General features: G+C 42.8%; 5 protein-coding genes across 9 annotated transcripts; 4 read left to right on the top strand and 1 right to left on the bottom strand.

Annotated features, from left to right (window-relative positions):
- Positions 1 to 12,773: 12,773 nt before the first annotated feature.
- On the bottom strand, positions 12,774 to 31,745 carry LOC106571878 (NACHT, LRR and PYD domains-containing protein 12). 3 transcript variants are annotated; one of them, XM_014145402.2, is made up of 10 exons: positions 31,430 to 31,721; positions 25,470 to 25,560; positions 20,087 to 20,387; positions 19,943 to 19,963; positions 17,852 to 19,601; positions 15,637 to 15,810; positions 15,035 to 15,202; positions 14,154 to 14,327; positions 13,934 to 13,971; positions 12,774 to 13,693 (listed from the first exon to the last, which is right to left on the bottom strand). In XM_014145402.2, the coding sequence occupies exons 3-10, from the start codon at positions 20,376 to 20,378 to the stop codon at positions 13,134 to 13,136; spliced, it is 3,177 nt and encodes a 1,058-aa protein (XP_014000877.1). In that variant the 5' UTR covers positions 20,379 to 20,387; positions 25,470 to 25,560; positions 31,430 to 31,721; the 3' UTR covers positions 12,774 to 13,133. The 3 variants fall into 3 exon arrangements, with proteins under 3 accessions (XP_014000877.1, XP_014000883.1, XP_045549762.1); XM_045693806.1 differs by having other exon boundaries at positions 13,385 to 13,693; positions 13,824 to 13,971; positions 31,430 to 31,745; XM_014145408.2 differs by lacking the exon at positions 19,943 to 19,963 and having other exon boundaries at positions 31,430 to 31,723.
- A 10,887-nt stretch (positions 31,746 to 42,632) lies between these two features.
- sptlc1 (serine palmitoyltransferase, long chain base subunit 1) lies at positions 42,633 to 61,315 on the top strand. Its single transcript, XM_014145419.2, has 15 exons — positions 42,633 to 43,167; positions 46,932 to 47,039; positions 47,154 to 47,248; positions 47,587 to 47,680; positions 48,620 to 48,692; positions 52,466 to 52,598; positions 52,707 to 52,836; positions 53,518 to 53,607; positions 53,907 to 54,014; positions 54,267 to 54,362; positions 55,952 to 56,048; positions 56,692 to 56,746; positions 59,389 to 59,506; positions 59,783 to 59,856; positions 60,028 to 61,315. The coding sequence occupies exons 1-15, from the start codon at positions 43,114 to 43,116 to the stop codon at positions 60,119 to 60,121; spliced, it is 1,419 nt and encodes a 472-aa protein (XP_014000894.1). The 5' UTR covers positions 42,633 to 43,113; the 3' UTR covers positions 60,122 to 61,315.
- Positions 61,316 to 61,870: 555 nt separating this feature from the next.
- On the top strand, positions 61,871 to 192,930 carry ror2 (receptor tyrosine kinase-like orphan receptor 2). 2 transcript variants are annotated; one of them, XM_014145451.2, is made up of 9 exons: positions 61,871 to 62,285; positions 147,503 to 147,586; positions 158,797 to 159,084; positions 160,529 to 160,559; positions 183,822 to 183,943; positions 186,312 to 186,626; positions 187,218 to 187,463; positions 188,263 to 188,468; positions 190,139 to 192,930. In XM_014145451.2, exons 1-9 carry the CDS (start codon positions 62,198 to 62,200, stop codon positions 191,606 to 191,608), a joined length of 2,850 nt encoding a protein of 949 aa, XP_014000926.1. In that variant the 5' UTR covers positions 61,871 to 62,197; the 3' UTR covers positions 191,609 to 192,930. The 2 variants fall into 2 exon arrangements, with proteins under 2 accessions (XP_014000926.1, XP_014000916.1); XM_014145441.2 differs by having other exon boundaries at positions 61,872 to 62,285; positions 187,206 to 187,463.
- A 10,517-nt stretch (positions 192,931 to 203,447) lies between these two features.
- Positions 203,448 to 209,111, top strand: nfil3 (nuclear factor, interleukin 3 regulated). Of its 2 annotated transcripts, none has more exons than NM_001141819.1 (2): positions 203,448 to 203,601; positions 207,304 to 209,111. In NM_001141819.1, exon 2 carries the CDS (start codon positions 207,459 to 207,461, stop codon positions 208,842 to 208,844), a length of 1,386 nt encoding a protein of 461 aa, NP_001135291.1. In that variant the 5' UTR covers positions 203,448 to 203,601; positions 207,304 to 207,458; the 3' UTR covers positions 208,845 to 209,111. The 2 variants fall into 2 exon arrangements, with proteins under 2 accessions (NP_001135291.1, XP_014000550.1); XM_014145075.2 differs by lacking the exon at positions 203,448 to 203,601 and adding an exon at positions 203,649 to 204,044.
- A 2,618-nt stretch (positions 209,112 to 211,729) lies between these two features.
- auh (AU RNA binding protein/enoyl-CoA hydratase) lies at positions 211,730 to 270,200 on the top strand. Its single transcript, XM_014145464.2, has 10 exons — positions 211,730 to 212,030; positions 215,459 to 215,526; positions 215,606 to 215,693; positions 216,084 to 216,170; positions 218,153 to 218,245; positions 220,406 to 220,462; positions 259,491 to 259,678; positions 265,988 to 266,038; positions 268,897 to 268,944; positions 269,353 to 270,200. The coding sequence occupies exons 1-10, from the start codon at positions 211,808 to 211,810 to the stop codon at positions 269,428 to 269,430; spliced, it is 981 nt and encodes a 326-aa protein (XP_014000939.1). The 5' UTR covers positions 211,730 to 211,807; the 3' UTR covers positions 269,431 to 270,200.
- The last annotated feature ends 4,753 nt before the right edge of the window (positions 270,201 to 274,953 follow it).

Here is a 274,953-nt window from a genome sequence, read left to right as displayed (position 1 = left end):
GTCATGCTGGAATACCCATCCACGACCCATTTTCAATGCCCTGGCTGAGGGAAGGAGGTTCTCACCCAAGATTTGACGGTACATGGCCCCGTCCATCGTCCCTTTTGATGCGGTGAAGTTGTCCTGTCCCCTTAGCAGAAAAACACCCCCAAAGCATAATGTTTCCACCTCCATGTTTGACGGTGGAGATGGTGTTCTTGGGGTCATAGGCAGCATTCCTCCTCCTCCAAACACGGCGAGTTGAGTTGATGTCAAAGAGCTCCATTTTGGTCTCATCTGACCACAACACTTTCACCAGTTGTCCTCTGAGTCATTCAGATGTTCATTGGCAAACTTCAGACGGGCATGTATATGTATTCTTGAGCCGGGCGACCTTGCGGGCGCTGCAGGATTTCAGTCCTTCACGGCGTAGTGTGTTACCAATTGTTTTCTTGGTGACTATGGTCCCAGCTGCCTTGAGATCATTGACAAGATCCTCCTGTGTAGTTCTGGGCTGGTTCCTCACTGTTCTCATGATCATTGCAACTCCACGAGGTGAGATCTTGCATGGAGCCCAATGCCGAGGGATATTGACAGTTCTTTTGTGTTTCTTCCATTTGCGAATAATTGCACCAAATGTTGTCACCTTCCTCACCAAGCTGCTTGGCGATGGTCTTGTAGCCCATTCCAGCCTTGTGTAGGTCTACAATCTTGTCCCTGACATTCTTGGAGAGCTCTTTGGTCTTGGCCATGGTGGAGAGTTTGGAATCTGATTGATTGATTGCTTCTGTGGACAGGTCTTTTTTACAGGTAACAAGCTGCGGTTAGGAGCACTCCCTTTGAGTGTGCTCCTAATCTCAGCTCGTTACCTGTATAAAAGACACCTGGGAGCCAGAAATCTTTCTGATTGAGAGGGGGTCAAATACTTATTTCCCTCATTAAAATGCAAATCAATTTATAACATTTGACATGCGTTTTTCTGTATATTTGTGTTGTTATTCTGTCTCTCACTGTTCAAATAAACCTACCATTAAAATGATAGACTTATCCATTCTTTGTCAGTGGGCAAATGTACAAAATCAGCAGGGGATCAAATACTTTTTCCCCCCACTGTATGTGTGTATATATATATATATATATGTGTCTGGTTTGGCGGTCAGAATGGTGGGTGACCACCTTTGTGAGAAGTGGCTTGCTATGGCCCTTTGGTGCCAAAATGTCTGTAGCGCATATGGAATGATATTTTTTTCTGCTGACAAGAAGTAATTTTTTTTGTTGTTGGCTTTTGACTGGCTCAAGTGAATTCCACTCCAATAGGAAATGTGATTGTTACTTCGCTGTTGTTTACGTCGTTCCAGTTCCCATTCCTTGTCTTTATTTTCATGATAATTGTTCAATAGAACAGTAACTGATGTTGAAATGGCATGAACTGGCATTTCACTCGACATTCTACTGTAAATGTTTTGGTAAACTTGATTTCAATAAGCCTGGGCTATATGAGTATATGCTGTGCAGTAAAATGACCTTTAGCTATGTGGTACAATGCTGGCTACTGGTGGTGTAGCGCTGGCTACTGGTGGTGTAGCGCTGGCTACTGGTGGTACAGCGCTGGCTACTGGTGGTACAGCGCTGGCTACTGGTGGTACAGCGCTGGCTACTGGTGGTACAGCGCTGGCTACTGGTGGTACAGCGCTGGCTACTGGTGGTGTAGCGCTGGCTACTGGTGGTACAGGGCTGGCTACTGGTGGTACAGGGCTGGCTACTGGTGGTACAGGGCTGGCTACTGGTGGTACAGGGCTGGCTACTGGTGGTACAGGGCTGGCTACTGGTGGTGTAGCGCTGGCTACTGGTGGTGCAGCGCTGGCTACTGGTGGTTAAGGACTGGGTACTGGTGTGGGTAACAGAATCTATAAAGCATTCGATGTTGCGATCTGGCAGCGAGGCGAACCCAAACTCCAAGTTGTCTGTAAAAGCTTGACCACGTGGCTGAGTTCATGAACTCATGCACATTCTAAGAGTAAAGAATAACTTATCAAAGCGAATGTTATCTTTTGTCTATGAAATGACTTGGGGTCATTGAAGATGCCTAGACAACTCCAATGTTTTGTGCAAAACCAACGACAGTATGATTACCATTGACACACAGGTTAACATCCTACTGTTTAGCTCCAAGACATTTTGTTCAGGTTCAGAGGCATATTTTCCATTATTTTAAACATGATGTGTGTATGATATTGTGCTGGTGTAGCCTCTATGGTTTGGGGTAGTATATGGTGTAGTCTAATATAGGGTGTAGTCTATGGGTTGGGGTAGGATAGGGAGTAGTCTATGGTTTGGGGTAGGATATATGGTGTAGTCTATGGGTTAGGGTAGTATAGGGTGTAGTCTATGGGTTAGGGTAGTATAGGGTGTAGTCTATGGGTTGGCGGTAGGATAGGGTGTAGTCTATGGGTTAGGGTAGAATAAGGTGTAGTCTATGGTTTGGGGTAGGATATATGGTGTAGTCTATGCGTTAGGGTAGTATAGGGTGTAGTCTATGGTTTGGGGTAGGATATATGGTGTAGTCTCTATGGTTTTGGGTAGGATAGGGTGTAGTCTGTGGGTTAGGGTAGGCTAGGGTGTAGTCTCTATGGGTTAGGGTAGGCTAGGGTGTAGTCTGTATGGGTTAGGGTAGGCTAGGGTGTAGTCTGTATGGGTTAGGGTAGGCTAGGGTGTAGTCTGTGGGTTAGGGTAGGCCAGGGTGTAGTCTCTATGGGTTAGGGTAGGATAGGGTGTAGTCTATGGGTTAGGGTGGTATAGGGTGTAGTCTATGGGTTAGGGTGGTATAGGGTGTAGTCTCTATGGGTTAGGGTAGGCTAGGGTGTAGTCTCTATGGGTTAGGGTAGGATAGGGTGTAGTCTGTATGGGTTAGCGTAGGATAGGGTGTAGTCTGTATGGGTTAGGGTAGGCTGGGGTGTAGTTTATGGATTAGGGTAGGATATTTTAAGAATGTTAATAGACTGTAGAAAATATTTGAAAAATTGAAAATGAAGTCTTCAAAATGTCCTTTAATTAATCAAATTAATCATTTGTTTTCAGTTGATACATCTTGATGCCTCTGTCATGGTTGAAAATGTAAATAATGAAATAGGGGTTTGGTTCACTTATGAGGATTAAAACTAATACCAGTATTGATGAGGAAAGAAGAGTCACTGACCTCGAACCCATCTGATAAAAATATCACACTGATTGTTGTTGGTCCTTCCCTCAAGTGCTTTGTTTGTATATACCGTATCCCTTGTGTGCCACAACCTGAGCTATTCTAATTTATTGTTTGTCTTTTGTTACTTTTTTGTACTCTAGTTTCTTTCAGATTGATTGGTATGTTCAGCCCCCCCAAAAAATTCACCATATGATAAATAATTGTGGTAATATTTATTCACCATTATTAGAAATGTACTGGACTTGGGAGGGGGGGGGGGAAGAAAAGCTTTCCCAAATACTAAGTCTAAATGAGAATGTCATACAATGTTTTGTGACAACTGAAAAGCACAAGAGTGTGAGTGTGTGTGTGTGTGTGTGTGTGTGTGTGTGTGTGTGTGTGTGTGAACGATATGAAGTTTGCAATACAATGAGAGTGTCGGCCAAAGTGGTATTGACCAGGGTACGTCAGCATGAATCTACTCTCAGCCAATGCTCACCACAAATGAATTTCAACATCAGGGAATTCACTCTGCTCAGTAATGTTAATTTTTTTTTTTTTTACATATCTGATGTTTGTTTTGTGTGTGTGTACACTTCCATCCCTCATGAATTGACATCCAGTGTTGGCTTGTAGATTACCAAATGTCTTCGGTTGAAATAAATATTTTTTTTCCATGTTATGTGACCCTGTCTTTGTGGAATCATTTGAATAGAACAAGAGCACTATTGGCGGTGGTCGAAAGTAGTGCACTATATAGTGATTAGGGTGCCAATTGGAATGTATCCAGTCCCACCAGAAACTGTTGTTACACATAGTTAACACTTTTTAGGAAAATGCCATAGACAACATACAGTTGATTTTAACTATAATATATTAACCATGATGGTTACCAGTATGCATTTTAATACATATGACTAGTGGGTACAGTACATTTTGAAGTAAATGCCATCACAGCTTTAAAGAGGAATTGGTGTGTGTCCCAAATGGCATCCTATTCCCTATATATAGTGTACTACCTTTTACCAGGAGCCATAGTGCTCTGCTCAAAAGTATTGCACTATAAAGGGGAGGGTGCCATTTGGGATTCATCCTTAATATACAATGTAGATGTCAGTGTGGTGTGGTGTTGTGGTCATGTGTACTGACTTGAATGTGAAAAAGGACATTGTGTACTCCAGATTCCATCATAATCCATCCATGGAGCCTACCATGTGGTGACTGTGAGTGGGCATAATCCCTGTGAATTCCCCCTCTGTTGAGAAGATTATGAGCTCCAAGCCTAAGGTTAGTTAGATAATACAAATGTTTCAGGAAACTCACTTGAAGCAAGTGACATTGCTCAGAATTGCAGAAACAAGATGGCCGATCATTGTTTGGAATTTGAAAAGATGGATAAGTTTTTGTGAAAAATCACAAAAACATAAACACAACATGCAACAATTTCTAAGATTTTTACGAGTTACAGTTCATATAAGGAAATCAGTTAATTGAAATAAATTAATTAGGCCCTAATCTATGGATTTCACATGACTGGGTATACAGATATGCATCTGTTGGTCACAGATACTGTTAAAAAATATATAAAACATTTGGGGTGTGGATCAGAAAACCAGTCAGTATCTGGTGTGACTACCATTTAATGTTGTGGTCCACCAGCCACTGTGGAACGTAGATTCAAAATATATATCAACCACTTTTTTTTCACAAACTAAATATTTTTGGGGACATAATTACATAAAAAAAACTAATGGTTTGTAATGTTTCTAAAGCAAATTTATTTGTAAGAAGTAATGTATATTGTTAAATTTTATTTCATATTTTTGTGACCTGAGTCTTTTAATCAAAATATCAGACATTTTCTCACGTTTCCGTGGTAACGGGCCACTCTAGTCTGTGTGTGTGTGAGAGTTGGGATCTTCGCTTCACAATCAGTTGAAGCAGCAGACTCAAACTAAAGTTGAAAAACAACCAAGTTTGTGAACAAAAAAAATGTAAATAGCCAAGATACACGAGGACAAAGTGGCACTTTGTAGACTTTTGAGTAAATTACACCAACGTTTATGCCTGTGCACAGCGCCTCCAAAAATGAATCTATCAGCAATTCAGTCCTTGCGCACACCTCCGCTGCCATGCAGTGTTTCTGCGAGAGGGGGGATATAAGATGCCTATTAGCAGCTATGAAACAAATCAGCAGAATGACTTTGAAACAGCTTCTGCAATCCTAACTCAAACATGTGCTCATACTTGATTTTTGACTTTTTATTCGCTAATGTAATGCTCTCACCGTAGAGCCCTGCAAATTGACCACCCGCCGGTGAAATATACATTCATATCCGCCAATACCTAAATCTACCCGCAGGCGGCGGGTGTTCATTTTATGCCCTGCTACCATTTGACTCATGCAGAGCAACACATCTCACATCTCCTTCGCATAGAGTTGATCAGGCTGTTGATTGTGCCTTTAAGAAAAAAGATTGCAGTCAGAGTGCAGTATGACTACAGCATGCTGCAAATTAAGGGCGGAACTTTGGTTTTAGACTTTAAAAACAAAATGTAAGTCTGATGAACACTCCAAACAGTCTACGCGACCACTCGCAGGCGTCAGCATGGTTCGAAAGCACACCTTTGTTGCCTTGTTTTGCATCACATTTCAATGATAAAACTGGCACGGACAAAAATGCAATTTCAAAATGTGTTCGGGACGCCCCGGCTGCAAATACTGCATCCAAAATAACACTTTTTTTACTGCAGTAAATTTGCAGTGTAACTGCAGTTATTATTTTTCTTTTTTTCTTTAACTTGGCAAGTCAGTTAAGAACAAATTCTTATTTACAATGATGGCCAAACCCGGACGACGCTGGGCCAATTGGCCCTATGGGACTCACAGTCACGGCCGGATTTGATACATCCTGGATTCGAACCAGGGACTGTAGTGTCGCTTCTTGCACTGAGATGCAGTGCCTTAGACCAGTTAGAGTGCAGTATACCTGCAGTTCAACTGCAGCACATTGTAGTTGTTGTGTAATTACTGCGTCCAAAATACTACAGTCGACTGCAGTTACTGCACCTTTACTGCAGTTTCAAAACTGCAATCTTTTTTGTAAGGGTGGCCTGTGGAATGCTGTCCCACTTCTCTTCAATGGCTGTGCAAAGGAGAGCAATTGCCCACAGAAGTCGGTTACGACGAGGGCGAATTGCAGTCATGTCTAGACCCTGATGTGGACGACGAGCATGCAGATGAGCTTCCCTAAGACAGTTTCTGACAGTTTGTGCAGAAATTATTTGGTTGTGCAAACCCACAGTTTCATCAGCTGTCCAGGTGGCTAGTCTTAGACAATCCCGCAAGTGAAGAAGCCGGATGTGGAGGCTGGCGTGGCTACACATGGTCTGTGGTTGTGAGGCCAGTTGGACGTACTGACATATTCTCTAAAATGACATTGGAGGTGGCTTATGGTAGAGAAATTAACATTCAATTATCTGGCAACAGCTCTGGTGGACATTCCTGAGTCAGCATGCGAATTGCATGCTCTCTCAAAACTTGAGACATTTGTGGCATTGTGTTGTGAGACATAACTGCTAATTTTAGAGTGGCCTTTTATTGTCCCCAGCATAAGGTGCACCTGTGTAATTATCATTCTGTTTAATCAGCTTCTTGATATGCCACAACTGTCAGGTGGAAGGATTATTTTGCTAAATGAGAAATACATCCCTAACAGAGATGTAAACAAATGTGTGCATGAAAGTTCCGAGAAAGAAGCTTTTTGTGTGTATGGAATGGAACATTTCTGGGATCTTTTATTTCAGCTCATGAAACATGGGACCAACACATTACATGTTGTGTATTTATTTTTGTTCATTGTATTGCCAGCAGCATACTACCCTGCATTCCACTGCTGGCTTGCCTCTGAAGCTAAGTTGGGTTGGTCCTGGTCAATCCCTGGATGGAAGACCAGATGCTGCTGGAAGTGGTGTTGGAGGGCCAGTAGGCGACACTCTTTCCTCTGGTCTAAAAAACATGGCACTGATTGGGGACATTGTCCTGTGTATGGTGCTGTCTTTCGGATGGGACGCTAAAACGGGTGTCCTGACTCTCTGTGGTCACTAAAGATCCCATGGCACTTATTGTAGGGGTGTTAACCCCGGTGTCCAAGCTAAATTCCCAATCTGGCCCTCATACCGTCATGGCCACCTAATCATCCCCAGCTTCCAATTAACTAATTCATCCCCCTCCTCTCCCCTGTAACGATTCCACAGGTTGTTGCTGTAAATGAGAATGTGTTCTCAGTCAACTTACTGGGTAAAATAAAAATCTATGATTAGAGAGCCTATCTGTGGTTAAATCACTCAGGAGAAGAAAAAAACAAACATTAAGTTGTATTTTGTGTGGAGCATCCCTTTAAATTGCATATCCAAAGGGAAATCCAATGGTGTATCAGTGTCTTCTGGTAGGCTTGTGGGAGCATTGGTGGCTCCGGTGAGAAGGACGTGTCAAACTATCACAGCGGCTGCCTGCCGTTGCTAGGCAACGTGGTGGCCAATGATGCAGGTTTTTTCACCATTGACGCTTTCCTAAATGACTGAGACTTGCCTTCCCCACGCTGTCATTCCACTTGAATGAATGGAATTGGAAAACCACAGTATTGTCGTGACTGTGGTCATTGATAAGCATAGGGGAATTTGTAGTATTCACCTACAAACAGTATTCACCTTCAAACCCTGTCGGGATCGTAATGAAGTCAATGTACCATGAAATAGGAAATCTGACTGGTGTCTCCTTCACTTGTGTATTTGTTTCGACACCCTTGCCATGTGGCTTTCGTCATTGAGCACTACTGCCAGGAACCAGTTCTACTGTGGTCAGAAACATAGACAAAGCTTCCTGAACGGGTTGCCTCGCATGTAGAGAGGGAAGTAGTCGAGCTCACGCCAATCAAAAAAAGTTGGCCAAAGTTCTATTGTTTCAGTCAGAGTTAATGGTTCAAACCCCATAAAAGATGGCACTGGGGCAAAGAAACTGTATTTTACTGAAACCAATATTTCCTCTGTTCTCCTTTAATGAGATTTCACTGAGCTGGCTACTGCCCTATGCCTCATATGTCACATTCAGACGATTATGCTAGCTACCACTGGTGTTCAACTGCCAAGCAGAACCCTTATTTTATTTTCTTCTCTTCTGCAGCAATGAATCTGCCATCTGCTAGGTTAGCCATCACTTAGACTCATTTTTCAAAGAGCCTTCAAGTTTTTAAGTGAAGTGTACGTAGCGAGCTTTGTTCAATTACTGTGGCCCATCTGGAGCCCCTGAAACACGTCTGGATTTCAGTTCCACAACATCAGCCTATAAAGCAATATCACTTATTTTATGCAACAGGAGCATAGTATGGTACAGTACAGAGTCTAGTGCAGCATTGGATTATTACATTAGATCATGTTTTCCACAACATCATGCCCAGATAAGGTGTAAGCACAGAAAGGTTTTAGTTGCTTGATATGTAGGGAATATGTCCTCCCCTAGGCCGGGGGTTTACTACGGCGGATAGTTCGCTATGACATAAATTCTTTGAAACCTTGGCAAATATTGACTCTAAAAGAGGTCGGCCTAAGACAGCTGCGTATATAACAAACCTACTGCAATGGCAAAACTAGGAATAGCTCTTAACTTTCAGCTGCCCAGTAAACACACAGAGCTAGGTATTAACCTTGTTCTCGTAACCATGTGCTACAAGTTAAGCACCTTGTAGGGTCACTTGCAGACTTCACATGTAAAACTTCCTGCATGAAAGAGATACAGCCTTCATACAATGTTTTGAATGATGTATCTTTTCGAAGTCCTATCGAAAGGTCCTCTCCCCTGTAACTATTCCCCAGGTCGTTGCTGTAAATGAGAATGTGTTCTCAGTCACTTTACCTGGTAACAAAAAAATAAATCATCTTCAAAGAACTCAAAGTTCTCTAGCAGCTTGTGGTGACCTAATCATTTACATTTTTCTCCAGATTTGTTATTGTTTTTCAGGACTTAGTTCTATTCTAAGAATGTCTTTGTTAACCAACCAATGCCATTCCGTGGAGTTGCTATTGAACCCTTCTGAAGCACTTCTCATCCCAAGTTGTCTTATCAATGTGAGTTAGGCTACCTCATAGAAACACACCAGTGAGTCCGATTGGAACAGATCAAAAAAGCAACGCTCAATTCAGTCAAAGCCGCATTGCAGTTTGGGGTACTGTAAAAAAAGATAAAAATAAAAAAGATACAGTTGAAGTCGGAAGTTTACATACACCTTAGCCAAATACATTTAAACTCAGTTTTCCACAATTCCTGACATTTAATCTTAGTAAAAATTCCCTGTCTTAGGTCAGTTCGGATCACCACTTTATTTTAAGAATATAAAATGTCAGAATAATTGTAGAGAGAATGATTTATTTCAGCTTTTATTTCTTTAATCACATTCCCAGTGGGTCAGAAGTTTACATACACCCAATTAGTATTTGGTAGCGTTGCCTATAAATTGTTTAACGTTTCAGGTAGCCTTCCACAAGCTTCCCACAATAAGTTGGGTGAATTTTGGCCCATTCCTCCTGACAGAGCTGGTGTAACTATGTCAGGTTTGTAGGCCTCCTTGCTCGCACACGCTTTTTCAGTTCTGCCCATACATTTTCTATAGGATTGAGGTCAGGGCTTTGTGATGGCCACTCCAATACCTTGACTTTGATGTCCTTAAGCCATTTTGCCACAACTTTGGAAGTATGCTTGGGGTCATTGTCCATTTGGAAGACCCATTTGCGACCAAGCTTTAACTTCCTGACTGATGTCTTGAGATGTTGCTTCAATATATCCACATCATTTTCCATCCTCAAGATGCCATTTATTTTGTGAAGTGCACTAGTCCCTCCTGCAGCAAAGCACCCCCACAACATTATGCTGCCACCCCTGTGCTTCACGGTTGGGATGGTGTTCTTCGGCTTGCAAGCCTCCCCCTTTTTCCTCCAAAAATAACGATGGTCATTCTGGCCAAACAGTTCTATATTTGTTTCATCAGACCAGAGGACATTTCTCCAAAAAGTACGATCTTTGTCCGCATGTCCAGTTGCAAACCATAGTCTGGCTTTTTTTATGGCGGTTTTGGAGCAGTGGCTTCTTCCTTGCTAAGCGGCCTTTCGGGTTATGTCCATATAGGACTAGTTTTACTGTGGATATAGATACTTTTGTAGCTGTTTCCTCCAGCATCTTCACAAGGTCCTTTGCTGTTCTTCTGGGATTGATTTGCACTTTTCGCACCAAAGTACGTTCATCTCATGGAGACAGAACGCTTCTCCTTCCTGAGCGGTATGGCGGCTGTGTGGTCCCATATTGTTTATACTTGCGTACTATTGTTTGTACAGATGAACATGGTAACTTATTTGTTTACCTTCTTTAGGCTAACCTAGATGTTTGGAAATTGCTCCCAAGGATGAACCAGACTTGTGGAGGTCTACAATATTTTTTCTGAGGTCTTGGCTGATTTCTTTAGATTTTCCCATGATGTCAAGCAAAGAGGCACTGAGTTTGAAGGTATGTCTTGAAATACATCCACAGGTACACCTCCAATTGACTCAAATTATGTCAATTAGCCTATCAGAAGCTTCTAAAGCCATGACATAATTTTCTTGAATTTTCCAAGCTGTTTAAAGGCACAGTCAACTTAGTGTATGTAAACTTCTGACCCACTGGAGTTGTGATACAGTGAATTGTAAACAATTGTTGGAAACATTACTTGTGTCATGCCCAAAGTAGATGTCCTAACCGACTTGCCAAAACTATAGTTTGTTAACAAGAAATTTGAGGAGTGGTTGAAAAACGAGTTTTAATGACTCCAACCTGAGTGTATGTAAACTTCTGACTTCAACTGTATAGGCCTACCCCAGCTCACAGGTAGAGGAAGCTCACCATTTTCAGACATAGGCATGCAATAGCTCTGTAAATTGAACGAAAACTAGAAGAACATTGCTATGACAGGGTGGATAAAAAAATAAAAAATAAAATAATATTTAACCTTTATTTAACTGGGCAAGTCAGTGAAGAACAAATTCTTATTTACAATGACGGCCTACCCCGGCCAAACCCGGATGACGCTGGGCCAATTGTGTGCCGCCCTATGGGACTCCCAATCACGGCCGGTTGTGATACAGCCTGGACTCAAACAAGGGTCTGTAGTGACGCCTCTAGCCTTAGACCTCTGTGCCACTCGGGAGCCAAATTATAGAATTTAGTGATAAGTTACTAAATCATCTATGGTCGACAACTCCACAGTGGCACAGCCCGCCTGGTGTTCAACCTTCCCAAGTTCTCCCATGTCGCCCTGCTCCTCCGCACACTCCACTTCCAGTTGAATCTCACATTCCACTAAATGACCAAGGCCATAGCTGTAACGATGTGAGCTAAGAGAGTCAGGAAGCAAGTTCAGGGAGTGAGTGTTTTAATGAATAAACACAACATAATACAAAATAAGAAACATGAACAACGCACAGACATGATACAGAAACAATAACGCCTGGGGAAGGAACCAAAGGGAGTGACATATAAGGAAGGTAATCAGGGAAGTGATGGTGTCCAGGTGAGTCTGATGACGCGCAGGTGCGCATAACGATGGTGACAGGTGTGCGCCATAACGAGCAGCCTGATGACCTAGAGGCCGGAGAGGGAGCACACTTGACAATAGCCAGGTTCTACGTTTTAGTGAGCCGCCCCGCCCACCCACATTTTTTAAAAAGTTGAATGTCATTTACTGCATTTGTATACAATTTAAAAACCCAATAATGCTATTTGGAGAACAGCAAAAACTAGCAAAAATGACCCCAGCCATTATCACATTGGTTGCTGTAGCTTCTCTCACAGTCGATCTACAAACACAGCCTATTAGCGATACGATTACACATTAACGCAGCACCGGGATTAAAAAGGTATTTTATGAACAAAAGGTAAACAAATAAGTTTGCTTTACAGAAAATGTCCTGCAATTATACCCATTACTTATGCCAGGTAATATGATATCTGAGTGAGAGGGACTAACACAATCAATGGTGGCACCCTGGAAGTCAGGGCTCCTGGCCACATGCCCTCTGTGCCCGGTCGGTAATTCAGCCATGATTACTACAAGTTTAGATAGCTGGCTATACTAACTAGACTAATTTACCAATCTAAAATGTTTAGACATGGCATGGGCTAATTAAGTGAGTGACATACAACAAGAGGAAAACTGCTGCAACCATACCAAATTGCACGTTTTGTATTCTACTATTCAAACTCTCTACAGTAAGTTGAGACCCCGACTGAATCCCCCCCACCCCCATTTTTTTTAAATTATATACAGTACCAGTCCAAAGTTTAGACACACCTACTCATTCAAGGGTTTTTCTTTATTTTTACTATTTTCTACATTGTAGAATAATAGGGAAAACATTAAAACTATGAAATAACACATATGGAATCATGTAGTAAGCAAAAAAATATGTTATATTCTTCAAAGTAGCCACCCTTTGCCTTGAGGACAGCTTTGCAGACGCTTGGCATTCTCTCAACCAGCTTCATGAGGTAATCACCTGGAATGCATTTCAATTAACAGGTGTGCCTTGTTAAAAGTACATTTGGGGAATTTATTTCCTTCTTAATGCGTTTGAGCCAATCAGTTGTGTTGTGACAAGGTAGGGGTGGTGTACAGAAGATACCTCTATTTGGGAAAAGACCAAGTCCATATTATGGCATGAACAGCTCAAATAAGCAAAGAGAAATGACAGTCCATCATTACTTTAAGACATGAAGGTCAGTCAATCCGGAACATTTCAAGAACTTTGAAAGTTTCTAAAAAGTGCAGTCGAAAAAACCTTGAATATGATGTAAATTATACTGTAGGCGCAGCAGCACAAATTAATTCAAACACAACACTACTCATCTAATTGCCTGTAGGATTCGTTACAGTGGGAAAACATGACATTGTTATGGTTGAGTTGCTTTGAAGTCTTTGGTATCTACATCACACAGGGTCACTGAAGAGTCAAACTTAACCCCAAACCCTGGGTAGAGGGGCTCAGTGAATGTGGTATTGAATGAGTGCAGGTGGGTCAGTGTGTCAGAGGAGACATTGTAGAAGGACAGAATGCCAGCCTGCCAGTCCAGATACACTCCTACTCTGTTGGAGTGGGAGACGGAGGAAACAGATATGTCGGTGTTTTCATTATTGTGCCAGGCAGTGTAACTGTTACCGCAGCAGTCAAGACTCCAGGACGTGTCTCCGGATCCAAGCCGACTCCTTCCCGGCTTGTATAATCTTCTATATGTCACCGCTATAAGAGCCCAATCCCCACTCCACTTTACCTCCCAGTAACAGCGTCCAGTCAGACCCTCTCTACACAGCACCTGGGGCCAGTAGTCATATCTCCCTGGTTGGTCAGGATACGGCTGCTTCTCTTTCACCCGTGTCACCTTCCTGTTCTCCTCAGACAGAGAGAGGTATGTGTGTGCTGTGTTTGGATTCAGTGTGAGATCACAGCCGTACACTGAGGGAGATAAGGACAAGGACATCATGATACAGTTATGTACTGGTGATGTAATTGGTGTATTGCATTAAATGTTGTTTTTTTTCTTCCATTATCTTACGTCAGCGCAACACTTGCCTACTACACTTACAGTCTCGTATCTTGGTTGAGGTATTTTTTTACCGTAGGAGTGACACCATCTGACGTAAGACAATGGTGTTTCTGATGATATGTGCAGAAAAAAACTGAATAATAACCCACATCTCCTAAACACCCAGCCCTCTCCTCCAGGGTGAACACTGTAAGCAAAAACAACAAGTAACAACAAACAAACAAAAACATTGCTGTAACCAATTTTTGAAAATGATACCTACTATTCTAACTCTCAACAGTAAGTTGAGACCCCATGACTAAGTTCCTCTATCACAAGTAATATTTGTATTTATCCTTTATTTGACAGATTTACAGATTCAGTTCTCACCTGACAGTTTGGAGTTTGTACATGGTATCTTCCAGTCCAGCGGAGAGCAGCTTCACTCCTGAGTCTCCTGCGTGATTGTAGCTCAGGTCCAGCTCTTTCAGATGGAAAGGGTTTGACCTCAGAGCTGAAGCCAGAGAAGCACAGCCTTTCTCTGTGACTCCGCAGAACGACAACCTGTGGAAATAGTTTAATTCTATCTGATATCAAGTCTCTGAATGTTACTATATAAAGATTTGGTAAGAGTTGTCAGCTCAGGGATTCGATATCTGTAGTCACACTTTGTATACAACTACTATGTAACATATTAATGTTGTTACATTGTACATTGTACATTATAAAAATTGCATTGTAATGAAGATTTTTGTATTCACCAAACGATGAATTAAGAGACTGTTCTTAGTCCACGTGTGTAGTTAAAATACTCAAATCAAGCAATTCCTAAATGCTGCGCTTCAATGATTAGCCTCATTTTCTTACGGTGTTACTACACAGAAATTATGTTGGGTGTTTTTTTTATTTTATTTGACCTTTATTTAATTGGGCAATTCAGTTAAGAACAAATTCTTATTTACAATGACGGCCTAGGAACAGTGGGTTAACTGCCTTGTTCAGGGGCAGAACGGCAGATTTTTTTTACCTTGTCAGTTTGGGGATTCGATCTAGCAACCTTTCGGTTACTAGTCCAACGTTCTAACCACTAGGCTACCTGCCGCCCCTTACTGTTACTAAAGCTTCTATCCATCTTCAGTGAGTGGAAGGCAACAGCCCATTATGATGGCTTCCTAAAACGAGATGATGCTCAGTTATCAAGCCCAAACGTTTAAGCACATTCCTTAAACATTGATCATCATGCTTAAATATCTCCATTAGCCCAAACTGACCTCAGTGTCTCCAGTTTACAGTGTGGACTCGCAAGTCCAGCAGAGAGCAGCTTCATTCCTGAATCCTGCAGCTTGTTGTCACTCAGGTCCAGCACTCTCAGGTGTGAAGACGTGAGGGCTGAAGACAACATTTTACAGCTTACCTCTGTAAGGTGACATCCATTCAGACTAGATACGAAACAAGAGTAAATACAAATAAATACTCAGAAAACGGTGATGCTAATGAAGAACAGCAGACCTGTAGAAAGGCTGGAGACGACCTGTGGAACAAGTCTGGAATGGAAGTACAATAATTTAGAATGATTATGATCATATCAGTCTATTATCTGATATACAATCTCCCAGATTCAATGCAGTCAGTGGTATAAAAAACAATTGGTGGGTAAATGCTGATCTCTGTTCTAGAGGGAATAAAGCAATGCTCCCTACATTTTTCTGTGATAGGTGGGTAAATGCTTATGGAGAAAAAAAAGTGTGTAAACATAATTCATGTACTTTTACTTCCATCACACCACTGATTCTAATGTCTGGTCTCAATATCTAGTAGGCTACAATGTGAAGCACATTCCTCACACAAGATCATCATGCTTAAATAAACTGACCTCAGGGTCTCGAGTTTACAATGTGAACTCTCCAGTGCAGCAGAGAGTAGCATCATTCCTGAATCCTGCAGCTTGTTTTTACTCAGGTCCAGCTCTCTCATGTGACAAGTGTTTGAGCTGAGAACTGAGGCCAATGCTTCACAGCATTTCTCTGTGAGGTTACATCCATTCAGCCTAATGAAGAAAACAATCCAACATACAAACAAACAAAAGTTTAGACAAGGGTTTTTCTTTATTTTTTACTATTTTCTACATTGTAGAATAATAGTGAAGACATCAAAACCATGAAATAACACATATGGAATCATGTAGTAACCAAAAAAGTGTTAAACAAATCAAAATATATTTTATATTTCAGATTCTTCATTGTAGCCACCCTTTGCCTTGATGACAGCTTTGCACACTCTTGGCATTCTCTCAACCAGCTTCATGAGGTAGTCACTCGGAATGCATTTCAAAATAATTTGTGGAATTTCTTTCCTTCTTAATGTGTTTGAGCCAATCAGTTGTGTTGTGACAAGGTAGGGGTGATATACAGAAGATAGCCCTATTTGGTAAAAGACCAAGTCTATATTATGCAAGAACAGCTCAAATAAGCAAAGAGAAACGACATTCCATCATTACTTTAAGATATGAAGGTCAGTCAATCTGGAAAATGTCAAGAACTTTAAAAGTTTATTCAAGTGCAGTCGCAAAAAACCATTGAGCGCTATGATGAAACTGGCTCTCATGAGGACCACCACAGGAAAGGAAGACCCAGTTACCTCTGCTGCAGAGGATACGTTTATTAGAGTTTCCAGTCTCAGAAATTACTACTGTAAGTCGCTCTGGATAAGAGCGTCTGCTAAATGACTAAAATGTAAATGTAAATTGCAGTTTCACAGAGTTCAAGTAACAGACACATCTCAACATCAACTGTTCAGAGGAGACTGCATGAATCAGGCCTTCATGGTCGAATTGCTGCAAAGAAACCACTACTAATGGACACCAATAAGAAGAAGACACTTGCTTGGGCCAAGAAACACGGGCTATGGACATTAGGCCAGTGGAAATCTGTCCAAATTTGAGATTTTTGGTTCCAACCACCGTGTCTTTGTGAGACACAGAGTAGGTGAATGGATGATCTCCGCATGTGTAGTTCCCACCGTGAAGCATGGAGGAGGAGGTGTGATGGTGTGGGGGTGCCTTGATGGTGACACTGCCTGTGATTTATTTACAGAATTCAAGGCACACTTAATCAGGACAAAAGGACAATGACCCAACACACCTCCAGGCTGTGTAAGGGCTGTTTGACCAAGAAGGAGAGTGATGGAGTGCTGCAACAGATGGCCTGACCTCCACAATCACCCGACCTGAACCCAATTGAGATGGTTTGGGATGAGTTGGACTACAGAGTGAAGGAAAAACAGCCAACAAGTGCTCAGCATATGTGAGAACTCCTTCAAGACAGTTGGAAAAGCATTCCAGGTGAAGATGGTTGAGAGAATGCCAAGAGAGTGCAAAGCTGTCATCAAGGCAAAGGGTGGCTACTTTGAAGAATCTTAAATATAAAATATATTTTAATTTGTTTAACACTTTTTTGATTACTACATGATTCCATATGTGTTATTTCATAGTTTTGATGTCTTCACTAATATTCTACAATGTAGAAAATTGTACAAATAAAGAAAAACCCTGGAATGAGTATGTGTGTCCAAACTTTTGACTGGTACTGTATACATGCACATTGAACTGAAATCCACTTAGTTCCACTTAGTTCCACTTAGTTCTAACAGAAATCCAGTTATGGATGCGGCTGGACATTTTTTACCACTCTCAAATTCATAGACGGGGCTCATAGATCCATGAGATCAAAATAATTGTAACCATATTTTTTAAGTGATACAGTTTACAATTACATTGTTTACAAACAATGGAGTAAAACAAATTTATATGTTGGGTTCTGAAGGGATAAGAACTAAGCTCATGAGCCTAGTTAAGTTATAAGTTATAAGTTATATTCTTCAAGAATCAATGCCTATATATGATTAATACAAAATTCCAAAAATAGATGTACCAATCCTGGATTGCCCCTTTAAAATATCTCCTTTAGGGTTCTTAAATTATTAATCCATTATCATTAAAAGGCCTTAATAATTACAATGACTTATTAGTTGTTGAATTTTTGAATACATTTCCAATTAATATTGAGCATGACGTTAATACAGGAACTCACAGAGCTATTCTGGACGCTTTGACCACTGGCAACAACCTCAGAAGACCCTCCTCTGATCTGGAGTATTTCTTCAGGTCAAACACATCCAGGTCCTCTTCTGAAGTCAGCAACACAAACACCAGAGCTGACCACTGTGCAGGTGAAAGTTCAGCCTCTGAAAGACTTCCTGAGCTCAGGTAGGTTTGGATCTCCTCCACCAGAGAATGGTCATTCAACTCATTCAGACAGTGAAACAGATTGATGCATCTCTCTGGAGAGGGATTCTTCCTGATCTTCTTCTTGATGTATTCAATTATGTTCTCATTGGTCTGTGAGCTTCTTCCTGTCTGGTTCAGTAGGCCTTGTAGGAGAGTCTGATTTGACTCCAGTGAGAGGCCCAGAAGGAAGCGGAGGAAAAGGTCCAGGTGTCCATTCTCACTCTGTAAGGCCTGATCTACTGCACTCTTGTATAAGTCAATCATAGGTTGTTGGTGTTTCCGCCATTTCAAAAGTTTGACAAGGGTGTTCTGTTTGACCAGTGGGTTCTCATTGCAGTTTATGAATGTGAAAAACACATATACAGCAGCAAGAAACTCCTGGATGCTCAGATGCACAAAGCTGAACATAGTTTTCTGACACGTCCTTCCCTCCATCTTAAAGATCTCAGTGCATAAACCTGAGTACACTGATGCTTCTGTGACATCAATGCCACACTCTCTCAGGTCTTCCTTGTAGAAGATCAGATGTCCCTTCTCCAGCTGACGGAATGCCAGCTCTCCAAGTTTAAGGACTATGCTGTCACTTCCTGTGGAATTTTCTGCTTCTCTCATTCTGTCTATCTGAAAGATCAGGAAATGTATGTTCATCTCAGTCAGAGTCTTAGGTATCTTTCTTCTCTCTGCTTCACCCAACAGTTTCTCTAGAACAGTGGCTGATATCCAACAGAAGACTGGTATGTGGCAAATGATGTGTAGGCTCCTCGACGACTTCATGTGTGTGATAATTCTGCTGGCCAGGTTGTCATCACTGATTCTTTTCCTGAAGTACTCGTCCTTCTGTGGGTCATTGAACCCTCGTACCTCTGTCCACTGCTGGATGTATTTTCGAGGGATCTTACTGGCTGCTGCAGGCCGGGAGGTTATCCAGATGAGAGCAGAAGGCAGAAGCTCACCTGTGATCAGGTTTGTGATCAATTTGTTTAGAGAGGCTGGCTTTGTTTCATCTGTCAGGACCTTATTATTGAAGTGTAGACGGAGTCGACACTCGTCCAGACCGTCAAATATGAACAGAACTTTAGACTTGTTCCTTAGACTCTTGATTGGTTCCATGTCAGGGAAGAATTGATGAAGCAGTTCAATCAGACTGCAGTCGTCTTCACCTATATTACAGTTGATTTGGCGAAAAGGAAGTGGAAAGATTAAACCAATGTCCTGGTTCTCCTTTTCTTCTGCCCAGTCTAGAATAAACTTCTGAATAGAGACAGTCTTTCCTACACCGGCAATGCCCTGCGTTAGAACTGTTCTGATTGGCTTCTTTTGATCGGACTGTTGTTTGAAAATGTTTCTGACTTCAATAGCGGTCTCTCCTGTGGCTGGTGTTCTGATGTTCGGATGTATGACCTCATGCTCATCTCTGACCCCTCCCCAGGCCCCCTCGAACACATGGAGCTCAGTGAAGATCTGATTTAGATAGATAAAAGCACCTTCCTTTGACGTCCCCTCATATATACAGCCGTACTTCTTCTTGAGATAGCATTTCAGTTTGTCTTCGACTGCAAGGAAAAAACAAAGCTTACGTTTATTACGGTCATGATAACTTTGTGTTTGTGTCTGGATTGGATCAGTCAGAGTGCAATAACTAGAGCCTGTCCAGCGGATAAAACTGGCTGCAATATGACGTCATCATGATGTCTTTTGGTTAGGTTGTGAAAGGTATAGCTAAATGCTTTCTAGAAACCAGACAGTTATCAGTTTTTCTGAACAGATAACCAAAATATGACGTCTTTCTCATAACGTTTTAATAAATGTATTATCTGGACTTCTCAGCCCCCCAAAAAACTGTTTACAACATCACTTTGGTCCAACGGGTGTTTTCTTGATTCATTAAGCTTACCTCTAGAACCAAAGGAGCACTCTGGAAAACAAAGAAAAATACTCTTTTGTTTTATTGTCCTCTTGCTAGTTCCTCCTTTTTGTTACCTGCTATGCAAAATCAGTGATCTCTTATCTGCTTTGTGTTGTTTTACAGTCCACTAACCTGCTGGTTCTGTTGTCTCACCATCATCGTACTCGTTCCTAAGTGTTTCAGCCAGTTGGTTCTGGCTCATTTTCCTCAGGATCTCCAGTGAGATCTTCACAGTTCCCTCGGGACCGTAGGTCTCCACCATCTTCTTTATAGTGTCCAGTCTGTCAGTGTTCTCCAGCTGGCTCACTGGGATGTGAGGAAAGCCTTTCACCAGGTCCTGGGTCAGGTGCCATTTAAATGTCTTCAATTCTGCTTCAACCAACTCCTCCAGAGTGGCCAGCAGCAGCACAGGAACAGGAGCCATTGCTGATCACTGAGAAAAGGAAGTTAGTTGTGATCGTAACTATTGTGGCACAGCAAAGGAATCAGAAGGAAGCTCTAAGTTCCCATCAGCACAAAGTCTGATGACATTTTGTCTAAATATTTGACAGGGTCTGGCTGGAAATGGTGGAAGGCTAGAACACTGTGTTGCTGTGACTGGGAAGAGATTGTTAATCTCACTTCTGGGTTGCAAACAGAAGATAACCCAATCATAAACAATAGTCATGATAATAATTTTAAAAAGACCACCCAATCAACAGACCCAACCAACAGAATCAAACACACTATGGGACAGGTTCCCTGGCCCAGGTTGACTCCAATGTAGTGTCAAGTTGGCTGGATGTCCTTTGGGTGGTGGACCATTCTTGATACACACGGGAAACGGTTGAGTGTGAAAAACCCAGCAGTGTTTCAGTTCTTGACCGTTCTTAAATATTTTGTCTTACCCATTCACCCTCTAAATGGCACACATACACAATCCATGTTTCAATTGTCTCAAGGCTTAAAAATCCTTCTTTAATCTGTCTCCTCCCCTTCATCTACACTGATTGAAGTGGATTTAACATGTGACATCAATAAGGGATCAAAGCTTTCACCTGGATTCACCTGATCAGTCTATGTTTATTTTATTTATTTCACCTTTATTTAACCAGGTAGGGTAGTTGAGAACAAGTTCTCATTTGCAACTGCGACCTGGCCAAGATAAAGCAAATAGTTTGACACATACAACAACAGAGTTACACATGGAATAAACAAACATACAATCAACAATACAGTAGAAAATCTATATACAGCATGTGCAAATGAGGTAGGATAAGAGAGGTAAAGGCAATAGTTTTGCTCACATTGTACATAGCCTTATTTTTCTACTGTATTATTGACTGTATGTTTGTTTTACTCCATGTGTAACTCTGTGTTGTTGTATGTGTCGAACTGCTTTGCTTTATCTTGGCCAGGTCGCAATTGTAAATGAGAACTTGTTCTCAACTTGACTACCTGGTTAAAAAAAGGTGAAATAAAAATATTTTTTTTTTAAAAAGGCCATGGTGGCAAAGTAATTACAATATAGCAATTAAACACTGGAATGGTAGGATGTGCAGAAGATGAATGTGCAAGATGAGATACTGGGGTGCAAAGGAGCATGATAAATAAATAAATAAATAAATATACAGTATGGGGATGAGGAAGATTGGATGGGCTATTTACAGATGAGCTATGTACAGGTGCAGTGATCTGTGAGCTGTTCTGACAGCTGGTGCTTAAAGCTAGTGAGGGAGGTAAGAGTCTCCAGCTTCAGAGATTTTTGCAGTCCGTTCCAGTCATTGGCAGCAGAGAACTGGAAGGGGAGGCGGCCAAAGGAAGAATTGGCCTTGGGGGTGACCAGAGAGATATACCTGCTGGAGCGCGTGCTACAGGTGGGTGCTGCTATGGTGACCAGCGAGCTGAGATAAGGCGGGTCTTTACCTAGCAGAGACTTGTAGATGACCTGGAGCCAGTGGGTTTGGTGAAGAGTATGAAGCGAGGGCCAGCCAATCAGATCATACAGGTCGCAGTGGTGGGTAGTATATGGGGCTTTGGTGACAAAACAGATGGCACTGTGATAGACTGCATCCAATTTGTTGAGTAGAGTGTTGGAGGCTATTTTGTAAATGACATTGCCGAAGTCGAAGATTGGTAGGATGGTCAGTTTTATAAGGGTATGTTTGGCAGCATGAGTGAAGGATGCTTTGTTGTGAAATAGGAAGCCAATTCTAGATTTAATTTTGGATTGGAGATGTTTAATGTGAGTCTGGAAGGAGAGTTTACAGTCTAACCAGACACCTAGGTATTTGTAGTTGTCCACATATTCTAAGTCAGACCATCCAGAGTAGTGATGCTGGCCAGGCGGGCAGGTGTGGGCAGCAATCGGTTGAAGAGCATGCATTTAGTTTTACTTGCATTTAAGAGCAGTTGGAAGCCACGGAAGGAGAGTTGTATGGCATTGAAGCTCGTCTGGAGGGTTGTTAACACAGTGTCCAAAGAAGGGCCAGAAGTATACAGAATGGTGTCGTCTGCGTAGAGGTGGATCAAAGAATCACCAGCAGCGAGAGCGACATCATTGATGTATACAGAGAAGAGAGTCGGCCTGAGAATTGAACCCTGTGGCACCCCCATAGAGACTGCCAGAGGTCCGGACAACAGGCCCTGCGATTTGACATACTGAACTCTATCGGAGAAGTAGTTGGTGAACCAAGCGAGGCAATCATTTGAGAAACCAAGGCTGTTGAGTCTGCCGATGAGGATGTGGTGATTGACAGAGTCGAAAGCCTTGGCCAGGTCAATGAATACGGCTGCACAGTAATGTCTCTTATCGATGGCGGTTAAGATATCGTTTAGGACCTTGAGCGTGGCTGAGGTGCACCCATGACCAGCTCTGAAACCAGATTGCATAGTGGAGAAGGTATGGTGAGATTCGAAATGGTCGGTAATTTGTTAACTTTGCTTTCAAAGACCTTAGAAAGGCAGGGTAGAATAGAAAAAGGTCTGTAGCAGTTTGGGTCTAGAGTGTCTCCCCCTTTGAAGAAGGGGATGACCGCGGCAGCTTTCCAATCTCTGGGAATCTCAGACGATACGAAAGAGAGGTTGAACAGGCTAGTAATAGGGGTTGCAATTATTTCAGCAGATAATTTTAGAAAGAGAGGGTCCAGATTGTCTAGCCCGGCTGATTTGTAGGGGTTCAGATTATGCAGCTCTTTCAGAACATCAGCTATCTGGATTTGGGTGAAGGAGAAGTGAGGGAAGTTTGGGCGAGTTGCTGTGGGGAGCGCAGTGCTGTTGACCGGGGTAGGGGTAGCCAGGTGGAAAGCATGGCCAGCCGTAGAAAAATGCTTATTGAAATTCTCAATTATTGTGGATTTATCGGTAGTGACAGTGTTTCCTAGCCTCAGTGTAGTGGGCAGCTGGGAGGAGGTGCTCTTATTCTCCATAGACTTTACAGTGTCCCAGAACTTTTTTGAGTTTGTACTACAGGATGCAAATTTCTGTTTGAAAAAGTTAGCCTTAGCTTTCCTAACTGCCTGTGTATATTGGTTCCTAACTTCCCTAAAAAGTTGCATATCACGGGGGCTATTTTTTGAATGGAGCATGCTTATTTAAGATGGTGAGGAAGGCACTTTTAAAGAATAACCAGGCATCCTCTACTGATGGGATGAGGTCAATGTCATTCCAGGATAACCCGGCCAGGTCAATTAGAAAGGCCTGTTCGCAGAAGTGTTTTAGGGAGCGTTTGACAGTGATGAGGGGTGGTCGTTTGACCGCAGACCCATTACGGATGCAGGCAATGAGGCAGTGATCGCTGAGATCTTAGTTGAAAACAGCAGAGGTGTATTTGGAGGGCGAGTTAGTTAGGATGATATCTATGAGGGTGCCCGTGTTTACTTATTTGGGGTTGTACCTGGTAGGTTCATTGATAATTTGTGTGAGATTGAGGGCATCAAGCTTAGATTGTAGGATGGCCGGGGTGTTAAGCATGTCCCAGTTTAGGTCACCTAGCAGCACTTGCTCAGAAGATAGATGGGGGCAATCAATTCACATATGGTGTCCAGGGCACAGCTGGGGGCAGAGGGTGGTCTATAGCAAGCGGCAATGGTGAGAGACTTGTTTCTGGAAAGGTGAATTTTTAGAAGTAGAAGCTCGAATTGTTTTGGTACAGACCTGGATAGTAAGATAGCCTGCAGATTTCTATCTCTGCAGTAGATTGCAACACCTCCCCCTTTAGCAGTTCTATCTTGGCGGAAAATGTTATAGTTAGTGCTGGAAATTTCAGGGTTTTTGATGGTTTTCCTAAGCCAGGATTCAGACACGGCTAAGACATCCGGGTTGGCAGAATGTGCTAAAGCAGTAAATAAAGCAAATTTAGGGAGTAGGCTTCTAATGTTAACATGCATGAAACCAAGGCTTTTACGGTTACAGAAGTCAACAAATGAGAGCACATGGGGAGTAGGAGTGGAGCTAGGCACTGCAGGTCCTGGATTAACCTCTATATCACCAGAGGAACAGAGGAGAAGCAGGATAAGGGCACGGCTAAAGGCTATAAGAACTGGCCGTCTAGCACGTTCGGAACAGAGAGTAAAGGGAGCAGGTTTCTGGGCACGATAGCATAGATTCAAGGCATAATGTACAGACAAAGGTGTGTCAGGAAGAGAGTACATTGGAGGTAAACCTAGGCATTGAGTAATGAAGAGAGAGATATAGTCTCTAGAGATGTTTAAACCAGGTGATGTCATCGCATATGTGGGAGGTGGAACAACATGGTTGGTTAAAGCATATTGAGCATGGCTAGAGGCTCTACAGTGAAATAAAACAGTAATCACTAACCAGGACAGTAATGGACAAGGCATATTGATATTAGGGAGAGGCATGCGTAGCCAAGTGATCGTATGGGTCAAGTGAGTGGTTGGGCTGGCTGGGGACACGGCGATTCAGACAGTTAGCAGGCCGGGGCTAGCAAGCTAGCAGTTAGCAGGCCGGGGCTAGCAAGCTAGCATAAGGGCCTTAGAGAGACGTCGCGATGGCGGAAAAGTCTGTTTTTGCCTCCTCGTGCGGTGACGTCGATAGACCAGTCGTGTAATTAGTTGGGTTCCAAGTAGCAGAGGGGACCAAGTCCAATTGGCAAAATGGGTATAGTGGTCCAAGAAACTGGCCGATGGATCAGCTAACAGTCCAATTTGCTATAGATAGCTAGCAGGCCGCGGTTAGCAGAATGGGCCTTCAGGGGATGTCGCGCCTGAGGGGCCTGTTGGGATCCTCGGGCAGATTATGTCGGTATTCCAGTCGTGAAGGATCGGCGGGGTTCCATGCCCCGTACTGGCAGTAGAAGGGGTCCGGATATGGTAAAATATTAAACAGAATGCGAAGAAAAATATATAAAAAGATATATACATGGGACGAGACAAGACAAAGGACAAAGACGTCTGACTGTTACACCATCTTGGATTTTATGCCATGGAAAGAGCAGGTGTCCTTAATGTGTTGTACAGTCAGTGTATAATGAACATTTAAAAAACAGAGACTTACAGTTTCTCTTCCATCCTACCTTAGTTGTTGAAGCAATTGACTGGTCTCTTCTGTCACACAGAAGCGCAGATCGGCTAGATCATACTGAACGGATCCACAATGAAGAAACACTGAAACAGGAAGTTATGTAAAAATCAAGTTTCAAGTGACTCAGATAGACAGCGATTACATATCTCAAATCTACATTGTATAGTTGTCAGAGTTGGGCGTCAATTCCACAAATTCAATTCCCTTTCCTTTCCAAATTCCAGGTCAATCTTCAGAGCCAGCAGGAGGCTCCAACCCTCCAAGAGCATTTGAAAAGACCACACACTCACTCAACTTCCTTGACCTACAGCAGCTATGATGTTCAAGGTATCAACTTACAATGATCTTGGTCTATAGATGCTGCACACCAAGTTTCGGGAAAGGTTTCGGTCTCTGACGATTTAAAAAAAAAATTGCAAAGTTTAGCTAAATGCTTTCTCTGACCAGAAAACCAAAATATGACATATTTCTCATAACGTTGTAATAAATGTATTATCTGGACTTCTCAAAAGTTGCACAAGATTTTCAAAATGGCGGATTATCCATCATGGCGAGGTCAGAGGCAAATTTGTTATTTGGGTAGAGAGGAACCTCTGGTAGAGAGGAACCACTGCACCATATTGCGAGACTAGGTGAAACAAGGAGGAGCGGCACCTAGTTCTACCAGATGTATTCGGGCCATCAACTTACTGATAAAGGAATTTATATGTTTAAAGTAATGACTAAAGAATTCCACTCTAAAACGTATTTAACTGTGTGAAATGTATTAGAATTATAAAACTTTAATCCAATAATGTGTGTGTAAGACAAGTTAAGACAAAAACATTGTGTTACTATGTAGCAATGTGAGAAATGTATAGTTGAGACAACAAAGGACAACTGAACTACAAATTACCTAGTTATAACTCTGAAAACTGACAACAGGAAAGAGGCCCCTTCCAAGGCCCCTCTAATCTAGGGAGGAGAGGAACGGCTAGAAATGGCTAGGCTTGCAGAAGATAATGTGTATGTGTGTGTGTGTGTCACGTCCTGACCATAGTAAGATGTTATTTTTATGGTAGAGTAGGTCAGGGCGTGACAGGGGGTGTTTTTCTATGTGTTGTATTTCTATGTTCATGTTCTAGTTTTGTATTTCTATGTTGGTTTTGTTTCGGATGATCTCCAATTAGAGGCAGCTGGTCATCGTTGTCTCTAATTGGAGGTCATATTTAAGTTGGAGTTTGTCCCACCTGGGTTTGTGGGAGATTAATTTTGAGTTGTGTAATTTTCACCTCTGCGTCACGGTTTGTTGTTGTTGTCTTTCAGTTTATTTATGTATTGCATAGTTTCACAGTGTAAATAAATTATGTGGAACGAAACACGCTGCATTTTGGTCCGCTCCTTCTCCTCTCCACGACAACCGTGACAGTGTGTGTGTGGGAATTATAAAATGACTGTGTTCTCATTTTTGACTTCAGAGTACTCTCTGAATAAAGAACTAACCTTTTGCAGAATTCTGAGACTTTGTCTAATTCTTCTATTAACCAGGGCCTTATAACCTCTGGGGATTGGTCAAAGCGTTAGTGATTGTTGAGTTATGAACATTGGGATAAAAATTCTCGTGACACTTACACAATCTAACCAAGTTTGGTCTCTGTAAGTCTTACCATTTAAGAGATATAGCGCTGCAGAAATTGGGAAAATAGTAATAATAAGTCTAACAACTAATAAGACTATAACCCAGGGGTTCCCAAACGTTTTTGGCCCACGACCCCATTTTGATATCTAAAAATTCTCACGACCCCAACCATGTGAAAAAAGTGATGTAATTAACAGCTAATGTTTACTTATTTATTTGGGGCTATGAAAGTCAATTGAAAAACATTCTAACTGTATTTCTAATTGTCTTCTCAACTCACCATCACATACTTTTAATGTGGGGTTATGACAGTCAATTGCAAATTATTCTGACAAAATGTCTCTTATCTCACCACTAATGAGATGAGTGTGCTTGATGCATGTCACGTCGGAGCTTTTGAAAGTCAGGGGGTGTGGTCGACAGTGCACACCTCATCTCTGCTGTCACATCTAACCTGTATTGATATTTGGTTTTAATGCAGGCGACTCAAGCTTCACACAGAAAAGAGTTGGGAACTCATGGTACCCTTCAACTGGGAACTCTGAAAAATACTAGGTCAAATCATGACGTCAGTGATCTTCTTGTTGGAAAGAGGCCAGAGTTCCCAAGTTGGAATTCCGAGTTGGATGACCGTTCAAAACGATTTTTCCCAGTCGGAGCTCGTTTTTTTCCACCTATTGAAGTTACCTGCTCAGCTCATTTGTCGCCAGTCGCTCTCGGTGTATCCATTATAGCTCAGTGGGTGTATCATACAATGCGTCCATATGGCAGAGGGAGACACATTCATAACTAGAGCGTAGAGGCCTGCTCGCCGTCCCACCACAGATGAAGCCCCATCTCTGCAAAATCCCACCAATAGATCCCATGGATTCTGTTTTTCGTCAATATAGCAACGCAGCACACTGTGCATTTTCCTGCTCGGGAGTTGTGACTCAGAATATGTCCTTGTGAATAGCATCCCCCGACATGTATAGTAAACAAAAGTCAATGCATGGGAATCTCGGCCCTCACAGTTAATGTCCATTTAGAGAGCATAAGCTAGGGGAGTTTTTGAGTCATTCAGTCAGTTTCTTCTTGATTGCTAGCAACGGCATACATTCTGTAACGGTCGTCGTATGTAATGGACCAAGGCGCAGCGGGTTGAGTGCTCATCTTAACTTTTATTTAACACTGAACAAACAAAACAAGAAAACGATCGAACGCACAGTATTGCAGGCTAACACAGCAGTGCAAAAACAACTTCACACAAAGGGACAGGTGAAAACAGAGCTACCTAAGTATGACTCTCAATCAGCAACAACGATGTACAGCTGTTCCTGATTGAGAGCCATACCAGGCCAACACAAAGAAATACACAACATAGACAGATCCTAGAATACGAAACATAGAACATAACCAAAAACCCCGGAACACTCTAAACAAACACCCCTCTACATAAACACATATACTAACACACCCCGAACCACATAAAACAAACACCCCCTGCCACGTCCTGACCAAACTACAATAACAAATAACCCCTTTACTGGTCAGAACGTGACACATTCTTTGTTTATTAACAGTGTTATCTGACAAAGGTATTGATGTGAGTTTCTGTGAACTCTGTCTCCCCACACTTTATTTTCACCATATCAATTGCGGCCGGTAATATCAAAGTCTCTGCAATAGTGTGTGGTTTCAAAGCATAGCAGGCCTAGCCTGATTGAAATGCAACGTTCAAATGCGGCCTTTTCCCATGATCTAAGGACTGTTTGGTTGAATTTGATATTTTATATTTGAATAATTTTCATTTATATTTTTAAGGTTAACCACATTACAATGAGTTTGAGATACAAAGACAATTTTATAATGTATATATTATATTTATATGTACAGTGCCTTCGGGAAGTATTCAGACCCCTTGACTTGTTACACATTTTGCTACATTAGACTTATTTTAAAATGGATTAAATAATTAAAAAGATTCAGCAATCTACACGCAATACCCCAGAATGACAAAACGAATGACAATACCCCATAATGACACATTTATTAAAAATAAAAACCAAAAATACCTTACTTACATAAGTATTCAGCTCTTTTGCTATGAACCTCGAAATTGAGCTCAGGTGCATCCTGTTTCCATTGATCATCCTTGAGATGTTTCTACAACGTGATTGAAGTCCACCTGTGGTAAATTCAATTGATTGGACGTGATTTGGAAAAGCACACACCTGTCTATATAAGGTCCCACAGTGCAAAAATCAAGCCATGTGTCACGACTTCCGCCGAAGTCAGTCCCTCTCCATGTTCGGGTGGTGTTCGGCGGTCGACGTCACCGACCTTCTAGCCATCGCTGATCCATTTTTCATTTTTCATTGGTTTTGTCTTGTCTTCCATCACACCTGGTTCCAATCCCATCAATTACATGTTGTGTATTTAACCCTCTGTTTCCCCTCATGTCCTTGGCGGTGATTGATTGTATGTTATGTGCAAGTTATGTTCTGGTGTGCGACGGGTTTTGTACCCACTTTTATTATCTTGTATATTTTGGTTTTCAGAGTTTTGTGAGCTCTTATTAAACGACTCCGTTTATACCAAGTTCGTTCTCCTGCGCCTGACTTCTCTGCCACCAGCACACACCCATTACACCATGAGGTCGAGGAATTGTCCGTTGAGCTCCGAGACAGGATTGTGTCGAGGCAAGGGTCTCGGGAAGGGTACCAAGACATTTCTGCAGCATTGAAGGTCCCCAAGAACACAGTGGCCTTCATCATTCTTAAATGGAAGATGTTTGGAACCACCAATATTCTTCCTAGAGCCTATCGCCCAGCCAAACTAAGCAATCGGGGGAGAAAGGCCTTGGTCAGGGAGGTGACCAAGAACCTGATGGTCACTCTGACAGAGCTCTAGAGTTCCTCTGTAGAGACAGGAGAACCTTCCAGAAAGACAACCATCTCTGCCGCACTCCAACAATCAGTTATTTATGGTAGAGTGGCCAGACGGAAACCACTCCTCAGTAAAAGGCACATGACAGCCCACTTGGAGTTTGCTAAAAGGCACCTAAAGGACTCTCAGACCTTGAGAAACAAGATTCTTTGGTCTGATGAAACCAAGATTGAACTCTTTAGCCTGAATGCCAAGCGTCCCGTCTGGAGGAAACATAGCAAAAACGTCTAAAAACCTGTTTTCACGTTGTCATTATGGGGTATTGTGTGTAGATTGAAAAACTATTTTAGAATAAGACTGTAATGTAACAAAATGTGGAAAAAGTCTCAGGATTTTGGAAATTCTCCTGTGATCCCATTTTCATATCAGGCAACCGCAAATGGGTTCGTGACCCCTAGTTTGTGAACCACTGCTATAACCCTTTTTCCATAAAAAAAAAACATGCTAGAACTGATGCCCATCAAGAACTAAAGGTGACAAAAATGCACTGAAAAACGTTTAAACCTACTTTGGACGCACTAGAGCGCATTAGATAAATTAGATGGAAGAGGTGTTTTTAACTCCACTCTTATGTCGACTTTGCTTATGTAAAACCGTATCAAGCCAGTTAAAATTTGAAATGGAGTTTATGGAACTCCGTCACATGCTTCGGTTTCACACAATGAAACTGACACTAAATGTGTAGAATGACACATTTGCATGGAGCTGGCAAACGGATTTAATAAATAGCCTACAACTTCTGTTTATTGCTGCTGTAGCCTTGTGTTATTATGCAATTATTAATAGCCATGTTTAGTTAATTAAATTGAAAGCTATCAATTGTGATCATGGTCACAGCTCTATCGCAATTACCGACCAACTGTTGTTAGAATGCATTAGATTGACCGTAACTGTCAATCAGATTAGGCTACAGGTAAAAAAAATGTAAAACTGGCTGATGTTGACGAGCATATTCAGTTAATTTCCACATTATTCATATTTGATTGAAATTATGACCCCATCCTCAGTAGCCTATTCCAGTAGGATATTGGACAACACAAGCCCTTCTTACCTCGAAAACGCCTCGCTATTTAGATTGAATAAATGAGTCTGTGAATTTGAACTATGCAAACTGCTAAATCGTTCATGTTAATTACATCTTGCCTAGGCTACTGGAGGCTATCTGGGGCTATGGGCTACAGGCTCCCTGCATCTAGCTCAGCAAACCATGGCAAAGTTGAATTACAATCATAAACTGAGGTTTTATTCAGTAGCCTAGGCCTATTGAAATGACAAATCAATCACGCAAATAGGCCTAACTATTTGCATTATTCCTTTGTAACGGTTTGTATAACATCTGGCACAGAATGAGACACAATTGCCAGAAATAACATTCGTTCTTTTAAATTCGTAAAAGTGTTTCTTACGCTGAGATTTCGTAAATCCTCTGTCCAACTTCATCACTCAAACTCAACTGATGGATTTATCTATTGTTTTGCACATGCGCAAAGGGGATTTATTTTAAATCCTAGCAGTCAAACGAGTCAAATCGACAGCCATTGATGGAATATTATCTGTCGAGTTTAATAAAGACGAATTATATTTTCTCTTGCGACATATGCAAATGTACTTAATACGTCATGTTAGCTCGCAAAAAGTATTATTTTGATGAAAAACCGAATATTGCTGTCACATTATTTCATGCGTTAAATTTGAAAAAGGAAATCCTGCAGCAATTTGAATTGTCTCAAAATAGATCCTTCTAACAAATCATTTAGAATCCTTTGCCTCTCAGTAGCAACTGTTGGGGTGGACGGGAAGTTGTATTTTTACCATAGCACACTGTCTAAACATGACAATGTGACATTCAATTGCAGTATTGCAGTTTCCGAACAGAGTACATGATGTACTTTGGGACCCAGGCAAAGGTACAACACTGGCCTCTGGTGGTTGGTGTATGTTATTGAACTGGACCGGGTGACAGTCAGTCTGAGACCTATAAAGATAATCCAGTTTCCAGGCTACTAAACCATATTTATTCAATTATTTGTCATAATTTTACATTTTGATCTGAATCAGTATGAATAGATTATATTTCGTAGTTGTGATACCGTTGTGTATTTAAAAATAAATTCAAATCAAATCCAATTTTATTTGCCACATACGTGTTTCGCGAAATGCGTGTGTTTCTAGCTCTAACAGTGCAGTAATATCTTAACAGTAACATCTAACAATTTCACAACAATACAAACACATCTAAAGTAAAGGAATTAAGAACATATAAATAAATATTGAATTAAAGATTGCTGCATTGTTACAGGTATGCACAATGTTAATACCCCTGCACGTCGACTAGGCACTGGTTCCCAGTGTATATAGCGAAGTTATCGTTACTCATTGTGTTATTATTTTTCTATATTTTTCTCTCTGCAATGTTGGGAAGGGTCCGTAAGTAGGCATTTCACTGTTAGTCTACACCTGTTGTTTACGAAGCATGTGACAAATGACATTTTATTAGATATTAGATGACAATTTATTGGAATTACCCAATTAAAAATAAATAAAAAAATCTCATAATGAAAACATGTAGAGGTGCAGTGCAATTAGTAATTTACCTTTCCAATCAAAAGTGCTGACCCTGGACTTGATTGTAAACTTAAAAGTGGGGTCAATGAGATTGCTTTCAAGCTTTTGATAATGTGCATGTTTTAACAATAATAGTAACTAACAATAAAACTTAAAACCAGTAGCACAACCAGTGTATTTTTGAGGCAATCACTATTATTGCTCACAGGGTAAGAAACCTACTGGGATGCAGTTTACAACTCTTGGCGCCAAACTACAAAACCCACCGCTATGACCATTTGATTATGATTTAAGGCAAACGGGGAAACTCGTAAATACATCCTGCCTCGAGTGTTTTCATCACATGGTGGAAATCTGTTTTGAATGGAAATTCTAATGTTTGATACCTGGTCTCAATCAAGCGCACTCACTTGGTAATTTAATCAAAATAAAGAGCAAGCGAAAAAGTAATAAGTCATCACTATTTTCTTAAACCAAGGCTTTGGTATCATTTCATAACCATAATTTAGAGACTTCGGTAAACTTGGCTTTAATCAACAACATCCCATACAATTAAGATCAGTCTACTTCTGCTTCCACTCATGTTCACTTTAGAGATGTCATTCAAGGACTTTCTACCCTGAATTCTCACTGAATAGAAATCCAGTCCCACAAATGTTATTTACTATAATACACTTTCTCTAAATGAATTGCTTGGCTGTGTGTTGCTGTTACGACTTCCGCCGAAGTTGGTCCCTCTCCATGTTCGGGTGGTGTTCGGTGGTCGAAGTCACCAACTTTCTAGCCATCGCTGATCCTCTTTTCATTTTCCTTTGGTTTTGTCTTTTATCACACCTGGTTCCAATCCCATCAATTACATGTTGTGTATTTAACCCTCTGTTCCCTCTCATGTCCTTGTCGTGATTGTTTCTAAGCTATGCGCAAGTTATGTTCTGGTGTGCGACGGGTTTTGTACCCACTTGTATTATTTTGTATATTTTTGTTTTCAGAGTTTTTGAGCACTTATTAAACTGCTCCATTTATACCAAGTTCGATCTCCTGCGCCTGACTTCCCTGCCACCAGCACGCCAGTGGCGGTTCTAGACCATTTCAACTGGGGGGGCCAAGCTGGGGCCAGTAGTACTGTTAGAGTTATTGTTGTCATATCGTTTTCTTCATTGCATTGCAGGCATTAGAAGGCAAAAGACCATGTTCATAATCATCATCGTTGCCACTGTCTAATAATGGATGTAAAAAAAGAATGATAGCAAAAATTTGTTATGTACAAATGATTTCATACTCCACATTTAAGGGGGCCACAAGGGGGTCCAAAATTGTTGTCACAGGGGCACCCCCTTACAGTTGCTTTGGAATGGTGAGTAAATAAAGGTTTTCTACCTTGCAAAGATCTTGTATATGGCATGTGTCATTCTAACTCCTCAAAAATCCCAAAACTTCAATTTTTCAAACATATGACTATTTTACATCATTTTAAAGACAAGACTCTCCTTTACCTAACCACATTACCTGATTTCAAAAAGGCTAATACAACTAAAGCAAAACATTAGATTATGTCAGGAGAGTACCCAGCCAGAAATAATCACACACCCATTTTTCAAGCTAGCATATAATGTCACAAAAACCAAAACCACAGCTAAATGCAGCACTAACCTTTGATGATCTTCATCAGATGACACTCCTAGGACATTATGTTATACAATACATGCATGTTTTGTTCAATCAAGTTCATATTTATATCAAAAACCAGCTTTTTACATTAGCATGTAACGTTCAGAACTAGCATACCCACCGAATTTACTAAATTACTCACGATAAACGTTCACAAAAAACATAACAATTATTTAAAGAATTATAGATACAGAACTCCTTTGTGCAATCGAGGTGTCCGATTTTAAAATAGTTTTTCGGTGAAAGCACATTTTGCAATATTCTGAGTAGATAGCCCAGCCATCACAGCTAGCTATTTAAACACCCACCAAGTTTAGCCCTGACCAAACTCCGATTTACTATTAGAAAAGTTTGATTACCTTTGGTGTTCTTCGTCAGAATGCACTCCCAGGACTGCTACTTCAATAACAAATGTTGGTTTGGTCCCAAATAATCCATTGTTATATCCAAATAGCGGCGTTTTGTTCGTGCGTTCAAGACACTATCCGAAGTGTAAATAAGGGTCACGAGCATGGCGCATTTCGTGACAAAAAAATTCTAAATATTCCATTACCGTACTTCGAAGCATGTCAACCGCTGTTTAAAATCAATTTTTATGTCATTTTTCTCGTAAAAAAGCGATAATATTCCGACCGGGAAAGCGTGTATACATACAAAGAGAGAGAAAATAAAAGCATGGGATCCCCTCGTGCACGAGCCTGAGTCTCACAGTACTGTGACCAGCCACTATCCAAACGCGCTACTTTTTTTCAGCCAGAGCCTGCAAAGCCACGATTCAGCTTTTTGCTGCCTTCTGAGAGCCCATGGGAGCCGTAGGAAGTGTCACGTAACAGCAAAGATCCCCTGTAATGGATAGCGATAATCAAGAAGGGCAAGAAATGGTCAGACACGGTACTTCCTGTACAGAATCTTCTCAGGTTTTGGCCTGCCAAATTAGTTCTGTTATACTCACAGACACCATTCAAACAGTTTTAGAAACGTTGGATTGTTTTCTATCCAAAGCTAATAATTATATGCATATTCTAGTTTCTGGGCAGGAGTAATAATCAGATTAAGCTGTTAGGGCTAGGGGGCAGTATTGACATGGCTGGATAAAAAACGTACCCGATTTAATCTGGTTACTATTCCTGCCCAGTAACTAGAATATGCATATAATTATTGGCTTTGGATAGAAAACACTCCAAAGTTTCTAAAACTGTTTGAATGGTGTCTGTGAGTATAACAGAACTCAAATGGCAGGTCAAAACCTGAGAAGATTCTGTACAGGAAGTACCCTGTCTGACCATTTCTTGGCCTTCTTTGCCATCTCTATCCATTACCATGTTAAAGAAGAGGAGGGGCATTTGTAAGGGGTATGACATATGGTATGACCAAATGTTAGGTATAAAAGGCTATGTACATTGTATGATATTCAGAGCTCTCGTGAATAAACTTGGTTGACTATTGTAGGCTGGGCCTCCGTCTGTGTCATTTAACCAGAACCTTACAAACTCTGGGGTGCAGACTGAGTAGTTTAATTGAAGTTCAGTTTATGAACATTGGGAACAAAATTCTCATAACAGGTGGCTTTCCTGTCCCTTGCCTTAACCACCAGAAAAACACTTAAACATTTCTGATAATGACACAAAATATATGTTTTATTGTTATTAAAACATATGTAAGACAGTAATATTGCAATTTTGTATATACAGTATATATCGTAAAACATAGTCAATACCATGAAAATGGTTTGTCCTTCGGGTTAGGAGTCGTGATTTAGTGACATATTTTGAGTTAAATAATATATTTTCTCCCACTCTAAATGTCATAATTTTATTTGTATTATTACAGCTATTTAATGGGAACATTGTATAGTTATTTACTGGGAAATTATTATAGTTATTTAATGGAGTACATAAACTAAAATATCAACTAAATATTATAAATAATTTACAAGGGATAGCTGCCCCTCAATGTCATGTCACTGAGTTGACAACGGCGCAGTGGTCCTGGACAGAGGGAAATGCAACCTTAACCTCTTGGGCGGGGAACAAGGAGGTTTGGTAACCCAGAGCACACTCGAAAGGTGACATACCTGACGAGGAGTTGGTGAGGGTGTTGTGGGCATATTCAACCCAGGGTAGCTGAGCGCTCCAGGAGGAAGGGTTAGCAGAATTCACGCAGCGTAGGGCAGTCTCCATCTCTTGGTTGGCCCGTTCGGTCTGACCGTTGGTCTGGGGGTGATATCCAGAAGAAAGCTTGACATTGATACCAAGAGCAGAACAGAAGGATCTCCATACCTGGGGAGGTAAACTTGGGTCCTCTGTTGGAAACGATGTCAGTGGGAATGCCATGCAGATGGAACACATGGGATACTAGCAGATTCACACTCTCCCTGGAGGACTGGAGCTTGGAGAGGGGAATGAAGTGAGCCATTTTGGAAAACCTGTCAATAATGGTGAGGATGACGGAGTTACCGTTAGATGGGGGAAGGCCAGTGACAAAGTCCAGAGCTATGTGTGACCAGGGGCGACTGGGTATGGGAAGGGGGCAACGACCAGAAGTGGGTTTAGTGGAGGTTTTGTTCCAGGCAAAACCAAACAGGCTGAGACAAACTTCTGGACATCTCTCTCCATGGTAAGTCACCAAAAGCGCTGACGCAGGAAGGCGAGTGTCCGGTTCATACCAGGGTGACAGGTGAGGTGGTTAGAATGGCCCCACTGAAGAACATCAGAGCGAACACAATCAGGAACGAACAGAGCATTACTAGGACCGTTATCCGGGTTAGGCTGGTTCTGCTGAGCCTGGCGGATGCGGGACTCGATCTCCCAGGCGACGGCGGCAACGATGCAGGTGGATGGCACAATGACTTCCGGCTCGGTACCTGTGTTGTCGGTGGTGAACTGGCGGAGGAGGGCATCAGGCTTGATATTCTTCAAACTGGGGCGAGAGAGGTTAAACAACCGGCTACTGGGGAGAGGAGCTCCAGGCTGGAGGTCAATGGTGCAGTCGTGCGGCTGATGAGGCGGCAGCGACAGGGCGTGGTGCTTGCTGAACACAGGCGCTAGATAGTGATACTGGGAGGAAGTGATGACAGGTCCAGAGGTTCTGGAATGAACTGGGGCACAGACAAGGCAGGGGGAAGGGCAGAGTGTTCACAATTTTAGTGACAAAATTAACTCCAAGTGGTTACACTTCCGGTGGTCCAGTCAATCTGTTGGTTGTGTAGCTTTAACCATCGATGGCCAAGAACCAGGGGAGAGTAAGGACAGTCGATTATGTGGAAACTGATCTTTTCCTGGTGGTCTCCAGAGAGACGCAGGATGACAGGGACGGTTCTCACAGACACGGGTGAGGAGCTGTCCGTTGAGAGCGTTGGCATTGAGAGGTGAATTGAGTGGGACCGTGTCCAGGCCCAACTGGGTAACGACACCTCTGTCTAGGAAGCTCTCGTCGGCGCCCGAATCGATGAGAACAGACAGGAAAAACCTGGCTCTGCCACACAATGTTGCCTACAAGCAGTGGTCTGGGGGAAGATGGGCAGGCGATTTGGCTCAACAGTATATTCCCTTTTTTTGCTGGACGCAGGGAGCAAGTAGAGACAAAGTGACCAACCTGACCACAGTATAGGCAGCTCCTAGCGCCGATTCGCCACTGCCTCTCCTCTGGAGAGAGACGGGCCCAGCCGAGAAGGAGGACAAGGCACTGAAGCAGATGTTTTGGGGCATGCAACCCTACCTACCCTCTCCCCCCGACGCTCATGGAGATGGTAGTCGATGTGGATAGCGAGAGAGATGAGTCCCTGGACACCAACTCATCCTTAAGGGTCTCAGTGAACACATTCTGGAATACTCCCTGAAGGGCCTCCTCATTCCAGCCGCGAGGGTGCAAAACTCACTTGCCATCTCAGCAACACTATGGGGGCCTTGACAGAGGGACAGGAGTAATTTAGCAGCATCCTTACCGCAGACCAGGTGGTCGAAGACTTTCTTCATCTCCTCCGTGAATCTGGAGTAGGAGAAGCAGATGGGGGACTGTCTCTCCCTCACTGCCGTGGCCCAGGAAAGCGCTGCTCCACAGAGGCAGCCAATCAGAAAGGAAATCTTGGCCAGTTCGCTAGCATAAGAGTAGGGCTGTTGCTCAAATACTAGGGAAAATTGTACCAAAAAGGCTCTGCAAGCTCCGATGTTGCCATCGTAACGCTCGGGAGTCGGAACAATCTGCTCCCGGGGTGGAGAATAAGGACTGGGAACTGGTTGTGAGCTCTGTGCGAAGGGTCGGCCCTGTAGGTCAGACAGGCTCTGTGAAAACTCCTTGAGGTGCTCCAGAAGGGTCTTCAGGGCTTGGTCATGTTGCTCGAGCAGGGCGCCTTGGCCGGCGAAGGTCTGGTGGAGAGTATCAGAGTCTGCTTGGTTCATCTCTTTGGCCAGGTCGTACTGTTATGCATAGTGGAACAAGGGAACCTAAGAGCAGACTCGGACAAGGAAACTGGGATGAAGTAACCAAGGTATTTATTGAAACACAGGGGGAAGATGGAGTGCAGGCCAGGGGAAGCTCGGGTGGGTTGCAGGAAACCAGGTGCCGTGGCTAAGGCTGGAGCAAAAGCGGTTGGGACAGGATAAGCAGGTCAGGAGGGAAATCCAAGGGAGTAGCAGAGTGGGGAATTCAGGACAGAGTAGCAGGATGATGAGACGTGGGACTGGAGACAGGGACCAGAGTCAGAGCGGGCAGAACTGTAGCGGAGAGGAAAACAGCGTCAGGCAAGGAAAACTGGTGTAAAAGCATAACAGGATCTAAATAGTAACAAATGGCTAGAACCGTAGGCTGACTGAGCAGAGATTACAATCTGGCTGCATGGAAGTGGCAAGGCTGAGTAGTGTAGAGGTCTTGATTATGGAACAGGTTGCAGCTGGTGGGGATCTGCTCTGACTCCAGCACACCTGTCTCCACCCACACAATCTCACACACACACAGAGAGAGAGAGGGAGAGGGAGAGGGAGAGAGTACTGGGGGAGTGGCGGCAGGTCAGGGAGACACAGGATGAGCAGTAGAGGGGGTGGCAGGAGCAGATGTGACACACTGGTGTTATCCCATTATTAAAACCACCATAAAAAAAAGCGACATCCTTGCCAACTTCTTACTGGGTCAAAAGGTTAATAGGAGGCGGGGCTGTTTTGAAAAGAGTCTGCACTCTCTCTTCATATGTTAGCCATTTGATGATTAATTTGGTAATTTCGTCACCATCTGACCCTACTAAGACATGATGAGCATGGTGTTGTGAACTGACTGCACTAGAGGGCTGCATTCCCGCGTGATGCCTGCGGGACATGTGGTTCCCGACAGAGATCATTGCTGCAAGGTCGGCTTTTGGCATTTTTCATGTTGCGGGCGCAAGCGGGGGTCAGACAAACAACTTTGGGATGGACCTATTTTTGTTGTCCCACAGATTATTTGGAAACGGTCCTCTTTCTGCTTTGTATGCGTTAGCCTACCTACTGTATTAAAAAACAGATTTTTTTGCATTATTCACACACTTCACACAGTAGCCAACTTCTCCTAGTTGGGCGTGAGAGTTCAAGTGTGCCTAGTATGTGTGGTCTCATTGAAATACAGTAGGCTGCCTATATGGGCGGAGAATAGGAAATTAACTTAAATATGATTAGACTGTAGTTTACTACATTGTCTGTAAATAAATATAAATAATGGAAAGTGGAGGCCGCTCAACCGACATGAGTTGAAGTGCAATCAAAAAATGTAATCACAATTGAAAAGGAAAAGGCATAATGTGCACATAGGTTAGGCTACTATGGTGAGCGACCATTGCACCTTTTCATTTTCAATAAGTATTGATTACCCATTTATTTGTCACTGCTTGAAAATCGTCCTACTAAAAGGTAGATTATATCCTATAGCCCTATGCAAAACGTAGCAAGTGTAGCTGTCATCATTCTTTCTGCTTCCAGTTTAGTAGCCATACCAGTGAGATCAGGTGCGCGTGTGGCCTCAATTAAATAGAGGAGCCTATAGCCTATGCATGGGAGGAGGAGCACGGGGCAGTTATCTTTCCAAGGAAATGTACTTCCTAAATAGGCCTATGTTAAGGCTATAGTTTACTACATTGCCTAGAAATAGGCCTAAATATTTCTCAGTCTGAAAATCTTCCCACTCCTGAAAGGTAGGCTTTAAAAATAGCTCAAAAGAAAGTGCAAGTCTCTCCAACTCTGCTCTCTTCAATCTACGTCTAGCATATTGGCTGATATAGCCCAATAATATAATATTGTGAGAATCTCTTGTAAATTTAACCTATTTCTTAAGTTATTTATGTGCATTTTGATATTGCCTATAGGGCGCAACAATTGCTGGGACCATGGCTGGCAACTGAGCTGTGTCACATATGCCTAAAATTAACATTGCGGGACTTCAGTTGGGTTTGGGACCAGTTATTGCAGTAGCGGGTGAGAGTCGGACAGAAAGCCAGCAGATGTGGGCAGTAGCAGGATGAAGAAATCTGTCCCATACAGACCTCTACTGTGCACCATGACAGTGAAGCCAGTAACATCAGAGCTGTTTATTACTGTGTCAGTGTGAAAAGTAGGGAATTAGCTAGGGAAACTGACAGATCAATAATGTTACATTGCCATACTGACTAATACAACTCACATTGCACTGAAAAAAAATATCAATCTTCAATCATTTGACCGATGGTTTCATCATTTTATTCAGGTATAGTGTAATTGAGGCAAAAAGAATAGCTGACGCTAGCCAACTTTTGGCCTGCTCTCTCGCTAACGTGCATCAACTGGCAAAAGCTAGCCAAGTTCATGTACTTCTGAAACGGGACAAAACAAAGGCTACAAAACATTTCCATACAAACTACAGCTATTAGATAGTGATATGGGGTGGCTATGTTTACTATCTGACAGATAACTAGACCTGGCTGTAGTAGCTACTAAGAGCTAGCGGAACTTATTCATTCACCTCAGTTAAGAGGGGATGAAACATTAGCTAACATTACCGTACATGCCAGTTGCAATACTAGCTCAGAACAAACACTAGTTTAGTTTTTTTTCTGTTAAGTTAAACAGCAGTTACATCAGTCAACTAAAGAGTAACCAGTTTCTGCTCTGCTTGCTTGCTTTTCAAACTCGGTGAAAGAGCGTAAACATACACACTGAACTATGCTCAACTCTTCCTTGCTGGTTTTGCCAGCCTTTCAGAAGCAGTGATACATCCAGCTGACTGAACACTCCAAGCAGCCTACCCAGCCTTTCGGAGGCGTCCGCATGGTCAAAAACCACACCATCGCTGCTTTTTGTATCACATTGCACTATCCCCAGTGAAAGTTGCGCCCCTGGCTACTTCACCCCAATAAAAAGGTTGGATGGAAACCTGTTCATTCAGTTCGATTGAACGTTTGCTATGTTGCAGAACGGTTTGTACTGAACGACATGTTTCCCCAATATGTTCTTCAACAGACTTTGAGGTAGACTTTTGAACAGACTTCTAATGTATTTTAGTCAACGCCACTCCGACATTACTCGTCCTAATATTTATATATTTCTTAATTCCATTATTCTACATTTAGATTTGTGTATATTGTTGTGAATTGTTAGATATTACTGCACTGTTGGAGCTAGGAACACAAGCATTTCGCAACACCCGTAACGTAATAACGTCTTCTAAAAATGTGTATGTGACTAATACAATTTGATTTGATGTGTGCCAGCGTTTGATGGGTGTGGCTTTAAGCAATGAGTGACGTTGTTAAAAGGCAGTGGCCATGCTGACAGCGTTCCCCAACACCCCCTTCCCCGTTTTTCAACTGGTCAATCAGTACAGCGTCGTTTCCGTTCAATTGAACGTTCCAGAAAGTAAAAACGTAGCGAAACACTTAGCGAAGCTGGCCAAGTTTGTGTTGAGAAGTCGTGCTTTTAGCGTCAGATTCTGTATCAAATAGCACCAAAAACCTACACTAACCATGAGCCTCGCTGTCGTCCAATCACAGACAAAATTCAATTTATTTTATTTTTTGAAGTAATCAAGGGATTTATTGAAACACGGGGGTCTCTGTTTGCAAACATGCCTTCACGTGTCGCTAACAGGTCACGTCACTTGTATCTGCTCTCTGATTGGGCGATACAGACCGCGCCATTGTATGGGATGAGCAGTTTGTTTGCCCCTTAATTCTGCTATGTACAGTCTTGTACCTTTGCCTTTAAAAAAATAAATAAACATAAGTCATCGTTTTTTAAAAAGCGATTTCTAATCTTTTGAATTATAATAGTTCGCCCCGGAGATTTCAACTTTTGACGATCATTTGAGAAAAGCAGGAACCCTTCAAGCTATGACCCGGAAAGGGGCGCAGCCCTATATGCGCAGTCGCTAGAGGGCTTTCTCATCTTCAGGTGTGTTCGTAAATTCACTCTTGAGTGTTAGAGGATGGCCTGGTCTGGTCGTGCTTAAATTCAGAGCGTTGTCAGATTGTCCGTTCGTAAATTCAGAGCGTTTCGCTCTCGGATCGGACCGTCCAGAGCCCACACTGGATGCTATGGCCAAGGAGTAGCGTTCTGACCTTACAACGGCAGTCAAGCACCCAAACTTACTGGCTAAAGTTGGCTAGCTACTTCCAGACACAAATGAGAGAACACCACCATTTTAATCGTATTAGCAGAGCTGGTTAGGCTGTTTTCTTTAGGGTTGGTGACTAACTGTGCTGCTGGCAACAATTTTGCGACGTTTACTGACATCGGTCATATTCAACCGGTGTTGCGTTTTCGTTAATTAATCGGTGAAATCGTAGTAGATAACCAGAGTTAACTTACGAACGCACCCTTCATTTTATGGATGATGACGTTTACCACGTGATCAGGTAACCAAGATGGCGTCGGGGCAGCAGTGGGTGTTAGTGGAGATGGTACAAGCACTCTACGAGGTAATTTGTCTTTATTTAAATACTTTAAAAAAAAATGTAAAGTTGTAGATGTATTTTGTTCAGTTATAACACCCTGTCTCATATGTCGTTTGTGTATTAAACTATGTAAAAAGAGAGAAACGATAGAAAATTCCGGTTTTTCAGGAAGTGTACTTCATAATTGTTACCAGATATGATTGACAGAATATTGTAGCCAATAGTCTTTCGTGTCAGATGTGCGTCGTTCGGTTTTGGAGTATGAGCCAATCGTAGTGAGATAAATATGAAGGGAGTTGTGATGATTTTATAACAGAACTTTACACTACATACATTTTCCTTTATCTTAATTTCCATACATACACGTATTTCTTTTTATTTCACCTGTTCCATGTCGAGGGCATATTTTGATAGTTTTGTGGTTTTTGTTACAACTTCATTGATCACCAGATAACTTATGATTTGACAGCTATTATCTTGACCGTTAACTTTAGCATTGCTGATCAATACCCGGTGAAATGGAGCCACATTTTTGTTAGTAGATATGAATAAGTGTTGAATAAGTGATGTTATTTCCTAACAGTAGCCCAATTATGGACTAAAGGAGCCTAAAATTACTATTTTTATAGTCCAAGGACCGTACGTTCTGTTTAAAGGTGAATTGGTTCGAAGTCAAAACAGCCAAATATTTAATGTAAACGTGAATCGATTCTCAGTTGCGGTACGGTTTTAGAAACATAAATCCCTCAACTTACATGTCACATCAAAAAAAAAAATCACAAATGCAAAATACACTCTTACTGTGTACTGTTTTAACAGTTGCAGCGGACAGTATTTTTCCGTTTGTGGCGTCTGTCTTCCGTTTACACACAGGTGTTCGAGGATGCAGATGGCTAATTAGCACAGGTAGTCCACTCTTGTCTTCCATCTGTTTTCTATAAACAAGTGCTGTAACATGAAAATATTGGCAGTGTGGGAACCCTAACCCTAAAAAAATGTGTGTATCAATGAAAACATTATTTCAAAGCTGATTTGAAAAAGAAGGTCCTTATGCTTCCAAAACCGATGGGTGTTAATGTTCAAACTGAGTGTCGGGGCTCTGAACAAAACGTGTGTAATGTAATGGAACTCAGACATGATCATGGGCTAACATAACAGGTATAGGCATCTGTGCTTGTCATTTTTTGGGACATGTCAGCATTGCTCTTAGTTAAAATGGAAAGACAGTAGACCTATTGCGTGTTGAGTTCAACTTTGTAAGTAAAATTAGTTGGACCACTTTTACCTGAGAGTACACTTGTCAACAACTGCTTTACATGGTTTGGGAGAGGGGAAGTATCTAAGATACTGTAATGATCCTAGCGTTGGTAAGCACGATTATCGCTCCCCCATGGGAACTAGCCTAGTTGTCTTACCATGTTCAGCTCTGGAACCAAAGATACTGAGTTCAATTCACCCCATGATTTACCAGACAGTAGCATGAGGTTCAGAGTTGTGTATCGCAGGCAAAGCCATTTCCTATTAGGATACCTTTTTAGCCTACACGTCACAAGGCTAGGCCTACAGTAACAACTAAGGAGTAATGGTTTTTAAATTACAGGAGATCCCTAAACTGTATGACAATGGAGTTAAATAAGAACGCTTATATTGTGATAATCAAGGGTGCTAAGTTGAATTCACACCTCGATTCAGAAGCACAATGAGGAATAAATGGAACCCAGTAGGGTCCAGAGACGGAAATGCTTCAAGGAAGCCAAGTCCCTTGGAGGAGCAGTAATCGTTTTCATCACTATGGTGTTTAACACAAACTAAAGAAATAGGTTCAACGCCACTGGTTTTGTAAATAATACCCGCAATATTTCAAAATAACCTGGTATACAGTATTATAAAATACCCTACCTGCTCAAACCTACTATGAAAGGGACTTTAATGCGAGCGAACATAAATCCGTTTTACCTCATTTCTACCAGCATGTCACATGTGCAACCAGAGGGAAAAAAAAAAACTCTAGACCACCTTTACTCAACACACATAGACGCGTACAAAGCTCGCCCTCCATTTTTCAAATCTGACCATAGTTCTATCCTCCTGATTCCTGCTTACAAGCAAAAACTAAATCAGGAAGTACCAGAGATGCACTCAATGCGGAAGTGGTCAGATGATGTGGATGCTACGCTACAGGACTGTTTTGCTGCACATACTGGAATATGTTCCGGGATTCATCCAATGGCATTGAGGAGTACACCACCTCAGTCACCGGCTTCATCAGTAAGTGCATCGACGACGTCGTCCCCACAGTGACTGTACGTACATATCCCAACCAGAAGCCATGGATTATAGGCAACACCTGCACTGAGCTAAAGGCCAGAGCTGCCGCTTTCAAGGAGCGCGCCAGCTGTTCCGGATGACTGTGTGATTACGCTCGCCGTAGCCGATGTCGGCAAGACCTTTAAACAGGTCAACATTCACAAGGCTGTGGTGCCAGACGGATTACTAGGATGTATACTCAGAGCATGCGCGGACCCACTGGCAAGTGTCTTCACTGACATTTTCAACCTCTCCCTGACCGAGTTTGTAATACCTACATGTTTCAAGCAGACCACCATAGTCCATGTGCCCAAGAAATAGAAGGGAACCTGCCTAAATGACTACCGCCCTGTAACACTCACGTCGTTAGCCATGAAGTGTTTTGGAAGGCTGGTCATGGCTCACATCAGCAACACCATCCCGGAAACCCTAGACCCACTCCAATTTGCATACCGCCTCAACAGATCCACAGATGATGCAATCTCAATTCCACTCCACACTGCCCTTTCCCACCTGGACAAAAAGAACACCTACGTGAGAATGCTGTTCATTGACTACAGCTCAGCGTTCAACACCATAATTCCCACAAAGCTCATCACTAAGTTAAGGACCCTGGGACTAAACGCCTCCCTCTGCAACTGGATCCTGGACTTCCTGATGGGCAGACCCCAGGTGGTAAGGGTAGGCAACAACACATCTGCCACGCTGATCCTCAACACAGTGCCACTTAGGGGTGCGTGTTTAGTACCCTCCTGTACTCCTTGTTCACCCACGACTGCGTGACCAGTCACGGCTCCAACACCATCATTAAGTTTGCTGACGACACAACATTGATAGGCCTGATCAACGACAACGATGAGACGGCCTATAGGGAGGAGGTCAGAGACTGGCAGTGTGGTGCCAGGACAACAAACTCTCCCTCAATGTGAGCAAGACAAAGGAGCTGATCGTGGACTACAGGAAAAGGATGGCTGAATACGCCTCCATTCTCATCGACGGTGCTGTGTCAGAGGAAGGCCCTAAAAATTGTCAAGGACTCCACCCTAGTCATAGACTGTTCTCTCTGCTACCGCACGGCAAGCGGTACCGGAGAACCAAGTCTAGGACCAAAAGGCTCCTTAACAGCTTCTACCCCCCCAAGCCACGAGACTGTTGATCAAATCAACTGGCCACCCTGACTATTTACATTGACACTGCTGCTAATCACTATTTATTATCTATGCATAGTCACTTTATCTCTACCTACATGTACAAATTACCTCAACTAACCTATAACCCTGCACATTTACTCGGTACCGGTACCCCCGTATGTATATAACGTCCTTATTTTATTGTTTATTTAGTAAATATGTTTTTAACTCTCTTTCTTGAACTGAATTGTTGTTTAAGGGCTTGTAAGTAAGCATTTCACAGTAAGGTCTACTACACCTGTTGTATTCTACGCATGTGACAAATAAGATTTGACCCATTTCTCTCCCCAGGCACCTGCCTACCATCTGGTCCTGGAGGGGATCCTCATATTGTGGATCATCAGACTGCTGTTTTCAAAGACGTACAAACTACAGGAGCGTTCAGACCTCACAGAGAAGGTAGAGAAAAATGGTTTCACCCACCTGTGAGTGCATAGGACACTCTGGATGGAAATTCTGCATGTAACTGTTTCTGGCACAATGTGTTAACTCTGTAGTATTTGTCTATAACAGGAAAAGGAGGACTTAATTGAGGAATGGCAACCAGAACCTCTTGTCCCTGCTATGTCCAAAGACCATCCGTCCCTCAATTATGACATAGTCACTGGGTAAGCTAATGATGCTTTATTGACTGTTTTTGAAGGGCAGTGAGTGATCTCATAGCCTATACTGTAACATCTTTCCAAGTAGGCAAATCTAGGCAATTTTTTTTTGCTTTACACAGTACAGTCAAATACCTGGGTCAATGTTCAGTAGGGCACACCGTAGCAAAAACTACAATATGTGGTCTTGTTGAACAAGTTAATGTTGTACATGGTTTCAAAACAGTTTTCTGCCTACCGAACAGTACCCTGACCGGTCTAGCTGTCTACCTCACATTTCTTCATTCTAACATCAAGTGAACCTTGTGTTGTGTTTAGCTAATAGCAGGTGTTTTATTTTACAGCCCACCAAGCCACAAAATCATTGTAAATGGAAAAGAGTGCATTAACTTTGCTTCATTTAACTTCTTGGGTTTCCTTGACAACGAGCGAGTGAAGGTCTGTACTATTTTAAGTAGAAGCATACCTTTTTTGTTTATTTTCTAAGATATTAGCCATTTTGCTTCAATTTTGATTAAATGTTGGCACTGTACAATGCTAAAGACATGAGCAAAATACTTTTGTGGAGACAAACACTAAAATAAAAACAATCATTCAGTAATCATGGCTTATTGCACTGGTTCTCAACCTATTTAGGTTACTGTACTCCAAATTACATTTTACTCTGCCTGCCTCGGTTCAACCAGTCGGGACTATTATTCATTTGAACATTATGTCTGTTTTTACACGACAAATGATGAAATAGCCCATGTTCCCATATTAATTATGCATATGCCAAGTACCCCTATGGGCACTAGTACCCTATGTTGACAACCAATGGTGTATCTTGGGCTTAACCCTATAGACATGTTGGTTGTTTAGCAACACAACTGACACATGCACAACTATGGGGCAAAACAGACAGTTGGTTTAGAATGTTGACAACATGTAAACTATATTTATTCTCCATCCCAATGTTTATTGAAAACATAAATACATTTGCACAATGAGCAAATGTCTCTCAAATACAGCGTTAAAGTTGTTGGTTAGCTAGCTACAAAATGTTTTGCCATATTAGCATTGACATGAAATCAGTCAAAACAAGACATGGTATCAAGAACAAGAAACTAGCTGAAACGAGTCACTAATGATTCCCCACATGGCTGTTTCTTGTCATTGTTGGTCGCTGTCTGGCAACTCAACAACTCAGACTTATGCCCCATTTGAAGGGTGCGCATCGTTTTCGTGACGTTGTCAGCTAACCCATCTATTTGTTTTGTTTAGTCTTTCTGAACATACCATCACCACACATGCCTATAGCGGCAATGCGTATTTGTAGAAGGACAATAGCATTTCAATGAATATCAATTGCTCTATTTTCCCCTCTTTCTCTGACAGCAAAAGGCCTTGACTTCTCTCAGGAGGTATGGTGTTGGTACCTGTGGTCCAAGAGGTTTCTATGGAACCTTTGGTGAGTTGCTCTAAGGAAAAATCATGCTCTGAGAATGGCACCGGAGGAGATGGCTGCTGTTTTTACGGGCTTCTAACCAATTGTGCTATTTTGTGGGAGGTTTTTTGCCTTGTTTGTAACTTATTTTGTACGTAATGTTCCTGCCACCATCTCTTATGACCGAAAAGAGCTTCTGGATATCAGAACAGCGATTACTCACATCGAACTGGACAAAGATTTCTTCTTTAAGTCGTACGCAAAGGATTTACTCCAGATAAAGGACCAGGCCACACTATTTACCAATAGAGTTTTCATCTATATTTTTTGTAACTGTCTATTTACTACCACAAACCAATGCTGGCACTGAGACCGCACTCAACGAGCTATATAAAGCCATAAGCAAACAAGAAAATGCTCATCCAGAGGTGGCGCCCCTAGTTGCCAGGGACTTTAATGCAGGGAAACTTAAATCCGTTTTACCTCATTTCTACCAGCATGTTACATGTGCAAACTCTAGACCACCTTTACTGCACACACAGAGACGCATAAAAAGCTCTCTCTCCATTTGGCAAATCTGACCATAATTCTATCCTACTGATTGCTGCTTACAAGCAAAAACTAAAGCAGGAAGTAGCAGTGACTCGCACAATACTACTGAGCTAAAGGCTAGAGCTGCCGCTTTCAAGGAGTGGGACTCTAACCTGGACGCTTAATAGAAATCCAGCTATGCCCTCAGACGAACCATCAAACGGACAGAGTGTCAATATAGGACTAATATTGAATCCTACTACACCGTCTCTGACGCTCGTCGAATGTGGCAGGGCTTGCAAACTATTACGGACTACAAAGAAGCCCAGCCGTGAGCTGCCCAGTGACACAAGCCTACCACATGAGCTAAACGACTTCTATGCACGCTTCGAGGCAAGCAACACATTGAAGCATGCATGAGAGCACCAGCTGTTCTGGATGACTGTGTGATCACGCTCGCCGTAGCCGATGTGAGTAAGACCTTTAAACAGGTCAACATTCACAAGGCCACAGGGCCAGACGGATTACCAGGATGTGTAATCCTAGCATGTGCTGACCAACTGGCAAGTGTGTTCACTGACATTTTCAACCTATCCCTGACCTGAGTCTGTAATACCGACATGTTTCAAGCAGACCACCATAGTCCCTGAGCCCAACAACACCAAGCTATCCTGCCTAAGTGACTACCGACCGGTAGCACTCACGTCGGTAGCCATGAAGTGCTTTGAAAGGCTGGTCATGTCTCACATAAACGCCATTATCCCGGAAATCCTAGACCCACCCCAATTTGCATACCGCCCCAACAGATCCACAGATGACGCAAGCTCTTGCACTCAACACTGCCCTTTGCCACTTGGACAAAAGGAACACCTATGTGAGAATGCTGTTCATTGACTACAGCTCAGCGTTCAACACCATTGTGCCCTCAAAGCTCATCACTAAGCTAAGGACCCTGGGACTGAACACTTCCCTCTGCAACTGGATCCTGGACTTCCTGATGGGCAGCCACCAGGTGGTAAGGGTAGGAAACAACACCTCTGCCACGCTGATCCTCAACACAGGCCCCCTCAGGGGTGTTTGCTTAGTCCCTTCCTGTACTCCCTGTTCACCCATGACTGCGTAGCCTAGCACGACTCCAACACTATTAAGTTTGTCGAAGACACAACGGTGGTAGGCCTGATCAACGATGAGACGGTCTATAGGCAGGAGGTCAGAACCTGGCAGTGTGGTGCCAGGACAACAACCTCTCCCTCAATGTGATCTAGACAAAGGAGATGATCGTGGACTACAGGAAAAGGACACCCCATTCTCATCGACGGGGCTGTAGTGGAGCAGGTTGAGAGCTTAAAGTTCCTTGGTGTCCACATCTCCAACAAACTATCATGGTCCAAACACACCAAGACAGTAGTGAAGAGGGCATGACAGTGCCTGTTCCCCTCCCAGGAGACTGAAAAGATTTGGCATGGGCCCTCAGATCATCTGATGCAGCACGCCATCCCTCTCCTTCTTGGTCAAATAGCCCTTACACAGCCTGGAGGTGTGTTGGGTAATTGTGCTGTTGAAAAACAATTGATAGTCCCTCTACGCGCAAACCATATGGAATGGTGTATCGCTGCTGAATGCTGTGGTAGCCATGCTGGTTAAGTGTACCTTGAATTCTAAATAAATCAGTGTCACCAGCAAAGCACCGTCACACCTCCTCCATGCTTCACTGTGGTAACCTCACATGTGGAGATCATCCGTTCACCTACTCTGCATTTCAAAGACAGTGGTTAGAATCAAAAATCTCAAATTTGGACTCATCTCGGTCTAATGTCCATTGCAAATTTCTTGGCCCAAGCAAATATTCTTCTTATTGGTGTCCTTAATTAGTGGTTTATTCGCAGCAATTTGACCATGAAGGCCTGATTCAAGCAGTCTCCTCTGAACAGTTAATGTTGATGTGTCTTAATTGAACTCTGAAATATTAATTTTTTGCACCAATTTCTGAGGCTGGTAACTCTAATGAACTCATACTCTGCAGTAGAGGTAACTCTGGGTCTTCCGTTCCTGTGGCGGTCCTCGTGAGAGTCAGTTTCATCATAGCGCTTGATGGTTTTTGCAACTGCTCTTGAAGAAACTTTTGAAATGTTGATGGACTGTCATTTCTCTTTGCTTATTTGAGTTGTTCTTGCCATAATATGGACTTGATATTTTACCAAATATCTTCTATATTTCTATACATCTTCTATCTTCTATATACCACCCCTACCATGTCATAACACAACTGATTGTCTCAAACACATTAAGTTGGAAAGAAATTTCACAAATAAACTTTAACAAATTACACCTGTTAATTGAAATGCATTCCAGGTGACTACCTCCATGAAGCTGGTTGAGAGAATGCCAAGAGTGTGCAAAGCTGTCACCAAGGCAAAGGGTGGCTACTTTGAAGAATCTCAAATATAAAATATATTTTGAACCAGGGTCTGTAGTGACGCCTCTAGCACTGAGATGCAGTGCCTTAGACCGCTGTGCCACTCGGGAGCCCAATGAAATCAATCACAAACTATGCATTAAGAAGGCCTGGATCTTATCGTTCAATGGGAAGTTCACAAGACCATGCAAAATCACAATTCCTTTCCCAGGACAAAATCAACTTAACTTACTCTTGCAACGCTTTGTGGACGTGTTTCCACTTCTCCCCCAGGATGGTAAAAATGTATTAAATAACTATTTCATTTTTTGGGGGGTTACTACATGATTCCATGTAGTTTTTATGTCTTCACTATTATTCTACAATGTAGAAAATAGTGAGGAAAAAAAATTACAAAAAACATGGAATGAGTAGGTGTCCAAACTTTTGACTGGTACTGTACATATTACTATCTAACCTGTACCCCTGCACATTGACTCGGTACCAGTACCCCCTGTATATAGCTTCGTTATTATTTTGCTGCTCTTTTATGTTTTTACATTAGTTTATTTATTAAATATTTTTCTTATCTGCATTGTTGGTTAAGGGCTTGTAAGTAAGCGTTTCACTGTAAGCTCTACACCTGTTGTATACGACGCATGTGACAAATAAAATTTGATTTGCAGTTCAGTTATCCTCTTGTGTATTTCAGATCTTACAAGATGTCCCTATGTGTCAACATGTACAAATGTAGACTGAAGGGTTGTCAGTCTGTACATGTACATCCATGTCAGTCTCTTAAATGAAACATTTATTATTTATTTTATTTTTTTGTCTCCATAACTCTGACATTTTTTGGGGATCATTTCAGATGTCCACTTGGAGTTAGAGGATCGTTTGGCCAAGTTCATGAAAACAGAGGAGGCCATCATCTATTCCTATGGCTTTGCAACGATAGCTAGTGCAATACCTGCCTACTCCAAGAGAGGAGACATAGTGTTTGTGTAAGTTTCTCTCACACCCCCCCCCATTGGTTCAACAAGCCAACTAGTCCTACTTGAATTTAGTCTCCAACAAGCATTTTTAATCATATTTAAAAAAAATCTTTCCAGGGATGAAGCAGCATGTTTCTCCATACAAAAGGGTCTCCAAGCCTCCCGCAGTTTCATCAAGTACTTCAAACACAACGACATGGAAGATCTGGAGAGACTGCTCAAAGAGCAGGAGATCGAGGATCAGAGGGTTAGTCAAAGCAGGCCTGCCACCATTTTGTCAACACCATCCACTTGACCATCCACTTGACCAATCTCTAAATCCCCATTCTCCACACTTTTTTTCCCCTTAAGTGTGCACTTACATACTCAGTGGGAGTATCTCAATTGCATTTACTTGCATCCTCTCTCCCTACCTCCTTCTCAAAACCCAGGGGAGGGATCTCTGACCTCATCCATTGTGTTTTGAGAAGGACGCTTGGAGAGGGGACTCAAGGAATCAAGGAAATGCAATTGAGATTTTCCCCCTGGCATGGATTTAAAGGTATAGGAATGGTGTAAGTTTTGGCTGATGGGAGTTTCCAACATAGTTAAATTCATGATGGGAAGTGCACACTTCAGAAGAAGGGTGAAGAATTGGGATGTAGACTCTTGTTGAGTCTCAATATCTCCTTACTGAAGCTTGTGCATGTTCACTAGTCCCCACATTTAAAAGCATTTGATTGGTGTAGGCATATACCAGTCATTTCCTCTCAAATCCATGAATGAAACGTAACAAGTGCACTCTGGGGGGGGAGAGAAATTATTGGGACGCAAGCTATGTGTGAGGGCTGCCACCATTTTGTTTCAACACCATCCAGTTGACCTGGAAGTGTGTGGAGGCCATTTTGAAAGTCACACTTCTCAAACCTATCTTGTTCTATTGCTGTAGAATCCTCGGAAGGCCAGAGTGACCAGGAGGTTCATCATAGTGGAGGGGCTGTATATAAACACTGCAGACGTTTGTCCCCTTCCAGACCTGGTGAGAGACCCAATACGGTTCCATTATATCCCAAGATGGTTGACCTTTTTACTGTTGAGTTGAGCACACCAATTGTTGATTCCCATAGAGCTATGTGTGTCATATGTGGTACTTTGTAATGATGGTACTTGGTTCATATTATACAGTATTTTGATCAAAGTATCAACTGCAGCTATATAAATGAGCGCTTGCCCTTTTTTTTCCACTTTCAGTCTATGGGACAAGTTTCTAGCGCGTTACAACAGAATATAGTGTTTGGTATGTTCCACCTTCCATCTCATATTTCTATTGGCCACCAGGTGAAGCTGAAGTACAAGTACAAGGTCCGCATCTTCCTGGAGGAGAGTATGTCGTTCGGAGTGCTGGGAGAACATGGCAGAGGGGTTACGGAACACTTTGGGGTCAACGTGAGTAGTACGCCACACAGCCATGCCCCATATGATGGATTAATCTGGGTCATGTTCATTATACACCAAACGGAAGACAACTGACTGAAACTGGGAGGGACTACCTGGACAATTAGAAACGCTTGCTTCCATTTTCTGTTGCAAAACGTTTTAAAGCGTCTTTGATTGATTGTGTGCCCTAGTGAACATGACCCTGGGTTCTGTGTGGTGGATCTCACTACCCTCCCTTTGGTTCCTATTTGTCATTTTCAGATTGACGATATTGACCTCATTAGTGCCAACATGGAGAACGCTGTGGCTTCCATAGGCGGCTTCTGCTGTGGAAGGTCGTTCGTCATAGACCATCAGGTATTGATAATGGGCTTTTTACAGATTGGAGTGCAGTACTTCCCAGTCATAGTTGGAGGCCCACTGTGTAAACTGGTTTTGGTCCCTAAACTGTCTCTTGTTATTTCCAAAGGACACACACTTGGACTAATTCCCATAAGCAGTTTACACACACACACACGTTTGTGTATGTGTGTGTAAATATATATATATATATATATAATATACACACACACAAGCAAACCGAACATGCTTTCAATGATCAGTTGTTTTTGTAAAAACAGCTGTTACATGTAAAGCTCTGCTTTGAAAGAGGAAAACATGTCTATGTTTGTATACAATACGTGAGCTGTACAGGTCTGATGTCAGCTGTACAGGTCTGCCTGTTCGTGTACCCATGTGTGAATACTGACTTTTGAATCCTGACTGCTTTGATATGGTTGTTTATGTAACGGACAAGTCATAGTATAGGATAAGTATTTCAGGCACTTGATTCCATTTAGAGTTTACACTTTTGTAACTGTTGGTTCCGAGCAAACAAGATCATTTGTGTCTGTCAGACCAGGGGTACTGTTCCTCTGTTTGTCTCCATCTGTCAGACCAGGGGTACTGTTCCTCTGTTTGTCTCCATCTGTCAGGCCAGGGGTACTGTTCCTCTGTTTGTCTCCATCTGTTAGACCAGGGGTACTGTTCCTCTGTTTGTCTCCATCTGTTAGACCAGGGGTACTGTTCCTCTGTTTGTCTCCATCTGTCAGACCAGGGGTACTGTTCCTCTGTTTGTCTCCATCTGTTAGACCAGGGGTACTGTTCCTCTGTTTGTCTCCATCTGTTAGACCAGGGGTACTGTTCCTCTGTTTGTCTCCATCTGTTAGACCAAGGGTACTGTTCCTCTGTTTGTCTCCATCTGTTAGGCCAGGGGTACTGTTCCTCTGTTTGTCTCCATCTGTTAGACCAGGGGTACTGTTCCTCTGTTTGTCTCCATCTGTTAGGCCAGGGGTACTGTTCCTCTGTTTGTCTCCATCTGTTAGACCAGGGGTACTGTTCCTCTGTTTGTCTCCATCTGTTAGGCCAGGGGTACTGTTCCTCTGTTTGTCTCCATCTGTTAGACCAGGGGTACTGTTCCTCTGTTTGTCTCCATCTGTTAGACCAGGGGTACTGTTCCTCTGTCTCCATCTGTTAGGCCAGGGGTACTGTTCCTCTGTTTGTCTCCATCTGTTAGACCAGGGGTACTGTTCCTCTGTTTGTCTCCATCTGTTAGACCAGGGGTACTGTTCCTCTGTTTGTCTCCATCTGTCAGGCCAGGGGTACTGTTCCTCTGTTTGTCTCCATCTGTTAGACCAGGGGTACTGTTCCTCTGTTTGTCTCCATCTGTTAGGCCAGGGGTACTGTTCCTCTGTTTGTCTCCATCTGTCAGACCAGGGGTACTGTTCCTCTGTTTGTCTCCATCTGTCAGGCCAGGGGTACTGTTCCTCTGTTTGTCTCCATCTGTTAGGCCAGGGGTACTGTTCCTCTGTGTTTCCCAGGTCTGATGTGTTGTGTTTCTCAGCGTCTGTTAGGCCAGGGGTACTGTTCCTCTGTGTTTCCCAGGTCTGATGTGTTGTGTTTCTCAGCGTCTGTCAGGCCAGGGGTACTGTTTCTCTGCCTCCCTGCCCCCCATGCTGGCTGCTGCAGCCATAGAGGCTCTTAACATCATGGAGGAAGACCCAGGTAGATGAGCGACACACACATTCACTTGCAACAAGGATTCTTCCAAACACACACACACCATATCTTACACTTACAACAATTATTTGCCCCCTGATATTCATGTCTATCAACTAATTAGTTTATTAAATTCCTATCAAATGACTCCAGACTTTCTTTGACTATTCCTGATTGAATTGGCAGCGCTTCAGTGAAACACCGTGTGATCAATTTGAGTTTCTGATCCAAACCACATGCCCTGTTCACAACCTGGACAGCTTTTCCTCTCCTCCAACAAGGAGGTTTCTAGGAATGGCAGTCCAATTTCTAAGTGTGTATGTGCATATGTCCAGTGCAAGTTATTTTCAGTGTTTGTGTTATTAGGTGTGATTGGTGCTTGAACAGTACATTTGTGTGTGTGTGTGTAAATGCTAAGTATGCTTACGTGCGTGCGTGCACTCACGCGTGTCTCACAGCGTGAGATGAGCTGAGGTCGAGTGCTCTTAGCACTGCCGAGCAGACCCCAGTCTCACTCCCTGTTGAAAAGGCGCCAGCCACACACTGGCCAAGGTAAACTAATTACTGTACGCCAGCTGGAACTTGGCTCGCCTGGTGCTTCAATCTGAGAATGAAAAATACTGAAACTTTCCCTTGTCTTGTGTTGTAGAAATTTTTACCATCCTGAGGGAGAAGTGCAAACACGTCCACAAAGCGTTGCAAGAGTAAGTTAAGTTGATTTTGTCCTGGGAAAGGAATTGTGATTTTGCATGGTCTTGTGAACTTCCCATTGAACGATAAGATCCAGGCCTTCTTAATGCATAGTTTGTGATTGATATCATTGGGCTCCCGAGTGGCGCAGCGGTCTAAGGCACTGCATCTCAGTGCTAGAGGCGTCACTACAGACCCTGGTTCATTTCTAGGCTGTAGCACAACCGGCCATGATTGGGAGTCCCATAGGGCGGCACACAATTGGAGTCAGAAGTTTACATACACTTAGGTTAGTCATTAACTCGTTTTTCAACCTATCCACAAATTTCTTGTTAACAAACTATAGTTTTGGCAAGTCGGTTAGGACATCTACTTTGTGCATGACACAAGTAATTTTTCCAACAATTGTTTACTGACAGATTATTTCACTTATAATTCACTGTATCACAATTCCACTGGGTCAGAAGTTTACATACACTAAGTTGACTGTGCCTTTAAACAGCTTGGAAAATTCCAGAAAATGATGTCATGGCTTTAGAAGCTTCTGAAATTGTGATACGGCCTCTGGAATTGTGATACAGTGAATTATAAGTGAAATAATCTGTCAGTAAACAATTGTTGGAAAAATTACTTGTGTCATGCACAAAGTAGATGTCCTAACCGACTTGCCAAAACTACATAGTTTGTTAACAAGAAATTTGTCGAGTGGTTGAAAAAACGAGTTTTAATGACTCCAACCTAAGTGTATGTAAACTTCTGACTTCAACTGTATGTCCTAGCAGTCAGGTTGGTCCCATTATATTAACACTGGTCCTTGCAGGGGGAAAAAAGAGTGAAAACCAATTATGTTCTGTTATAATCTCCACCCGGCACAGCCAGAAGAGAACCGGCCACCCCTCAGAGCCTGGTTCCTCTCTAGGTTTCTGCCTATCTAGGGAGTTTTTCCTAGGCACCATGCTTCAGCATTGCTTCAGCATTGCTTGCTGTTTGGGGTTTTAGGCTGGGTTTCTGTATAGCACTTTGACATCTGCTGATGTAAAAAATGGCTTTAAAAATAAATATGATTGAAATGAAACCAAACTCTTGAAAACAGTGAATATAGGCAGGGCGTGGGAGTAGTTAAAGAGAGACGCAGACATTTTCAGTTATTTATTACACCTTTTAACAATGATCTCCACACGCAACTGCGCTGCTCTCACAAAACCTTCCCCTTTACCTTCTTCGCTCAACCTCAGTGCGGGATCCTGGGGTTATCCATATGTGTTTTTACACATTTTTTGAAATCCTATACACCAAACCATAACAGCAGTCTCTCGCATGGCTCTCTGTTTTCCATGGATTCTCCCTGTGACTGTTCCATGGTGTCTGCTTAGTGTCTCTTCCTCTCGTCTGGCAACAGGATATCTCTTAGGAGACCACCTCCTAGTTTTGAGGCTCACATGGCTCTCTCTATCCAGATCCCCCCCCACTGCTTATATTGGCTGTCTCTGTACTATAGCTAAGCTATACATCAGAGCACAAAATCAGTCTTGTTCCATAGGGATGTAGTAAGTATTTCATATCTGACACAATGTACTGGGAAGTTAACAAAGGGGTCAATATGATTGGAACATTTCCATACAGGATCTACACCAGTGTTTTAACCAAAAAGGCTCAGGATTTACCCCAGTGTTTTACCCAAAAAGGCTCAGGATTTACCCCAGTGTTTTACCCAAAAAGGCTCAGGATTTACCCCAGTGTTTTACCTGTGTTTTACCCAAAAAGGCTCAGGATTTACCCCAGTGTTTTACCCAAAAAGGCTCAGGATTTACCCCAGTGTTTTACCTGTGTTTTACCCAAAAAGGCTCAGGATTTACCCCAGTGTTTTACCCAAAAAGGCTCAGGATTTACCCCAGTGTTTTACCTGTGTTTTACCCAAAAAGGCTCAGGATTTACCCCAGTGTTTTACCCAAAAAGGCTCAGGATTTACCCCAGTGTTTTACCTGTGTTTTACCCAAAAAGGCTCAGGATTTACCCCAGTGTTTTACCCAAAAAGGGTCAGACTCCTGTTTCCATCTTCGTGGGCTGCCACCCATGTCTCACTGGGCCATGGCTCCGGTGGACCTGCTCTCACTTAGGGACAAAGCCAGGCCACTGGTACTTTTCAGCTGGCATTTACATAACAATGGTTAACTGTGGACTTTTAACACCTTCTTGATTATGCAGATGTTGTTGATTCTGCTTTTCACAAGTCCTCATTGTCAGCCCTAGATTTGGAAACCCCATATCCCTAGTTTAACATCAGGGTGGAACACTGGTGTTACTGTGGAAAAGCAGCACCAGAGAATCTCCTTTCCTTGTAAATAGCTTTCCAAAGCTGAAAACTGCAGCGACGCTAAAAGGGAAGCATGTTCAGAGTTATGACCACAGGGTTGCTAAGAATTCTTCTGTTCCCAGAAGTCTGTAGGGAGAAAGCACTTCAAATTCAATATGCGTTAGACATTGGGAAATTCGGTGTTGGTTTCTCAAGGATTTGAAGTTGTAATATTTATCTGGTTTAGATTTTTTTTTATTTTAATGTATGATTTGGTGAATAAATATTTTCAAATATACTTTTTTATTCTGCTGTGAAATCTGTATTTACATTTGTCATGTAGATGTTGTCTCTGTATTGCAGATGTCCTGGGGTTAAGGTAGTAGGGGAAGCTTATGCCCCTGCTCTTCACCTACAGCTAGAGAGAAGCTCTGGATCCAGAGACACTGATGTGAGGATGCTTCGAAGCATCGTAGATTACGTAAGAGATCTACATTTGTATGAAATATTTAGAACACTAGTGTCTTAATGATAAACATTGGCTTTACTATGTTGAGTTTTTTTTCTCAATTTAAAATGGTTTGCCTTGATTCTTGAGTGTTGCTCATAGGTGAATGTTTTTACCTTACATTACATATGAAGGAAGTACTGTAGAGATATGGATACCATGAGTTTCTTTTAGACAAGTGGCCTTGGTTTTCCTGAGAGCTGCATATGTAGGTTTTGTTTGACGGTTCTACTGTTCTTCATTGACCAGTGTTTGGAGAGACAGATCGCACTCACCCTAGCTCGGTACTTGGATAAAGAGGAGCGGTTTCTCCCTCCGCCTTCGTAAGTTTATCAAATATATATATTTGTATATATATATATTAACATAAATGTTATGTATGCAGTGTTTTGTTGTTGTACATTTAGTAAAATAATAATAATGACGTCATATCTATTGGAAGTTATCATAGCATTGAAAGATGACATTTGCCACGACGGCCCTAATGTCTGTAGGATCCGGGTAGTGGTCACCATCGAGCAGACAGAAGAGGACATTGAGAAAGCTGCATCCTGCATCAGAGAGGCAGCTCTGGCTATCCTCAAATGATTCCTGGCTCCTGACCAACCAGACCTGGAATTCTCCGTTCTCAGTTTGCCGACATTCCCAGGATTCACCTCCAGGCTTCGCAGAGCATCAATTGACAGCGAAGTTGGAAAGCTCCATCAAGGCATAGCCAGGTGCATTCATCCACAAACTCGAGGAGAAGACTCAAGGTGGACAACACTTTTTTGTGAGGAGCGTTGTCGATTTTTAAATCAGATTATCCTTCTCACAGCTACTTATGTTTGACCTCCTATTTGCTGCCGGTCCTCATTCACCTTCTCACATATAAATGAATGTAAAATCTGGGCTTCGTCCGCCAACCGTCATTCAGTTCACTATCTGTTTGAATGAAGGTTGAAAGTCTTAACTAATAAACAATAAATATTTGTCACCAACAGCTGGTTCATTTTGTAAGTCAAATTACTTTTTTTCTTATTTTTTTATACGTACTGTATTGTGAAACCGTTTCTTTGTTTTTGTTTTTTATATACTGACAAAAACCAAATTGTGTACACTATGATTTTCCTTCTTTTGACAAAATGTTAGATTGTATTCCAAAAAGATTTTCATATTATCGCACTGCATTGTATGAAATGCACCTATTTAGTAAAAAAATTTTGTCTTGTACACTAATTCATATTTGATTCCAAGCGGTTACTGATTTTAAGCTTTGCAAGATTGTTTCTCTTTCACATCTTACCAATCGCCCCACTTGGCATCATGGTTAGGTCAGCCTGCATTGGCGCCCTGACGTTATTTATCTTTGGGGATTTATTTTTATGTTCGGCTCTTTGTGAATGTATTACAGTTTTGTTTTGTTACTGATCATTAAGTAACTTGCCTCAGTGTTTTTACGTGTTTTAAATTTATTTGAAGTTCATTTTCTTAATTAGATCACATAAATGATTGTTACACAGAATGATTTGCATACAAGTTTCACCTAATGTAATTTGAGAGTTTTAACACATGCCAACTTGAATATAAATATATTTGTACTGTGACGCACATCAATGAAGCCTATTGAGTGACATAATGACGCTACTGCAAGACACACTAGTGTCCCTTTTTTGTAACACAAAGACATACTCACTGGTTCATTTATACAACATCCAATATGCAGTTTATTATGTGCCTTTGTGTTGCTAACTGTGCTATCAATTTGATTGACTATTAATCAAATAAATGGGAAAATGGTAACTTAGTATAATTTTTTTTTTGGGGGGGGGGTCGTCATCAAACAGGGATGGGGCTGGAGAAATGTAACCGCTCATATTTATGGCTGGATCGAAGGACAGGACATCCATGATATATCTACATTATAGTTTTAACCGTGTCGAGGCTATACAGTGTTTTTTACGTTTGCAAACATTGGAGTAAAACAAGTTCATATTTTGGGTTCTGATGGAAGACAACTGTTGAACTAATAAGTTCATGAGGATTTATAGTCTATATTCTTCAAGAATCAAAGGGTATATCATTATTTTAAAAGTCTGAAAATGTATGTAGCGATCGCATATTTCGGCTTTAAGTGTTAGTAAAATAATTGTTAAAAATAAATAAATAATAAAGTTCCTTATTGTAGGTATCGACCAATGCGCACGTGACGCGCAAATGATCCACAAAGTAGACATCTCAGAAACAAATGTTGCAGGTCAAGGTTTTTAAGGTTTTTATTAAGGTATCGCAGATTTCGCCCGTAGATGGCGCTTCTCCCACAACACAAAGTCCTTGGGGGAGAGTTCCGTGCGACGTCATGTGTGCAGAAAGCTGACGTTTTTAACTAGGATACTTCGGGCAACAGTTAAGGAAGGAATAGCGACTCTCGACGGTCTCCCCTCTGAATGCACTGGATGAAATTCGCCGTTATTTTTCAGAAAAGCTAGTTACTATAAACAGGAGTTTCGTTTATTGCACACCGTAGTTTTTATCCCATTGAGTGCTACTTACTACTTCAATTTTTTTTCTTCCCCCCATACGAATTCAATCTCCCAAGATAATAATTGAAATACCTGTAGTGCATATCGGATGAGACTTTCCTTGGTCAAGTTTCATAAAACTGCATGAGCACTTTGTGGAACCATGGCATGGATAAAGAGTGGTGTTTTGATCAAGCTCTTCAGAAGCTTCCTTATTGCGGTCGTTTTGGCTCCAAGTTTGAGATCCGCAGGTAAGTGCTCCTTGGAATTAAAAGTTATTTATAACTTCGTGTTATACGCAACTCTGGCACATTTTATCTCAGAGAGTACTCTCAAGTACTTTAACTTGCGTAGTTAAATAAACCTTAAATTAAAAAAAATGCCATCCGTTTCTGAAATTTGAGCAATACTTTACAGTAGGATAGCACATTTTCACATACATAAATATGTTATTGTTATTCTGTGTTGCATCGCAGGGATAGGTTCTGAAAGAGTTTATTGGAATACTTAAGTGGTTTCTTTTTCCTATGATTCCTGTCAGACCTTTTCCAGTTATTTTCTTGTCTGTGGGACGTTTGGATTTGGTTTAACAAGCACGTCCATTGTTGTTGGGGCAGGATACATTCAGGTTGTGATGATCAGACCTCGGTCATTTTAAATCACCCCTAGTGGAACAAGAGAGGGTGTTTTCCTCATCCTATTAGCCCCGCTTATTCAAGGCAAAGAAGAGAATGCACTGTATTGGACAAGTTCAAAATGTAGCCAGCTTTGTCCTGTTTTTGATGTGTATGATCTGAAATGTTGTCGGCCTACAGACTGAACTGAGGAGGCTGTTTAGTGCCATGACACTAAATGTGTCCATCGTATGATATTCAGTATCCATCTCCTATAAAACCAAGGAATACCAGGCAGAGGCCACGGTTGGTGAAGGTGTTAATCAGTTGCCTATTTGAAAGTGATCTCTTGTCTTTGTCAGTCTTGCTAATTCATTTAGACCCTGGTGGGGGGTGACAGATGTTGGGATTTCCTGTTTTCAGCTTGGGTCCCCAGGTCCTACCATTTGGTATCAGGTCAAAGGGGGGTAGGACAGAGATTTAGGACCATGTAGGCCTACCTTGTATCTCCAGGTCCCCTCAAAGGACCTTCCAATAACATATAAAATAACATAATTGACTACCTTAGTAGAATTAAATTGGTTCATAATTGGGGGAATAGACTATAGGCCTGTTCGATTGAAAGAAAGTGGTGGAACTCCTATGGAATTGCTTTCAATTGCAGTGGATTTTTTTTTTATACAACAAATCAAGCTAAAGGTTTCACTCTTTTCACATGGGGTGGTTAGTTTGTTTTTACAAATTCCGTAACTTATAGGCTACTGGTCATGCAGGCTTTTTTTTTTAATGGCTGGCGCAACAGTCTCTCATCCAGGGGTTTGGGTATAAATAGAATAGAAGTGCCTGTTGGTGGGGCCAGGCACAGCTTGGCCTGGCCTGGGGAGGTATGTGAAGAGGGTGAGAGGGGGCAGGGGGTATCCACAGAAGGCTCACCTCTTCTGCTCCTTACTCACATCCCATCAAAAGGTGTTGGGGGATATTCAAATATTCAAACTGGCCATTTACATGCTAATAGTTTCACTTGCTAATAACCGGCCCTAGAACTTACAGGCTTATAGTCTTTACCATCGAACAAAGGAGCATTTCTCCTCTAAAGAGTAGTTGATTTTTAGAATGTGAATGCGTTGAGGCTATCTTTTAGTCTTGAGTTGATGTCTATCCTCTTTAACTGGAATGATTATGCATACATTGTGTTTTAAATGTACCTTTTTGTATGACTTTTCTTGAGAAAACATTATTTACATTAAAGGCTATATGGGTTTTATTTTTTATTTATTTAACTAGACAAGTCAGTTCAGAACAAATTCATATTTACAATGACTGCCTACACCAGCCAAACCATGGCGACGCTGGGCCAATTGTGCGCTGTCCTATGGGACTCCCAATCACGGCCGGTTGTGATACAGCCTGGATTTGAACCAGGGTGTCTGTAGTGACGCCTCTAGCACTGAGATGCAGTGTCTTATACCGCTGCGCCACTCGGGAGCCCTCATTGTATGGGTGTCCTCCTGATATGTTCAAGCCATGGTAATATCCAGGTATGCCAACTTGGTGATAACTGGTCCTCTTTATTGACTTCTAAAACAACTTCATGTTCATACATCTCTTTTTTTCTTCTTCATCACAAGCAAAACCATAACATGTATTTTCCAGTGTTTCTCCCTGCAGTGCCCAACCCTAATGCAGTTTGAAACTTGCAATAGTAACAGCAGGTCAAAATGATTGATGTCTGGCCCCTTTTTCGGTTTAGAGTAAATAGACCATGCTTGGCGTTGCAACGAGTTGCCCTCTAATTTAGTGATTTTGAATTAGATTAAGAGCATAATAAACACATCTCTCATGGTAGTGGATCACTTATATGTGGTTTGTAATACAACCAATAGCTTTGCTACAATCACAAAACACAACCGGTGATGCTATTAATAGAACTGCCTCACATGGTGCAATTTTATTGAGGGGAACTATTGATAATAGGTGCAGGGCACTGGCAGAAGAAGATTTACAAACAGGGCAGGTTTCTCTTTTTGCTTTTTTTTTACTGCCTCCACTATCAACTCTCCCCAACCCTCTCCCTTTCCTCTTTCGCTATCAACTCTCCCCCCCCCAACCCTCTCCCTTTCCTCCTTCGCTATCAACTCTCCCACCCCCCAACCCTCTCCCTTTCCTCTTTCGCTATCAACTCTCCCCAACCCTCTCCCTTTCCTCCTCCGCTATCAACTCTCCTCTGCCTTTCCTCCTCTGCTACCAACTCTCCCCCCAACCCTCTCCCTTTCCTCCTTCGCTATCAACTCTCCCACCCCCAACCCTCTCCCTTTCCTCCTCCGCTATCAACTCTCCCCCCCCAACTCTCCCTTTCCTCCTCTGCTATCAACTCTCCCACCCCCAACCCTCTCCCTTTCCTCTTTCGCTATCAACTCTCCCACCCCCCCAACCCTCTCCCTTTCCTCCTTCGCTATCAACTCTCCCCAACCCTCTCCCTTTCCTCCTTCGCTATCAACTCTCCCACCCCCCCAACCCTCTCCCTTTCCTCCTTCGCTATCAACTCTCCCCAACCCTCTCCCTTTCCTCCTTCGCTATCAACTCTCCCACCCCCCAACCCTCTCCCTTTCCTCCTCCGCTATCAACTCTCCTCTGCCTTTCCTCCTCTGCTACCAACTCTCCCCCCAACCCTCTCCCTTTCCTCTCCCGCAGCTGAGCTGTGAAGTAGGGCGAGAGGTAGTGGGACTGGACGTGGTAGAGAAGTTAGCCAGAGTTCAGCCAGCTAATCTAGTGTTAACTCAGGCCGCGGATGGAAATCTTCAAAGCTGCTCCCTGCTCCGGGTTCCCCCGCATCTCAACAATAGTTTTGATTCCCCCCCTCTTCATTTTTCATAATATTTGAGCCATGCCAATAGCATAGCTTGCAAATGCAATTTTGGCAAGCTTACATTTGTTTGTCCTCTAATGCATTACAATTTGGCATAGTTAGGCGTACCTTTGTAGGCTTGGCAGCTTTCCTAATTGGCATAGTCTAGATTTTGATATTTATATAAATGTTCATCTTACTCACTAACTCAACACATGAAGGGGGTTGATATCAATGTGCCCTCATGCCTATAAGGAGTAGTTCGTTGCCAGTGTGGAGAGAACAGTAATTGTCTCCTTTGTTCTGTAATTACCAGCTGGTGACAACTGTGACGAGGGAACAGGAACTGACATGGTAGTTGACGTGTTGACGTACACAGCACTCCCCTCTAGCAGAACAGGAGCGAGGAGGAGAGGCTAAGATATGGTGTGCCACTACGACCTAGCAGCTATCACACAAAACGCATGCAGATGTGCACCAACGATGACATGCAATGTCAGCATAGAGAACACAGTGTCAGAATAAAGGCCTCATTGTGTGTTCTCAGGTTCTGGTCAGTGGTTCCCTATATGCTCATCCCCAATCCTCTCCCTTTCCTCCTCCGCTATCAAAACTCTCCCAACCCTCTCCCTTTCCTCCTCCGCTATCAAAACTCTCCCACCCCCCAACCCTCTCCCTTTCCTCCTCCGCTATCAAAACTCTCCCACCCCAACCCTCTCCCTTTCCTCCACCGCTATCAAAACTCTCCCAACCCTCTCCCTTTCCTCCTCCGCTATCAAAACTCTCCCACCCCAACCCTCTCCCTTTCCTCCACCGCTATCAAAACTCTCCCAACCCTCTCCCTTTCCTCCTCCGCTATCAAAACTCTCCCACCCCCCAACCCTCTCCCTTTCCTCCTCCGCTATCAAAACTCTCCCACCCCAACCCTCTCCCTTTCCTCCTCCGCTATCAAAACTCTCCCACCCCCCAACCCTCTCCCTTTCCTCCTCTGCTATCAAAACTCTCCCAACCCTCTCCCTTTCCTCCTCCGCTATCAAAACTCTCCCACCCCCCAACCCTCTCCCTTTCCTCCACCGCTATCAAAACTCTCCCACCCCAACCCTCTCCCTTTCCTCCACCGCTATCAAAACTCTCCCACCCCAACCCTCTCCCTTTCCTCCTCCGCTATCAAAACTCTCCCACCCAAACCCTCTCCCTTTCCTCCACCGCTATCAAAACTCTCCCAACCCTCTCCCTTTCCTCCTCCGCTATCAAAACTCTCCCACCCCCCAACCCTCTCCCTTTCCTCCTCCGCTATCAAAACTCTCCCAACCCTCTCTTCCCCCAATCCTCTCCCTTTCCTCCTCCGCTATCAAAACTCTCCCAACCCTCTCCCTTTCCTCCTCCGCTATCAAAACTCTTCCACCCCCAACCCTCTCCCTTTCCTCCTCCGCTATCAAAACTCTCCCACCCCCAACCCTCTCCCTTTCCTCCTCCGCTATCAAACCTCTCCCTTTCCTCCTCCGCTATCAAAACTCTCCCACCCCCCAACCCTCTCCCTTTCCTCCTCCGCTATCAAAACTCTCCCACCCCCAACCCTCTCCCTTTCCTCCTCCGCTATCAAAACTCTCCCAACCCTCTCCCTTTCCTCCTCCGCTATCAAAACTCTCCCACCCCCCAACCCTCTCCCTTTCCTCCTCCGCTATCAAAACTCTCCCACCCCCCAACCCTCTCCCTTTCCTCCACCGCTATCAAAACTCTCCCACCCCAACCCTCTCCCTTTCCTCCACCGCTATCAAAACTCTCCCACCCCAACCCTCTCCCTTTCCTCCACCGCTATCAAAACTCTCCCACCCCAACCCTCTCCCTTTCCTCCACCGCTATCAAAACTCTCCCACCCCAACCCTCTCCCTTTCCTCCTCCGCTATCAAAACTCTCCCACCCCAACCCTCTCCCTTTCCTCCACCACTATCAAAACTCTCCCAACCCTCTCCCTTTCCTCCTCCGCTATCGAAACTCTCCCACCCCCCAATCCTCTCCCTTTCCTCCTCCGCTTCAAACTCTCCCAACCTCTCCCTTTCCTCCTCCACTATCAAAACTCTCCCACCCCAACCCTCTCCATTTCCTCCTCCGCTATCAAAACTCTCCCACCCCCCCAACCCTCTCCCTTTCCTCCACCGCTATCAAAACTCTCCCAACCCTCTCCCTTTCCTCCTCCGCTATCAAAACTCTCCCAACCCCCCCAATCCTCTCCCTTTCCTCCTCCGCTATCAAAACTCTCCCACCCCAACCCTCTCCCTTTCCTCCTCCGCTATCAAAACTCTCCCACCCCCCAATCCTCTCCCTTTCCTCCTCCGCTATCAAAACTCTCCCACCCCAACCCTCACCCTTTCCTCCACCGCTATCAAAACTCTCCCAACCCTCTCCCTTTCCTCCTCCGCTATCAAAACTCTCCCACCCCCCAACCCTCTCCCTTTCCTCCTCCGCTATCAAAACTCTCCCAACCCTCTCCCTTTCCTCCTCCACTATCAAAACTCTCCCACCCCAACCCTCTCCCTTTCCTCCTCCACTATCAAAACTCTCCCAACCCTCTCCCTTTCCTCCTCCGCTATCAAAACTCTCCCACCAACCCTCTCCCTTTCCTCCTCCGCTATCAAAACTCTCCCAACCCTCTCCCTTTCCTCCTCCGCTATCAAAACTCTCCCAACCCTCTCCCTTTCCTCCTCCGCTATCAAAACTCTCCCACTCCAACCCTCTCCATTTCCTCCTCCGCTATCAAAACTCTCCCACTCCAACCCTCTCCATTTCCTCCTCCACTATCAAAACTCTCCCACCCCCAACCCTCTCCATTTCCTCCTCCGCTATCAAAACTCTCCCAACCCTCTCCCTTTCCTCCTCCGCTATCAAAACTCTCCCACTCCAACCCTCTCCATTTCCTCCTCCACTATCAAAACTCTCCCACCCCAACCCTCTCCATTTCCTCCTCCACTATCAAAACTCTCCCAACCCTCCCCCTTTCCTCTTTCACTATCAACTCAACCCTCTCCCAGTGGTTCCCTATATGCTTATCCCAAAGAATAAAAATCCAAACACAGAAACCTCAATGCTGATCAAGCATGGAGCTTTAACTGACCATGGCCCCTATTCTTAAAGAGTCTTAGAGTATGAGTGCTTATTTAGGATCAGTTTTGCCTTTTTTATATCATAATGAATAACATTACATGGACAGGGAGACCTGATTCTAGATCAGCACTCCTAGTCTGAGACTCTTTATGAATACGGGCCCAGGCGAAGCATCCCAGGTGGATTAATTACCCCGAGAAAGCCGTGCTGGGTTGTCGAAACGCAACTCTTCTTAGGCATACCTGAAGTTGTGGGAGAAGAGCTCCATTTGTAATCAAGGGGGCCTTGGCTGGAAATGAGATCTCAGCATCGCGTCATTAGATAATCTGACACATGTGGGGAGTGCTGAAAGATGCCAGGATGGAGGGAGAAGAGAGACACGGAAAACAAGAGGGCTGATCTGCCTCCTGCAAGAGCAGGTGGGGCTTTAAGTCCTGCTATTAGAAGGCACATCTGTAGGGTCCCAACCAGTCTTTCCTGCTAGGCTTCTAGTCATGCTAGTGACTAGGAAAATATAGGAAGTCTAACCCTGTCTGTTGTCCAACCCCTGAAACACAGTTAGGTGTTGTCCATGATATTTTCATTTTAATTGGTTTGATATGAAATGGATTAAAGGCATACTAGTCTGCAGGCCCGGGATGATACCAGTATCGCGATACCGTTTAGTATCGTGTCAAGGAACAAAATACAAAATGGATTTAACTTCTTTAGGAAAATAGCCCTAATGTAATCATTGTGTTGTTATCCAGAGTCACATGTATGTATTTCCAAGCTATAGCACACATTTTACATACAGCAGGTTTTTAAAGGATCAAAGAGTTTAGTGTGATTTGTTTTTATTTTACAGAGGGAAAAATATTGCGACACTGGTATTGTCACATCCCCACTAGTCTGTCTGTTACGGATACAGGTATCCTGAGTGTGTATCCTGTGTGCGTATTTCTTTTCTCTCCTTCTCCCCTCACAGGTGACAATCATCATTCCCCAATCAGTCAGTAATCAGAAGACACCTGCTCCTTTTTCATTACCCTATCACAGCCCTTTCCCTTGGTTTAAAAACCCAGTCAGTTGTTTTCTCTGCAGCTCAATCTCTCTCTGTAGTTCAATCTCTCTCTGTAGTTCAATCTCTCTCTGTAGTTCAATCTCTCTCTGTTAGTTCAATCTCTCTCTGTAGTTCAATCTCTCTCTGTAGTTCAATCTCTCTCTGTTAGTTCAATCTCTCTCTGTTAGTTCAATCTCTCTCTGTTAGTTCAATCTCTCTCTGTTAGTTCAATCTCTCTCTGTTAGTTCAATCTCTCTCTGTTAGTTCAATCTCTCTCTGTTAGTTCAATCTCTCTCTGTTAGTTCAATCTCTCTCTGTTAGTTCAATCTCTCTCTGTTAGTTCAATCTCTCTCTGTAAGCTCAATCTCTCTCTGTAAACTCAATCTCTCTCTGTAAACTCAATCTCGCTGAGCTCAAGCTTTCTCCCTCTCTCCCTTTGTATGCATTGATCTCTCTTTTGTTTTGTTTTTGCCTACATGTCACATTTGGCCCAACCTGTGACTATTGTTTTGTTGTGGTGCATGACTGTTTGTTTGTTGTGGGAAAAGGGGATAACCAGCCAAGTCGCCCATAGGCCTACATTACCCGTAGGAATACTTTGTCTAAGAACACTAGTTAGAACTGGGTGGACTACCCACTGTATTTTTGTTTAGTTAGCTAGCTGTTCTTAAAGCAGGCTAGTCTAGCTTAGGGGTGTTTTTGGATTATTGTTTCTTTCCTTGGGTCCAGCTCAGCCCCTCTTCCCGCCCCCCATTTAACGTGTGTTTAAGAATAAACCATATTTTAGTAAAGTTTTCCCCTGGTGTAACTGACTTTTTTTTTTTACCAGAAAAAATATTCCATGCCCTCTGTGTAATTCTTGCATTCTAATCAACTTTAAAAAAAATAGAACTCTCTCTAAAATCTGTATTTATTTGTTTCAGTCATTTGTCTTCTCACACCTAAAATTTTACACAAGGCGCTCATTTTACTTGGTGTGATTGACAGGCAGTACCCTCTGTGCCAAGCTTGTTCTTGACATTTGAGAGTTTTCCAAGCCGTTCTGTTGGATGACTAATGTCCGTGGAATTTGTGCTGACTCTGAAACTTATGATTTTCTTCTGGCAGTTGGAGGGCCCTAATTCATCCACGCACCGCATTAAAGCCACATAGTAACGTTTTCTTTGGGCCACCCAAAGCACAGCTCCGGAATAGTCGCTCAAAGCTGCGGTCACAGACTAGAGAGTAAGCCTAAGAAAGGCTTGACACAAACCAACAGCAGTCCTATTGTATCATTCATTTTCCCCTTATTTCATAGAGTAACGTGAACAAACTGAAACGTGTAACAAGACCGTTACATGTTTTTGTTCTCAGCCTGGTTGTAGTTCTATGAACTTGGATCTCTTGGTCACCATTTTGTTTGGAATCTTCAGGCTTTAAGCTGAATCAATTTCTAAATTAGGTTAGGGCATCAGTAAACCAGAGAAGTAAAATAGTAGGGCATAAAAGAACACCAGAATCTGTGTCCTTTCATGTAATCTGGACAGCCCTATTTGGATAGTCCCTCACAGCTTCTCAGACGTTCCACAAACTATATGCATAGATTTATTGAAAGTCAACAGCTACTCTGCTGACATCCGTAACTGTTTATTATCTTCGTCCGCCCTAGCTGTAAAAGTTGGCCTAGTTGTTGCGTGCTACAGATGGCTCTTAATACATGAAACGGACGGCATGTGTTTAGTTAGTTGAATAGTGAACACCAGGCCTCAATCATCTGTAAAGGAACATCTAAATTGTTACAGATTCTGTTGCACTGGTTTGGGTGAGATGAGGCGGTGGTAATGTAAACCGTTCTGTTCTAGGGTCAGTTTACTCTTCATATCTTAAAAGGAATTCATATCTTAAAAGGAGAAAATCTGACCTCAGATCAGCTCTTAGGAGTAACTTGGTTCAAGATGGTTGAAAACCACACTAGGAGATCCAGTGATTTATGGTGAGGGAAAAGGTCAGAGTCTAACCAAACTCAAAGATGAACATTGACTTTTCAGTGGAAAGGAATATTAATGCGGTTGCCTTCTGTTGGAAAATTGGATCTCTCCTCTGTCCCTGGTGCAACACTAATGTGAAGGTAATTCAAAATGTTTTGAGAGCGATTTCTATATATTTCTTTCCCCCCATCCTCAATCTGGAATTTTGCATGAGGCATAGAAAGGTAAACACAGGCAAATTGAATGTTCTTAAATCGCTAAAAATCTGCTTTGCTGTACCACTCTCCTCCAAGAATGGATCATATTTCATCGGTAGAAAACCATAAACCAAGGACGTGTCATTAATGCGGTTGCTTTAGCACCAACAGCTCAGCCTTGGTGCCTCTATGTATGTCTCTGCAGGGGTCTAGAACTCTTAGTCGTAATTTCAACATCAATATGAGTATTTTTGTGGAATTTCTCTCCTACCGTTTTAAGTGCTGTGTTTTTCTTGTATCTTTCAGTCAGATTTATGATTGCAAAAAACAGCACCGAAACCTAAATCGCAACAAATTTATTATGACTACTATAGTACATTGTAGTCAGTGAAAATTACCTTGAGTTTCTCCTCCAAATGAAACTATACCTTCTTGGACCTAGCTCCTATTCAACAGAAAGCCAGGCTAGCCAATGATTGAAAAAGCTTGCAGTCTTAAAGATAATGACTTTTGTCCGTGACCTGCAGTGCTCTTTATTTTTTTGGCTGGAACATTCATTTGACGTCGTTGATTGGGCAAAATGATCTTGATTGCATGTAAAACAGAGCCGTGCCCATAATGTGAACACATCCAACTAATTGCCTTCGGTGTTACAGTGAAGGAGGACCACTCCTGCTGAGAAGGACTATAAGAAAACCAGCAGTACCCCCCTTTAGTACAGCTCAGGGTGTTTTGTGGAGGAAATTGCTCATTCCATAGCTAGTATACTTTTAATGATGTTAGAAGTGACTGTATTCACTACAATAAACTGCATTCAAGATGGCTAATCAGAAAGTCTAGAAGATTGTCATAACCTCTAGGTTTGGTTCTTTCTCCTCTGTCTCTCTCTGTCACTCTGTCTCTCTGTCACTCTGTCTCTCTCTGTCACTCTGTCTCTCTGTCTCTCTGTCTCTCTCTGTCACTCTGTCACTCTGTCACTCTGTCTCTCTCTGTCACTCTGTCTCTCTCTGTCTCTCTCTGTCACTCTGTCTCTCTCTGTCACTCTGTCTCTCTCTGTCTCTCTCTGTCTCTCTGTGTCTCTCTCTGTCTCTCTCTGTCACTCTGTCACTCTGTCACTCTGTCACTCTGTCTCTCTCTGTCACTCTGTCACTCTGTCACTCTGTCTCTCTCACTCTGTCTCTCTGTCACTCTGTCTCTCTGTCACTCTGTCTCACTCTGTCTCTCTGTCACTCTGTCTCTCTCTGTCACTCTGTCTCTCTCTGTCACTCTGTCTCTCTCTGTCACTCTGTCTCTGTCACTCTGTCTCTGTCTGTCACTCTGTCTCTCTGTCACTCTGTCTCTCTGTCTCTGTCTGTTTTGATTGTAAAAGGGATGTGTCATAGGACTCTGTCAGATGATAGTTACAGGGAGTGAAAGATGCTCAAAGCCAGGGATGTGTACAAAGAGGACAGGCGTAACTTTAAAATAAAGATAAGGACGGATGTCGGCAAGGAAAATGACTTCAAATGATATTTAACAAGGGAGGGAAATATTCTCCTAGATGAAATCCTAGCGATTTAGAAAATGTGCCATTGGAATTATCTGAAATTGTTTCTTTAGTTAGGAACAGGTAATCTTGGCATTCCTGAAACCATTATTTTGTTGAAAATAAAATGTCATCTCAGATAATTAGATTTTCACACAAATTAGCAATTGTAATGTATAGGATTCAGTTAATATTCAATATCTATAGTACCCAACATCCCATCTGGACCAAATGGTCAAAAGCCACCCACGGACCCACAACCACCCCAACAACCACGCCAATCCCACCCCAACAACCACGCCAATCCCACCCCAACAACCACGCCAATCCCACCCCAACAACCACGCCAATCCCACCCCAACAACCACGCCAATCCCACCCCAACAACCTGTATACAGTATCAGGTCTCTATGTTTAACAAGTAGTATGAACCTGCCACTTGGATTATTTCCTCTCCATACTATGTAATATATTCCCTGTGAATCTGGAGATGTATTCTTTCCCTGTATTAAATACATCACAACATTTCCTCTGCAACTTTGGGTAGAAACACAATAGATTTAGCTCATGATGAAAATACAGTGTGATCATCCTCACAATAGAAACCAGTCCTCCATGAAAGTGATTCAGTTTGTCCTTCTCTTAGGCTTAATCTGTGTCCAGGAAACTGTGTGTGTGTGTGTGTGTGTGTGTGTGTGTGTGTGTGTGTGTGTTTTTTTTTTTGTTTTTTTTTTTTTGTGTGTGTGTGTGTGTGTGTGTGTGTGTGTGGTTTATTCCCTTCCAGTTACTGTTAGACCATTCCTGGTGTACAAGCAAACCATTAGGCTACAGCAGTTGTAATGGTTTCAATATTATGGTCTTCAATGGTAAAAGTCCCAAACACACATTGTTTTGTAATTGGGTTGCGTTGAGTTTAATGGTAAATGTCACTAATCACACTACATATAGAGCTGTTTCCTGACAACTTTATTGAAAAACAGAAGACTGCCATCAATTAATTATTTTATTAGGGTTGTCCCGACGTTTTAGTCCCTAGCCCATTTCTCCATCAGTTTTGGGCTTGTAGGAAAAGTCTTCATATGAGAATTGCATAGGGATAGCCCTCTCAGAGAGAGGTCACTTGTTGGACTGTTCAAGGAGAGTTGGGTTGAAGCTTTAGGTTTATAAAAGAAGGACAAACTGAATTGCTTTCATGGAAGACTGGCTTGAATTGTGAGCACGATCACACCATTTATTTTTATCATGAGCAAAATCTATTTGATTTCCCTTTTCCGAAGTTGCAAGAGACCAGCAAAATGGATAAAAGAGTGTGGCGGTATAGTAGGAACAACGGCCAAAACCTAGTTACATCATATTATCACACTACTTTATGGGAAATAATTCAAGCAACTTCAATTACTAACTTCACAGAGCAGGTGAAAAACAACCAGATTCACAGGGAATATATTATGGAGAAGCAATTCTCCAAGCCACAGCTTCCTACTACTTGTCAAACAGAGAACTAATTCTGTATACTGGTTGTTGGGGTGAGATTGGCGTGGGGGTCCATGTGTGGCTCTTGACACAAAAAAAATGGGGGGGGGGTTCCTCACGTCTTACTCATTGGTAGGAGGAAGTTTGGTCCAAATCGGTTGTTGGGTACTATATTTATTGAATATTATCTGAATCCTATACATTTAAATGGCCAATTTGGGTGCAATCAATTAGCTTAATTTCTCAGATAGCATTATTTTGTTGACATACAATTCTTTCAGGAATGATAATCGTACCTGTTAGTAACTACTACAGAAACCATCTGAGATGGTGGGTGTCAAACCTCTTTCTGGTGCTTTTTGAGGTGGAACGACCCTGTAGTTCAGGGGTGTTGAACTCTTTCCATGGAGGGCCTAGTGTCTGTGGGTCTTCCTTTCAATTAAGACCTAGACATCCAGGTGAGGAGAGTTCCTTACTAATTACTGACCTTAATTCATCAATCAAGTACAAGGGAGGAGCGAAAACCCGCAGCCACTCGGTCCTCCGTGGAATGACTTTGACATGTGCTGTAGCTAGTTGGGTAATGAAGGTGTGACTTCCATTATTGTCCATCACATACCTGACCAGCTGAATCCAAAGGGGTTTTACTATCCACCCACCCCAGCACCAGGTGTTCCCAAGAGCCCAGTATTTCATCCACTGATACTCCAGCTCTGGAATAAACATGAAAGCCGGGACAAGGGGAAGGACACTTAAAATGCAGGAATGTAATAAAAGAATGTGAGGCGATAACGGTGGCGTGAGAGATGGGGATGGATTATTTGAGGTCCTCACTTGGCGTGAGGAATTTCCCTGACTCAACCAGCAGTGTTTGGTTCAGATTCCAGTTGAGAAGTTTGGAAGATGTCATCGCCCCCCCCTCGTAGTTTTCAGTAATGTTTTTCTTTGAATTTAGACAGGCTGGCTTTCTGGGGTGTTGCATCAGAGATATTTTGAGAGTTAACACGGGGCAAGGAAGGAGTTTTGAGCTTGTAGTTAATTTTGGCCTTGTAACGATGGCAAGTAGACCCTCGTTGTCCTGCCTTAATTTGTTTTGACAGTGTTTGAAAAATGGATCCGCTCTCCTGTTGACTTTTTACTATTTATTTGACCACATTCCTGCATGGAGTGTGTTGCGTATTTCCCTGAACTGTGGTGTCATACCATATTAGTGGTTGTGACCGTCAGTGAGACAAAGAGAGAATGTGAACTTAATCAGGTTAATTACCTAAGTTAAGTTCAAGAGGTGAAGGAGCATTTTATTAGACATGGCTTTCTTTGTTTAGTGTTGATTTGATTTGCCACAGATACAAATTACTATTTTATTTAGGACATTAGCTCAAATGTCAGTTATTTTTGCATTAGTTTCTTCTCCAAATGATATCATATAGAACATACAAATTTAATTTGATAAAACTCCTCAACTGGTTTTTCAGGTAAATGCATTTGCTCTGACACTGATTTCAGTGAACCCTGAACATTTTACAGTAAGTTTCTTAATATGTCCTAATCAGTTTCCATATGGCACAAGTATTTTCACTTCTCATGTGATATGAATGAGTGTTACAGCTTATTTATTTTTTCTAAATAATTTTCACATGTGCCTGCCTGGCAAATGTCTGTTTAGATTGCAAGCTGTTTGGGCCTGTAATAAACCATTAGGCCGTGTTCTCCGATCTGTTCCTAATCTACCTCGTAAACAGTCACAGGACGTTGTCTCATGTGTGATAGCACATACTTCCCCAACTGTGTAACCTTGTTTAAAGTCGACCGCCAGTTTTCTTTTTTGTGTGTGTGTGTTTCTGTATATTTCTCTCTCCAGCCCGGGGCTCTTGTCTTGGCTTCCTCCCCTAACTTAATTAAAAGAAATGGGCCTGGTTCCAAACACGTGTACTTCTCCACTGCCTCCTTTTGATCCTGACATTCTCCGCAGTGTAGTGAATAAAGTGTAGTGACCAAAAAATGCAAATAAAATGATTGAACGGCGCAACATCCCAACCAGGAAGAACTTTCAACATGTTTCAAACCATGTGTAGCCTAAGCACTAGCATACACACAACCAGAGAAAAAGCATGATAGCTCGAATGTTTTAAACAACCCCAAATGAGAACACATCATTCTCCTTCCAAGTGGATCGACCCTGTCCAATTTTGTTCCAAGTGTTTTGTTTTCCTTTCACAGAAGAGTTAAAAACAGTCTCCCGCGAACGTGCAGAAATGACATGTGCGTAGTGGGGGGTTTAACAAGCCCCTTAGATAAAGTCTGTCCCTCCTCACACAGATGCTTTGTTAATCATAGCTTGGTGATGGAGGCCAAAGGAGGGAGCCTGGGAAGGAATGGGGGAGAGATTTTCCCCGCTGGCCCAAATGCATTCACTTACAAAGCTTTGTGCTTAATGAAATATGCCCTTTTGCAATGAGAGTGTTATTCACTACCGGAAAGATGTACTCGAGGTAATGTCTGCATACTCTAGCTGTCAGGATAAAGGAAACGAGACAGACAGATGACAGTAGATGACACTCTGAATGCCATGTTCACTAATATTGAGGGTTTGTGTCCAAATCCAATGTCCTTCATCGGTAACAGAACACAGGTGACAATAATCTGTTTAGCACTCCGCTAACTTTATCTCGGAGCCAGTAAAAGGGAAATGCAACATGCCACGAGGAGATGGTCCCCCTTCACAGCTTTCATTCCTCACCTCATTTATTATCTTTGTCTTTTTAGGCCTCCAAATGGCCAAGGCTTCAAAGGGCAGTGCCTCCATTTTACGAGACGGCCATTGTTGTTTTAACCCAGCCACTGGGATGAAGTTACCGTGCGTAAGTTACCTTGACGATGAGGGCGAGCTCTGTCGCTGGTGGGGAGATAGCATCTGAATCGGTAATATGGGGGGAGAATTCCATTTGTACGCAGACAAGCGATACAATCTTGCTGCAAATGGAAAAACTACAGAGACACACAGCCAGTGTGTTAGCAACACTGTAAACGTGCTGCTCTATTACCATTGACGGGATGTTTATCACAATGTGGAAGAGCTTTCTCCTAATGTCTGTTGTCTGAACTGAAGTGAAATAGAGCTACTAGCCAAGGTCAGCACAGTGAATGATTTAACTGGCTTGATTGTTGATTGATTTGGTTTTCCTTACTCAGAAATGATGATGGGAAATACAGGAAGGAGATGTAATTAAAACCCAGCATGGCTTCATACACCAGAACAGGAGCCAATTAGAAGAGCCCATACTGTATAACAAAGCCATGTTCAAGAAACCATCTTGGACTTTTATAATGCTTTTCCTGCAACAACAACCAATAATGCCTGTTGATGCTTTTATGTTTGGTGCATATGCTTCTAATTACAGACCTCCACCATCACTCGTTCCTGACGTTATGAGCTGGGAGGAGGGGCCTGTGGGGTTCTGATGTCATGTTCACAGTCCCTCACCCATTTGCTGATTAGAATCAGCGTTTCTGCCAACGCTCCGAGATAAGTCACCAGCCAGGATTTTATTATTTTATTTTTCTCCATAAATTCCTGCCAAATTCCCACAGTGAAATTTCAACTTTCAACCTGTGCTCACCAGTAAATGGTTTGAAGAATCGATCGTCGTTGGGTGTTTGTATTGCCCCTGCTGCCTAAAAGCTAAGTTTCCACTGGTGGTCTCCGATTTAGATTACATTAGAAAACTTAGCAGCGTACAATTACCCAGAGTTCCTCTCTGCTCTCCCTAATTAATCAGATACAGATGACAAGGATCATGTTTTCTGAGAGCTTGGTTGTCATCCAATGGGGTTGCAGATGTGTGTGACATCATTAAAAAACGGCATGTTTTTATATCATTGAGATGTTTGGAGTGCGGCTCGCTTTCCTCTTGCTCTGTTTAAGTTACTCTTAGCCGGCAGGAGCTGTGTATGGAAGTGTTTGTTTCAGTATTAACGTCTTAGTATTACAAACACAACGACCCCTCTGGGCGAGAAGCAGCGTCTCAACTGTTGATTTTACTTTTCTGACTTTGTGTTTTATTTTAATCACATCATCTGGTTTTTAAGAGGTTTCCAAAAGATTTAAAACATCCAGTAGCAAGTCAGCCTATGCAGAGTCGTCAGAAAACACTATCATCCGGTTTTCAGGGACACAGTATTTTCAACCTAACAAGGGAACTCCGCTCTGGTGTGTTTCTACACCTGCTACATTCGGCTAGTAGCAAGTAGACAGTAAAAGCATGTATGGGATGGCATTTTGGTCCTTGAAAGACTCAGATTTACTTAACATTTTATAAAAAGTTATAAAGGAATTCAAACTTGCACATCAATCATGCTTCAATGTCAATGATTTGTAGGGCTGTGACGGTCTTGGGAATTTTAGATGACGGTAATTGGCCAGCCAAATGACCACGGTCACCGTAATAACTGTTCGCTCAGCTCCTGACTACATGTGCTGCCATAGAAATAGAACGAATAGAACAGGCATCCCCGTTCAAGTCAATGATGGCATAATGGGTGGACTGGCGGCCATTGCGAGTGTACCCATCGGAGCAAAGCAAGATGTAAAATATGTGCTGTGATTTGTTGACTCAACTCTACTGACATTACAAAAAAAGACATTCTGTTGCATGAGCCAGTTAACATAATGTGAATAAACATTCTACATTACCATGGAAATTATTGCATCACAATATCAGGCAGCCATTGAGAGTTCGCCAGTCAAAATACCAGGGTTAAGACGTTCCAAGCCTGTTCTACTCATTCTGTGTGTGCTGCTGCTGCATTGTGGGTGGTGTTGCCTAGGAAACCAAAGACTCTTTTGCTGTTTTCAGCAAGGAGAGCAACTGTTTCATCACGTTGGTAAAAGTACATTTTTGGCCCATAGTGCACAACCTTAAAAAATAACCAGAAAAATACATTTCCCGAAGAAAATGTGGTGTGCTTGTTTTAAAGCATTTATGGTTTTAAGTTGTGAAAACGATAAAGAGCGGTAGCATATAAAATGTGTTCTTATTTTACTCCTTTTTATCCCCAATTTCGATCTTGTCTCATCGCTTCAACTCCCCAATGGGCTTGGGAGGCGAAGGTTGAGGTTGCGTCCTCCGAAACTTGACCCGCCAAACCGAGCTTCTTAACACCAGCCCGCTTAACCCAGAAGCCAGCCGCACCAATGTGTCGGAGGAAACACCGTTCAACTGACGACCGAGGTCGGCCTGCAGGCGCCCGGCTCGCCGCGCCACAAGGAGTCTCTAGATTGCGATGAGCCAAGTAAAGCTCCCCCGGCCAAACCCTCCCTGAACCTGGACAATGCTGGGCCAATTGTGCGCTGCCCTATGGGACTCCCGAGCACAGCCGGTTGTGATACAGCCCAGGATCGAACCCGGGTCTGTAGGGACACTTGTAGTGATACAGTGCCTTAGACCGCTGCACCACTGTTCTTATTTGTTGTATTGAATACATGAAGTTTTATGCTACTTAACACAGGTTTGGTCTCTAGCTTAAATGGTTCAAAAGTTACTGTTGGCGAGCTAATTTATGCAAATGTATTTTGTTATAGTTGATAAAACTTTTTAAGAATTTGAATTTAGGATAGCCTAAATGTTTTTAAAGTTGGTTTTGTAGCTTAATTGGCCAATGAGCTGGACCATTTTGAATAGCTATCTCTGTGTTCAAACCCATGTTAAGTGATGTTAATTTGTGCTAATTTAAATGGTTTTTGTTCAAAAAGTATAAATGTTATCAAAATTTGGAATGCTAGCAATCTAAGTTGGGTCAGTCTGAACAGTTCAATGTTGGTTTGGAGTTGATAGCGTAATCGGCGAAAGAGGAGATTTCATTTGTTTTACCATTTTTATTAAGTCTATGGACCTTTTTTTTTTTGGCCATTGAAATGCATTGGGAGCTCATTTGAATATTGTTGTAGTTCAAAAATTATGAATGCTATCCAAAATATTTTCTCAAGCAATCTAATTTGGGGCAGTTTGGACATTTGGGAGTTGGTTTCGTGTTAATAATAATTTGTGCTCTAGAGCGAGCGGAAGAAATAAGTGAATAATCATCGTCATCATAATACTTTAACTAGGTTTCCATCCTACCTTTTTATGAGAGTAAAGTTCAAGTCATGACAGGCCTGATGGAAACAGAACATTTTTCAGTGAACTTTACAAATCGAAAAACAAAATACTCTAGACAAGTTGGGATCTTTTTGTGTCTGTAAAATGAATTATGTGAGAAACATAGCTATAACTAGTCCTATAGCCCTGAGTCCCCCCTGAACCAGACAGCTCCTTATCCTGACATTGTTAACTATTTTATAGGAAGTTGTATCATTATATCACACATTTGTTTACAGATTAGATTAAGATCACAATGTCTTGTATTATTGTCCACACAAGAAGAGGTGGAGCGGAGAGCGACGAGAGGGTTGAACTATTAAGGAGGCGAAAGCAGGGGGACATAGTTATGCAGTACTACACGTCTGTATCCCAACATTGAGGCTGGAGTTTAATGGACCAGTACTCTTCTGTCCTCAGCCCAGGGCCCATAAGCCATGTGACCAGTCAACAGAGACACACTACAAATGACAGAACACTGGCATGTTTGCCTGGTTATCTAGACTCCTTGCTCCGGCCAAACACTACACCACGTCCACGGACGTTAGCTACTTCTCCTCAGTGAGTCTGGATCTGAGTACTTCACCGAATACCAACACATTCGGGGCCGTCTGATTGGTCAAAAAAACAATTGGTTGGGGCGGAGCCAGAACACACGTGGGTAAAGCAGCGGGTTAGAAAATTCATCATTGACTTTTGATTGGTTAGAGACGGTCCAATTGCTGATTACTTTGTTTTGTAAAACGTGCTCCTCGTCACCACAAATGACTTCAATGATGGTCTCAGACTAAAGTATGTAGGGAATGACGGAGCAGTGGAAGAACTGAGTTTGAGTGGTCAGGCTAATGGTATGTGACATGCACACACAGATGTAGGCGAACACTCAACACACTGTAAAACCCAAGATGGGGATGTGATGGGGATGTGAGTAGTGTATCTGTGATTTAACATAGATAAAGTAGTTATATTTATGTGCTGTTGAAGAGCCTGGTCATTGAGCTGTCTGATCCAGTTGAAGAGCCTCTTCATTGTGCTTCTCCTATCAGTCTCATGATGGCAGAAACCAGATGAAACCATAGTTGCTATAATCTGCTTCATATGAAATGGTCAAATATGGTAATGTTACTATATTTCAAGATGCCACATGTTGAACTAGCTGCATAAATATCCACCATGTGCAGGAACACTTCCATCCTTCCCATTACACTTATATTGTAGGATTTGAAACATGACTAAGATTTAAAACATTTCACTTCATTAATTCCTCTTTCCACAACATATTGGCTACATTCCAGCTTGATTTTTGCACCTAAAGCCACAAGCGCTTGTATTCTTTATCCACCTGTCCAAATCGCTTATACGCCAAATACCTCCAATGTGTGAGATATTCCGTTTCTCATGAAGGAAAAATAAAAACCCTCCAAAAAGCAATTTGATCAAATTATTTCAACAGCCCAGTCGGTGTTATTTCCGTATTTGAATTGTAAGTTGTCTCTGATGCATTGAGAGAAGGTTGAAGCCTGAGGTTTGAACAGCCTTACCTGTTAGAATGAAAAGCAACGCATATTAAATGAAAAGGAATACCTCGACTCACCTTTTTGTGTGTGTGTGTGGTGACGAGCCATAAACGTATCAATGAACTAATTGTGAACAGTAATGTGTCTCCACCTCCCGGAACAACGTCAGCGGTTAAGACACCCCTGGCAGGGTCCCATTCTGAAAGGGGATGGGAACCACAGGCTCAGATGACTGACTGTTTTTCCAGACAGTACGTTTTCCTAAATCCCTCTTTTCATACTGTTGGGTGTTAACTAGGAGCTACACTTCACACATGGTAAATATAGCTTCTCTTTTAGGAGGAATCCCCAAAAGGAGCTCTAAACTTGGATGAGGTTCTTTCGTATGCATCCTCCATAGACTGTTGAAAGCCACTCCTGTCTGGCTGCTTTTGAGGCATAACATAGGATTTTAGTTTTCTTAGAAGTTTCTAATATTCTCCTTAACATACACTCAATCTCTTTATGTCACTCTTTCTCTCTGGTATTTTGGCTAGGCTGTCAGGACACTGTGTGTGTGTGTGTGTGTGTGTGTGATGAGTCTCTTCATGTGGCTTTCTGGAAAATGAGAAAGTATACAGGTTATCATCCCTGAAATCCAAGAGGAATCTCATGAAAACATATGATTTGAAAAATAAAGTTGATTATATATTATCTTAATGACAGAAATATCTTCAAGATATTTTCTAATTTCTCTCCCTCCTGATGAGGGAGGATAATGAAAGTTCACAGTGGGTATTCATAGTAGTCACAAACCACAGTTGGATCTCCTGTTACTGTCCTCTCTTCCACTGACATACTGTTATGTTCAGCTCATAGTGTCTCCTGTTACTGTCCTCTCTTCCACTGACATACTGTTATGTTCAGCTCATAGTGTCTCCTGCTACTGTCCTCTCTTCCACTGACATACTGTTATGTTCAGCTCATAGTGTCTCCTGCTACTGTCCTCTCTTCCACTGGCTGTTATGTTCAGCTCATAGTGTCTCCTGTTACTGTCCTCTCTTCCACTGACATACTGTTATGTTCAGCTCATAGTGTCTCCTGCTACTGTCCTCTCTTCCACTGACATACTGTTATGTTCAGCTCATAGTGTCTCCTGTTACTGTCCTCTCTTCCACTGACATACTGTTATGTTCAGCTCATAGTGTCTCCTGTTACTGTCCTCTCTTCCACTGACATACTGTTATGTTCAGCTCATAGTGTCTCCTGTTACTGTCCTCTCTTCCACTGGCATACTGTTATGTTCAGCTCATAGTGTCTCCTGTTACTGTCCTCTCTTCCACTGACATACTGTTATGTTCAGCTCATATTGTCTCCTGTTACTGTCCTCTCTTCCACTGACATACTGTTATGTTCAGCTCATAGTGTCTCCTGTTACTGTCCTCTCTTCCACTGACATACTGTTATGTTCAGCTCATAGTGTCTCCTGTTACTGTCCTCTCTTCCACTGACATACTGTTATGTTCAGCTGATAGTGTCTCCTGTTACTGTCCTCTCTTCCACTGGCATACTGTTATGTTCAGCTCATAGTGTCTCCTGTTACTGTCCTCTCTTCCACTGACTGTTATGTTCAGCTCATAGTGTCTCCTGTTACTGTCCTCTCTTCCACTGACATACTGTTATGTTCAGCTCATAGTGTCTCCTGTTACTGTCCTCTCTTCCACTGCATACTGTTATGTTCAGCTCATAGTGTCTCCTGTTACTGTCCTCTCTTCCACTGACATTGTTATGTTCAGCTCATAGTGTCTCCTGTTACTGTCCTCTCTTCCACTGACATACTGTTATGTTCAGCTCATAGTGTCTCCTGTTACTGTCCTCTCTTCCACTGACATACTGTTATGTTCAGCTCATAGTGTCTCCTGTTACTGTCCTCTCTTCCACTGACATACTGTTATGTTCAGCTCATAGTGTCTCCTGTTACTGTCCTCTCTTCCACTGACATACTGTTATGTTCAGCTCATAGTGTCTCCTGTTACTGTCCTCTCTTCCACTGACATACTGTTATGTTCAGCTCATAGTGTCTCCTGTTACTGTCCTCTCTTCCACTGACATACTGTTATGTTCAGCTCATAGTGTCTCCTGTTACTGTCCTCTCTTCCACTGGCATACTGTTATGTTCAGCTCATAGTGTCTCCTGTTACTGTCCTCTCTTCCACTGACATACTGTTATGTTCAGCTCATAGTGTCTCCTGTTACTGTCCTCTCTTCCACTGGCATACTATTATGTTCAGCTCATAAGGTCTTCTGTTACTGTCCTCTCTTCCACTGACATACTGTTATGTTCAGCTCATAGTGTCTCCTGTTACTGTCCTCTCTTCCACTGTCATACTGTTATGTTCAGCTCATAGTGTCTCCTGTTACTGTCCTCTCTTCCACTGACATACTGTTATGTTCAGCTCATAGTGTCTCCTGTTACTGTCCTCTCTTCCACTGACATACTGTTATGTTCAGCTCATAGTGTCTCCTGTTACTGTCCTCTCTTCCACTGTCATACTGTTATGTTCAGCTCATAGTGTCTCCTGTTACTGTCCTCTCTTCCACTGACATACTGTTATGTTCAGCTCATAGTGTCTCCTGTTACTGTCCTCTCTTCCACTGACATACTGTTATGTTCAGCTCATAGTGTCTCCTGCTACTGTCCTCTCTTCTACTGACATACTGTTATGTTCAGCTCATAGTGTCTCCTGTTACTGTCCTCCCTTCCATACTGTTATGTTCAGCTCATAGTGTCTCCTGTTACTGTCCTCTCTTCCACTGACATACTGTTATGTCCAGCTCATAGTGTCTCCTGTTACTGTCCTCTCTTCCACTGACTGTTATGTTCAGCTCATAGTGTCTCCTGTTACTGTCCTCTCTTCCACTGACATACTGTTATGTTCAGCTCATAGTGTCTCCTGTTACTGTCCTCTCTTCCACTGTCATACTGTTATGTTCAGCTCATAGTGTCTCCTGTTACTGTCCTCTCTTCCACTGACATACTGTTATGTTCAGCTCATAGTGTCTCCTGTTACTGTCCTCCCTTCCACTGACATACTGTTATGTTCAGCTCATAGTGTCTCCTGTTACTGTCCTCTCTTCCACTGACATACTGTTATGTTCAGCTCATAGTGTCTCCTGTTACTGTCCTCTCTTCCACTGACATACTGTTATGTTCAGCTCATAGTGTCTCCTGTTACTGTCCTCTCTTCCACTGACATACTGTTATGTTCAGCTCATAGTGTCTCCTGTTACTGTCCTCTCTTCCACTGACATACTGTTATGTTCAGCTCATAGTGTCTCCTGTTACTGTCCTCTCTTCCACTGTCATACTGTTATGTTCAGCTCATAGTGTCTCCTGTTACTGTCCTCTCTTCCACTGACATACTGTTATGTTCAGCTCATAGTGTCTCCTGCTACTGTCCTCTCTTCCACTGACATACTGTTATGTTCAGCTCATAGTGTCTCCTGTTACTGTCCTCTCTTCCACTGACATACTGTTATGTTCAGCTCATAGTGTCTCCTGTTACTGTCCTCTCTTCCACTGACATACTGTTATGTTCAGCTCATAGTGTCTCCTGTTACTGTCCTCTCTTCCACTGTCATACTGTTATGTTCAGCTCATAGTGTCTCCTGTTACTGTCCTCTCTTCCACTGACATACTGTTATGTTCAGCTCATAGTGTCTCCTGCTACTGTCCTCTCTTCCACTGACATACTGTTATGTTCAGCTCATAGTGTCTCCTGTTACTGTCCTCTCTTCCACTGACATACTGTTATGTTCAGCTCATAGTGTCTCCTGTTACTGTCCTCTCTTCCACTGGCATACTGTTATGTTCAGCTCATAGTGTCTCCTGTTACTGTCCTCTCTTCCACTGACATACTGTTATGTTCAGCTCATAGTGTCTCCTGTTACTGTCCTCTCTTCCACTGACATACTGTTATGTTCAGCTCATAGTGTCTCCTGTTACTGTCCTCTCTTCCACTGTTATGTTCAGCTCATAGTGTCTCCTGTTACTGTCCTCTCTTCCACTGACATACTGTTATGTTCAGCTCATAGTGTCTCCTGCTACTGTCCTCTCTTCCACTGACATACTGTTATGTTCAGCTCATAGTGTCTCCTGTTACTGTCCTCTCTTCCACTGACTGTTATGTTCAGCTCATAGTGTCTCCTGTTACTGTCCTCTCTTCCACTGACATACTGTTATGTTCAGCTCATAGTGTCTCCTGTTACTGTCCTCTCTTCCACTGACATACTGTTATGTTCAGCTCATAGTGTCTCCTGCTACTGTCCTCTCTTCCACTGACATACTGTTATGTTCAGCTCATAGTGTCTCCTGTTACTGTCCTCTCTTCCACTGACATACTGTTATGTTCAGCTCATAGTGTCTCCTGTTACTGTCCTCTCTTCCACTGACATACTGTTATGTTCAGCTCATAGTGTCTCCTGTTACTGTCCTCTCTTCCACTGACATACTGTTATGTTCAGCTCATAGTGTCTCCTGCTACTGTCCTCTCTTCCACTGACATACTGTTATGTTCAGCTCATAGTGTCTCCTGTTACTGTCCTCTCTTCCACTGACATACTGTTATGTTCAGCTCATAGTGTCTCCTGTTACTGTCCTCTCTTCCACTGACATACTGTTATGTTCAGCTCATAGTGTCTCCTGTTACTGTCCTCTCTTCCACTGACATACTGTTATGTTCAGCTCATAGTGTCTCCTGTTACTGTCCTCTCTTCCACTGACATACTGTTATGTTCAGCTCATAGTGTCTCCTGTTACTGTCCTCTCTTCCACTGACATACTGTTATGTTCAGCTCATAGTGTCTCCTGTTACTGTCCTCTCTTCCACTGACATACTGTTATGTTCAGCTCATAGTGTCTCCTGTTACTGTCCTCTCTTCCACTGACATACTGTTATGTTCAGCTCATAGTGTCTCCTGTTACTGTCCTCTCTTCCACTGACATACTGTTATGTTCAGCTCATAGTGTCTCCTGTTACTGTCCTCTCTTCCACTGACATACTGTTATGTTCAGCTCATAGTGTCTCCTGTTACTGTCCTCTCTTCCACTGACATACTGTTATGTTCAGCTCATAGTGTCTCCTGTTACTGTCCTCTCTTCCACTGACATACTGTTATGTTCAGCTCATAGTGTCTCCTGTTACTGTCCTCTCTTCCACTGACATACTGTTATGTTCAGCTCATAGTGTCTCCTGTTACTGTCCTCTCTTCCACTGACATACTGTTCAGCTCATAATGTCTCCTGTTACTGTCCTCTCTTCCACTGTCATACTGTTATGTTCAGCTCATAGTGTCTCCTGCTACTGTCCTCTCTTCCACTGACATACTGTTATGTTCAGCTCATAGTGTCTCCTGTTACTGTCCTCTCTTCCACTGACATACTGTTATGTTCAGCTCATAGTGTCTCCTGTTACTGTCCTCTCTTCCACTGACATACTGTTATGTTCAGCTCATAGTGTCTCCTGCTACTGTCCTCTCTTCCACTGACATACTGTTATGTTCAGCTCATAGTGTCTCCTGTTACTGTCCTCTCTTCCGCTGACATACTGTTATGTTCAGCTCATAGTGTCTCCTGTTACTGTCCTCTCTTCCACTGACATACTGTTATGTTCAGCTCATAGTGTCTCCTGTTACTGTCCTCTCTTCCACTGACATACTGTTATGTTCAGCTCATAGTGTCTCCTGCTACTGTCCTCTCTTCCACTGACATACTGTTATGTTCAGCTCATAGTGTCTCCTGTTACTGTCCTCTCTTCCACTGACATACTGTTATGTTCAGCTCATAGTGTCTCCTGTTACTGTCCTCTCTTCCACTGGCATACTATTATGTTCAGCTCATAAGGTCTTCTGTTACTGTCATGACATTCATAATTATGCATTTCTTTGTACCGTAATTTCCGGACTATTAAGCGCACCTGAATATAAGCCGCACCCACTGAATTAAATTGTTTTTTTTAGTTTTTTTTTAACATAAATAAGCCGCACATGTCTATAAGCCGCAGGTGCCTACCGGTACATTGAAACAAATTAACTTTACACAGGCTTTAACGAAACACGGCTTGTAACAAAAATAAATAGGCTTTAACAAAACACGGCTTGTAACAAAAATACAAAATTAGTAGTAAGCTTTAGTTGTCTTTTTGCACTGAGTCGATTCCTGACGCTGCTGTTTCCAACGTGTTATCATCGATTCATTAAGACCAAGCTCCCGTGCAGCAGCTCTATTTCCTTTTCCAACAGCCAGATCAATCACCTTCAACTTGAAAGCTGCATCATATGCATTTCTCCGTGTCTTTGCCATGATGAGGGTGACAAAATAACTACCGTAATCAGAATGATGGGAAGTTTGAGAGCGCTCGATTTAATCTAAACAGTAACCAAAAAAGTTGTTTGACCTTAACCCGTTCAGCAATTTCATTGGTCTAATGAAAGCTTCATGCCGCCAAAAAACTGAGCACGTCAGAGGATGTGTTTTTTTGGAGAAAAAAAATTTGAAAGTGGGAAAAATCCATATATTAGCCGCGGGGCTCAAAGCTGGGAAAAAGGTTTCGGCTTATAGTCCGGAATTTACGGTAGTACAGATCAGGGATCAATAATTGCATTATGTTACCATAATTTTGTTACCGGGTGTTAATTCACTTTACTTACTGTAGTTTAATAACCAAAATATATATTTTTTTCAAACTCAATGTGTCATATCATAGCAGACATCCCATTCTTTCTGCAGACATCTTTGAATCTTAATTCAGAGTAGATATTTAACTGGGTTTTTGGAAAACGTGGTCACATAAAAACCGTTTCTACTGTCATTCTGTCACCAGACTTTACATCTACTCTGCTCTCTGAGAAAATGGTAACGGTTCAGTGGAAATTGTTAAAAGTATTGTGTATAGAGTTGTATGGTTTGTTTAACTTTGCAATCAATGTAAAAAAAAAAAAAAGAAGAAAAAATATATATATACTGCATATAGAGAGATATATAGATATATATATATATATATATATACTGTATAGAGAGTCTCAGCGTCATTCTGTTTACTGTGGAATATTATCAGCGTTCAAGTGCCCGCTCTCTAAAAGCATTAGCGCAAGTGACCACATTCACACCGCTAAGCGGACACTTGACCTGTGCTGGATCAGAGTACATAGCCATTGCCAGGGGCATCCCTTTGTACTGCAATCTGTGTGATGGGCCATGCGGCTGAGGGCCCCCTTTTTTTTTCACGTCTAAATAAGGCCCCTCGTCAAACCCTCTCTCTTCTCCCGTTGTTACCCAATACAGCTCAATTGTGCCTGACCAAAGTGGCCTGCTCTGTCTAGTGTGCCGTGGTTAGATCACAGTTCCCTACCATGGGATTCGGGTTGGACTTCTTCTGTTACTCTGATAAATGGGCTCTTGTCATAGGTTTGCTAAGTGTGCGTGCCGGCTACCTCTTTTAAGCTTTTGTAAAATGGCTGCTTTTGTGTTTGCCTTTTAAAGATAATGGTGGTCAGATTAAAGTGTTGTTTAATGGCCTGCATGTAGAGATAATATTGACCAAATTGAAGTGTTGTTCAATGGCCTGCATGTAGAAATTCTCTAGGTGCTTTGTCTTAACGTTTGTATTGATAAGATAGAGGAAGTAGTTCTATAATGTTTAAAACTGAAACTTTAAATACACACTCTAGCAAAAAAAAAAAAACGTTTCCTGTTGAAAAACAATATCCCACATATACAATAATTTACAAACACTTAAGGGTTAAAAAAACAACAACATGTTTTTAGCAAAATATTAGTTTTTTTGTTTGTTGTTGACACAAGTGCAAACTTCACAGAGTAGGCCATTCAAGGAGTTGGTTTGATGGTGCCTTCTGATGTCATCAGCCCCCTCCCCCCTTGCTTGAGGAACAATAGCGGAGCAACAGACAACAAAAGAGGAAAGCCCCCCCCCCCCACTTGTGCCATGTCAGAGGACACCTGGACCACCTATTGAGATGTGCCTTTTGTTAAGTAAATCAGGCGATAAATGAGCTGAAATGGAGACTGCAGGAGAATTTACTTCTGTTAACAGAAAGATGCCAGTGCAGTGTCTGTTAAATTTACTCATTATGGTGTCCTCCAAGTATACATTTGTTTCTCATGTGCCTGACCCATTTTACATTTCCGTTAGAGCAAAAGTGAACTTGACCTTTATTTTAGCCGGATACCCAGAGTATTTACCAAAAACAGTTCTCCCTGTCTACACACCTCATGTTTTTCGGTGAACTCGGGCTGTCCAAAATAAAGGGTTAGTCAGAATATCCAGAGTAGTTCTTCACAATAGGAACTCTCTAAGCAACAACTTGGGTGACGAAGCCATTTCAATCTAGTGTATTATGTTTTGGTTTCTGAGGACCGAGGTAAAAAAGGGGGTGATTAATTAAAGTGGAAATGGAGAACTGGAACCCCACCCTGGGTTGTTGCTGTTGGCACTCTAGGCCAGACTCTTGAGAGCCTGTCTGGCTGGGTGGGTGGATGCCAATGTGGCTCCATCTGCTGCCAGGGTAATGGATGACCACCACCCAGAAATGGCTGCCACTGTCACAATACGTCATTAATCCCCAATAACTACTACTAACACTGACTCACTGTCTTCTCTCTAGAACGTCTTACCAGAGCGAGGCCCCTGTCTTGGCCCCTGTCTCGGCCCAGTCGGTTCTCCTGGAAGTAAGGCGGCTGTGTATTGGGTTGCCATAAACTGACTGACTTTTATTCAGGAAAATAGCTCTAGGCTAATTCATGTTGAAGGTTCTGTGTTTTGCTTGGGCTATTTTTGGCTCTGGTGCTGACATTGATTTGCATAGTGTGCAGTGCCCCATTGCAAGGCCTTCTGGGAGAGTTCCTCAGGTGAGAGGTGATGGTTAGCCTGCCCAGGTGCACTACATAAAACCTAGCGGAACACAATTTAAATGATCTGAACTCATGTCAGGTGAACTGTGGACAGAACTCCTCTCAAAATGAACTTGGGTCAAAAGCAAGTTGCATGTTGTGTAAGTAGACCTATGTTTGTCATAGAGAATGTGAAATGTCCTCAAGTTATAGACCTAATATCAGACTCGGCCATCTTAATACATTTTAATTTCAATTTCTACATGTTGTGCTGCTGCTCCAGGGAATCCTGAACTGTTCACTGGACGTGCTACCTTGTCCCGGACCTGCTGTTTTCGATGCTCTCTCTCTCCCTCTCTTTCTCCCTCTCTACTGCACCTGCTGTCTTGACCTCTGAATGCTTGGCTATGAAATGCCAAATGACCTGTTGCTCCCTCTACAATCACTGTGATTATTATTTGACCCTGCTGGTCATCTGTGAACGTTTGAATGTCTTGAAGAACGATCTGGCCTTAATGGCCATGTGCTCTTATAATCTCCACCCGGCACAGCCAGAAGAGGACTGGCCACCCCTCAGAGCCTGGTTCCTCTCTAGGTTTCTTCCTAGGTTCTTGCCTTTCTAGGGAGTTTTTCCTTAGCTATCGTGCTTCTACATCTGCATTGCTTGCTGTTTGGGGTTTTAGGAGGGGTTTCTGTATAAGCACTTTGTGACATCAGCTGATGTAAAAAGTGCTTTATAAATACACATTTCTGCAATGATATGTCAAATCAAATGTATCTGAGCCACATAAATATATTGATGAATATGTTAAGCCCTTATTAAAGTCTATAGGTATACAATTAGTGGTGAATGTAACATTTTATGTTGTGCCTTTTGAGCCGACATGGTTTCCCCATTTTTAAACTCTTGAACAATGCCAGAGCGGACCCTGTCGGTCATTTCTGTTGTTCGTCCAACTTTAATATTCCCTGGGATGGTAATGTTGGAGGGGTATCAGCACACTGGATGTACATCATAACTTCTCATAAATCGAATGAAATTATTAAAACACTCCATGAACCCATCACATTCTTGGGAAGAAGAAACGCTGGGGTTGGATTCCCAATGTTTAGTTTGACAAATATTTCAATGCTCCATGTTGTATTTGAACGTATTTTTTACAGAAGAAGTCCAGACAGAAATATATGAATCCCCAGCCTAGATGCAATTTTCAGCCAATATTACAGTAGGCTACATATTTCAACATGTTAGCCACATCTTGGTGTATTAAGTTACGTCTCTGTTATAGCCAGACCTAATACTCTGTTTACAGCCAGACCTAATACTCTGTTTACAGCCAGACCTAATACTCTGTTTACAGCCAGACCTAATACTCTGTTTACAGCCAGACCGAATACTCTGTTTACAGCCAGACCGAATACTCTGTTTACAGCCAGACCGAATACTCTGTTTACAGCCAGACCGAATACTCTGTTTACAGCTTTGATTTGACATATCTGTTGTAGTATTGACATACTCTGTTGTAGTATTGTTCTTAATAGTTTAAGTTTCTAATTGTTCAATATTTAAAGTATGTCCTTGACATCAGACCAATGTTCATCATTTTTGGATTGGTCTATACTTACCAGGCAAGTGCTGTATTCATGAGTATTCTAGACTTACAAGCAAGTGTTGTTTTCTAGACTTGTATTCTTCATTACCTGAGAGTGGGAATTGCTTTTTTTCCCTCTCTCTCCTTCTTTGACAAGATGTTGCCTTTAGACATGTTCAATCACAGGCCTCAGCCTGTCAAACCCAGCAATTAACAAATAGCTCAACACGAGGCCCGGCTTTGCTGTGCATGCAATCCTGTCTGGGGCCCACTCCAGTGATTTATGGACACTATGGGGACTTGAGAAATAGGCTATGATTACAAATCCATCCATTCATTTGCATGGCCGTCCAAGTCCCTCTTGTTTCCTCTCCCTTGGCTTCCCACATGTTGCAGCGAGAATTGGGGATCATGTTTTATTTTTTTTGTACGATTTGTACATTTACCCTTTTGTTGTAACCACCGCAGAGTGCGCCTGTGGTTTTGCTGCCCGTTCACGGACCCGCAGGAAACTGGGGGCGGATAAACCCAGGGAAATTGGACAGTTCGAAGGGTAGTCCAGAAAACCTGTACAATTCTGTCCAAGGCAACGATTGGAACTATTCTGGACTCCCACAGCTCTGTCCAAAACTCACCCCTCCAAGACATACTGTAGCTACAGGTACTCCTCACATCTTAGACTTAGGGACTCGCTCTGCTGCCAAATAGTAGAGGAACTGGAGAAAAGATCCTCAGGCTGCTGTGGTTGCCTTGCGGCATCTAAATCCAGTGTGTGTGACTCCTAACCCGATGTGTTTAGGCTTTACGTGAACAGCAGCAGTGGCGAGCTGCCAATTTACTTCTAAGCTAGCGAATAGACGCTGCACGATGCATGGACCGCTCTACAAAGTGCATTTGACGACAAGTCATCACAGTCAAGTAATGAGTTCCTCCATGTCCAGTCAGGCATCCACTACAACAAAGACATTCCTCTATGTGATTAGAAGCCTAATCCTATTTATCATTTACAATATGATTGATTGTTAAGATCATAGTTAAATCATCAAAATGGTTTTCAGTGATGCAGTCGGTTGTGACAGTCATTAGGACTTGGATTGAAGGAAGTCTGGATAATATCAGTGTTTGAAGTTTAGGGGATATATTTTTTTTCGATGTCCGTCTGATCTTCTGGGCCATGTGATATATTTTCTGGCCAAACCTTTGAGTTCTGTGATCTTCTTTGGTACAAAGTCGTTACGAATTCCTTTTGATACAAGTCACTTTCATATGACGCTTTGGGCATGAATTAATTAGTCAAGTTTTTGGTGATTTCCCGTCTCAGTTGAAGCGAAGCGTTGTGCTGCAGGCTGCAGCTGAGAAGGTAGTGAAAGAGGATTTGTCCAGTGTAGCAGACGTTTCACATGCAAATACCCCTGGAGGCCCTACTGCTCTCCAAATCATCCTGCAAACAGATGGACAGATAAGAAAGCGATGATAAACCAGGCCTCAGGAAGCCTCCAGGCCATGGACGATAAACCAGGCCTCAGGAGGCCTACAGGCCATGGACGATAGACCAGGCCTCAGGAGGCCTACAGGCCATGGACGATAGACCAGGCCTCAGAAAGCCTCCAGGCCATGGACGATAAATCAGGCCTCAGAAAGCCTCCAGGCCATGGACGATAAATCAGGCCTCAGAAAGCCTCCAGGCCATGGACGATAAATCAGGCCTCAGAAAGCCTCCAGGCTATGGACGATAAATCAGGCCTCAGAAAGCCTCCAGGCCATGGACGATAGACCAGGCCTCAGAAAGCCTCCAGGCCATGGACGATAGACCAGGCCTCAGGAGGCCTACAGGCCATGGACGATAAATCAGGCCTCAGAAAGCCTCCAGGCCATGGATGAAAAATCAGGCCTCAGGAGGCCTACAGGCCATGGACGATAGACCAGGCCTCAGAAAGCCTACAGGCCATGACGATAAATCAGGCCTCAGAAAGCCTCCAGGCCATGGCCTGGTTTATCGTCCAAGGCTCAGTTTAAAGGCATTTCAGAATCGGTGCCAATTTATGCTCCACTCCCAAATTCTCTGTGCTAATCTGTTTGGATAACGCCAGCACGAGATCTCGCCCCTCTTTGTGTCGGGGACCCCCGATTGGCTGCCTCGCTGGTGAGGTAACACAAAGCAGCTGTGATAAGAGGTTCGACCCCACCCCCTGCTCTGTGTAGACGGCTAGGCAAACAGGACTATGAGGTTTACCGAGGTCAGAGCGTGTAGGGGCTAAATCACTGCAAGGCTCTGCAAACACAACCACAGTCTCCCCTTAAAGCTTTAGGTTAAACCCCAGACAGGAAGTGAGGGCTCAGGGCAGGGGCGCGAGAGAGTCCATGTGCGGCGCCGCTTTCTCAATGAAGACCACTTGCCTTTTCATTACTGCCGTGATACACCCGGATTTGCACGCTCTAGGGTTACCAGGGTTACCGCCTTTCATCGTAATTAAAGAGCGATGCTTCCGAGAGGGAGAACGCACGCACCCTGGGATCTATGAGAACCAGGCCAGGCCTGGGCACACTCACACTGCTGTGGTCAGTGTGAAAACAGGCCAAGTGTTTAAATTTGATACATTTTTCTGTCACTTAAACCAAGGCTGGACGTGAGATGTCCAAAGGTTAGAGATGGGCAACACCTGTCAGTACGTCGAACATCTCACATGTTGAAAGCACTGAGCTGTCTGTTTTTAAACTACCAGCACACAGCTCAGACACCCATGCATACCCCACAAGACATGCCACCAGAGGTCTGTTTAAACTACCAGCACACAGCTCAGACACCCATTCATACCCCACAAGACATGCCACCAGAGGTGTCTTCACTGTCCCCAAGTCCCGAACAGACTATGGGATGTGCACAGTACTACATAGAGCCATGACTACGTGGAACTCTATTCCAGGAACTCTATTCCCCATCAGGTAACTGATGCAAGCAGTAGTATCCGATTTAAAAAGCAGGTAAAAATACTCCTTATGGAACAGCGGGGACTGTAAAGCAACAGAAACATAGGCACAGACACATGCATTCACACACATGATAACATACGCATTATACACACACGTACACATGGATTATGTGTTGTGGATATGTGGTAGTAGAGTATGGGACTGAGGGAACACACTTAATATGTTTTGAAATCTATTGTGACTGTAATGTTATTCTTTTTAAACTGTATAACTGCCTTAATTTTGCTGGACCCCAAGAAGAGAAGCTGCTGCCTTGGCAACAGCTAATGAAGATCCATAGTACATACACACAGATCACACCTCCCAGCCTCTAAAGTCATTGTGCCTAGAGGGGATCAATATGCTGGCATTTTCTTCTCTTTACAGTATCTGCTAAAGCGCTCCGGGCAATTTCTACCTCGGTCTATTTAATTTACAGGTATTTAAAACTGATCGGCCAATGGGCCAAGTGGGGGGAAACTTCCCAGCTGTAAATGCCCTGACGGAACTCCTCCGCACCACGCGGCCATTAAACTCAACCATACTGAATCAGGATCCAGCTGACTGCCTGCCCCTCAAGGCACACCTGCTTTCAGGTCACCACGGTGATTTACACCCAGGATTCAGCCTCTTGGTGGAACCAAGCCCCGTTTCTTCCTGTGAAGTTTCTTGGTATCCTCCCGGAGCCACTCATCGTACCCCCCCCCCCCCCCACCCAAGGCAGGTCTGAGGGAAACGCTGGGTTCTCCCACTGGAGATCTCTGGAGTATCTCAGAGTCCTCTGTTCGGAGAGATAACGAGTAGAGGACGGCGTTTGGTGACTTAAGGCCCCTCAGGGGGTTGAGGCTTTGACCTCAAGTTGAGATATTACTTCTCCAGATGACTTACTCTGCTGCTGATATCCCAGTACTTCAGAGACTAATGGGTGGTGTGTCTACGAAGAAGCCATATTATATTTCAGAATGTCTTGTCTTTAGGGGGAAAAATGCAGACAATTGACCCTGCGAAGTTCAAATCCCAGAGTTTGGGATTAGCATTTGGGAGAAAATAAACCCTCTAAACACAGAGCGCAATTAGCACGTAGTTTGGTATCTAATATGAGGTGGTAACACTAAGGCTGTTTTAACCTTGTTCCCCTCTTGAGGACTTCTAATGGCTTAATAAGCACTGATGCAGAATTAGTGGGTTTGTTCAACTGGGTCCTCTCCATCGGTGCTGTTATGACAAGTGTTCATCAAATAAACACCCAGTTTATGGGACGACCTTAGCGATGGTCGGATTGGACATCTGATTAATGTTGCAATTAAAAAGCAGTTTGCGGAGGTAGAAATGGCAACCAGATGGTCATTTGAGGAGAAGCAGGAATGGATTGTGGTTTTGAAGGTGGGACTGAAAAGTGACTCTGAAATCTGTCTCTCTCCACTCGGTATGAGGACTGGGTTGCAGTGTCATTCATTCCCTTGTCTTTTTCAATCCTTTGTGTAGTTTAGTCATCTGGTACAAATTGACTGCAAATTCCTCCATAAATTTGAATTTAAAAAGTTATTGGGGCTGTTGTAAAACTTTGTTGAATTATGTTCAGATGATTGTTGTTAAGCCGTTATTACATTTGTAACTTTTTACTGTGTTGTCAGAAGTTCTTAAATTCCCTTTTGAACCCCCGAGCTTGACCCAGATGCTTCCAAGTCCCCCTCTACTCATCAGGCTTTGCTACCTAGTACCTATAGGAGGTTTTTCTCTGAAATAATATTTTTCCAACATTTTACTGCTATGATATGTTGTCCCTACTGATTCTGGGCACTGAAAGCATGTTATGTTTTACAAGCCCCAGTTAAGAATAAATACATTTTTGGAGGGGGAAACACAATGTGTACCAGACCTCCATTGTAAAGCCGTCCCTCAGAGGGCTCCAATTAGATTGACTAAGGGTTGGGTCACTTTTTATTGTGTATCTCTTACGGTGTGGTTTGGCTCTGTGGGTTAAGCATGGGCATGATCAAAGCCAATATGATCTCTCGCCCCCCCCTTGTACAGTTGACGCGAGAAACCTTACCCCCTTCGCACACCACACTCTCTGTCGGTTTCAAAGCCCTCAATTTGCCACACTCTTTGATTAGCCTTATTGTGAATACTGTGCTGACATTCAAGGCTTTCACAGAGAGGTGTTAGCATGCGATAGTGGCAGGTCAACCTTGCAGTTGGGTCGCAGGCGGTGGGGATTGCCAGCCTAATCCCCCTCCATGCTGTCGCGATCCTGGCCGTGTTTACCGCAAAGCTGGCTCTCTGGGAGGTTTCGATTGGTGGAGACTGTAAACTTTGTGTGAGGTGCTGAAAGATACACACGTGAAGCCCCCCCTAAGCTGGGAGAGGCATGCGCTATGAAAACAACCAAGCGGCGTAAATCCAAACTGAGCCGACCACAGGGCTCTGTGTATATGGAAACTGATGATGATATTCTCCATAAAAAGCACCACAGTCCCTGGACTGTTTATAGGACTGGGTATTGTCACGAAGGGGTCAAGCAGGCAGGATATGACCAGCTGTAGTGGCGCTTAATTCACTGCCATGGTGTGTGTGGTCTGTAGAATGGGACTTACGCTGTGACTAGCCTGTCTGGACTACTAGAGGGCAGTTGATGATTTTACTGAAGGCTCTGACATTAGCTATGCAGTATATGTTGAGAAGATTACCATCTCATTACATTCAGGGCCAGTATTCTGTTTGCTTGACAATTTTTGTCTGTCATGTAGATTAGAATATCTTTCATTTCAATATATTTTATGTGTGTGTGTGTGTGTGTGTGTGTGTGTGTGTGTGTGTGTGTGTGTGTGTGTGTGTGTGTGTGTGTGTGTGTGTGTTTTATATAATTGTCAAGCAAACAGAATATTGGCCCTGAATGTAATGAGATGGTAATCTTCTCAACATATACTGCATAGCTAATGTCAGAGCCTTCAGTAAAATCATCAACTGCCCTCTAGTAGTCCAGATCGTGTGTGTATTACTGCTATTTTGAACCATTCCTGAGACATCTGGTTCAGGATTCATGATCCACACTTTGACACCCTGAGCAGTTCCACAGGCCTCAGACCCGGTGGACTGCTGTCCTTTCCATAAGAGGCCAAAAGGTATTTACCACAGGGCTGAAAGTGAAATGGTGGGCAGGAATCTAGAAGTTAATAGGAGCCTCCTTATGGGTAGAAACCTGGGGCTGACGGAGGATGGGAGGCTACAAAGGAGGAGGGGAGGGAGAGAGGGAGAGAGGGAGAGGGGGAGAGAGGGAGAGAGAGGGAGAGAGATCACACACCTACCTCTCTCCAAAAGGCAGTTTGAACAGCCTGGCAGGAGAGGCTTGAGGTTCGCCAGGCTGTGCTGATACCCCAGCAGTCTGGCCCTCCTCTCCCCACTCTCAAAGGGCCCTTTCATGGCAAGGGAAGCAGGCTACAGGAATGCAATGCAGCCAGCACTGATATTCAGCTGTGGATGGAAGCACGCCCTAGCTATCAATTTTGTGCACCGGAGCTGTGAATTCTTTCAGAAGGGACAATAAATAGTAATTTCAGTACAGTGCATTGCAAGAGTGCAACCACAATACTTTTAATTTAAAAGAAAATGTGGTAAATATTTTCCTTTTGGTTTTGTTCTTGTCTGTACTAACAACAGATACATTTAAAGACCTTATTTGGTCAGTTGTTGGAAGAAGAGACAATTTTTTTTTTTTTTTTTAAGCAATCTTGGCCCTTAAGTTTAATGCAGTGCTGTGGTTCAGACAGTAAATACTTCCTCTGGTCACTTCTAAACCCTCTTAATCTCTCTCTCTCGGTTTCTCCTTCTCTCTTTCTCTGTCTGCCTTTCTCTCTCGCTCCATGATTTGTCATTCATTTTGTTTTTTTCCCTACTTACTAGGATGAAATCCCCAAGTCAAATGAGTTCCATTTTAGTCTGGATCAAATCAGGGCCTATTTCATCTGAAATCCAGCTCTATGAAATGGCCTTACAGAGAGGAAAGGAAAGAGGGAGACCGTAGGAGGGGAAACAGAGAGACCAGACCGTAAGAGGGAGGAGTGGAACGAGGGAGACCCGTAAGAGGGAGGAGGGGAATGAGGGAGACTGTAAGAGGGGGAAAGAGGGAGACCGAAGAGGGGAAAGAGAGAGACCGTAAGAGGGGAATGAGGGAGACCGAAGAGGGGAATGAGGGAGACCGAAGAGGGGAATGAGGGAGACCGAAGAGGGGAATGAGGGAGACCGAAGAGGGGAATGAGGGAGACCGTAGGAGGGGAACGAGGGAGACCAGACCGTAAGAGGGAGGAGGGGAACGAGGGAGACCGTAGGAGGGGAACGAGGGAGACCGTAGGAGGGGAACGAGGGAGACCGTGGGAGGAGGGAACGAGGGAGACCGTGGGAGGAGGGGAACGAGGGAGACCGTGGGAGGAGGGGAACGAGGGAGACCGTGGGAGGAGGGGAACGAGGGAGACCGTGGGTGGAGGGGAACGAGGGAGAATGAGGGAGGAGGGGAACGAGGGAGGGGAACGAGGGAGGAGAGGAACGATGGAGGAGAGGGAGGAGGGGAACGAGGGAGACCGTAGGAGGGGAACGAGGGAGACCGTAGGAGGGGAACGAGGGAGACCGTAGGAGGAGGGGAACGAGGGAGACCGTGGGAGGAGGGGAACGAGGGAGACCGTGGGAGGAGGGGAACGAGGGAGACCGTGGGAGGAGGGAACGAGGGAGACCGTGGGAGGAGGGAACGAGGGAGAATGAGGGAGGAGGGGAACGAGGGAGGGTAACGAGGGAGAATGAGGGAGGAGGGGAACGATGGAGACGGGAGGAGGGAACGAGGGAGACCGTAGGAGGGGAACGAGGGAGACCGTAGGAGGGGAACGAGGGAGACCGTGGGAGGAGGGGAACGAGGGAGACCGTGGGAGGAGGGGAACGAGGGAGACCGTGGGAGGAGGGGAACGAGGGAGACCGTGGGAGGAGGGGAACGAGGGAGACCGTGGGAGGAGGGGAACGAGGGAGACCGTGGGAGGAGGGGAACGAGGGAGAATGAGGGAGGAGGGGAACGAGGGAGACTGTAGGAGGGGAAAAGCGTAGGAGGGGAAAAGCGTAGGAGGGGAAAAGCGTAGGAGGGGAAAAGCGTAGGAGGGGAAAAGCGTAGGAGGGGAAAAGCGTAGGAGGGGAGAAGCGGAAGACTGTAGGAGGGGAAAAGCGGGAGACTGTAGGAGGGGAAAAGGGGGAGACTGTAGGAGGGGAAAAGGGGGAGACTGTAGGAGGGGAAAAGGGGGAGACTGTAGGAGGGGAAAAGGGGGAGACTGTAGGAGGGGAAAAGGGGGAGACTGTAGGAGGGGAAAAGGGGGAGACTGTAGGAGGGGAAAAGCGGGAGACTGTAGGAGGGGAAAAGCGGGAGACTGTAGGAGGGGAAAAGCGTAGGAGGGGAAAAGCGTAGGAGGGGAAAAGCGTAGGAGGGGAAAAGCGTAGGAGGGGAAAAGCGTAGGAGGGGAAAAGTGTAGGAGGGGAAAAGCGGGAGACCGTAGGAGGGGAAAAGCGGGAGACTGTAGGAGGGGAAAAGCGGGAGACTGTAGGAGGGGAAAAGCGTAGGAGGGGAAAAGCGTAGGAGGGGAAAAGCGTAGGAGGGGAAAAGCGGGGAGACTGTAGGAGGGGAAAAGGGGGAGACTGTAGGAGGGGAAAAGGGGGAGACTGTAGGAGGGGAAAAGGGGGGAGACTGTAGGAGGGGAAAAGGGGGAGACTGTAGGAGGGGAAAAGGGGGAGACTGTAGGAGGGGAAAAGGGGGAGACTGTAGGAGGGGAAAAGGGGGAGACTGTAGGAGGGGAAAAGGGGGAGACTGTAGGAGGGGAAAAGGGGGAGACTGTAGGAGGGGAAAAGGGGGAGACTGTAGGAGGGGAAAAGCGGGAGACTGTAGGAGGGGAAAAGCGGGAGACTGTAGGAGGGGAAAAGCGGGAGACTGTAGGAGGGGAAAAGCGGGAGACTGTAGGAGGGGAAAAGAGGGAGACTGTAGGAGGGGAAAAGAGGGAGACTGTAGGAGGGGAAAAGAGGGAGACTGTAGGAGGGGAAAAGCGGGAGACTGTAGGAGGGGAAAAGCGGGAGACTGTAGGAGGGGAAAAGAGGGAGACTGTAGGAGGGGAAAAGAGGGAGACTGTAGGAGGGGAAAAGAGGGAGACTGTAGGAGGGGAAAAGAGGGAGACTGTAGGAGGGGAAAAGCGGGAGACTGTAGGAGGGGAAAAGCGGGAGACTGTAGGAGGGGAAAAGAGGGAGACTGTAGGAGGGGAAAAGCGGGAGACTGTAGGAGGGGAAAAGAGGGAGACTGTAGGAGGGGAAAAGAGGGAGACTGTAGGAGGGGAAAAGAGGGAGACTGTAGGAGGGGAAAAGAGGGAGACTGTAGGAGGGGAAAAGAGGGAGACTGTAGGAGGGGAAAAGAGGGAGACTGTAGGAGGGGAAAAGAGGGAGACTGTAGGAGGGGAAAAGAGGGAGACTGTAGGAGGGGAAAAGAGGGAGACTGTAGGAGGGGAAAAGAGGGAGACTGTAGGAGGGGAAAAGAGGGAGACTGTAGGAGGGGAAAAGAGGGAGACTGTAGGAGGGGAAAAGAGGGAGACCTAGATAGTTTGTGTGTATGTATTGGTATTGATATGTAGGCTATGGGTGCCTTTTTTACATGTATTTTTTTATATATGTAGTTCTGTCCTTGAGCTGTTCTTGTCTATTTAATGTTCTGTATTATGTCATGTTTTGTGTGGACCCCAGGAAGAGTAGCTGCTGCTTTTGCAACAGCTAATGGGGATCCTAATAAAATACCAAGTACCCCATAATGACAAAGTGAAAACATGTATTTTGAAGCTTTTGCAAATTTATTGAAAATGAAATACAGAAATATATCTAATATACATAAGAATTCACACCCCTGACTCAAATACAGCTGTGAGTCTCTGGGTGAGTCTAAGAGCTCTGCACACCTGGATTGTACAATATTTGCTCATTATTCTTTAAAATTCTTCAACCTCTGTCAAGTTGGTTGTTGATCATTGCAAGACAGACATTTTCAGATCTTTCCATAGATTTCCAAGCCGATTTAAGTCAAAACTGTAACTCGGCCACACAGGAATATTCAATGTTGTCTTGGTAAGAAACTCCAGTGTATATTTGGCCGTCTGTTTTAGGTTATTGTCTTGCTGGAATGTGAATTTGTCTCCCAGTGACTGTGGGAAAGCAGACTGAACCAGGTTTTCATCTAGGATTTTTCCTGTGCTTATAGCTGTATTGCGTTAATTTTTTTAATTCTCTAGTCCTTGCTGATGACAAGCATACCGATGACAAGGATACCCGTAACATGATGCAGCCACCACCATGCTTGAACATATGCAGAGTGGTACTCATTGTGTTGTGTTGGATTTGCCCCAAACATAACACTTTGTATTCAGGACATAAAGTTAATTTCTTTGCCACATTTCTTTGCAGTTTTACTTTAGTGCCTTATTGCACACAGGATGCATATTTTGAAATATTTGTTATTCTGTACAGGCTTCCTTCTTTTCATTCTGTCATTTAGTATTGTGGAGTAACTACAATGTTGTTGATCCATCCTCAGTTTTCTCCTATCACAGCCATTAAATTCCGTAACCGTTTTAAAGTCACAATTGGCCTCATGGTGAAATCCCTGAGTGGTTTCCTTCCTCTCAGTCAACTGATTTAGGAAGGACACCTGTATCTTTGTAGTGACTGGATGTATTGATACACCATCCAAAGGGTAATTCATAACTTCACCATGCTCAAAGAGATATTCAATGTCTGTTTGTTTTTTTTCATCTACCAATAGGTGCCCTTCTTTGCGAGGCATTGGAAAACCTCCCTGGTCTTTGTGGTTGAATCTGTGCTTGGAATTCACTGCTCAACTGTGGGACCTTACAGTTATCTGTGTGTGGGGTACAGAGATGAGGTTGTCATTCAAAAATCATGGTAAACACTTATTGCACAGAGTGAGTCCATGCAGCTTATTATGTGATTAGGTGAATACTTATTGACTAAAGGCATTTCAGTTTGACATTTTTTTTATACATTTGTACACATTTCTAAAAACATAATTCCACTTTGACATTATGGGGTATTGTGTGTAGGCCAGTGACACAAACTTTCCATTTTAAATTCAGACTGTAACACAACAAAATGTGGAAAAAGTAAAGGGTGGGAAACACTTTCTGAAGGCACTGCAATAGTCCAATGGAGTTGACCTGAGCCTAGACATCCAATGGAGTTGACCTGAGCCTAGACATCCAATGGAGTTGACCTGAGCCTAGACATCCAATGGAGTTGACCTGAGCCTAGACATCCAATGGAGTTGACCTGAGCCTAGACATCCAATGGAGTTGACCTGAGCCTAGACATCCAATGGAGTTGACCTGAGCCTAGACATCCAATGGAGTTGACCTGAGCCTAGACATCCAATGGAGTTGACCTGAGCCTAGACATCCAATGGAGTTGACCTGAGCCTAGACATCCAATGGTACAAAGCCTTGGCTGTTCATGAAATAATCACAATAATCACAAATTATGTATGGTGGTATAAGAAGGCTTAATACAGGCGTTTTTTGGATTTTCATTAGGTTTATGTTACATATCGGAGTAGATTTTTAGTCCGGTGAAAAGTCAACTGTGTATGGAAGGAAAACACCAGGATGAATGTACAACCAATCTGTTGTGTTGAGGAAGCCCTCGATCATCAGATTTGACCAATTGGCTCAATGGTGTTTGTGAGAGCAAGCTTAGACCCTGGAGGAGTCCCCAATGGCATCTCAAAGGATCATAAATGACCCCACTACCCACAATGAGCTAGTCACTGTTCACTGTGAGATGGAGAAGTGAAAGGGTACAGACTCTGTAAGAAGATGGAGGAAAAAAGCCCTTTTGTGTCTGTCTGTGTTTGTCTCGTATCCGTTAGCTGTGTGTGTGTTTGTCTCGTTGTATGAACGTTAGCTATGTGTGTGTGTGTTTGTCTCGTTGTATGAACGTTAGCTATGTGTGTGTGTGTTTGTCTCGTTGTATGAACGTTAGCTGTGTTTGTGAGAACATATTTGTTTAGCGTTGAGCTACTCCTCCAAAACCACTCGGTCGAATGTTTACATTAAGTCAACACCGCTTTGGACACGTTCGTTAAATGTGACAGTCTCCTGTAAAGTTCTGCCAGGGTATCCGTGGTGTTAAATACCACATATTTACTTTCTTAAACTTTCATTCCTTGACTCAAACAATGATTTTCTTCCCTTCAAGGGATTTTTGATTATTGGAAGTCAGACATTTTTAACTCTCCGTCTTTGGCCCTGAAAATAACTTTGTAGCTCAGCAGAGAGAAATCTGTGTTTTTCATATTAATGAGCTTTTTTGAGGCCACAGTCTGGATTGTCGGGCTAAACCACATAACAGAATTAGGGGTGCATGGGTACAGAGGGAAATGCTCAGGCTTTTGTCCTCCTCCCTCCACATCTGCCGAGCACATGGGAGAGGTCCTGTGTGGCTCAATTGGTGGAGCATGGCACTTGCAATGCCAGGGTTGTGGGTTTGATTCCCACATTGACTATTATGGAAAAACGTAAAAAATGTATACTGTAAGACTGTAAGAGATGGATCAACATTTACAGAATGGTTACCTGGAGGAAAATGGGAGAGGGTCATGCTTTTAAAATTTCAGTAAAGGGGAGGGTTTAGTATTTTTGAAATCTAGTCCAGGGGAGGGTCATGTAATTTGTAATTGATGAAATTTCTATATTTTAGAATTAGTTGACTTAGGCTATATATTGATGTGTGCCAAATGCCACTCATATCTGATTCTCCACTGTGTGCATAATATCAATGGCGCCTATAGGCTATTTTGTGTGGGCTCAATGAAATGATTCATAGCCTATAGGCTACTTACTGTGGGAATCAAATGATTCATAGCCTATAGGCTATTTTGTGTGGGCTCAATCAAATGATTCATAGCCTATAGGCTACTTACTGTGGGAATCAAATGATTCATAGCCTATAGGCTACTTACTGTGGGAATCAAATGATTCATAGCCTATAGGCTACTTACTGTGGGAATCAAATGATTCATAGCCTATAGGCTATTTAGTGTGGGCTCATTCAAATGATTCATAGCCTATAGGCTACTTACTGTGGGAATCAAATGATTCATAGCCTATAGGCTACAAAGTGCATGCTCGGAGAAGCAAAGAGCAAAATGATATTTCTAAAATAGCTGCTGGAATGGATATTCCAACACTGAGCCCCGGCCTGCTCTGCTCTTGCTAATCCAAAAGGGTTTTGTATGCTGTCTAACCAATGGCTGTGCTACGTAGTCCTACGGTGGCAGTTCAGGAGGAGAGTCAAAGGTTTCTTCTGAAAGTCATTTTTGATTAGGCCTCTAGTCCAACAAAAATGCACTATCTTACGCACGGACTAGCCTATGTTCTGTTCAGTTTGAGAAGGAGAGCGCGAAGATGAGGAGGAACGGAGGTCAACTTTGATGGCTTGCTGCTACTATAATTGTTTTGATTAAAAACATTGTTTCCTGCCCATGATGTATTTGTCAGAGTTATTGACCTCACAATAAGCCAGATTCAAGTAATTAACATTGTGGTGCTGAAACTTGAAGCAGCAGCTGCAGCACAATCAATCAAAAATGCGTAGCTCATGGTGCTGAAAGTAGGCAAATTTGAGTAGACATAATTCATTCAAACAGTCTTCATTATGATTAGACTTTACTAACAACAAGAAAGCTTTGTGTTGGAGCCTATTTAATAAAGAAGAGGTCGGCCTACCAATTTGAGAGAATAAATTAGGCTATAGGCTGCTAAATATAAGATGAACACATAGGTCTATCTCTCTCTCTGTTCTTATCCTCTAATTTCGGTAATTTGTATGGTATTCAGAAGAGATTATGCTAATATTGGGCTTGGTCTCCCAAGTGGCGCAGCGGTATAAGGCACTGCATCTCAGTGCTAGAGGCGTCACTACAGACACCCTGGTTTGAATCCAGGCAGCGCAGAATTGGCCCAGCATTGTCCAAGTTTGGCCGGGGTAGGGCGTCATTGTAAATAAGAATTTGTTCTTAACTGACTTGCCGAGTTAAATAACGTTTTTTTTATAAAAGGCTTTTTTTTTTTTAACTCAGGACTGCAAATACGATGATTAAATTCATACAATGCTTTTACTATGATCCTCTTGTCCACGGTGTTTCTGCGAACCCACAACCTTCTGGCCCGCAGCCCTGTGTGCTATCAACATTCCTGTGTTGCCATGTAATGCTGACAGGACGAAGAACACTTTCTAAAACGGCATGTCTAAGGCTCTGGTCGGTCTAAGAAGTGAGGGTAAATGGTAATTTTTTTCTCAGCTATTTAATTATTATTTTGGGTATATATATATATTTTTTCAAGTATTCAGGGAAGTCTGATTTCAGAGGGGTTCGATTTTCTCCATGTTATTATAAATAACATTCACTCCCTAAGTCGCTCTGGATAAGAGCGTCTGCTAAATGACTAAAATGAAAATGAGAGTGAGGGGGGTGATGAGTCTCACTCCTAAAGCTGTGTCCCAAATTATACCCAATATAGGACAGGGCTCATAAGGCTCTGTATAAAAATAGTGCACTATATAGGGGAAAGGGTTTCATTTTGGGACTCACCTGCCCGCTGTGTGTCTCTTGTACTGATTAGCTCCCAGGGAGACCTAGATGAAATCAGTTATACAGATGGCATAACCATTACACATCGCCAACTGTGGGCCTAGATGAATGTCTAAACGATCAGATATGGCCTCTTTTTGTTGGCTACGTTGGTCTTGAAAGACGGTAACCTCTCAGTTTCAGCGGGAAAAAGACAAATATCCATCCCTGGTAGAAATCCTTCCTTACTTCCTACCTTCCTTGAAGAAATCACAGACCTGAATTGGTTGAATTGGTTAAAGTCATTGGATGGTATCCTTGCGTACACTTATCCAAGCCTACTTCAATTAGAGGGTTCCATCACCATAAGGCATCCTAGTTAATGGTCCATTCTTTTCAATGACCTCAGGTACTTCCAAGAAGTCTGTACTCGTACTAGTAGTTGTGAAATGCCACCATGGTTGATGACGTCTTGGCGCTCTCTCTACCTCTCCCTCTCCTATCTATCCCATGGACCCAGTGTCTCCAGAGTGCCTATGCACATCTCTGGCTTTGATTACCCACAAAGCCTTGTCTGTCTCACTTCAGTGCTCCTCCACAACGATGGCTTTATCTAAACCAGAGAAGACAGTCCTCCTACTACTACCACTATTACTACTACCACTATTACTACTACCACTATTACTACTACCACTATTACTACTACTACTACTACTACTACTACTATTACTACTACCACTATTACTACTATTACCACTACCACTACTACTACTATTACCACTATTACTACTACCACTACTACTACTATTACTACATTACTACCGCCACTATTACTACTATTACTACTATTACTTCCACCACTATTACTACTACTATTACTACTGCCACCACTATTACTACTACCAATATTACTACTACCACTATTACTATTATTACTACTACCGCTATTACTATTACTACTATTACTACCACCACTACTATTACTACTATTACTACTACTACTATTACTACCACCACTATTACTAGTACCACTACTACCACTATTACTAGTGCTACAACTATTACTACTACCACTACTACTACTATTACTACCACCACTATTACTAGTACCACTACTACCACTATTACTACTGCTACTACTATTACTACTACCACTACTACTATTAGAATGAGTATTACTACTACTACTACTACTATTACTACCACCACTATTACTACTACTATTACTACTACTACTACTACCAATATTACTACTACCACTATTACTACTATTATTACTACCACCACTATTACTACTACTACTACTACTACTACTACTACTACTACTACTACTACTATTACTACCACCACTATTACTAGTACCACTACTACCACTATTACTAGTGCTACAACAATTACTACTACTGCTACGACTATTACTATGACTATTACTACGACTATTACTACTGCTATCACTACCACTACTACTACTACTACTACTACTACTATTACTACTACCACTACCACTACTATCACCATTACTATTACTGCTACTACTACCACTACTACTATGACTATTACTACTACTATTACTACCACTACTACTACTACTACTATTACTACCACTACTACTACTACTGCTATTACTTCCACTACTACTGCTATTACTACTATTACTACTACCACTACCACTACTACTACTATTACTATTAATATTACTACTATTACTACCACCACTATTATTACTAATACTACTACTACTACCAATATTACTACTACCACTATTACTACTATTATTACTACCACCACTATTACTACTACTACTACTACTACTACTACTACTACTACCACCGCTATTACTAGTACCACTACTACCACTATTACTAGTGCTACAACAATTACTACTACTGCTACTACTATTACTATGACTATTACTACGACTATTACTACTGCTATCACTACCACTACTACTACTACCACTACTACTATTACTACTACCACTACCACTACTATCACCATTACTATTACTGCTACTACTACCACTACTACTATGACTATTACTACTACTACTGCTATTACTACTACTGCTATTACTACTATTACTACTACCACTACTACTACTATTACTATTAATATTACTACTATTACTACCACCACTATTATTACTAATACTACTATACTACTATTACTACTACCACTACTACTATTACTACTATTACTACAACTATCACTGCTACTACTGATATTACTACTGATATTACTACTACCACTATTGTTATTACTGCTGTTACTACTACTACTACTACTACTACTACTACCACTATTCCTTCTACCACTGTTACTATTACTACTTCTATTACACTACCACCACTACTACCACTATTACTACCACCACTACTACCACTATTACTACTACCACTACCACTACTATCACCATTACTATTACTGCTACTACTACCACTACTACTATGACTATTACTACTACTATTACTACCACTACTACCACTACTACTACTATTACTACCACCACTATTACTAGTACCACTACTACCACTATTACTAGTGCTACAACTATTACTACTACTGCTACTACTATTACTACTACCACTACTACTATTACAATGAGTATTACTACTACTACTACTATTACTACCACTACTATTACTACTACTACTACTACCAATATTACTACTACCACTATTACTACTATTATTACTACCACCACTATTACTACCACCACTACTACTATTACTACTACTACTACTACTACTACTACTACTACTATTACTACCACCACTATTACTAGTACCACTACTACCACTATTACTAGTGCTACAACAATTACTACTACTGCTACGACTATTACTATGACTATTACTACGACTATTACTACTGCTATCACTACCACTACTACTACTACTACTACTACTACTATTACTACTACCACTACCACTACTATCACCATTACTATTACTGCTACTACTACCACTACTACTATGACTATTACTACTACTATTACTACCACTACTACTACTACTACTACTACTACTACTATTACTACCACTACTACTACTACTGCTATTACTACCACTACTACTGCTATTACTACTATTACTATTACTACTACCACTACCACTACTACTACTATTATTATTAATATTACTACTATTACTACCACCACTATTATTACTAATACTACTACTACTACTACTACCAATATTACTACTACCACTATTACTACTATTATTACTACCACCACTATTACTATTACTACTACTATTACTACTACTACTACTACTACCACCACTATTACTATTACTACTACTATTACTACTACTACTACTACTTCCACCGCTATTACTAGTACCACTACTACCACTATTACTAGTGCTACAACAATTACTACTACTGCTACTACTATTACTATGACTATTACTACGACTATTACTACTGCTATCACTACCACTACTACTACTACCACTACTACTATTACTACTACCACTACCACTACTATCACCATTACTATTACTGCTACTACTACCACTACTACTATGACTATTACTACTACTACTGCTATTACTACTACTGCTATTACTACTATTACTACTACCACTACTACTACTATTACTACCACCATTGCTACCACTGTTACTATTACTACTCCTATTACACTACTACCACTATTACTACCACTATTACTACTACCACTACTAGTTCCACTATTGCTACTACCACTATTATTACTAATACTACTATACTACTATTACTACTACCACTACTACTATTACTACTATTACTACAACTATCACTGCTACTACTGATATTACTACTGATATTACTACTACCACTATTGTTATTACTACTATTACTGCTGTTACTACTACTACTACTACTACTACTACTACCACTATTCCTTCTACCACTGTTACTATTACTACTTCTATTACACTACCACCACTACTACCACTATTACTACCACCACTACTACCACTATTACTACTACCACCGCTACTAATACTACTACTACCACTACTACTGATATTACTACTACCACTATTACTACCACTATTACCACCACTATTACCACTACCACCACTATTACTACTACCACCCCTATTACTACTACTATTACGACTACTACTACTACTACCACTATTCTTTCTACCATCACTACTACTACTCTTTCTATTACTTCTACTACTACTACTACTACCACTATTACTATTACTAATACCACTACTACTGCTACTATTACTACTACTGCTACCACTACTACTTCTACTACTACTCTTACTGCTACTATTACTACTACTACTGCCACTATTACTACTACCACTACTACTGCCACTATTACTACTACTACTACTACTACTACCACTATTACTACTACTACCATTACTACTACTATTACACTACCACCACTATTGTTATTACTACTATTACTGCTGTTATTATTACTACTACTACTACTACTACTACTACTACCACTATTATTACTATCACTACTACTACTACTACTACTACTACACTACCACCACTACTACCACTATTACTACTACCACCGCTACTACTACTACTACTACTACTACTACCACTATTACTATTACTAATACCACTGCTACTGTTACTACTACTACTATTACTGCTACCACTACTACTACTACTTCTACTACTACTCTTACTGCTACTATTACTACTACTACTGCCACTATTACTACTACTACCACTATTACTACTACTACTACTACCATTACTACTACTATTACACTACCACCACTATTGTTATTACTACTATTACTGATGTTATTACTACTACTACTACTACTACTACCACTACTACTACTACTACCACTACTACTACTACTACTACTACCACTATTACTATAACTACTACTGCTACTATTACTACTACTGCCACTATTACTACTACTACTGCTACTGCCACTATACTGCTACTACTACTACTACTACTACTACTATTACTATAACTACTACTGCTACTATTACTACTACTGCCACTATTACTGCTACTATTACTACTACTGCCACTATTACTGCTACTACTACTGCTACTGCCACTATACTGCTACTACTACCACCATTGCTACCACTGTTACTATTACTACTCCTATTACACTACTACTACTACTACTACTACTACTACCACCACCACCACTACTACTACTACTGCTACTATTACTACTACTGCTGCCACTATTACTACTACTACTACTACTACTACTACTACTACTACTACTACTGCTACTATTACTACTACTGCCACTATTACTACTACTACTACTACTACTACTACTACTACTACTACTACTACTACTACTACCACCATTGCTACCACTGTTACTATTACTACTCATATTACACTACTACCACTATTACTACCACTATTACTACTACCACTACTAGTTCCACTATTGCTACTACCACTATTATTACTACTACTACTACTACTACTACTATTACTACTACTACTACTATTACTACTACTACTACTATCACTACTACTATTACTACTGCTACTATCATTACTGCTACTACTACTATCACTACTATTATTACTACTGCTACTACCATTACTATTACTGCTACTACTATTACTATTACTGCTACTACTATTACTATTACTGCTACTATTACTGCTACTACTACTATTACGATTACTACTACTGCTACTACTACCATTGCTACCACTGTTACTATTACTACTCCTATTACACTACTATCACTATTACTACCACCACTACTACTACCACTATTACTACTACCACCGCTGCTGCTACTACTACTACTAATATTACCACTATTACTACTACCACTATTACTATTACTACTACCACCACTACTACTACTACTACTACTACTACTACTACTACTACCACCATTGCTACCACTGTTACTATTACTACTCCTATTACACTACTACCACTATTACTACCACTATTACTACTACCACCGCTGCTGCTACTACTACTACTAATATTACCACTATTACTACTATTACTATTACTACTACCACCGCTACTACTACTACTACTACTACTACCACTATCACTACTACTACCACTATTCCTACTACCACCACTACTACTTCTATTACTTCTACCACTATTTCTATTACTACTACTATTACACTACTACCAATACTACTACTATTACTACTACACCTATTACCACTATCACTACTACCAATACTATTACTACTACCACTATCACTACTACCACTACTACTACTACTACTACTACTACTACTAGTTCCACTATTACTACTACTACTACTACTACTACTACTACTACTATTAATACTACCAGCACTACTACTACTATTACAACCACTTCTACTATTACTACTACTACCACTATTACTACTGCTACTACCACCACTATTACTACTACTACTACCACTACTACTACCACTACTACTACTACTACTACTACTATTACAACCACTATTACTACTACCACTATTGCTACTACCACTATTTCTACTTCTACTACCACTAGTACTATTATTACTGCTACTACTACTACTACTACTACTACTACTATTACTACTGCTGCTACTATTACTACTACCACTACTAGTTCCACTATTGCTACTACCACTATTACTACTACTACTACTACTACTACTACCACCATTGCTACCACTGTTACTATTACTACTCCTATTACACTACTATCACTATTACTACCACCACTACTACTACCACTATTACTACTACCACCGCTGCTGCTACTACTACTACAAATATTACCACTATTACTACTACCACTATTACTATTACTACTACCACCACTACTACTACTACTACTACTACTACTACAACTACTACCTTTACTACTACCAGTATTACTACTACTACTACTACTACTACTACTACTATTACTATTACAACCACTACTACTACTACTACTACTACTACTACCACTATTACTACCACCACTACTACTACTACTACCTTTACTACTACCAGCTATTACTACTACCACTATTACTACTTCTACTATTACTACTACTACTACTACTACTGCTACTACTACTACTACTATTACTACTTCTACTACTATTACTTCTACCACCACTACTGCTACTATTACAACCACTACTACTACCACTATTACTCTACCACTATTACTACTTCTTCTACTACTACTATTACTACTACCACTAGTAGTATTATTACTGCTACTACTACTACTACTACTACTACTACTGCTGCTACTACTACTACTACTACTACTACTACTACTGCTACTACTACTACTACTACTACTGCTACTACTACTATTGCTACTACTACTATTACTACTGCTGCTGCTACTACTACTGTTACTATTGCTGCTACTATCACTACTACAAGCACTACCACTGCTACTATTACTACTACTCCTACTACCACTACTACTACTGCTACTAGTACTACTACCAATACTACCACTACTACTAAATTAGTCAAAAAAAGAAATGTCTGCGTTTATTTTCAGCAAACTTAACATGTGTAAATATTTTTGTGAACATAAGATTCAACAACTGAGACATAAACTGAACAAGTTCCACAGACATGTGACTAACAGAAATGGAATAATGTGTCCCTGAACAAAGGGGGGTCAAAATCAAAAGTAACAGTCAGTATCTGGTGTGGCCACCAGCTGCATTAAGTACTGCAGTGCATCTCCTCCTCATGGACTGCACCAGATTTGCCAGTTCTTGTTGTGAGATGTTACCCCACTCTTCCCGGACATTTCTGGGGGGAATGGCCCTAGCCCTTACCCTCCGATCCAACAGGTCCCAGATGTGCTCAATGGGATTGAGATCCGGGCTCTTCGCTGGCCATGGCAGAACACAGACATTCCTGTCTTGCAGGAAATCATACACAGAACGAGCAGTATGGCTGGTGGCATTGTCGTGCTGGAGGGTCATGTCAGGATGAGCCTGCAGGAAGGGTACCACATGAGGGAGGAGGATGACTTCCCTGTAACGCACAGCATTGAGATTGCCTGCACTGACAGCAAGCTCAGTCCGATGATGCTGTGACACACCGCCCCAGACCATGATGGACCCTCCACCTCCAAATCGATCTCGCTCCAGAGTACAGGCCTTGGTGTAACGCTCATTCCTTCGACTATAAACGCGAATCCGACCAACACCCCTGGTGAGACAAAACCGCGACTCGTCAGTGAAGAGCACTTTTTTCCAGTCCTGTCTTGTCCAGCGACGGTGGGTTTGTGCCCATAGGCGACGTTGTTGCCGGTGATGTGTGTTGAGGACCTGCCTTACACCAGGCCTACAAGCTCTCAGTCAGCCTCTCTCAGCCTATTGCAGACAGTCTGAGCACTGATGGAGGGACTGTGCGTTCCTGGTGTAACTCGGGCAGTTGTTGTTGCCATCCTGTACCTGTCCAGCTGGTGTGATGTTCGGATGTACCAATTCTGTGCAGGTGTTGTTACACGTGGTCTGCCACTGCGAGGACATTCAGCTGTCCATCCTGTCTCCCTGTAGCGCTGTCTTAGGCGTCTCACAGTACAGACATTGCAATTTATTGCCCTGGCCACATCTGCAGTCCTCATGCCTCCTTGCAGCATGCCTAAGGCACGTTCACACAGATGAGCAGGGACCCTGTGCATTTTTATTTTTGTGTTTTTTAGACTCAGTAGAAAGGCCTCTTTAGTGTCCTAAGTTTTCATAACTGTGACCTTAATTGCCTACCGTCTGTAAGCTGTTAGTGTCTCAACGACAGTTCCACAGGTGCATGTTCATGAATTGTTTATGGTTCATTGAACAAGCATGGGAAACTGTGTTTAAACCCTTTACAATGAAGATCTGTGAAGTTATTTGGATTTTTACGAATGATCATTGAAAGACAGGGTCCTGAAAAAGGGATTTATTTTTTTGCTGAGATGTGTATCTTTACTTCTGGCTGGTGTGTATCCTGATTTAGTTCTACATAGCTTACTACTATTGCTACTACTACTACTACTACTACTACTACTACTACTACTGCTACTATCACCACTGCTACTATCACCACTGCTACTACTATCACTACTACTACTACTACTACTACTACTACTACTACTATCACTACTGCTACTATTACTGCTACTACTACGATCACTACTACTATTACTACTGCTACTATCATTACTATTACTGCTACTACTACTATCACTACTATTATTACTACTGCTACTACCATTACTATTACTGCTACTACTATTACTATTACTGCTACTACTATTACTATTACTGCTACTACCATTACTATTACTGCTACTACTATTACTGCTACTACTATTACTGCTACTACTATTACTATTACTGCTACTACTATTACTATTACTGCTACTACTACTATTACGATTACTACTACTGCTACTACTACTATTGCTACTACTGCTACTACTACTATCACTACTACTATCACTACTACTACTACTACTACTACTACTACTACTACTACTAATTCCATCTTGGCTACTCACAGGCCCCGTAATGACTGTGTTTTCTTAACAGCTCACATTAATCCCACTGTATGGCAAAATCTGGTTGGGATTTACTCAATCTGTTGTTAATATGAGGGTATTGAAAGGGCAGTAGGAGTTGATGAGTGTAAAGGCATGGACACGCCGGTCGAGAGTACTTAGCACCTCTGAACAGAGTGCAGGCCGTAATCTGCAAACCGATTCTACTTGTAACAACGGGTGAAAATGTAGGCAAGGTGGTCCCTAAAACACAGTGCCGAAAGAACGGCAGATCGTCATTCGGCATGTTTTTTTTCATCTTTAAATTTCCCGTTGGTTGGTTGTGGATCTGGAATGGTGCGAAGCTGTCCAGCTAATTTCCTAACTGTGCCTTCCTTCAAACTCTTAACATCTAAGTGCCCCATTCAATCACAACCTGTGTGTGGACATTTTCAGAGGGAGGCCAAACAACTTGTTCCTCATGCTTTAAGAGAGTGTGTCTTAATTAATAACAAGACTGGTTCCTTTGTGTTTTACATAAAGAATTACACTGAATTTACACTGAATTAATTTACATGGGTATCACATGAATCCAAACACGCAGCACAAGTGTGGAACTCTAGATCTTGACTTTCACTTGTGGATCACCTTTCATTTGGTGGTCATCCACCCATAACCAAATATGGTACCAGTGGACAGACACAATGTACAGACAGACAGAGCATCATACCTGGCCAGAGGTGAGAGACACTAGCCAGGTGTAGTCAGTCCTCAGGTCTTACTGGTTTCCTGTGTGGGATCTACATTATCAGCCTGGCTGGCAGCTTAGCATCTGTTTTTCGCTTCTGCCAAGTCTTCACCAAATTCCGATCCATAGACCTGTATTTTAGGACTTGGATTTAAAGCAGGAAGTCTGACAGTCTCGGTTTCACCTATTCACCTCCCTTATGAGACCGACTTTCGGTTTTCACTATCTGTCAAAGTACGATCTGAGGTTCTTATGCAGTGATTAACTGGAAACATGGTCAAATAGGTCTGATGGAAATCTAAAAGCTCTGTACCCATATGACACTTTGGTAGCACAATGGTTGTGAAACAGAATCTGTAATCGTGTAGTCACTGGTGTGAGAAACGAAGCTTCTTGTCTTTTAGCATAGGGGCGCTGAGTCCTAATCAGACCCACATTGGAGCGGGCTCAAGGGTTTGAAGTGGCAGAGATGTGGGTCTCAGCCAGAGGGCATACCAGAAGTGTGTGTGTGTGTGTGTGTGTGTGTGTGTGTGTGTGTGTGTGTGTGTGTGTGTGTGTGTGTGTGTGTGTGTGTGTGTGTGTGTGTGTGTGTGTGTGTGTGTGTGTGTGTGTGTGTGTGTGTGTGTGTGTTTCATTCTGTCTACCAGCAGCTCCATAAGCCCCTAGGCAACCTCCACAGAGTAATTCAGACAGTACTATCCCAGTTCTAATAACCCTCTGTCCTGACAAACAGATCTGGGGTCAGCTCCTCTAATGCCAGTCTATGAACACTTTTGAGCTTTACAACAAAACTAGCCTTGGACCAGTTTCTAAGGGCAAAATAAACCCACAATGCAAATGTTAGATCTATCTATTACAACAGATTAGGAAAGGCATACTGTAAGTAGGCCTAAGAAACACCACCGGTCTCTAGTTACTGTCAACTTGAATTTATGGGGTTATTGTGTTTTTCTGGCTGTTCCGGCGTTCAGTGGCATTGTGTTTTGCTGTTTTCCAAGTTTCCCTGGATGTTGTGGTACTTGAGGTCTGTTTGCAGATGGTTTAGCCATGTTGATTATGGTTTACACCATCCACACACTACTAGTTTAGCGTTTTCAGTCGAGTCATACATTGCACAATGTGTTGCAACTGGCTGTTTGCAGAGTAATTTCATTTTGCCATGTATGACTTTCAGATGTGTAGAAATTGAGGGTTTTCAGAATTTCATTTCATATCATTTGTTTTGGGTTACTGACAGCTAGCACTGAACCTTTTTCTTTAAGTTCATTGTAAAATAATTACGTGATAAACTGGATTCCTATAATCCTCATAGCCATTTACTCTTCCAGACATCACAGCCCAAGACGCATGATGATTCCAGAGCGTTTACGTTTTTTGGATGAGTTGCAGAATTGTTTATTACAAGCTTCTTTGTAGGGCTGGGCGGTATACCGTATTTTCCGATATACCGGTATTGATGCACGGACCGGTTTGGGCTTTTACTTCACCCTTTAATGCTATTTGAATGTTTTGGTTTATTAAATGTGATACGCTGTGTGTAACGACCATTTTATAGTTTACTTCCTTACTTGAGTCATCTCTCTCAGCTCTCCATCCATGCCTCTTTCAACACAGACCTAGCCCCGTCACCTGTCACTCAAGGAGCGCATTTGCGGTTCTACGACCACGAGACACTTGCGTTCAGTCTGCATGGTCAATGCAGCACATGCAACAATGTTGATAACAACGATGCTGTTTTCACTTTACTTCTTAATATAAATCAACTAGCATTCTATATTTACACTATCAGTTTGTGTTTCTTACATCTGCAAACAGCTAGCTTGTCTTTTCTTAGCAAGTTGGGCCTAAATCTTGTTAGCTGCTAATTGTTAGCCACTAATGCTAATAGCTAGCTAGCTAATAAATGTACTGAGTCAGAGCAAACGTAATTAGCTATACAGCCTGATAATACCAGTGATGGTGTAGACCTAAGTCAGCATGTTGTTTGTGACACAGTATCTTCTAAATCAAAGAGGACTACGTGAAGCAAGAATATGTTAGCTATGAAGTAACTAAGGGAAAACATTCAATGTAGCCAAAAATTATAGGGTCCCCTAGGAAACACTTGTCAACACTTTGGTTCCTACCCTGTCACAATAACTCCTCCCTGGCATTTTCATTCATTGTCATGTCAAACAACACCGTATTATAAGTGCCCACTAATATATTCTAACTATCATTCTATTGCCATGATTTCAACAGTTCACCTCAGTATATTGCTGTAAATCGCAAGTGAAATCGCAATTGCAACATTTGGTTAAAAATAAAGCCTAGATTGTTTGCCCATGTTGTGCAGCCCTACGTGGCAGTGTGGAAATAATCTCAATTGAGTGCAGAAATTGATGAAAATTTAAAAAATATATATTTTGCGTTGAATTGAACAGTATAAAAACAATCAGAATGGAAGAAGACCCATTTTAAATCACTTAGGGTCACGCACTACTCATAAAGCAAATGTATAACTTTTATTATTCAAAAACATAAAACACGTTACATACCGTCCAATTTAAAAAAACAAATACTGTGCTATGATTTTTTTGGCCGTATCGCCCAGCCCTACTTTGTAAATGTCTCTCTTGCGCCCGACCCTTTAGTTACAGTATAAGAATGATGGTACCGGCGGTGCACGAGAACCAGAGTTTTCACATGGATGACTTTGTTTAGACATAGAAAAGCTGTTGTTTTGAACAGCATCCACTCCAGAATGAAGCATATTCCAAGTACAAGCCTTGCCTGCCCCCTCCCTTTTTTGATGGAGTTTTGTGGAACTTTGGAAGGAAATGCAAGTCGAACAAAATCAAAAGCCACCACACTTATAAAAACTGGAAGGTCATTTAGTAATTTCCATATGGATCTGCCAAGGGCCTGAGTGTGTAAAGTAAGCCATAAAAAAATCTCCCCAGACGGGGAACATTAGCAGCAGAATGGGACTCTGACCCGTGGCTGTTCATGGTCAAGTCCCCTGGCTCCGTCCCTCCCCTTTCTGCAGAAACTTGATGACGCACACTTTTAGTTTCTGGAAGCCTTGCACTTTCACCCGGTTGGTGGTTTATGGAAGCTATGCCTTTCTGAAAATGTATACAATCGAATCTACCCTTCATTCCCTATGCACTAGAGGGAGTCAAGCCCCCCCCCCCCATTCTCCCCCGGTATCCTTGTTTGTGTCCCAAATGGTGCCCTAGTCCCTACATAGGGCACCATTTTTTATTTATTTTTACTAGAGCCCTATGTGCCCTGGTCAAAAGTAGTGCACTGTATAGGGTACAGGGTGCCAGTTGAGACGTTTCCCTTTGACATCTATGAAGTGCAGGGGTGAGTCTGTTGGGAGCGCGCTTGTTTAGACTCATTTACTTTCCCAGTGTCCTGCGGTGTTAGCAGGTTATAGGTTTTAGTCATGAATGTTGTTCTGGAAGCAGTACTGCAGTGTGGTCACTAGCTGGCACAGCCACAAGGTCATAAAATCACATTTTAACCTTAACCACTTTGCTTACCCTAATGCATAACCCTAACCTTATATTAAGACCAAAAAGCAACAACAACAACAAAAATCCTGAATTATTATAGACAATGTTGACTTTGCAGCTGGCCTATCAAAGGGGAAATGACTCAGTGCTGCCTCCAGGACAAGACTGATGATAATAAATGTCAACCTGCGTGGTGTTAGGGGGGTTCCCATGTTATTTATGACAGTGTGAGGTCCTAAAGTCAACAGCACTGCTCGGAGACTGCTTCTCTTCAAGCTGTAGCAACGCATTCTTTGTGCTATGCAGACAATGGGCATGACTGATACAGTATGTTCTTAAAAAGGCTACTAAATGTGCCTGGTTTTCCTATCTCAGATCTCTCAATTGTACACTTGATAAGAAAGCATTGATGACAGGATTAAGCATTTTTTTTAGAATGATTCAAATAATTCCTGTTTTACCTCAAGTATCCTTCATATAGGCTATAAATACCGTTGGTTTTGGTTACCATGATGTCACAGAGAATAGCACTTTTCATTATACCCTAAAGGCTAATAACAAGAAAAGCTGTCTTGTCATTGTCTTTCACGAAGAACAGGGGGTTGGGGCTGAGTTTGTTTTGAAAAGGGCTGGAGGAAATGGTAAAAGAATAGCAGTTTTGTGCATCTGAGCGCTTGGTCTAAACTCTTGTTTCAAGCCCCCTCCAATAGCAGCTAGCTACCACAGCTGTACAGTGAAGCTGTTGTCATTCCAGGGCCCTAAAAAGTAAGAGCCCCCCTCAGGGCTTCGTCGACACTGTCTGAGGCAAATTACTCCTCAGCTTCCTGCCTATGACACAACACTCCTTTTAGCTTTTAGTGCTTGTGCAAACCCCCTGCCGCCCCTTCCAAGAATGTTAAAAGAAGAAAGTGCCCTAAAAAATAAAAAAGGAAAAAACAATGTTGTCCGACACAAGTTGTCTCTCACAGGTCAGGAAAAAGCAATTTTAACATGGCAACCAACCACATACCGGTATGGATTTTTAGAATACAGTCTATAAAGATATATGTTGATACAGTGCAACAACAAAAAATGAAGTTCTACAAATTGGACTACTTCACTGTCGGTTTTGTTCTAGTTTGGTTGAATATAAAGCCACCAGAATGGAGAAAGCCATTAAAACAACTTAGACATCATGTGTTGCCATCTTAGGGTTATGCACTACTCATAAAACATTATTTAGAACTTTTACTATTCAGAAACATAAAATACAATCAAAAAAATAAGACTAATATCCTAATGTGATATTTTGGCCACATAGTCTAGCCTTATTTTCTTGTGAATACTTTTTTTTATCTGTTGAGTTTCAAGAAATCCACTAGTGGGCAAGGATTTCCATGAGCGGTCTTGTGTCACTAACTAATCAAATCAAATTGTATTTGTCACATGCGCCGAATACAACAGGACCTTAGGGAAATGCTTACTTACAAGACCAACAATGCTTTAAGAAGTAAAAAACGTGTTAAGTAAAAAATCAATAATTAGAAAAATGTAAAATAAAAGTAACAAATAATTAAACAGCAGCAGTAAAATAACAATAGCGAGGCTATATACAGGGGGGTACCGGTACAGAGTCAATGTGCATGGGCACCGGTTGGTCGAGGTTATTGAGGTAATATGTACATGTAGGAAGAACTAGATGCTATTTTTGTGTTGGTCGAGGCTAAGCTTGGCCTCACAGGGCTCAGTTATCTCCTTAAATTAGAAAAGTGAGTTTACGATGAAATGACTTTACCTTGTATTGGTATTGACGCAAGCGATCAACCGATTGGGGAACCTCCAGTTCATAGTCATGCATTATTTGTTTCTGGTCTCCGTTTCTCAATTCTGACAGGCTCGGGACTGACTGCATGTGATTTACAGCTTGGCCGATTTGGCCCAGAACAGATGGGGAGAGATTCCCTCGAGGGCCTAAGCACAGTCCATAAAGGAAACATGAAATAATTATTACTGGCAATGCAACTTTGGAGCTACCTACATACCTACACTACATTTTGGTAGAGGGAGGGCACGCACGACTCAAACTGTTTTGGAATAAGATCCACCAAAATGGCTTAATGTGGGTCCCTCTAGCTAGCAGATATTTTTTCCATCGGGCTTAATACAGGGGGACCTATTTGGCATTAGTTGGGCCATGTGGCCATCCTCTTCTGTTTACAGTAAGGGACTGCTGTGATCTTGCAGCCACAGGCGTGTTTGGCAGCCCACTTCCCCTGAGATTAGATGTACTAGTGTTTTATTCCCCAAAGATTTCAGACCGAAGGAGGACCATGTACATGACATACACAGTCCTGGAGGCCCTCATCGTCCCTTAGCCTGGGCCACTAATGTAGGACCCAGCCGACCCACATGACTCACTATCAGTTTATTTTAGTTGACTAGACGTTAGGGAGAGAAGTACTATTTTAAAAGTAGAACTGGTTGTTCAAGGCTTATATTACACTGTGAGAAAGAAGAGTGAATTTCATTTCAAGTTCCTCTTGTGTTTTTTCTGTAGTGGGAGATTTTAGAAGGTTGGTTGTGGTGGGATGGCGCCAGGCTAGGTGGCAGCTGTCTGTGCAACCATAACAGTCACACACACACACACAACCCTCTTTGCCATGTGTGTGTGTGTGTGTGCGCACGCATGCCGCCCAACAACTTACTTCCAGCTGTGTTGTGGAAGTCGCCCCACAACACGCCAGCCTTACTTCCTGTGTTGTGTAAGTAGTGCTCGGGAGGAAACGTGCTAGTTCACTTGGCCCATCCCTACAGGGCAATAGTTCCCCATCAACACTCTGGAAGTGATAAAGACTGGGAGGCTGCTCTGTAGCGCTCACCTGGGAGTGAAAACCTGCCACAGCAAGTTATGCCCCGACTGGAGAAAGTTCTTCACTGCTGCACGTTTGTCTCAAGCTGCCTTCCTTGTCAACAGGCACACGGGGTAATCACTTTACCGTTGGTGTTTTATTTACCAGTAAAAAAAACAGTCATGGGTTCTGTCTACATCTGTTGACTGTCTACATCTGTCTACATCTGTGGACTGTACATCTGATGACTGTCTACATCTGTCTACAACTGTCTACATCTGTTGACTGTCTACATCTATCTACAACTGTCTACATCTGTCTACATCTGTTGACTGTCTACATCTGTCTACATCTGTGGACTGTACATCTGTTGACTGTCTACATCTGTCTACATCTGTGGACTGTACATCTGTTGACTGTCTACATCTGTCTACAACTGGCTACATATGTCTACACTTGTTGACTGTCTACACCTGTTGACTGTCTACATCTGTTGACTGGCTACATCTGTCTACACCTATTGACTGTCTACACCTATCTACACCTGTTGACTGTCTACATCTGTTGACTGTCTACACCTGTTGACTGTCTACACTATCTACACCTGTTGACTGTCTACATCTGTTTACTGTCTACATCTGTGGACTGCTACATCTGTTGACTGTCTACATCTGTCTACAACTGGCTACATATGTCTACATTTGTTGACTGTCTACATCTGTTGACTGCCTACAGCTGTTGACTGTCTACATCTGTCTACACCTATTGACTGTCTACAGCTGTTGACTGTCTACATCTGTCTACACCTATTGACTGTCTACATCTGGCTACATCTGTTGACTGTCTACACCTAGCTACATCTGTTGACTGGCTACATCTGTTGACTGGCTACATCTGTTGACTGTCGACATCTGGCTACATCTGTTGACTGGCTACATCTGTTGACTGTCTACATCTGTCTACAATTGATTGTCTACATCTGTCGACTGTCTACATCTGACTGTCTACATCTGTCTACATTTGTTGACTGTCTACATCTGACTGTCTACATTTGTTGACTGTCTACAATTGACTGTCTACATCTGTCTTCATCTGTTGACTGTCTACGTCTGTTGACTGTATACGTCTGACTGTCTAAAATTGATTGTCTACATCCGTTGACTGTCTACATGACTCTACGTTGGTCTACGTCTTTTGACGGTGTACATCTGTTTACTCAGTTTGTCTTCTGTCAGGTTGTGTTCTTTGAGTAACAACAAAGTACTTGGTGAGTAAGGAGCTCAGAGGTGGGCGATATACCGTTTATACAGTATACAGGGATACTTCGAAGTACCGACGGTATCATTTTCAATTCCCCAAAATATATATTTGGCTACCTACAGGCTGTGGGGGTGGGGAGCTCATGTTCATGTGCTCGCCTTGACTGACAGCTCGTTGAAATGCCTATGTCATCTCATGCAAATTTGGTGATACACAAAGCAAACACCATTTAAATTTCATCAATGATAATATATATCTATTTTTGTATATGTCTCCCATTTGGCATATCTCTTCTTTTGTGAAGTGGTTCACAGCAGCACTGACTGATGTGTTGACTCGACAACTGTTTTGAACAGATGAAGACCTAGCTAACCATCAACTAGCTTACAGCAGGCACAGGTGAAGACCTAGCTAACCAGTAACTAGCTAACACCAGGCACAGATGAAGACCTAGCTAACCAGTAACTAGCTTACAGCAGGCACAGATGAAGACCTAGCTAACCATCAACTAGCTAACACCAGGCACAGATGAAGACCTAGCTAACCATCAACTAGCTTACACCAGGCACAGATGAAGACCTAGCTAACCATCAACTAGCTTACAGCAGGCACAGATGAAGACCTAGCTAACCATCAACTAGCTTACACCAGGCACAGATGAAGACCTAGCTAACCAGTAACTAGCTTACAGCAGGCACAGATGAAGACCTAGCTAACCAGTAACTAGCTAACACCAGGCACAGATGAAGACCTAGCTAACCAGTAACTAGCTAACACCAGGCACAGATGAAGACCTAGCTAACCAGTAACTAGCTAACAGCAGGCACAGATGAAAAGGGAAACGTATAAGGTGACCTAAACTGGGACATGCTTAACACCCCGGCCATCCTACAATCTAAGCTTGATGCCCTCAATCTCACACAAATTATCAATGAACCTACCAGGTACAACCCCAATTCCGTAAATTCCTACCAGGTACAACCCCAATTCCGTAACACGGGCACACTCATAGATATCATCCTAACCAACCTGCCCTCCAAATATACCTTTGCTGTCTTCAACCAAGGTCTCAGCGATCACTGCCTCATTGCCTGCGTCCGTAATGGGTCTGCGGTCAAACGACCACCCCTCATCACTGTCAAACGCTCCCTAAAACACTTCAGCAAGCAGGCCTTTCTAATCAACCTGGCCCGGGTATCCTGGAAGGATATTGACCTCATTCTTTCAGTAGAGGATGCCTGGTTATTCTTTAAAAGTGCTTTCCTCACCATCTTAAATAAGCATACCCCATTCAAAAAATGTAGAACCAGGAACAGATATAGCCCTTGGTTCACTCCAGACCTGACTGCCCTTGACCAGCACAAAAACATCCTGTGGCGTACTGCATTAAGATCGAATAGCCCCCGCGATATGCAACTTTTCAGGGAAGTTAGGAACCAATATACACAGACAGTTAGGAAAGCAAAGGCTAGCTTTTTCAAACAGAAATTTGCATCCTGTAGCACAAACTCCCCAAAATTCTGGGACACTTAAGTCCATGGAAAATAAGAGCACCTCTTCCCAATTGCCCACTGCAGTGTGTCAAATCGGAGGGCCTGTTGTCCAGACCTCTGGCAGTCTCTATGGGGGTGCCACAGGGTTCAATTCTCTGGTCGACTCTTTTCTCTGTATACATCAATGATGTCGCTCTTGCTGCTGGTGACTCACTGATCCACGTCTACGAAGACGACACCATTCTGTATACTTCGGGCCCTTCTTTGGACACTGTTAACAAACCTCCAGACAAGCTTCAATGCCATACAACTCTCCTTCCATGGCCTCCAACTGCTCTTAAATGCAAGTAAAACTAAATGCATGCTCTTCAACCGATCGCTGCCCACTCCTGCTCGCCCGTCCAGCAGGGAAATCCACAGTTCACAAATGTCTGTCAGAAGCTTGGTGCAGTGGTCTGGGACTTGGCGTAGTGGTCTGGGACTTGGCGCAGTGGTCTGGGACTTGGCGCAGTGGTCTGGGACTTGGCGCAGTGGTCTGTAGACTTGGAGCAGTGCTCTGTAGACTTGGAGCAGTGCTCTGTAGACTGGGAGCAGTGGTCTGTAGACTGGGAGCAGTGGTCTGTAGACTGGGAGCAGTGGTCTGTAGACTGGGAGCAGTGGTCTGTGGACTGGGAGCAGTGGTCTGTAGGCTGGAGCAACTCCTGGGTGGAAAGTTTAGGTTATGCAAGTGTTAACAGTTGTAATTTGTAGCCCAACGCAGCTCGACGTGCACTGGCGAGATGTGCTGCACCAAGGTGCCATTTGATAAATCTGTGCTCTGTCAACCTTCCATCTTGAGAATTATACGCCGGAGATTGTTCCTTGGGTCCAAAAAGTCTGTGTGTGTTCCCAGCTGGTGATGTTGAGCTTCAACAAGGGAACATTTCTACAGCTCTGCTACACCATTGATCACATGTGTTGTTTGGTTTCCCTCCATCTATGGAAGAGAGAAGAGGATAACGGTTTATTTGGACCTTCGCCCCTTGGCTGAGCATCTAAGACTTTCTTTTTGCCGTCAATGTCAGACACACAGTGAATCGGTACTTTGTGTTAAGGAGAGAGTTCAAAAGGACAGTTAGTGGCGTTTTAAGAATATCACATTAAATGTTCCCATATTTGTCTAGGAATAAGAGTCTGAAGTCTGTAATTTGACTTTTCAACCCCTTCATCGTGGCAATGTTAGAATCCTAGCACTCAAGCGATGTCCTCAATGAAAAAATGGTGAAGCAAGAACATGAGTTTTCAGTTTCGAACTGTGTTAAACATTTATTTAAATATAAATTGCTCCTAATCACCTAGGATGATGAGTACTTTTTAAATAACTTTTACTGGGCTTGTTGTTCCTTCCCTGGTTTTGAAGGAATGACTGAAATCCCCTGACCAAAAATAAATAGGTTTTACTGCTTGCTAATGATGAGACTCACATTTTCAGGCACCCTCCCTAGCAGTCATGTGAGGTGGTTCAATGTACCTTAGTGAGGGTCCTCTTCTTCCCCCAGCTGTGAAACATGCTGCCTCCTCAGAAGACAAGTGGCCGATTCATTTCAGTCCGGCTCACCAAACGTCAGTGTCCTCAAACCGCTGAAACCAGGAGCATTTTTTTATGCACACATTAGTTTCTACATAGCTGCTACTCATACTCCACCTCCCTTCACGTTTCTCTCTTTACTCACCCTCTTCTGAACCATGATAATGTAGCCTAATCCTAATCTATGTCTCTGAACAGCTGAAATAAAAACCCTGTAGTGATTTGAAAGAACATTCAAGGCCGTTATGAAGGCTACAACCACGGAGTTTCCAAACCAAACTAAACCATCTTTGCTACAACCTTCTCTGTCTGTAATGGATATTGCAGTACACATTGCATTGAGCATTAAAAAAAACTGCGTTTTGTGTAACGATGCAAGCTTATATTTTTTTAGTTGCTGCCAGAGTTGCTCAAAAAATAACACTACTACTTTGACTGTATGCCTGCCACCTGCTTAGACAATTTTTGCAATGATGATAAAAAAAATGATCATTAAACTGCTAATTAGACTGCGTGTCTGTGTCTTGCTTGTGTTTTGATGTGCTGCCTAGCTAGCTGCATGTCACTCCCTACTTGAGTTTTGCATTGGGGCAAAAAACTATCTGCGAGTTTGTACGAACATGTTGATCATGTCTTTTGTGTACAACATGTTAATAGCTGCATGTACCCTTTTAACTTCCTGAAAGAAAAGAACATGAAAACATTCTTATGCCTACTATAGAATGCAATAGTTGGAATATGTCGACGATGTCCTTTGTGTACAACATTAAGTTTCTATGCTACACAAGATAAAGGTGTTCATCGCTGATCAAGGATGGGGAAGAGGCAGCGGAGCACTCAGCACCAGCTAGGTAAAAGAAAATCCAGCACCTGTGCAGAAATCTCCGTATGTTTAGCCACGGCAAATCGGGTTTCCAGAAAATCCAGAACCGCAGCCACTCTGTTTTTTTTAATGTGGCGGGAGGACTTTGCTTTGGGTCGTACAAGGTCAGATCATCTGAGGCGTCGATTTCGAGTTGTCGGGATGTTGAGGGTCTAATTGAACATCAATTGGAGCAAAGGGTCAGTGTCTGTCGGTGTAGACAACACGTTACCAAACAAAGAGTCCCTTAGGTGGCTGAAAACACAAACAAACCGGGGTGTTATGGCTGGCTCTGTGACACCTTGGCCCAGTTTTCACACCATAAGCTGCTGTTGGCTAAAACACGTTCTCACCTTCCCTAGCCTCTCCAATGTTTCTCATCACGTTCTCACCTTCCCTAGCCTCTCCAATGTTTCTCATCACGTTCTCACCTTCCCTAGCCTCTCCAATGTTTCTCATCACGTTATCACCTTCCCTAGCCTCTCCAATGTTTCTAATCACGTTATCACCTTCCCTAGCCTCTCCAATGTTTCTCATCACGTTCTCACCTTCCCTCTTCAGTGTTTCTCATCACGTTCTCACCTTCCTTAGCCTCTCCAATGTTTCTCATCACGTTCTCACCTTCCCTAGCCTCTCCAATGTTTCTCATCACGTTCTCACCTTCCCTAGCCTCTCCAATGTTTCTCATCACGTTCTCACCTTCCCTCTCCAGTGTTTCTCATCACGTTCTCACCTTCCCTAGCCTCTTCAGTGTTTCTCATCACGTTCTCACCTTCCCTCTTCAATGTTTCTCATCACGTTCTCACCTTCTCTCTCCAATGTTTCTCATCACGTTCTCACCTTCCCTCTTCAATGTTTCTCATCACGTTCTCACCTTCTCTCTCCAATGTTTCTCATCACGTTCTCACCTTCCCTCTTCAGTGTTTCTCATCACGTTCTCACCTTCCCTAGCCTCTCCAATGTTTCTCATCACGTTCTCACCTTCCCTAGCCTCTCCAATGTTTCTCATCACGTTCTCACCTTCCCTCTTCAATGGTTCTCATCACGTTCTCACCTTCCCTCTCCAATGTTTCTCATCACGTTCTCACCTTCCCTCTTCAGTGTTTCTCATCACGTTCTCACCTTCTCTCTCCAATGTTTCTCATCACGTTCTCACCTTCCCTCTTCAGTGTTTCTCATCACGTTCTCACCTTCCCTCTTCAATGTTTCTCATCACGTTCTCACCTTCCCTCTCCAATGTTTCTCATCACGTTCTCACCTTCCCTCTCCAATGTTTCTCATCACGTTTTCACCTTCCCTCTTCAGTGTTTCTCATCACGTTCTCACCTTCCCTAGCCTCTCCAATGTTTCTCATCACGTTCTCACCTTCCCTAGCCTCTCCAGTGTTTCTCATCACGTTCTCACCTTCCCTAGCTTCTCAATGGTTCTCATCACGTTCTCACCTTCCCTCTCCAATGTTTCTCATCACGTTCTCACCTTCCCTAGCCTCTCCAATGTTTCTCATCACGTTCTCACCTTCCCTCTTCAATGTTTCTCATCACGTTCTCACCTTCCCTAGCCTCTCCAGTGTTTCTCATCACGTTCTCACCTTCCCTAGCCTCCAATGTTTCTCATCACGTTCTCACCTTCCCTCTCCAATGTTTCTCATCACGTTCTCACCTTCCCTAGCCTCTCCAATGTTTCTCATCACGTTCTCACCTTCCCTCTTCAATGGTTCTCATCACGTTCTCACCTTCCCTCTCCAATGTTTCTCATCACGTTCTCACCTTCCCTAGCCTCTCCAATGTTTCTCATCACGTTCTCACCTTCCCTAGCCTCTCCAATGTTTCTCATCACGTTCTCACCTTCCCTCTTCAGTGTTTCTCATCACGTTCTCACCTTCCCTCTTCAGTGTTTCTCATCACGTTCTCACCTTCCCTAGCCTCTTCAATGTTTCTCATCGCGTTCTCACATTTCCTTCCCTTATAAACTAGTGTTGATGAGCCTAATATTGTAGTCATTCATTGTGGTGTTGAGGGTCTGGGGAACGATCTTAACTTTTGGAAGAAACACTCATGTCATAACTGGTGTGAATGCCACGCAATGTCTTTCACTCTCTAACCAGTCAGAGGAAGGAAATGGCTGTTTGTTTTAAGGATGCTGCCAAGGCTTCAAACCCCATGGAAAATGAAATGGAGCCGGATCGTGATAAAACACCAACCCATAAATTACAGTGTGTGTGTGGGGAGACTACTCTCCCCACTGTGGCATGAGATGTGTACGACATTGTGCATACATGTATTTGTCATTCCTACTGCGTAACAATGAAGATTCATGAAGAGCCATACTGTGAATCAGTGAAAATAGGCTAACCTTCAGACATTTTTAGGGATAATGAACTGACCGCAAAGCCTGTGTGATGAGCCACATTGCCCAGCTCACTTTGGCCTTTGATTGAAGGTGACTGTGGGTAATTTAAGAAGGTAAACGTGGCCCTTTTGTCACAGTTGACTTGGAGTCTTCTCATGTTCTCTGTTTTTTTGTTCTAGCTCAGACATTCAGTTTTCCACATACTGCTTTCTAGTTTGTCTAGCGCCATTGCTGTTTCACTCTGCTGATCAGTAAGAAGGGGGTCGTAAGTGTAACAGTCTTCGCGGCGTTTAAGAGCTGAAACGGGCAGGGAGAAATTTCAACCCAAACTCCAAGTTGTGATAGTGCCGAACATAGTTTGTTAGTTTTCACTATAGTTGAAGTCCGTTATTAATCATTTAACGTGCCATTGGTGGGAGGGGACAGTCTCTGAAAGACAAATTCCTCACTTGTGGCTGAGGTTACCAAATGGAGGTCAAATCGAAGGAAGCAAGGGGACGTAAAATAATTTAGTCCCATAAAGCCACAAACTGTCGGGGGCTGACACTAGTTGCCTTGGCAATCTATGCAGCAGTCTGTCTGGTAACCTGATTACCCCATAAGTGCTCATTGCATCTTCATGTGCCATTGTTTTGAATAGCACCCTGTTGCCAACACATTTAAACAACACTTTTCCTCAAGAATCCTCAGTAAGTCAGGAAAAGGAATAGGCCTTTGTCTTATTGTTGTATAGATATAAAAGGGCAGACCTGAGGGTATTGCCAAGGGTTTTGTTAGGGGTCATCTTCCCTCACTGTTTATTTTTCCTACATTTCCTTTGGAAGGAAAAATGTGAACTTGGAATGAAGCTATTTTTCCCCCTTGCTCTCCTGATGACGTTACGTTCACACTAGGAAGACTAGCTTAGCAGCCATCTCTCCAACTGCCCCTAAAATACTAAACCTGTTTCCTCTCATGAACTTACATTTTCCATTCACTGGGGGTAGAACAAACAAGGTGAATGCCTCACATAGCTAATCGGACTTCTGTTAGCCGTGAGTGGTTGTAGTCTTTCAGGAAAAGTCATAAAGTTTGTTTACATTAAAAAGGTTTAACACCTCCAAACCAGAGGCTTTGTTGCTTAGGTAACTGCAAATAAAGAGGCATGGCAGAACAACATTAACGGATGTAGGTCCTACCAACCTCGAAGACCTCCGGTAACTCCACGCTTTGGCATCTTGGACAAAACTATAAAGTTGCTTCTGGCCTTATTTCATGGTTCTGGTTGTGACCCTTACATGGATATCAGAGGATTAATTGTTGCCCTGGAAGTAATACTGGGCTTAGCCACCTTGTGGGACACTATTATTCATATTTAGATATGAATAGATATTAAATGCTTACAGTTATTTAGTTTTTTTAGCTTTCTCATGCGGAACCAGAGATTCTCGAGTCAAACTAATACGTTTCTCCACTTAAATGGGAGCCACATCTCCATGAATTCCATTTACAGTAGAGAGCCGCTGTATATGCATGCAGACATCATGTTGTGTGTGTCATGACCCAGGGTAGTTAGGTGATGATTAATCATTTGAAGTGGTATTGGACTGGAGGCATCTATAAGGGCAGTCCACCGCCATGATGGCCCTTGTTACCCACAGGGAGGAGAGTTCCTTTAGAAAGTCTCAAGGCAGCGCTATAGCTTTGATCTGAGCGCACCCAGAGAGATAACTCATGTTCTTAATGTTTTCACTGGCAAGAGCTGGCTGGGTATCCCCCCCCCTCCCATAGGAAACTTAAAGAGATTAAATTATGTTGACTTATGAATTTGCGTTTGACTAAATTGTTTGTGAAGAAAAATGTCTGAGCTGCCAGTCCATAAAAGAACACAGACTGTAATTTGACTGTAATCGGGACTTAAACTGTTTACCCGCCGTATTAATGATGTTTGTTGACCTTGAACCCTGACAGGCTATGGGATGCAGAGATGAAGAATGTATGGCTAGCGATAGTGACTTTTCATTGTAGCATATCTCTGTAGAGCTTTATTGACGTCTGTAATGCACAGAGGCCTTCCTGAGGACCTGCTTGCAGTCATTCAGAGGAACAGTTTCACTGTCATTCATAAATGGCATGGAGTTCGATAGCCGACATTTTGAGTATTTCTGCAACAAACCTTGTAACCACTACATCATTACAGACTTAGTCAGAAGTACAGTACTGGTATAGTGCTCCACATTTAACATTTACCCCTTTTTATTTATTAACAATCCTATTTTACCATTAAATTCAAGATGTTTATTGCTGATGTAGTTTTAAAAAAAAAAAATATGTATAATTTCATGTATTCCAACGGCTCCAGCTGTCGTGTTGTTTGGACCTTCTGAAATGCTCGGGGCAAATGGCTGATGGAAGACTCCGATCTTAACTCTGTGAACCTGAGCTGGGTTCCACAGGCAGCTCCCTGCTCTGCTCTGGCGAGGGGAAGGGAGGGAGGAAATGGTTGGGAAGTCTTCCAGGCTTCAGGGAACCATTTCCAACCCCTCACCACTGCTACTCCCTCACACTGATGAGCATGCAGAAAATAAATTTGTCTGGTTGAGAAGCACGCTCAAGAGCCTTTAGTCGTGCCAAGTCTCCCAGCCGGCCACTCCCTCCTTCGTCTCCCCCAGCATCTCTGCAAGTCTCCCACCAGGCCACCATCTCCATTCGTCTCCCCCAGCATCTCTGCACATCTGCATTGGACCAGAGGTTTTATGAGGCAGTGGACCAAACATGCCTGTTCAGACCCCAGGAACTTGGACTCCCTGCAGTTCAACTCCAAACAAGGCCATGCAGGATAGTAGCCCTGTGAACCTATTCTGACAAATGGAAATAATAAGTAATAAATCGGGCAGAGATTTTGCCGTAACATAATCACATTTCTTACATTTGATTGTCGCTTCTGCAAAATACTGTTATGGGACAGTAAAAGCTGTGTTATATCTTGGGCAAAGGCCAAGTAATCTCACTTACGGAACTCCACAGTCGAACATTGTACAATGTTATTGCTCACTGTGAAACCAGTTGATTTATTTAATTACCCCATTGGCCGAGAGGGTCCATATATCTTTGCATTACTGCACTTTCAGTCAGGCACACGATATGGGGTGGTCCTGTTCAGCGGAGCTTCTGTACCATGATTTACTGTACCTGCATGAACGGCAGTCACATCAGATTCACTGAACTGTGCAACTGTTCAAGTGCAACTGTTCAGAACCACAAAAAAAACGAAACGTTGGAGACGACATTATTTTCCCATGTTATTCTTGTCACCACGGCTGATCCTCGATACGATTCATTACATCTGTTTCAGCTCGAAGTTCAAGGCATGACCTTACATTTCACATCAACCTCCCCAACCCAACCAACCTTTCAGAATGTCACAACATGTTGTCACCCTAATTATGACTATTGGGGACACATGGTGGCATGGCACATACCCACTGGAGGAGGGGGGTTGGGTGTTGAACATTTCTGTTCCATGTACTCTATTTGTCTAATGACCTGTTGCAATTTTATATTTAGAGGTGTTGTTATGACTACCAGAATTCCTGACAATAAACACAGAACCTTGCGAGTTCCGTGGAGTGGAGTTTATGTCTGCGGAGAGAGAGCTGTCGTTATCCCGTAATTGTGGAAGATCTGAGGAGTCGGCTGTTCCGCTATGTAATTGCGTTTGGCTTAAAAATGCACCGCTCCACTGGAATCAAAGGCTTTGTGTCGTATTTTTAGCGCAGCAGGGACACAACATGTTACATGCTGAGCACTTTAAGGGCTTTGTTCAATCAGTTAATTGGTGATCGTAGTACTAAAGCAAATACAGTATGCCACCCCTAAACCTGACAGTGTCATATCTGAGGCTATTTGTCATTTTAAGCATCAATGAACAGAGGGTTGTAGTGTTTTGGTTTTCATAACTACCCTCAGTGTACTGCTCAGATCAAAATATATTGAATGACTTCACATATGGAATGCACACGGTGAATAATAAAGTATTCACTTTGTTGTGTTCAGAGCTTGGCTGGTAAATAAAAGCCTCAGAAGCTGCTAGAAAGATTTTTATTTATTTAACCTTTATTTAACTAGGCAAGTCAAGAACAAATTCTTATTTTCAATGACGGCCTAGGAACAGTGGGTTAACTGCATTGTTCAGAGGCAGAAAGACACATTTTTACCTTGTCAGCTCAGGGATTCGATCTTGCAACCTTTCGGTTACAAATCTAAGACTCTAACCACTAGGTTACCTGCCGCCCCTCCACGCTAACCACTAGGTTACCTGCCGCCCCTACACTCTAACCACTAGGCTACCTGCCGCCCCTCCACTCTAACCACTAGGCTACCTGCCGCCCCTCCACTCTAACCACTAGGCTACCTGCCGCCCCTCCACTCTAACCACTAGGCTACCTGCCGCCCCTCCACTCTAACCACTAGGCTACCGGCCGCCCCTCCACTCTAACCACTAGGCTACCTGCCGCCCCTCCACTCTAACCACTAGGCTACCGGCCGCCCCTCCACTCTAACCACTAGGCTACCTGCCGCCCCTCCACTCTAACCACTAGGCTACCTGCCGCCCCTCCACTCTAACCACTAGGCTACCTGCCGCCCCTCCACTCTAACCACTAGGCTACTGGCCGCCCCTCCACTCTAACCACTAGGCTACCGGCCGCCCCTCCACTCTAACCACTAGGCTACCGGCCGCCCCTCCACTCTAACCACTAGGCTACCTGCAGCCCCTCCACTCTAACCACTAGGCTACCTGCCGCCCCTCCACTCTAACCACTAGGCTACCTGCCGCCCCCACACTCTAACCACTAGGTTACCTGCCGCCCCTCCACTCTAACCACTAGGTTACCTGCCGCCCCTCCACTCTAACCACTAGGTTACCTGCCGCCCCTCCACTCTAACCACTAGGCTACCTGCCTCCCCTCCACTCTAACCACTAGGTTACCTGCCGCCCCTCCACGCTAACCACTAGGCTACCGGCCGCCCCTCCACTCTAACCACTAGGCTACCGGCCGCCCCTCCACTCTAACCACTAGGCTACCTGCAGCCCCTCCACTCTAACCACTAGGCTACCTGCCGCCCCTCCACTCTAACCACTAGGCTACCTGCCGCCCCTCCACTCTAACCACTAGGCTACCTGCCGCCCCTCCACTCTAACCACTAGGCTACCTGCCGCCCCTCCACTCTAACCACTAGGCTACTTGCCGCCCCTCCACTCTAACCACTAGGCTACCGGCCGCCCCTCCACTCTAACCACTAGGCTACCGGCCGCCCCTCCACTCTAACCACTAGGCTACCTGCAGCCCCTCCACTCTAACCACTAGGCTACCTGCCGCCCCTCCACTCTAACCACTAGGCTACCTGCCGCCCCCACACTCTAACCACTAGGTTACCTGCCGCCCCTCCACTCTAACCACTAGGTTACCTGCCGCCCCTCCACTCTAACCACTAGGCTACCTGCCTCCCCTCCACTCTAACCACTAGGTTACCTGCCGCCCCTCCACTCTAACCACTAGGTTACCTGCCGCCCCTCCACTCTAACCACTAGGCTACCTGCCTCCCCCACACTCTAACCACTAGGTTACCTGCCGCCCCTCCACTCTAACCACTAGGTTACCTGCCGCCCCTCCACTCTAACCACTAGGTTACCTGCCGCCCCCCCACTCTAACCACTAGGCTACCTGCCGCCCCACCACTCTAACCACTAGGTTACCTGCCGCCCCTCCACTCTAACCACTAGGCTACCTGCCGCCCCTCCACTCTAACCTCTAGGCTACCGGCCGCCCCCCACTCTAACCACTAGGTTACCTGCCGCCCCTCCACTCTAACCTCTAGGCTACTGGCCGCCCCTCCACTCTAACCACTAGGCTACCTGCCGCCCCTCCACTCTAACCTCTAGGCTACCTGCCGCCCCTCCACTCTAACCACTAGGCTACCTGCCGCCCCTCCACTCTAACCACTAGGCTACCTGCCGCCCCTCCACTCTAACCTCTAGGCTACCGGCCGCCCCTCCACTCTAACCACTAGGCTACCTGCCGCCCCTCCACTCTAACCTCTAGGCTACCGGCTACCATGTTCATTAGACATTTGGAATGACAAGCATCAACAGCTAGAGACATGCAGAGATATTGGTAGGGTAGGAAAATGCCGTCCTGAATTGAAACACACACACACACACACACACACACACACACACACACACACACACACACACACACACACACACACATCTGTTCCCAGGCTCTGTAGTGCACTACTTCTGATCATAGCCAGATGGGCCCTGGTCAAAAGTAGTGCACTAAATAGGGAATAGGGTGTAATTTAGGATGTAGCTCAGGCCAAGGTTCAATACAATACAACTTTATTAATCCCCTAGGGTCAATTTGTTCAGTGCTGACAGAGGGCTTCAAACAGGACAAACACACAGTATAATAATAAAAAAAACATTAAGGCATCAGTTAAAAGTGCATGGTGCAATTTAAGAAACTATAAGTCCAATGCTAGCCACAGCTCTTAGTTTAGCCCCGACATTAATTATCTCTAGAATAGTCCCCAGGTCTTCCTTAATGTTCCTGTTAACCGGGCGGATGGCCTCGGGCACACGAAGACCTGAATGTGCCTGCTTTGTGTAAGGGTGGTCTGAGGGTTCTGTTATTGATTGATTCCTGTTAGCACTTTTTCACAACCCTGGCTTCTACAGCTATGCATGGGTGGAAACACCTTGAATGATTTCCAACACTACAACACTGTACTGTTGTGTTTGCACGCTGCTGGAGTACTTGAGTCGTTTTTAGAAAAATATCATTAGTTTGATATTTTCATAAGGGTCTTATTAGGATCAGACCATCATTATTTATTTTTTCTGGGAACATGAAGTTGCTTACTTTTATACCAATGATTTTCCCACACCGCAAGTGGATTTACTGAAGCTGTTGTAAATTGTTCTATGTAAAGGACAATTTACGGTAATTGCCATATGATGAGTTTGATTCCAACTTCGTCTCATGCGCTGTTACTTTTGGTGATTTGTTATTAGCTAATAAACACGATTGTTTCTAATATTCTGCCTCTTGCCAGAATACTCGAGGTGCAGTCCACTGTGATGTTTTTGTTACTTATTGAGAAATGTATGTATTAGGTGAATATAGCTGTAAATGAATGTAAAGATATCTCAGATTGGGTAATACTGAGGAATGTACTGAATGGGTGAATATAGCTGTAAATGAATGTAAAGATATCTCAGATTGGGTAATACTGAGGAATGTACTGAATGGGTGAATATAGCTGTAAATGAATGTAAAGATATCTCAGATTGGGTAATACTGAGGAATATATTTGCTTATATGTAAAGATATCTCAGATTGGGTAATACTGAGGAATGTACTGAATGGGTGAATATAGCTGTAAATGAATATAAAGAGATCTCAGATTGGGTAATACTGAAGCCAGAGGACGGTAGATTTAATGAAAGCTGCAATAGGCCCCAGGGTGATCCACAATTATGGACAATATCCGTGAACAAAAAAAATGTAATCGTCAATCATCTTTATACATTTATTTTAGGAGAAGGGGGGGGATTCAACTTCATATTCGAGTAGATACAGTTTACCCAATAGCAGTTTTTCAATTAGAAATAAAATGAGTAAAGTTGGTAATCATTTTACGAACAGAACGGCACAGTCAGGAGGAGAAGCTTTCCAAAAGTTCCAACCATTAGTTCTCCAAAACGGTGTTCTATTCGTTAGGTATGTCATAGCTCATTTTTAAAGATGAATTACAAGATCAAAACATTTGTCAATTAATCATTACCCAGAATTCCATAATCCTCACAGTCCTTATAAGGCCCCACCTTTACCTCACTGGGACGACACAGATTTGGGCATGTGCACCTGTGTAGCGTGATAACGAGCTATTGGCAGTCCACTGGAGAAAGGCCAAACCTTGTCCAACCACAATCCACCTGCAAGGGACATTTCAGTCTAGAAAAAGATATGCATGCATGCTCAGGTTTACCTGAGTCCTCAGTCTAGTTTCGTAAAAGGATAGGATGTGTGTAATGGCTATTGTAATATGATAGCAGCATCCCACTGAAATTCTCAAGGTTTACATTGTTTCCATTTTAGTAATTTAGCAAACACTTATGGAGAGCAACTTACAGGAGCAATTAGGGTTAAGAGCCTTGCTCAAGGGCACATCCACAGATGTTTCACCTAGTCAGCTCGGGGATTCGAACCAGAGACCTTTCGGTTACTGGCCCAACGCTCTTAACTGCTAGGCTATGATGTCATTTCTTGAAAAGGCCTTGGTTTGGAAATAGTATGTGGGATTCAAACTTGCTCTGTAGTTTTAACCTCTGGTTCAAGGCCTAACTTACGCACCACTTGGTCCAGAGCCATAGATCATCTCATTTCTAACGTTGTTTTGCACTGAAGGCGCTAGTTCCCAAGTTAGAATGTGGTGTACAATGACCTTAGCTAGCAGGCTCTCACCGGGTCACAGCGTTTTAGAGAGAGTCCAGAGTGACTCTGTGTTTAGCCTGTGAGACCCTGGACGTCTCCCATGTTGTGTCCCAAATGGCACCCTATTCCCTATTTAGTGAACTACTTTTGACCAGGGTCCAATGGCACCCTATTCCCTATTTAGCGCACTACTTTTGACCAGGGTCCAATGGCACCCTATTCCCTATTTAGTGCACTACTTTTGACCAGGGCCCATATTGCTCTGGTCAAAAGAAGTTAACTTTTCAGCAAATAAACGATCCACAGGAAGGAGAGAACCCAACAGTTTGCATGTGGGTTTTGTCAATCATCCATCCATTCAACTCATTCTTCATCTTAAATGGAGAGATATGGACTCTGTGTGCATAACATTGCCAACATTTCTACACACTCGTGGAACTCCAGGTCACTGCATTTGCAAGTTAACGGATGTCAGGCACCTCCAGGAGCTGTTTGTCTCCAAGCAGCCTCTTCTGCTCTAAGGGCTTTTGCAGACAGAGATGTGCTCCAGTTGGAGCCTTACTGGAGAAATCCTGAAAGCTCAAGCATCTGTTACCTTGCTGTCAACAAGTGGTATGAAGAGGGGTAATGATGCGAACATACTTACATCAGCCATCCACACTGAGTAATGACATTTGTAGACGCTGAAGACTTATGAATTTTGAAGTTGCATTTTAATACTGTGTTGGTCCCAACAAGGCTTCCAGCTGCTCAATTTCATTATTTTATTCAGCTTCTTTTTTATTTTATTTTATTACTTTGGCAAAACAGGCCTGGTCAAAATGGCTCTCCTGAGGGGCACGAGGAGTGTTAACAAGCTCCTACATTTTGGGCTGGGCCAAGGGGATCTGCGGCTCTCCTCGTTGGAGCCCAACTAAGCCCCAGTGGGGGCTGGAGGCCATTTGCCCCCCCTCTCCTCCCTCTGCCTCCTCTCCCGTCTTTATGAGCGTTTGGAGTGGCTGGGCTGGCCGTTGCCAGGAGAAGCGGATGTTGAAAAAGGAGAATCCTCTGTGAAAGGTGGCTGTGATTCGGGGGGCACTGTGGGCTCCTCGAGGGCTCCACTGTCTCAGAGACAAAATAATTAGCTAGCGCCTCAGTCCAATGTCGCGCTGTCTCTCTCCCCTCTCTCTCCACTCTCTCCCCTCTCTCTCCACTCTCTCTCTCTCTCTCTACTCTTTCTCTCTCTCTCTACTCTCTTTCTCTCTCTCCACTCTCTCTCTCCACTCTCTCTCTCCACTCTCTCTCTCCACACTCTCTCCTCTCTCTCTCTCCCCTCTCTCCCTCTGTTTCTCTCTCTCCCCTCTCTCCCCCTCTGTTTCTCTCCCCCTCTGTTTCTCTCCCCCTCTGGTTCTCTCCCCCTCTGTTTCTCTCTCCCTCTCTCTCTGTGTTTCTGTTTCTGTCCATCAGTCCATTCTACACGGGTGGGAGGGGGAGAACATGATATCTATTTATTCATTAATACTGGCGCTCATTATCAAGGGAGGGCTTTGTTGTGTTGGGTGTCATTGGTAGGACATTAGGTAGTGCTGGAAGGGTCATGTTACAAAGTGCCTTTTGAGCAAGTCGGACAAAAATGGCCTTGAAGGGTCCTAATGTTAAGAGTTCTTCTTCATGGATATTGACCAGGAATATACACTAGTCTAAATGTAAAGGCCCAGTGCATTTTGTATCATATCGTACAACAGCTGATGAAACTAACACTGTAAAATTGTGAACAATTTGTTCAGTGTTATTTCCTGATAGTTGCTGGTTCAAAAATACAGTCTACACAGGACGTTCTAGTCAGCAGGTTTTGCATGAGGGGAGTTTCAGACTGCCTGGTGGCATCACACGGGATGTTCAATTAGTTAATATACCAATAATAGACCAATAACAAAGAGTTCCAAACCTCTCTGCCAATAGCAGCTAGTTTTCAGTTTTCCCCCTCCCCACAGACCAGTTCCAAACAGTCCAAGAAATATTCTTGCTTGATAAATATTATTTTTGCTAAAAAGCTATTTTTATTTATTTTTTACAATTTTAATGGAGAACTTTTACAGTAAGGTACTTAATTGTTACACATAAATTATTTGATATTGATATAAAACATCTGCATTGGGGCTCCCGAGTGGCGCAGGAGGTCTAAGAGGTGTCACACCAGACCCTGGTTCGATTCCAGGCTGTATCACAACCGGCCGTGATTGGGGGTACCATAGGGCGGCGCACAATTGGCCCAGCATCGTCCGGGTTAGAGTTTGGCCGGTGTAGGCCGTCATTGTAAAATTATAATTTGTTCTTAACTGACCTGCCTAGTTAAATAAAACAATAATAATAATAAATAAATTGGGCCTTTTTAAACTGAATATTACAGATAGTACTTGAAGCAAAATAAAGATCACTGAGCAGCATTGGCTTTGTTGTCAGCCTCTAAACTCATTACTTACTGCCGGTGAAATTCAAGTATCTCACAGAGCCATTGTTAACGCTGAAACAATTATCTACTCTTTCTATTCATTTGTTAGTTGGCGGACATAAATTACTTTGACTTCCTGTGCTACGACAGGCATTCATTCATCTTTCTCAACCCCCCCCCCCACCCTAGGACACTGGAGAACTTTTTTTCTCTCACCAAGGTCAGCTGTCAGATTCTCTCTCTCTCTCTCTCTCTCTCTCTCTCTCTCTCTCTCTCTCTCTCTCTCTCTCTCTCTCTCTCTCTCAAAAGCTTCTGGCCATTGAACATTAAGCATAGTTTAAAGATGGCTGATTTAAACAAGCAGTTTTTCTTCTTCTCTTACCTGTTTTTATTTTAGGAAATGGTTTTGTGCCTTTTCTGAGGTAAGCTTCTCCATGAAAGAGTATGTGTATTATGTACATTGTAAAAGTCATCCCAGGCGTATTTCCACAACAATGGGACGATCATTTGACATGGGAACTCCCCCTCGGTGTTGGTTTTGGCTCCATTACCAGCCATAACTCATCCTCCCTCTTCAGAATGTATGGCTATAGTCAAAAGTAGCGCACTATATAGGGAATAGGGTGCCATTTGGGACTAGGACAAGGAACGTCCTAGCTGCGGAGATCCCTGTGGAGTAATGCTTTGATACTGGTAACACACACACACACACACACACAGGTAGCCAAGCAGTCTCTTCCTTACAGACATAACATTCCTCACTGAGTCAGGTTTGGCGGCAACTAGCCTAGTGGTTAGAGTGTTGGGCCAGTAACCAAAAGGCTGTTGGTTCGAATGCCCGTGCCGACAAGGGGGAAAATCTGTGGATGTGACCTTGAGCAAAGCTCACCATCATGCTGAGATCATCCGTTCACGGCGGTTGGAACAAAACATCTCAAATTTGGACTCATCAGACCAAAGGACAGATTTCCACCAGTCTAATGTCCATTGCTCGTGTTTCTTGGCCCAAGCAAGTCTCTTCTTCTTATTGGTGTCCTTTAGTAGTGGTTTCTTTGCAGCAATTCGACCATGAAGGCCTGATTTCACGCAGTCTCCTCTGAACAGTTGTGGTTGAGATGTGTCTGTTACTTGAACTCTGTAATGCATTTATTTGTGCTGCAATTTCTGAGGCTGGTAACTCTAATGAACTTATCCTCTGCAGCAGAGGTAACACTGGGTCTTCCTTTCCTGTGGCAGTCCTCATGAGAGCCAGTTTCATCATGGAGCTTGATGGTTTTTGCAACTGTACTTGAAGAAACTTTCAAAGTTCTGGAAATTTTCCGCATTGACTGACCTTCATGTCTTAAAGTGACGATGGACTGTCGTTTCTCTTTGCTTATTTGAGCTGTTCTTGCCGTAATATGGACTTGGTCTTTTACCAAATAGGGCTATCTTCTGTATACCACCCCTACTTTGTCACAACACAACTGATTGGCTCAAATGCATTAAGAAGGAAAGAAATGTCACAAATGTACTTTTAACAAGGCACACCTGTTAATTGAAATGCATTCCAGGTGACTACCTCATGAAGCTGGTTGAGAGAATGCCAAGAGTGTGCAAAGCTGTCATCACGGTAAAGGGTGGCTATATGAAGAATCTCAAATATAAAATATATTTTGATTTGTTTAACACTTTTTTTTTGGTTACTACATGATTCCATATGTGTTATTTCATAGTTTTGATGTCTTCATTATTATTCTACAATGTATAAAATAGTAAAAATTAATAAAAACCCTTGAATGAGTAGGTGAACCAAACCTTTGACTGGTAATATATATATATATATACTACTTTTGAACAGTAGTATATATATATATATATATATATATATATAATACTGTTCAAAAGTTTGGGGTCACTTGGAATGTCCTTGTTTTTGAAATATATATTTTTTTGTCCATTAAAATAACATCAAATTGATCAGAAATACAGTGTAGACATTGTTAATGTTGTTTTTTATATATATATATATATATAGGTGTGTGTGTGTGTGTGTGTGTGTGTGTGTGTGTGTGTGTGTGTATGCACACACACACACACACACACACACACACACTACTGTTATATATACACAGTACCGTTCAAAATGCAAGCCGTTCAATGAATTATATTAGCTGACAAGCCCTATATGCTCATCAAGGACGAGTATTTGAGTAGTTTTGCAGTCATTGTAGAGTAAGGAAATAGTTTGCGTTTCAATGCAATTGAAAGTCAATAATCCCATTTTTAAATATTATTTTAAGAATGTTGCCCAGTCAAGGATAAAGCTGTTTTTTTATGAACACCTCAATTGAAGTCTTCTCTGGATAGAATAAAAAAATGGACTTGCACATTTTTTTTTTTAGATTTGACATAATTGGGTTGAGAATTGATTTGATTAAAGGCCCATTGCCATGGTAAAACTTCAGTCAAATTAATAGGTCTTGCAATGTATGGAATTTGCGTGAGGTGTTGCTCTCTCAGATCCTAGCTGTGCTTTTCAGCATGACTAAACCAGACCGTGGGAGCTGAGCTAAACCTTTGATTTGTGTCCCAAGTGGCACCCTATTCACTATACATGTGCACTACTATGTAGTGGACTACACCAGAGCCCTATATGCCCTGGTCAAAGTAGTGCACTACATAGGTAACAGGGTGTCATTTAGGATGTATCATTTGAAGGAGCTCACGTACATATCAACGTTTAAACTCCTCTCATCGTCATGCACTATAACTAGAAAAATGTTAGTGTGATGTTTTTCCAAGTGAAGACTTGCAGGACGTTGTAATAATAGTCTGTGCTTGACATATTTTCATTACACTGAACACTACTAAAGGTGATAAAACCTAGGAGTTGGATCGATTTGAAGTGAAGACTAGTGAGATATGTCTACCAGATGGACATGTTCTTGAGGCTTCCAGGGTCATGCCCAGTAGGGAGAAAATGTTTTAAACCTGAAAGAAACGGGAGAGGTACTACCACAATTTGTGCAAGTAGAAATGCAAATGTTCCTAAATACATTTGCTATGGTGTGCCCTACTGAACACAAGCCTTCAGCAGGACACAGCTGATGTGCTGTCTGGTGACCGGGGTCTTCAGCAGGACACAGCTGATGTGCTGTCTGGTGACCGGGGTCTTCAGCAGGACACAGCTGATGTGCTGTCTGGTGACCGGGGTCTTCAGCAGGACACAGCTGATGTGCTGTCTGGTGACCGGGGTCTTCAGCAGGACACAGCTGATGTGCTGTCTGGTGACCGGGGTCTTCAGCAGGACACACTTGTGGAACGTTCAGATAGAAATATGCTATGTAAAAACAAACATGCCTCTGACCTGTAGAATAAGGAATCGCTTCAGCTCTATTCAAGCCATTTCAATCTGTAATGTTCGACAACGTTTGGCTACTGAACGTCACCCTGTGTATGTCGGAGCATGGGAGGTGTGGATTGGACTGGACAGGGCTAAAACGCTCCTCCATTGCCACTCGCTCATTAATGTGCTAATCGCTAATTGCCAGCTCCGCAGCACATAACCCAGTTGTGGGGAAACGCTACTGCAGAGTAATCTTGGTTGCATCCCACATGGCAGCTTATCCCCTATATAGTGCACTACTTTTGACCAGAGACCTATGAGCCCTGGTCAAAACTAGTGCACTATATAGGGAATAGGGTGGTGTTTGAGACGCAGACCATGTGAGTGACCTCAACTTGTCCAGCAGCTATGTTTGGGCTTCTATGTGCCAAAGTGTGGTTTCCTATAAGATGAACTCTCTCTCTCTCTTTCCGGTACTTTTGGAAAGCAATTCTTAACGATCGTAAAGTTTTTGTTGGGGGGGAATCACTACCATAAATCTGTTGATCTTTTTGATTTTTCTTGGATCAAAAACTGAACATATGAATGAGTGTTTGTCCCAAAATAATGTCCAGATTATTTAGAGAAATAACCTGTTGTGAATTTTGACCATATAAATCATGATTTTTCTGTGCACATATGTATTTGTATTTTTTTCCTAATTCCTCTGGGAATAAATAAATAAATCTCATTTTCAATAGTGCCCTGAGACCAGTTCGGCAGTAATTATCCATTGTGTGATCGTTAACTTCAGTAGAGCACGTAACTAACATCTGTAACACATTAGTCTAATGACAAATCAATAGGCAACGTTGATCCTTTGATGTGATGGAGTCATTTATAGCCAGGCTCACTGAAAATTGATCTCTGTTCATCTTGTAGCAAGACCGGCGCTCTTGGTGGCAGATGTTGGATGGAATACAACAATATCATAGTTTAATGAAAACTCTGTTTTTGCTTTTGGCCATGGCAATTTTCATCAGATGAAATATCCTTCTAGTCACTCTAAAGCCTTGTTCCCAAAACGGCTGTATTAAATTGAGGTTTTGGATCCACTTGTTGTGTTTGGCAGAGTTTATGAAGACTCTTTTCTCATTCTGTTCTGGGCTCCCGAGTGGCGCAGCGGTCTAAGGCACTGCATCTCAGTGCTTGAAGCGTCACTACACACACCCTGGTTTGAATCCGGGCTGTATCACAACTGGATGTGATTGGGAGTCCCATATGGTGGTGCACAATTGGCACAGTGTCGTTAGGGTTTGGCTGGTGTGGGCTGTCATTGTAAATAAGAATTTGTTTTTAACTGACTTGCCTAGTTAAATAAAGGTTACATAAATAAAAAAATAAACATTTCAGTGACTTCAAGCATTGAGACATGACAGTTGTTGGATCATTCTTTGCTGCACATTTAGCAAGATGATAGGATCATTTACTAACAGAAACATATTGATGTGTTTAATATTTCAGGTGGTATATTGTTTGATGTGTCAGCAGCACTATAGTCAGTATCAGCAGGTTTCTGTTCAGACACCTGGATCTAAGGCAAACCAAGGCAGGGTTATGTGAGTTCTGTTCCCTCCTAACTCTGGGCTCCTTCCTGTCTCTGCAGCAGAAGCAGATCCTAGCTTATCCCAACCAGTGGAGTCTGAGGGGCTGGCAGAAGCTCAAAGTGGAGCAGCACCCACAGCTGAAGGTAACTCTCTGTCTGTCTGTCTGTCTGTCTGTCTGTCTGTCTGTCTGTCTGTCTGTCTGTCTGTCTGTCTGTCTGTCTGTCTGTCTGTCTGTCTGTCTGTCTGTCTGTCTGTCTGTCTGTCTGTCTGTCTGTCTGTCTGTCTGTCTGTCTGTCTGTCTGTCTGTCTGTCTGTCTGTCTGTCTGTCTGTCTGTCTGTCTGTCTGTCTGTCTGTCTGTCTGTCTGTCTGTCTGTCTGTCTGTCTGTCTGTCTGTCTGTCTGTCTGTCTGTCTGTCTCGTCTGTCTGTCTGTCTGTCTGTCTGTCTGTCTGTCTGTCTGTCTGTCTGTCTGTCTGTCTGTCTGTCTGTCTGTCTGTCTGTCTGTCTGTCTGTCTGTCTGTCTGTCTGTCTGTCTGTCTGTCTGTCTGTCTGTCTGTCTGTCTGTCTGTCTGTCTGTCTGTCTGTCTGTCTGTCTGTCTGTCTGTCTGTCTGTCTGTCTGTCTGTCTGTCTGTCTGTCTGTCTGTCTGTCTGTCTGTCTGTCTGTCTGTCTGTCTGTCTGTCTGTCTGTCTGTCTGTCTGTCTGTCTGTCGCAGCACCCACAGCTGAAGGTAACCCCCCTCTCTCCTTTTCTCTCTTTATGGCTCCTCCCCCTCTTTTTCTCCTTTCACTAATCATGATTTACTATAGGAGTGTACATGAGCTGTAAACACACACACACACATATTTACTTGTTATCAGTTCGTACAGCTGTTTACTGTCAGACGGACAAATTGACTGACAGACGGACTCCCCTTATCTCGATCTGAAGAGTAGTTGTTCACGTTAATCTGAACCCAGTGTGGTGTGACAGAGCACAGAATCTCTGGAAAGAACATTCCAGGCCTCCAGACCCGCCCTGGCCTAAAACCTCTCCCCAAAAGGCTCTGCAGAGACCTGCTTCTTCTCAAGTGCAATGATGTCCTTGACTCTCCTGTTTCTTGAGTGTGTCTGTATGTGTCCCCAATGACTCCCTCATTTAATGCACTATATAGGGAATAGGGTGCCTTTTGGGACACAGCCTCGGTTTCTCGGTTAAAGATGCACTATGCAGAAATCGCTCCGCTATTTCCTGGTTCCTAAAATCAAATCAAATGTCAGTTTGTGACAAAACAAGCGAGTGTAGTGTAGAAAGAGTAATTGTACCATCTAAACCGCTGTGAAATATCTTTTCCATAACCAATAATATTGTATTTTCTGCTCTTTTGAAGCTGGTTTACGTAACCAAAAGTAAAATACGTTAAAAAAAAACCGGGAAGCATACATATTACGCATATAGAACATATCTACCGCTTCTTAGACTTGCTTTCGATGACAGATCTATGACACACATTTCTATGTGAATTTGGTTAGGTCGCCCAAAAAGTTACATATTACAGCTGTAAGAAAATCTCTCGTTTGATTCACTACGCAGTTCAATGGAAGGGCCCGGGTCGAGATTAAGTTTCAAGTTTTAATGTTACGTGCACAAGTACAGTGAAATGCATTTCTTCGAAGCTATAAACCCAACAATGCAGTAATCAAAGTAAATGTAGTACTAAAAATAACACAATGTAGAACAAAAACACCAGAGAAATAGAAATATGAAGAACAGGAGAACCTACCATATTAACAATGTGCAGGAATACTGGAGTGATAGAGGTAGATATGTATAGGGGTAAGGTGACCTATATACAGGGTCAGTACCATATTAACAATGTGCAGGAATACTGGAGTGATAGAGGTAGATATGTATAGGGATAAGGTGAGTAGGCATCAGCATATATGATAAACAGATTAGCAGCAGAGTAAATTATGATTTTGTGTGTGTGTGTGTGTGTGTGTGTGTGTGTGTGTGTGTGTGTGTGTGTGTGTTAGCTATTTAGCAGTCTTATGGCTTGGGGATAGAAGCTGTTCAGGAGCCTGTTGGTGTACCGCATGCCGTGTGGAAGCAGAGAGAGCAGTCTATGGCTTGGGTGGTTGGAGTCTTTAATGATTTTCCGGGCCTTCCTTTCACACTGCCTGTTATAGTTGTCCAGGATAGCAGGGAGCTCGGCCCAAGTGATCTACTGGGCTGTCCGCACCACCCTCTGTAGCACCATGCAATCGAGAACGGTGCTATTTCTATACCAAGCAGGGATGCAGCCAGTGAAGATGCTCTCAATGGTGCAGCTTTATAACTTTTTGAGGATTTGAGGGCTCATACCAAACCTTTTCAGCCTCCTGAGGGGGAAGAGGTGCTGTCGCGCCTTCTTCACGACTGTGCCCGTGTTCGTGGCCCATTTTAAGTCCTCAGTGATTTGGACATCGAGGAACTTGAAGCTCTCGACCCGTTCCACTGCACCCCCGTCGATGTGGATGGAGGCGTGCTCGCCTCCCCGTGTCCTGTAGTCCATGATCAGTTCCTTGGTCTTACTGACATTGAGGAAGAGGTTAATTTCCCGGCACCACACTGCCAGGTCTCTGACCTCCTCCCTGTAGGCTGTCTCATCGTTGCCGGTGATCAGGCCTACCACCGTCGTGCCGTCAACAAACCTGATAATGGTTTTGGAGTCGTGCGCGGCCACGCAGTCATGGGCGAACAGGGAGTACAGGAGGGGACTAAACACACACCCCTGTGGGACCCCCGTGTTGAAGGTCAGCGTGGCGGCACGGGAAACTGCAAAATGAAAGCCTTTTGGAGTTGAACAGAGCTCCCATCCCTTTGCAGCAGGGCCTTCACAGCTCATCTCATCCCATGCTTAAGTTCAGAAGAGGCTGCTGGGGAGGAGCTATAGGAGGACGGGCTCATTGTAATGGCTGGAATGGAGTCAACCACATCAAGCACATGGCAACCACATGTTGGACTCCATTCCATTCCATGAACACATCCTACTATGGCTCCTCCATCCAGCCTCCTCTGCCTCAATTACTCTGGGTGATTGCAGACGAGGGAAGCCGTTATGTCGGAATAAAGCGTTTGTTCTGATAGTCCCTTTAGCACTTTGTCCCCCCCCCATCCCCCCCATCCCCATTCTAATCTGGATCCTAGAGGGGAGGCGTGTAGCGGAGCCCCCCCCCTCTATTCTGTCATGTTGATACAGTACATTTGTTCCACATAAGAACTGATTCCTGGCCAGATTGGCTGAGATGTTCAGAATGTGTTAGACTAGGGCTGCAAGAACTGATCCTAGATCTGTTATGAAGGACGGGAAGTAACTGGAGCACAGCCATTCTACAGCCATTCTACACCCAAAACCATACTCCAAAATTCATAATGAAAATCAGCCCACAGCCCTATGTTATTAGGATAATTAATGACCACCGGACAAACTTTGTAATAGCGCCCCCGAATGGCTGTACAAACGTCAAACACAACATAGCCCTTCCAAACCAATGATGTGTGTAAACCCTGGATTGCTGATGCTATGTATTGGCAAATGTGAGGCTTTGAAGCCACCGACCGCCATATTGGCACGAACATCAAACACTACATAGCCCCTCCCAAACGCAGAGATCTCTATCTTCCATGTGCAGCCTAATTATGTCGTGGAGAGCGGTGGGGGTTTGACGTGCGTTGAGGGCGCCCCCCCCCAGTCAACTGCGTGCATAAATCAGGATGTCATTTCAAGAAAAGCTACCACTTGGTTCTTTGGGGGGGGGGAGTGGTCTTTTTAATACCAGCGGAGGGAAAATGCTGCACCATGGAGGCTTTGTGTTGGCCATCGGTCCAGGGTCTTGGGACACAGTAGTAGTTTTCAGAGGAGCGGGTCTACTCTTCACATTCAGAACAATTCATTCAATTTAAAAGAAATTGAACTTTCGAGAGAAATCAAAGCTCCCTAATCTCAGTGTTTCCCTCTCCTTTGACAGATGCAAGGGAATGTTTTGGTCTGTATTAGTAAGGTACATGGGTTGTCAGACCAGGTTAAGTCCTCAAACAGTGGTTGTTTGAATTTGCCCAAGTCAATCCCAGCCAGTTTCTTTTCCCAGTAAATTTGGGTAGTTGAAAGGAGATGGGATACAGTAATATCAGCGATAGAGGGGAATTACAGACTTGAGGGTCATAGGTGGGGACATGGGGTGGGATTCGATGCTTTGGGACGGCCATTGTGTGTTTTGGAAGCATCAACACCACCGCTGTGGCATGATCCAAAAGACTGAGGTTTCGTTGGCCTGGTCCGACAGGGTGGCAGCACTGGGCTTTAGGAGGAAGCTGCTTTTCATTACGTCTATCTCTCGGGGAGAAGTAAATCACTCAAACCTTGATATTTGATACAACCATGTCGCCACGAGAACCCCGGCACTGGACACAAAGTAGTTTGGCTTTTGACCAGGACTGATGATGGAATCCTCAGAGGATTTTAGTGAACCAGGCCCAGTTACAAGCGCATGCGGGCTGTAGCAACTGGAGATGTATTTCATTACTCTAGCCCGAGGATTGGAAAGAAAGCATCGAGTCATCGATACCAATGTACTTTAAGTTCTTTGGCCGTGTTTCCAGCAAATAAACGTATTCGGCTCTTCTTGCCTAAAGGCAGCATGTTACGTGTTTATCCCAAACTAAAACCCTCCTGTCATTTTCACCTGTTAATGAGCTCCTTCGTTTGTTTCCGGCGTACTTTGGCTCGTCCAGTGGCGCTGCGTCGTTGAAGTGTGCAATGGCCTGTCAGCACTCAACACGTTGTTTACTGTCCTCCAATCACCACTGCACACAAACAGTCAAACCCATTTGGCTCTGTCTGCCAGCTGCAGAGATCCTCCACTTCCTCTGGGCTGTCAGAAGAAAACAGGGGGGGCGTGTTCCAAATGGAGGGATGTGTCCCAAATGGCACCATATTCCTTACATAGTGAAAATAAGTGCACTACGTAGAGAATAGGATGCCATTTGGACTAGGAAGCTTTAATTAAACCCTAAATGGTGACATCATTGCTCTGCGCTATGCTGAGTACTCTGCTGCATGCGGTGGGGATAGGCACACTCCTCAGCACCATTTTTCCATTGCATAAGCTCTCTGTGAGGCGGACCACAACTACTCCAGGCAGATGTTGTAGTGTGTGGAGCCAGAGGATGGGATGTACAAGTTGTACAACAAAATTGTGTGTCACTATTCAACCATGCATTCTCTGGCTCTTCCTAGTGAACTGTAATCAGTAAAGGGGTCAATTGAGAGAAGAGGACATTATGTTGCCCCTCTAATGAACTACAATTAGCAAATCAAATCAAAATCTTATTGGTCACATACACACATGGTTAGCAGATGTTATTGCGAGTGTAGCGAAATGCTTGTGCTTTTTACTCCGACAGTGCAGTAATATCTAACATGTAATCTAACAATTCCACAACAACTACCTAATACACACAAATCTAAGAAAAGGAATGGAATATGAATATATACATAGAAATATATGGATGAGCAATGACAGAGCAGCATAGGCCAGATGCAATAGATGGTATAAAATACAGTATATACATATGAGATGAGTAATACAAGATATGTGAACATTATTAAAGTGGCATTATTAAAGTGACTAGTGATCCAGTTATTAAAGTGGCCAATGATTTCAAGTCTGTATGTAGGCAGCAGCCTCTCTGTGTTTAGTGATGGCTGTTTAACAGTCTGATGGCCTTGAGATAGAAGCTGTTTTTCAGTCTCTCGGTCCCAGCTTTGATGCACCTGTACTGACTTCGCCTTCTGAATGGTAGTGGGGTGAACGGGCAGTGGCTCTTGTGGTTGTTGTCTTTGATGATCTTTTTGGCCTTCCTGTGACATCAGGTGCTGTAAGTGTCCTGGAGGGCAGGTAGTTTGCCCCCGGTGATGCATTGCTCTAGAGAGCCTTGCGGTTGTGGGCGGTGCAGTTGCCTTACCAGGCGGGGTTACAGCCCAACAGGATGCTCTCAATTGTGCATCTGTAAAAGTTTGTGAGGGTTTTAGGTGACAAGCCACATTTCTTTAGAATCCTGAGGTTGAAGAGGCGCTGTTGCCCGTTCTTCACCACACTGTCTGTGTAGGTGGACAATTTCAGTTTGTCTGTGATGTGTACGCCGAGGAACTTAAAACTTTCCACCTTCTCCACTGCTGTCCTGTCGATGTGGATAGGGGGGTGCTCTCTATATTAATGGGGTAAGTTGAGGAAAGAGGACATTTAAAATATATATATATATAAAAATAAGTAATGGTATTACTATATTATCTAACGGCATTATGGGGGAATAATTGTCCAAAACTCAACATACTGAGATCAATTTGGAGAAAATATAACGTAAAATGTTTTCTAGAGAATAGTAGCATTAATAGGTTGGAAAACTTTCCAGACCACTTTTGAACTTGGGTTATTGCTTGTACAATTTTATTGGTTAATGATATAAGTTGATAGTGAAGATGATGATAGTCATCACTTCCTGATTTATTTGCCATGCGTGAAGACATTACACATCAAATGCCTATAGGCATAATGCACTGAATATTGTAACTGCTTGAGACTCATCCCACACCATTGGTTTCACCCTTGACCTTTGTTGGCGTTTAAATGGATAAATCCTATCACCGGCCTTTTGAACCGATGCCTTGAGGACAAGTATCCAAGATATCTACCGACTCCGAGACTGTTTAAGTGTATTTGTTCGAATCGACAGTTGTGCAGGCGCCAACAACCTTTTGGCCTGGAGGAAAGGAAAAACACCAAAGTGATTGAGGTTATTTGAGGATGTTTGAGGTTATTTTCCATTTGGAATATAGCTGGAGTGGAGCTTTGCCTTGCACTCTCCTTGGCCTGCTAACATTGTCCATTACTTTCCATCAAGGCTGTTGGAGGCTAGCATGGCTAGTTGTGGCTTGGCAACCTAATGTTATGGCATTACAAAATATACAACTTGAAGGCATACCCAAGTGGTGGGCTCTATGAAGGTCATATGTTATTTTCTCTAAGTGTGTGTGTGTGTACATGGATTTCACTACTGTAGAACAGTAGATTAGGTTAGTGGTTACAGAGTGCATACTCACAGTAGGTCCTGTACGATTCAGTGACAGCATGTATGTAACAACTGATCTACTGTGTTAACCACCAAAGTACTTGATTGCTTATGTGGTCATAGGCATGTACCAAACCTACATGAGCAGGCTTGCCACCTCACCAAGGTTTGGGCCAAGACAACAGGATTTATCATAGGACAGATGGCACACAGGCAAATCCTCAGATAAAAGGATAAGAAAGCAGGAAGTCATCAACTGTTAAATCAGAGATGGTTCAGTAATTATCAGAGAATAAGTCACTATCTTTAGAGGTGTGTGTGTGTGTGTGTGTGTGTGTGTGTGTGTATTGTAAGTCTCCCAATGCAGGGTGTTAACAGAGCATGACCAGACCATAGAGATAGACAGTCTGATGAGAGATTTGAGACATGATTGCCTGTCAGAACCTGGCCAACATTCTCTCTCATCTCATCTCCCCTCCGTCTCTCCCTCTCTCATCCCCTCTCCCATCTCCCCCTCTCTCACCCCCCTCCATCTCTCCCTCTCTCATCCCCTCTCCCATCTCCCCCTCTCTCACTCTCTCATCCCCTCTCCCATCTCCCCCTCTCTCATCTCCCCTCCGTCTCTCCCTCTCTCATCCCATTTCCCCCTCTCTCACCCCCCTCCATCTCTCCCTCTCTCATCCCCTCTCCCATCTCCCCCTCTCTCACCCCCCTCATCTACCTTCTCCCCCTCCTCTCTCACCCCCCACTCCATCTCCATCTACCTTCTCCCCCTCCTCTCTCCCCCTCCTCTCTCCCCCTCCCTCCAATCCCCCTTTCTCCATCTCCATCCCTACATAATGTGTACTGTTGGGGTTACTGGAGGACTGGAGTTGGGAAACACTGCCCTACATAATGTGTACTGTAGGGGTTACTGGAGGACTGGAGTTGGGAAACACTGCCCTACATAATGTGTACTGTAGGGGTTACTGGAGGACTGGAGTTGGGAAACACTGCCCTACATAATGTGTACTGTTGGGGTTACAGGAGGACTGGAGTTGGGAAACACTGCCCTACATAATGTGTACTGTTGGGGTTACTGGAGGACTGGAGTTGGGAAACACTGCCCTACATAATGCATCGCCTTTGACCAGAAGCCTATGGGCAAGGAATAAATTATCTAGGGAATAGGATACAGTATGTGAACAGAAATGATTTTGACTCAAATGTCCAATGTGATGATTGATGTTATATCCCTTGCAGAGTTGAAATGGAATGGACCTCAAATCTGCGAAAGCAGTTGGCTAAATCACATGCAGGTCTGGGGCTAGGCATCTGTAACCTTGGTACACAGAGTTCAGTACTTAGATATTCTGTTGGCTATTTCTATGGTTCAGTGGTCTACCGGTCTTGACCAGAGTGTTGACCCTGGACAATGTTTGTTAACATCGGTTACCTGGCGACAGGGCAGGATCACATGACTGTGCAGTGTGGGCTCGGTCTGGGTCTCTTATCCAATGGCATCGGTTATTTGTAGTGGGTAGCGCCGATCGGAATGCAGAGAAACTGAAGGGTCTTTCTCTATTCTCTTTCTCTCTCTCCCTTTCTCTTTATTCTCTCTTTATTCTCCTTCTTTTTATTCTCCTTCTCTTTATTCTCCTTCTCTTTATGCTCTCTTCTGTCCTCCCTTTCTCTTTATTCTCTCCTTCTCTTTATTCTCTCTCATTCTCCCTCTTTCTCTCTCTCTCTCTTTCTCCCTCTTTCTCTCACTCTTTCTCCTGCTTTCTCTCATGCTCACTCTGTCCATTCCTTCCTCCCGGGCCCTCTATTTCAAGAGAGAGTTCATTGCCTGCGGTATTCCTCACCTCATCTCCTCTCACCTCCTTGTGAGCAGCAGAGGGGAGAAGAGGTCTCCCTCCCTCCTTCCCTCTCCCACCCTACTCCTTCAATCTCTGTCGCGAGGAAGTGACATGTTTGTTTTGTTGAAGAGTCAGTGTTACGTAAACCAGATGTGGCGACCGCCACAAGTTTGCGCGTAGGGATGGGCATAAGTAATGGAGTACTGTAATGGACGTCAACTCCTGCCTGGCGTAGCGGTCTAAGGCACTGCATCTCAGTGCAAGAGGCGTCACTGCCGTCCCTGGTTCGAATCCAGGTTGAGTCACATCCGGCTGTGATTGGGAGTCCCATAGGGCGGCGCACCATTGGCCCAGCATCGTCCGGGGTAGGCCGTCATTGTAAATAAGAATTTGTTCTCTACTGACTTGCCGAGTTAAATAAAGGTTCAAATTAAACATAATCTTTAGTCGGAGATCCATTTTATACTTTGTGGTAGAATATGCTTTGTGACTGCCCGAACGGGCAAGTGAAATGTTGTCTTGAAGACCACGTTCGTTTACTTTGACTCTAGCGTTCCAGTTGTACATCTGTGTTTGTAGGGCACACACCACGTGCAGACTGGATGCTCCCGTTAGGTTTTTAAAAGGTGTTTATCTCTGTAGGCCTATCTAACTCATGAGATACACGAGCTACGTTCCTCTTTCAAATGACGACTGTTTTATCACAAATTCAAAATGGACTGGTTGATTTGAAGTAGGAAAATATGTTTTCCAACAACGAGCTGCAGTTTTCAAATAATTGCGTCCGGTCTATTTTCCGCTTAAACTACTTTGCAAACTCCTAGTGCCATTTAGAATTGGTTAGACTAGGCTATAACTCCCCTAAACATAGACACGTTCCACACTGAAAATATGCAAAAACATGAATTTGATAAAGACAGAGTGTATTTTCATCAGAATTATTAAGCATATGCCTACCCACCAAATAGATGTTTTGGCTGTAATTCATCACCATGCAATGCTCAGTGTGGAATTGTACATCCATTTTGAAAATCCGAAAGAACAGGCAGAATGAACTCAATCTGTATATTGAAAAGTAGACTGATTTTGGTTTGTAACCCAGATTTCTTTTTCAAATGATCTCTCTTTGAGAATAACTGTTCTAGGAATGAGATGCGCATCATTTTGCACTGGCCTCTTTTTTTTTTTATAATTTGGAAAAATATTCTGTTGTATTTTATTCTGTTATATTACCTCATGATAAAAAAATTTTTTTTAAAAAGTACTATAAAATATATGTGTCTTGACTATGATAAGAGCTCGGGAAATAGGAGCGTCTTGTCTGCTAAATGAACAAAACAAGGCTATGCCATTGCACAGCCATCGGCTTCTACAAGCCGCCACTGCTGAGGTTACTGTTGAGGTTACTACCTTTTTGAAGATTGTGTTCCGTGATATAACCAGTTCATATTACGGTTTCAATAAATCAATCTTAGATGACGCTTGCTTTTTTATTGACTGTATATATATGCGGCAATTTAGCAATTAGGATTTGTTATCTGTAATGGTTATGATAAATTAGGCACTGTTGGCATATAGATATATTCCTCTCAGTGCGGGCCTTGTGTTCTAAAAATAGGCATCTGGGGGGAAGGAGGGATGAAGAGAGAATGAGAGAGAGAGAAAGAGGGATGCAGGAAGTACTCAACCTCCATTGAACAGGAAGTGGGAGGAGGTGGGGGAGCACGATTGTTTGGCTCTAACTCTCCTCTCTTCCAGACAGGAAACTGGCGCTGTGTCCCAAATTGCACCCTATTCCCTAAATAGTGCACTACTTTTGACCCGGGCCCATAGATCTCTGATCAAAAGTAGTGCACTATGTAGGGAAATAGTTTGCCATTTGGGACACAAACTTGGATGAAAAGAAAAGGATCAGCCCCTCACTCATTAAGGCTTCCACTAGCGTGTTCCTTATTGTAGCCGTTGAGATCATGTGTCCACCTAATAAGTTATATCAGTAGAGGGGAATGGGTGTTTTTCTCTGCAACACTGCAGTAAAGAACAGGACAGGCCTTGGAGCTTCAGAATATTATGTTGGAATTCTTTCCTTTTGATTCAACATAGTTCTGTATGTTGCCTCATTTCTATAATAGGCCTCTTTTCACACTAGTGAGCCATGCCGAGCTGTACCGCACTGGCCTGGTTAGTTACATATCCACCATAGTTACTGGAACTATACGGTAAAGTGAATACAAATACAAAACATCCAAGCCAGCAGAGTACGGTTCGAGTCAGCACAACAGTGTGAGAAGTGCATAAAAACTTTGACCAAAGACCAACCAGGACAAGAGAACGTAGAGGTCTTCACCCCAACATTCCATCCCTCATTGATATTTATCCTAGCCCTCTAACCCCTAACCTTCAACCTAACCAGTGACCTCTCTCCTAGGTTACTTCCTGGAGTTCCAGGAGCCGGTGAACAACATCACCATCGTGCAGGGCCAGGCGGCCACGCTGCACTGCAAGGTGACGGGAAATCCACGGCCCACCATCCGCTGGCTGAAGAATGACGCTCCCGTGGTCCAGGAGCAAGGGCGCATCTCCATCCGCAAAACCGATGCGGGCTCCAAGCTGCGCATCACGGACCTGGACACCACGGACACAGGCTACTACCAGTGCGTGGCCTCCAACCCGGTCAAGGTGATCTCTGGCACCGGCGTGCTCTACGTGAAGCTGGGTAAGGAGAGGTTGAGTGGTTGGGCTTGTGGGCTTTGTGTCACCTTCTTTCTCTTGTTCTTTCACTTTTTCTTTTGCCCCTGTGTCTGTCTTTCTTTCCCTCTCACCCTTTAACAGAAAGAGCGAGAGGGCAGGGCTAAAAAGGAGAGCGATACAGAGATGGTTGTTAAACCTACCGTGGGATACATGGTTTCAGAAACCACTCACTTACTCAATAAATAAACCCAGCATTCATAGCTACTCCTGGACAAGGTAAACTGCACGTTTTTGGTAATTGGACTTTCTGTTCACTACTCATAAGTCACAATCCATTAATTCACCCAAGTAGCGATTATAGCCTTATTCCTCTTCTGGCCAGCTATTTTGGAGGGTTATTATGTGGCAATGCCATTGATCTAAATGAACTGGAGCGACACTAGTCAAAGGGGCCATATGTACAACCTCATACTCCTGACACTGTGCTAAGATTTATTGAAGAGCACTAGTATAACTCTCCCACCTCCCCAACGTAAAAACGACCATTCCTAAATCTAGCCGAGCACAGAAACAGTTTCCCCAGTGTTTTTGCTCTCCAAATGTTTTCAACTGCTTTTATGTGATTCTAGATAAACTCCTTTTTAAAGACCCACGCCGCTGACAGTTTTAGTGCAATAGCCGGCTAAAACTGTAGCGCTAGCTTCCCCCACGCATAGTCATCTCAGTACAATAATGTTAGTGCTTTTAGTAAGTGAATGTTTTACCAAGGCTGCTATTGAAAACAGAAGTTGGTATTTCCTCAGAGGGAGAAGGTCTGTTATGTCACCAGTGGGATTTTTATTTCTAAACTCATGCCACTAGCAATTTATCATTCACGTTTCTCCCAGGACATATAGTGGTGTATTATGCTATATCATGATGCTTTGGGTCATGTTGTAGACTTGTAATTACAAGAGTCATAATTGAAATCACCGATTTTTAGATGCTCGGCATTGTTGAACATCAACTACTAGCTACACTCCCTTGTCACAAACTGATGATTTATGGAGGTAAACCAAGGCCAGAAACACAAACTGATGATTTATGGAGGTGAACCAAGGCCAGAAACACAAACTGATGATTTATGGAGGTAAACCAAGGCCAGAAACACAAACTGATGATTTATGGAGGTAAACCAAGGCCAAAAACACAAACTGATGATGTATGGAGGTAAACCAAGGCCAAAAACACAAACTGATGATTTATGGAGGTAAACCAAGACCAGAAACACAAACTGGGTGTTAACTTCCCTCAGTGATACTAAAGCCCTTTCTGAATCCTCAGCCTTTGGCCTTGACCTATGATTGTAATACCAAAAGTGAAATGGGATAGCGTCTGATGTGGCTTGATAAATACTCCATGGTGGCTTGATAAAAGGCAATCGCATATTGCTCCATTTTCACACTCTCCTGTTTTCTTGTTCTCTACAGGGCAGTCACCAACACACGAGCCCAATGAAGCGTAAGTAATTCTACTACGTGTGTGTGTGTGTGTGTGTGTGTGTGTGTGTGTGTGTGTGTGTGTGTATACACTACCAGTCAAAAGTTTGGACACAACTACTCAGTCAAGGGTGTTTCTTAATTTGCACTATTTTCTACATTGTAGAACAGTAGTGAAGACATTAAAACTATGAAATAACACATATGGAATCATGTATTAACCAAAAAAGTGCTAAACAAATCAATATATATTTTAGATTCTTCAAAGTAGCCACCCTTTGCCTTGATGACAGCGTTGCACAATCTTGGCATTCTCTCAACCAGCTTCACCTGGAATGTTTTTCCAATAGTCTTGAAGGAGTTCCCACATATGCTGAGCACTTGTTGGCTGCTTTCCCTTCACTCTGCTGTTCAACTCATCCCAAATCATCTCAATTGGGTTGAGGTTGGGGGATTGTGGAGGCCGGGGTCATCTGAGGCAGCACTCCGTGAAAAACAAATGATAGTCCCACTAAGTGCAAACCAGATGGGATGGCGTATCACTGCAGAATGCTGTGATAGCCATGCTGGTTAAGTGTGCCTTGAATTAATAATAAATCACAGACAGTGTCACAAGCAAAGCACCCCCACACCAACACACCTCCTCCTCCATGCTTCGTAGTGGGAACCACACATGCGGAGATCATCCGTTCACATACTCTGCGTCTCACAAAGACGCGGCAGATGTAACCAAAAATCGCAAATTTGGACTCATCAGAGCAAAAGACACGTTCCCACCGGTCTAATGTCCATTGCTCGTGTTTCTTGGCCCAAGCAAGTCCCTTCTTATTATTGGTGTCCTTTAGTAGTGGTTTCTTTGCAGCAATTTGACCATGAAGGCAGGGGCGAAAATCTGACATCAACTTTGGAGGGGACAATTACATTAAATTTTCTCAAGAGCAATTCCTGAGGGGGACACCAAAAGTAGTGCTGTAACACATAGCCTACGTTGTAATATGTTAAATGTATATTGAGGAACCATAATTACTACTACTGGATAATTGATAGGTACAGTAGTTAACAGAAGGGTTGTCCCAACTTGTTCAAATGTTTAAATCATCATAATACTACTACTAATAATAGTTATAGCAGTGTTCCTTATCGGTCCAGTATGTCTGCAGGTATTTGTATTTACAACCAGCAATACCAAGAAAGGCCAGTAGGTGGCAATGGTACTGTACACTGTATGGGTGCAGTTTTCGTAAATACAATGAACATGGTGTGATCTCGTCTAAAATAATCTCCATTGAGTAACATCACAAAGTTGATCTCCGTATTGAATTGACCTTTTAATTTTACATTTTCTGATACATTTATAAAGTCATTAAATATGTGCCACTGGCCTGAGTCTACTACAATAGCTTTACAAGAACAAAAAGCTAAAAATAAGTACAGTCCTAAAAGCAAAATAACTACTTCAATGAATAACCCAAATAAATCAACCAAAATATCCTTCAGTCTGTGTCTCAACTCTTCAAACAGCAGCTATGGACAAGTATGTCACACAAAGTATGCAATTCTAAATAAAATAACATGAAATAAATAATTAGTAAGTGTACTGTCATGTACTAAAGCCTCCTGAGGACCTCTGCTGCCTCTCCACTGCTGCTACAGGGGTATTTGTTGTGAAAGAGAGGGATCTGCACTGAAAGAGAATCTATGTTCAGCTCTGGGTACTGATCTAGAGACTCATCCAACTCCCCCGTGAGAAGCGCTCTTTCCAACTTTTGCAGGACGTTTAGACTGTCCTGGTCAGAACGGTCGCCAAACTGAACCTCCACACCATCCAACACTTAAAAAAATTCTGCCCTATAGTGATCCACTGCTTTGCCAGCAAATCGTCTTGAGTGTGTCTCAATGGATTCAATAGAGTCAATCAATGTTGTTGCTTTCTCATACAGTGCAAGGTAGCTTTCGTCATTTCTCTTGCCCCTAAGAGATGACCGCACACACTCGACTGCAGCCTGCATACCAGAGACAGTCTGAGTTTTCTTCTGCAGTGAAATGTTTAGACATTCAAGCTCTCCAAGAACAGCAGAGGCAAGTGTGAGGCCCAACACAGTCTTGCCTTTGCTGAAGTGCTCGAATAAGCCACTGGCAGTTGAAGCTGTCTTGGATGCAGTTTTTGCCATCTCCTCTAGGCTGCTTAGTACCCGCTCATACTGCCCTAGCACAGCTCTAATAGCAGTATTCCGCACAGTCCACCTCGTTGGACATGGGGGTTTCAGGGTGGTCAGATTTGTATCTTTGGACGTGGCAATTGATTCAAACATGCTCTTAAACTTTCCTGACTGGCCATAGAGGACACCGAACTGATGGACCCAAGAAAGGGAATCCCGGATCAGTGGGGAGGCTGTGCAGCCAGCCTGTGTAATCAGATTACACAGTGTGCTCCACAATGCACATAGAGGGCTAATGGCTGCTGCCTCCTCACAATTGCCTGTGCACCTGTGTATTTTCCTGCCATGTTTGAGGCACCATCGTAACTCTGCCCACGTAAGCCAGACATGGGCAAATTGAGCCTCAACAACACATCAGTTGCCACTTTCGCAATGCCCTCGCCTGTTGTCTCCGACACCCTGTATAGCCCAATAAACTCCTCGTGAGGGACAAGGTCATGGTCAACATAACGCAGGCAGACACTCTCCTGTTCAGCACCAGAGACATCTTGAGTACCATCAACAATTACTGAAAATTGTACAATCGGAAGAGACCTAATCTCAGCTGCAATGCCTTGAATGACTGTATTGGCCATGATGTTCAGAATTTCATTCTGTACTCCTAACTACCGGTACCCAAAACTACACAATTAATCAAAACAGCAATACCATTGCCTTAAACAAATCTTAGTTCAGTCACCAGTTTAAGTTGAGAGTGGGGGTATCTATGGCATTTTCCAATTATGTCCCTATTTTACAAGTTAAAACAAATTAGAACCTTTCATAATGTTGCCAAACAAAGACTCAAACTTACCTGAGACTCCCAGTCTCTGCCAGTCTGTCCCTGCATATCTGTCCCCAACTCTGCTGTCTGTGTGCCATCTGTTGCCTGCTCTGCCCAATGACATCATTGTGAAACATTTCCATTAGAATTTCATTTCTTTCTTATGAACATTTTATCAACTAGTCTTTGAGATATTAGGCTACTAGGGTTCTTACTTTGCGTTTTGGTGTACTGAAAAATACTCTGATGTCCGTCTTTTATTTTTCTGCCATTTTACTACCTGGCTGGCTGGCTGGCTACACACACACACAGTGTGTAGGTTATTTACAGTAGGAGATGGGCTTCTATCATCTTATCTGCTATCATTCTATATGGACTTCGATCTAAAAGGTAGCTAGCAAATGTGAAATGGATTAAAATGACGAGTTAACAGCTGTATGAGTTCACCATTTACACAACATATGCTGCAACCTTTTGTAATTTTAATAGTTTGTTTCATATTGGCTGGCTTCCAACAATAGCTGAATTTGCAAAGCTAGTGAGCACCAATTCCGTTTCAGTGGTGTTTGCTATAATCTTTGCTACCCGGGTTAAATAAAGTTGAAATAAAATAAATAAAAGTTCCCTTGCGACAGTTTAGCTTTTGCAACGAGAGCATTAAATATATTTAAGACCATTGTCTTAAATATATTTAATGGTCTCGTTGCAAAAGCTAAATTAGAAGAGAGTGTAGTTCTGTTCAGTTTGGATTTCAGTTTATCGCTAACCTTATCACAGGGACTTTGAAGCACTAACTTACATCATCTGCATGCTGATCTCGGAATAAATTGACGATAGCAAAGATTCCATCTTTGACGAGGCCACATAAATGGAATAAGTACTAGCTAGCTTAATAGTTAATATTTGCGCGCTAGCTCTGCATATTCAGCTAGTGTGTGCGCGATTGACTGGATTAACTTCACGTCAGTTACGTTCATTGAGTGCCTTTCAGACAGTAGATCCGGCCTCTCTGTTACGGAGCAAGCTAAGGAACTGGCAATGGATCAAACCATTGTGAGGCAAAGGGTGGGGGTGTCGCAATCTTTTGAAACTTAAAAACGCGCTATTAAGTGTCTATAATCAGCACAATTGCTTTCATTGCGTATTATTAATATTATTTAAATTACATAGTTATGTTTCAGTGATATATTGGGGGGGACAAATCATATTTTTCCCAGGATGGGGGGGTTGTGTCCCCCCCCGGGATTTCCGCCCCTGCATGAAGGCCTGATTCACGCAGTCTTCTCTGAACAGTTGATGTTGAGATGTCTGTTACTTGAACTCTGTGAAACATTTATTTGGGCTGCAATCTGAGGTGCAGTTAACTCTAATGAACTTATCCTCTGTAGTAGAGGTAACTCTGGGTCTTCCTTTCCTGTGGCGGTCCTCATGAGAGCCAGTTTCATCATAGCGCTTGATGGTTTTTGGAACTGCACTTGAAGAAGCTTTAAAAGTTCTTGAAATGTTCCGGATTGACTGACCTTCATATCTAAAAGTAATGATGGACTGTCAATTCTCTTTGCTTATTTGAGCTGTTCTTGCCATAATATGGACTTGGTCTTTTACCAAATAGGGCTATCTTCTGTATACCCACCCCTACCTTGTCAAAACACAACTGATTGGCTCGAACGCATTAAGAAGGAAAGAAATTCAACAAATTAACTTTTAACAAGGCACACCTGTTAATTGAAATGCATTCCAGGTAACCCTAACCCAAGAGTGCAAAGCTGTCATCAAGGCAAACGGTGGCTATTTTGAAGAATCTCAATTATAACATATTTTTGGGGTTGTTTAACACTTTTTTTGGTTACTATATGATTCCATATGTGTTATTTCATAGTTTTGATGTCTTCACTATTATTCTACAATGTAGAAATTAGTAAAACATTAAGTAAAACCCTTGAATGAGGAGGCGTGCCCAAACGCTGTGTATATATATATATATATATGAGTACATGTGACCTCACTAGCACCCAAAAACACACTCAAATGCAGGCATGCACATGTTCACTATCTATCTCATGATTTTCACATCAGTGTGGGTTTACGCAATTATCAATACATAGTCTAACAGCATGCCATTGAACAAAACATGCATTGAAGCAGAATATTAACTCATTTGAGAACAGAGGCTCCTGCAGCTTCTCTTCTCCTTTCCTTTGAAGCTCTCCTGACGTGAATGAGTTAAAGACAGAGCAGGGAATAGATTCCTTCACTGAGTCAGACACTAGCGGTTTTCATCGAGGTTGGTCCAAAACTGGAAAGAATGCTGATTCATAGTCTCCATATTCTTGACTCTGACTTGATTAGCTCAGGTCTTAGTGATGAATCGGTCTTGCTTTAGGTGGTCTCGAAAACAACACTGGCTGATTCATAGTCTCTCTATTGTGACCAGTTGTTTTTGGAATCTCAGTCAGAACAAATTGCTTATATCATCAGTAGGTTAACAATGTAATTAGCAGTTTTGTCAAATGCAGGATGCTAACCAGTCGTCATGTCTATTGCTAACCTAGCTTCATTGCTAGCCTGGCTTTAAGTGACTTTGGGACATTTAAAAGCACTAGGCTTACAGTTGAAGTCGGAAGTTTACATGCACTTAGGTTGGAGTCATTAAAACTCATTTTTCAACCACTCCACAAATTTCTTGTTAACAAACTATAGTTTTGGCAAGTCGGTTAGGACATCTACTTTGTGCATGACACAAGTCATTTTTCCAACAATTGTTTACAGACAGATTATTTCACTTATAATTCACTGTATCACAATTCCAGTGGGTCAGAAGTACATACACTAAGTTGACTGTGCCTTTAAACAGCTTGGAAAATTCCAGAAAATTATGTCATGTCTTTAGAAGCTTCTGAAATTGTGATACAGCCTCTGGAATTGTGATACAGTGAATTATAAGTGAAATAATCTGTCAGTAAACAATTGTTGGAAATAATTTGAGTCAATTGGAGGTGTACCTGTGGATGTATTTCAAGGCCTACTTTCAAACTCAGTTCCTCTTTGTTTGTGTAACCGATGTGAAATGGCTAGATAGTTAGCTTTGGTGCGCACTAATAGCGTTTCAATTGGGTGACGTCACTCGCTCTGAGACCTGAAGTAGTTGTTCCCCTTGCTCTGCAAGGGCTGTGGCTTTTGTGGCGCGGTGGGTGTCAGTTGTTGATGTGTGCAGAGGGTCCCTGGTTCAAGCCCAGGTTGGGGCGAGGAGAGGGATGGAAGCTATACTGTTACACTTGACATCATGGGACAATCGAAAGAAATCAGCCAAGACCTCAGAAAAAGAATTGTAGACCTCCACAAGTCTGGTTCATCCTTGGGAGCAATTTCCAAACGCCTGAAGGTACCACGTTCATCTGTACAAACAATAGTACGCAAGTATAAACACCATGGGACCACGCAGCCGTCATACCGCTCAGGAAGGAGATGCGTTCTGTCTCCTAGAGATGAACGTACTTTGGTGCAAAAAGTGCAAATCAATCCCAGAACAACAACAAAGGACCTTGTGAAGATGCTGGAGGAAATGGGTACAAAAGTATCTATATCCACAGTAAAACGAGTCCTATATCAACATAACTTGAAAGGCCGCTCAGCAAGGAAGAAGCCACTGCTCCAAAACCGCCACAAAAAAGCCAGACTACGGTTTGCAACTGCACATGGAGACAAAGATCGTACTCTTTGGAGAAATGTCCTCTGGTTTGATGAAACAAAAATAAAACTGTTTGGCAATAATGACCATCGTTATGTTTGGAGAAAAAGGGGGAGACTTGCAAGCCAAAGAACACCATCCCAGCCGTGAAGCACGGGGGTGGCAGCATCATGTTGTAGGGGTGCTTTGCTGCAGGAGGGACTGGTGCACTTAACAAAATAGATGGCATCATGAGGTAGGAAAATTATGTGGATATATTGAAGCAACATCTCAAGACATCAGTCAAAGCTTGGTCGCACATAGGTCTTCCATATGGACATTGACCTCAAGCATACTTCCAAAGTTGTGGCAAAATGGCTTAAGGACAACAAAGTCAAGGTATTGGAGTGGCCATCACAAAGCCATGACCTCAATCCCACAGAAAATTTGTGGGCAGAACTGAAAAAGTGTGTGCGAGCAAGGAGGCCTACAAACCTGACTGCTACACCAGCTCTGTCAGGAGGAACGGGCCAAAATTCACCCAACTTATAGTGGGAAGCTTGTGGAAGGCTAGCCAAAATGTTTGACCCAAGTTAAACATTAAAGGCAATGCTACCAAATACTAATTGAGTGTATGTAAACTTCTGACCCACTGGGAATGTGATGAAAGAAATAAAAGCTGAAATAAATCATTCTCTCTACTATTATTCTGACATTTCACATTCTTAAAATAAAGTGGTGATCCTAACTGAGCTAAGACAGAGCATTTTTACTAGTATTAAATGTCAGGAATTGTGAAAAACGGAGTTTAAATGTATTTGTCTAAGGTGTATGTAAACTTCCGACTTCAACTGTATATAAAACCCATGTGTTATTATTGCTATTATAAAGGGCAGAATCCAGTCAGTGTTTTTTGGACACGTGCTAGCCGTTAGCGTAGCTTAGCACTCGACCAATGTGTCAGACTTGCTATAGCGCTCTATATTCTGCTCTGTTCACACCGCCCACCGCTATCCACTCAGACACACACTCTCTACGTAGACCGTGTCTAACTCAACAGAGCGCTTGGCCAATATAAATCACACTCCCCCTCACTCTGTTTCCTCAAAACCAGACCAGCTCAATGACCATGGCAGTGTGTGCCCCCCCCCCCACCAAAATGACTGCTAGTTGCCCCCCAAAACACACCCAGTTACACAAAAAAAAAGCACTTGTTGCTTTTGGCTGCTGTGGCGTCCTAATAAAGCCTAACAAAGCGGGGGATGATTGGAAGTTGAAGCCGATAAGCAAGGGGGGAGGGGTGTCTGAAAGGAGTGGTGGACCTCCGTAGGTGCAACAGTGTGGGACCCCTGCTTTGGGACTCCTTTACATAAGCTGGGAAACAAAAGACTCATTCTAATGTCGGACAGGCCCTGTTTAATGTCCCAGGGAGCCCTAAGAAAGCTGCCAGTCACCCTCGGTTTGGGGTCGTAATTGTTCCTAGCCAAGGTCAAATAAATAGCGCTAAGTCTGAGGGGCCATTCTGAAAGCCACTCACACTGAATGGAGCATGTTAACCAAAGTAGGCTACTGAAGAGAACAGGATGGATTGAGATGGGGGGAGGGGGGTTGAGGGTACACTCAAACGAATATGATACAAGGCTAGGTAGTGACTTGTTGTGGATTGGTTGTTTCAGAAGTACGAGCTGTTGATGGGATGTGGTCCATTTTATTTATTTATATATATATATATATACTGCTCAAAAAAATAAAGGGAACACTTAAACAACACAATGTAACTCCAAGTCAATCACATTTCTGTGAAATCAAACTGTCCACTTAGGAAGCAACACTGATTGACAATACATTTCACATGCTGTTGTGCAAATGGAATAGACAACAGGTGGAAATTATAGGCAATTAGCAAGACACCCCCAATAAAGGAGTGGTTGTGCCGGTGGTGACCACAGACCACTTCTCAGTTCCTATGCTTCCTGGCTGATGTTTTGGTCACTTTTGAATGCTGGCGGTGCTTTCACTCTAGTGGTAGCATGAGACGGAGTCTACAACCCACACAAGTGGCTCAGGTAGTGCAGCTCATCCAGGATGGCACATCAATGCGAGCTGTGGCAAGAAGGTTTGCTGTGTCTGTCAGCGTAGTGTCCAGAGCATGGAGGCGCTACCAGGAGACAGGCCAGTACGTCAGGAGACGTGGAGGAGGCCGTAGGAGGGCAACAACCCAGCAGCAGGACCGCTACCTCCGCCTTTGTGCAAGGAGGAGCAGGAGGAGCACTACCAGAGCCCTGCAAAATGACCTCCAGCAGGCCACAAATGTGCATGTGTCTGCTCAAACTGTCAGAAACAGACTCCATGAGGGTGGTATGAGGGCCCGACGTCCACAGGTGGGGGTTGTGCTTACAGCCCAACACCGTGCAGGACGTTTGGCATTTGCCAGAGAACACCAAGATTGGCAAATTCGCCACTGGCGCCCTGTGCTCTTCACAGATGAAAGCAGGTTCACACTGAGCACATGTGACAGACGTGACAGAGTCTGGAGACGCCGTGGAGAACGTTCTGCTGCCTGCAACATCCTCCAGCATGACCGGTTTGGCAGTGGGTCAGTCATGGTGTGGGGTGGCATTTCTTTGGGGGGCCGCACAGCCCTCCATGTGCTCTCCAGAGGTAGCCTGACTGCCATTAGGTACCGAGATGAGATCCTCAGACCCCTTGTGAGACCATATGCTGGTGCGGTTGGCCCTGGGTTCCTCCTAATGCAAGACAATGCTAGACCTCATGTGGCTGGAGTGTGTCAGCAGTTCCTGCAAGAGGAAGGCATTGATGCTATGGACTGGCCCGCCCGTTCCCCAGACCTGAATCCAATTGAGCACATCTGGGACATCATGTCTCGCTCTATCCACCAACGCCACGTTGAACCACAGACTGTCCAGGAGTTGGCGGATGCTTTAGTCCAGGTCTGGGAGGAGATCCCTCAGGAGACCATCCGCCACCTCATCAGGAGCATGCCCATGCGTTGTAGGGAGGTCATACAGGCACGTGGAGGCCACACACACTACTGAGCCTCATTTTGACTTGTTTGAAGGACATTACATCAAAGTTGGATCAGCCTGTAGTGTGGTTTTCCACTTTAATTTTGAGTGTGACTCCAAATCCAGACCTCCATGGGTTGATAAATTGGATTTCCATTGATTATTTTTGTGTGATTTTGTTGTCAGCACATTCAACTATGTAAAGAAAAAAGTATTTAATAAGATTATTTCATTCATTCAGATCTAGGATGTGTTATTTTAGTGTTCCCTTTATTTTTTTGAGCTATATATATATATATATATATATATATATATATATATATACACACACACACACACCGCTAATGTACCCCCAAGTGAGCTACCACCCTTCCATTCAGTGTGTGGTTACCTTAATAGGACTTCCAACTGTAACCCTCCTCACCTAAACTTGAATTCTGACTAAGCAATGATTCAGAGACCTTTTTAACAACACCTTAGCAATAACCAACCAAGACAATTCCCTTTGAAGTACAACGTGGAGGAAGAGGCACGAGAAGTGAATCATTCTTCTGTGGTCTTGTCTGCATCCCAAATGTGGCACCCTATATCCTAGTGCACTACTTTTGACTAGAGCCTATACTGGTCAAAAGTAGTGTACTATATATAGGGAATTAGGATGACATTTGGGATGCAGACAATAAGCTATGTGCTAAGAATGTTTTGATCAACTGCAAATTCAGACAGTCATTATTATCACAAAGGGGTCACACAATAAAAGGAATATGTTTGAAGTTGCACCTAGATGCTGATCTTGGGTGAGTTTTGTATTTTTCCCACTAATGGTGGGAGGGGAAGCGTACCCTAGATCTGTACCTAGGAGAAACTCTTCCCCCCCCCCCACAGAGCATTGTCCCTTTCTGGAGGCTCATGGGAGAAGAAGAGGCTCTCAGGCTAGTACTGATAGTGGGGGCTGTTTCCGTGACGATGGTTCCCTAGCCCAATCAAACAGAGAACTGGTGGTAGATTAGTGCTCTGTCATAAATACCAGACTGGAGCAATGCTTTTGTATCTCTGAGTACCCCTTTCTTCTCACTCTCCTCTCAATTTCAATTCAATTTAAATTGTTATATTGGCATGGGGAACATACACTACCGTTCAAAAGTTTGGGGTCACTTAGAAATGTACTTGTTTTTGAAAGAAAAGCAAATTTTTGGTCCATTAAAATAACATCAAATTGATCAGAAATACAGTGTAGACATTGTTAATGTTGTAAATGACTATTGTAGCTGGAAATGATAGATTTTTTATGGAATATCTACATAGGCGTACAGAGGCCCATTATCAGCAACCATCACTCCTGTGTTCCAATGGCACGTTGTGTTAGCTAATCCAAGTTTTATCATTTTAAAAGGCTAATTGATCATTAGAAAACCCTTTTGCAATTATGTTAGCACAGCTGAAAACTGTTGTTCTGTTTAAAGAAGCAATAAAACTGTCCTTCTTTAGACTGGTTGAGTATCTGGAGCATCAGCATTTGTGGGTTCGATTACAGGCTCAAAATGGCCAGAAACAAAGAACATTCTTCTGAAACTTGTCAGTCTATTCTTGTTCTGAGAAATTAAGGCTATTCTATGCGAGAAATTGCCAAGAAACTGAAGGTCTCGTACAACGCTGTGTACTACTCCCTTCACAGAACAGAGCAAACTGGCGCTAACCAGAATAGAAAGAGGAGTGGGAGGCCCTTTCTAACCTGAGAAAAAATCCAACCAGGAAGTGGTTTGTAGTTTTTCAACTTATTGCCTTTCCAAACTACAGTGTCTGTGGGGTCATTTTGCACTTCCTAAGGCTTCCACTAGATGTCAACAGTCTTTAGAACCTTGTTTCATGCTTCTACTGTTACTGGGAAGAGAATAAGAGCTGTCTCAAGCCTGAGACCAACGAGTTGTTTACTGTGCGGGCACGCAGGCGCGCCGTTCCTTCTTTTTCCTCTGTAATGAATATGCTATGGTCCGGTTGGAATATTATCGAAGATTTATCTTAAAAAGACCCTAAGGATTGATTGTAAACATTGTTTGACATGTTTCTACGAACGGTAATGGAACTATTTGACTTTTCGTCTCGGGTTTTGCGCTCACGCATTATGCCTTTGGATTAGTAATCTGAACGCACGAACAAACCGGAGGTATTTGGACATAAATATGGAGTTTATCGAACAAAACAAACATTTCTTGTGGAAGTGGGAGTCCTGGGAGTGCATTCCGACGAAGATCAGCAAAGGTAAGTGAAGATTTATAGTACTATTTCTGAGTTTAGTTGACTCCAGAACTTGGCGGGTAACTGTATAGCTTGCTTTGATGGTTGAGCTCTGTACTCAATGTGCTTTCGCCGTAAAGCTATTTTGAAATCTGACACAGCGGTTGCATTAAGGAGAAGTGTATCTATAATTCTTTCAATAACTGTTGTAAATTTTATCAACGTTTATGATGAGTATTTTTGTACATTGATGTGCTCATTCGCCGGAGTTTTGGAGGCAATACATTTTCTGAACATCACGCGCCAATGTAAAATGGGGTTTATGGATATAAATAATAACTTTATCGAACAAAACATACATGTATTGTGTAACATTGAGTCCTGGGAGTGTCATCTGATGAAGATCATCAAAGGTTAGTGATTCATTTTAGCTGAATTTCTGTTTTTTGTGACGCCTCTCCTTGCTTGGAAAATGGCTGTGTGGTTTTTCTTGTTTAGGCGCTGTCCTAACATAATCTAATGTTATGCTTTCGCCATAAAGCCTTTTTGAAATCGGATAATATGGTTGGATTAATGAGAAGTGTATCTTTAAAATGGGATATAATAGTTGTATGTTTGAGAAATATGAATTATGAGATTATTGTTGTTTTGAATTTGCCGCCCTGCTATTTCACTGGCTGTTGAATAGTGTGTCCGCGAGCGTCCCACATGTCCCAGAGAGGTTAAACGCAAGTAAAACTAAATGCATGCTATTCAATCGATCACTGCCCGCACCTGCTCGCCTGTCCAGCATCACTATTCTGGACGGCTCTGACTTACGTGGACAACTACAAATACCTGGGTGTCTGGTTAGACTGTAAACTCTCCTTCCAGACTGACATTAAGCATCTCCAATCCAAAATTAAATCTAGAATCGGCTTCCTATATCGCAACAAAGCATCCTTCACTCATGCTGCCAAACATACCCTCATAAAACTGACCATCCTACTGATCCTCGACTTCGGTGATGTCATCTATAAAATAGCCTCCAACACTCTACACAACAAACTGGATGCAGTCTATCACATTGCTATCCGTTTTGTCACCAAAGCCCCATACACCATTGCGACCTGTATGCTCTCATTGGTTGGCCCTCGCTTCATACTCGTCGCCAAACCCACTGGCTACAGGTCATCTACAAGTCTCTGCTAGGTAAAGCCCCGCCTTATCTCAGCTCACTGGTCACCATAGCAGCACCCACTCGTAGCACGCGCTCCAGCAGGTATATCTCACTGGTCACCCCCAAAGCCAATTCCTCCTTTGGTCGTCTTTCCTTCCAGTTCTCTGCTGCCAATGACTGGAACGAACTACAAAAATCTCTGAAACTGGAAACACTTATCTCCCTCACTAGCTTTAAGCACCAGCTGTCAGAGCAGCTCACAGATCACTGCACCTGTACATAGATGGGCTGTTTACAGACGGGCTATCTACCTACCGCATCCCAATACTGTATTTATTTATTTACCTTGCTCCTTTGCACCCCAGTATCTCAACTTGCACATTCATCTTCTGCACATGTACCATTCCAGTGTTTAATTGCTATATTGTAATTACATCGCCACCATGGCCTATTTATTGCCTTAACTTACCTCATTTGCACTCACTGTATATAGACTTTTTGTTTTCTTTTGTTCTACTGTATTATTTATTGACTGTATGTTTTGTTTATTCCATGTGTAACTCTGTGTTGTTGTATGTGTCGAACTGCTGTGCTTTATCTTGGCCAGGTCGTAGTTGCAAATGAGAACTTGTTCTCAACTAGCCTACCTGGTTAAATAAAGGTGAAATTAAAAAAAAGTGTTGTGGGTTAAAATAAACCGAAGTGGAGCAGTGAAGAAGACCCAGGGTTTTCCACTCATAGTTTTATATGTAATTACCAAGACCGAGTCTCACATGTGGCACTGAAGATGGTCCTGTCTGTTTTGTCACTAGTGAGATTTTGTTTTTCCAACTTGGTGAACAGCCGTTCTTAACGGCCTGTCCGGGCTTCTATGTAAACCAATCTCTCCCATTATTTAATTCATTATCGCCACCTTGTGGTAAAGTTGATTTTTTTACCTGCACTGTCCTTTACTGACACAAAGACCACTGCATGAACCATTTTTAATTTAATCCAGAGGCCAAACAAGTGACATTTCTGTAGCTTTCCCCTCTATTAGAAAAACAAACCACACTTCCTGTGCGTAAATCCCTAATTGCCTCTAGTAACGCCATTAAACACAATTTTCTCCCTGGAGGAAATCTGCTTACAAAACTCATTTACATGGCTTGGTGAATCCAGCCAAAGTAAATGAAACGGTCATAAACTATCACATATTACCTCAGAAGGTAATAATCACCTATCCGCTGAGGTAAATATGATGTTTCTCTGCCACCAAAGGCGAAGTTTTCTCTTCGTAGCCTGCAAGTACGCAATGGAGTTCTACCTTGCTGAGGACCTCAGATCTTTATAGAGCTTCCTAGCAATTAGCATGCTTGTTTGTGGAGAGTTGTAATAGGTCACTTGCTACTTGGCATCGCCCAATCAATGCTGAGAACCCGGGAGTTGTGAGGAACTGAGGAAACATCTCATCAGGCTTCAAAAGAGGTGCCAGCCTCCCTCTGTGAGTGTAATTCATGTGTGGCTTGTCTTACTTGGCTCATCGGGCTTCGTGTGGAGATATAGGGCTGTTGTTTGTCAGGTGTGTTGTTTTTAAGTAAAATTAAGATAAGTTAAGCTATAGCTAAGTCTTTGCTCTTTATGACCGAGAGTCGAACGGTGTATGGGGCACTCTCAAAAGACAGACAATAAACCTACAATTATTTTTTAGCAGCAACCATGTGCTTCATATTATGTTTAGTTATTGTTACTCCCAGTCCAACTCCACATACTAGCTCTGTTGACAGGTTGTTTGACTCAGAGAATCTCACCCTTTCTAAAAACCTATAGAGTGAATGGAACTCTGGAAGCTTTTCTCCCCCTCATTCGTTGTGTTCACAACTAACTGCATTGTTGTTGAGCCATCTGAAGAGTGTCAGACTAATTTGGCTACAGAGCTGGACATCCTGGCCAATAGGAGTCTGTCTCTGATCCAATTCACAGATTGACAATTACTACTGATTCTTTTAGAATATCTGGCTGCCAACATAAAATGTAACCTTTAACCTAGTGATATAGAATTGAGTCGATTATTACAATAGATGTGAATTAGAATAGGATGTATAAATTAATTGTTCACTTACAGTGGAAAATATGTAGTTTTTTTTACCTTGAAACAGAAACCAAATGTCTCACCTAGCCAAAAGTACTTTCTAAAGAACTTGTCTGTTTCTGAAAATGTTCTTAGCCAGGTTTGCGATTTCTGGTGAAGGGGTCTGGTTTGTGTTAGTTAGGTTGCAATTTGCAAAGTGTGTGTGTGTGTGTGTGTGTGTGTGTGTGTGTGTGTGTGTGTGTGTGTGTGTGTGTGTGTGTGTGTGTGTGTGTGTGTGTGTGTGTACAGAGCTTAATGCTGATCAGGTAGAATGTTTCCCTTATACAGGTTCTCTGTGTTCTGTTGCCCTCTGGCCTGACCTGGTTGCTTTCCCCTCTCTCCACTCTCTTGGACTCACACAAACCCTCCTCTGTCTCTCTCTCGCCCCTTCGCCCCTGTCCACACACCTTCAGGCTGGCTCCCCCCTGTGAAATGCCCAAACAAACGGCATTTCTGAACGTTGCGTTTCAGCAAAGGGAATTTCATATTTGGAGCTTGCATGTTATGTGCTTGTTATGTTACCCAGTTCTCTGTGTGGAGCGGAGCAGGTTTGGAATGGTGTTTTGTGGTGCGGAGATGATCCAAAGAGTTTATTTGGAGCTTGAATGTTATGATACCAATACCCCTCTCTCACTCTTTCTCTGTGTGTTTGGAGAGTTCTACAGGCTTGGAGAAAAGAGGATACAGCTTTTGGTATTGTCTCGTTTTCTTTGCAGGACAAACTACAAAGCCAAGTAATCAAGCCAGTCTTTGCAGATAATCAACATTGTTCTTTGGGGGGGGGTTTGGAAAAGTTTCCCTTCGTAGCAAAACAGCCCAACGGATCGTGCCGATTTTTAAATTAGTTTCTTGAGTCTCTCCCCCTTTTGTGAAATCACATCGAAAACCATCCGGCAACTCGTCTTTTCTGCTATGGAGTTATTTTACTGTCCACAATCTTCTTGAATAAATATAGGGAAGGTTCCAGACTCTATATATTTTGTGCAGTCACAAGGATAATAGGTGGTTTAGGCCGAGAAGGAAGGCACAGCTTTACAGAAGTAGATGCTCTCAGAGATCAAAAGCTGTTGGAAATTGCTCGCACCACATGAAGGCGTTTTTCTTTCTATAAATACAATTCCTGTGTTTTTCAGTCCAGCTGATGTGAATGAGGGCTAAGTGAAGTTAATGATTTTGGTCTTTTTTTTTTTTTTGGTGCATAAATATCCAATTCAGTTTTTACACACCACACAATTGTACACTACACGCATGTAGTGTTAAATAGTTTTTTTGTGGAATGTGTGCTAATAATGCTTGAGCTGCATTTGTAAAAACATGGAGGTAAATCAATGCCATAAGTCTATAAACAATGTCACTGCCAGAGTAGCCTTAGGGAGTTCTTTCTGTCGGTTTTGACGCCTTTGTCTATGAGTCTGTAGCTATAAACTATAGTGACCTCTCTCGTTCTGAAACTCATCTGACCCTCAGTGCCCACAAGCATTTTAACCCACTCCAGCTCCCGTAGCTGTGTTTCGACTGTGTCCAGTTGGAAACGTTTTCCGTCCTTTTATTCACGCAAGTATTTATTTTTCACCTTCACCACGCATTCGTCGGCCAAAAGGAAGTAAGAAAGTAGGAAGTCGAACCTACAGTAATTCTTGTTAAACTTCAGTCTTCAAACGTGCGTTTTGGGCAAAAAATCCCCCGCAGTTGATCCAAACTGGAGTTAAATTGTAACCATATGGGATATTGAAGCTGGAAGGACTGCAGGGCTTAAAGCATTGACAGCTCTCCTGGCAACGTGCCTCTCTGGAGGACGTTGAAGCAAACGAGAAGTGAACGGTGCAGACATTCCTTTTCTAGAGGTGCCACCCTCTGCACCATATCCATTCACACATCCCATTTGTTTGAATAGAGAGAAAGCACAAATCGCACAAACGCCCTGAAAAATAGGATTCATTTATCTAAGCTGTTGTAAACTTAACTCATGAATTGGAGAAAATATGTCATAACACTGTTGCTCCTGACCTTTAAACTTTTACAGCAACATTGTGCTCTCAAGCAGTCTGGTTCTAGTAACTCCTTTTTTTGTTTACAATACGGCTGAAGAAAGTCTGGACGAAGTCCCCAGGGGCATGGCTATTTTCAAAGTAGCCTTTGTTGGCCCGCCACATGCAATTATGTCCCCAGTTTACCTGCCACATCTACTCCTGCATTTCCCCTCTTCCGTTGAGGGACAACTACAAAGGCTCTCCTTTTTTTTATGAATCAAGCAAGTTTCCTTTCTCTGAGGCGTAACGGCAGTTGACTGCTTTTTGCTCAATGTTTTTTGACATTTTGAAATCTAGCTCTCAACCTCTCAAATCCACGACAACTTCACGTGTATCCAATGCTTTTTTCTGAGCAATTGAAGCCAACCACGGATGACGACACTACAATATTATTGGTCATAGGGTAAAGGATTCAGTCAGAGGTGTCAACGATAACCGTCGTGAAGAGGATTATAGATAATCTGAGGAAGACTAAACACACTGAGGTACACGATGCACACAAAGCATGAGCACTCTCTGATTTGTGTTCCCTGAGATAACCTAGATTGATTTACGATGGCAGGTCGTCTGCTACTGATTACAGGGCAAGCCCAAACACAGCCTTAGACCCCAGATCTCCTTAGAATAGATCTCACCAGTCTCTCTAATCTATATCTAGGTGTCAGTAGCATGCTAGCTGTTCCTGTAGACTGCCAGTCATTGCGCTAATGCTAGTTAGCAATTGCTCCAGAAGCTACATTCAACTTCCTTCAAACTGCACGCAGAGACATCTGACTGGGTGAGTAAAAGAAGGGTTTATGTGCCAAAATCCCTTTAAATCGGAGTTGGATGAAGTTGCCCCCTTGACACTGATCTGAGATCAGTTTATGTCCTGTATGGATTGTGGTTATGATTCATCTTTAGGATTAAACTGGCCCTAGATCTGTGCCTAGGGAAAGATGTGCCTCTTAGCTGGAAAGTGTGCATGTTCCCCTAATATGAATCTGGTATTCAAGAGCAGTGTGTGATTATTGTACATTTTTAACAACTGGCTTTGGACCAGTGTTGTTCTAGTTAATCTAGACGACTGGGGTTAGAGAGAACTGATCCGAATTCAGTTGTTAAGGGCAGCGAGCAGTAACCGCAGCCTTGAGCTAGCTCTCCAGACATTTTGTGTTGGTACGGGTTAAGAGATCAGTATCAGGTTCTCTGCATTGCTTGCTTGGGTTTGGAAAAGAGGATGTCCTCACTTCTTATTTGACTAGTGCACCAAGATCCTTTAGGGAAAGCAAACGCATTGCACTCAAAGGGAAGGTAATCCTACTGTGTATCAACAATACTCTTACTAAAGGAAGGTAGGCATACTGTGTAACCTACAAGAGTCTTACATAAGGGGAATTTTATCCAAAGATTCCCAACCCACAGTACTGTTGTTGAAATCCTTAAACCTACCCACTGGCCCACGTCTTTTCCTTTGCTTGGATCCCACTTTTCTTTAATCTGAGAAAAGGGCAGATCACGGGACACTCTAGAATGCTGAAGTCTCCCTTGGCGAGTCGACGTACGTCATTGTGGCTTTGCTTCCCAGTGCTGCGGCTTTCTTTTTCCCTTCCCTCCTCCTGCTGCTTCCATATGGGCTGGCTCTGGGTGAAGTTTTCCCTGGTACAGATCTAGGATCAGTTTCCCCTCCCCAATCCTAACCTTAACCATTAGTGGGAAAGATGCAAAGCTGACCCAAGATCAGTGTCTAAGGGCAACGCCGCCCTATACATTTGGGGCTGCCTGTCAGCTGAGGGGTCTGTGAGGGGCAGCCAAGTTTTAGGATTGGGAGCTTTGCGATATTCGATGTTCTTCCCGTCTCTCTCCCACTCTCTGTTGTGAGGAAGTATGTTTCAAGCACATCCAAAACAGTGTTATTGAATACTTAATCGTGTTTACCTCCCGGATTAGATTTTTTTTTGTGTGATATTGTGTAGAAAGACATGACTTTACAATTTAAATGACTGAAAATGTATGAGTTCAGTGTGTTAGTTGTTTTGGAAATGATCTAGGTCTAGGCCTATATGATCAGGACTATTTTCAAAGTAAGATAACATTAAACTTTCTTTTTATTTTTTACATTTAACCTGTATTCTCTTGATTAAAGTCTTATTTACAGTTTAACACTGATGTTAGTTCTTCAAATGATGTATTTGATTAAAACAGAAAGATGAAGTAAATAGCCCACATTATCTGGAAAAATACATTTATTTTCACTTATTTATTTTCATTCAGGTTTTTGATCTCAAAATCACATCTTTAAAAAAAAACATAATTGGATGTAAGTCCACAACTATGCTTAAACCACATCAGGAGACCACTTTTGAGGTCTGGGAAAAGTTTGAGAAATTTAGATTTTTGGGTGTAGTTACTCTGTAATTCCAGTGTGCACCTAGCAAGAACCTGTTGTTTAGTGCTGTTTTTTTTTTTTGAGCACGTGATGGTACAGTTTACAAAACAAATACCCACTGGATTGATGAAAATAATCATGATATCATTCTGAAAGAATAGGCTACTTTGTAGTTAATATTTAATTGAGAAGTTTTTTTGGGGAAAGCCTTTCCATCTACCAGAAGACTGTAATCGTTAGCATTATCGCTAACTGCTACACAAAGAGGTAGACGCGCGCACCACACACAGACAGGGGCATTCTCCTTCCCTCTTCAGAAAGTTGCAGGAAATACGAATCACTGATGCCTATCCTGGCCAAGATTACACAATTATATACAGACAACATGAAAAAACTACAAGTAATCTAGTAAAAAACCATAGAAATCACAGGAGTATAACGAAATCATAAAACAGCAAATTAAAAACATTGACAGGTCAAGGGATCAGCCTCAAAATCCTTCATCAATGATTTAAAAACACCAATTGGGACAAGTTATTCCATTTTAAAACTATTTTTTTTAAGGCATTCCAAGTCGATGGCGCAGAGTCCATAAAAGCCCTTTTACCAAATTCCGTTTGGACATTTGGAACAGATTGCAGGATAAAATCCTGTGAACGAAGAGAGTACCCACCACATTTCTGAAGAATAAAAATGCCCCAAAAAATGGTAGTAAACCCCAAATGGTTTTATAAATAAAAGTATACCAGTGACTGAGCATACGCATGACTAGAGAAGGCCAGCCAACCCTGGTATATAAAGTACAGTGGTGCGTAAGGGTTTTGCAGTTTTAAAATAAATCTCAATGCTCCATGGTAAAGGGTGTCAATTCATCTCAAAAACAGAGCGGAAGCATTCATAGATAAAATATCACCATAGTCTAATAAAGGCATAAATGTAGCTGATACTAGCCTCCTTCTGGCTTCAAAAGAAAAACAGGCCTTATTCCTAAAATAAATCCCAACTTCAGTTTACATTTTAATTTAAAAGAGAGGCCTTCATCAATTAAAATTCCAAGATGTATATATGAGGTTACAGCATCAATATCATTGCCCTGACAGGTCGTAATAGGTGAAAGGTTCAGAAGTCTATTTCTTGCTTTAGAAAACACCATTCGTTTAGTTTTGTCAGCATTGAGGATAAGCTTCAATTTACACAAGGTATGTTGAACAGTATAAAAAGCACTTTGCAAGTTCTGGAAATCTTTTGTGAGAGACGAGGCACAACAGTAAATAACAGTATCATCAGCATAAAAGTGAAGTTGCGCATTTTGCAAATTTTTGTCTAAATTATTTATATAAATAGTGAGTAAGAGGGGACCAAGTACAGAGCCCTGGGGCACACCATTACAGACAGACAATTTAACAGACATGAGCCCATCAAATTGAGTGCACTGAGTTCTATCAGACAGATAGTTAACAAACCATGCAACTGTATGCGATCTACGCTCGACAATCTCTGCCTCAGTATAGCATGATCAACTGTATCAAAAGCCTTACAGAGATCAATAAAAAGTGAGGCACAGTGCTGTTTTTTGTCAAGCCTTCAGTGATATCATGGCTGCTGTAATTGTGCTATGCTTGTTCCTGAAGCCCGATTGGTACATTGATAAAATAGTTGGTATATAAAAACTATTTTAGCTGTTCACTAACAAGGGTTTCAAGTATTTTCGCCAAGGGTGACAGCTTTGAGATTGACCTGTAATTTATTTTAAAAGTTGAATCTCCCTCTTTTAAAAGTGGTAGGACAAATGCTGATTTCTAGATCCTTGGAATTTCATTACATTCCAGGGTTAGATTGAACAGATGTGTAAGTGGTTCAGCTATGAAATCAGCTGCCAGTTTTAAAAAGCAGAGATCCAAAAGATTAGGACCTGCAGGCTTTCTCTGATCTAAGGATTTCAGGGCTTTATGTACCTCCTGCACTGAGAATGGCAAAAAGCTAAACGTTTGACCAGCTCTCACTGGCTCCTCCACACAGGGTTTACAGAGACAGAGGATACTGAATCAAACAGCCTACCAGATTATACAAAGTGCTCATATGCCTACCTTTAGTCTGTATAATGGGTTTACACGCTCAGTTCAATGTGTTTTCATATACCGGTTACTGAAAAGAGACATTTGCACAGAAAGACACACACATCTTCTCAGGGATACAGAAAAATGATGCAACCCTTCCTACCCATTCTAGATCATGTGCAAACCTAAGGTAAGTCTCACATTTCAGTAACATACAGGTTTTGTCACTGAACCCACTGCTTGTTTGTGTTGGGGATTAAAGTCTGTAGTCGGCCCTGGCAGCTACCTAACTGATCTGGAACCAGATTTAAGCCCAGTGCAAACACAAAATGCTAATGTTCTCAGAGAAAAGTTTCAAAACAAGGCAATATTACATTAGACATTTCCCCTTTGGTTTAGCTCACAGGCTACCTGCACATCAGCGTACACAGCCATGAGGAATCGGCCCAGAAGTGGCCCCCGAACTGATTGAATCGGGCCGGAATCGGGTGTCGGACTCGCCCGAATCAAAATGAATGACTGCCCAGAATCGGCCCAAGTACATCGGGCCGTTTCAGTCTACCGGAATTCAGCCGACTTTGCTGGCATCTTACTAGAACCCCCCCAGAAGCGGCCCAATGCAAATTTAAATAAATGTATACAAATTACCCAATTTTAGTCATTTTAAATATTACTATTATCCATTTTATACATTCAAATTATACCCATCCACAAAAAATAATTTTCCGTCGGAGGAAACACCATACACCTGCTGACCGTGTCAGCGTGCATGCGCCTGACCAGCCACAGGAGTCGCCACAGCGCGATGGGACAAGGACATCCCGGCCAGCTAAACCCTCCCCTAACGACGCTGGGCCAATTGTGTGTCGCCTCATGGGTCTCCCGGTCGCGGCCCGGCATCGAACCAGCATCTGTAGCAACACAGTTTGCGCTGCGATGCAGTGTCTTAGACCACTGCGCCACTTGGGAGGCTCCATCCACAAAGTTTTTAATGCTTATCAATTGCCTTGCACAAAGTATCAAAATACTAAAATACAACTTAAACAGGACTCTTAAAGAATTTCATTTAAATGTTAATTGTATTTTTTGATCACAGAAACAATGAGAAAATATGGAAAAAATAATAATGAAATGTTAATTATACAAAGCAGCCCGTGTAATCATCTGCCAGGGAGTATCCCCAATCGGCCCGAGACCCAAGTAATACATTTTGGCCAGATAACTCACACCAGAATCGGACCGCGCTCAATCCCCACATCCTAGCCTTAAGTAATACTGCCGAAGTCTCGGGCCACATGACGTCGGCCGAGTGCCCCGACTCTCAGCCGGAATCACTCCTGATCCACTGTGCTAGCTGGGAGGAGAGGCTGTAATGTTAGCTCACAGGCTACCTGTACATAGGGGGTACACAGGAGAGGCTGTAATGTTAGCTCACAGGCTACCTGTACATCAGCGTACACAGGAGAGGCTGTTATGTAATACGGTAGCATGTTAGTGTTAGCATGTAGCCTAGCCGAGATATCTGGCTGAACAGGCTCTCTGTATCGTGTGTGTGTGTGTGTGTGTTCTCTCTCGCTCCGCCCCGCCTATACAACAGTAGGGGAAACATTGAGTGAACCTGTGGTTCATTGTCTGTCTGTGTTCCTACAGGACGCATGAGAAGGGCTTCTGCCAGCCCTACCGGGGCATCGCTTGTGCCCGCTTCATCGGTAACCGCAGCATCTACGTGGAATCTTTTCAGATGCAGGGAGAGAGCGAGAACCGCATCACAGGTGAGACCACACCCCCTCGACCACCCTTATGCTCTGGGGGGGGGGAGTTCCCACTAGGTACAGATCTAGGATCAGCTTCTCCTCCCCAAATGCTAACCTTCACTATTGGCGGGGGAAACTTCAAAACTGAACCAAGATCAGAGCCATCTAGGGGCAAATTCAGTACACTGTATTTTGTCTCCATTACTACCAGAAAGATACAATGTTGTGTTATCTTATTTTGATTTATAGCATAGTGCATTGATCAAGAATACCCTGACAACATCCATAATGTGGCTCAGTTCCATTTATTAGCCATAATGTAAATGTTCCATAATCAGTTCAATACCTAGAACTGGAAAAATGAACACTGGAATAAAAATGATCCCAACTTATTAAGAATTTGCTTTGTCTGCTTGGTCGGTTTAGTAGTGATGTGCCTTGGATTTATCTTTCAATAATTTATTGTTCGCCAAATTGCTGTCCACTTATATTATATTGTTCTGACCCACCGTACAGCGCTTCTTTATTTTCACTGTGAGTCATATGTCCTGGGTATGGTTGCAAAATTCCAGGAACTTTCAATAAATTCCCTGGTTTTTCCTAAATTCCGGTTGGAGGATTCCCGGAATCAGAAGGGAATAAGAAGGAAATCCGGATTCCTCCAACCAAGATTTCGGTTTAAACCAGGGAATTTGTTGAAAGTTCCTGGAAATTTGCAACCCTAGACCTGGGGCTGCCCATGAGAAGTTATGTCCCGGGGCTGCCCGTGGGGAGGAACGTCCCGGGGCTGCCCGTGGGGAGGATGTCCCGGGGCTGCCCGTGGGGAGGAACGTCCCGGGGCTGCCCGTGGGGAGGAACCACCCGGGGCTGCCCGTGGGGAGGAACGTCCCGGGGCTGCCCGTGGGGAGGCACCACCCGGGGCTGCCCGTGGGGAGGCACACGTCCCGGGGCTGCCCGTGGGGAGGAACATCCCAGGGGTCCCGGGGCTGCCCGTGGGGAGGCACATCCCAGGGGTCCCGGGGCTGCCCGTGGGGAGGCACATCCCAGGGGTCCCGGGGCTGCCCGTGGGGAGGCACATCCCAGTGGTCCCGGGGCTGCCCGTGGGGAGTTATGCCAAAATACAGTCACAAGCTCTGCTGGAGTAAAACACTGTCTGTTTCTCTCGTTCTCTTGCTTATTCACACCCGCACACAAAAATGCACGCACATAATCACCTTCGCACAGGCATGATGTGTGTTTTGAACGTTTCCATGTTTTCCAAGTGGTGTAGATGAAGGGTCGTTTTGTAGGATGCATAAGGAAAGGATTGTTTTTACTTGAGTAGTGTATAGATCTGGAGGCTATTAAAGTATGTATGGCAACCAAATCTGACTGGTGAAAATTGCCCTGGCAGATCGTGGTACATATCAGATCTGTAAAATTGGGGGTTCTGGGGGGGGTTTTAAACCTTCGGAATGCACGGGTCTTTACACAAAACAGATGCCAAGTACAGTTACCTAACTCGAGTTTAAGATACCATAAGGACATAGAAAATATGACTAAGAAGTATAATCTTATCGTTAAGCCCCTCAAATGAAATACATTTGAAGCAATAACTCTGTCAGAGAAGATATTGCCCCATGATTCCTCTGTCCCAAACTCGGACTGTATCACAAATGGCACCCTATTCCCTATATAGTGAACAACTTTTGACCATAGGGCTCTGGTCAAAGGTAGTGCACTACATGAGGAATAGGGGTTAACGTCTTGGGACGTAACCCTGTTCTGTTTGGCATGGGTTCTCTCAGGAAATGAGGGTATTTTCTTTCATTACTTTCACTCCTCTATGTAATAATATCTTATAGTGAGGACATAGTGTCCCTACCTCAAGTAGAAGACTAACCCCCAAAAACAGAAAAGGCTTATGGGAAGAGTTTCCCGTTCACTTTGCTTACTTTGTATTGATGGCATACAAAAGTTGATATAAAGACAGTAGTGCTTCAGAATGGACCCCAGGAAGAGTAGTGGAGATCCTAATGAAAGGCTAAATACGATAATCAGAATATACTCTTAGAATGGCATCTCTAAATTTGGCCAAACTCAACACCATCATATATTCTTGTGAATTCAAGGGGTTGTTTGACCAGGGCCCATATTCATTCAAATATCTCAGAGTAGCAGTGCAGATCTAGTGAATTCTGCCTTTTAGGTCATAATGAATAAGATTTACATGGACAGTGGGCATCTGATCCTGAATCAGCACTCTTACTCTGAGACACTTAATGGATAGGAGCCCGGAACACTCAGGGTTCATCTAGAGGTCTGAACCTCTTGATGAGGTCACTAGGTGTTGAACTCAAGTCTCTATAATATAATGACTCACTACTCCTGCTCTCCCCCCCCACAGCCGCGTTCACCATGATCGGCACGTCCACACAGCTCTCGGACCAGTGCTCCAAGTTCGCCATCCCCTCCTTCTGCCACTACGTGTTCCCGCTGTGCGACGAGGGGGCTCGGGGCCCGCGGCGCCGCCAGCTGTGCCGTGACGAGTGCGAGGCACTAGAGAACGAGTTGTGCCACACCGAGTACACCATCGCCCGCTCTAACCCTCTCATCCTTATGCAGCTGGAGCTGCCCAGCTGCCACCTGCTGCCCCACCCGGGCTCGCCCGACGCTGCCAACTGCATGAGGATCGGGGTGCCCCTGGACAAGCTGGGTACATGTAAGTGGACAATAGACATAGACACACAGACACTGAACACGGTGGTCCCGTGTGGCTCAGTTGCTAGAACATGGTGTTTGCAATGCCAGGGTTGTGGGTTCGATTCCCACGGGGGACCAGTACAGAAAAAAAAAAATGAAATGAAATGTATGCATTCACTACTGTAAGTCGCTCTGGATAAGAGCGTCTGCTAAATGACTAAAATGTAAATGTAACACACAAGACAGGGACATGTAGGTGGATACCTGAACACAAACATGCAGGCAGAGGTAGACAGATAGACAGACACAGGCTGTCACCTATATTTTGTAATATGCACATTTTTGAATGACATTTCATTACATCATCAGGTCAAGGAACTATGGTTGTTTGTATTGTGTATCTAGGGGGCCCTCTTGTGGCATTTCTGGAAATTGTTACTTTGGCACATTTAGGTAGGGGATCTACATTTGAAGAAACTTAACACAACTTCAAACTTGCTTCTTCTTCTTCCTTATTTGATTTCCTGGCAGTTATAATTCAAACATTGTAAAAACATAGATGAAGTCATCCAAAACTAACTTTTAATCTTCGCGAAAGATTCGCCAACAGATCACAGCTGCTACAATGGCAGCGGAGCCAACTATAAGGGCACGGTGAGCGTCTCCAAATCAGGCTACCCCTGCCAGCCGTGGAGTGCCCAGTACCCCCACAGCCACCACCTGTCCCCCGTGGAGTATCCTGAGCTGCGAGGGGGCCACAACTTCTGCCGTAACCCCGGGGGCCAGATGGACGGTCCCTGGTGCTTCACCCTTGACCAGCAGGTCAGAGTGGACCTGTGCGACGTCCGCCCCTGCAGTGAGTACTGAACCCCAGAGTTATTTTATGGCCGGCCTTTGATTTCCATGGAAAATACTCCTGGGCTACAGCACCCAAATATTTATTTACTAAACTTAGTAAGAGCTGAGCATGTCTTTTTAGCATTTTGTCACCGATTTGGCACATCCCCCCCACTTCACATAAAAGGTGTGAGATCTCAGAGTCCCAGTCTGGTGGAAAATGTTAGAATGAGTAGTAAAAAAGGTAATGTGTTTGTTTGTGATGCCAGTGGTATCGTATGTACATAATGATAGTGTTACTTTTACTACATGCCATTCCATTCCTCTTACATGAGTACACTTGGACTTTTCTACATTGCATTATATGTGCACACATAATAGGCCATTTTTTCCGGACCCAGATAAAACCTTAAATGGACTAAAATGTAGGCTCAGTGAAGAATCTCCATTTGAAAGTGCTTTTCAGTCCAAGAATCTGAATCTGGAAAATCTACATTTAATCAATAAAAACACTAAAGTAGTTAACTCAGTAATGCCCAGTTCAAGGTAGAGTCAGCGATACACAAAGTAAACCGCAATATCGGGTCAATTTCCGAACAACTAAACTCCTCTGTTTTGGTCCCATAGCTACCACATTGCAGCGTGAAGTGTGCCTGTGTACATGTGAAGATACACTGTGTGACTGACTGTGTGAGAGCAAAGTCTTTCAACGTTTTGATCACCTAAATGTGTGTGGTGCTGCTCGCGGCGACATTATACTGCTGAGTGTCAGTTTAAGGCTGACTAACGACATACCCTGTTTGACCTTTGACCTCCAGCACCGCCAGAGAACCTGAAGAAGGAGATCCTGTACATCTTGATCCCCAGCATCGCCATCCCACTGGTCATCGCCTGCCTTTTCTTCCTGGTCTGCATGTGCCGCAACAAGCAGAAGGAGCCCACTGACACGCCCCCTCGCCGTCAGCTGACTGCCTCGCCCAGCCAGGACATGGAGCTGCCGCTGCTCAACCAGCACAAGCACCAGGTGGGCAAGCTAAAGTCATATGGGCTAAATACTGTAATGTATTCTAGCTACTGTCATATGGGCTAGCTACTGTCATATGGGCTAGCTACTGTCATATGGGCGCTATTCATATGCGCTAATGTCATATGGGCAAGCTTATATGGGCTACTTTCATATGGCTAGCTATGTCATATGGGCAGCTACTGTCATATGGGCTGCTACTGTCATATGGCTAGCTACTCATATGGGGTTTGCTAGCTACTGTCATATGGGGGTTTGCTAGCTACTGTCATATGGGGGTTTGCTAGCTACTGTCATATGGGGGTTTGCTAGCTACTGTCATATGGGCTAGCTACTGTCATATGGGCTAGCTACTGTCATATGGGCTAGCTACTGTCATATGGGCTAGCTACTGTCATATGGGCTAGCTACTGTCATATGGGGGTTTGCTAGCTACTGTCATATGGGGGTTTGCTAGCTACTGTCATATGGGGGTTTGCTAGCTACTGTCATATGGGGGTTTGCTAGCTACTGTCATATGGGCTAGCTACTGTCATATGGGCTAGCTACTGTCATATGGGCTAGCTACTGTCATATGGGCTAGCTACTGTCATATGGGCTAGCTACTGTCATGGGGTTGGCTAGCTACTGTCATGGGGTTGGCTAGCTACTGTCATGGGGTTAACTACAGTCACATGGGATTAACTACAGTCACATGGGATTAACTACAGTCACATGGGGTTAACTGCAGTCACATGGGGTTAACTGCAGTCACATGGGGTTAACTGCAGTCACATGGGGTTAACTGCAGTCACATGGGGTTAACTGCAGTCACATGGGGGTTAACTACAGTCACATGGGGTTAACTAGTGTCGTATGGGCTAGCTACAGTCACATGGGGGTTAACTACAGTCACATGGGGTAAGTAGTGTCAAATGGGCTAGCTGCCGTCATATGGGCTAGCTACTGTCATATGGGTTAGCTACTGTCATATGGGTTAGCTAATGAACTCTAATGACCTTATCCTCTGTAGCAGAGTTAACTCTGGGTCTTCCTTTCCTGTGGCGGTCCTCATATCATCATATCGGTTTTTGCAACTGCACTTGTTATGGAATGACTGACTGTCATGTCTTAAAGTAGTGATGGATTGTCATTTCTCTTTGCTTATTTGAGCTGTTCTTGCCATAATATGGACTTGGTCTTTTACCAAATAGGGCTATCTTCTGTATACCACCCCTTCCTTGAAACAACACAACTGATTGGCTCAAACGCATTAAGAAGGAAAAGTATTCCACAAATTAACTTTTAACAAGTCACACCTGTTAATTGAAATTCATTCCAGGTGACTACCTCATGAAGCTGGTTGAGAGAATGCCAAGAGTGTGAAAAGCTGTTATCAAGGCGGTTACTTGGTGGTTGTTACTTTGTAGAATCAGAAATGTTAAATATATTTTGATTTGTTTAACACTTTTTTGGTTACTAAATGATTCCATATGTCTTTTTTCATAGTTTTGATGTCTTCACTATTATTCTACAATGTAGAAAATAGTAAAAACAAAGAAAAACCCTTGAATGAGTAGGTGTGTACAAACTTTTGACTGGTATTGTATGTGTTATTTTAACATCAGCATGAATCAGTGTCAGTGTTTTTTAAACTCTGATTCTCTCTCTGTTTTCCCCTTGTGACCCAGGCGAAGCTGCGGGAGATCAACCTCTCAGCGGTGCGTTTCATGGAGGAGCTGGGCGAGGACCGCTTCGGCAAGGTCTACAAGGGCCACCTATATGGCACGGCGCCCGGCGAGCAGACCCAGGTGGTGGCCATCAAGACAGTCAAGGACAAAGACGAGGGCACCCTCCGCGAGGAGTTCCGCCATGAGGCCATGTTGCGCTCGCGCCTCCAGCACCCCAACATCGTGTGCCTGCTGGGCGTGGTGACCAAAGAGCAACCCATCAGCATGATCTTCAGCTACTCGGGCCTGGGCGATCTACACGAGTTTCTGGTCATGCGCTCGCCACACTCAGACGTGGGCAGCTCGGATGACGACAAGACGGTGAAGTCCACGCTGGAGCAGGCCGACTTCCTGCACGTGGTGACACAGGTGGCCGCCGGCATGGAGTATCTATCCAGCCACCACGTGGTACACAAGGATCTGGCTGCCCGCAACATCTTGGTCTGCGACAAGCTCAACGTCAAGATCCTGGACCTGGGCCTCTTCCGGGAGGTCTACTCAGCCGACTACTACAAGCTGATGGGCACCAGCCCCTTCCCTATCCGCTGGATGTCCCCGGAGGCAATCATGTACGGCAAGTTTTCTACCGACTCGGACATCTGGTCCTACGGTGTGGTGCTGTGGGAGATCTTCAGCTACGGCCTGCAGCCCTACTGCGGCTACTCCAACCAGGACGTCATCGAGATGGTGCGCAACCGTCAGGTGCTGGCCTGTCCCGACGACTGCCCCGCCTGGATCTACACACTCATGCTAGAGTGCTGGAGCGAGTTCCCGGCACGCCGCCCACGCTTTAAGGACATCCACACGCGCCTGCGCACCTGGGAGAGCCTGTCCAACTACAACAGCTCGGCTCAGACCTCGGGCACCAGCAACACCACCCAGACCAGCTCCCTGAGCACCAGCCCCATCAGTAACATCAGCATGAGTGCAACCAACGCCGCACGCTACGCCAACCCCAAGAAGAACTCGCCCTTCCCGCAGCCCCAGTTCATGCCCATGAAGGGCCAGATGCACCGGCCCATGCTGCAGCAGCACCCGCAGCAGCTCTACATCCCGGTCAACGGCTACCAGCCCATGCCGGCGTACCCATACCTACAGAACTTCTACCCCATGCAGATGTCCATGCACCAAATGGCGCACCAGCAGATGGCGCACCACCCGCCGCAGATGGTGGCCAAGGCAGGATCGCACCACAGCGGCAGCGGCTCCACCTCCACGGGTTACGTCACCACGGCGCCCTCCAACGCCTCAGGTACAGAGCGGGCGGCCTTGCTCAGCGATAGCCCCAAGGCAAACATGGAGGACATGGCGGACGGGGCGTCCCAGAATGGGCTGGGGCATGGGGAGGACACAACAGTCCCTGAAACTGAATTACTGGGTGATAATGACCTGCCACAGACTGACGACATGGAGATGCACTCTGAGGCATAGGGGGACCGAAAGTCTGGAGGACTGGGGAACAAACTAGAGCTGAAACGCTCTGTGAACTTAGTTTGTTTGAGTTCAATTGAGCGCCATGAATAAGTGAAGGGAACGCATTGGAAAAACAGTGACTGAATGTTATTTATGGGTTGTTTAGTTGTCACTGGTGCATCCGAATGATATCAGTGTCTCAGGTTCTTCCCTGCAGGACCCCTTTAGCGAAGTGTCATAAAACGAACCCTGAACCCTGAATGCCGCTCGACAGAAAACGTCAATGAAGAGAACCATTTTCACCATTTGGGCTGCGGGTGCGACCGGCATGGACAGTGTTCTCACTTTGTTGCAAAGCCATTCAGAAGAACTTAAGGTTCTTACTGTTTCTGTGCAACATGAAGTATTTTCTTTTCGACAAACGATTCCTGAAGTTGCCTTGTGTTAATGTTTTCAAAATGTTCAATTGTATAGTAGTAGGCCTACTCCAGAGACGATTTTACTGTGGTTTTACGTGAGATAGGAGTGTGTCAATTTGGCAGAATGTATGATGAATGGACGGAAAAATTTATTGGGAGTTTACAGGGCAATTCCACCACTTTTCAACCTCCATTTTCATTGTCTTCATATGTCTATATATGTGAAAATGGCACATGACATCATCAAAAGTTCAAATGTTTAAAAAAGTGATTTATAGAAACTCGTTGCCGATTTTAAAAATCGCCGTCTTACTTTTAATCAAAAAATCGTACTTTTAATCCATGCCATGTGATGTCACAGAGAAGCATTTGTTAGGACCACAGATCATAGAAATGCATACAGTATGTAGATACTGGTATGGTGCTGGATATAATGAATATGAGGTTGAAAAGTGGCGGAATTGTCTTATTAAACCTTCCTTGTTATACTCAGTAGATTGATATTGCTCACTGTCACTGAACATGGATGTGTCACTACTCAACATATATCTTCATGTGATAAGACAAGAAAGAACTGTACATGATAAGTATATTAGCGTTGGAATTGTTGATGTTTAGCCTTATTCCGTATGAGCCTTATGCTCATATTCTCCTTCGTATGTTACACGTTGCTCAACTTCAACTTTGATACCCTGTTTTACAGATTTGTAATTTATGTAATTATTATTTTTTTAAACACCATTTTTGTTTTATCATGCGTTGTTGGCAAAAAGTGTTTAGTCTTGAGGTTAATACTTAAATGTCATTGCAACCAGATATTTGCTTTTTGTTTTCTGAAAAGGTGTAATAACAAATCTTAACCATATATTGTATACATCCAGCCACATGGAGTATCCAATAAAGTGATACATTATAAAGACATTAGCCTTGTTCCTCACTTTATTAAAGCCCACACTTTACAATAAGTACCCAATAAATGTTTAGTTACATAGTAATCTTGGTTAATAACCCAGAACTAAAATGTTGTGTAATTTGGTCAGATGCTGTCCACCCAGAGAATGATTAGTTACATAGGTAGGTAAAGTGAATTAGGTAAACATTGTTACATATGGGCTTCTCCTGCTCTGTAGACAGGGACATCTAAGAAAGAGAGTGAGAGACACGCGCTCAGAGAAACGCAGACACAGAAACAAAGAGAGACAGAATTCACACAGAGTGATGATACAGGTTATTTGTCCAGTGTAGGCTGACAAACCTACCCGCTCATGTTTGTTGCCTAAGTTTTAGGCCTAGTGCTTATTTGATTCATTATAGTTCCCTTCCTTGGTCATTACCTCCAACACCTGTTTTGCAAAGCCATAGTTCCCTTGGTCATTGTGAGGTTTGTACCAAAAGACTTATGATGGATTTTCATGATGTCACATAGTTCTATGGAAGCCGATATACAGAGCATTATGGGTAATGTAGTCATTCTTACATTTCCTAATTGGTCTAATTAGGTAGTATGCATTGTGACATTAGGGTTACAGACATGCCAAAAACACAAATACCTGAACAAACACATATCAAACACTGAGCGGCATGTGGCATCTACTTTTGAGCCTAAAATGAAGAAAATCTGTATAAAACTAGGAGCAAGTTTGTGGTATTACAATATAGATGTACACTTGATCCTCCAAACTCCTAGGATGCATCCAAGATGGTACCCTATTCCATATATAGTGCACGTCTTTGGACCAGAGCCCTTTAAACTGGTCCCAGGGCAGTTGAGGACACTGTTAACAGACCAAACTAGCTGTAACACTGCAGAGCTGTTGACAAACATGGGTAATGATTGACTATCACACACCTGCACAGGCTAGGTGTGTGTGTGGGTTACTTGCGCCTGAATATGTATGTGTGCATATAAGGGTGAGATAGAGACTACCTCCTCTTCCATTAGAAAGGTGTGTTTGTGATATGAAGATGCGAGTCTTTGTTGTTCCTCTGCTACTGCTGAGATTTGCTACTGAGGTCACGAGTGGTCAAAGTGTACAGTTCACTAAAGGTAAAGGTGTAGAGTTCGAGACAGGAAATGAGGTCAAAACGTCAACAGACAGACATCCGTCGAACATCTGGGCTGAGAGCACTGAGAAACATGGTTGTGGATCTGGGGACCATGGTGGTGGAGCTGGGGAAATGGTACCCCCAGCTCCCCATCCCATTACACCTAGCTCCCCATCCCATTATCCCCAGGCCCCCATCCCATTATCCCGAGGTCCCCATCCCATTCCCCTCAGGTGTAGAGTACGAGACAGAAAATGAGGTCAACAGATGGACAGACATCTGCCGAGCCGGATATCTGGGCTGAGCTGAGAGCACTGAGAAACATGGTTGTGGATCTGGGGACCATGGTGGTGGAGCTGGGGAAATGGTACCCCCAGCTCCCCATCCCATTACACCTAGCTCCCCATCCCATTTCCCCCAGCTCCCCATCACCCCCAACTCCCCATCCCATTCCCCCCAGCCCAACATCACCCCCAACTCCCCATCACATTCCCCCCAGCCGAACATCACCACCAACTCCACATCCCATCCCCCCCAGCCTAACACTCCCAACTCCCCATCCCATTCCCCCCAGCTCCCCATCACCCCCAACTCCCCATCCCATTCCCCCCAGCTCCCCATCACCCCCAACTCCCCATCCCATTCCCCCAGCCCAACATCACCCCCAACTCCCCATCCCATTCCCCCAGCTCCCCATCCCATCACCCCCAACTCCCCATCCCTTTCCCCCCAGCCCAACAACACTCCCAATTCCCCATCCCATCATCAACTTGCCCAATATCACCCCCAACACCCCGTCCCATTCACCCCAGCCCAACATCACCACCCAACTCCACAACTCCCCATTCCACTCCCCCCATCCCAATGTGTCCATCCAACCCCCCCCCATCCGAAAACCATGTTATCCACCTTGTCTAGCAACAGAGGTTGGTTGTCGGTCCCTAACCTCCATATCTCTATCTACCCGCCCACCTGCCTGGTAATCTGTATGTGTCTTTTAGATCATGGAATGTTCTAAAACCATTACTGTCTATGATATATATCGGCAAAGGTACAGATAAGAGTCCAACAGCAGACCCTTCATTGTGATTGTTCAGGAGTTCAGGCTGAGAACTGCAGAGAAACCCAGTGGAGCTACTGAAGGCTGAGAATGAAGGTAAACACACACACACACACACTCACCCACACACACACAAACCATTATCTCATGTTTTAGTGCTCTACTCAGTCTGTATCGATAAAGTTCAGCGTTACAGCATATTGAAATTTAAAGGCAATGTTCCCGCCTTAGCATAGACTGCAATCACGCTAAATGCTGCAAATGTTGTCGCAATCTGAAATTATTTTTACATTTATATCTGGCAATCTGTAACGCTGAAAGGGTGCAGATTGAATAGAGCCCTTACTGTCATTACATTTCAGAAACACAGGCCAGACTTACAGCCAGTGAGAGCCAGGTGGAAGTGCTGAATGGAATGCAGGTGGAAGTGCTGAAGAGAATGCAGGTGGAAGAGAATGTCGGTGGAAGTGCTGAAGAGAATGCAGGTGGAAGAGATGAAGGGAATGCAGGTGGAAGTGCTGAAGAGAATGCAGGTGGAAGTGCTGAAGAGAATGCAGGTGGAAGAGCTGAAGGGAATGCAGGTGGAAGAGCTGAAGAGAATGCAGTTGGAAGTGCTGAATGGAATGCAGGTGATGACACAGAAAACCTGATATTTTGGTGAATTGGATAACCTACCAATATTTTGTCATTTGTTACTCCAATCAATCAATGGTTAAACTCACTGGTTCCAGCCCAAGCCCTGGAGCTGAGGACTCTTGATCTCTGCTCCAACCACACTGAGAACCTCTTGATCTCTGCTCCAACCACACTGAGAACCTCTTGATCTCTGCTCCAACCACACTGAGAACCTCTTGATGTCTGCCCCAACCACACTGAGGACTCTTGATGCATTTTTTACATTTACATTTTAGTCATTTAGCAGACGCTCTTATCCAGAGCGACTTACAGTAGTGAATGCATACATTTCATACATTTTTTTCTCCGTACTGGTCCCCGTGGGAATCGAACCCACAACCCTGGCGTTGCAAACACCATGCTCTACCAACTGAGCCACTACCCTGATGCCTGCTCCAACCACACTGAGGACTCTTGATGTCTGCTCCAACCACACTGAGGACTCTTGATGTCTGCTCCAACCACACTGAGGACTCTGGATGTCTGCTCCAACCACACTGAGAACCAGTTAGGACTACAGGAGACTGAGGTGGAGGAGCTGAAGATAGAGAACACAGGTAAGACACAGGAAAACTGGTCTTAGTTTACAATACTGTCTTGAGATACACGCACATAACTGGAACTGCCACATTAATCAACAACGAGATCACTTTTTTGGGTGGATCAGGCCTCTGGTAGGTATCGTTTGATTTCGAGTCTGATTTTGTTTGTGTGTGTGTGTGTGTGTGTTTATATGTGTGTCTCTGTGTGTGTGTGTGTGTTTATATGTGTGTCTGTGTGTGTGTGTGTGTTTCCTCTTACAGAATGGAAGATGGCATTCTCTGTTACTGTGGGGACTAGTGGTTACTATGGATTACTTTGGGGACTAGTGGTTACTATGGATTACTTCGGGGACTAGTGGTTACTATGGATTACTTCGGGGACTAGTGGTTACTATGGATTACTTCGGGGACTAGTGATTACTATGGATTACTTCGGGGACTATTGGTTACTATGGATTACTTTGGGGACTAGTGGTTACCATGGATTACTTCGGGGACTAGTGGTTACTATGGATTACTTTGGGGACTAGTGGTTACCATGGATTACTTCGGGGACTAGTGGTTACTATGGATTACTTCGGGGACTAGTGGTTACTATGGATTACTTTGGGGACTAGTGGTTACTATGGATTACTTTGGGGACTAGTGGTTACTATGGATTACTTCGGGGACTAGTGGTTACTATGGATTACTTCGGGGACTAGTGGTTACTATGGATTACTTTGGGGACTAGTGGTTACCATGGATTACTTTGGGGACTAGTGGTTACCATGGATTACTTCAACAAATATAATACCCTGGTCTACAAAAACATCCTCACTATCATCGGCAAGCACTACAACCCAACAAATGGTGAATTGTAATGTATCCTTCACTGCAGTTTAATATTTTGAGAGAGGGGGGGACTCATATGTGTTCTGTCTTTTCAAAGTTTTCAATGTTTCTTCACAGCACCAGTGAGGGGGTTATACTATTTCAGAATCATGTTTTTTGGAGTCCTGGAAACCAGTGGCATACATTGCAATCTTTGCACAAATGGCATTATAACCATGGAGGCAGGTGCACTATATATACAAAAGTATGTGGACACACCTTCAAATTAGTGGATTCGGCCAGTTCAGCCACACCCATTGCTGACAGGTGTATAAAATCGAGCACACAGCCATGCAATCTCCATAGGGAAACATTGGCAGTATAATGGCCTTACTGAAGACCTCAGTGAGTGTCAACGTGGCACCGTCATAGGATGCCACCTTTCCAACAAGTCAGTTGTTAAATTTCTGCCCTGCTAGAGCTGCCCCGGTCAACTGTAAGTGCTGTTATTTTGAAGTGGCAACATCTAGGAGCAACAGCGGCTCAGCCGCTAAGTGGTAGGCCACACAAGCTCACAGAACGGGGCCGTGAAGTGCTGAAGCGCATAGCGTAACTCTGGGTCTTCCTTTCCTGTGGCGTCCTCATGAGAGGCAGTTTCTTCATAGCGCTTGATGGTTCTTGAAATTTTCCGGAATGACTGACCTTCATGTCTTAAAGTAATGATGGACTGTTGTTTCTCTATCCTTATTTTAGCTGTTCTTGTCATGGTTCCACCTGTCACCAGAGGGTGCCAGAGACCGTCCTAGAGACATTAATGACACTCAGGTGTGTCCTATTACTCATTATGATTTCCCTGTTAAGAGAGGTGTGTTTTCTGTTTCCTTTTGCAGAAGCTTGATTCGTTTGCTGTGTGTGTTTGTCTCCTGAGTGATTTTGTGACCTAGTGTTTGTTGTTTTCCCAGTGTTACTGTGATCCTCCTGTTTCCATTTCTCAGTAAAGTATTGTAACGGTCGTCGTATGTAATTGACCAAGGCGCAGCGGGTTGAGTGCTCATATTTAACTTTTATTTGAACACTTAACGAAACAAAACAAGAAAACGAACGCACAGTATCACGGGCTAAACACAGCAGTGCAAAAACAACTTCCCACAAAGGACAGGTGAAAACAGGGCTACCTAAGTATGACTCCCAATCAGCAACAACGATATACAGCTGTTCCTTATTGAGAGCCATACCAGGCCAACACAAAGAAATACACAACATAGACAGAGCATAGAAATACAAAACATAGAACATAACCAAAAACCCCGGAATACTCTAAACAAACACCCCTCTACATAAACACATATCCCAACAAACCCCGAACCACATTAAACAAGCACCCCCCTGCCACGTCCTGACCAAACTACAATAACAAATAACCCCTTTACTGGTCAGGACGTGACAAGTATTTACGTTTATCCTAACCCACTGATTCCTCCTCTGGTCTCTTCTCTGCTCCTGGGTGCAACCTCATCACGTCACAGTTCTTGCCATAATATGGACTTGTTCTTTTACCAAATAGGGCTATCTTCTGTATACCCAACCCTACCTTGTCACAACACAACTTATTGGCTCAAATGCATTAAGAAGGAAAGAAATTTCACAAATAGACTTTTAACAAGACACACCTGTTAATTGAAATGCATTCCAGGTGACTACCTCATGAAGCTGGTTGAGAGAATGCCACAAGTGTGCAAAGCTGTCATCAAGGCAAAGGGTGGCTACTTTGAAGAAGATTTTTGTTTAACACTTTTTTTGGTTACTACATGATTCTATATGTGTTATTTCATAGTTTTGACGTCTTCACTATTATTCTACAATGTAGAAAATAGTAAAAATAAAGAAAAACCCTTGAATGAGTAGGTGTGTCCAAACTTTTGACCGATACTGTATAAAAAACTGTTTTTGCTTTGTCATTATGGGGTATTGTTTGTAGACAAGGGGAAAGAACAATTTAATCAATTTTAGAATAATGCTGTAATGTAACAAAATGGAAAAAGTAAAGGGTCTGAATACATTCCTGAATGCACTGTATATGTTCACTTTAAGTTTCAACTGATCAGAGTAAACCTGAAAATACAAGTCAAACAAAACTATTTCTCATTTTTCATCATTCCACGTGAGTGTAACTAAAGATGTATAATTCAATCTATACAGTCCACTGCATAATTATTGGGACAGAGAAGCATTGTTTCTTCCATTGGCTTTATACTTCAACAGTGAAGTAACCAAACAACAGTGTTTGAAACCAAACAATGAATACGAGGTTAAATTGCAGACTGTCAGCTTTAATTTGAGGGTATTTTCATCCTTATCTGTAAGGTTCTGTATTTATATTCTTAGTCAACGTTGTGTACCCCAATGGTGGAACAAGCTCCCTCACGACGCCAGGACAGCGGAGTCAATCACCACCTTCCGGAGACACCTGAAACCCCACCTCTTTTAGTTAAGTTCATTGTGTTTGTACCTTTGTGAGGTATATTGTTCGATTTGACTCTACTAAGCATTTTCCTAGCTCGTTTGTGTGAACCAATTATAGCCTTGGTTCAGATCAAAACGTAAAGCGCTGTAAAATGCTGCATTGTGATTAACAAAAGTGCACGAGCTGCCCGATGCTGGGCTGGCGCGTAAAAACATAACAGACACAGCTTCACTCGATTTATCCTTGTGGTTTTGCAAAGTGTAGGCGTGCCTCACTGATCCAACTGACAATGACAGCATCCTCGAATGTCCCTCTGAATTCACTTAAAAGGCGTGCACATAGATGGACCTCGAAGTTGTGGCCTACAGAATGGACGTTGCCCGTGCACAGAAAAAAGATTGGATTTACGCACATCATTTATGGCAAAACAATGGATAAGTGTAGGTGGGACTAGCCAAGATACATCGCTTTATCCAAAGGTGACCACCATGTTGTCTTCTCCTTCTCAGGAGTCTGGTGACAACACCAGCAGCCCTGTGCGTCTTTACGCAAACTCCGTTTTGGGATTAAATTCGACCTTTAGTCCTAAAGGGAGACTACGAGTGCGTAGAAAGAGAGAGTTCATACCTGAGGAGCAAAAAGATGGCAATTATTGGTTCAAAAGGAAAAGAAACAACGAGGCAGCGAAAATGTCAAGGCAGCGTCGGAGAATGGAAGGGATTCTGTTAGAGGGGCGAGCAAATGAACTTCTCAGAGAGAACGAAAAACTAAGAGCGACCCTTTCAGCCGTTCAATTTCGCGCCATTGGAGTGGACGGTGGTCGTGATAAACCCGTTGATGAACAACACTTCTCAACACATTGTTTTCATCCGTCCTCAACTAGTGTCCCTCGTGCGGCTCCTTGGATGCTGCCACCTGATGTGTCATTTGGCACAAAGTTTAACGTTTCAAAAGATGTGTCGGACAATACATTTACTGATGTACCTGGATTCATCCATAACCCAGATTTCCCCAATGTTGGCACCTGTCGAAGAACCCATCTTAACTGTTCAGATGTTTCTCACCAATTCCATTCTCCGGACAAGGAATGTTTCTCCGGAGCTGCAGTACCCGATTCTTATCCACCTGTGCCAATGTTGAATGACTATCAATGCTACAGAAATGTTGGTATTGCATGCAATGTTGAACATTATCCTTCTCGTATATTTGAATCACCATCCAGATATAGCACCTCTCCAAATGTCGGCATATCATACTCGGTGATTCGGACAAGCGCTCAATACTCCAATGCACGTGCGCACCATGCGCAAGATGCCAACGCTGAAGATTTTGCAAATGGAAACACACCTGTGGATTTCGACCGCGCAAATAAAGGAATCTCAACTGACGGTCAGAGTCACCGTATAGAACCGCGCTCTTCGGAAAGAAATGATAGGGGCGCACAAGCCCATGACAGAACAACCACCGAAACATCTGACGGTGTGACAATGTACCTTTTACCTCACAAATTAAGGTTCAAAGCTAACAAACCTCTAATGGAACAAACGAATTTGTTGAACAGAGATTCTACAGATAACGACAGTGAAATAAAGAACAGTGGTCAACTGTGCATCTACAATGGGAGTAGGCCTATGCGCCATATGGATGAGCAAGAATTGATACACTGGGATTGCGCAAAAGAAAGTAAGCCTAATTCAAGTAGGTCCAACATTCAACCTGACAAAGACAAGTTGCCGCAATATTTTGCCAGCTCTTGCAGTAAACTGTTAGTGTCAAAAGAAGCAACGACGCCAGAAATAATGACAAGTTCACCTGCCACAATCGTCTCAGGTGAAATGATTGAGAATGGACATTTAAGGCACCAGTTGGCGTCGCTATGTGCCGAGGTGAAAAACCTAAAGCAAATAATTTTGTCAAAATCACACAGATTTTTGGATTGAATCCCCAATTGACTGTTCTAACCTTTGTTGTTGTTGTTGTTGTTGATATTATGCTGCTGTGTTGCTCTTTTCCAAAATCTGTTTTGGCTTAAAACTATTGAAGCCTATTATAAAAATTTAAATTAACGGTATGTTATGATTAAAATCCCCTAAACGACAATGGTCCTATTGTATGCCTAGTTCGTGTATTATTCAAACATACGTTGAACAGTAAATTACAGTAACAAAATTGTTAATAACGTTGCAAAATCAGGAATATGGACTTTACAGCCAGGTGATGTCGCACTTTCTTTATAAAGAGCATGAGTCTGTAAGCCCTACCTACACATTAGTACTGCTCATACTAAATCGTTTTTCATACCTCATCCCATAATTTAGCAATTTGGATAAATTATTTTACTTGTGTCAATCAGTTAGTCTCGTCATTGTTGAGGGCTGGTGTATAATAAATAGGCACGGTTCTATGCTCGTGTTCCATTACTCCAAGTCATTTCGCTTGAGTAGCTTAGAAACTAAACTGCACAATTCGATTCATATTAACTTGGCCTAAGTTATGGTCATTTTAATATATATATATTATGACCATAACTTAGAGTCCATTTAAATAATATTAAAACCAAAATTATTTAAATGGACTCTAAATATGGCATCAAATATGGCATCATATCTAGTTTTTATCTATTTTAGTCAATAGAGGACACTCTTGTTTTGCAGGGTCACTTCATTGTTATAAATGTACTATATGTGGTGGTGTATGTTAGCTCACTAAAGAGTTGACTTTGGTTACTTTAATGCAAAAATCTTTCAAATTAATGTTTTTTTCTAGAATCATATTTGTACTTGAAATGTTTCCATCTAATTAAAATATAAAAAATGGCCAACAATCAAAATTCACAATGTTTTAACTTCTTCCATTGATATGAATATCTCTTGTTACTGTGTTCCCCGAAAAAGATTTGCGACTTCACGAGCATCAGACTTGAATAAAGAATCATTGGCTCAAAACAGAAAATGCTGGGTTTCAATTGGCTGCGGGGGCTTTCACTCAATGCACGCTGCCAATACACTTCTCCACTGACCTACTAACACAAATTCATGAGGCAGCGGTCACTTCGATTACTGTTCTCCTGGCAACAGGATATTATGCTGGAAGCACGATTGCAGATTTTTGTTTTGTATTTCTAAGTAGGGTTGTGAATACTCAGTAGGGTCTGTAGAATCTATATATAGGTTTTGTTTCTTAGGAGACTGTGGTCTTAACACCCAGCATTACTTTCTACTCCACCCGTTCCATTGGTCCCAATGCAATACACTGTAGGGACAATAAATTACATATTGGCTTATAGAAAAATAAAATAGTTATGTGCCTTTGGCTAAAGTGTTATATATATATTTTTGTATTACCTTATTTTTTTCTTTATAAGCCAATATGTCATTTATAGGCATTACAGTGAATGGAATGGTTAGAGTATAAACTGCTGCTATATAGACCTAACTACCCCCAAAACACCATCTATAGATTCTACAAAGCCTATTGAGTATACCCAACCACACTTTATCTAAAGGCACATAGAATCGTGTATTGCATTGGGACCAATGGAATGGGTGGAGTGGAAAGCCCAATATTGTGAACATATCTGAACATTGTATTTTTTCAATAGTTGTCAAATAAATAAATAATTATGAGCATATGTGTAATTGTTTCCATAAAAGTCCTTATTTCATTCGCTTATAATCACAATAAAAAATGCACATTGATTAAAATCTAATATCTTGAATGAATTAGTTACCCACATTGCAATGTTTTGAAATGCGGGCTTTTATTTTGAAGAATTCTTTATTAGCATACGTCACCGTTTGTGCTGCTGGCAGAATACTAGTGTCACTCGGAAAGGAAAAGCGAAGCAAGGAACGTTACTCCAAAATTTACTGGATGTTACCTCCGGCAAAAACTATTTGTTTTTGTAAATCAAAAACTCAGCCTCTACTATTTTACACGGTATACATCGGGAAACAATACTTTTTTTTAAAATCAACCTGATGCTTGAAAAGGTAATTTTTATTTTAGTTAAGCGTTGGAAAGCCAGCCATACTGGTAGAAATTATGTTTACGCAGTCTAGTTGGCCGCCCTAACTATTTTGTCTCTATAGACAAAATCTCTAGCTATTGTATTGCACCATATTCATTAATTTAAAAAGTTTACCTGTTATTACAAAAACAACGTATTACATTAACTCATAACAAGTGTATTACTGTGTAATTAGCTAGTTGGATAGCTGTGGTATCACGTATGATGTTACGTGTGAGGATCGCCTGCTTTGTTAGCTGTAACGGCTGGACACTTCACATGTTGCTACAGTAGCGAGCGTGCGGGTTAGTTTGATATTTAGTAGCATTATAGGCTTGATAACATCACGAGCAGACGGAACATGGCACAGTGACCTGGAATTCGATGTGGGTGGATTTGCTGCTGTCTCTCTGCGGATTGAAATAAGTAATATATATATATATATAATAGCCTAATATGCCTGTGTTGGTGGCTTATCCAAGAACTGCTTTACATCACACCGTTGCAGTTTAAAATGGGCATTAGCCTACATACCAATACAGCAAGGAAAACATGCATAGGACTACCTATGTTTGACGCTTTCCCATTGAGGAAATAGGCTTGGATAATGTATTTCAAGTAGACATGTATTTGTTCTTAGTGTCAGATCATTTTTCTTTAAACCAATTACCAGTCCTGTATAGGCTAACATTGCATAACCTCCTCAGCCACAGAATTTGCTGGGGAGGGATGGAGTTGATCGCGCTTATTTTATAATCCTGACACAATGAAGTAATCGGGGGCAATGGGACATGACGGTGAACGAGCACCTCATTCTTTCGGGTCCGTTCAACTGACAATCAGAACATTCCGTCGCTGTTTAACGATTGAGGAACTTTGCACGCTACACTTATAGACTGTCTGGAGTTGTTGCCCATAGGCTAAAATGACTCACAAATCCGAGCATGGTATCAAAAAAAGAGCGGGGAATCAATATTTGCAGAGTATATTGTTCCATTTAGTGCGCGTTTGGCGACATTGTATGCTACCGTAGTATAAAACGTTATTATACCGTTGTTGCCTACATGATTGCCGCGATACTGACTCAAGTTCATTCCAAAAAAACAACTCCATTATAAATGTGTAGAAAAACATCGCAGACTCATTCGCACGTGTTTCGGGCCTTTAGTTAGCATAATGTCAATTGTGTGAGTCTGACGTCATTGTTCCTCTTATTTTGTTTTTATTTTGTTGTTTCTGTCCGACCACGTGTGATGATTATGACTGGCCGCATTCCTTTGTTCCATGTTTTGGGGAGTTATGGGAGCACGGTGTAGGCTCCAATATAGGAACACAATGTAACTACAGTATAGCTGCGTGGTTTTTCTTCTTCTTCCATTGCTGCTTAATCTGACTATAAGCCTAGGCTGTGGTTACTAAAGGACCACGCCTTTTGTAAAGCCCACGCATTTGGCTCCGAGCTGTTTATCTCATTCGATTTGAACGCACCACCGAGCTTGACCATTGAAGGTCATTGTCAGGCAGTCTCTCAGCTCTTTTACGACTGGAGCTAAACATCTATGTTTAGGGTCGTGGGTTTACGGCACTAATAGATCTTGCTGTTCAACTGACTTGCCGCAAGAAAATAGCAAATAGCTTTCCCTCCTAGACCGTTTTGAAACGGGCATTGTTTCAGTGTGCATGACTTAATGCTTAAAGACCTCTGGCGATGACATCATTTGTAGAGCCTGAATGGGGTCGTGCGCGCTCAAAAATCGCATAATTTTCGCCACTCTCCGACCAATGGATTTCGCAGTTGTGTCACCCTAAAATGTCAGAGTAGTCTAGTCCTCCATTCGTCCTGGAAAGGTTGTACTTGTTACAAGCATCTAATTTGTCTGTAGATACAGATGGACAGTCTAATGTATTTATGATAATGTTTTTACCTAATTCCTACACTGTACTTTTAGAGGGAGAAAGAGAGAGGGAGAGAAAGAGATCAAGAAAGACTTGCTTTGGCAATGTAAACATGTTTCCCATGCCAATTTGAATTAGAATTTGAGAGGGAGAGAGAGAGAGAATGGGACCAAACTAATGGTAATAGTTAATAAAACCTTGAATCCACTGTAATACATTTTCTCTGGTGAAGAATGAAGATAGGGCATCTGATTGGTCTGTTATAAAGGGAAATGGAGACCTGGTTCAGCAAGCATCTCCCTCTTGATATTGTGATCTGAAGAGGTTGCAAAGTTTAACAGTTTATGTCACCTCTCAGGATGAGTAACATCAATCAATCAAATGTATTTATAAAAAAGCCCTTTTTACATCAGCAGATGTCACAAAGAGCTATACAGAAACCCAGCCTAAAACCCCAAACACCAAGAAATGCAGATGTAGAAGCACAGTGGCTAAAGAAAAACTCTCTAGAAAGGAAAGAACCTAGGAGGAAACCTAGAGAGGAATCAGGCTCTGAGGGGTGGCCAGTCCCTCAGAGCGGAGATTATAAGAGTAGATGGCCATTAAGGCAAGATTGTTCTTCAAGATGTTCAAACGTTCATAGATGACCAGCAGGCTCAGACTTGTAAGATGTGTGGCCAAGGGCCACCCTCAGTGGTGTAACCTGCTCACAGGCACCCTGTCAGTAAACAATACAGAAGCGATTAGGCCTGAGGGGGTGTGGTGTGTGGCCAATATATCACAGCTAAAAGCTTTGTGCCTGGATACAGCAATATTGGCCATATACCACAAGCCCCTGAGGTGCCTTATTGCTATTATAAACTGGTTGCCAACATAATTAGAGCAGTAAAAATAAATGTTTTTGTCATACCCATGGTATACGGTATCTGATATACCACAGTTGTCAGCCAATCAGCATTCAGGGTTCGAACCACCCAGTTTATAATAAAGAATAATACATACCTATACCTAAACAGTGTATTTAATTGGACATGGACTGGTGTAAATCTACTGTTAAGCAGGAGGTGAATGTTAAAGCCATTACATAAGCTTGCTATGCAGACATTCCGTCATTTGTTACGAAACTCAACTGAGCTCAAGACATTAATTTTCCTCTGCTGTAAGAGTCGCTTTACATTACGGTGTAATAATACAAGATGTCCAAAGTCTAGATTACAAAATGGCTTTTAATAATGGTGTGGAGGATATTTCACGTCTCTAAACCGCTGAGGATTTCAGCTACTTTAAGAGTCAGTTATACTAAACGTTATGAGATTATTACGGCATCACTAACTCCAGATCCCGTTTTTCAAGTTCATCCACTGATAGCTATACATTTGAAGACAAAACCATTTTATGGTGCCTGGCTTACTTAACTAGCCTGGCTACTCCTTTTCGGGTATATATGGTATGTTCTGCACAAAAAAATCCCAATCAAAAACTTCAAACACAAAACTTGCCCTTTATTAAGCAGTATGAAAAAAAGGTGAGCGTGAACATAATCTTCAAGAATTTGTTTCTTAATGTACTCTATGAGTACTGAGCAACATCTGTTTACTCAGCCGAAAGATTAATGTGATAGTGATGTACACTGTGACTAAGCACATGAAATGGAAGCCAAAGACAAATTTGAAAAGCTGTTTCATCTTAAACTTTGATAGCACATGAAGTGGAAGCCAAAGACAAATGTGAAAAGCCGTCTGATCTTAAACTTTGATATCTAAAACTTCCCTTTTTCTTTTCTCAACAGCTTTGGTGAATTCTAAAGGACCATTCCCCTGTTGGAACTACCATTGTTGGACACAAATGTCATTGGTACCTTTTGGTTTAAGATAACGCGATGTCCAGTCAAAAGGACTAAGGACCTATGAGTTTCTTGAACACAAATATCCCAATCGTTGAAATATGCAGACCATCAAGAGTGAGCCACTGTCAAATGGCTCCTACAGCGGAGAGGACGCCCTGGTCCTGGCTGTGGCCCTTCAAGGGGCTGACAGGGATCTGATGGACCACAAGCTCTCCGCCATGCCCTTCAAGGCCAAAGGCACCTCCTGCCGCAGGAAACGGGAGTTCATCCCGGACGAGAAGAAAGACAATCTCTACTGGGAGAGGCGGCGCAAGAACAACGAGGCGGCCAAGCGTTCGCGGGAGAAGCGCCGCCTCAACGACATGGTGCTGGAGAACAAGCTGCTGGCCCTGGGTGAGGAGAACGCTTCCCTCAAAGGAGAGCTGCTGGCCCTGAAACTCAAATTCGGCCTGGTCAGCTCTGCGGCCTACACGCAGGAAGTGCAGAAGATCTCTGTGTCAACGGCCGCCCTCTACCACGACTTTGTCTCGCCGGGCGAAGCCCGAGGCTCTTGCATCAGGGACCTAGAGTCCCCTCACCTGGGCAGCAGCTGCATATCGGTCATCAAGCACTCCCCTCACAGCACGCTGTCTGACATGGCCGAAATCTCTGCAGCGACCAAGGGTAGCATGTGCAGGACCCCCGAGATCATCAAGCAAGAGCCAGCCGAGCACGGAAGCTACGTGCGTGAGAGGAGCAGTCCATACGAACTGTACAGGAACTACATTGCCAGCCCTTTCCCCGGGGTTTACTCCCAACCCTCCCCGTTCCTGCCGCTCACCAGGTCGATCAGCAACTCCCCGAGGACCTCGGACGACGGGGCCGTGAGTAAGTCCTCGGACGGTGAGGATGAGCAGCAGGTCCCCAAAGGCCCCATGCCACATGCCGCCGACCCGAAGAGCGTCATCGTATCCCGCCTCAAAGTGCCAGATGCTTGTTCGTCGGCTCTGCCCCACAAACTGCGGCTCAAGAACAGGGCCATTCCAATCAAAGTGGAGGCCATCGACCCTGACTACGACTCTTCTGGAAAGTCCTCCTCTCCCATCGACATATCGGCCAGAGAAGGCTACCAGAGAGGCCAGGGTGCCGTGGCAGACTACATGCAGTCGTCCCTCAGCCCCTTGTCACTCCAAGTGACCAACATCCGGGATTGGACCCACCGGCCAGAGCACTGGCACAAAGACAGCTCAGAGAAGCCACAAAATGGCTACCAGAACAGGCTCTCCCCGGTCCCTGTCTCCAAAAAACTCACTCTGGACCTTGAAGACGGCTCCTACGCCCACTCAGACTCTGAGAACTTGTACTTAAAACGAGGCATAGCTGACCTGTCTGCAGAAGTTTTGTCTCTGAAAAGACTGATAACATCGAGGCAAGGGTCCGTGATAGAGTCAACCAAAAGCACTACTGATCACGAGTCATTATCGAAAGGATGTTACTCAAAATGAGTTCTGTTTGCACAATGCCTTGTTTTCCACTGTATTTACTATTGCACTGTGTGGTTGATATGGTGTATAAATGCAGTACATTTAAAATGAATGGTGTGTTGTGCACTTTGCTGTTGTAGTTCAGCGTATCTTCTTCATAACTCCACCTGTAACCCAAAGCCAAATGTCAGGCTGAGGCTACTGTACATGCACATTTCATGTTAACTTTTGAAAATTTGTTGTAAATGGTGACTTTTTTGTTGACAATAAATATGTGTAAGCACTGAATCTTGTTCGGGTGTGTCTTTTAGCAGTATTATTTTCAGTTGATCTGTTGAGTATTTCAACAAACAGTTCACGACAAGGATGCAAATAAATCATTGTCTCTTGACACTGGTAGGATTAATGCAATACACTCATCAGAAACTGTTCATGTCCATTACAATCTCTGAAGAGTTTAGCAGGGGGAAAAAAACTACAGGTGAGGCATTTACATGAAGGGTGCTCTGCAGATGCCCTCTTTTGTGTTCCCGCCCCTACCCAGGCAAGTTAAAGAAACACTATGTGTGTTAAATTGCTAATTGTTTACATACAATTTTGGACAGAATCTTTGCTGAATGGTTCAAGTCATATACATTTATGATAATTACCAATTTCTTACAGTATATCATGAAACCACACAAAGTATTAGGCCAACAATAGCCTATATGCTTTTTGCTCATAAGTGTGGGGAGGTGTGTCCCTTTCTGTCTAATGAGATTTTTTCTGGACAATATTTCTGTCCATTTAAGGGGACCCCTTTTGGCCCAAGAGCACCCCTAAGCAAAACAATACTATTTTTAACCCTGGAAATCAGCTGACTAACATACAACTAACTATACAACCCTACCTTGAAATTAGAACATTCCATTTACATATACAGTAAATGAATAATTATGAATAAATTATTGCATTCTGAAGCAAACAAATATATCCCGTTTGAGAACTTGTTTTCTCACAGCAACCAGCCTAACTTGCATTTTGTCAAAAAGAGTTTATTGATTTCGGTCATATGGCCACAACTATAACAAAGTAAAGCATTGAAGACCATGTTGGCTCTGTCCCCAGTATCTTGGTCAAATCAAATAATCAAACCACATTTTATTAGTCACATGCTCTGAATACAGCAGGTGTAGACCGTACAGTGAAATGTTTACTTACGAGCCCCTAACCAACAATGCAGTACAAATAAGAATAAGAAATAAAAGTAACAAGTAATTAAAGAGCAGCAGTAAAATAACAATAGTGAGACTATTTACAGGAGGTACTGGTACAGTGTCAATGTGTGGGGGCACCGGTTAGTCGAGGTAATTTAGGTAATATGTACATGTAGGTAGAGTTATTAAAGTGACTAGACGATAACAACAGAGTAGCAGCGGTGTAAAAGAGGTGGGGGGGCAATGCAAATAGTCTGGGTAGCCATTTGACTAGATGTTCAGGAGTCTTATGGCTTGATGGGAGAAGCTGTTTAGAAGCCTCTTGGACCTAGACTTGGCACTCCGTTACCGCTTGCCGTGCGGTAGCAGAGAGAACAGTCTATGACTAGGGTGGCTGGAGTCTTTGAAAATGTTTTGGGCCTTCCACTGACACCGCCTGGTATAGAGGTCCTGGATGGCAGGAAGCTTTGCCCAGTGATGTACTGGGCCGTACACACTACTCTCTGTAGTGCCTTATGGTCGGAGGCCGAGCAGTTGCCATACCAGGCAGTGATGCAACCAGTCAGGATGCTCTCGATGGTGCAGCTGTAGAACCTTTTGAGGATCTGAGGACCCATCTGAGGACCCATGCCAAATCTTTTCAGTCTCCTCAATTACCATTTATAAGATAATGCCTGGGATGCAAGTCTACAGACACCTAATAATAACAATATTACTATCTCATTAAATCTGGGAAAGTAATCCAACCTCATCACAACAAAAACTACTATACAGTCGGCATGTCTACATTCCTTCACTGTTTGACTGGGGTACTACTGAAATACTTGTTTAAAGACTCCAGTCTCAGTCATTTCAATTATTGAAATACCACATCATTTTCATGAATAGCCTAGCTTAATCAGATTAATACAACTGTCTTTCTTAATCCATTATAAATATAAAACTAAGCCATAGGAGAACAATGGTGTCATGCACAGTCATGTTTTCTAATAGCCAAACTGCTTAATTTCATGGAATGTCATTCCTTGAGCACTGCATACAGGAACAAGGGCAGTTATCATCAGTGGCGGTTCTAGACCATTTCAACTGGGGGGGGCCAAGCTGGGGCCAGTTGTACTGTTAGAGGGGCCAGTTACATTAGACGTTATTGTTGTCATATTGTTTTTCTTCACTGCGTTGCAGGGATTAGCAGGCAAAAGACCATGTTCATAATCATTGAACAATTTATTTGCATTTTCTGTCTAATAACGGATGTAAAAAAAGAAAGATAGCAAAAATTAGTTATGTAAAAATGATTTCATAGTCCACATTTAGGGGGGCCACAATGGGGTCCAAAATTGTTGTCACAGGGGCACTGGCCCCCCTGGCCCCTCCTCAGAACCGCTAGTGATTACCATGTAAAGAGATACAGCACACTGCAGTGTTTACATTTTGTTGGTGGTTTCACTCTTTGATGGACAACCTGAGACCAATGCATCTTGAGTGCAGGTAACAATTCAAGTTGCTTTGTTTTTGTCCTATCTAATGCATGTTTGGGCAAAAATGCATTCGTGCCATAGCTCAGAATTTCACTGTAGTGTTATTACGGCCTCGAAGAAGATACACAGGTCAAAGTGATGGATTTCGATGGAGAGTTTTTTGTTTGTTTGTTTAAACAATTCTGGAGAGAGCATTACTGCATGGCTGTAGCGAGCAGAGGGAATCCTAGTCTGCGGCTTGTCACGTGGTCAACCCCACGTCACGCTCGGTTCAAAGTTGAAAGTCAAAACAACACTGCAGCACTACAGTATGGCGGTTCTTGTGGGTTGCCGAGTCCTTCTGCAAGCTATTCGACCCCAAACGGGTACCATCGAGGGAGTGCGCAGATTGCAGGAGCATACGAAGTCTTTGCACAATGTCCTCAACAACAAACTACAGTACATTCGTCCGACAAGCAATGGAGCGACCCGTCATTACAGCTCCGATATTAAGGATGACTTGAGCATTAGATATCTGGACGGAGAAGATTCAGGTAGCTAGCCATTGCCATTAGTGTATAAAACAATCCCAAATCGTGTTGTTGGTGTAAGACGACTTTGTTTCAGGAAGTGTTTGCCAAATCAAAACGCTATAACAACTCAACGCGACACACTTGAGTTGCCTGCAGATAAAAGCTGCTCTGTTAGCGTAGCGGCTATCTGTCTCTCAACGTCATAACTTTGTCAAAAACAATAGTGACTAATCCTTGAAAGAGAAACATTGTTTCTAAAAAAATATATATGTTACAATGTCCTATGCTAATTACCAAACGTTGAAAGAAAACTTCTAGAACGAATCCTATTTCACTAGTGTAGACTGCAACATGAATGGTTTGGTGAAACCACTAATCACATCACTGGGGCCAAGCTTCCTGACATCTAGGATCTATATACCAGGCGGTGTTAGAGGAAGGCCCCAAAAAATTGTCAAAGACTCCAGTTACCCGAGTCTTAGACTGTTCTCTCTGCTACCGGAGCGCCAAGTCTAGGACCGAAAGGCTCCTTAATAGTTTCTACCCCCAAGCCATAAAACAGCTGAACAAATAATCAAATGGCTATCCGCCTTTGTTTTTACACTGCTGTTACAAGCTGTTTGTTATCTCTGCAAAGTCACTTTACAAATGACCTCGACTAACTTGTACATTGACTCGGTACCGGTACCCCCTGTATATAGCCTCGTTATTGTTATGTCATTTTCTTGTTACTTTTTTATTTAATTTAATTATTTAACTTTAGTTTTTTTCTTGAACTGCATTGTTGCTTAAGGGCTTGTAAGTAAGCATTTCATGGTAAGGTCTACACCTGTTGTACATGACCTATTGCCTACATAGCGGATTTGAATGACTGACACATAACACGAAAGAAAGCTTAAATTGCCAATATTTTCTTTATTTTAGTATTTTTTGGGGGGGACTACTTTGGTTAAACGATCCCCAACTGATCCAATTGTAAAACTAGATAAATCATCTCCAAAAATATTTGTCACATTTTCTCTAGCTATGTCAGAGATAACTATCCAGAAGTCAAGTAAGTAGAAAAATCTTTAACTTTTTCAATGGAAACTGCGCACAACATCCATGTTCAAAGTGACTGCAAGGTGTTTGTCAGTGTCAATTACCTGACTCTTTGCAAAATCTCACCAATTCCCAACCTTGTGATCTTGTCCTAAGGGTGTCCCATATCAATATAAATGATGATGAGTTTGCTATTATCCCTTCAATCCCCAGTCCAGGACTTCCCAGTTAATGTCAAAAGTATTTTGCTCAATTCCTCGCCTGCTTCTCAAAATGTCAGAGAGTACTGCTTCCCTCTGACGTTTTCCATGAACCCCCTTCACCTTTTTTTCCGCTGCTGCTACTCGCTGTTTATTATCTATGCATAGTCACTTTACCCCCTACCTACATGTAAATATTACCTCAATTACTTAAACTATCCTGTACCCTGCACATTGACTCGGTACCGGTACCCCCTGTATATATATATATATATTTTTTTCATTATTATTTATTTAACCTTTAACTAGGCAAGTCAGTTAAGAACAAATTCTTATTTACAATGACGGCCTAGGAACAGTGGATTAACTGCCTTGTTCAGGGGCAGAACGACAGATTTTTACCTTGTCAGCTCGGGGATGATTCAATCCAGCAACCTTTCGGTTACTGGCCCAACACTCTAACGACTAGGCTATAGCCTCGTTATTGTTATTTTGTGTTCTTTAGTTTGTTTTTCTTAAAACTACATTGTTTGTTAAGGGCACATTTCACTGTAAGGTCTACCTACACCTGTTGTATTTGGCGCATGTGACATAACACTTGATTTGTTTTGATTGAAGAGGCAAGGAAAATCCTGGAGGAATCTAGAAAAACACTTTTGAAATTCACCCATGGCCATTGGCCTCTGTCTAGAGACATGGAACCAAGAATACATTCCCACGAGCCTCTGTGGGCACAGTGCCATAGTGTTATTGATAGTATTCAGTATGATCACAGACGTAGTAAGTAATGGTGATGTCTCATTATTCCATAGGAAACATTTACACAATAAGGGATCATATTGATTTACGGCGCACCAGATTATATCATTTCCATGTTATATCATAGGACTATGGGTGTACTATATTCAATCATAGTGCTATGGTACTGTACTATATTATATCAGTAATATGGTACTGTACTATATTAAATCATAGTGCTATGGTACTGTACTATATTATATCAGTAATATGATACTGTACTATATTCAATCACAGTGCAATGGTACTGTACTATATTCAATCATAGTGCTATGGTACTGTACTATATTATATCATAGTGCTATGGTACTATACTATATCATGCTACTATACTATATCATAGTACTATGGTACTGTACTATATTATATAGTACTATATTATATCGTAGTACTATGGTACTGTACTATAGTATAGTACTGTACTATATTATAGTATTATGGTACTCTGTCTGCTATTCATGGTCCCCTCTCTGTCTGCTATTCATGGTCCCCACTCTGTCTGCTATTCATGGTCCCCTCTCTGTCTGCTATTCATGGTCCCCTCTCTGTCTGCTATTCATGGTCCCCTCTCTGTCTGCTATTCATGGTCCCCTCTCTGTCTGCTATTCATGGTCCCCCTCTCTGTCTGCTATTCATGGTCCCCTCTCTGTCTGCTATTCATGGTCCCCTCTCTGTCTGCTATTCATGGTCCCCTCTCTGTCTGCTATTCATGGTCCCCACTCTGTCTGCTATTCATGGTCCCCTCTCTGTCTGCTATTCATGGTCCCCTCTCTGTCTGCTATTCATGGTCCCCTCTCTGTCTGCTATTCATGGTCCCCTCTCTGTCTGCTATTCATGGTCCCCCTCTCTGTCTGCTATTCATGGTCCCCTCTCTGTCTGCTATTCATGGTCCCCTCTCTGTCTGCTATTCATGGTCCCCCTCTCTGTCTGCTATTCATGGTCCCCTCTCTGTCTGCTATTCATGGTCCCCCTCTCTGTCTGCTATTCATGGTCCCCTCTCTGTCTGCTATTCATGGTCCCCTCTCTGTCTGCTATTCATGGTCCCCTCTCTGTCTGCTATTCATGGTCCCCTCTCTGTCTGCTATTCATGGTCCCCACTCTGTCTGCTATTCATGGTCCCCACTCTGTCTGCTATTCATGGTCCCCTCTCTGTCTGCTATTCATGGTCCCCCTCTCTGTCTGCTATTCATGGTCCCCCTCTCTGTCTGCTATTCATGGTCCCCCTCTCTGTCTGCTATTCATGGTCCCCTCTCTGTCTGCTATTCATGGTCCCCTCTCTGTCTGCTATTCATGGTCCCCCTCTCTGTCTGCTATTCATGGTCCCCTCTCTGTCTGCTATTCATGGTCCCCCTCTCTGTCTGCTATTCATGGTCCCCTCTCCGTAGTTCTAACATGTTATATGTCTTTTAGGGATTGTCGTCTTTGGGATCAATCGACCAAAGCAAAAAAATGCCATCAGCAAAAACCTTGTCATTCAGGTAGGTATGAACATCCGTGAGGTAGCCTACATTAAGAATGGATGTTATTAGCACCCATTTTGATTGTGTTCTCTGTTAGATGACTGAGGCTGTGGAGAGTGTAAAAAAGAACAGCAAAGTGCGGACTGTCATCATTTGTAGCATGGTGCCTGGGATATTCTGTGCAGGTACACAACAACTTTATATTTTGGGTGACAATGGGGTCGGACAGTTTGAACTATACCCATGATGCATTTACTGTGTAAGTGATAGTCTAAAAAAATTAAAAATAATCTATGGGTATGTCGTTAATTTAAAGACTGACATTTATTAGTGTACATTTGAATATTTCCTGCATGTATTTTTATAACTCGCGGGGGTGTGGAATCAGTTACCTCTAGCCATAATCTGTATACATTTTTGTTGCTTTTATGCTGTCTGTAACTCCTCACCAATTTATGTAACCGATGTTGTAGCGTAGATGCTGGCGGGAAAAGCTGGGGGGGGGAGAAGGAGCACATTTTCATTCTATTACAAGATTTATTGGATGACATTGACATGTTGTTTTCTCTGTACAGGTGCGGACCTTAAAGAGAGGGCCAAAATGCACCAAAGTGAAGTTGGACCCTTTGTGTCCAAGGCAAGGGCACTAATCTCAGAACTTGGTGAGGGAATTGTTGACGACTTATTTAATAGGGCCGGAACGGTACCAGTATCGCAATATTTTTCTCCCAATACAAAAGAAATGAAAACATGAAGCAGACCAAACTCTTTGCTACTTTAAACAGACATATTTTTTGTATTATAGAAATTAGATTTCCACAGGGGCGTGGACATCGACTCTAAGGGGTTAAAAACCTGCTGTATGTAGTAAAATATTGTGTGCTATAGCTTGGAAAATCAGTAAATGTGACTCTGGATGACAACATCATGATGTTTTTCTTCTTGCAACATTAGGGACGTTTTCCTAAAGAAGTTAAATCCGCTTCGTGTTTTGTTTCCTTTTCACGATACTAACTAGTATTGTGACGGCCCTAGTATTTCACACAAATTAGTCTGGACATTATGTCCCAAATTGTTTCATGTTCACCCCATTGTCACCCATTTCATCATCCTCAAATCCTTTCGAGTCATTGATGATCATTTTTTCTTGCTCATTTCCTGTGGTTATAAATTCATGCCAGGTGGACTGGAATGAGATGACTCATTCCATTCCATTTTTAGAGTCTTGTTATTCACTAGGCTAGGGGTGTTCAACTCTTACCCCACGAGGTCCCGAGCCTGCTGGTTTTCTCCTCTACCTGATAATTAATTGCACCCACCTGGTGTCCCAGGTCTAAATCAGTCCCTGATTAGAAGGGAACAATGAAAACAAAAACTGTGGAACTGGCTTGGAGGTCCAGAGTTTAGTTTGAGGGCAGCTAGGCTATATGGGATAAACACTGAGCTGTCACACTGCACCTACAGTGCATTCGGAAAGTACTCAGACCCCTTGACTTTTCCCACATTTTCCCTTTTAAAATTGATTAAATTGTTTTTTTCCCCTCATCAACCTACACACTATACCCTTTAATGACAAAGCAGAACAGGCTTTTAAATAACAAAATGGAAATATTACATTTACATAAATATTCAGACGTAAGTATTCTTTACTCAGTACTTTGTTGAAGCACCTTTGGCAGAAATTATAGCCTTGAGTCTTCTTGGGTATGACGCTACAAGCTTGGCACACCTGTATTTGGGGAGATTCTCCCATTCTTCTCTGCAGAACCCGATGGTCACCTCCCTGACCAAGGACCTTCTTCCCCAATTGCTCAGTTTGGCCAATCAGCCAGCTCTAGGAAGAGTCTTGGTGCTTCCAAACTTCTTCCATTGAAGAATGATGGAGGACACTGTTCTTGGGGACCTTCAATTGTGCAGAAATTTGTTGTGACAGAATCCTGTCTCAGAGCTCTACAGACAATTCCTTTGACCTCATGGCTTGGTTTTTATTCTGACATGCACTGTCAACTGTGGGACCTTATATAGACTGGTATGTGCCTTTCCAAATCATGTCCAATCAATTGAATTTACCACAGGTGGACTCCAAGTTGTAGAAACATCTCAAGGATGATCAATGGAAACAGGATGCACCTGAGCTCAATTTTGAGTCTCATAGCAAAGGGTCTGAATACTTATGTAAGTAAGGTATTTCTGTTTTTTATTTCTTATACCTGTTTTTCTTTGTCATTATGGGGTATTGTGTGTAGATTTGATGAGGGGAAAAAAACTATTTAAATACATTTTAGAATAAGGCTGTAACGTAACAATATGTGGAAAAAGTTAAAGTGTCTGAATACTTTCCCGAATGCGCTGTATGTATTTACACATTGGTTTACACAAGGTTCAGTGCTTCAGGGAGATGTGTTCATATTGCCTGTACACATTTTACACTGTTGTGATTGAGGGCTAAGGACTCATTGCTAATTCGTAAAGTGGTTTATACATATTTCATTTTGTTATTGTTTTATGTTGTGGATGTGTGTGAGACATGACTGTCTTCAGAGAGATGATCGATGACATGTCTTCTTATCTTCTTTGTGTCTACTGGAGGAAAAATGTTTTCCATCATACTCCATTTTGACAAATACCCCGCGTTTCTGTGTAGGTAATCTGCCCATGCCAACGATCGCAGCTATCGATGGAGCCGCCCTTGGTGGTGGTCTGGAGATGGCTCTGTCCTGTGACATCAGAATTGCCTGTAAGTAACCCATTGTGCTAAAATGGGTGTGCCGGTGCTTGTATGTAAAACAGGTACATATAGGTAGCAGGTAGCCTAGCGGTTAAGAGTTTTGGGCCAGTAACCGAAAGGCCACTGGTTCGAATCCCAGAGCCGACTAGGTGAATAATCTGTCAATGTGCCCTTGAGCAAGGCTCTTAAACCCTAATTGCTCCTGCAAGTCGCTCTGGATAAGAGAGTCTGCTAAATGACTAATATATAGCGGTGTAGCATAGACATTACAGTACACACAGCTAGAATTTCTCTAGAGCCTCCAAAGATTCATACTAGTAAAACAAAGTGTTGACACAGTGTCTTTGTGCTGGGTCGATTATGAGACATGATAACATTCCTGTTCAACAGAGTTAATGTACATGTTGTTTTCAAATACTGTACTTCTCTAGTTGACAAATGATCACGAGCAAATATAAGCGAGTGTACATGCCCCCACATGCCCTGATGGATGAATGAATAGACTGTACAGAACAGATTTAGTAGAATTTACCTGACCTATATTTAGTTTCCCCACATTGAGAGATTAGACTATGGCAGTTGGTTGATTCATTCACTGATGAAATTAGTATAATTTGATTTAGCGTTATGATATTTGTAAGATGAATGCCAATCTAAAAACATCACTGTATTTGATCAAATTGTTGTTGAATGTACATGTTGTTGTCCTCGTCAAGCATGACAAGTCCCTTCTATTGAGATGCACACGGCTTCCATTTGCTGGAGCGAATCAACACTCCATCTTTAAAATTACCAAGGAACAGATGTCAGTGTGTGCAATGTTTTTCCTCAGCCTCAGAATTAAATCTGTTCCTCGTTTCTAGCACGTCACTCCCCTTCCCCGTACGAGAGAGCTGCGATATTCCGTATGCTTTCACACATGTTCTCTGATGAGTTTATTAGCATCTATTTTAAGCATCAGATTGGATGGGGGGGGGTGTTCACAAATGAAAGTGGCTTTAAAGTTTCATGGCATCATAGCACCACAGATGGATGTGATCATGCATGCCAGACTTGAGTGACTGAAGAGTCCTCTCTGAATGAATCAACTGTCGACAGCCATAGAGGTTGTCATTGTTTTTAGTGAGGGATGAAACTAAAGTATTTTGTGAGGGCTGACTCAGTAGCTGTGTGGTTCTTGGTGCCTGGGTGGGTGCATAAAACATTTACAACCTAGAATGTATAAGTCCCTCCTTTATTTACATTAAAGATACCTGCAGCAGTTCTGTGGCCTGTAAGCCAAAAGGTAAACACAAAAATAAGGGTGCAACAACGGTATGGCAGATATGTTTTTAGACATTGCCGTCTGTTACCGATATCAATATATTGTGCATCCCTACTCATGCCACATATTACACCGTATGTAGGGATGGAGAGCAACTTACACAGTCTCTCTTGTTTCCCTTGTTTTTGCAACAAACAACTAGACTTACAGTCTTCCATATTTCCCTTGTTTTTAAACGACACCTGCAATGGTAAGAAAGCATACCCAAACACACTTCAGCCCAGCTTGAAACAAAAAGGGGAATCAGGTGCTCGACTCAGGGACTACGCTAAATATTCTTTACCCCAGGACACTTCAACTGGTGAAATAAAGAAAAAAGAGCACTTTGTTTCTGCATTATTCATCCAATATTTATTGTCAGGACATGAACAGGCTTACCTTCCTGCAATGGATTCACTGTATAAGTTACTGACTTTCCTAAACTGGGTGGTTCGAGCCCTGAATGCTGATTGGCAGACAGCCATGGTATATCAGACCATATACCACTGGTATGACAAAACATTTATTTTTACTGCTCTAATTATGTTAGTAACGAGTTTATAATAGCAATAAGGCACCTCAGGGGCTTGTGGTATATGGCCAATATACCACGCGTTGCGTAGCGCCGAAGAACAGCTCTTAGCCGTGGTATATTGGCCATATACCACACTCCCTCAGGCCTTATTGCTTAAGTATAAGTCACTCTAAATATACATATTCAAGCCAAGGAATGTGTGATTTGTTAGTTTGCCCTGAGCCGATGCCGGAATTCCCTTTCTATTGTAAGGAAATGGATCAAAGATGTTTGTCTAGAACTGATTGATTCCAGATATTCTAACTCTGTCACATTTCCCTTTTTTTTGTAGCTAACAATGCAAAGCTCGGCCTGACTGAAACCAAACTCGCCATCATTCCAGGAGCAGGTAAGGTTTCATTTCCTAGAGTGCTGTTGTGCCTTTGTGTGCTAAGACTACAATTCGTGAAATTGACAATCAAACCAAAAAATGCTTGCCTTTCAAATTTGACCACAAGCGATATGGTGAATGTACAACCTCTTTCTAAATTACACTGTTTTGTATTCCTAAGAAATGTCAATCTCAAGTGCATGTTGTTGTTTGAAATAAATTACGGCATTTGTCCAGGTGTGACGTGTGGCGACATTCTCTCTCTTGGCTGTTAACACGTCCTATGTCGATGGGCCACATGGCTTTTTCTTTCCCAGAATCCCCGAGAGTTCTTTATTTAGTATCCCTGGTGTACCAACTCTCAAATGTTGGCCAGATATGACTGTTGACTGGGTCAATTTGGATAAAATGGTGCACCGCATGAAAATGTACACAAAGATACAGTGAGGGGAAAAAAGTATTTGATCCCCTGCTGATTTTGTACGTTTGCCCACTGACAAAGAAATGATCAGTCTATAAATTTAATGGTAGGTTTATTTGAACAGTGAGAGACAGAATAACAACAAAAAAATCCAGAAAAACGCATGTCAAAAATGTTATAAAATGTTTTGCATTTTAATGAGGGAAATAAGTATTTGACCCCTCTGCAAAACATGACTTAGTACTTGGTGGCAAAACCCTTGTTGGCAATCACAGAGGTCAGACGTTTCTTGTAGTTGGCCACCAGGTTTGCACACATCTCAGGAGGGATTTTGTCCCACTCCTCTTTGCAGATCTTTTCCAAGTCATTAAGGTTTCGAGGCTGACGTTTAGCAACTCGAACCTTCAGCTCCCTCCACAGATTTTCTATGGGATGAAGGTCTGGAGACTGGCTAGGCCACTCCAGGACCTTAATGTGCTTCTTCTTGAGCCACTCCTTTGTTGCCTTGGCCTTGTGTTTTGGGTCATTGTCATGCTGGAATACCCATCCACGACCCATTTTCAATGCCCTGGCTGGGGAAGGAGGTTCTCACCCAAGATTTGACGGTACATGGCCCCGTCCATCGTCCCTTTGATGCAGTGAAGTTGTCCTGTCCCCTTAGCAGAAAAACACCCCCAAAGCATAATGTTTCCACCTCCATGTTTGACGGTGGGGACGGTGTTCTTGGGGTCATAGGCAGCATTCCTCCTCCTCCAAACACGGCAAGTTGAGTTGATGCCAAAGAGCTCCATTTTGGTCTCATCTGACCACAACACTTTCACCCAGTTGTCCTCTGAATCATTCAGATGTTCATTGGCAAACTTCAGACGGGCATGTATATGTGCTTTCTTGAGCAGGGGGACCTTGCGGGCGCTGCAGGATTTCAGTCCTTCACAGCGTAGTGTGTTACCAATTGTTTTCTTGGTGACTATGGTCCCAGCTGCCTTGAGATCATTGACAAGATCCTCCCGTGTAGTTCTGGGCTGATTCCTCACCGTTCTCCTGATCATTGCAACTCCACGAGGTGAGATCTTGCATGGAGCCCCAGGCCGAGGGAGATTGACAGTTCTTTTGTGTTTCTTCCATTTGCAAATAATTGCACCAACTGTTGTCACCTTCTCACCAAGCTGCTTGGCGATGGTCTTGTAGCCCATTCCAGCCTTGTGTAGGTCTACAATCTTGTCCCTGACATCCTTGGAGAGCTCTTTGGTCTTGGCCATGGTGGAGAGTTTGGAATCGGATTGATTGATTGCTTCTGTGGACAGGTGTCTTTTATACAGGTAACAAGCTGAGATTAGGAGCACTCCCTTTAAGAGTGTGCTCCTAATCTCAGCTCGTTACCTGTATAAAAGACACCTGGGAGCCAGAAATCTTTCTGATTGAGAGGGGGTCAAATACTTATTTCCCTCATTAAAATGCAAACCAATTTATAACATTTTTGACATGCGTTTTTCTGGATTTTTTTGTTGTTATTCTGTATCTCACTGTTCAAATAAACCTACCATTAAAATGAGAGACTGATCATTTCTTTGTCAGTGGGCAAACGTACAAAATCAGCAGGGGATCAAATACTTTTTCCCCCTCACTGTATATTTTGGTTGCGGAATTGTTTAATGTGGCATGAAAAACAGAGCTTATGACAGTGTCTGTGTCTCTGTCTAACCTAAAAGAAAAGCTGCTCCGATATGTAAGCAAGGGAGAGAGATTTGTGTCCTAGAAATGTATGTGGTAAATGCCTGTTTGTTTCCTGTCTTTTATCATCAATTGTAACAAGGAAGGAACACACTTTGCATTTGTTCGCCTACAAATGTACACAACTCTGAACTGCTCTGGGTCAGCCTTTTATTAGGAGTAGCTTACACTGACTCATTCTAGCGCATATTCCTCAACAGTTTTTATTGCACATACAGTATGCTACCTAGACTCTTTGGACATCACTTAACCAATATAATTGTGGCATATTTGCAACATGAATTGATGAGTAGTTCTAAGGGAGGTCACAGTAGGGAACTAGGTCAGTCCATGTCTGATTGAGCTACGCTGGTGTTGAACCCCCTCCAAGGATTGTTTAATAAAACCAGCTTACATCTCCCCAGTCTAAGAGTAGAGAAGCATCAACATAGGTCTTGCGTCTGTTTATAGCTATTAGCTGCACAGCCACCCAAAGGGGAATGGAGAGAATTTTGAAGATGTGTAGACTGCTAAACCTGTCGACCATAACGAAACTTAGTTTACTATGGTAGACTGCATCTAACGGCTTTAAGGAAGTGACGGCTGCGTTCATATAGATGATGTCGCCATAGTCTAGGACCAGTAGGAAAGTCGACTGAATGATCCGCGTTCTACTATTAAGAGGCTTGACCTGTTTCTATCTTTCTTGTTTCTATAGAAGAAGTCCCTTTTTATTTTCAGATTAATACTTAACTCATCAATGTGTTTTTTAAAAGGCAACTTGTTGTCTATCCAGATACCCCCACCAATGTACCACCAATGACATTTCTCTCACTCAAATGTATGGAGCATCATGTTGGGCCTATCTGTCACAGAGATATACATATGTCTGTCTGCTGTCTGTTTGGATCTGACCTGTTTTCTACATTACATAGAGCATGTCAGTCATTTCTGAGGCACCACCAGCCCATTGCTGTACGATTCATCAGGGTTGATGTCAGAGCTTTGTCTGTCTCTGTTCAGTCTCATCCAGGGATTCAGGTGCCCTTTGTCTTCGTCTCTTGCAAGGCCTAAGGGATTTAGCTCTTGACATTTCGCTGGCTGCCTCTCTGAAATCAATTTCTCTCTGCTGATCTCTCCTCACACTTTATTTTTGTGGGATATTTGACAGCCACAGTTGTCACACGTTTCATAATTTTTTAAGTCAAATTTGACTATTGAGGATTGACCTAATGATCTGGCAATGGCCTAAAATGTATCATTGACGTTTTAGTAGTGATTTGTGTTCATTACAGTATCAATCGTGTCCACGGAAAAGCTCTTGCAGCACCAAAAGTTTCCCAAAATATCAGATTTGATGTAGATGGATTCAAACCCAAATGAACTTTAGGATGACAGCTGGTGATTGCATCACATGCAACTCATTGTTGCACTATTTACTTAAATCTCGTATAAATAAACTCTGCCTTCTCGCTGGGCATCGTTTAAAACTTTACATATCACTTCCCCTTAAAAAAAGGTTTTTGGGGGGATTTTTTTGTTGTGGGGGGGGTATAAAAGGTCCTCTAAATTAAGAGCAACAAAGAGCTCTTGAGGTTCTCCAGTATCCACAGATCCCTGACCACCACAGCTGAGAAACTGAAGGAAGTCAGTCCAAGCGTGTGTCCCAATAATATCTCCTTTCTCCTGAAGTGTGTACTTGCATTGGATTGGTGTAGCCATAGGCTAGTGGGAGTTTCCACCATATTTCTTACACCTGTCATTTCCTTTCAATTCAGCAAAGGGAACGGAACAAGTGCACACTTATGGAGGAAGGAGAGATAATTGGGACATTATTCAACACTATCCTCCCCTCCCACTCCATCAGGCTGAAGGAGCTTCTAGAGCCCTGTAAAAGCAGTCATTTTATTATTCACCCCAAACATTCTCACAAATGTAGTTTTTTCCATGTTGTTTTTCCAGGTTTCAGTTTTCAAAATGTTCAGGTTTTTGCATTCAAAATCACACTTTTTGAAATAGAAGAACAACAAAAATGTATGTTTTAAGTCCACAACATTGATTAACCCACATCAGTAGACCACTTTTTAGCTCTGGGAAAAATCTAAGAAATGTTGATTTTTTTTAAAAACATTTTAGTAATTTAGCAGACGCTCTTATGCATACATCCAGAGTGATTTACAATTAGTGCATTCATTTTAAGATTTCTAGGTGAGACAACAACACATCACAATCGTATCAAGTACATTTTCTCTGAATTTTGGGTGTAGTTACCTCTTTAATGCAAGTGCATACCATCCAGAGAGCATTGCTTTGGTGATGTTTCTTTAGTGCTCATGGGATTGCAGAGTTTGCAAAACAAATGGCCACTGGAATGATGCCAATAATCATAATTTAATTCTGCCAGGTAAGGCATAGGCTACTTTGTAGTTAACATTTAATTGAAAAGTTTTTTGGGAAAGCCTTTCCATCTACCAGCAGACAGTTATTGTTATCATTATTGCTAATGGCTACACAAAGTGTAGACTAGACATACCTGCGCCACACAACACACACAGACGGGAATTCCTGTGGCCTTTAAGAAAGTTGCAGGAAAATACAAATCACTGATGCAATTTTGTTAATGTTTTATGATTAACTTGGACAAATTAAATAATTGTCTAAGAAGTTCAATACATTTAGTTGAGTTCCTACTAAGTTCAATACATTTAGTTGATATCATACTAAGTTCAACACTTTTTTGAAAATTGTTGAATTCCATTTTAATGTCTGGAATCTGTGATTCTGTCTGCGTTTTCCACAACATAGATTTTATACAGGCCCAAAGCTTCACTACAACAGCTGAATAAACCTGTGGCCAAGCAGCGGATCAGAGAAGACTGCCTGTCTTCTAATGAGGTCTCACTAATGCACCCAAATGCCTTTTTTAAAATCTCTATTGAAATTTGAGAGTGAGATAAAGCATTCTTATCTAGGCCTCTATAATTTGGAGAGAGAGAGAGAGAGAGAGAGAGACTTTCTTTCCTCTGCCTATTGCTCTCCACCTGGTTGAAAATAGGTCACCAGATCCTTGGCACCCGTCCAAGTCTTTGGAGATTTATTCACCGCTGCCGCCACACTCCCTGGAAATGTGGGGGTGGGGAGAGATCAGCAGGATACATTTTTTGTCTGGCTGGCGTGCCATCCTGTACCCTCAAACACATTTACTCTCTGACCTGTTATTAAGCGGCATCTATCTGAAGGGCTGTTGCAGTTACCCATGGAAATGTCTGGCCACTCGCCCTCCAACCTGTCCATCTGTGTGTGCGCTGTCTGTCTTTCTGTCTCTCTCTTTGTGTGTGAGCTGTCCGTCCATCTTTCTGTCTGTGTGTTGTGTGAGGGTTTCCATGAGGAAAATGTGGGGGAAGATTTTAATTTACTGGCCGTTTGAGAAATGTACCGGTGCGTAACCCATTAGCATTCATCTTAACATACCATGCAACTCCTGTAATGAAACATCCAATAAAACATCATTTTCAAACGTTTGCCAAAATGCAGTTTTGCGAGAAAACACTGCACCTGATGTGAACGGTATATAATAGAGATGAAAATCTCCCTCAGAAACGTAGGAAGAGGGTGAATCTAAAGATGTAACAACTAGGACGGGTTGCTAAAATGACTAGGATTGGTTAGGGGAGTGTTTGGCGGGGGGGGGCTTTACTTGGCTCATCACGCTCTAGCGACTCGTTATGGCGGGCCGGGCGCCTGCAGGCTGACTTGGGTCTTCAGTTGAACCATGTTTCCTCCGACACATTGGTGCGGCTAGCTTCTGGGTTAAGCGGGCAGGTGTTAAGAAGCGCGGTTTGGCGGGTCATGTTTCGGATGACGCATGACTCGACCTTCGCCTCCCGAGCCCATTGGGGAGTTGCAGCGATGAGACGAGATTGTTATTGGATTGCAATTGTATATCACGAAATTGGGGAGAAAAATAAGGTAAAATTAATAATAAACTATCAAATATATATTTTTAAACATATAGATTCAAGATGTGGAGAGGTCTGTCCATAATAAAGAGATACTCTGCTTTTTTGACACCACATTAAAAGCAAGTTCTGCAGGCTCCAGGTTTGCGTTATCTTGATTATTGTCCAGTCGTGTGGTCGAGTGCTGCAAGGAAATAACTAGTTAAGCTGCAGCTGGCCCAGAACAGAGCGGCACGTCTTGCTCTACATTGTAATCTGAGGGCTAATATAAATACTATGCATGCCAGTCTCTCTTGGCTAAGAGTTGAGGAGAGACTGACTGCATCACTTTCTTTTTATAAGAAACATTGTGTTGAAAAATCTAAATTGATGCATAGTCAACTTACACACAGCTCTGACACACACTTACTCCAACAGACATGCCACCATGGGTCTTTTCACAGTCCTCAAATCCAGAAAAATTCAAGAAAGTGTACAGTGCTGGAGAGGAAGGCAGACGTTTTACGTGTCCCCTACCCAACTGTATTTTTTTTTGTTCGTTTATTTGCAACTTATTTTTTTACTTATTTTGTACATAATGTTGCCACTACCGTCTGTTATGACCGAAAATAACTTCTAGACATCAGGACTGCGATTACTCACCTCGGACTAGCAGAATCCTTTTTTTCCTTTCACGAGTCTGACGAGCCTGACGCGAAGGATACGCTGCTTTCTTGGGAACAGGCCCAGATCCCCATGATTTGCGTGAAGAGGCGGAGAAAAAGGGGCCGAAGGGTGGGCTGCCTTCTGAGAATTTGTAGGCGAACAAATAAACCCCCACTTCCTTCCATTCTGCTAGCAAACGTGCAATCTTTGGAGAATAAAATCGCTGACCTACGCGGAAGATTAAACTACCAATGGGACATTCAAAACTGTAATATCTTATGCTTCACGGAGTCGTGGCTGAACGACGACACTATCAACATACAGCTGGCTGGCTATACGCTGTACCGGCAGGATAGAACAGCGGCGTCTGGTAAGACAAGGGGCGGCGGACTATGTATTTTTGTAAATAACATCTGGTGCACGATATCTAAGGAAGTCTCGAGCTATTGCTTGCCTGAGGTAGAGTATCTCATGATAAGCTATAGACCACACTATCTACCTAGAGAGTTTTCATCTGTATTTTTCATAGCTGTTTACATACCACCACAGTCAGAGGCTGGCACTATGACAGCATTGAATGAGCTGTATTCCGCCATAAGCAAACAAGAAAACGCTCACCCAGAGGCGTCGCTGCTAGTACCCGGGGACTTTAATGCAGGGAAACTTAAATCCGTTTTACCAAATTTCTATCAGCATGTTAAATGTGCATCCAGAGGGAAAAAAACTCTACTCCACACATAGTAAAGCATACAAAGCTCTCCCTCGCCCTCCATTTGGCAAATCTTGCCATAATTCTAGCCGCCTGATTCCTGCTTACAAGCAAAAATGAAAGCAGGAAGTACCAGTGACTAGATCAATAAAAAGTGGTCAGATGAAGCAGATGCAAAACTACAAAACTGTTTAGCCAACACAGACTGGAATATGTTCCTGGGATTCCTCCGATGGAATTGAGGAGTACACCACGTAAGTCATTGGCTTCATCAATGAGTTTACATACACCTTAGCCAAATACATTTAAACTCAGTTTTTCACAATTCCTGACATTTAATCCTAGTAAAAATACCCTGTCTTTGGTCAGTTAGGATCACCACTTTATTTTAAGAATGTGAAATGTCAGAATAATAGTAGAGAGAATGATTTATTTCAGCTTTTATTTCTTTCATCACATTCCCAGTGTGTCAGAAGTTTACATACACTCAATTAGTATTTGGTAGCATTGCCTTTAAATTGTTTATCTTGGGTCAAACGTTTTGGGTAGCCTTCCACAAGCTTCCCACAATAAGTTGGGGGAATTTTGGCCCGTTCCTCCTGACAGAGCTGGTGTAACTGAGTCAGGTTTGTAGGCCTCCTTGCTCGCACACGCTTTTTCAGTTCTGCCCACATATTTTCTATTGGATTGAGGTCAGGGCTTTGTGATGGCCACTCCAATACCTTGACTTTGTTGTCCTTAAGCCATTTTGCCACAACTTTGGAAGTATGCTTGGGGTCATTGTCCATTTGGAAGACCCATTTGCGACCAAGCTTTAACTTCCTGACTGATGTCTTGAGATGTTGCTTCAATATATCCACATAATTTTCCTTCCTCATGACATTCATCTATTTTGTGAAGTGCACCAGTCCCTCCTGCAGCAAAGCACCCCCACAATATGATGCTGCCACCCCCGTGCTTCATGGTTGGGATGGTGTTCTTCGGCTTGCAAGTCTCCCCCCTTTTTCCTCCAAACATAACAATGGCCAAACAGTTCATTATGGCCAAACAATTCTATTTTTGTTTCGTCAGACCAAAGGGCATTTCTCCAAAAAGTACGATCTTTGTCTCCATGTGCAGTTGCAAACCGTAGTCTGGCTTTTTTATGGCGGTTTTGGAGCAGTGGCTTCTTCTTTGCTGAGCGGCCTTTCAGGTTATGTCAATATAGGACTCGTTTGACTGTGGATATAGATACTTTTGTATCTGTTTCCTCCAACTTTTCGCACCAAAGTACGTTCATCTCTAGGAGACATAACGTGTCTCCTTCCTGAGCGGTATGACGGCTGCGTGGTCCCACAGTGTTTATACTTGCGTACTATTGTTTGTACAGATGAACGTGGTATCTTCAGGCGTTTGGAAATTGCTCCCAAGAATGAACCATAAATGTGGAGGTCTACAATTTATTTTCTGAGGTCTTGGCTGATTTCTTTTGATTTTCCCATGATGTCAAGCAAAGAGGCACTGAGTACACCTCCAATTGACTCAAATGATGTCAATTAGCCTATCAGCAGCTTCTAAAGCCATGACATCATTTTATTGAATTTTCCAAGCTCTTTAAAGGCACAGTCAACTTAGTGTATGTAAACTTCTGATCCACTTGAATTGTGATACAGTGAATTATTAGTGAAATAATCTGTCTGTAAAGAATTGTTGTAAAAATGACTTGTGTCATGCACAAAGTAGACTTGCCAAAACTATAGTTTGTTAACAAGAAATTTGAGGAGTGGTTGAAAAACGAGTTTTAATGACTCCAACATAACCAACTGGCCAACTGGCAAGTGTCTTCATGACATTTTCAACCTCTCCCTGTCCGAGTCTCTGTAATAACAACATATTTTAAGCAGACCACCATAGTGTCTGTGCCCAAGAACACTAAGGTATCCTAACAGATCCACAGATGATGCAATCTCTATTGCACTCCACACTGCCCTTTCCCACCTGGATAAAAGGAACACCTATGTGAGAATGCTATTCATTAACTACAGCTCAGCGTTCAACACCATAGTGCCCTCAAAACTCGTCAATAAGCTAAGGACCCTGGGACTAAACACCTCCCTCTGCAACTGGATCCTGGAATTCCTGACAGGCCGCCCCCAGGTGGTAAGGGTAGGCAACAACACATCTGCCACACTGATCCTCAACACGGGGGCCCCTCAGGGGTTCGTGCTCAGTCCCCTCATGTACTCCCTGTTCACTCATTACTACACGGCCAGGCACGACTCCAACACCATCATTAAATTTGCCAATGACACAACACAAGCCTGATCACCGACAACGACGAGACAGCCTATAGGGAGGAGGTCAGAGACCTGGCCATGTGGTGCCAGGACAACAACCTCTCCCTCAACGTGATCAAGTCAAAGGAGATGATTGTGGACCACAGGAAAAAGAGGACCAAGCACGCCCCCATTCTCATTGATGGGGCTGCAGTGGAGCAGGTTGAGAGCTTCAAGTTCCTTGGTGTCCACATCACCAACAAACTAGCATGGTCCAAGCACACCAAGGCAGTCGTGAAGATGGCACGACAAAACCTATTTCCCTTCAGGAGACTGAAAAGATTTGGCATGGGTCCTCAGATCCTCAAAAGGTTCTACAGCTGCACCATTGAGAGCATCCTGACTGGTTGCATCACTGCCTGGTACGGCAACTGCTCGGCCTCCGACCGCAAGGCACTACAGAGGGTAGTGCGAGCGTCCCAGTACATCACTGGGGCCAAGCTTCCTGCCATCTAGGATCTCTATACCAGGCGGTGTCAGAGGAAGGCCCAAAAAATTGTCAGACTCCAGCCACTCTAGTCATAGACTGTTCTCCCTGCTACCGCACGGCAAGCGGTACCGGACCGCCAATTCTAGGTCCAAGAGTCTTCTAAACAGCTTTTATCCCCATGCCATAAGACTCCTGAACATCTAATGGCAACCCAGACGATTTGCATTGCCCCCCCCTTTTTCCCGCTGCTACTCTCTGTTGTTATCATCTATGCATAGTCACTTTAATAACTCTACCTACATGTACATATTACCTCAACTAACCGGTGCCCCCGCACATTGACTCTACTGGTACCCCCTTGGTATATAGTCTCGCTATTGTTATTTTAATGCTGCTCTTAATTACTTGTTACTTTTATTTCTTATTCTTATCCATATTTTTGAAACTGCATTGTTGGTTAGGGGCTCGTAAGTAAGCATTTCACTGTAAGGTCTACTACACCTGTTCTATTCGGTGCATCTGACATAACATTTGATTTGATTTGAGTGTTACAGTACATAGAGTCATTATTCCATGGAACGCCCTTCCATCTAATATTGCTCAATGAACACAAACCTGTTTTAAAAAAACAGATAAAGCAACACCTCACGACACATCGCCTCTCCCCTATTTGACCTAGATAGTGTGTGTATGTATTGATATGTAGGCTACATGTGCCATTTTTAAATTGATTTAATTCTGTCCTTGAGCTGTTTTTTTTTTTAAATTAATGTTCTGTATTATGTCATGTTTTGTGTGGACCCCAGAAAGAGTAGCTGCTGCTTTCACAACAGCTAGTGGGGATCCTAAAAAAATACCAAAATAGTAAATGTACCGTAAATCCCCGTCATTTGGTTACATTCATTTCTGTTAATGCATTGTATTACTAATTAGACCTACAGTTATTTACCTTTCTCATTCTTGTTTGCAGAGTTCACTTTTTATTTATTTTTTATTTCATTTAACCTTAACCTTTAATGATTTCACAAAATATAGGAGATTTTAAATTGAACCTTTATTTAACTAGGCAAGTCAGTTAAGAACAAATTCTTATTTACAAAATGGCCTACCAAAAGGCAAAATGCCTCCTGCGTGGATAGGGGCTTCGATTTAAAAAATAAATTAAATCAAAATATGGGACAAAACGCACATCACGACAAGAGAGACAACACAACAGAGACCTAAAACCAGACCCACTTGTGGGAAACAAGTATTTATTTTTTATTACCATAATTTATGACTTTTTTTTATTGTATTTTGTTTGGAGTCCTTCATCAAATCAAATGTTATGTCACATGCACCGAATACAACAGGTGTAGTAGACCTTACAGTGAAATGCTTACTTACAAGCCCCTAACCAACAATGCAGTTTCAATTTTTTGGGGGATAAGAATAAGAGGTAAAAGTACCAAGTAATTAAAGAGCAGCAGTAAATCAACGAGACTATATACAGGGGGGGTACCGATACAGAGTCAATGTGTGGGGGCACCGGTTAGTTGAGGTAGTATGTGCATGTAGGTAGAGTTAATTAAAGTGACTATGCATAGATGACAACAGAGAGTAGCAGTGGTGTAAAGAGGGTGGTGGGGGGCAATGCAAATAGTCTGGGTAGCCATTTGACTAGATGTTCAGGAGTCTTATGGCTTGTGTGCAATGATCATGGGTCTGGTTTCTCTGTTGAAGTTGAGGGTGTGTGCATGTATAGAAATAGCCTACATGACCTGCTGCTCATAAATGTAAGGAAGTGTCCATTGGGGGGGATGTCGGATTTCTGATTGTCTTAACTCACCTCGTCCACCACTAATAAGCTGTGCTTCTCAGTCATTTTATTTCTTCACCTCACACAGTAAGTCAACAAAGTGTATATATATATATATATATATATATTTATTTTTTTACATCTGTTGCGAGTTCCTCACAATAGTCCTATTTGAAAAATCTTTTCAACAATCTCCCCCTCGATTATCAACAAGCCTCATGTGAAAGAGCAAAATATGATCATCTGATGATTCCATATATCCAGTAGAAACATCTTAAAATACCTTTTCCCTTGCGCAAAAATAGCTGTCTGCCCCAAGCTCACTGGCAAGGATAACTCTGGAATAGACTAGTTTATACAATATTGCAAGTTCGCTAGAGACGGCTTTTGGCTGATTGATTTGATACAAGCTTCACTAGCAGTAGCTCAAGTCAAGACAGATAGAAGGGCAGACAGACAGGCTGTAGAGAGATTCATGTGATTGAATGAACCTGAATTTTAATCAGTATATTTTCTACTGTTTTTATTTGTCGGATTGATGTATTTTTACTTGGTTGGCAATGGAAGTTATAGGTCAACGGCTGCATTGGCCATCTCTGAGTTCCATGTGCTCATTTAGGCTATTTAGCCGCCAATGATCACGGTGTATCGCTGTGTCCATATGGCAGAGGCCAATGATCACGGTGTATCGCTGTGTCCATATGGCAGAGGCCAATGATCACGGTGAATCACTGTGTCCATATGGCAGAGGCCAATGATCACGGTGAATCACTGTGTCCATATGGCAGAGGCCAATGATCACGGTGTATCGCTGTGTCCATATGGCAGAGGCCAATGATCACGGTGTATCGCTGTGTCCATATGGCAGAGGCCAATGATCACGGTGTATCGCTGTGTCCATATGGCAGAGGCCAATGATCACGGTGAATCACTGTGTCCATATGGCAGAGGCCAATGATCACGGTGAATCACTGTGTCCATATGGCAGAGGCCAATGATCACGGTGAATCACTGTGTCCATATGGCAGAGGCCAATGATCACGGTGTATCACTGTGTCCATATGGTAGAGGCCAATGATCACGGTGTATCGCTGTGTCCATATGGCAGAGGCCAATGATCACGGTGAATCACTGTGTCCATATGGCAGAGGCCAATGATCACGGTGTATCACTGTGTCCATATGGTAGAGGCCAATGATCACGGTGTATCGCTGTGTCCATATGGCAGAGGCCAATGATCACGGTGAATCACTGTGTCCATATGCTGGTGCTCTCGAATTAGTTGAGTTTTTACTTTTATATTTGTATCGTTTTCATTAAGATTTGTACAGTATGATTAACCACGTGATTTTGAGAAACAAAAACATTATTATTGAAATGACACTGTTCCACGTGTGCATATGAAAATCATAACTGGCACGCAAATTGCTAGAAATGGTAGCTAGAATACATTATATGCTTCTCCAAACTTCAAATTCTCGCGCCTCCTATGAAGGAAGTTTTTATAAAAGAATTGCCTCCTTGTTTCTATGGTTGGATTTTCAAACAAAGTAAGACCTGAAGTAAAACATTCAGGTTTCAAACAAGTAAGTATGTTTTCAAAATGCATACTCCCTCCAGCTCGCATTGTAAAGTGGTGGGTGATGTGCTGATAGCCTGCCTACCTTTGTTTTATCTCCCAGTCAATTTGGCCTGCAACAATTTATTATTTATCAGTTTTTCAGATTTTTTGTTGTTGACAAAAGCCGGCGATTACCGGCTAACGGAAACCCTGGTGTGGGAGTGTGGGTGTGTGGGTGTGTGGGAGTGTGGGAGTGTGGGAGTGTGGGTGTGCGCTGTCTTTAAATAGTCATTAAGGATGTAACCATATTTTGTGATTTCATTTTTATCCCAGTCCGAGTATAGCTCCAGTCCGAGTGTAGCTCCAGTCCGAGTGTAGCTCCAGTCCGAGTGTAGCTCCAGTCCGAGTGTAGCTCTAGTTCGAGTGTAGCTCCAGTCCGAGTGTAGCTCTAGTTCGAGTGTAGTCACTTCCTCACTAAGGAAATGGTGCACACTTGAATGCGAGATGAGTTAGAGCTATTTTCATTGCTCTGTCAGTTTTGTGTGTTTTACTATAAAAATAATGTGTTGTAGTCTCTATTTATAATTAGCTGATGGATCTCAAGTCAAGCGGACTGTGAAGCTTAATTCCAGAAGAAGATATACACTGACACACAGATCTAGATTAGGAAATGAGAAAACACCGGCCCAGAGGCCACCACCAGTTAGAACCGCCAGTTAGAACCGCCAGTTAGAACCACCAGTTAGAACCACCTGTTAGATAGCTAACTTTTGAATCCATTAGACTTTTGACTCCGTTGGCACCCAGCAAGCACATTCACTGCCGTCTTCTGAGGGCTTTGTATGTCTTAAAAACAAACAGACCTTTGACTGATGCAGCTCTCTCTTTCCTCAGCGAATGACGGAAGCCAAAAATCAACAGGCTAGGCCAGTGGTCACCAACCTTTTCTGAGTCAAGATCACTTTCTCAGTCAAAAAGCAAGCTGAGATCTACAGCTCTGATTTTTTTTAAACATGTAACATTAACCTAATAAAAATTATGTTTATGCAGTGGGCCTAGTACATTATCACAGCATAGTGGCTACATGCCTGGCCTGCCAATATTTTTCTTCTCAGGCGATATTATATTTTAAAACACTAGCTTTGATAACAAAATACATCAGTTGGTGTAGCACTTGTGAGGTACAGCTGAGCATTCATTGAAATAATTTGCAAATAATTATCTTTTCTATTTTACTGGACTGATGGTACCTGCATCTGATAGTCATGGTGCTTTCAAGACAACTGGGAATTCGGACAAAACAAGGTCAAATCATGACGTCAGTGATCTTCTGGTCAGAAAGTCAGAGCTCTAGAAAGATACCCAAGTTTCCGACTTGGAATTCCGAGTTGGATGACCATTCAAAACTATTTTTCCCAGTCAGATCTTTTTTTAAATTTTCTTCCAGTTCCAAGTTGTCTCGAATGCACTGAAGTCGGAAGTCAGAGATTTCCGAGTTCCCCGTTGTTTTGAACACGGCATTTGTCTCAGCGGAGGGAGGAAGCGAGCAGCAGAGGGTCTGCATCGCACGGTCATCGCACGGTCCCTGCTCTCTCCTTTCTTTCCTCCGGTGAGACTGACCAGAGAGAGGGGACACGGTCTTCCACGTGATGGCGAAACTCACCGCATCTGCCTCATGCACAAATTCATGTTGTTCCTATGACCAGAGAAAGTGAAATATTCCTCATTATTAAAATAGACACGATGAGCTGCTACACTTGGCTACTCATTTGTTACGGAGAAGTTTTGTAATAGTGTTGAAATAAAACAGTGCTGAATACAAACTTAGACATGAATTCACTTGTAAAAACAGCAGCTCTTTGCTGTATTCTTTGACAGTATCTCTCTCTGGTCAAGGTTTTAAGTTATGAATCTCACGTTTTAAAATTTTATTTGACCTTTATTTAACTAGGTAAGTCAGTTAAGAACAAATTGTTATTTTCAATGACGGCCTAGGAACAGTGGGTTAACTGCCTTGTTCAGGGGCAGAACGACAGATTTTTACCTTGTCAGCTCAGGGATTCGATCTTGCAACTTTTCGGTTACTAGTCCAACGCTCTAACCACTAGGCTACCTGCCGCCCACGTAGCCTAGTATCAAACTTTGCTGTGGCCGTGGAAACTGTATGCACAGTGATTTGAGCTATCTGATTGGCCAGAGCAGTACCACAGATCTCCCGGTCCACCCGGTAGGCGGAGTATGTCTCAATCAAGTGCACCTACCGCCAACATGAACACAAAAAAAAGCAGTGCAAACCTTTATCGTTGGCTTTTCTACTGAAATGTTTGATCGCGATCGATTGGTTGGTGACCACTGGGCTATGTGCTTCTATTGAAAGAAAATACAGGTAGGCTATAACCCCATCTTCTCTAAAAATGTGCTCACGAAACAATAGTTACACATCAGTAGATCTGCATATCCCCACAAAACTAATTGTGATCAGACGGTTGGTATACGCAGATGCAGCTCACGTAAAACGTGAAGAAATATAATTCAGGATTGACAGTGATGATGGCACCTGAGGAAATGGCACTACACCACTGGTCCCTCCACGTTTTGGCCTGTTGGCTTCCATTTAGTTCCTATTGAAAACACCCCAGTCCTCTGAACTGTTGTTGTTTACAATAACCAAGGCTTGTCATTATCTCTCTATGCGATCCTAATGGGAATAGTGTTTCACTTAGTGCCTGACTGTTGTTCCCTATGTGAGGAGACACCCATTGTAGTATAACAAATGTGATATTTTACTATTAACAGCTACCGGTAACTACCAACATAAAGTGTCTTAATAGGGTGTTAGGCCACCACGAGCCAGAACTGCTTCTATGCGTCTTTACATAGATTCTACAAGTGTCTGGAACTCTATGGGAGGGATGTGACATCATTCTTCCACGAGAAATTCCATCATTTGGTGTTTTGGTGGTGGTGGTGGACAACTGTCTCAGGCGCCGCTCCAGAATCTGACATAAGTGTTCAAATGGGTTGAGATCTGGTGTCTGAGACATACATCCACACACACATACACACCCTTTAAACCCCCTATGGTCCTTGGAGACCCCTCTTTCAAAGTCTCAGATCTCTTCTAGCCGTGGTAGCCAAAATAATGGGCAAGTGGGCGTTTTTATACATGACCCTAAGCATGATGGGACGTTAATTGCTTAAATAAATCAGGAACAACACCTGTGTAGAAGCACCTGCTTTCAATATACTTTGTATCCTGCATTTACTCAAGTGTTTCCTTTATCTTGGCAGTACCTGTATATAAGCGTTCTAACACCTGTATTGCCAGAACATAGAACAAGAGTGGTTCTTTCACACGCTAACCTGTTTGGAAAGTAAGTGGTTAACCCATGAACTGAATTACTGTTGTATACAATGAAATAACAGCTAGAATGTCAAACCTCGCTATGTAGGCCATTGCTAGTGTAGAGAGTATTCCAAGCCGTTAATGCACTTCACTTTCAGTCATTTGCTAATCCGCTCACTCAGTTGTTATGAATGGGATATAATCAAAATAATGTTTCTCTCCAACTATAAACACGAAACAAAACCTTAAAAGGTCATGTGCATGCCATTCTCCCTCTGCCCGTCCAAAGTTCCCTCCGCTGAAACTCTTAGCTCCCTGGCAAACCCTTTGGCAGCCGACTGAGGCATTTTCAGTGATTCAGCATTCAACACCAAGGCCAGAGAGGGGTCTGTTCAGAGACAGTGTTTTCACACCCAGACCTGACCTATCAGGTGACAGCGTGTCTTAGAGGTTGATGATTGACGAATGCCTTGACATATGAGGTGCAGGCAGGAAGGGGTCAGGGAGCTCCAGACATCCCAGGGGGATCTTAAAGGTGATGTGTTATCCAAGCTCATGTGGATTACGCTGGGGTTAAAAGTCGAGGGCTTTCCAAGCTGTTTTGATTGAATAACGCTCCGGGAACAATATAGAAGCTGTATTCTTTCCACATTGTTGTATTGGAAATTTGTATTGTTGTAGTTTATAATGCCCCCATTTAAAGTATATTCCCCATGTATTTTTTGGTATTTGAGGGAATTTATAAGGAAGAAAGGGGTTTTAATACATTAAGCGCAACTGAGCACTCCATGGGTCTGTCTGTATATTGAAAGAATTTCACATATTGCTTGTTTTCTTTGTTGGAAATGGTTTATACTTTACTTTATTTTTAACGACGTCGATAATATAGATAAGATAATAAACGAGTAAAGGCTACCGCACTGGGAGCTGTTGTTATGGGGGGTTAACTGCCTTGCTACCACACTGGGAGCTGTTGTTATGGGGGGTTAACTGCCTTGCTACCAGACTGGGAGCTGTTGTTATGGGGGGTTAACTGCCTTGCTACCAGACTGGGAGCTGTTGTTATGGGGGGTTAACTGCCTTGCTACCACACTGGGAGCTGTTGTTATGGGGGGTTAACTGCCTTGCTACCACACTGGGAGCTGTTGTTATGGGGGTTAACTGCCTTGCTACCACACTGGGAGCTGTTGTTATGGGGGGTTAACTGCCTTGCTACCGCACTGGGAGCTGTTGTTATGGGGGGTTAACTGCCTTGCTACCACACTGGGAGCTGTTGTTATGGGGGTTAACTGCCTTGCTACCACACTGGGAGCTGTTGTTATGGGGGGTTAACTGCCTTGCTACCAGACTGGGAGCTGTTGTTATGGGGGTTAACTGCCTTGCTACCACACTGGGAGCTGTTGTTATGGGGGGTTAACTGCCTTGCTACCACACTGGGAGCTGTTGTTATGGGGGTTAACTGCCTTGCTACCACACTGGGAGCTGTTGTTATGGGGGTTAACTGCCTTGCTACCAGACTGGGAGCTGTTGTTATGGGGGGTTAACTGCCTTGCTACCACACTGGGAGCTGTTGTTATGGGGGTTAACTGCCTTGCTACCAGACTGGGAGCTGTTGTTATGGGGGTTAACTGCCTTGCTACCAGACTGGGAGCTGTTGTTATGGGGGTTAACTGCCTTGCTACCAGACTGGGAGCTGTTGTTATGGGGGGTTAACTGCCTTGCTACCGCACTGGGAGCTGTTGTTATGGGGGTTAACTGCCTTGCTACCAGACTGGGAGCTGTTGTTATGGGGGTTAACTGCCTTGCTACCAGACTGGGAGCTGTTGTTATGGGGGGTTAACTGCCTTGCTACCACACTGGGAGCTGTTGTTATGGGGGGTTAACTGCCTTGCTACCACACTGGGAGCTGTTGTTATGGGGGTTAACTGCCTTGCTACCAGACTGGGAGCTGTTGTTATGGGGGGTTAACTGCCTTGCTACCACACTGGGAGCTGTTGTTATGGGGGGTTAACTGCCTTGCTACCAGACTGGGAGCTGTTGTTATGGGGGGTTAACTGCCTTGCTACCACACTGGGAGCTGTTGTTATGGGGGGTTAACTGCCTTGCTACCACACTGGGAGCTGTTGTTATGGGGGGTTAACTGCCTTGCTACCACACTGGGAGCTGTTGTTATGGGGGTTAACTGCCTTGCTACCAGACTGGGAGCTGTTGTTATGGGGGGTTAACTGCCTTGCTACCAGACTGGGAGCTGTTGTTATGGGGGGTTAACTGCCTTGCTACCAGACTGGGAGCTGTTGTTATGGGGGGTTAACTGCCTTGCTACCAGACTGGGAGCTGTTGTTATGGGGGGTTAACTGCCTTGCTACCACACTGGGAGCTGTTGTTATGGGGGTTAACTGCCTTGCTACCACACTGGGAGCTGTTGTTATGGGGGGTTAACTGCCTTGCTACCAGACTGGGAGCTGTTGTTATGGGGGGTTAACTGCCTTGCTACCACACTGGGAGCTGTTGTTATGGGGGGTTAACTGCCTTGCTATCAGACTGGGAGCTGTTGTTATGGGGGGTTAACTGCCTTGCTACCACACTGGGAGCTGTTGTTATGGGGGTTAACTGCCTTGCTACCACACTGGGAGCTGTTGTTATGGGGGGTTAACTGCCTTGCTACCACACTGGGAGCTGTTGTTATGGGGGTTAACTGCCTTGCTACCACACTGGGAGCTGTTGTTATGGGGGGTTAACTGCCTTGCTACCACACTGGGAGCTGTTGTTATGGGGGGTTAACTGCCTTGCTACCACACTGGGAGCTGTTGTTATGGGGGGTTAACTGCCTTGCTACCACACTGGGAGCTGTTGTTATGGGGGTTAACTGCCTTGCTACCACACTGGGAGCTGTTGTTATGGGGGTTAACTGCCTTGCTACCACACTGGGAGTTGTTGTTATGGGGGGTTAACAGCCTTGCTACCACACTGGGAGCTGTTGTTATGGGGGGTTAACTGCCTTGCTACCAGACTGGGAGCTGTTGTTATGGGGGGTTAACTGCCTTGCTACCACACTGGGAGCTGTTGTTATGGGGGTTAACTGCCTTGCTACCACACTGGGAGCTGTTGTTATGGGGGGTTAACTGCCTTGCTACCACACTGGGAGCTGTTGTTATGGGGGTTAACTGCCTTGCTACCACACTGGGAGCTGTTGTTATGGGGGTTAACTGCCTTGCTACCAGACTGGGAGCTGTTGTTATGGGGGGTTAACTGCCTTGCTACCAGACTGGGAGCTGTTGTTATGGGGGGTTAACTGCCTTGCTATCAGACTGGGAGCTGTTGTTATGTGGGGTTAACTGCCTTGCTACCACACTGGGAGCTGTTGTTATGGGGGGTTAACTGCCTTGTTACCACACTGGGAGCTGTTGTTATGGGGGGTTAACTGCCTTGCTACCAGACTGGGAGCTGTTGTTATGGGGGTTAACTGCCTTGCTACCACACTGGGAGCTGTTGTTATGGGGGTTAACTGCCTTGCTACCAGACTGGGAGCTGTTGTTATGGGGGGTTAACTGCCTTGCTACCACACTGGGAGCTGTTGTTATGGGGGTTAACTGCCTTGCTACCACACTGGGAGCTGTTGTTATGGGGGTTAACTGCCTTGCTGCCACACTGGGAGCTGTTGTTATGGGGGGTTAACTGCCTTGCTACCAGACTGGGAGCTGTTGTTATGGGGGGTTAACTGCCTTGTTACCACACTGGGAGCTGTTGTTATGGGGGGTTAACTGCCTTGCTACCAGACTGGGAGCTGTTGTTATGGGGGGTTAACTGCCTTGCTACCACACTGGGAGCTGTTGTTATGGGGGGTTAACTGCCTTGCTCAAGGGCAGAACGACCGATTTTTCACCTTGTTATGTTGAGGATTCAAATGGGCAACCTTTCGGTTATTGGCCCAACGCCCTAACCATTAGGCCACCTGCCGACGTTGATAATATAGACGTTGATAATATAGACCTTGATAATATAGACCTTGATAATATAGACCTTGATAATATAGACCTTGATAATATAGACCTTGATAATATAGATGTTGTTAATAAGACGTTGATAATATAGACCTTGATAATATAGATGTTGTTAATAAGACGTTGATAATATAGACCTTGATAATATAGACCTTGATAATATAGACCTTGATAATATAGACCTTGATAATATAGACCTTGATAATATAGACCTTGATAATATAGACGTTGTTAATAAGACGTTGATAATATAGACATTGATAATGAGATAATAAAGACTTTGAGAATAAGACGATGTTAATATAGACGTTGTTAATATAGACGTTGTTAATAAGACGATGTTAATATAGACGTTGTTAATATAGACGATGTTAATAAGACGATGTTAATATAGACGTTGTTAATAAGACGTTGTTAATATAGACATTGTTAATAAGACGTTGTTAATATAGCCTTTGTTAATATAGACGATGTTAATATAGACGATGTTAATATAGACGTTGTTAATAAGACGATGTTAATATAGACGTTGTTAATATAGACGATGTTAATTAGACGATGTTAATTAGACGTTGTTAATATAGACGTTGTTAATAAGACGTTGTTAATATAGACGTTGTTAATATAGACGATGTTAATATAGACGATGTTAATATAGACGATGTTAATAAGACGTTGTTAATATAGACGATGTTAATATAGACGATGTTAATATAGACGATGTTAATATAGACGATGTTAATATAGACGTTGTTAATATAGACGATGTTAATATAGACGATGTTAATAAGACGTTGATAATATAGACATTTATAATGAGATAAAGACTGAGAATAAGACGATGTTAATATAGACAATGTTAATATAGACGATGTTAATATAGACGTTGTTAATAAGACGTTGTTAATATAGACGTTGTTAATATAGACGTTGTTAATATAGACGTTGTTAATATAGACGATGTTAATATAGACGATGTTAATATAGACATGGATAATAAGACGTTGTTAATAAAGACGTTGTTAATAAGACGTTGTTAATATAGACGTTGTTAATAAAGACGTTGTTAATATAGACGTTGTTAATATAGACGATGTTAATATAGACGTTGTTAATATAGACGTTGTTAATATAGACGATGTTAATATAGACGTTGTTAATATAGACGTTGTTAATATAGACGATGTTAATATAGACGATGTTAATATAGACGATGTTAATAAGACGTTGTTAATATAGACGTTGTTAATATAGACGATGTTAATATAGACGATGTTAATATAGACGTTGTTAATATAGACGTTGTTAATATAGACGATGTTAATATAGACGATGTTAATATAGACGATGTTAATATAGACGTTGTTAATATAGACGATGTTAATATAGACGATGTTAATATAGACGTTGTTAATAAGACGTTGTTAATATAGACGATGTTAATATAGACGTTGTTAATATAGACGTTGTTAATATAGACGTTAATAAGACGATGTTAATATAGACGATGTTAATATAGACGTTGTTAATAAGACGATGTTAATATAGACGATGTTAACCTGTTGAGGACAGACGTTCCGCTAGGCGGAACCCCGTTCCGCCTAGCGGAACCCCTAGCCAACAGCCAATGGCATCGCACGGCGCGAAATACAAAACCAACTAAAATACCACAATTCAATTTTCTCAAACAATCAACTATTTTACACCATTTTAAAGATAAAGACTCTCGTTAATCTAACCACATTGTCCGATTTCAAAAAGGCTTTACAGCGAAAGCAAAACATTAGATTATGTTAGGAGAGTACATAGACACAATTAATCACACAGCCATTTTCCAAGCAAGCATATATGTCACATAAACCAAAACCACAGCTAAATGCAGCACTAACCTTTGATGATCTTCATCAGATGACACTCCTAGGACATTATGTTATACAATACATGCATGTTTTGTTCAATGAAGTTCATATTTATATCAAAAAACAGCTTTTTACATTAGCATGTGATGTTCAGAACTAGCATACCCACCGAAAACTTCCGGTGAATTTACTAAATGACTCATGATAAACGTTAACAAAATACATAACAATTATTTTAAGAATTATAGATACAGAACTCCTTTATGCAATCGCTATGTCCGATTTTAAAATAGCTTTTCGGCGAAAGCACATTTTGCAATATTCTGAGTACATAGCTCGGCCATCACAGGCTAGCTATTTAGACATCCGCCAACTTCGGGGTCACCTAAATTCAGAATTACTATAAGAAAAATTTGATTACCTTTGCTGTTCTTCATCAGAATGCACTCCCAGGACTTCTACTTCAACAACAAATGTTGTTTTGGTTCCAAATAATCCATAGTTATATCCAAATACCTCCGTTTTGTTCGATGCGTTCAGGTCACTATCCGAAGGGTAACATGCGAGCGCATTTCGTGACAAAAAATGTCTAAATATTCCATTACCGTACTTAGAAGCATGTCAAACGCTGTTTAAAATCAAAATTTTTCTCGTAAAATAGTGATAATATTCCAACCGGGCGACGTTGTATTCATTCAAAGACTGAAAGAAAAACATGGCGAGTTCTCGTGACCGCTCATCTCCAGTCTCACTGTCCCCAGGCTGACCACTTACAAACTCTGCTGCTGTACTTTTCCCAGAGACAGCAGACACCCCATTCCACTTTCTGGCGGCTTTAGAGAGCCAATGGAAGCCTTAGAAAGTGTCACGTTACAGCACAGATGCTGTAATGTCGATAGAGATGCAACAGAAGGACAACAAATTGTCAGACAGGGCACTTCCTGTATGGAATCTTCTCAGGTTTTGGCCTGCCATATGAGTTCTGTTATACTCACAGACACCATTCAAACAGTTTTAGAAACTTTAGAGTGTTTTCTATCCAAATATACTAATTATATGCATATTCTAGTTTCTGGGCAGGAGTAGTAACCAGATTAAATCGGGTACGTTTTTTATCCGGCCGTGAAAATACTGCCCCCTATCCCAAAGAAGTTAATAAGACGATGTTAATATAGACGATGTTAATAAGACGTTGATAATATAGACATTGATAATGAGATAAAGACTTTGAGAATAAGACGATGTTAATATAGACGATGTTAATATAGACGTTGTTAATAAGACGTTGTTAATATAGACGTTGTTAATAAAGACGATGTTAATATAGACGATGTTAATATAGACGTTGTTAATAAGACGATGTTAATAAGACGATGTTAATATAGACGTTGTTAATATAGACGTTGTTAATATAGACGTTGTTAATAAGACGTTAATAAGACGTTGTTAATATAGACGTTGTTAATAAAGACGATGTTAATATAGACGTTGTTAATATAGACGTTGTTAATAAGACGTTGTTAATATAGACGTTGTTAATAAAGACGATGTTAATATAGACGTTGTTAATATAGACGTTGTTAATAAGACGATGTTAATAAGACGATGTTAATATAGACGTTGTTAATATAGACGTTGTTAATATAGACGATGTTAATATAGACGATGTTAATATAGACATGGATAATAAGACGTTGTTAATAAAGACGTTGTTAATAAGACGTTGTTAATATAGACGTTGTTAATATAGACGATGTTAATATAGACGTTGTTAATATAGACGTTGTTAATATAGACGATGTTAATATAGACGTTGTTAATATAGACGTTGTTAATAAGACGTTAATATAGACGATGTTAATATAGACGATGTTAATATAGACGTTGTTAATAAGACGTTGTTAATATAGACGTTGTTAATATAGACGTTGTTAATATAGACGATGTTAATATAGACGATGTTAATATAGACATGGATAATAAGACGTTGTTAATAAAGACATTGATAATGAGATAATACAGATATTGATATTAAGATAATAAGTGCCCTTGTCATCTGAGGGGATTTCCGAAACACTTAGGGAAGTGGGGTTCCTAGATGTAGGCTGTGCCCTATTTGGCACCCTTTTCCCTATATAGTGCACTACTTTTGACCAGAGCCCTAGTAGAGTAAAAGCCCTGGTCAACAGTAGTGCATTATGTTGGAAATATGGTGCCTTTTGGGATGCAGCCGTAGTTCCAGGCAAACTTTTACAAACTATTACACACCTAAATTCGAAAAATACAGTATCCTTACACAGAATCTTGGCTTGTTCTTTAATGAGAAAACCAGTTGGGATTTACGGGAAAAGAAATGAAAGCTCATTTGTTTGGCATGGCCATGACTAGGGATTTTCCAAATTTGTTTGCCTCATAGTCTGCTGGTTTCCAAGTGAGCTCTACTTGGATCAATGCATACCGTGCTTTGACTAAAGTCTGGACTGCAATGCCATCATTTTATGATTTCAATTAGTTTACTGCATAGTAAACTAATTGACATTTTCGTTATGTGTCGGACCCCTGTAAGACTACCTGTCGCCATTGGCGTCGGCTAATGGGGATCCTGACAAATCTAATAACAAATAATAATAGAAAGTATTAATGCATTCTTATTGTTTGGTAAGTATGTTGTGTCATACATGAATTAGGCCTAATTCTGAAAGACTTTGATGTGTTATGAAGGTGTAACGAATCTTACTTAGTCCTTATGTTTATTTTGAAGGATTACCCAACTGTGAATGTTACAATCTTAATTTTATATCAACAGTGATTTCCTGTGATGATGGTTTTTGCATCAGCTCTGATTCTAAGAACTCAGGATGTCTTTACTCCTCTCAGGATGTAGTGGTTGCCATGATGCAAATTGGACAGAAAACATTCTACCTTCATTTCTTGTCATTGCCAAAGAAGCTTTTCTTTTCCTTAAAAAAAAAAGGCCATTCACCATTTCTGAGAAATCTGAATTTCCTCTGGTCTAATGACAACCTCATCCCCATTTAGTTTATTTTAGTAAGGGTGACCAAAAGGTTAGAGCGAGCAGCGAAAGATTGCTGCAGTGAAATATTTTAATACAGCTAGTTGTTCAAAGGGTTGTCTATTCAATTTGCCTTTCCCACAGTTCCAATTTCGCTTTTTGAAAGCATACTTAGTAATCTGGTTCAAGATTTTCTGTAGAGATTTAAAAAAAAGTGCACTTGGAAGTATTGTTCAAACCTGAGAATACTTCTTCCCTTTTTCGTTCCTTGTCATCTCGTACCTCTATGAAGACTGTGGCTGAATCCCAAATGGGTCCCTATATAGTGCACTGCTTTTGACCGGGGAATAGAGTGCCATTTGGGACTCGTATTTAATATATAAGTACCAGACACCAATAATGAGAACATGGTGTTATGACATGTTATGCTCCCCATCATAAAGTGTGCCAACAGGTACCACATGCTGTGAAGTGCAACATACTGTATCTGTGAAGTACAACATACTGTATGTGTGAAATACAACATACTGTATCTGTGAAGTACAACATACTGTATCTGTGAAGTACAACATACTGTATCTGTGAAGTACAACATACTGTATCTGTGAAGTACAATATACTGTATCTGTGAAGTACAACATACTGTATCTGTGCAGTAGTACATAGTGTATCTGTGAAGTAGTACATACTCTATCTGCATGACTCCACTGACCCAGTTCCAAGTCTCCTCATAACAGTCAGTGCTTGGCCCAGATCCTTTTAAAAGAGCCTCTTTGTCTCAGAAGTAGGCGTTTTTAATATCACAGGCCCATTATTAATGTCCAGCAACCCCATGGGGATAACAGACAGGACATTATATAAGCATATCTAAAAGCACTGTATCAGGTAACTCAGTAGCATAGTGGCATGGGGTTTGCTTTTTCCCCATTTTGACCTACGGTAAACAGAGAGACAGTGTAGGAATATAAGTATTTGTTTGGTGCAGGAAATACATTTTTTTTTAAATGTTTCTCTTGGTTGTGAGCTCCCTTCGGAACCATAGTTACGCATTTGCCACGGTCAGAGTTCAAAACTGGGCCAACTGAGGTAGAACTCAATTGATAAATTAGATAATGGCAAATGTTGTCAACAACAGTGTGAGCAGAAATGTTAACAAACCCAGGTTGAATGGAGTGCCTTGAAATAGGCTAGCACAGCAGAGCCCTGTTGCCTAGTGATGAGCAACGGTAACACAAGAAGTAGATCCCTGCCTGTAACTGTATATTTATATCCCTATTTTTCCCTGAACAAAGTTCCAAACATGCACCAAGGTACATATTCGTTACATCACTGCCAAGTCTCTCGCAAAGCGTCCTGCTACAGTAAAGTTTTGTTTTAGTTCCACAGTTGCTGTCAACAGAAACATGGCTCCATGGCTCCATGTAGACAACACTTTATGTAGGCCACAAAGGAGGAATTCAGAGGTGAAATGTAGCCTAGTTGTGTAAGTTTGTATTGCTCACTATGATATTATTATTTTATTTTTTTTACAGATTAAGCTCGTGAAAGTGATGGGTTATTGAAACAGATCAAAGCATTAATCAAATTTGTTGCCCTTAAGTTACCATGTGTTGTACCATGTTGTGTACAATTTGGAGTGTATTTTGTAGTTTATTTAGAATGGTTTGCTTTCCAAAGACATGCGGGTTTTGTTTTGTGTCTAATTAAATAGAGATTGCATTCTTTTCAAGATTGCAATACCGCTATGTTTCACTCAAGGTTTTTTTGGGGGGTCAAAGTGGGGCTTGGGTGGTGGGCGTAGGGGGGACTTGGCTGTGGGCGTGGCCACTGGTGTGGTCGCAGACCGAAACATTTTAGAGACCCTCCTTTTGGCCGCAGTGAAAAAGTGGTGGAGAGAACATTTAGAAGTTTTAAAGCTACAATTGAAAACATTCTACACATTTTGCCATGGCTTGTGCTATCTGAGTGACTGAAACATTCTAACAAAATCTCTGGGGGCCCCATGCCATGTCAAAAATACTTATTGTTAGTTTTCAAAGATCTTATTTAAAAATACATTAGGAACACTTCCTAATATTGAGTTGCACCCCCTTTTGCCCTCAGAACAACCTCAATTCGTTGTGGCATGGACTCTACAAGGTGTCAAGCTTTCCACAGGGATGCTGGCCCATGTTGACTCCAATGCTTCCCACAAGTTGGCTGGATGTCCTTTGGGTGGTGGACCATTGTTGATACACACGTGAAACTGTTAAGCGTGAAAAACCCAGCAGTGTTGCAGTTCTTGACACACTCAAACTGGAGCGCCTGGCACCTACTACCATACCCCGTTCAAAGCCACTTAAATATTTCATCTTGCCCATTCACCCTCTGAATGGCACACATACAGTGTATTCGGAAAGTATTCAGACCCCTTGACGTTTTCCACATTTTGTTACGTTACAGCCTTATTCTAAAATTGATTAAATATTTTTTTCCCTCATCAGTCTACACACACTACCCCATAATGACATCACAATACCCCATAATGACATCACAATACCCCATAATGACATCACAATACCCCATAATGACATCACAATACCCCATAATGACATCACAATACCCCATCATGACATCACAATACCCCATAATGACAAAGTAAAAACAACAGGTTTACATTTTTTTATGTGAATGTATTGAAATCACTGAAATCACATTTACATAAGTATTCAGAACCTTTACTCAGTACTTTGTTGAAGCACCTTTGGCAGCGATTACAGCCTCGAGTCTTGTTGGGTATGATGCTACAAGTTTGGCACATCTGTATTTGGGGAGTTTCTCCCATTCTTCTCTGCAGATCCTCTCAAGCTCTGTCAGGTTGGATGGGAAGCATCACTGCACAGCTATTTTCAGGTCTCCAGAGATGTTCGATCGGGTTGAACGGAGCAACATACAGAGATGAAAACCTGCTCCAGACCACTGAAGACCTCAGACTGTGGCGAAGGTTCACCTTCCAACAGGACAACGACCCTCAGCACACAGCCAAGGCAGGAGTGGCTTCGGGACAATGTCCTTGAGTGGCCCAGCCAGAGCCCGGACTTGAACCCGATTGAACATCTCTGGAGAGATCTGAAAATAGATGTACAGCGACGCTCCCCATCCCAAATTATTTTCAATGTTTTCTTTTTTTACCGTTTGGACGTAGGCAGCTGAATAACACACTTTTCTATGCAGAAAACCCACTGCCCTTTGGAGTCTGTGTACAAGCGGTTGACATTTATCCATGTCATGCGAATATGGCTTTGTTATTTGGAGAGGCCCATCTTTTTATTTAACCAGGCAAGTCAGTTAAGAACAAATTCTTATTTACAATGACGGTCTACCCCGGGCCAAACCTATGATATTTGAGACTACTACACCATCTGCTACTGTAACTACCACTCCTGATTGATGGATTAACCTAGATATCTACTTTACATTTCTGTGCTGTTTTTATGGTAACTCTTTACATTAAGGTCATCTTTAATGAGGGTTGTAAAGGCATTGTAAGTAATTTATTAGACAGTTATATTTTAGTTAATAGTATCGGCTAGTATATAAATCATTAACAAACATTTACAGTCTTTGGTTCAAACTGTATGATTTTTGGTGCTTGCAAAATAAACTACTTATAAACCCTTTACAACCCCCTTAAAGGTTATCTTAATGCAAAATATGAATGTTTTTATTAGTTCATTAACCACTTTTGTTTTGTCAACCCTGTCACATGAACTGGATTTTCACTTTTTATTTAAAGTTTTTTTCATCAAACTGTCCCCTTTTTATTTTTATGGTCCAGCACCATCTCCAGTAACATTCCCCAGCATCAAACCGTCCAGCACCATCTCCAGTAACATTCCCCAGCATCAAACCGTCCAGCACCATCTCCAGTAACATTCCCCAGCATCAAACCGTCCAGCACCATCTCCAGTAACATTCCCCAGCATCAAACCGTCCAGCACCATCTCCAGTAACATTCCCCAGCATCAAACCGTCCAGCACCATCTCCAGTAACATTCCCCAGCATCAAACCGTCCAGCACCATCTCCAGTAACATTCCCCAGCATCAAACCGTCCAGCACCATCTCCAGTAACATTCCCCAGCATCAAACCGTCCAGCACCATTCTCAGATAATTTGCTTTAATTTTTGGTCTAATTCTCATTTCTGGAAAAGGCTGAAAACAACAATATTCCCGTCGCATTTGGATAAATGAATAAAATAAAATGACGTAAAACACTGTATTAACCTAATTGTGGTACCTTTTGTACCGCAGGGACATCTATCGTAACCCAGCTGTATTGTAATAGCCTTCCATACCACATACTGGTATCCTGAATGTATTCAAATCAAATCAAACTTTCTCACATGCGCCGAATACAAGTGTAGACATTACCGTGAAATGCTTACTTACAAGCCCTTAACCAACAGTGCAGTTCAAGAAGAAAATATTTACCAAGTAGACTAAAATAAAAAGTAACACAATAAGAATAACAATAACAAGGCTATATACAGGGGGTACCGGTGGTACAGGCTAGTAGAGGTAATCTGTACATGTAGGTGGGGGCGAAGTGACTATGCATAGATAACAAACAAACAGCGAGTAGCAGCAGTGTACAAAAGGGGGGGGGTCAATGTATATTGTCCGGTGGCGATTTTATGAATTGTTCAGCAGTCTTATGGCTTTGGGGTAGAAGCCGTTAAGGAGCCTTTTGGTCCTAGACTTGGCGCTCCGGTACCGCTTGCCGTGCGGTAGCAGAGAGAACAGTCTATGACTTGGGTGACTGGAGTCTCTGACAATTTTATGGTCTTTATTATACCTCATTGTACCTTTTGTAGTCTTGTTACACATACACACACTGCACTTGAAAGTTAATAATGTCCCACACACTGCTTGCCTGTGGGTTCCACGTGAGTGACAGCAGAGCATCCTGTAGTGACATCACTAGTACACCTCGCCCAGGTCGTTACTGTGCTGTGTGTGTGTGTGTGTGTGTGTGTGTGTGTGTGTGTGTGTGTGTGTGTGTGTGTGTGTGTAACTCAGCAAAAAAAGAAACGTCCCCTTTTCAGGACCCTGTCTTTCAAACAACTTCACAGATCTTCATTGTAAAGGGTTTAAACACTGTTTCCCATGCTTGTTCAATGAACCATAAACAATTAATGAACATGCACCTGTGGAACGGTCGTTGAGACACTAACAGCTTACAGATGGTAGGCAATTAAGGTCACAGTTATGAAAACTTAGGACACTAAAGAGGTCTTTCTACTGACTCTGAAAAACACCAAAAGAAAGACGCCCAGGGTCCCTGCTCATCTGTGTGAACGTGCCTTAGGCATGCTGCAAGGAGGCATGAGGACTGCAGATGTGGCCAGGGCAATAAATTGCATTGTCCGTACTGTGAGATGCCTAAGACAGCGCTACAGGGAGACAGGACGGACAGCTGATCGTCCTCGCAGTGACAGGCCACGTGTAACAACACCTGCACAGGATCGGTACATCTGAACATCACACCTCCGGGACAGGTACAGGATGGCAACAACAACTGCCCGAGTTACACCAGGAACGCACAGTCCCTCCATCAGTGCTCAGACTGTCCGCAATAGGCTGAGAGAGGCTGGACTGAGGGCTTGTAGGCCTTTTGTAAGGCTTGTAGGCCTGAAGAGCCCAGATCTCAATCCGTTTGAGCACGTCTGGGACCTGTTGGATCGGAGGGTGAGGGCTAGGGCCATTCTCCCCGGAAATGTCCGGGAACTTGCAGGTGCCTTGGTGGAAGAGTGGGGTAACATCTCACAACAAGAACTGGCAAATCTGGTGCAGTCCATGAGGAGGAGATGCACTGCAGTACTTAATGCAGCTGGTGGCCACACCAGATACTGACTGTTACTTTTGATTTTGACCCCCCCTTTGTTCAGGGACACATTATTCCATTTCTGTTAGTCACATGTCTGTGGAACTTGTTCAGTTTATGTCTCAGTTGTTGAATCTTGTTATGTTTATACAAATATTTACACATGTTAAATTTGCTGAAAATAAACGCAGTTGACAGTGAGAGGACATTTCTTCTTTTTTTTGCTGAGTTTAGATATATTACGTGTTGTTTCCCAGTGTGTCAGCCAGCCAACATCACTTCTGCCAGCTCCCCCAAACAGTCTCCTTAAAAGCTCTAGAATACCTAATAGCCTAGTTTCTGTCTAAGGCTGGCCTTATTTGGTATGCTGGGCATGTCTGTTTCCATAAGATACAACATTTTGATTCGGATTCATTTTTAGATAAGACTCTCGAGTGGCACGGTGGTCTAAGCCACTGCATCTCAGTGCTAGAGGCGTCACTACAGACCCTAGTTCGATCACAACCGGTCTTGATTGGGAGTCCATAGGGCGGCGCACAATTGGTCTGGGTTTGGCCGGGGTAGGCCGTCTTTGTATATAAGAATTTGTTCTTAACTGACTTGCCTAGTTAAATAAAGGTTAAATAAATAAAAACACATAATAAATCTCAATTTAATTTAGCTTTTAACAAAATCAGGTCTGTCCTATCAAGATTAAGCAGCCATTTGTTTAGATTGTTTTTATCATCTTTATTTAAAAAAAAGTACTTTTGATATAGATATTGAAAAATGTCTTCTGTTGAAATAGTATGTGATAAATCAGATCATGCCCACTGGGCACAAACTAGTTAAGGAATAGGATTAAGCCAGTAGCTCTGATGAAACTATCCGAGCACTTTTTTTTATTCAACCTCAAAGTGTGTAACTCATCCATGGCCACATTTGGAGGTTACTGTAACAACAAGTGTTTTATTATGTAATCATACAAAGTCTTCACAATGTTGATAATCTGTGTAGAATTTCACTTGCACAATGTACATTTAAAGTACTCTGAACTATAATCCAGGTCATTTGGTTCTGCTGTTAGATGAAGCACAGTGCCAACACATTATGTTTTATTTTAAAAACAAAATGGCAGACATTGTGTTTCCCATTTAATCTTTGTTGTGCTTTTAAATGGCTGAAAGTGCAGTGATAACACATTAAGATGACAACTAAACCAAAAGTCAGACATTGTTTTTTCTATTGGAATTTGGTTGTGCTTTTAGATGGTTGAAAGCATAGTGATAACACGTTGGGTATTCAACAAACTTTTTGTAATTCGGTACTCAGCAGAGCTCCAGCAAGATTTCAGTTATTCAGGCATTTCACCATGTTACACTTGACGAATTGTCTGGTCATTTCAATCCTGAATTGACCCCAACCGTCTGCGGTAAACAGCAACATTGTACTAGACATAAGTCTATACTGCTGGCTATTGGGAAGGGTTAATGTTGCGATTCTAGGAGCCTCATTTCTGCAGAAAGTGTCTGACTCCTCACAAAGCTGCCACGTGTCACGAGTCCTCTTCAGCACCGACCTTGAACTTTTCTTTGAAGCCAAAATGCATTTTCACTTCACTTCATTTGCTGTCCGGCTCACTGATTTCAAACACACGCCCCCAAAGGCAGGTCCTTGACAGGATAGCGCTGTGCAACACTATTTGCACTACATCATACTTTCTCAAGGCATGTCAAGACACTAACTGTAGCTTTTCCCCCATTGTGCAATGTTTACGGTTCAGGCAATGGTTAAGCAATGAGAAAATTGACCAACCGCCATGAGGAAAATGGCATTGTGACAACGATTTCTCAGAAGTCGTTGCACCATTTTTTTTTCTGGTGTATTAAAACTTAGTTACACAATGTTATGCAAGGCTATGAGGTCGAGCCACAGAAGTTACCAGAATTGTGTGGTTAATAATGTAAGTGATGGGTGACACAACGATTCCATGTAACATCTTATCTCTCATCTGCCTTTTTCTTCACTTATGTGTTTGTCAATGAAGTCTTGAATATATTGTCTGAGAATTTGCAGTGCACTATCTTGCGCTCTGTAGAATGGGTAAACAATAGCCACGTTTTTTGGCTAATCGAAAGTTTTTAGCCTTCAAAGTTCTGTCATTATGTTATGTTGCGTTATTTTAAGCTAACTGTTATAAGTTGATGAAGCAAGTAAGAAAAGAGGCAATCCAAAGCAAAGAGATGTAGACAGAGAGACAGTGAAAACAGTCCAAAGCAAAGAGATGTAGACAGTGAAAACAGTCCAAAGCAAAGGGAGGTAGACAGAGAGACAGTGAAAACAGTCCAAAGCAAAGGGAGGTAGACAGACACAGTGAAAACAGTCCAAAGCAAAGGGAGGTAGACAGAGAGACAGTGAAAACAGTCCAAAGCAAAGGGAGGTAGACAGAGAGACAGTGAAAACAGTCCAAAGCAAAGGGAGGTAGACAGAGAGACAGTGAAAACAGTCCAAAGCAAAGGGAGGTAGACAGAGACAGCGAAAACAGTCCAAAGCAAAGGGAGGTAGACAGAGAGACAGAGAAAACAGTACAAAGCTAAGGGAGGTAGACAGAGAGACAGTGAAAACAGTCCAAAGCAAAGGGAGGTAGACAGAGACAGCGAAAACAGTCCAAAGCAAAGGGAGGTAGACAGACACAGTGAAAACAGTCCAAAGCAAAGGGAGGTAGACAGAGAGACAGTGAAAACAGTCCAAAGCAAAGGGAGGTAGACAGAGAGACAGTGAAAACAGTCCAAAGCAAAGGGAGGTAGACAGTGAAAACAGTCCAAAGCAAAGGGAGGTAGACAGAGACAGTGAAAACAGTCCAAAGCAAAGGGAGGTAGACAGTGAAAACAGTCCAAAGCAAAGGGAGGTAGACAGAGAGACAGTGAAAACAGTCCAAAGCAAAGGGAGGTAGACAGAGAGACAGTGAAAACAGTCCAAAGCAAAGGGAGGTAGACAGACAGACAGTGAAAACAGTCCAAAGCAAAGGGAGGTAGACAGTGAAAACAGTCCAAAGCAAAGGGAGGTAGACAGAGAGACAGTGAAAACAGCAATTGGCAACAAATGAGTGTTTGTCATTGCGCCATCAGGGTTGTGTGATAACTCATGCAGGCTCCTCCAGGGTAAACACTTTCCCATCCAACTTCTTGTGTAAGAGTTGAGCAACAAGGACCAAACGCTTCAAACCAACTACTTTCATGACAACATAAACAGATGGCATTTATTTATATGCAAAAGTCTGGATCAGCGACATTCCACATTCTTCCTTGTGTATAGTTTACCTGTAATTCATACAAATATATATAATAATAATAATAATAATGTAACTTTTTAGTGATGTCCCTTATTTTTCCGTGTTATCATTTTGTCTTAGTCGACACAACATGGGCTGTAGCAGCTGTCAGAATGAAAACACAACTGACTGAGAATACTGTCGTCACCACCACTCCTCTGTCCTGTTCTATCTGCTCAACCTGATCAATTCAGAATGACTGAATATGTGTGAACATCCTGTCTGGGAGGTGAGAATGTGTCTGTGATCACTGTAAACATACTGATAATACACGCTGCTAATTAAGTGACTGACCCATATTCACTCTAAGCCCTATTACCAAGGAATTACACTGCCATTTGTTTAAAATGTCTTGTTTTATTTTCCTCCGGACTATGTGCATTGCATTGTTTGTATGTAAATGTTTTATTTGCTGTAGAAATGCATCCGGACTGAGGTTATTACCTTGGTGAGCAGTGCCATGAGCAATATAACTGACATTCTAGTCTGATAAGGAAGTTAGTCATAGTAGTAGTGTTAACAAACCTTCAAACGAGCTTGCTTCAATGCCATACAACACTCCTTCCGTGGCCTCCAACTGCTCTTAAATGCTAGTAAAACTAAATGCATGCTCTTCAACCGATTATTGCCCCCACCTGCCTGCCTGGCCAGCATCACTACTCTGGACAGTTCTGACTTAGAATATGTGGACAACTACAGATACCTAGGTGTCTGGTTAGACTGTAAACTCTCCTTCCAGACTCACATCAATCATCTCCAATCCAAAATTAAATCTAGAATCGGGTTCCTATATCGCAACAAAGCATCCTTCACTCATGCTGCCAAACATACCCTCGTAAAACTGACTATCCTACCGATCCTCGACTTCAGCGATGTCATTTACAAAATAGCCTCCAACACTCTACTCAGCAAACTGGATGTAGTCTATCACAGTGCCATCCGTTTTGTCACCAAAACCCCATACACTACCCACCACTGCAACCTGTATGCTCTCGTTGGCTGGTCCTCACTACATATTTGTCGCCAAACCCACTGGCTCCAGGTCATCTATAAGTCTTTGCTAGGTAAAGCCCCACCTTATCTCAGCTCACTGGTCACCATAGCAACACCCACATGTAGCACGCGCTCCAGCAGGTATATTTCACTGGTCATCCCCAAAGCCAAAACTTCCTTTGGCCACCTTTCCTTCTAGTTCTCTGCTGCCAATGACTTGAACGAATTGCAAAAATCACTGAAGTTGGAGTCTTATATCTCCCTCACTAACTTTAAGCATCAGCTGTCAGAGCAGCTTACCGATCACTGTACCTGTACACAGCCAATCTGTAAATAGCCCATCCAACTACCTCATCCCCATATTGTTATTTATCTTCTTGATCTTCTGCACCCCAGTATCTCTACTTTCACATCATCATCTGCACATCTATCACTCCAGTGTTAATGCTAAATTGTAATTATTTCGCCTCAATGGCCTATTTATTGCCTTACCTCCCTACTCTTCTACATTTGCACACACTGTTCATAGCTTTTTCTATTGTGTTATTGACTGTACGTTTGTTTATGTGTAACTCTGTGGTGTTGTTTTTGTTGCACTGCTTTGCTTTATCTTGGCCAAGTCGCAGTTGTAAATGAGAACTTGTTCTCAACTGGCCTACCTGGTTAAATAAAGGTGAAATAAATACAAATAAAATGAATTACTTCAGCATTCTCCTTGTGGTTTCAGGAAAGCTATCTACTTTAGCATTTTTAAGAGAAGCCCAATTAAAAACACATTGCTGTTTATCTCAAATTTCTCCCCTTTTCTGTACCCCTCATTTAGTTCAGTGTTCACCTTCTAGATATTTGATGCATCTTGATCTAGGCTTGACATAACTGCTGCCAAGTGCATCACAGCTTCTGCAAGATAAGGTTACTGTATATTCAGGTGGTGAGAAGCCAAGGCCTTCTTTGTCTTTGTATTTCACCTCCCAGATATGTGACTTCCACAGACGGAGCGAGTCAATTTCTTGCACTGAATGAGAAAGGTCAGGATTTACAGTGTCCTTTCAACAAGGAAGAAATTGATTCACTACTGTACATGTTTTCCACCCCAAAAGATAGAGAAGTGGAGTGTTATAGAATGTTTAACCACGATCTACAGTCCAGTACATCACAGCCCAGGAGATCACAGCCCAGGAGACCACAGCCCAGGAGGAATGTGCCATGACCCACAGCCCAGGAGGTCACAGCCCAGGAGGATTGTGCCATGACCCACAGCCCAGGAGGTCACAGCCCAGGAGGATTGTGCCATGACCCACAGCCCAGGAGGAATGTGCTATGAACCATAGCCCAGGAGGTCACAGCCCAGGAGGAATGTGCCATGACCCACAGCCCAGGAGGTCACAGCCCAGGAGGTCACAGCCCAGGAGCAGTGTGCTATGACCCACAGCATTGTTCAAACACGGCTTTTCATCCTTATCTCATTTGTGGGGAATATTCCATGTCAAAAATCATCACAATAAACTCAACTGAAAACTTCAACAAAGATGCATTGTAGACCAGGGGTCTCCTCTCCAGCTCCAAAGGTCCTGGACAGCTTCACAGAGTGTGCAGGCTTTCATTCCATGATTGGTTAATGTTTTAAATCAGGTGTGTTAGTGTTGTAGACTGTCTTTGGGTGTTATAAACCATGAATAATCCAACATGTATGAATAAAAACGGGCAGCTCTCACAAATAGAATTATAGCTCATATTTTGTTCTGTTTCAGCAGGCTAGCCATATTTATTCATTAACATAATGTTACTCACTGTAGCACCCAATCTCTTCTCCACCACCTCTTCCTTTTCCTCCACCACCTTCTCTTCCTTCTCCTCCTCCTCCTCCACCTCCTCTTCCTTCTCCTCCACCACCACCTCTTCCTTCTCCTCCTCCTCCACCTCTTCCTTCTCCTCCACCTCCTCTTCCTCCTCCTCCACCCCCTCTTCCTTCTCCCCCCCTCCTCTCTCTCCTCCTCCTTCTCCTCCTCTTCCTTCTCCTCCACCTCCTCTTCCTCCACCTCCTCTTCCTTCTCCCCCTCCTCCACCTCCTCTTCCTTCTCCTCCACCTCCTCTACCCCCTCCTCCACCTCCCCTCTTCCTTCTCCCCCTCTTCCACCTCCTCTTCCTTCTCCTCCACCTCCTCTTCCTCCACCTCCTCTTCCTTCTCCCCCTCCTCCACCTCCTCTTCCTTCTCCTCCACCTCCTCCCTCACCTCCTCTTCCACCTCCTCTTCCTTCTCCTCCTCTTCCTTCTCCTCCACCACCTCCTCTTCCTTCTCCTCCACCACCACCTCTTCCTTCTCCTCCTCCTCCACCTCTTCCTTCTCCTCCACCTCCTCTTCCTCCTCCTCCACCCCCTCTTCCTTCTCCCCCCCCCACCTCCTCTTCCTTCTCCTCCTCCTCCTCCTCCACCTCCTCTTCCTTCTCCTCCACCTCCTCTTCCTCCACCTCCTCTTCCTTCTCCCCCTCCTCCACCTCCTCTTCCTTCTCCTCCACCTCCTCTACCCCCTCCTCCACCTCCTCTCTCACCTCCTCCTCCCCACCTCCTCTTCCTTCTCCTCCACCTCCTCTTCCTCCACCTCCTCTTCCTTCTCCCCCTCCTCCACCTCCTCTTCCTTCTCCTCCACCTCCTCTACCCCCTCCTCCACCTCCTCTTCCTTCTCCCCCTCTTCCACCTCCTCTTCCTTCTCCTCCTCCTCCTCCACCTCCTCTTCCTTCTCCACCTCCTCTTCCTCCTCCTCCACCTCCTCCTCCTCCACCTCCTCTTCCTTCTCCTCCACCTCCTCTTCCTCCTCCTTCTCCTCCACCTCCTCTTCCTCCTCCTCCACCTCCTCTTCCTTCTCCACCACCTCCTCTTCCTTCTCCACCACCTCTACTTCCTTCAACTCCACCACCTCCACTTCCTTCTCCTCCTCCACTCTCTCTTCTTCCTCCACTTCCTTCTCCTCCACCACCTCCTCTTCCTTCTCCTCCTCCTTCCCCTCTTCCTCCTCCACCTCCTCCTCCACCACCTCCTCTTCCTTCTTCTCCACCCTCTCTTCTTCCTCCACTTCCTTCTCCACCACCTCCTTCACCTCCTCCTCCATCCAGGTGGTACCCAGCGACTACCCAGGGCCATCGGGGTAGCCCTGGCTAAGGAGCTGATCTTTGCGGCGCGGGCGATTGACGGAACAGAGGCGAAGAGACTGGGCCTGGTCAGCCATGCCGTGGAGCAGAACAAGAGCGGAGATGCCGCCTACCTCAGAGCGCTGGACCTGGCCCGCGAGTTCAACCCGAATGTAAGTATATGATAAAGCATGTACAGTCGTGGCCAAAAGTTTTGAGAATGACACAAATATTAATTTTCACAAAGTCTGCTGCCTCAGTTTGTATGATAGCAATTTGCATATACTCCAGAATGTTATGAAGAGGGATCAGATGAATTGCAATTAATTGCAAAGTTCATCTTTGCCATGCAAATGAACTGTATTCCAAAAAAGCATTTCCACTGCATTTCAGCCCTGCCACAAAAGGACCAGCTGGCATCATGTCAGTGATTCTCTCATTAACACAGGTGTGAGTGTTGACGAGGACAAGGCTGGACATAACTCTGTCATGCTGATTGAGTTCGAATAACAGACTGGAAGCTTCAAAAGGAGGGTGGTGCATGGAATCATTGTTCTTCCTCTGTCAACCATGGTTACCTGCAAGGAAAAACGTGCTGTCATCATTGCTTTGCACAAAAAGGGCTTCACAGGCAATGATATTGCTGCCAGTAAGATTGCATCTAAATCAACCATTTATCGGATCATCAACAACTTCAAGGAGAGCGGTTCAATTGTTGTGAAGAAGGCTTCAGGGCGCCCAAGAAAGTCCAGCAAGCGCCAGGACCGTTTCCTAAAGTTGATTCAGCTGCGGGATCGGGGCACCACCAGTACAGAGCTTGCTCAGGAATGGCAGCAGGCAGGTGTGAGTGCATCTGCACGCACAGTGAGGCAAAGACTTTTGGAGGATGGCCTGGTGTCAAGAAGGGCAGCAAAGAAGCTACTTCTCTCCAGGAAAAACATTAGGGACAGACTGATATTCTGCAAAAGGTACAGGGATTGGACTGCTGAGGACTAGGATAAAGTCATTTTCTCTGATGAATCCCCTTTCCGATTGTTTGGGGCATCTGGAAAAAAGCTTGTCCGGAGAAGACAAGGTGAGCGCTACCATCAGTCCTGTGTCATGCCAACAGTAAAGCATTCTGAGACCATTCATGTGTGGGGTTGCTTCTCAGCCAAGGGAGTGGGCTCACTCACAATTTTGCCAAAGAGCACAGCCATGAATAAAGAATGGTACCAACACATCCTCCAAGAGCAACTTCTCCCAACCATCCAGGAACAGTTTGGTGATGAACAATGCCTTTTCCAGCATGATGAAGCACCTTGCCATAAGGCAAAAGTGATAACTAAGTGGCTCGGGGAACAAAACATCAATATTTTGGATCCATGGCCAGGAAACTCCCCAGACCTTAATCCCATTGAGAACTTGTGGTCAATCCTCAAGAGGCGGGTGGACAAACAAAAACCCACAAACTCCAAGCATTGATTATGCAAGAATGGGCTGCCATCAGTCAGGATGTGGCCCAGAAGTTAATTGACAGCATGCCGGAGCGGATTGCAGAGGTCTTGAAAAAGAATGGTCAACACTGCAAATATTGACTCTTTGCATCAACTTCATGTAATTGTCAATAAAAGCCTTTGACACTTATGAAATGCTTGTAATTATACTTCAGTATTCCATAGTAACATCCGACAAAAATATCTAAAGACACTGAAGCAGCCAACTTTGTGGAAATTAATATTTGTGTCATTCTCAAAACTTTTGGCCACGACTGTATTCAGTGCATTCAGAAAGTATTCAGACCCCTTGACATTTTCCACATTTTGTTAACTTACAGCCTTATTCTAAAATTGATTAAATTGTTTTTTTTCTTCCTCATCAATCTACACACAATACCCCATAAAGACAAAGCAAAAACAGGGTTTTGTAAATGTTTGCAAATGTATTAAAAATACTACATTTAAATATCACGTTTACATAAGAATTCAGACCCTTTACTCAGTACTTTGTTGAAGCACCTTTAGCTTCTTGGGTATGACGCTACAAAATTGGCACACCTGTATTTGGGGAGTTTCTCCCATTCTTCTCTGCAGATCCTCTCAAGCTCTGTCAGGTTGGATGGGGAGCGTCGCTGCACAGCTATTTTCAGGTCTCCTCAGAGATGTTCAATCGGGTTCAATTCTAGCCTCTGGCTGGGCCACTCAAGGACATTCAGAGACTTGTCCCGAAGCCACTACTGTGTTGTCCTCACTGTGTACTTATGGTTGTTGTCCTGTTGGAAGGTGAACCTTCGCACCAGTCTAAGGTCCTGAGTGCTCATCAAGGATCTCTCTGTACTTTGCTCTGTTCATCTTTCCCTCGATCCTGAATAGTCTCCCAGTCCCTACCGCTGAAAAACATCCCCACAGCATGATGCTACCACCAACATGCTTCATTGTAGGGTTTCCTCCAGATGTTGCGCTTGGCATTCAGGCCATGGAGTTCAATCTTGCTTTCATCAGACCAGAGAATCTTGTTTCTCATGGTCTGAGAGTCTTTAGGTGCCATTTGGCAAACTCTAAGCGGGCTGTCATGTGCCTTTTACCGAGGAGTGGCTTCCGCCTGGCCACTCTACCATAAAGGCCTGATTGGTAGAGTGCTGCAGAGATGGTTGTCCTTCTGGAAGGTTCTCCCATCTCCACAGAGGAACTCTGGAGCTCTGTCAGAGTGACCATCGGGTTCTTGGTCACCTCCCTTGCCAAGGCTCTTCTCCCCCAATTGCTCCCCCGGTCGGCCAGCTCTAGGAAGAGTTGTGGTGGTTCCAAACTTCTTCCATTTAATAAGAATGATGAAGGCAACTGTTTTCCTGGGGACCTTCAATGCTGCAGAAATGTTTGGTACCCTTCCCTAGATCTGTGGCTCGACACAATCCTGTCTCAGAGCTCTACGGACAATTCCTTCAACCTCATGGCTTGGTTTTTGCTCTGACATGCACTGTCAACTGTGGGACCTTATATAGACAGGTGTGTGCCTTTCCAAATCATGTCCAATCAATTGAATTTACACAGGTGGACTCCAATCAAGTTGTAGAAACATCTCAAGGATGATCAATGGAAACAGGATGCACCTGAGCTCAATTTTGAGTCTCATAGCAAAGGGTCTGAATATTTATGTAAATATGGTATGAGTTTTTATTTTGTATAGATTTGCACCAAAAAATGTAAACCTGTTTTCACTTGGTCATTATGGGGTACTGTGTAGATTAATGAGGGGGGGAAAGTACAGTGCCTTGCGAAAGTATTCGGCCCCCTTGAACTTTTCGACCTTTTGCCAAATAATCAGACACCCATTTTTCAAGCTAGCATATAATGTCACATAAACCCAAACCACAGCTAAATGCAGCACTAACCTTTGGTGATCTTCATCAGATGACAACCCTAGGACATTATGTTATACAATACATGCATGTTTTGTTCAATCAAGTTCATATTTATATCAAAAACCAGCTTTTTACATTAGCATGTGACTAGCATTCCGACCGAACACTGCCGGTGAATTTACTAAATTACTCACGATAAACGTTCACAAAAAACATAACAATTATTTTAAGAATTATAGATACAGAACTCCTCTATGCACTCGATATGTCCGATTTTAAAATAGCTTTTCGGTGAAAGCACATTTTGCAATATTCTGAGTAGATAGCCCGGCATCACAGGGCTAGCTATTTAGACACCCAGCAAGTTTAGCACTCACCAAAGTCAGATTCACTATAAGAAAAATGTTATTACCTTTGCTGTTCTTCGTCAGAATGCACTCCCAGGACTTCTACTTCAATAACAAATGTTGGTTTGGTCCCAAATAATCCATTGTTATATCCAAATAGCGGCGTGACGAGCATGGCGCATTTCGTGACAAAAAAATTCTAAATATTCCATTACCGTACTTCGAAGCATGTCAACCGCTGTTTAAAATCAATTTTTATGCCATTTTTCTCGTAAAAAAGCGATAATATTCCGACCGGGAAATCATTTTTTATTACAAAGAGAGTGAAAGTAAAAGCATGCTATCCCCTCATGCACGAGCCTCAGTCTAATGGCCCTCGATAGAGCACTTGCCAAACGCGCTAATGTGTTTCAGCCTGGGGATGGAATTACATTGTTTAGCTTTTTCCCGCCTTCTGAGAGCCCATGGGAGCCATAGGAAGTGTCACATCATGCCAGAGATCCCCTGTATTTGTTAGAGATGATCAAGGAGGGCAAGAAATCGTCAGACAGGCCACTTCCTGTAAGGAATCTTCTCAGGTTTTGGCCTGCCAAATGAGTTCTGTTATCACAGACACCATTCAAACAGTTTTAGAAACTTTAGGGTGTTTTCTATCCAAAGTCAATAATTATATGCATATTCTAGTTACTGGGCAGGAGTAGTAACCAGATTAAATCGGGTACGTTTTTTATCCGGCCGTGCAAATACTGCCCCCTAGCCCCAACAGGTTAGGTTAATACTTTGTAGCGCCACCTTTTGCTGCGATTACAGCTGTAAGTCGCTTGGGGTATGTCTCTATCAGTTTTGCACATCGAGAGACTGACATTTTTGCCCATTCCTCCTTGCAAAACAGCTCGAGCTCAGTGAGGTTGGATGGAGAGCGTTTGTGAACAGCAGTTTTCAGTTCTTTCCACAGATTCTCGATTGGATTCAGGTCTGGACTTTGACTTGGCCATTCTAACACCTGTATATGTTTATTTGTGAACCATTCCATTGTAGATTTTGCTTTATGTTTTGGATCATTGTCTTGTTGGAAGACAAATCTCCGTCCCAGTCTCAGGTCTTTTGCAGACTCCATCAGGTTTTCTTCCAGAATGGTCCTGTATTTGGCTCCATCCATCTTCCCATCAATTTGAACCATCTTCCCTGCCTCTGCTGAAGAAAAGCAGGCCCAAACCATGATGCTGCCACCACCATGTTTGACAGTGGGGATGGTGTGTTCAGGGTGATGAGCTGTGTTGCTTTTACGCCAAACATAACGTTTTGCATTGTTGCCAAAAAGTTCGATTTTGGTTTCATCTGACCAGAGCACCTTCTTCCACATGTTTGGTGTGTCTCCCAGGTGGCTAGTGGCAAACTTTAAACGACACTTTTTATGGATATCTTTAAGAAATTGCTTTTTTCTTGCCACTCTTCCATAAAGGCCAGATTTGTGCAGTATACGACTGATTGTTGTCCTATGGACAGAGTCTCCCACCTCAGCTGTAGATCTCTGCAGTTCATCCAGAGTGATCATGGGCCTCTTGGCTGCATCTCTGATCAGTCTTCTCCTTGTATGAGCTGAAAGTTTAGAGGGACGGCCGGGTCTTCGTAGATTTGCAGTGGTCTGATACTCCTTCCATTTCAATATTATCGCTTGCACAGTGCTCCTTGGGATGTTTAAAGCTTGGGAAATCTTTTTGTATCCAAATCCGGCTTTAAACTTCTCCACAACAGTATCTCAGACCTGCCTGGTGTGTTCCTTGTTCTTCATGATGCTCTCTGCGCTTTAAACGGACCTCGGAGACTATCACAGAGCAGGTGCATTTATACGGAGACTTGATTACACACAGGTGGATTCTATTTATCATCATTAGTCATTTAGGTCAACATTGGATCATTCAGAGATCCTCACTGAACTTCTGGAGAGAGTTTGCTGCACTGAAAGTAAAGGGGCTGAATAATTTAGCACGCCCAATTTTTCAGTTTTTTATTTGTTAAAAAAGTTTGAAATATCCAATAAATTTCGTTCCACTTCATGATTGTGTCCCACTTGTTGTTGATTCTTCACCAAAAAATTACAGTTTTATATCTTTATGTTTGAAGCCTGAAATGTGGCAAAAGGTTGAAAAGTTCAAGGGGGCCGAATACTTTCGCAAGGCACTGTATTTGATCCATTTTAGAATAAGGCAGTAACATAACAAAATGGGAAAAGTCAAGGGGTCTGAATACTTGACGAAATGCACTGTACATTGTATCAAAACCAGAGTAATACCACCTTTAAGCAGGGATGAAATTACACATTGGCTGTGTCCGAAATCATGTCCCCTTACTTGATTATCAGTTGGGTCTAAAAATGTAATTTTCTTCCTCAATTCATGCGAATTCATACTCGATGAAAAACTGAAATTACTTTGGAAATTTCACATAATATAAAACGTTTTATTTTTTTGCATACCCAATCAGCATACTTTTTAGACGCGAGTACAGGTGTTCCGACATGGCCGTTGACTCTGTGGTTGCCCTGAAATCAAACCTATTCTCAGAATAGGCTGCTACACTGAATGATTTGGAGTGTCATGATGTATCAACTTCTTAGAAATAACACCTGAGCGAATGCAGATGTTGTACCTTTTATGTACGGATTAGATTTCTAGTTACCTGCAACATTATACCGGAGAACCATCTCTAATATAGACTCAGGGTAGACACAACAACCATTGTTATTTACATGTACTTTTGACCCTAAACAAACAATTTTTTTGCTTTGATATCCTCAGGGTCCCATTGCAATTAGGATGGCAAAGTTGGCCATCAACCAGGGCATAGAGGTAAGACTCATACATAACGGTACTTTTTCCATCTCTGTAATAAGTGATCAGATGTTTTCAGTCAACATACTGGCCTCAAGTACAGTATTTTATAATTTGACCAAATCTGGTCATATGTTTATTATTGAATGGTTAGGTTACCGGTTATGTCATTTTGATGTTCTAAGCAGACCTGGGTTCAAATCATATTTGAGATTGGCCCCTTAGGGATGACCTTTTAAGGATGACCTCTTGTGTCTAGCAATAGTATTTGGGAATGATCTCCTAGGTCTAGTAATAGTATTTGGCCTCTTGGGTCTTGCTGCATTTTGGAATCGGTGCCACAAAGCATGGTGGAGGATTGAAGTAAGCATCTGAGTAGTCAGTGAGTCAGCTCACTTGCCAAAGGGACCCATGTCACATCTGAAGGCCGTCAGAGAAACCTGAGAGAATCTGTTGAGTGACTTCGTTATCCCAGAGGCCAACGGTCACAACTGACAAATCAAGTGAAGATATCTCCAAACCGCACTTTCTGACAGGTGTTGTGTCGTTTGTAGACAGCCTGTTCTACCAAGTTAATGTATCATAGGCTACACAAACTGCCAATATCCATATTGGGGCCAAATCTGACAAATGGTCAAATCACAAGCAAGACCAGCCTGGTTTCATGTAGTTTTCTCAGGCTATATGGATACGGGTCATTAAAGCTTAACGTGTTCCTACCTACTTTGAACAGCAGCTGGCCCACTTGAAAGATGCACATTTTTAAACAGAGAGAAATTGTTCTCCACATTCCTTTTATAAAATTGCTCAACAATGATCTCTTTAAATGGAGGTTATTTTCTAAAGGAGAGTATGGCACAGGATATATTTCTGGTTCAGTTAAATGCCAAGGTAACCTATGAAAGTAGGTTTCTCCTCCCTCTGTGCTGTCAGGGAAAATAAATGCTGCCGCCTAATTCTGTATAATTCAACCTTTAAAGTGTGAATTTGGAATGGGTCTTGGATCTAGGTAGGTTTGTTAAAGTCGGTAAACATTTTACCAATGCACAGACATATGCTCAATACAGATATAGGATCGTAATTTGATCCAGTTTGCTACAGCTAGAAAAGAATCCTACAGCAACAGGAAATGTTAATTATTATGTGGATTATACACTGAACAAAAATATAAACACAACTTCAAAGATTTCACTGAGTTACAGTTCATAGAAGGAAATCAGTCAATTTAAATAAATTCATTAGGCCCTAATCTATAGATTTCACATGAATGAGAATACAGATATGCATCTGTATACAGATACCTTAAAAAAAAAAAAGTAGGGGCGTGGATAAAAAAAACATTCAGCACCTGGTGTGACAACCATTTGCCTCCTGCAGCGCGACACGTCTCCTTTGCATACAGTTGATCAGGCTGTTGATTGTGGCCTGTGGAATGTTGTCCCACTCCTCTTCAATGGCTGTGCAAAGTTACTGGATATTGCCGGGAACTGGTACACGCTGTCGTACATGTCGATCCAGAGCATCCCAAACATGCTCAATGGGTGACATGTCTGGTGAATATGCAGGCCATGGAAGAACTGGTACATTTTCAGCTTCCAGGAATTGTGTACAGATTCTTGCGACATGGGGCCGTGCATTATCATGCTGCAACATGAGGTGATGGCGGCGGATGAATGGCATGACAGTGGGCCTCACGGTGTCTCTGTGCATTCAAATTGCCAGCGATAAAATGCAATTGTGTTCGTTGTCCATAGCTTATGCCTGCCCCATACCATAACCCCACCGCCACCATGTGGCACTCTATTCACAACGTTGACATCAGCAGACCGCTCGCCCACACGACACCATACACGCGGTCTACCATCTGTGCGGTACAATTGAAACCTCCATTCATCCGTGTAGAGCACACTTCTCCAGTGTGCCAGTGGCCATCAAAGATGAGCATTTGGTGACGACGAGCTCGCAGATGAGTTTCCTTGACAATTTGTGCAGTAATTATTCGGTTGTGCAAACCCACAGTTTCATCAGCTGTCTGGGTGACTGGTCTGAGACGATTCCGCAGGTGAAGAAGCCGGATGTGGAGGTCCTAGGCTGGCATGGTTACACGTGGTCTGCGTTTGTGAGACTGGTTGGACGTACTGCCAAATGATCTAATACGACGTTGGAGGCGGCTTATGGTAGAGAAATTAACATTCAATTCTCTGGCAACAGCTCTGGTGGATATTCCTGCAGTCAGTGTGCCAATTGCACACTCCCTCAACTTCTGTGGCATTGTGTTGTTTGACAAAACCGCACATTTTAGAGTGGCCTTTTATTGTCCCCAGCACAAGGTGCACTTGTGTAGTGATCATGCTTTTTAATCAGCTTCTTGATATGCCACACCTGTCAGGTGGATGGATTATCTTGGCAAAGGGAAATGCTCACTAACAGGGATGTAAACAAATTTGAGAGAAATAAGCTTTTTCAGGGATCTTTTATTTCAGCTCATGAAACATATGACCAAGGCTTTACCGTTTGCGTTTATATTTTTGTTCAGTGTAATTAAAGGACATTTTTGTAGGTGTTGATACATTTTTCATGAGGGAAAATCAAGTCTGACATTTCAAAGTGGAAATTACAAACGTGAGAAGCCTTTTTAAACCTCAAATACTACACTACAAGTTTTACATTTCCATTGCAGGAAAGTTCTTCTGCAACAGGGTGATCAAATTAAGACGCTACATCTGTAGTTTCGATCCTGTAGCAATGACAGGAAACAATGAAACAAGGAAACCACATAGCTGGTCAAGAATAAAGATGGTAGAAAATAGCTATTTTATACGGTTTATATTGCTGCATATGTTTGTTATTTTCTCTAATATCTTGATATTTTTCAGGTGGATTTAAATACGGGATTAGCAATTGAAGAAGCATGCTATGCCCAGGTACGTCTAGTCATGAACAACAACTTCAATTCCACAACCCTTCTGTTACATAGCCCATATTCTGTTAAATAGCCCATATTCTGTTAAATAGCCCATATGCTCTAGTTTTCTGATGCTTATTTTTTTGCTAGAACTATTTAAAATGTACACTTCTTTTTATATACAGTTCACATACAATGACGCCACGATTTTGTCAAGGTTAGATAGTGTCTATTGACATAGTGTACCTCTTCCACCTGCTGCATATCTATGCTCACTTTGGATGCCACTTTGAACAGTCTTCAGTTGTCCATCAAACAACTCACATAGTATGACTTCTAAACAACAACCACCAGCGCTCGCAGGATCACTAAAAATAGAACAGATATGTTGTTGTCTTTTGTTGACACATCTTTTGTGGTTTCCAAGGTGATTCCGACGAAAGACAGGCTGGAGGGACTGGTTGCATTCAAGGAGAAGAGGCCTCCTCGCTTCAAGGGAGAGTAAACGCCACCATGGGCCATTCAAGGTGGAGTAAACGTTCACCCTGGGCCAATCAAGGGAGAGTAAACGCCACCCTGGGCCTATCAAGGTGGAGTAAACGCCACCCTGGGCCAATCAAGAGCAATCACAAATGGCTACCTTCAGTTCTCCTCCTTTCACTGCTTCTGTCAGATTCCCATAAGACGGCAATATAGGCAGTACACTCCGCACTATAACTGGAGTGGGGTGTCCTAACCGAGAGGTGAGACGTCACATAAAAGTCCTGTATCCGAACAGAGATAGAAGTTAGGGAGAGAACAACTTTACAGCTGATTAATAACCAGAACCGCTAATCTGCATGATGACTTTATTTTTTTCAGTTTCAAATGTCATGAGTTGCCTTTCCTTGTTGTCGTGTCCAACATGTGGTCTGTCTGCTGTATGTTAACATCATCTAGTGCTTGTTCCCTCAGTGATTCAGAAGATCAGAATAATTAAGAATTTGCTACTATGATGAGATGAGATTAGATCCTTAGTATTACGCAGAAAAGAATCGTCCCCGAAATTCCCTATTTATTTGACGAGCTTGTGGTCGTCAGCGCATCCAATCCATTTTCTAATTACATTTCATGATATCAGGCAGGCTAACAGCAAATCACATGATAAAAGCGATGCACTTCCCAATGTTCACTGTGTTTTCTAATGTTTGAATGTTAGAGAAAGGATCTGTTCCTAGATCACAGAGGAAATCTTTGTAGAGCTATCACAATAAAGTTCTGTCTCAAACTCTGTCACCTGTCTATGCTTCTCGTCTCATGTTTTGAAGCTAGTTACACATGACATACTGTAGTGTAAAAAGACCTTCTGCCAACCTTGGATCTAAGCCCAGTTTCTTGACGACAAATTATTATCAATGTATTGATGGTTTATGACCTTTCACCCTAAGGGATACTCTCTCATGAAAACAAGTCAGCTAGTGTTTTTACAGTTTACAGTAGTTTTATGAAATGTACTGTTTAAATGCTTTAGGCCTTTGTTTTAATGTTTTCCATGAAAAATTATCGGAGAATGGCGTTTCATCCTCCTTCAAAAGCCCACTGGTCATTTATTTCACTCTGAATGCATTTCAAAGGAAGTGGCTAAGTGGTTAAACATTAGTAGACCTTTCCTGAGATTATTTTATTTTTCTTGTGGGAAGGTTAATCTCATACTTCTAACAGTCAGTTGCAAAAACATTAGCATTTGGGCTGAAGGTTAGCCACATTGTCTGCCTTCAAAAAGTATTCACACCCCTTGACCTTTTCCACATTTTGTTATTACAGCCTGAATTTAAAATGGATTCAATTGAGATTTTGAGTCACTGATCTACTCATAATACCCCATGTCAAATTTTTACTAGTATTCAACCCCTTCGTTAAGCCTAAATAACTTCAGGAGTAAAAATATGCTTAAAACGTCATATAATGAGTTGCATGGACTAGCTCTGTGTGCAATAATGGTGTTTAACATGATTTAAAAAGGTCCCTCAGGTGAGCAGTGAATTTCAAGCACAGATTCAATGACAAAGACAAGGGAGGTTTTCCAGTGCCTTGCAAAGAAGGGCACCTATTGGTATATGGGTAAAAAAAATACAGCAGACATTGAATATCCCTTTGAGCATGGTGAAGTTATTAATTACACTTTGGATGGTGTATCAATACATCCAGTCACTACAAAGATACAGGTGTCCTTCCTAAATCAGTAGATGGAAAGGAAGGAAACCGCTAAGGGATTTCACCCTGAGGCCAATGGTGATTTTTAAACCAGTTACAGAGTTTAATGGCTGTGATAGGAGAAAACTGAGAATGGATCAACAACATTGTAGTTACTCCACAATACTAACCTAAATGACAGAGTGAAATGAAGGAAGCCTGTACAGAATAAAAAATATTCCAAAACATGCATCCTGCTTGCAATAAGTTTGCAATACTACAACAAATGTCGCAAAGAAATTAACTTTTTGTCTTGAATACAAAGCGTTATGTTTGGGGCAAATCCAACACAACACATCACTGAGTACCACTTCATATTTTCAAGCATGGTGTTGGCTGCATCATGTTATGGGTATGCTTGTCATAGGCAAGGGACTAGGGAGTGTTAGACACTTTGTTGGCTTAAGGACACATAGTTTCCCTAAGGAATGTTCTTTTTATATTTTATTTAACTAGGCAAGTCAGTTAAGAACATATTCTTATTTACAATGACGGCCTACCAAAAGGCAAAAGGCCAGGATTAAATAAACATATAGGACAAAACACACATCACGACAAGAGAGACAACACTACATAAAGAGAGACCTAAGACAACAACATAGCACGGAAGCAACACATGACAACACAGCATGGTAGCAACACAACATGGTAGTAGCACAAAACAGGGTATAAACATTATTGGGCACAGGAAACAGCACAAAGGGTAAGAAGGTAGAGACAATACATCACACAAAGCAGCCACAACTGTCAGTAAGAGTGTTCCTCCTGTTACATATCTTGCACTCATCTCATATGTATATACTGTATTCTATACAATTCTACTATATCTTAGTCTGTGCCTCTCTAACATGGCTCGTCCATATGTATATATTCTTAATTCCATTCCTTTACTTGATTTGTGTGTATTGGGTATATGTGAAATTGTTAGATATTACTTGTTAGATAGTGCTGCACTGTCGAGAAGTAGAAGCACAAGCATTTCGCTACACCCGCAATAACATCTGCTAAACACGTGTATGTGACCAATACAATTTGATTTGAGGTACTGTTAATTAACTGAGCTGGAACTGTGCTCCAAGGGGTCATGGGGGGATGTTCACCTTTTACTGCGGCATTTTGGGAATGATTAGCCAACATGATGTAATGCTTATCTTAGAAACACAGAGGGAACAGGAAAATAATTTGCATTGTTTTTCCTCACGATCCACATTCGGCACATGAAGCTAATTTCTTCCATGTAAAACTAGCCGCTTATCAAGGAAATGAGTACAGAAGTTGTACAGACACAAGATGTATCTGTAAACGATCTGTTTAAAGGCTTTTTATTACACTTTTTTGCTCTTGTTTCAGCAGTTTGTATACATAGTTTTGTCTTTGACTTAACAATCATAAAAAAAGTTATAAAATAGTGATGGGAAGGGTTAGGCGGAAACTTTAAGCAAACATGCCCCATTACGGGGTGGCAGGTAAGCTGGTGGTTAGAGCGTTGGGCCAATAACCGAAAGGTTGCTAGATCAAATACCCGAGCTGACAAGGTAAAAATCTGTCGTTCTGCCTCAGAACAAGGCAGTTCCTATGCCGTCATTGTAAATAAGAATTTGTTCTTGACTAGATTGCCTAGTTAAATATTTATTTTACAAAAGAGCAATAAAACTTCAATAGGGTAGGAACTGTGTAGGCGTTTGAACAGGTTGGAGCCTGATAACTTCTCATGAAACCATGATGCAACAATAATACAGTTGAAGTCGGAAGTTTACATACACTTAGGTTGGAGTCATTAAAACTCGTTTTTCAACCACTCCACAAATTTCTGGTTAACAAACTATAGTTTTGGCAAGTCGGTTAGGACATCTACTTTCCATAACACAAGTAATTTTTCCAACAATTGTTTAGACAGATTATTTCACTTATAATTCACTGTATCACAATTCCAGTGGGTCAGAAGTTTACATACACTAAATTGACTGTTTCTTTAAACAGCTTGGAAAATTCCAGAAAATTATGTCATGGCTTTAGAAGCTTCTGATAGGCTAATTGACATCATTTGAGTCAATTGGATGTGTACCTGGGGATGTATTTCAAGGCCTACTTTCAAACTCACTGCCTCTTTGCTTGACATCATGGGAAAATCAAAAGAAATCAGCCAAGACCTCAGCAAAAAAGTTGTAGACCTCCACAAGTCTGGTTCATCCTTGGGAGCAATTTCCAAATGCCTGAAGGTACCACGTTCATCTGTACAAACAATAGTACGCAAGTATAAACACCATGGGACCACGCAGCCGTCATACCGCTCAGGAAGGAGACGCGTTCTGTCTCCTAGAGATTAACATACTTTGGTGCGAAAAGTGCAAATCAATCCCAGAACAACAGCAAAGGACCTTGTGAAGATGCTGGAGGAAACAGGTACAAAAGTGTCTATATCCACAGTAAAACGAGTCCTATAACGACATAACCTGAAGGCTGCTCAGCAAGGAAGAAGCCACTGCTCCAAAACCGCCATAAAAAAGCCAGACTACGGTTTGCAACTGCACATGGGAACAAATATAGTACTTTTTGGAGAAAGGTCCTCTGGTCTTATGAAACGAAAATAGAACTGTTTGGCCATAATGACCATAGTTATGTTTGGAGGAAAAAGGGGGGGCTTGCAAGCCGAAGAACACCATCCCAACCGCGAAGCACGGGGGTGGCAGCATCATGTTGTGGGGGTGCTTTGCTGCAGGAGGGACTGGTGCACTTCACAAAATAGATGGCATCATGAGGATGGAAAATTATGTGGATATATTGAAGCAACATCTCAAGACATCAGTCAGGAAGTTAAAGCTTGGTCGCAAATGGGTCTTCCAAATGGACAATGACCCCAAGCATACTTCCAAAGTTGTGGCAAAATGGCTTAAGGACAACAAAGTCAAGGTATTTTGAGTGGCCATCACAAAGCCCTGACCTCAATCCTATAGAACATTTGTGGGCAGAACTGTAAAAGCGTGTGTGGGAAGCTTGTGGAAGGCTACCCGAAACGTTTGACTCAAGTTAAACAATTTAAAGGCAATGCTACCAAATACTAATTGAGTGTATGTAAACTTCTGACCCACTGAGAATGTGATGAAAGAAATAAAAGCTGAAATAAATCATTCCCTCTACTGTTATTCTGACATTTCACATTCTTAAAATAAAGTAGTGATCCTAACTGACCTAAGACAGGGAATTTTACTAGGATTAGATGTCAGGAATTCAGAAAAACTGAGTTTAAATGTATTTGGCTAAGGTGTATGTAAACTTCTGACTTCAACTGTATGTATTCAACCAGCTATTTGCAGCATGGTTTTTATCCAACCACGCTAATCGACATACCTTTTTGGATTCTCACTGATGTTTTAGTGTTAACAGTCAACATCATGTTGCTACACGTTTCACAAGTGTTTGACGTATCCTTATTTTATTACAAGTACAGTAAGATTGTCCCTAAAGGGTACATTTATCGCTTTAAAGGAATGAGACAGAGTCTTGATTAATGTCATTCGACAGGAAAGAAAGACATTAAAGTACTTTCACACAAAAACATCCCTGCCTCTAGTCAGGCTACAGAGTACATTGTAATACAGGCCCCGTTTTTTCACTCTGTATAACAGTTAGCTGAATGCACAAAGACCCTGAGAAGTGCTTACTCTGCGTCTGTTGCCATTTCCTAAACGCTCTCTGATCAGGGTCAAATATCTCTGGGCTGAATGTAGGTAAAACTATATCTCTGGGCTGAATGTAGGTGAAACAAGTATTAAATCTCTGGGCTGAATGTAGATAA

Source organism: Salmo salar, chromosome ssa01 (genome assembly GCF_905237065.1).
Source record: "Salmo salar chromosome ssa01, Ssal_v3.1, whole genome shotgun sequence".
Lineage (NCBI taxonomy): Eukaryota > Metazoa > Chordata > Actinopteri > Salmoniformes > Salmonidae > Salmo > Salmo salar.
Note: the sequence above shows the minus strand (reverse complement) of the source record. Positions and strands in the feature narration are given on the sequence as shown.

What these genes read in the sequence shown, in the direction of transcription:
- LOC106571878 (XM_014145402.2), bottom strand. Translation starts at nt 20,378, where the DNA reads ATGGCTCCTGTTCCTGTGCTGCTGCTGGCCACTCTGGAGGAGTTGGTT. An exon ending in GTGCTCCTTTGGTTCTAGAG is followed by an intron (nt 19,602 to 19,942) that starts GTAAGCTTAATG and finishes TTTTCCTTGCAG; the next exon opens with TCGAAGACAAACTGAAATGC. An exon ending in TGTAAACTGGAGACACTGAG is followed by an intron (nt 14,328 to 15,034) that starts GTCAGTTTGGGC and finishes CTATTTCCACAG; the next exon opens with GTTGTCGTTCTGCGGAGTCA.
- sptlc1 (XM_014145419.2), top strand. Translation starts at nt 43,114, where the DNA reads ATGGCGTCGGGGCAGCAGTGGGTGTTAGTGGAGATGGTACAAGCACTC. An exon ending in TTTGTCCCCTTCCAGACCTG is followed by an intron (nt 53,608 to 53,906) that starts GTGAGAGACCCA and finishes ATTGGCCACCAG; the next exon opens with GTGAAGCTGAAGTACAAGTA. An exon ending in GTCCACAAAGCGTTGCAAGA is followed by an intron (nt 56,747 to 59,388) that starts GTAAGTTAAGTT and finishes TCTGTATTGCAG; the next exon opens with ATGTCCTGGGGTTAAGGTAG.
- ror2 (XM_014145441.2), top strand. Translation starts at nt 62,198, where the DNA reads ATGGCATGGATAAAGAGTGGTGTTTTGATCAAGCTCTTCAGAAGCTTC. An exon ending in TCCAAGTTTGAGATCCGCAG is followed by an intron (nt 62,286 to 147,502) that starts GTAAGTGCTCCT and finishes CTGTCTCTGCAG; the next exon opens with CAGAAGCAGATCCTAGCTTA. An exon ending in CCTGGACAAGCTGGGTACAT is followed by an intron (nt 186,627 to 187,205) that starts GTAAGTGGACAA and finishes TCTTCGCGAAAG; the next exon opens with ATTCGCCAACAGATCACAGC.
- nfil3 (NM_001141819.1), top strand. Translation starts at nt 207,459, where the DNA reads ATGCAGACCATCAAGAGTGAGCCACTGTCAAATGGCTCCTACAGCGGA.
- auh (XM_014145464.2), top strand. Translation starts at nt 211,808, where the DNA reads ATGGCGGTTCTTGTGGGTTGCCGAGTCCTTCTGCAAGCTATTCGACCC. An exon ending in CTGTGACATCAGAATTGCCT is followed by an intron (nt 218,246 to 220,405) that starts GTAAGTAACCCA and finishes TTTTTTTTGTAG; the next exon opens with CTAACAATGCAAAGCTCGGC. An exon ending in CGCCATCATTCCAGGAGCAG is followed by an intron (nt 220,463 to 259,490) that starts GTAAGGTTTCAT and finishes TCCTCCATCCAG; the next exon opens with GTGGTACCCAGCGACTACCC.